The sequence below is a fragment of the Pogona vitticeps genome, chromosome 3 (genome assembly GCF_051106095.1).
Source record: "Pogona vitticeps strain Pit_001003342236 chromosome 3, PviZW2.1, whole genome shotgun sequence".
Lineage (NCBI taxonomy): Eukaryota > Metazoa > Chordata > Lepidosauria > Squamata > Agamidae > Pogona > Pogona vitticeps.
The window spans coordinates 7,065,760-7,339,640 of NC_135785.1; the positions used below are offsets into that span (position 1 = coordinate 7,065,760).

The 273,881-nt window shown below is 46.2% G+C and overlaps 4 protein-coding genes and 2 non-coding genes across 32 annotated transcripts; 4 read left to right on the top strand and 2 right to left on the bottom strand.

Moving 5' to 3' along the window:
- Window positions 1-13,143: 13,143 nt before the first annotated feature.
- On the bottom strand, window positions 13,144-28,366 carry LOC110091602 (mitochondrial ubiquitin ligase activator of nfkb 1-A). Of its 3 annotated transcripts, none has more exons than XM_020815775.3 (5): window positions 28,214-28,366; window positions 25,645-25,780; window positions 22,715-22,802; window positions 22,447-22,567; window positions 13,144-21,179 (listed from the first exon to the last, which is right to left on the bottom strand). In XM_020815775.3, exons 2-5 carry the CDS (start codon window positions 25,759-25,761, stop codon window positions 20,453-20,455), a joined length of 1,053 nt encoding a protein of 350 aa, XP_020671434.3. In that variant the 5' UTR covers window positions 25,762-25,780; window positions 28,214-28,366; the 3' UTR covers window positions 13,144-20,452. The 3 variants fall into 3 exon arrangements, with proteins under 3 accessions (XP_020671434.3, XP_072852394.2, XP_078245884.1); XM_072996293.2 differs by having other exon boundaries at window positions 28,137-28,354; XM_078389758.1 differs by lacking the exon at window positions 28,214-28,366 and adding an exon at window positions 28,021-28,086.
- A 5,600-nt stretch (window positions 28,367-33,966) lies between these two features.
- ECE2 (endothelin converting enzyme 2) lies at window positions 33,967-95,015 on the bottom strand. 2 transcript variants are annotated; one of them, XM_072996291.2, is made up of 19 exons: window positions 94,867-95,015; window positions 82,455-82,541; window positions 74,060-74,204; window positions 71,905-72,120; window positions 69,947-70,071; window positions 67,886-68,032; window positions 65,268-65,333; window positions 60,635-60,823; window positions 50,979-51,121; window positions 49,630-49,744; window positions 49,216-49,326; window positions 48,052-48,150; window positions 45,524-45,601; window positions 43,630-43,733; window positions 42,398-42,508; window positions 41,109-41,176; window positions 39,081-39,271; window positions 38,816-38,911; window positions 33,967-35,375 (listed from the first exon to the last, which is right to left on the bottom strand). In XM_072996291.2, the coding sequence occupies exons 1-19, from the start codon at window positions 94,897-94,899 to the stop codon at window positions 35,199-35,201; spliced, it is 2,301 nt and encodes a 766-aa protein (XP_072852392.2). In that variant the 5' UTR covers window positions 94,900-95,015; the 3' UTR covers window positions 33,967-35,198. The 2 variants fall into 2 exon arrangements, with proteins under 2 accessions (XP_072852392.2, XP_072852393.2); XM_072996292.2 differs by lacking the exon at window positions 60,635-60,823.
- Window positions 95,016-115,231: 20,216 nt separating this feature from the next.
- On the top strand, window positions 115,232-149,116 carry PSMD2 (proteasome 26S subunit ubiquitin receptor, non-ATPase 2). Its single transcript, XM_072996290.2, has 21 exons — window positions 115,232-115,429; window positions 116,633-116,689; window positions 118,894-119,058; window positions 120,361-120,482; window positions 122,861-123,085; window positions 123,498-123,656; window positions 125,193-125,337; window positions 126,407-126,467; window positions 128,466-128,612; window positions 131,561-131,667; window positions 132,609-132,736; window positions 132,819-132,906; window positions 134,948-135,110; window positions 136,190-136,291; window positions 136,384-136,529; window positions 140,844-140,927; window positions 142,416-142,584; window positions 143,702-143,796; window positions 146,704-146,830; window positions 148,352-148,470; window positions 148,809-149,116. The coding sequence occupies exons 1-21, from the start codon at window positions 115,274-115,276 to the stop codon at window positions 148,989-148,991; spliced, it is 2,748 nt and encodes a 915-aa protein (XP_072852391.2). The 5' UTR covers window positions 115,232-115,273; the 3' UTR covers window positions 148,992-149,116.
- Window positions 149,117-155,596: 6,480 nt separating this feature from the next.
- Window positions 155,597-243,444, top strand: EIF4G1 (eukaryotic translation initiation factor 4 gamma 1). Of its 24 annotated transcripts, none has more exons than XM_072996276.2 (34): window positions 155,597-155,718; window positions 180,152-180,260; window positions 180,767-180,856; window positions 181,304-181,336; window positions 186,068-186,088; window positions 187,423-187,596; window positions 189,896-189,995; window positions 198,442-198,542; window positions 208,497-208,589; window positions 211,303-211,369; window positions 215,217-216,086; window positions 217,401-217,555; window positions 218,935-219,109; window positions 221,712-221,845; window positions 222,809-222,928; window positions 223,197-223,370; window positions 225,037-225,234; window positions 226,897-227,043; window positions 227,776-228,012; window positions 229,376-229,480; window positions 231,272-231,428; window positions 232,539-232,639; window positions 234,456-234,558; window positions 234,662-234,764; window positions 236,323-236,588; window positions 236,684-236,799; window positions 237,647-237,819; window positions 237,970-238,095; window positions 238,194-238,275; window positions 239,112-239,210; window positions 239,428-239,562; window positions 240,667-240,748; window positions 241,598-241,738; window positions 242,994-243,444. In XM_072996276.2, the coding sequence occupies exons 2-34, from the start codon at window positions 180,186-180,188 to the stop codon at window positions 243,173-243,175; spliced, it is 4,935 nt and encodes a 1,644-aa protein (XP_072852377.2). In that variant the 5' UTR covers window positions 155,597-155,718; window positions 180,152-180,185; the 3' UTR covers window positions 243,176-243,444. The 24 variants fall into 24 exon arrangements, with proteins under 24 accessions (XP_072852377.2, XP_078245888.1, XP_072852382.2 ...); XM_078389762.1 differs by having other exon boundaries at window positions 198,445-198,542; XM_072996281.2 differs by having other exon boundaries at window positions 180,770-180,856.
- On the top strand, window positions 219,720-219,796 carry LOC140706278 (small nucleolar RNA SNORD66). The gene has a single exon (XR_012085918.1). It is a non-coding gene; the product is annotated as a small nucleolar RNA SNORD66 (small nucleolar RNA).
- On the top strand, window positions 222,991-223,068 carry LOC140706279 (small nucleolar RNA SNORD66). Its single transcript, XR_012085919.1, has one exon. It is a non-coding gene; the product is annotated as a small nucleolar RNA SNORD66 (small nucleolar RNA).
- Window positions 243,445-273,881: the final 30,437 nt, after the last annotated feature.

The following is a 273,881-nucleotide window of genomic DNA, read 5'->3' on the forward strand; positions in this document are numbered from 1 at the left end:
GAACTGAACCAAGCAAGGCCCAATGAAGGTCAACGGGGAGGGGGAAAAAAAGGAAGTTCTACATTTCGGCAAGAAAAATCAGTTGCACCAATACAGTGGCATGTGTTTAAAAGAAGGATACGTATGTGGAAATGATCTAGGAGTGAAAGTCTGTTTGGATGGGTAAAGAAGGGGCCATGGGGGTGGTGGTGGGGGTGGAAAGAGCTGCAATGAAACCTGGAAGACACCAAGGGGTCTCTTGGAGGGTGGTGAAGAGACAGGGGGGAAGCAAGCTGCATTTGGTGAGTGAGAAAACCTGTATATCAGGAGTGTGTTCATGTGGTTCTATGGAAAACTTCGCGTCTTTCTTCAAAGGAAGTGGCTGGGGTCTTCACTGTGGTTGGGCCCCCACCTACTACTCTCCATGACCATCCCACATGCCCACCACCCCCACCCCAGTGAGCTGGATACCCAGTTTATCAATCTCGGAAGAATGAGTGGATCTTGAACTCGCTACCTAGGAGAGAACCCCCAGGGCATGAACAGAGTGTTGGCTCCAGTTCGGCAGTTGAACCCCTGCGCCACAAATATCTGTCGTGAACTGAGGAGAAGGTGCAGAGTCTGGGGGTGGGGTGGTGGGGTGGTGGAGGGTGTCAGGGAGTAGAGGGTGGAAGTTTTCAACGGCACGCCGCTTTGAATGGGTACAGCTGTCTGTTTTCTTTTCCCTTTCTGTGTACGCCCCTTCTTTAGGCTTCTATGCCAGGAGCTGCATCTGTGAAAACTGGCACGGCAGGGCCTGCAAGTGCTGTTTCCTCTCAAGTCCTGAGTAGATCCATTGAAAACGCAGGCAGGCAGGCAGGCAGGCACGTAGCCCATTTTTATTCATTAAAAAAAATCTCTTGAATGAGGCTGCGATTCCCAGCCCCGCCTCCCACACTTGGCATTCTAGAGCCAACGCCACCACCGCTGCAGCTGCAGACAGGGCAGGAAGGGGCTGGAGAGGCCCCAAAATGCAAACAGCTCATCGGCGCTGCCTCCCACTGCAAAGGGAGGAATCTTGGCCCTCCCGGATGGCATCAGGAGACAGATCCCCCTCGAAGGGAGAACTCAAATTGACAGGGTTTGCCCTTCATGAGAGTCACTGTGATGTGATGCTCGTGTCTGAATCCAGAATTCCCAGGTTTAGACATCTTTCTCAGGTACTCCAGCAGACTGGTTTTTGGCTTTTTAAAAAGTCCTTTCTGGATTATAATACCCAGCATCCCCTACTGATCAGGGGGATGCTGAGAGCCTTAGTTCAAAAAGTGACTTTTCCAAGCTCTTCCACACCAATCGAGAGGCAAACAAGAAGCAGTTAATGGAGATACAACAGCTGACTCCTTTCTCTACCATGATGATCAGTGGGTGATCTTAGTCACTTAGCCTTGCTTCTTGTTGGTAAAGTTCGACAGAGAGAGAGAGAGAGAGAAGGAAACTGCTGCAGTGCTTCCTGGGAGTGGTAGCGCTTCAGGAGGAGTGCCCTCTGTAAAGCCTAAAGGGCAACAAGACTGACACTCCCAGGACGCGCTGCAGCGGCTTTCGCTTTTGCATATGGCCAACAACAAGCAAGGTTGTAGCTAGGCCATGGAACCTTGGATCTAGGCCCTTCTCCAGGTGAGCAAAATGTCGGTGTGGCTCTGTGGCTGGAACTTCCAGGATTCTGCCTGGGATATCCTTGGAGAAGGAAACATCTGAACGTCGCAAGCCCTAGTATTCAGGGTGTTTTAGGCAAAGATGTGCTAGACATCAGCTCTGTAGCAGCCCACTAAAGGCAGAAGACCCAGATTTAGTTCCTGGCCTTTCCAGGCTGGTCAAGGAAAGTAGCCTGACTGATGCCCACAAGAGCTGTTACCCATAGGCGTTGACCATATGGGGATAGATCGATCAGTAGTAGGAGAGGCTGCAGCATGTAGAACAAGCCAGGTTCAATCCCTGCCTTCTCCAGGAGAGGCCAGAAGAAAATACTACCTGAAGCCTGAGAGGACCATTGCCAGTTCAACGTCAACAACGGTGGGATACAGAGACCAGTGGTTTGACTCAGTTGACGGACATTTCTGTTGCCCAGCTCTGATCTGTTGGCAGTGTGGTATAAAAGTACCCGGATTTCATTCCTGTGGTTTATTTTGTGATCTGAGAAGTCATGGGTTCCCTTTCATCTCATCTCTCTTCTCGCTCTTTCTCTCTCTCCCCCCCCCTCTCGTAAAATGGGAAATCCCATACGGTCTCTTAAACCTAAAGAACAAGGTGATCTTCCACAGCCAGTGAACTGTGTTTCCTGGACCGTAGGCTGCCTCTTGTTCTCTTTGTGACAGATAAACAGGAACTGTCCATCTGGAGCGCCCTGGGCAGGATTTGCTCCGCCTTTGACAGCTGGGCCCCACTTGTGAATGCAGAGACCAACAGGAGGCTGCAGCAAGGAGAGACAAGGAGAGGGAAGATCTCAGAGTGAGTGAGACGCGTCTGAATTTTTCTCAAGAAAGAACCAAGCTGGGGGGGTCAGTCTGGCTCATATACCAATGGGGAAAGTCAGTAGTTCCCCAATGTTTTTGACTCATGGCGTCCTTGACTTGCTGCCCACTGGCTCTGCCTCCCCCATTATGACAGTAGTACTTCTGTAGATTCCACAGAAATACTCCCAAGGATTCCATGGTGTCCCTGGCTAGGTTTGGTTGTGCCCCGGGGGGGGGAGCTGCGGTGGACAGTTTGGGAACCACTAGGGAAAGAGATAGCCCTGCTTCCATCAACTTGGTGCTCCAACCTTTTGGGACTAGACCTCCACATCATCCTCAGTCAGCATTGACGATGCATCTGGTGGTTGAGGCACCGTGCTATAGGCCATCTGACCATGGCAAGCAAAGGGAAAGGCATGCTATTGAAACAGTATCGCAACATGCAGAAGTAATAGGGGGAGAACTAAGATGGGGATCATGCTTTCAGTTCAGCATCAAAATGAGAATCAAAGGCAAATGACTAGATAGGAGATATCCAGGGACTGGCTAAGCCTTGCAACAGGAGTGAGCAAAGCCATTCCTTAGGTTCCAGTTTTCAATGCATTTTTTCCATATGTATTACATTTTTGGAGTATATTTCAATGATATTACACAATACAGCTTACAATTAAAAAGTGTGTGTGGGTCTACATATTCATGTCTCTGTTTCCATACACGACACATTTATGAGTCCATACTAGACAATACATTTATTAGGGCCGACTCAAAGATCAAGCTTAAAACAAAGCTTCTGACTTCTCCACAAGGATCCTTATTCTAGACATGCTAGCTTTCCATCCGCAGGGATTGTTATATGGTAGGACCAAACCAGGATGGATTTCTAGGGCAATTTGAACTGAACTCTGATTCCTTAATTCCAAACAACTGATTCCTGCAAGAAAACCATGTTTTGATAATGATGAAATGACGCTGTTTATGGCTTGAGCATATCATTATATGCATTCTTTTAAAAGCACAGTTTCCCAAACTGGGAGTTCATGCACATGCATTTATCATACATGTTGCATTGGGTAATGATTTTTTTTAAAAAAAGTCTTAAGATTTGCAAATGCTAACTGTAATTTCCCTGCATGTTTAGCTCTCTCACCAATTATGCTCCATCATGGGTGTGCATTTAGAAGTGCATGGTCTAAGGATATAATAAATATAATTGCATGCAACTAAGTTGTTTCTGACTTATGGTGATTTTATGGTGTGTTTTTTTAAAGATGGAGGGTATTCAGAAGTGGCTTAACATTCCCTTCTTCTGGGGAGCCCTGGGACTGCCCAGCTTGCCCAAGGCCACACAGGCTGGCTCTTCCCCTAGGAGGCCCACAGGGGAATCGAATTCCCCATCTCTGGCTCCACAGCCAGATACCTAAACCACTAAGCTATCAAGTGATATTGCCCCTGTTTTATTTATGATTATTATCCCAAATATACAGTGGCTGTCTTGTAACCAAAGCACATTTCAGGTGAAACTGGGTCTGTGAAATTAACTATTAAAAAGTCCATCAGATTCAAAAGGCTAAAGTACCCTTCCTTGTATTTAAGACGGTTGTGTGTAACTGCCTGCAATTTTAAACAAGATTCTACACAGACAGAGCCTTCTTTAATCTTGACCTAGGATTTTATATTAGGGGGAAAATCTTGTAGCAAACTTAGCTTCTTGATTTGCAGGCTGAAGACAAATGAATGGGAGCAGCCATCCAAACCAGCTTTGCTCGCTGTACAACAGAATCAATACATCCCCCGCTCCATGAATTCCCACAGTCACACCTGGAACATCTTCCTAAAGAGCACCTGACTTTGAAATTGGCCGGCTGAAGCATTTTTTAAGTATTGGTGGAGTTGGAGTATCCAAGAACCATCTGCTTAGCAAGATGGGCTTGGCTTAACCTCATGTTTTCTGTGAATTCCTTATATTAGGATATTGAGCACCAAATTGCCTCGAAATGCAATCAGACTTTCATCACTGAGCTTTTCTGCACTACCACTCCCTTGATGGAGGGAGATTGGAAGCTGTAGTTGCCAAAGTCCCATTTCCAAGCCATGAGGCAGGAGAAAGTCACTCGCTAGTCCTCCAGAGGTCGTGGGATTGCAACTTCTAGGATGTCCGAACGTTTGCTCTGCAGTTATGGCTGCTCAGAACCACATCCGGAAGGGTCACAGCTGGACTCCACCCCCATTTTTGAATAGTGACCTTTTTCTATTTAGGATGGAAAGGAGGAAGCTAAGAGGAAATGCGTTACAGGTTCATGTATTCCTGAATTTGGCTTAGAGCATAAAATAAGACAAACAGTTCTTCTCCGGTATGATTCTGTAATTTTATTTTATTTTATTGTCTTAATTTTCCCCTCTTTCGTTATGACTTATTCTGTTCTTCTTCCTATCTTGTAGAATTTTTCTAATTGTGTAAAACTATTTTTTTATATTATCTGTTTTTATAATTGTGTTGTAAGCCGCCTAGAGTGGTTGCAATGACCAGATAGGTGGGGTATAAATGGAATCAATCAATCAATCAATCAATCAATCAATCAATCAATCAATCAATCAATCAATCAATCAATCAATCAATCAATCAATCAATCAATCCACCCTTCTCACAATAAGGGGACTCAAGGCAGCTCACAGGATTTAAAAGAACAGAATTTAAAATGCAGCAAGTGATTACATTAAAAAAATTAAACTGTATTATCTTAAAACTCATCGGGTCCGGCCCCTCTCAAGGAGGCCCAGAGGGGATTTGAACTCCCAACCTCAGAGAGGTTGGAACAACTGAGCGGTCCAGCAGTCTGAAAGAGAAGGCTTCCGCCGCAGCCACTTGGCTGTGCATCAGGCAACCCTGGGCCCTGAACTGATGAATCATCCATCAATCTCCATGATGCATCTCTGAACCGACCCAGGGCTCACCTGCAGATCAGGTGCGGCGGGTCCTGTAATGTCTCTTCTTCCACGCCCTGACTTGGCCTCTCCTCCATCTTCTCAGGACAGCTGGGATGTTTGTGGTCCGTTTCCCTTCCCCCCCCCGCCCTCTGACTCCTTCCTATTCTTCAGCCACCGTTTCCCTGGTCCTGTCTTCATAACTATGGTTGCCATAGCAACAGACCGCACGAGAGTCAGCGGGGAAGGGGCGCGAGAGGCCATAAGAAGCTGGGTTCCGAGGAGAGGGTGTCGCAGGAAAGAGATGGGGCACATTAGCCCTGTCAGCAGACATAAATACAATCAAATGGGGGGGGGCACCAGAGATGAGTGAAGGGCAAGCCATTTTTTATTTACAGGCATGAACATCTGCTTTAGCTTGTGCCACTTGAAAGAGTTCTACAGGTCAACCTCCCACTTTGCAGGTTGAGCACTTTCTGTTCATTCATACATGCCGTACAATCCCAATTTCTCAACATTATTGATGGCTGAGCCTTTGAACAGGTGGAGAGACATCATGGCAAAACAGTGACGCCAAGCAGAGGTCAGGAAAAGGGATGGCGAGTATTTTTCTTTTTCCTCCCCAACTACAGCTCCCAGAATCCACTATCTTAACGTGGCTGAGGAATTCTGGAAGACGTCACTCCCAAAAGTGATCCCCCACACACACACACACTCCAGGGCTGAGAGGAAGATGAACAGCCGTCTGTAGAATTTGATCTGTGGGAGCTGTTCGCAACTTTGGGTCACAGACGTGATGGGACGAGTGTTGTGTGAAAAAGGCACAGGGGAAAATCTGGTTCTGGAAAAAGGATGATCTCTCTAGTGCAACAAGCAGAGCTTGAAAACATGGATGGGGGTTACCCCAACTCTTAGAATTTGCAGCCTACATCGGCAAGGGCGCTTTGAATCAACGGTGGATACTCAGTGGCTGAGAAGGGTCTTTTTGTTATCCCCACAATGACCTGGAAGTTTAGAATATTGTTGGGAAATTGAAGCGTTAAAGCAGAAGTAGAGGGCCCTTATAGAAAATTGAAAATGTCAGTTCCCATCCAGCCAGCTGTAGGTTGTTTCCCCCTCAAGAGATGGCCTAGAGCTAATGCAGTGGCCAAGATAATAGATGCCACTTACCAATTATGATCAAAAACAGGGAAACTCTTAGAGAACACAGATGCTAGTCTTCAAAACTTAAAATTTCTTCATGGATTTAACAGTAGGCAGAGATTCCAGGTTCAAGGGGAAAGCTTACGGCTCGACCCATATTACTGGAGTGGTCCAGAAGCTGTAAATCAGGACCTTCCCACCCAGGCACTCTACTTGAGCTCTTTGCACTGACATTATTAAGGTCAGAACCCAGGATTTCACAGACTCTAATAATGGGCTCTAAGACTTGGTTATTGTCCTCCCTTGAGTGGGTCAAGCGTGGAGTCAGGAGGAAACTGGCCAGCGGTGGCTTGTGCGCCGTGCCGTCCTGCTCAGTTTTGATGTTTGTGAGTTCCTCGTGACAACCACAACTGCAATGGCATGCCAAAAGCTAAATCTATTTGCCAGTCTCCAGTTCAACAGACCCACTGAATCAATACATAAGCTGTTGATTTAAGGAGTCCCATTTGTTCAGTGGGCTCACAGTATTTGAAACTAACAAGCTGATTTAGCCCAAAGATGCAGGCAGTCATGTTAATCCATATCAATCCGTCGTTTTTTTAAAATCTCCATCTGGTGCAGGTCTTTTGTACAGCTAATGAGTCTCAATTGTTCATTCAACATCAAGCCATGCCAAGATAACTTGCATTGAAATTTGAGCCGCTCACAAGAATAAATTGAGGACAGGAAATTCCTTTTCCCGCCAGCTACTCTGAGGGTTGCAGCTAAATTCAGAGGAAACAAAGAAGCCTGAGGGGGCGTACAGCAGATGGTATGTCTCTGCCAATATGGTGCCCCAACACCATGAACATTTCCTTTGCAGCACCACTGGTTGTGTGGCCAAAAAAAAACCTACCCTGGACTGCTCCCATGTCCTTAACCAACAGCTTGATGTGCAAACAAGGGAGGCAAAGAATTATTTCCACTCATGACAACATGCCCAGCTGCTGTTAAATGCACCACTACAGAAGTTGATTGAAAAGTTGGCAACCTCTGGGAGATCATTATGGGAAAGGGCCTGTGAGAATTTAGAATGGGCTGGCATTTTCTAGTCAAAGAGGCCACTTTTTTCCCCCCTTTTTTTTCGGACCAGAAAAATACGGGTTGGTTCAGCTGGTCATTTTTGGGAGAGCAGGGGCATTCAACCATGCCCGCCTCCAAATCTCTCGGACTTGAGGATTCCTTTCCTTTCCTCTGTGCCCCCACCCTCAGTTTAATCTCTTGCGCTGAGTGCACAGAAGGAAACTGAGCAGAGTGATTGCCACTGTGGGAGACTGTGATAAAAATCGGAGCCATCACTGCTTGCTCCCCCCCCCCTTCTCACTTGGGTGCACTTCGACTTTCACACATCAGACATTCTCTCCCTGATCCTGACAATCAAACAGTGCCTCTTTCCTCTGGTGTTTGTCTCATTCCTGAAATATCTCACGAGGGAATGTTTTAAAAAAAGGTTCAACCGTGGAGGGAGGGGGAGTCTCCCTTTTTTTCCTGTGCCCCACCTTTCTCTTCCCACACTGAAAAAAAAAGACCAAAGACGACCATCATCATTCAGCATCCTCCAGACCCTCTGGCTTGCAACACGGTCTTAATCTGGTAGAGGGAATTAAGACGGAAAAGGTGATTCGCAAATACTTAAATTTGAATTTATAACTATCCTGAGTTTTTTGCAATAAAAGAATGGAGGGCAGCTTCTGAAATATTTTTTTGTAAGGGGCTCTTAAGTGGGCCGATTTTGGAGATCACTCATTCATCGGATCACCATAAATTAGAAGCCACTTGACAGCACGTAACAACCAACAACAGACACAATAATTGTGTGTTGTCAGTTCTGATTTATGGCAACCCTTTTCAGGGTTTCCCCTGTCGAAAGTACGCAGAAGTCGTTTCCCCTTCTCTTCTTCTGGAGGTGTCCTGGGATGGTACAGCTTGTCCCAGGCAACACAGGCTAGTTTTTCTGGGATGCACAACTGGGAATTGAATTCCCACCGAGCTGCCTAGCCAGCTAACGGAATACTTACTAAAACATAAGGGTCACTTTATTCAGCAGAACAGATTCTCAAAACTGCAGAAAAAGCTGCAGCTGAAACTGGTTTTTTTTGCAACAGCTGGAGAAATAGCTGCCATTATATCAAACCACATAGGCTGGATCCAGATTTAATGCTGTTTAGAGCAGACCCATTGAAATAAATGAAAAAAATAAGACAAGACTAACTTAAGCCCTGCAGATGTATGACTGGGGAGCTTCTGGGCAATGCAGGCTAAAGAAGTAACTTCTCCGAAATCCGTTCCTGAATTTCTTCCCTCTTGCATGATCTCAGTTCCCTTTCTTGGTCACCCAGTGCTAGACACACTCCTGGAATAGATCCTAGAAAAGTTAGGGGTTCTGTTTACTGCAACTCCCAGAATTCTTTCCCCCCCCCCCCCCATAGCATGGTTGAGTGGCTTGGGGATTCTGGAAGTTTGAAACCTAACTTCCCCGTGCTCTGAATGAGCAAGTATAACCTACAAGCTGACAAGAGACAATGGTGCTTTGGAAGCATCTTCCAATATGATCTAAAACATGGTGTATGGGAACTCTTAATGCCACCACACTGTCTCCCTTAAGCAGTTTCTTCTAATCTGACACCATCCCTCAAAGATGTGGCAGACCCTTGCAGCTGGAAGATGTGAGCGAGCTATGCAGCCCAGCATATCAGGAAGTGGCCCGCTTAGAGAAAGCAAAGCTGAAAAGAACCTTCTCTGGACATATAGTCCACTAAGAGATTGGGAAGAAGAAAGCACTCCAGAAACGATGGCTAGAGGATCTCAACGTGGCTTGCAAGCTTGGACAAACCATCCCAAAGGAGCGCAATGTGGCATAGTGGTAGACAGGTCCAACCAGGATTCGGGAGACCTTGTTTCAAATCCTGTGGCCTTTTCTACTCTCCTGCTGGGAGACAAAGTTGGGAGGAGGTGTTGCCTAGAATTCGTTGAAGGAAAAATGGAAGGTAAGGAAAACAAACCCACAAAAGCTTGCTCTCTTCCCTTTAGACCAGGTAGATGTCAGAAGTGTCTCGGCAGCAGGGCAGCTGATCGAGAAAGCAAAGTTGGGTCATCCAGAGGTCTCTGTTTCTAACTCCCTCCCTTCAATCAAGTCATCATCCCCCTCCCTCCCTGGTCCAGTTTTTCAGGTCTTCCCAAGAGCACACGCCGGTCTGAACAAAACAGAAAGGCCGTGCTCTGGAAATGCAGAACACCGAGGGATGTATCGCCTAGGCAACAGAGGCGCCAAAGCAAGCATGATCAAGCCTCAGAGATGGGGAGTGTGGCGTTGTCATAGAAACGCAGCGAAGAATGAGCTGTTTGCGCATTGTTGCTCCAGAGGCAGGTTCTTGTTAACTCCTTGGCAGCTGGGAAAAGGGAGGAACACATGGCCCGCTGCAGGCAAAAGGAAGGAGCAAACACAGAGATCATTGAGATGCTAAAGCTGTCTGTAGAAGTCCTTGGTCTGGCTCTGTAAAACGGCAGTCTCTCCATGGCTTTCCAGAACAGATGAATGTCTCTTTGCATGGTGTGGGGTTCCCACAGATGACTGGCAGAGTTTAGACAAGTTCTTTTTGAAACCCCAGCTCCCAGAACATCCAGGCCAGCATGGTCACTGTCTGGGGGATTGTGGTAGGTGAGGTCGAAAATTGGCTACATCATTTTCCAAAGCTGTGGTCACTGCTTAGGTTAGGCATCCTTCCATCTCAAGACAATGGTCACGTGCTCTGAATAGACGTCTTGGAACAGCGTTTGGGATGGCTGAGAAGGCCAATTCGAGAGTGGCAATCCCTTCCACCCTGAAGACAAATGCAATCTGTCTCCTGTCCAGCTCCCTGGTTTGGCTGCTTTCAGTACTGCCTCTTTGCCTCAGCCTGCTGGACAAGGGTCTCTTCAAATTGGGAGAGGCTGTGATGCACCGCCTGCCTCCAGGCTGAACGCTCAGAGGTCAAGGTTTCCCATCTGTGGAGGTCCATTCCTAAGGCCTTCGGATCTCGCTTGCAGATCTCCTTGTATCACAGCTGTAGTCTCCCTCTGGGGCGATTTCCCTGCACTAATTCTTCATTCAGGAGATCTTTTGGAATCCGACCATCAGCCATTCTCACTGCTAGGTTATAATGAATCCTGTTGATTTAGCCACAGGCTAAATGGGTTGCCTTCCCCATCCAAACCCCATGAAAAGTTGGGAGGATGGAGCTCCCTGCTTAGACCATGAACTGCCTCTGGATTTAGCCTTGTTTCTCCATACAGGCACAATATCATCTTGGCTTGTGTATTAGAGGGAAAATCTCTCTTTGTCCTCCCAACTTCAGAAGCAGGCCAGGCATCTGCAGTGTAAACAGAGGCCAAGATAAACAGGGATAGCTGCTATCTTGGAAGCAAGAGACTGTATTAACCAGGCATTTTCCAAATCCACTGGGCCACTGCCTCCATAATCCAGGCAGTGTAGCTGTGGAGTAAGCTGTTGAAGGATGCTGAGAATTATAGCCAAATACTTTTAGGGGACACCAAGTTTGGGAAGGCTGGGTAAAGCAATTCCAGAATCAAAATTTGGAAAAATACGTGTGGTGGGTCTGCAATGCCATTCATGATGCTGAGCTATGGCTCTTGAACTGCATTCTGCTTGCTTCTTCTTTTGCACAGAATCCATCCGAGGAGTAGCGGTTACGGTCCTTGCAGAAGCAAGCCAATCCTGAGGATGGCATATATTTTTGTGGACCAGTGTCATCATCTGCATGGAGTGTTTCCCAAGTTTGTGTCCCCCAGGGTTGTTGGAGTACAGTTCTGAAAATCCTTGATTTCTGGCCAGCCTGGATGGAACTTATGGGAGATGCAGTCCAGTAATATCCAGAGTTGGGAACAAGAGGGGGTGCCAGATGTAGACACAGTTTTCTCTACCTCTTATCTATATGTAAATGAAGCTTACATTCTCCACACCTAATTATGCCGATGGCTGCTGCAGCTTTGCACCACAGTGCCCAATCTAGGCCAATTCAAGTGAGTGACGGTGTAGCAAATTCCCCGTAGACTGCATCCTATGTGTAAGCTTACATCCTCTACCCGGCCTTCTGCCTCAGGTTCTTGAGCATAAATATGGTCAAACGGTGCATTTTTAAATGATCTGTATATTGAATGGTAAACAGTGCATTTTTAAAATGATCTGTGTATTGAATGGTATATTTCTAGCTATTGTGATTCACTAGCTGCCTGCATAGCTCACTGGTTTAGGTATCGAGCTGCAGAGCCAGAGGTTGGGAGTTTGATTCCCCACTGGGCCTCTAGGGAGAAGAGCCAGCCTGTGTGGCCTTGGGCCAGCTGCATAGTCCCAGAAGAAGGGAATGGTCAACCACTTCTGTGTATTCAGTAACTGGAAAACCCTGAATGATGACGGTGATGATTGCGATTCACCACTTCAGCAGGTGGTGAATGCTTCAATACTGGAGCCATTCAAGAGAAAACTGGACAATCATCTGTCCGATGTGCTTTGACTTGGATTCCTGCCTTGAGCAGGGGGTTGGACTGGATGGCCTTTAGGGGACCCTTCCAATTCCATGATTCTCTAATTCTGTGGCTAGTCATTCGAGTGCAAGAAGCTCCAGCTTTCTCAGTTGCCTGGAAGTATTGTAACCACTTGGGGTTACTGATTCGATTCCCTCCTTTGAAATGATCCAAAACATCTCCTCTTTGTGACTCTTCTAGTAACAAGGGTGTTAAGGATTGTGTTTGTTTATCCTGTTTGAACTTCCCAGCTAGCGGGGTGGTGGTGGTGGTGGTACATCTTCTCTAGCTATGTTTTGAATCCACCGTTCCGTAGAATTTAAAAAAAAAAAAAAAGTTCAGAATTTTGTACCGCTTTCCGGTTTTCCGACTTTCGTAACAACCACGGGGCTTTGGCCTAGGTACGGAGACATTCAAGGATTCTGGGAGACAGCCAAGCAATTCCTGCAGTTGATCAGCGAGTGACTGGTTCAGCGAAATCCCACTTTGCATCTGTAAAGCTCAGCATCCTGGCAAACGGCACACAAAACAAGATCAGGCTCTTCTGCCTGCAGAAATCTTGGACAGTCCTTTTCTGGGATTAGTGAATAAGCCAGCTGTTCTCTTCAAGCCTCTCCCTTTTGCCTCTTTCTACTTTCTTTTCTTCGGTTTGAAAAGAAAAGGCACCCATAGAAAAGCCAAACCCGCTACATCCACCCACCTGCTTTTGAGGCAAAGACGCCCCCAACCGGAGACAGCTGGTACTGGCTCGGAAGTCAAAAAGTTGTCGCCTGGCTTTTTCAGCCTTGTCACACAAATAAATAATATATAAGCCACATGGGATGTCCGTCTTCGAGTGGCCCACTCCTCTGTCGGGTGAAAATTAAGCCCTTTGATTGATGACTTGAAATGGGGTTGAAAAGCATTTAATCCCGATCCATTGAGGCTAGTGAGGGGCTGCCCCACTTAAGCCTTAAGAATAGCCCCATGGCCACCCCACTCATGCCAGCTGATTTCTCCTTTAACCTAACACACACCCTAGAGGTGGTTTTAGAAAAAATAACACAATCACTACTTTGTTGTTATTTAGTCGTTTAGTCGTGCCCGCCTAGAAATCTACCAGCAGCTCCTGTCCTGAAGTATTCTTTTATACATATACTGTATATATATTGCTACCATGAAGTAACCAAGCATCTCTCTGGCAATTAAATTATGCAAGCAGTACCACAAACAAAACGGTTGTCGTGTGAAACACTCCTAATTAAGAGTCCGAGCCAGGCGTGCTTATTCCTAGAATACTTCATTCCACTTCACTTTTCTACCCTCTCCAAGTTTGAAATTTTTACCTTTGAAACTACAATACCCAGAATCCCCCAACAAGCCCGTCCACTGGAGTTCTTTTTTCCAGATCCCATTTCTGGACGACCGCACACCCAGAAGTGCCACCAGGTTAACTTTTGGGATGAGAAGTCTCAGAATCTCTCAGAATCACCGCTGGTTATGCCTGGCTGGGGGATGATGGGACTTGTTGTGCAAAGAAGCAGCTTTGTTAAGCTTCCCCTCAACAAATCAACATTTTAGATCTCTGGAGCATAAGAAAACATGATTCCCCCCCCTCTCTGCTGGCATTTTTATTTCTAAAAAGAATTGGTGGCATTGTCATTGGCATGAGTCATGGAGCTTGGCTCTTGTGTACGGATGGTGCTGTTTTGAGCTAAGAAGGCATGAACAATGGAAGACAGTTTGTTATTGACATACAGCATTGCAAATGTGCTTGGTTTCATTGAAAATAAGGTAGATGGTTTTGTCTTAGAGCTAGCTGAATAGCTCAGTGGCTTACGTATCTGGCTGTAGAGCCCGAGGTTGGGAGTTCAATCCCCCACTCTGCATCTCACAAGAGCCAGCCTGTGTGGCCTTGGGCCAGCTGCACAATCTCAGGATGATTCCAGAAGATGGGAACCATAGACCACTTCTGAGTACTCTCTACCTAGAAAACCCTGAAAAGGGTCTCCATAAGTCAGAATTGTCTCGATGGCACATGGTTATTATTATGTTTAAATGGAATTTTTAGCATGTATACATTACTGGAACAGCGATGTCTACATTGGCTCGGACATGTCGAGAGAATGGTTGACGGTCGGATTCCAAAGGATCTCCTGTATGGAGAATTAATGCAGGGAAAGTGTCCCAGAGGGAGACCACAGCTGCAATACAAGGAGATCTGCAAGAGGGATCTGAAGGCCTTAGGAATGGACCCCAACAGATGGGAAACGACCTGTGAGCGTTCAGCCTGAAGGCAGGTGGTGCATCACAGCATCTCCCAATTTGAAGAGACCCTTGTCCAGCAGGCCAAGGCAAGGAGGCAGTCCCGAAACTAGCCAAACCAGGGAGCTGGACAGGGGACGGATTGTATTTGTCTCCAGTGTGGAAGGGATTGTCACTCTCGAATTGGCCTTCTCAGCCACACTAGACACTGTTCCAAGTCCTCCATACAGAGCACGATACCATAGTCTTTCGAGACTGAAGGATGCCTAAACAATTATTATTATTATATCTATCTTGCCAACGGCACACAAGGCCCTACGGATATATTTGTATGAAAATTAAGACTGCTAGTATTAGCTAAAAGTGATGAGATAAACTGCTTTGTTTCCACCACCAAACCAATGCACACACATCCCTGAAATAAGAACCCCTTCCCATGCTGTGTGCTGAAGCCAGCATTTCTGAAATGCTCTGGAGCCCTGTGGCTCCCATTTGAGGCATATAATGAAGGAAGAAGAATGTGTGCATTTCCAGGGCTGAGACTCTGATCATCCCCAGCCAGTCCATCTAACATGAGAAGTCCAGCATCATCTGGAAGGCCACACATTGGGTGTCCCTATTATGCCTGCTGTTCCATCTGCTCCTTAATCCCAGTATGCGTTTATGCATTTCCTTTCCCTCTGAGTTCACTGTGAAATACCCCAATGGCAATCATATTTCCTGTATTTAATCCTGAACCTATGATGAAATGGCTTATACACCAAGAAAGCGTATCCATTGATACACTCATTTGAGAAAGCGTGAATGTAGCAAAGTCTCTTTTTACACAATTCATCTCTTTACATTTGCCCCTCCAAGGTACCCTTTGATTAAGAAGGCTGGCACCCTGCCTCTTCCTGCCCACTGGATCCCACCGAGTGGGAAATGTGTGTTTTAAAAACAAAATCTCGGCATCTACAATGGGAATAATTAGGTAAATTGGCATACCCCTAGTTTAACTTGCCCGCCCCTTTCTCTGTTGTTCTCTGGAGGAGGGTGGCTTGTTTGAGCTGCAGCAGGCGCCAGTTCAAGGCAAAGCTAAGAAGCCTTGCTGAGTCAGCCGTGTACCAGGTGTTGTTGTTGCTGTGTGTGTGTGTTTTTTTTTTCTTTCTTGTGAACAGCTAGGGCCAAATGAATTTGAAAACTGAACCAAAGACTCGCTTGGAACCTTTCTTATAGTGCCAGCTTTGGGCCTGGGTTGTCCTGGCAGTCTGAAAAGCTGAGCAAACCAAAATCAAACATTTTCAAAGAGATGGATGTGTTAACTTTTGTTTCTATATACATAACTCCTGCTCAGTGAATCTGTAGCTGGTTTGACAGACCAATCCCTGAAGAGTGCTCCCCAGTGGATCCTCACCAGGAGGGATGTGACATGTTTAGGTGCCATTCAACATCTTTATAAATGACCTGGATGAAGGCACAGCGGGATGGTACATGACACTAAACTGAGAGGGACCGCAAATGCTTCAGGAGGCAGTATCTTTTTAAAAATGGAATCACTAGATTAGTAGATTATGGGAATGCTGTAGATGTAGTATACCTTCATTTCAGCAAGGCTTCTGAGAAGGTCCCTCACAATATTCTTGTTGCCATGCTAGTAAAATGTGAGAGCTAGCAGACACTACTGATGGGCTGTACCCAACCAGTTCCTCATCATGAGGAAAAGTTGAGAGAGCTGGGTATGTTTCAGCTTGAGAAGACTGAGATGTGATATGACGGTCATCTTCAAATATCAAAGGACTGTCACACAGAAGAGGGAGCAAGCTTGTATTCTGCAGCTCCAGAATGTAGGAAATAAATGGATCTGTTAGAGGGGGGAAATACTATTTCAGTTAAATATTAGGAAGAATTTCCTGTCAGTAAGAGTTCTTTTGCAGTGGAAGAGACTACCTTGAAAAGTGGCGAAATTTTCTTCATTGGAGGTTTTTAAAGAAAGCTTGGACAACAACTGCCAGGAATGCTTTATCTGTGGGACTTCTGCTTTAATGAAGCATTGGGGGTGAGGAGAAGCATTGGAGGTGAGGAGTCTTGGGGCCCCTTCCAGCTTCACCCTTCTACGATTCTCTGTTCTTAAAGGTTCCACAGCTAATCAGGGAGGGCAGTGTTCTCAGTCTCAAGTAGACAAGGCTCATGGAAACAAGTGCTGAATGTTAAACCATCCCTTGTATAAATCCCAGTGATTCAGTGGGTCAGCTATAAACAGGACTAGGAAATGGATTTAAGACCACAGCAAGTTTCATCTAGAAACAATGCCATGCCCACCTGTCCTCTGGAGTAACAGATGTTTTGGTAAACAAATAGAACGGCAGAGTTCTTGCTCCCCAAGAGGTCTGGAGACAAAGAGTTACTTGACAAGCAAGCACTGCAGCATCATTGAATCATAGAGGCCATTCTATTTAAGGCCATTTAGTCCAACCCCCTGCTCAAGGCAGGAATTCAAATCAAAGCAGGTCTGACAGAGGGTTGTCCAACTTCCTCTTGAATCTAGTTGTATCTGTCACTCTTGTCTAGGGAAGGGACAGGGAGAATGTGTGGGTCTCCAGATGCCCCTTTACTATAATTTCTGTCACTTCCAAGCGGCACAACTAACAATAAAGACAATGATGGGAGTTGGAAGTCCAACAGCATATGGAGTGTCATAGGTTCCCCATTTTTGGTCTAGAAGGATCATGAGCATTGATGAGTAGATGTTCTTAGGCTCACATCTGTGCCTTGCTGTTGTTTAATCGTGTCCGACTCTTGGTGACCCCATAGACCAGAGCACGCCAGGCCCTCCTGTCTTCCACTGCCTCCCAGAGTTTGGTCAAAGTCATGTCGCTTGCTTCGATGATCCTGTCCAACCATCTCATCCTCTGTCGTCCCCTTCTCCTCTTTTATTCACACTTTCCCAACATCAGGGTCTTTTCCAGGATATCTTCTCATGAGAGGGCCAAAGTATTGAAAGCTCAGCTTCAAGATCTGTCCTTCCATCTGTGCCTTACAAGGTATCTGGTGAGGAAGGCCACCTTTTTCATGCCATACAGCATTGTATGGAATTATTCACAACTTTCCCAAGATGGTGGGGGCAAGGAGAGAAATATTCATGACAGTGGAAGTGCAAGTGGAGTAATACATCCAGAGATTGCACTTTTCTCAGGCTGCACCTCTTAAGATTTCCCCAGCCAACACCTTTCCGAAGTGCGGGCACCAGACCCACGCCAATGGGTCGAGTCTCTGGAAAGGCATATATAGCTTGGCTGGAACAGATGAAGGCACTCTTCCAATTGTGGCAGACAAAACAGAAAACGCTTAGATGTGAGCAGGACTTAAGCAGGTCACCAGAGCAGGTGGGCCTTGACTTCAGGATCTGTTTCTGTTGCTGTCATTAGAGTCCTGCACAATTAAGAGTCCCGGCTCTCTGAAGGACACTTTTATCTCCCTACAGGCCTCCCATTCAAAGCCTTCAGTGATGGCCCCTCTCTCTGTCCCACCAAATGCACATCTGATGAAGACCTGAGAAAAGCCTTTTTCAATGGCTTTCCCCAGATGGCGGAACTCCCTTCCACAGGAGGCAAGGCTGGTCTGCACTTTTCACCTTTATTTTCTTTTCAGTGGACTTTTCAATCGCCATCACGTCTTCTAACGCTGCAGTTCTTTGAGCTTTAATACATTATTTTATTACCGTTGGAGCAGAGTCTGTGTTTCAACCATTCTGTAAGCCGCCTTAGTCTTGTACTTGGAAGAAGGCACAAGATGAAATATATAATACAAATAAAATAAGATACACCTGGAGTTTTCCTGGATTCAGACTCTTCCCCCCCCCCCCATTTCCATTTGCTAGGGGGGTCTTGCATTTCAGCAGCAGCAGCAGCAGCAAAAACCCCTCTGAGGTTCACTGGGGACCGGACTTTGCACTTCACTCTGCTTGTTTGTTGTGTTTTAAAGATAAGGTGCATTTCCCTTCCGCTTCACCTGTCCGCCCTCCCTCTCCCGAACATCTGTTCTGTTGGTCTTTAGATTAAAGAGGCAAGGCAGGCTTGGGTGGATTTGTCAATTTAATCCATAATAAGTCTCAGTTCCACATACTCTGCAAAGCAGTTCTACCAAGTGCCGATCCAATGTTCAGCTCAATCCCAGAGACAAACCCATTGACCCCGTTCATCAGCAAAAACAGTCTGGGACAGAATGAGGAAGTCTCCACGGCTTATTCAGAGTTCAATGCCAATAATCCCTTGGAAAAGCCAGAGGACGGAGGCCAGTTTTATCCAAAAAGCATCAGATGGAGGTGCTGAATATCCTGCTGCCATGGCTTGATTGACACTCTGTCTCTGATGCAAGAGTGAGAAATAAGCGGGTCTCTGGACCAAAGTCTGGGAAAGCTATATTCCTGGACTACAACTCCCAGAATCAACACATGCCCGCTGGGGGGGGCAGGCAGGGGAAGGATTCAGGGAACTGTTGTCCAGCAAAGGAATTTTTCCAACCTTTGTTCCAAATGTCGTGCTGTCGCTCCATCATCCTTCATTATTGGCTATGCTGGCTAGGGCTGATGGGAGCTGTAGTCCAAGAGCATCTCAAGGGTCACATGTGGTCTGCTCCTGAATTAGTGCTCCTATAAGGAAGAAATCTGAAAAAATCCAGGATGAGCAACAAGGATGAGCCAGTGATGTGCGTGTATACAGCACTTGCCATTTAGTGATGGGCTCGCTCAAGGCAAAGGGCCTTCTCCGACTTCAGTGGCAGAATGACACTGATAATCGACTCAAGTAGACCTGGTAGGGTACAAACAGCACACTTCATCCAGAGTTGCCAGGAAGAGCAGGCGTGCCTCCAGGATATCCATACTGGTCATCTCCCGAAGGACCCATACAGGGCAGTTTTCATTACAGCCTCTGTGTTGAGGCAGCTTGGATGCCATTCCACATGGCAGGTGCAACGTGGAAAAGCTTCAGATAAGGATACATGCCCGCCATCATCTTACACCAGTGGTTCCCAAACTTGGGACCCCAGAGGTTCTTGGACTAAAATGCCCAGCCATCACAGTTCGTAGTGGAAGGCTTCTGGGAGTTGCAGCCCAGGAACATCTGGGGAACCAAGATTGGGAACCACTGCCCTACAGCCTGCCCCGTCACCAGTACCCAAGTGCTCCCTGCCAGCATTGATATCAAACTGGACCTGGTCCAAACAAAAACAGCCACCTGTAAAAATACCTGTGAAAACTAACTCCCAAGTTACAGCACAATACGAAAAGAGGCAGCCCTTGTAGAGTATTAAGCCACAACGTGTTGCTTTCCACTTTTGAGAACCTTGTTTTTCTCAGAGTCTAAAGGGAGCGATCAGGTTGGCTTGGAGAAGTTACTAGCTAAGAAGGGGACTTTGCCCAGATTCCAGAAGGCCTAAGGTAGGAAACATAGGTTGGGAGTGAAGATCTTTAACCCCTACTGCAGCAGTGGTCCAAAAATGGCCTAGGAGCAATACACAGCCCCAAAGCGCAGTTCTGAGAAAACTTCAGCCCAGGAAACAAAGCTACTACAAATATATATTTATCTATCTGCATGAGGTGTGTTGCAACCTTATTTTCAAAACACCCCAAGAAATCAAATCTGGAAGGACAAGTTCAGGCCTTCCCTGTTGTGGATTTTCTGCCATTTCTGGCCAATTCCAGGTCTCGTTTGACCCACAGCAGTTGGCAGAGCAAATATATGGGCGTCCAGGCTGCCTCCCCTTCCACTTCTTTCTCTGTACAATCTTTCTCCCGGGTGGTTTGGGAGCCCTTCTCACCTCCTCGGCAGGATGTCCAACACAACACAACTCAAAACAACTCACAAGCTCTTCCACACTGCTTTAAGTCCAGGAGAAGGGAGAGGATGGCTCAGGCAAGCGTCATTGTGCCATCCGCTGTGGACCTACCCACGTGGTGGTCAGGGTGAGGGACATGAACAGATCGCACACCGGTGGACTCTACTCACCGAAGCCAAGAGGTAGAGCATGTGTGAAGGAGGTTCATCGAACTGCACGCTTCTTCTGTTCAAACACTCGCATGCCATGCTGGTGGAGTCTGGTGAACACATGCAGGTTACTGAGGTGGATCTGTCCCCTTAGGCCTGATAGAGGGGAACCACCCGGTCTATGTGGCCCCTGCAGATGGGGCAGGACCGGTTGGGCAAGGCTTGGAAGCAACGGAAGCAGCAGCAGACATGGCCGCAGGGCAGAAGGACGCACTCCCGGAGATTGGTAAGGCAAATGATGCAGCTGTTTTCGGGGGGCTCTTCTGCTGGATCCAGGGGGCTGAGGTTGTGGCGCAACAAGCTCTCGTATTCTCGCCGCTGCGCCTCCTGCTCCCGCTTCAACTTGCGATGCTGGTAGGCTCGGCAGAGGGCGTGCAGGACGACGGCGGCAGAAGCCAAGCCGCACAAGAGGGCCGCCCACTTCCAGAAGCTGCTCGCGGACCGGAGGTCAGCCAACAGCGTCTGCCAGTCCCCGAGACACAGGAAGTAGGCCGAGCCGTCGGTCGGAGGCTGGAGGTGGAGGGAGCCATCGGGGCGCAGGGCCAGCTCGCCGATTCCGGTGAGGCTGCTCCCCACGAGGAGCATCTCCTCTGTCTCCAAAAAGCCCTTGGGCTTCTCGCCGCTCAGGTAGTGACTTAGCAGGTCCCTGAAGCCGTGTGAGGTCTGCTGGAAGCGCTCATACACAGTCTCCAGGGGCAGCTCGACCGCATCAAGGGGCGAATCCACACTCACCTGCCCCACTGCGTGGCTGCTGGGGGACGTCAGGACAAATGGGACCGTGTGCACTTGCTCCAGCACCACCCGTTCGCTGTCGGTCCTGGAACAGAAGGAGAGCGCTCAGAGGATCTGCTTTCAGGGAGGTTCAACCTCTGTCCCACAAAGTGGATCCCACAAGGCGAGCGAACAGCAAACCTTGCTAAGGAAAATATGATACACTATACGGACAATGCACAATAGACACATTTAGCAGCGTTTTACCCATCTGGCTTGCTCTGCTCCACAAAGCAAGCTCAAGGGGGCTCAAGAACTGGATGGCTCCCACCCTTGTGGAAGATCAGTTTTGCGCAGCCTGATGCTCTTCCAATGCACTGGACAACAACGACCATGACACTACGGTTGTGCCACAGGGGGATGGTGGAAGTTGTCACCTGACACATCTGGTGGGGGCTGAGTCTCCAGGCACAGGATCATGGGTGGTGTTTAATATTTCAAAGAAAGACCCTAGCCTTGAACAAGAAAGGAAAAAGTTGCTCCCGGACTGTCTCTACAATCCCACCCCACCTCTGCTTCTCTATCATTCTATCATCTATCTATCTACCTGGCTGGTTCAGTGGTTTAGGTTTCTGGCTGCAAAGCCAGAGGTTGGGAGTTCGATTCCCCCTCTGTGCCTCCTGGGAGTACAGCCAGACTGTGTAGCCTTGGGCAAAAGCTGCACAGTCCCAGGGCACCCCCCAGAAGAAAAGAATGGTCAGCCACTGCTGTGTATTCTTCACCTAAAAAATCCGGGGAATGGTCACCATGTCAGAATTGACTCCATGGCACATGATGATGATCCATCCATCCATCCATCCATCCATCCATCCATCCATCCATCCATCCATCCATCCATCCATCCATCCATCCATCCATCCATCCATCCATCCATCCAATCTAATCAATATATCTATCTAATCTATCCATCTGTCCATCCTTTTTTTCAATCCGTTGCTTCTTCTTCCGGAGAACAGTGCTCTATTAGAGCGGATAAAGGCGGTTTCCCTTTTTATCAACTTACACAGCCAGACTGGCCTCATTCAGGGAGTGTTTGGTGTTGTGCCTTCAAACTTTTTCCTAAGCCTGTCCCCTTTTGGCGCTTGGGCTAAGGAGCAGAGGTCTGTCCTAAACCTCCCTCCCCCAGCCCACGGGAACCAGAAGAGCACAAACCAGCCTCTTTTATGGGGACACTATTTTTCTACTGTAGGCCAGTGTTAATCCCTAATGCAGGGAGGAGCACCCATGGAAAATCCAAGGGCCCTTAGCCTTGCTGGAGGTGGCACCCAGCCCCTCCGGGCAGAACCGGGAATGGCCGCTTGCCCTTGGCTCACCAGCTCCGGGCCAGGCTGTTCCAGATCAGGCGATGCTCCTTCAGCACCAGTCTCTCGATCACACCCTGCAGTTCCTTGTGGTACGGGCTGGTCAGAGGCGCCTCAGCAGGCTGCACCACTCCTGAAGGGGGAAGAAAGTGGGGCTTTTGAGGAGTAGGATGGGTGAGAGGGGAGAATGCGGAACGCATCGGGAAAGGGCTGCAGTGCGGTGGACGGCTGCCGGCCATTTAAAAAACCCAGACGAGATCCGTCTTGCAGGAATCCTTACCTTCAATGGCAACGTAGCGCAGGCAACTGCTCCCCGTGGCAGAGAGAATGACACACAGATCGTCGCTGACCTGAAGCTTGGGAGCCTCCTATGCAGCGAGGGAGAGGGAGGGACAAAAGAGAAGAGACAGAATAAAAGAAACCACCGGAACTAGAGGAACTGTGAAATCCTGAGTTCAAATCTTCCCCACCTTGCAATTTCACCAGCTAGCCTTAGTCAATTCCACTCCATCACAGGAATGGAAGTCAGCCTGAATTAGGCTGGTTAGACAACCCCCTGGCAGATCTCCTTTGACTGGCATTCCTGCCCTCAGCAGGGGACTGGACTCGATGGCCTTAGAGGTCCCTTCCAACTCCATGATTCTATGAATGCTCACTAATGAAGCAACCACCACCTACAGCCAAGGTGGCAGCGGCTCCTCCTCAACACCTCACATCTGTTACTCTGGACACGACGTTACTTGACTAACAGCCATTCATAAATGCCTCCTCTTCTACTGATGCGTTTAAAAAAAGGATGGGAGGGATACGGATGGATGGATGTGCTCGCGCACACGCACGCACACACACACACACACACAGAGTTGTTCTTGGATGGAAACTCCCTTCCGCCTTCGCCCACACAGCCGAAGAGGAAGGATGCTGGGAGCTGTAGTCTAGGTCAAAAGATTCTCACTCTGGGCACAACTGTTTCGGAAGTCGCCAAAGTTACTGGCCCTCCATGAACCCTGGGACTGCCCTGGGACTCCCAATAGCAATGGACAGTTTGGTTTAAGGTAGACAAGAGGAACCATGACTTTCTAAAACCTGTGCTTAATTACTGGTTGCGTGAAGCGATGCTTCTTCTTGGGGATCGTAAATCTAACAGCAATCAGTTTCATTGCATAGGCTCCCTCCCCCTAATGGCTGAGCAGGGCTGCTGAACGCAGGACATGGTGGTGGTTGTTCATGAATAGGGTCGCCGTAAGTCGGAGGTGACTTGGCAACATATGGCAACCACAGTGCCATGCACACCCCAATCCCAGTGGTTGTTCATGAGGGACATGCACAGGTCTGTATATACAAGGAGATTCTGTGTATTTCATCTTTTGGCACTCCCCAGCGACAAGATGGAGTCAAATAATACTGGTGTATCTTTCAGACTTGTTGGGAGCACTTTCAAGACAGCATGCAAAGTCCTGTGAACGTTGTTATTTAACATTTTATGCATATTGAAAACAATACTTCTACACGAAGATATATATAAAAGCAACCAGAAGTACCACCACCCTCCTCATCATGTGCTGTGAAGTTAATTTTGATTTATGGTGACTAATTTCCAGTAGAGAATACTTAGAAGTACTTTACCTTTCCATTCCTCTAGGGGGCACCCTGGGCACCCTATGCAGCTTACCCAAGGCCACGCAGGCTAATTCTTTTCTGAAGAGGCCCCAGTGGGGGAATCAAACTTCCAACATCTGGCTGTGCAGTCAGGGACCTAATCCACTGAGATATCCAGCCAGCTAGTAGTAATGTATTTAAAAAGTAAGGTGAAAGGGGGACAAAGCTGAACTACACCAGGTGAAAGCTTGCAATACCAGGGAATTTTACAATGGCCAAAATCTATTGCTTAGCATAGTAAATCACACTAGCGTAGCCCATTGAATCAATGGGGATTTGGTGAGTGAACTCCTCCATAAGTCCCAAAATGGGCCTACTCTAACTGCAATTTACTTTAGCAGAGGAAGGCGCCATTAGATTTGGCCCATTTGAATCAATGGAACACACAGAGAAGTCGTCTCACCAAATCCCCATTGATTCAACAGGCCTCCTGTTGTGTGATTTACTACACAGAGCAATCTTTCAGCCAAATTTACCTATTTGACTAAAATAAGAATTCGTGTAGCGTGTCTCGCATCAGAATGTTGAGAAATCCAAATACGGTAATGGGTGTCACCACATGAAGTTCCCTGCTCTTGAGGAACTGTGGAGGAAATCTCCTGGGCATGTTGACACCATCAAGAGGGCCCATCTAGATGACCTCAGGGATGAAATGAGTCAATAATGGAGAAGACAGTCTTGCAGACAACCAGCTTCAAACGAGATACTTCAAGACAGGCTAACACAAATTTGTGCAACATTATGTGCCCCATCCAGAAATCTTGCCAAAATAATCTGCATCCCCATAATAACACTTGCAATGTGTTTTGTAACTATTAAACGACAATAGGATCCCGATTCACAGAATCACTGATTCACTTATTCACGGTCCGAAAATATTAAAAATATTAAAAGAAAACTCCTAGAGAAATATATTTCCACAGCATCATTAGAAGAACCGGCCACTAGAGAGAGCCAGAGATCACTGCTATTAAAATACAGTGGTGCCTCGCATTACGTTAATTCGTTCCAGCGAAATTGCTGTAGAACGAAAATGTCATAAAGCAAAATTAAAAAGCTCATAGAAACGCATTAAAACCCGTTTAATGCATTCCGATAGGCTGGAAACTCACCGTCCAGTGAAGATCCTCCATAGGGCGGCCATTTTCGCTGCCTGTGCAGCGAGGAATCCGTCCCAGAAAACAGCGGGGGGGCATTTTGTTTACCCGGCGGCCATTTTGAAACCACCAATCAGCTGTCCGAAAGTCGTCGTTTTGCGAAGAATCGGTTCCCGAAGCAGGGAACCGATCATCGCAACGTGAAATTCCCCCATAGGAAACATTGTAAAGCGATTGCAAAAGCGATTGCAAAAAGTTCGTCGTAATGCAGTTTCATCGTTAAGCGGAGTGATCGTAAAGCGAGGCACCACTGCAGTGTTCTCTATAATCCACATTTTCAGCATCCACAGGAGGGTTGGGAACCGTTTCCCTGTGAATACAGAGGTCCTATTGTATTCCTATGCGGTGTTCTCTCCCCCCAAAATAGTGAGAGACAAGCTGTACATCCGCATACCTGAATCTTGGCCACCACTTTGGCCTTCTTCCTGTGCAGGTAATAGAAAAGGCCAGAGAAAGCCAGGCTCGATCCCAAGCAGATGAGCTCCCCCGGCGTGAGGGGCCAAGCATCCATCAGAACGTCTTTGCTGTGACTGCAAGAAAAGCAGAAGCAGATGAAGAGGAACGCAGGAATGATGAAATGTCTCACCACTCAGTAACCACTTTGAGGACGGTGGCCGAAAGATGGGCGCCAACCATACAGGACAAGAAGTGCTTATGCAGAAAGCCAGATGGTGACAAGGGATGATCATGCAGGCCCAAGGTACTGATTTTTTTTTAAATTCAGCAGCAAAAATCATGCAAGGGCTGATTGAGTCCAGATTGCTTTATGCCCAGAGCTTTGTTTCATGTGACCATTTGGTGTGCCCTTTAATTTCAAGTTGATACCAGCCTGGCATTAAACAGCCTTCCCTTTAATATCATAGCTTAGAAAGTCAAAATTCTTTTGGCACAGTGAACCAGGCACCACTGAGGTCTATCAGATGGAAAGCTACTCCTAAGACTACCAATCAAAGAAATTGTGGATCTATTCTGATTTTCAACTTCCTTGGGAAGTTGGCAGTGACGGGAAAACACAGGCGCTTATAAACAAGGCAGATAAATTGCACTTTTAAAACGCTTCATCATATTGGCATGAAGAGCCTTGTTTTTGTTTGTTATGTCTCACTTTTCCTCCAGGAAGGTCACAGTGGTTTACAAGAATATGCCCTTCCTCTCTTTAGCCTCCTAAAAACTCTGCAAGTTAAATCAGGCTGAAAGAGGATGATGGTTAGCCAGCAAGGGGCTCTAGGGATCTGAACCTGAATTTCTGAAGTTGTGGTTCAAAATCCCAATGGCCTCACCCCCTTGGGTGTAATAATCCAAAATGAGAAGATGAAACACCAACCAATTTTTCCCCAGGAAGAATATCGGAGCAAACCTCCTGGAGGATGGAATCGGAGATTTCCACACCTCCACAGGAGTCGACGTCCTCCTAGTCATCTGGCTGTTCTTCTGGAAACAAGTTGAGCCACTTGGTTTTGTTTCTATGTATGTATGAGAGTCAGAGACCTTTTGAATTGTGGTGCTGGAGGAGGCTCTTGAGAGTCCCCTGGATTGCAAGGAGAACAAACCTATCCATTCTGAAGGAAATCAACCCTGAGTGCTCACTGGAAGGACAGATCCAGAAGCTGAGGCTCCAAGACTTTGGCCATCTCATGAGAAGAGAAATCTCCCTGGAAAAGCCCCTGATGTTGGGAAAGTGTGAAGGCAAGAGAAGAACGGGACGACAGAGGACGAGAAGGTTGGAGAGTGTCACCGAAGCGACCAACATGAATTTGACCAAACTCCGGGAGGCAGTGTAGGACAGGAGGGCCTGCCGTGCTCCGGTCCGTGGGGTCATGAAGAGTTGGACACGACTAAACAAGAACATTTAATGAGTGGTTTCGCCAGTTCCACACCATCTCCCTCAGTAAGTTTCCATGGCTAAATGGGGATTCGAACTCTGTTCTCCAGAACCCTAGTCTGCCACCATCTACTCCACCACACTGGGTTACCCCAGGTTGTTGTTGTTATTATGTGCCATTAAGTCAGGACAGACCTATAGTGACCCTAATAGGGTTTTCAAGGTAAGAGAGGTATTTAAGGAATGGCTTTACCAGTTCCACTCCCTCAGTGAGTTTCCCTAGCTGAGCAGGGATTTGAACGCAAGCCTCCTGCATTCTAGTCCAACACCCTGTTCACTACACCGCACTGGTATGTGGTGCACATATTTGCTTTATATACCACTGGTCCCCAACCTTGGGCCTCCAGATCTTCTTGGACTACAACTCCCAGAAGCCTTCACCACCACCTCTACTGGCCAGGATTTCTGGGAGTTGAAGTCCAAGAACATCAAGTTTACACGTTTACTGCAAACAAGACAGTAAACATAATAATTATACAATCAAAACTATACACACATACACATATTTTGTATTCAGACAAGCCAGCCTGCTGGGGGGGAAGTGAGGCGGGCCATGAGATGCCACGGCAGGCCTCTGAGGGCTGGTTTTCTAGGCAGGGGCCTTGCTCCTCAAGCCCACTTGCAACCTGGTCTACTCCACAGGGCTGTCGTAAGGATGAAGGGGCGAGGCGTGCTCGTGGGAGCCAAGAAGTGTGTGCCAGGGTGGGGTGGGTGAGGGGCCTTAGAAATATACCATACAATCAATCTCAGCTCCCAGGCCTGACTTTTGGGGACTACAATTCCCAGAATCCCCCCAGCCAGCATGTGATTCTGGGAATTGTAGTCCAAAAGAGGGGGGAAAGGGAACACTCCCAAGCGCCGAAACAAATGACTAAATAAGCAACCAACCAGCGACGCTCTGCATATGCTCAGAGGGACCTCGGTCTTAGCATCCCGTGCCTTTCAGGGCTCAGGGGCCGGAATTGGAGCCTAGGGGTAACAAGACAGTGAAATGAGACACTCACCCCCCCTTCGCAACAGTTACCACGCCACGTTTGTGATCCTCATCGCTTGTTCCCCCCCCCCCCCAGGAAACACACACCTTCTTCCGCCGCGGAACTAAAGTTACGCGTTCGGGACCTCGCGGAGGCTCCAACACGTGGTCCCCGCCGCGATGGTGCGTGGGAAATGAAGTCCGTCGCGGCTCAGACCGACAGCACGCCGCCACGGGCCTCCCTTGGCCTCCGGGACTACGACTCCCAGCACTCTTTGCGCCTACGGGAGGGGTGGGGAGCTCTTCGGGCGCCCGGGAAATGCTTCCCTAGTGAATCGTTTCCCGCTGGGCCCCTGTGGACTACAAAGCCCATCGCACCTAGCAGGAGCCTTGCTGGGAAGATTTGGGCGGTTTAAACCAGAACCCCTGGAGGCTTCCAGGCATGGGAAACATGGGTTGTTTTTTAACCATGGAGGCTTCAGGGCCGCCCATCTGCCCCCTCCCCCCAATACGTCTTAAAGGTGGTGGTTTCATCCTGCTGCCCATCCACGTGGAAGGAGTGAAAAGGTGCCCACCTTGAGAACCACCCAACTCCGGTCTCCCAGACAGAAAAGCCTCGTGTCCTTCCTTGCAAATTAAACTGCCTCGTGTTTGGTCGTCTTTTTCTGCTTTCCTGATTTTCCCCAACATGGTCCTCTTTTCTAAATCCAGCCTGACCGTCTTAAATGCATGCAGATAATAATCTTGGACAAGCCTACCTCAGAGTGATCTCCACTAAGTGTGGTTATGTTTCTAGATTATGCTGTGGGGGTTCATCTGCACAAGTTGCCTGGAAGTGTGCTTCCACATGGAGAGCTGTTTCTCATAAATACAGGTGCACACTAACTTTATTATCCTGCTCTGAAAGAGCAAGGAATAAATTATTTAACAAGGGCTACAACAGATACAAGACCCACAAGACCTCGGAAAACACTTTGCAACTTTCTGGGGGGTGGGTGGGGTTGAGAAACACTGGTTCCTCCCCCCCCCCTTTTTTTTCTAATTCTGCAGTAATCAGAAAGGCTGGAGGAGAATGGAGGGGAAGACATCCACTGGAGAATTACAACTTGGTGATGGTGTAAAATTATGTGAATGGAACAGGAAGACTACCCAGGGAAACATCTTTCTAAAGTGCCCCTTGGCTCACATTCTCTCTGCAGCTGAGCTTTGTGGAGCACATTGCCTCAGCCCCTGAGAAATGAGTGGGATTCATTCTCACATATTATTGCACAATAAATGTGACTGGTTCTTCGGTACGCTTGCACAGGAAATAGGCAGAGTTATCGTCGTCTTATTTTGCCATTTCAATAATTCTCAGCTGTGGAGTCAGCCACCGTTGCAGCCCCAGTAAAGGTGGATAAGCAGTGCATTAAGAAATGCCCCCTCCCAATATTTGTTGAGACTAAAGGTTCCAGATGGAGATGGGCACGAACCGGTTCGTCAAGGTGGCAGCACAGGTGCTGCTGCTCTCCTCCGCAGATCAGCCACTCATCAGGCCCAGATTGCTTGCTTTTCCCACCTCCTTGGCTAATCCCCCAGTCACGAGAAGGAGCACAGACTTCTCTGCCCTGCCTCTTTTCTCTGATTGGGAGATCAGCCAAGAGGGCGGAGCAGAGAAGTCGGAGCTCTTGCCGGGACTGGAAGATCAGTTGAAAAGGTGGAAAAAGCAAGCAGGCCTCGGCCTGGCGAGCGGTCAATTGAGTCAGAGGCAGCAGTGGAGGGGAGCAGCAGTGGCTGGGCTGCCGCCTTGACGAACTAGGACGAACCTGTTCATGCCCATCTCTAGTTCCAGATCAGGAAAGGCTGAAGATTGTCAGTTTCAGGGATACATGGCCTTCACTTTATAGCAAAGGGGAGTTAGGATGAGCGCTAAAACATTCCACTGTGCTGTCACAGATCCAGAAATGTGAACTGTGTTTGTAGGGCTGCATTGAAGTCCAATACTATCTACCACACCATCTCTCTCAGGTTATCCCCGGTGAAATGAACACTGTCAAAGACATCTTAATCTACAGGAACCTTGTGGACTCTGCTCACAATCTGAGTTTGATCCCGATGGGCTCAGATAGCTGGCTCAAGGTTGACTCAGCCTTCCATCCTTAATAGATCAGTAAACCTGAGTACCCAGCTCGCTGGGTGGGTGTGTCTGTGCAATGTGTAGCCTCCATAATTAAATTGTAAACTGCCCAGAGAGTGATTTAAGTGCTACAGTCCGGTAGCACACTGAGTCATTTGGTTCCACTGCTTTGAAAAGTTACCTTTTTTTGGACTCCTAAGTCCTCTTCATAGCCAGTAGCCACGCTGGATGGGCAATTTTGGGAGCTGTAGTCCAAGAAATAATTTTTCCAAGCTATATTTCTTTACAATGCCAGGATATCTCAGATAAAAGAGCGCTTAAAGAAGTTACTTTCTGACTTCTGGCTTGACTTCTCTGCGATGAGACAGCAGGAGGAGGACGGATTTCTGTCTCCTAGGCTGAATTCCGAACTGTTTGGGACCCCCCCGGGGGGTAAAACCACCCCGAAGAGATGGTGAAATGGGGGAGAAGCCTGTTGATCATGTGAGGGGGCGGCGGTTACCCACGTTTGATCCAGGAAACTCCCCAATCAACCAGCGGGTGGAAACAAGAAACTGAATAAGCCCGCTTGCCAGTCGTCGGCAGCTGGCAAATGAAGAAGCGATAGACTAGCCAAATTAAACATCGTCATTAATACAGGGTGAGATACAAAATCTTAATTATACTATTCTATAACTATCCCTGGATGAAATAATCCCTCTAACAGGGAAAAAAAGAGAGGGTCTCTGGGCCCCAACTCTAAATTAAGCAGGGGTGGATCTGGAGCAGGGGAAAGAGACACATGGAGAAGCAAAGAAAATAAATTGGACATTAATAAAACACTTAATTATATTGCAAGGAAAGAAATTCTGTATTACTTTGGTGCTAAACTTAAGAAATCATCTTCCTGAAATTGTTTTTGCAAACAACGCTCAGTAATGTCAACAGTGCCAACAGTGTTGGCAAATAGCCCAGAAACATGACCTTGAAAAAGCCTAGAAACCTGATTTGAAACCCTTGTTTTGTCTTTCCGGTTTCTTCTTCTTCTGAGAACTGACTAAAACATACAATTAACTTTGGAAAGCCTAATAAAAACATGGAGTGAATGGGACACTTGAAATACAAGTATCTGGCATCTAAGGACATAATGTCACAACAAGGAGATTTTTGGGAGGAAACAAAATCTACCCTACAAACAATCTTAGAAATAGCGAGATCCCAGAACCAAGACACACAATCGTTCATGAAACAACTAAAGGATGATATTCAAGAAAATACAGAAAACACTGAACAAAGAAATGTGAAGGTGAAGAATGATGTATGCCAATGAAAAGAAGGACTGGAGGAAATCAGAGCAGGACGCTCAGGAGAGCTGAGGATAATCTTAGCTGTGTTGAGGGAAGATAAGGGGTGGAAATCAGCAGCATTAATTAAAAATAGCCTTGAAGTCCTATTGGAGTTAGATTGAATGCATAAAGATCTATTGGAGATTGATCAAGTGTACAAAATGCTTTCAGATTACATAAGGGACGGCAGAATATTTAGGGAGATAGAAACAAGAATTGGGAAAATACAAATAAGAGATGGAATCACTTAGAAAAGATGAAAAAGGGGAAAATATTAAGGTGGCCACATTGCTGAAAGCATGTACTGTATATACTTAACATCTGGACTTGTAAAAAGGGGGATTAAACTGAAATAAGGGATCATTAATTAGCATGTATACATTACTGAAACAGCGACGTCTACGTTGGCTCGGGCATGTCATGAGAATGGTTGATGGTTGGATTCTAAAAAGTCTCCTGTATGGAGAATTAGTGCAGGGAAATCACTCCAGAGGGAGACCACAGCTGCAAAACAAGGAGATCTACAAGCGGGATCCAAGGCCTTAGGAATGGACCTCCACAGATGGGAAGCCCTGATATCTGAGCATTCCCACTTTGAAGAGACCCTTGCCCAGCAGGCCGAGGCAAAGAGGCCGGCCCGAAACCAGCAAAATCAGGGAGCTGGACAGAGGACAGATTGTATTTGTCTTCAGTGTGGAAGGGACTGTCACTCTCGAATTGCCTTCTCAGCCACACGAGACGCTGTTCCAAGTCCTCCATACAGAGCACATGACCATAGTCTCTCGAGACTGAAGGATGCCTAATCTGAATCAGGGTAAAGGCATAACATGGTGGCTTTTAAGGTAAATTGAAGTTAGATATAAGGATGGGGCAAAACAAATAGTACTTAATGAATATATACTAGTTATAATGTTGATACAGACATGATAGAAAATGTGGAGATAGAAATGGCTAAACAATTATAAAAAGAAAATTTGTATAAAAGTACCCAATATTGTATTCTAAAACACACACATGAACGGTTTAAATGTTTAAAAAAAAAGCATAGATTTTGAAGAGACAACTGAGAAGACACCAAGATGCAAAGAACAAATGATCGTAAGCAATCCATGTAGCATGATGTTTAACAAACACAATTAAATGTAGGTAAATTGAAAAATTAATGTTTTTTTTAAAAAAAGAAGTTACTTTCTTGGACTATAAATCTCAGAATCAAACTACTTATACAGGCATCCTCCGACTCTGTTAGCCCCTATTTGTGGTCTGAAAGGATATAGGCCAGAAGACTGCTACCTTTACTAGGCTTAAGTGAGCATTTGCTGCTATGCCTGCCATTCGCAAGCCACTTACTGCACACTACAGCCCACACAACCCCATGCCTGGTTTCTGGCTTGTTTTGCTAAGGACTGAAGGCAGTGCTTCTATTCTCAGATTTCGCTTTTCTCTTCGTTTTCTTATAAGGATCACACAACGCATTTGAAGCACACTTTGAAACGACTAAGCAGAAACAGCTTTTAATAATTAAATACACCAACACCATCCCTTTCCCTCCCACCCCACCCCAGAACACACATACGTACACTCACATACTAAATCCAAGGCACTAGTTCCCACCAAGCTCAGTAGAGGGGAGCAAGTTTGAGAATTTCTAAGCCAAGCTAGTTTGGAATTGATGGGGAGCCTGGGAAAAGGTTAAAGGAAAGGCCATGGAAGCAAACCAATCCGTGGCTCCTTCTATCCCCATCTCTCCTGGAACTGGAGGCTCCTAAGGTCCAGCTGCTGTGCGACCCATGTGCTTTCAATAGGGTGTTCGGTACTAGCTCGGGGACTGAATGGCAGAGGCAAAGAACTCCCCTTATGAAAGGAGATAAAAGTAGAGGGAAGCTTGGTAGGTGCAATGCTAGCTTGAAGGACCTTTTGTCTTTCCACAGTGGTTGGTGTTGTGTGTGTGTTTGTGTGTGTGTGTGTGTGTGCATGCGCATCTGTGTGGCATTTTCCTTTGCTGTTGTGTAATACCATACCAATGAGGTGACTCTGTCTTCTAAGCTGGCAGAAGAAGAATGATAGGGCCTACCCCAGAGCCATCATGCTTCTTTGGATCCTTGACTGATAGGAGAATATACAGCCAACTTCTTTGTAACCTGTCGCAGCCTGGCATGAGGAGACACTGTGAGCGGAAGCACCCATATCTCAGCTACACACCAACGCCTGTATGGTGCAGGGGATTCTAATGGCTGCTAGCTGATACGACTTTTTTGAAAGGAAGAAAAAGAGAAAGAGAGCAGAAGGAAGGAAGGAGAAGATGGGAGAGGAAAGAAAGAGAAAATAGAAGAGGAAGGAAGGAAGGAAGGAAGGAAGGAAGGAAGGAAGGAAGGAAGGAAGGAAGGAAGGAAGGAAGGAAGGAAGGAAGGAAGGAAGGAAGGAAGAAGATGAGAGGAAGGAAGGAAGGAAGGAAGGAAGGAAGGAAGGAAGGAAGGAAGGAAGGAAGGAAGGAAGGAAGGAAGGAAGGAAGGAAGAAGAGAGGAAGGAAGGAAGGAGAAAATGGAAGGAAAGAAGGAAGGAAGGAGAAGATGGCAGAGGAAGGAAGGTAGGTAGGAAGGAAGGAAGAAGAAGATGGGAGAGGAAGGAAGGAGAAAATGGAAGGAAGGAAAGAAGGAAGGAAGGAAGAAGAAGATGGGAGAGGAAGGATAAAATGGAAGAGGAAGGAAGGAAGGAAGGAAGGAAGGAAGGAAGGAAGGAAGGAAGGAAGGAAGGAAGGAAGGAAGGAAGGAAGGAAGGAAGGAAGGAAGGAAGGAGAAGATGGAAGAGGAAGGAAGGAAGGGTTAGTTTAAGGAAGCTAGATCTACCAATGGCAGTTAACTAAATAGTGCCTCCATGATCAGTGGCAACATACATCTAAATAACTGATTGCAGAAAAGAGCAGCTAGATGCCTTTGTGCTCAGCTTGTAAGCTTCCTGGAAGTTAACAGGAAAGCTGGCTTGCTGGAAATCGTATGCAGAACTGGATGGGTTTGCTCAGATGCACCGGGGCTCTTTGGATTGTACAGCCCACCAGTCTTTCTTATAAGGGCAACTGCTGTGCTAAGCATCTATAGCTGTGGCCCCACCAAATGGTTCACTTAGCCCCAGTGCTCATGGCGCTCCTCTTTCAGGTGGTTCCCAAGACCTATTCCATCAGAAATGGTAAAGACTGAGCCACATCTGTGGCTGATTTTTTTTTTTAAATAAGTGGAATGGACATGCTGAGACGTCAGGGGCGCAGACCACCCAGGTGGATCTGGGAGAGCCTTTTTTCCGGGGCAGCTGAAGACAGGAAACAAAAGCAGAAGGAGTGGAGCTGGAGGTTCCTCTTGGGGCCCGTGGAGGGAGGAGGGATGTGGTTAGCAAAAACGAACGACACTGTGCTTTCGCCCCCTCTTGGTCTCATGAAGTGGGCTTGGCAGGGAATGCCGGGCAAGCTCCCTTTCCTTCCAGGTGTCAAAGGTGAAGGAACCTGCACCGAGCCAAGCTGAGAAGGTGAGATCATGGGCTGCTTCCGAGGGAGTGGGCTGCCAGGGTTCAGCTTTGCTCCTGCGGGCTAGATTGTGCAGGGGGCCCTTGTATTTTATGTATGTACAGAACCTCTGCCAAAGGCCAGCCTCCCTTCCTCTCTTTACCACACTTCGCAGGGCTTCCCAGGGTTCATGGCGGAGCCGACGGGACAGTTAAAATGCTCTAAAAAGTCCTGAGAGTTGCTGAGGGTGCCGATGACGCGGAACTTGTCAGGGCTGTGGGGGTCCGTCACCAGGCCCTCGTGCGAGCTCTCGGGGGTGCGCACCGAACACCAAACCTGTGTCAGGAAGGAGAAAGTAAAAGATGTTTAGTACTTGCTAAAGGGGACGTGGTGGGAGAGGGGACGTGGTGGCGCTGTGGGCTAAACCGCAGAAGCCTCTGTGCTGCAGGGTCAGAAGACCAAGCAGTCGTAAGATCAAATCCACGCAACAGAGTGAGCGCCTGTCGCTTGTCCCAGCTCCCGCCAACCTAGTGGTTCGAAAGCATGCAAAAATGCGAGTAGATAAATAGGGACCACCTCGGTGGGAAGGTAACAGCGTTCCGTGTCTAAGTTGCACTGGCCATGTGACCACGGAAGATTGTCTTTGGACAAACGCTGGCTCTATGGCTTGGAAACGGGGATGAGCACCGCCCCCTAGAGTCGAACACGACTGGACAAAAATTGTCAAGGGGAACCTTTACCTTTACCTTACTTGCTCTGCAGAAGAGACAGGATGGGTGAAGCAATGAATTTTTGTCTTTGGAAGGGAGGCAGAATCCCAGTCAGTCAGTCACACACGTTCACCACCCAGTCAGAGAGTTGCTACAGTGATGGACTGGAACACGGGAGATCCAGGCTGTGGTCTCCACCGACTCATGGAGCTCATTAGCTGGGACCCCTTTGCGCACACTGCACAACTGTGATGATGCCATGGCTGGTTTTTTTTGGGGGGGGGGGGGATTAAAAATTTCCTATTCCTCCTCTCTAGGTTCTGGGGATCTCTAATGATCCCTTTTGTCCTGGGCGGGCTTTTGGGAGTTGCAGAACAGGGGACAAACATGAGGGATTTGGATTATTAAAGAGTTCCTTCTCAATCTTGTTGCTCTCCAAGGCTTCCGCAGATCCTCAGTTATCCTCAGGGCATGAGCTGGGGTGTGTGGCCATGGTTGATTCCTTCCTCACAGTTGCATGTGGTAAATCTTGTGCACACCATGGTGTGCCCTTGATCCAGCTTCTCTCTCTCTCTCTCTCTCTCTCTCTCTCTCTCTCACTCACTCACTCACTCACTCACAGACACACACACTCATTCTTCACAGAGTGAAGTTGTTAGAGGAATAGACTGGGGAAGAAAGGAGCCATATATGCCACACTGCTCAGTGAAGGATGGTATAAATTGAACTAAGGAATGAATGATCTATAATCACCCTTGGTCACCCAACAATGTGTAACCATCAAGTAAAATGCAGGCTTTGGTTTCAGGTCCAGAACTTAGCACCGTGGGGGGTGGGGACGGGGACTCTTCCTGTCTTTGAAAGCAAAATTCTAGGAAGAAACGCCATGAGAGGATACTGAGAATGGCCTGGCTGCAGACCCACAATCTCCCAGCAGGGCTTTTGCATTATACGTGGTTCCAAGTACCATCAGAAGAGGAAGCAAGTCTGAACTACAGTCAAGACATTAGGTCCTACCACCATTCAGTCCTGATAGAACCCATTTCTTGGTAAACCTGTTCCAATTCACTCTGCAGATCATGTAAGATATAGCACATTGGGCATCCATAACTGACTCTTGTCATCTTCGTGGAAAATTTGTAACCCACAGATGATGAGCCCTACAGATGTAGAAATGGGTCCTGCCTAGAAGGGGTAAATAAAAACTGGGAAATGCTGGGCAACCTCTGTCAAAGTCATAAAATATGCTGCATCGTTAACTGTTTGCCCGTTGGCCTGTGATTAGGAGAAGCTGCTTTCAGCTGGCCGGATATATCCCTATATTTGGAAGGCAGTGTCTCCATAGCATGTGATTCCAGCTTTGAGTTTAATTTGCATCTGGCAGGAAATCACCACTTGAGATTCATCCAAAGAAGAACAAGGCAGGTGCAATGCTGACTTTCAAAGGAGCTGGGCTGGGCTCTAGAGAGAGGCACTGTGGGTCAGGGTACCTCTCCGGATCTTCCCCTCCATCCCAGTTTCCTCTGTAGGAACACCGGGTGCAAAAAAGAAAAGAAAGAAAGAAAGAAAGAAAGAAAGAAAGAAAGAAAGAAAGAAAGAAAGAAAGAAAGAAAGAAAGAAAGAAAGAAAGAAAGAAAGAAAGAAAGAAAGAAAGAAAGAAAGAAAGAAAGAAAGAAAGAAAGAAAGAAAGAAAGAAAGAAAGAAAGAAAGAAAGAAAAAGGGGAAAAAAAGATTCTGTTTTAAGTCAACCAGTCCGGGAAAATACAGGGGCACACTTTTGCAAGGATTGTAAATCACAGCTACTGAATGAATCTGTTCCGTTTCAAAGAAATGATGCCCTTGAAGAATGGTGCTTTGGCAGAGTGACTCTTGTCCAAAAATCAACTTTACTCTGGAGCTAGATCTTAATCCATGGAATGGGAAACACAGTTCACATTGTATTTGCAAAGTATTCACAGTTCACATCCTTCCTTGCTAGCCCATGGCCATCCAACTACTATTTTGCCTTCCCCGCCCCTCGCTTAAAATATAATCCAGAGCAGGAGCAAAATTGGTAGTGGGAAGATTTGGTCATAGGTGGAGGAGAGCTATCAGAGAAGGGGGTACAGAGAAAATGCTCCAAACATGCTTGAATTGAGCTCTCCAGTAAAGTGACCCTCTTTTTAAAACACCCGTTTAATACAGCTTTTAAACTAATAAAATCCATGGCACCAGTGAGGAGGAAGAGCAAGAAGGAGAGGACCAGGAGAGATGATGGGCAAAGAGTCCATAGGGTAAGGACCCAGGCATAGCATTCTAGTGGCCCTTTCACATATCTTTGCACAGGTCTTGTTTCTGGGAGTTCCGACGGTTCCTGGACTCCAGTTCCAAAAGATGGCAGCTGATAAATCGCCATGGATGGTGGCCACTGAGGCAGATGAAGCTGGAGAAGAACAGGATCCAGAAACCCATTGTCCTCTTGCTGGGAAGCCTCTAATGCAGGGATGGGGAGCATCCCGTTCCCTTTTAGACTGCCACTCTGAGGGTCTCTCACCATTGGCCATGCTGGGGTTGGGCTGATGAGATCTCTAGCCCAAAACATCTGGAGGTCCAAAGGTTGCCCACTCCTCCTGGTCTAGCTGGAGATGGAAGAGACAGATCCTGGGACCTTAGATCCTGTTACCAAGTTGTGGGGTGGCTGATATACTCTGCCCATGATTTTTTGGATTTGGCAGGACTATTCATGGCTGAAGGACACGTAGTGATTGTCTCAAGTTACAGGAATCCAGATTTAGGCTGAGTATCAGGAAAAAAACTTCCTAACTGTTAGAAAAGTATGCCAATGGAACCCATGACCTCAGAGGGAGGTGGTGAGCGTTCTAACACTGGAGCGTTCGAGAAAAAATTGGACAACCCCCTGGCAGATAACCCTTGATTTGGATTCCTGCAGTTCAGGAGGAGGTTGGACTCGATGGCCTTAGAGGCCCCTTCCAACCCAATGATTCTATGTTGCAGACAGTGGCAGAATTTGTATGGGGTGGCAGAGAGGACACTGGGCATCCGTTTTTCCTCCCAAGCAGTGGTTACCTGCGCAAATCCTAAGAAGAAGAGCTGGTGGTTCGTGAGGTCCACAGAAGGCAGACGCTTCTCCTCCCCATACTTCTTCAGCCAGACCTTGTAAGCCTGCAATGAACCAGCAGTAGACCCTGTGATCCAAGGTTTCAGAGGACCCCAACCCTTTTCCCCTGCAGCCACTAGGAATGGAGATGCGGGAGCAGAGCCCCCGGGTCTTTTCCCCAGCTGCCTTTTTTGTGGGGGGGGCATTTACTACCCCCCAACGGAGCTCACTCACATTATAGGCTGCCTTCAGTCCTCCGTTGTCAGCAATGTTCTCGCCCAGCGTCTGCTTGCCATTGACATGCTCTCCGTTGACCAGATACTTGCTGTATTGCTCCGTCATGCACTCTGTCCGGTTCTTGAACGCCTCCAGGGACGAGTTCTGCCACCAAGGACGCAGGTTCCCTTCTTTGTCATACTCTCGGCCTGGAACAAATGGAATTGCCTTGCTGGACCAGGTTTCCTCTGATACCACATCTGGCCTCCAAGAAGAGCCAGCCAGATGTTCCCAAGAAGGACCTGGTCAACCCAACGAAGCCTTCTTGCCTGTTCCCAATCGGACAAAATCGGTTCTACACAGCAAGGCCCCTTAGCAAGAGAGGAGGTTGCCTCGCCCAGCCTGGCTGGCAGTGACTCTCCAATGTCTCGGATCAAGGACTTCTTTATCTGCTCAGGTACTTTAGATCCTTTCATGCTGGGGATTAAACCAGGGCTATTGAGCTGTGGCTTAGATGTTACTAGCCAGTAAACAGTTACTTATCAGGCTTTCATTTCATACTGTATCTATGCTCCAGAACAATGACCAGAATCCTGTGCAGATGTCATACACTTTCTGCTTGAATTCTGCACCCATCCTGTACATGTTATCCAGCTGGGCGCCGTTTGCATTATATTTTCCTGTTTTTCACAACCCCAGCTCCTGCAAGTCATAAGTTAGAGACTGGGCCCTCTAACTCTTCTTCTCATCCATGGAAAAACCTATCCCTCTTCTCCCTCCCTACTAATATTTCTGTTGGCCACTACCCCTTGGTATCTCTTCTCAGTCATAAGGACTAGAAACTTGTTGTGTCCTAAAATGGACGTTGAACTTCTCAGGAGCTGAATTTTGTGCCCAAGCTTTTTTCTGTGGCTGTAGACTAGGCAGAGCCTTGCCTAAGCTTTTGCCCCACCATGATCCTCAGCTATAAATCTAAACCTCTTCTTTGTTTCCCCCCTACATTAAGGGAGACCTAGAACCCCTGCACTATCCTCCCCTTTGGGCCTAACCCTGTTTGCAGCTGTTGGGGATTGCAATGCTCAAAGAGATGGGTCCCAAGTCAAACAGAGAGCTGCCCACCTATAAAGAAACAGAGGTTGGAGCCGAAGCCCAAAGTGCTCCTAAGCAGCAGTGAGCTTAAGAGGAGAGGAGGGGATCCTTTGCTGAAGCTGCGGCCCATGCATGCAGAAGTAATGAACTCTCATCAAGCAGATGGAAAAGGAGCGAAAGCAGCACAAAGAAGCCCGGTGAGGTGATGGAAGGTGGAGAGACAGGAGGGAAGACAGGAGAGGGAAGCAGCACCCGGTTGAGGAAGACGGGAATGGCCAGGAATCAGGCAAGAATGTGCATGGGGATGCCATGGAGATGAGTCGACCAGCCCCTAATGTTGGCAGCCTTTTGGAGAGGGTGGACTCAGCCATCTAAGTAGAGTACAGCATTGGCTAGAGAGGACTGCCACAGAGCTTAGAGAAGTTACTTTCTTGGGCTACAACTCCCACAACCCCTTGGCTTCTAGGATTTAGATTCTGGGAGTTATAGTCCCCCCAAAAAAGGATCTTTTCCAAATTCAGGACACTATAGATCACAATGTGCTGGGCCAAAAGCAGGGATTGAAAAATGTAGATTGTGCACCCCTTTGGGCATGGCAGATTTCCTTATCAAATTTTAGAACGAGTTCTTGAATCCTTCGCCGCACCGAGGACAGCAAAAATCTCACCGGGATGGTGGGTCTGAACCCTCTGAATGGGAAATGGTGGGGAGCGCCATCCAAGGGAGCTGAGATAACGAGGGGGAGGCGGGAAGCACAAGGTCGTCACTACAAAGGATTGTGATTGATATAAAGTGAGGTCGCCTGATTGAGTTGCCATCGTTCGTTATGGTTCAAAAGGCCCATGAAGGATGCAACCCAAAACAAAGGTGTCTCTCTTAGAAGGATGCAGCATGCATGCCAGGTGTAAGAAGCCATCCATGGCCATCTGCCTAGTGGGCCAAGAAACATGCCCCTACCTTGGTCATCAAAAGCATGGGTGAGCTCATGCCCCATTACGACGCCAATGCCTCCAAAGTTGAGGGCCCTCAAGGGAAGAAAGCAAGAGAACATTAAGAGGTGGGGGACACTGGCTGCCTAATCTTTGAAACACTATGGGGAGGGAAGCAAATGTCTCAGATGCAATAAAGGACATTCAGACATGCCACTGAAGATATGTGTTCAGTTGCTTCCATCTCTCACAAAGAAAGCATCTAATCCTTCTTTGGCCTTTTTAGGGAAGATCACTGCATAGGTACCACTTGGGTGGCAGGTGGGTGGCCTAGAATCGTAGGGCAACTTCAGGCTTACAGCAGAAAAACTAGATATTTTGGTGTGGAAAATTGCTGTTCATTAACAAGGTACTGGTTACGTTCCTGGGTAGATGCCTAAGCATGAGATCAGATGCACAGCGAGGAAGACAACCCGCACCTTGTTAATTAGTGGCAATTTGTTTGCCACGAAGGCAAACACAACCTAACCTAAATGGGCCATAGGCTTCTGGCTAATATCCTTTTGTTTAGCATTATTTACTGTTACAAGATGAAAATCATAAAAGAAAAAACAAGTTGTTTAATCTTCTCATGCCATAGAAGGAACAAGAACTGATTAAATGGGCCATTAAAGGTGCAATTTGGAAACACGGTGTCACCCCTGAGCGGGAAACCACAAAGTAGAAGCTAAAATAGAAACGGTGAAGTAGAAGCTTCGAGCTAGATCTTGGGCAGGCTGGCACTGCAGACTGCATTTGCAAGTGTGTGAGGGTGGGATGGTTGTGATGGTGGCAGTCACAAATCAGATCTGGAAAAAAAGGGTGGCAAGAGGACACAGAAGATACTGCAGTATTACATCATGCCAATGATACCTAAATTTCATGGAAAAAGTACATGGGCGAAGGATGGCAAATCCCAACGTAGCAGTTCGTGTGAAAGTGACCTGAGAGTCTCTAGCCATTGGCCTCCTTCCACCACTGCTGTAGAAAACAACTAGAAACTTTTAGGGCATATGGGGTGCCAGACAAGCCGAGCTGCCCTAGTGTGGGCCTTCTGCACGTGGAAACTTCATCACGACGACTACAAGGCTTCGGGGGAGGAGGAAACCAACCTGTTTTCCCTTTACATATCCCAAACCATCACGTTCCCATCTTGATACAGATGTGATTCCACCCAAACAGTGTCAAGACCAGAGAGCCAGATCTGACCAAGTTAAGGGCAGTGTCCCACCCTCCATCACAAGCCCCTTCTTCCCATCGAGCAGCACCCGGACCCACTTGGGATGGTTCCGTGCGTAGAAAGGAGCCTGCAGGATTCCCGCAGGGAAGACGATGCCATTCTTAGTAGGCAGGTAGTAGGCATTGACTGTTTGTGGGGTCATGCTCCACCTAGAGTAGGTTGAAAAGAGATTCAAAAATGAGGAGGAGGAGTAAGAGTGGGGGAAGGTACTTTTCCTGCAGAGCTGTGGCTATCAAATCACATGGCTGTCGGTCCCGGAGAACCCCAGAGAACAAGATTCAAGAGGTGACTGAAATGGCAAGAAGAACCTCATGATCTAATTCCTTCTTGCTAGTGCCATGTCCAACTGCTTCTTTCAATATTTCCCTTCCAGGGAAGGGAGAACACTTCATTCAATAATAATAATAATAATAATAATAATAATAATAATAATAATAATAATAATAATAATAATAATAATAATAATAATAATAATAATAATAATAATAATAATAATAATAATAATAATAATAATAATAATAATAATAATAATAATAAAATGAGCCTGCCAGGAGGAAAGGCATGCACACTTTTGAAATGGGGGAAAGTGTTTCGAAAAGTTTGTTTGGATTTTTCCAAGGGGGAAAAGGAATCTGCCACACAACCAACCAACACCCCCCCCCCCGCAGTTGGATGTGACACCATTGAGAAAGAGGTGTACTCCTTGGATATTTTGAGTCCTTTCGAGGAGAAAGGCAAGGTAAATAAATAAATATGTCTCTGAATTTCCAGAAAGTCCTGGCATCTCCTTATGCTCACCCACCCACCCACCCACCAACCCACCAACCCACCAACCCACCCACCCACCCACCCACCAACCCACCAACCCACCAACCCACCAACCCACCAACCCACCAACCCACCAACCAACCCACCAACCAACCAACCAACCAACCAACCAACCAACCAACCAACCAACCAACCAACCAACCAACCAACCAACCAACCAACCAACCAACCAACCAACCAACCAACCAACCAACCAACCAACCAACCAACCAACACCTCCATCAGGAACGCGGGGAAATTTAGCATCATGATTTACACCTGAATGTTGCCAAGCCCAGGTGAGCTGGCCATCCAAAAGGAAGGGAGAGGGCTCACCAGAGGACACCAAAGGTCTTCTCAGCCCTGGGTACAAGCTTCCCCTTTCCTCCCAAACATACAGTTCTTGTCTCCTCCCACCACCCACTCCTGTAGGGGTTGAAGTCGCGAATGTGTGAACACTCACTGGTCTCGGTTAGGAGGTTTCCTCAGCTGGTCTGCCATGAACCTGGCAGAGAAATTGTAGAAATTCAACATGTTCTGGAAGAAGGAGTCTTCGGAGACCTCATACTAGAGAGAAGGTGAGGAGGAAAGAGGATCGTTGAGATGAAGGCTTTTCCACCTCCGTGCTCTACATGGCCTGCCTCAAACCTTCATCCAAGCAAGCAAGCTTTGCTTTCCACAGGCAAGGAAACCTTTCCCCCCCCAGAGCTGGAAGGCACATTTTGCCAGATAGGCCTTCACGCACATTTTGAAGCAGATTTGGTTTTTAAAAAAAATCCTATTTTCTAGACTACAACTCCCAGAATCCTCATGGTGGCGAATTCTGGGAGTTGTAGTCCAAAAAGGTAGCTTCTCTGAACTTCATCATGAAGACATGTTGATTCTCTCAATACGCAGAGTGATCGTTAAGCAAGTTAGTTTCTCCTCACTCTTTCTGCCTATGCTTGGGCTCTGAAGGCATGTAGGCTACCACTGAACTGTGATTTCTCCTTGAACTGCTCTAGAAAGATCAACCACTATGATGGCACACCACAAGCGGGGAACTCCAGGGCCCATCTTCCATGTCCGGGAACCGCTTCCAGTGGCTTCTGGTTTTGGGAATTCTGCTTCCAGATATATATTTTTAATTTGTTTGTTTCTTTAGGGGACATTGGGAGTCTCTTGTGTCCTGTTTTAAAGCAAAAATGCTGTTCTTGGAAGCTTCCAGTAACAGAAAATTATACTTTTTCCCTGAAAAATATTTGGGTCAGGGGATGTATCAGGGTCCCCTGTGTCCACAAGATCCTCCGAGGGACCACGTACGGCCTGCAGACCACATTTTGCCCATGTTTATGATCCATCCTCTGTCAACGGCTGGGGTTCCCTTTAAGGCAACCAGCTTCCTTATTCCAAGAAGTGCCCCTTCTTCAGGAGGCCAGTCTATGGCCTGGGGTTCCTTTTTGCCACTAATCCTTGTCTCTTTTTACAGAGCAAAGAAAGGAAAAGTACTGAAAAGACAAGAAGTACAGATCAAACAGGGGTCTTAAGTCATGAGGAGGTGTGAAAGGCCACAAGGACCCACACCATTTGCATCCTGCTGTTCTGAAGTGGTCTTTCACTGCCCACATTTTTAAAAACCTGCACAAGTGGCAGATCCAGGGAAGAAGGAAGAATTATGTACTTGTACAGGAGACATTTGTATAGAACGGCTGATGGTCGGATTCCAAAAGGTCTCCTGTATGGAGAATTAGTGCAGGGAAAGTGCCCCAGAGGGAGACCACAGAGCTGCGATACAAGGATATCTGCAAGCGGGATCTGAAGGCCTTAGGAATGGATCTCCACAGATGAGAAACCTTGGCCTCTGAGCGTTCAGCCTGGAGGTAGGCAGTGCATTGTGGCCTCTCCCAATTTGAAGAGATACTTGTCCAGCAGGCCAAGGCAAAGAGGCAGTCACGAAAGCAGCAAAATCAGGGAGCTGGACAGGGGACAGATTGTATTTGTCTTCAGTGTGGAAGGGGTGGTCACTCTCGAATTGGCCTCCTCAGCCACACAAGACGCTGTTCCAAGACCTCTATTCAGAGCACGTTACTCTCGTCTCTCAAGACTGAAGGATGCTTCCTACAGGAGGCAAATCCACCCACCACAACCACTGGTTGCTTCACAGTGGCCATTTAGATTTCCTGCCTCCCCTGCTGCAAGCTGCTTTCTGCAAACACATACTGGACATGACCAATTATAAGCCCAGGATCCCATTTATACCTGATTTGACACACTGTGCCATACTGAGCAAAGCAGGGCAACCACTGGAACTACTTCTCCCTCGGGGGAGCCTGCAGGTCCCATTCCATTCCCTCCCACCTTTGCCCCCAGGCTCCTACCCCATCGTAGACATCATCCAGCTCTTTATCATCAAGGATGAACTCAGGGAAGCCAATCATGTCATAGATAGAGTCTGCCTGCAGAAGGAAGGAAGAGTATCATTGGACACAGTTTCCAAAATCATAACCTGGAAAACTGACCCTTTTGGGTTAGAAAAGCTGCTATCTAAAAAAAAATAATAACTTCAAGTTTGGTGCAATACTGTATTGGTAGGCTGGCGAAGGGAGCAGAGTGTGCAGGAGGCCACAATGAGCCGGGTGTTAACATACCACACTTTGATGGCTGCACTTATGGAACCTACATATTCAGGAGTAGTTGATCACTGAGATTATGAAGTGCAAAAGAAAAAAACCATCAGCAATTGTTACTGTCTTCATGGTTTGTCTGGAAATGGAACTTTGGTCTGAAACTGAAGGACACTTCGCTCAAAGTCTTACAAGTCTTAATGTCCACAACATCTCTTTCTTGGCACAAAACAACCAGCATGGTGTGACGACCAGTATAGTAGAGTGGACAGAGTGTTGCACCCGGTCTTAGGAGACTTGGCTTCAAAGCCCCACTTGGTCGTGGAAGCTCATTGGGGGACGGTCATAGCAGAACACGGTTGAACATCTCACATATCTGAAAAATCCTATTGGGCTACCCTAAGCCGCCCAGCAGCAACAGACCAGCACAAAAAACAAGATGGTCACAAGGCAGAGATCACTTCCCAGTTCCTAGTAGCATGCAAAAAAAAAAAATCAAGCTGCTAGGTGCTATCATGGGGGGGGGGCTTGTGGGAAAGTGTTTCCTCCCCTGCCTCCCTTGAGAGCCTTCAAAAGATTTATCTTCAGCACAGAAAGCCAGGCTATAGGATTTCGATTAAAGCCCCTCCCCAGAGACTTCAAAAGATTTCTTGTGCTCGATGAAAAGGCATTTTATCTTGAAAGCTGATTCCACAGAGCATTCTGTGTCTTTTTAGTTTTTCCAAATGACCTTTAAAAAAAAAAAAAGGATCACCGCTGCACAAGGTTTCAGTATCCCTCTTACGGCCAACATGACTTCCTCTGCAGTTTGCTTTTTTTTTCTTTTCCTTTTTAAAAAAATGGTATGAAAACCTTCGCCACCTGTTTGCTAGGAATCTATTCTGCAGGAAGAGGGCTGGGAGGTTGGAGGTGGGTGGGGGTGTTAAAAAACCATTGGAATCTTTCATCACTAACAAGGATGGTTCACATCATGTCAAAGGACAGATTCTTGGGAAACTTCCAGGCTCCCAGGTTTCACTGCCAAGTTTTTATCCTTAAAGACTGCAGGGATATCACTCCTAGTGATTTGGAAATACGTAGTTGTGCTTGTCTTAGATTAGAACAGCCTTGGTCCTAGGCCTTCGGTGGCCTTCATCCACCCCCAGTACAGCCCCGCCCACGCCTTCCTCTGCAACCAGCTGACCAGCTTGATGGCAAGGGACAAGCCACTGGTGTGACGTTTGCAGAGAGTTGAGCAGCGATTTCAGGCTCAGACTAGACATTAAGGGAAATACATATTCCCTCCCATTGTCCCTCAACAATGAGATCTCCTCTGAGAGCCATGCTTCAGCCATTAGCTTTGCAAATTAAGCCTGTGTTTATCCTCTGATAACCAATCACAAACCAAAGCACGCTAAATGTAAGATACATAGGTGAGGAAAGTCATCTGCTAGCTAAGCGGTCATCTTTCGCCACTTACGCAGCATCTCTGCGCCGCCTGCTTTGCTTGTTTGCTTAGTCTAGTGGTTCCCAACCTTGCGTCACCCAGGTGTTCTCGGACTGCGACTCCCAGAAATCCCGGCCAGCACAGCTGATGGTGAAGGCTTCTGGGAGCTGTAGTCCAAGAACACCTGGGTGACCCAAGCTTGAGAACAATTGCTTAGGACCAATCGGGGTTGGGGAGATGAAGGGGTAAAAGTTTCTTCCATTGGCCAGTGCTGCTGCTGCTGCTGAGAGCAGATGTTTGTTCTGCTGTTCTTTTTGGCAGAGAACCAGTGATCTTAATACCGAGTGGGGAACAGCTTCTTCTCTAACTCTGCGAGGGGCAAAACAATGCTCTTCTTGAACATTTGAGAGAACTCAAAGCCTGATTAACAGATCAACTCAAAAGGCCCAGAATGTGGCATTCAAGGTACATATGAAAAGGTTCAGAACTTACTTTAGTGGGCTTAGTTATCTCTTAGGAGGCACAGCTAAATGTTCAGGAAAGATCTTTCGGTGTGAAGAGTAAACTTGGTACAACTTGGGGAACTTACAATCTCAGTTACACAACAGGAGCTATTTACTGTTGGCTTTTCAGAATTTCATTTCCACCAGAATCAGGGTTGCTGATTTTAAGCCCTTACACAATGTACATGTTAGAGACTAAGAAACCTCAAATTCCTCAGCAGGAATCAAGCAGAACAAAAATAAAAAGAATGAGAATGTATACACAATCATAAGGACTAGAAACTTTAAAAAAACCCAAAAAACTAAAGCCATGTTTTAAAGAATTCTGGAAGTATACAAGTATTAGGAAACACCTTCTCTTTAGCAGCTTGTCTGGTCTTCTCGTCCATCCATTCAAGCTGATCCAGTGACTCCTCAAAGGCTGTGCGAATCTCGGCAATCATATCCTCGGCCTGAAGGCAAAGATGTAGGAAAAATAACAGCAACAGTGCTTCCTCCCTCATCCCTCAGTCTTTTCACTGTATGATACCAACAATGTGGTATCACATTGTGTTTTTTTAACATTTGCACCTGATAAGTTGCCCATGGAGTCAATTACTCGCACAGTTTACTAAGATTTTGCTGCTAATGGAAAGCAACACAGCATTGTGCCTAGCACCCAATGTCTTCTCCTGTGGTCCCAGAAAGCCCTTCCGAGCCCCCAACCTGGATAAAAAAAAATTAATGATGCACTTTTGTGTGTCAATATCCCATTCCCAGACTGGTGTGTGTGTGTGTGTGTGTGTGTGTGTGTCTGTCTGTCTGTCTGTCTGTCTGTCTGTCTGTCTTTTATTTGGCAAATCAGCTATGGAAAGGTTCAAATTGAATGAAGGCTCTGGTGGTGGAAGAAAAAGTTCTCTCCTCAAGACGTTGCAGAAGAAACACAAGGACAGATTCAGAGGAGAGTGAGAAAAACAAAAATCCACTGGTCAGCAAGGCTGTTATTAGGACCCACAATGGTACACAAGACTTTCAAAGTCATCATCAAGCTGGCTTACGGCTTTTGTATTTTATTTTGTCTTGATGAATCAACACATTTCCTTGATTACCGCAGCACACGGATAGAAAGCTTGGATCAGTCCAGATTTTCTCCCCGGACCTCCAAAATGTTTTTTTTTTAAAAAAGTAACCCCACTAAAATGACACCGGACAGGGCTAGAAAGTCTACTTCCAGTTTTGAAAAATGGGTACTTGGGAATGTTGAAGGGGGGCCCAGAGACATATTTAAAAGGTAAATTGCCATTCTTCGAGACTTCCAGGAGCTTCCGTTTGCCTTTGTTTGCTGGGGGTGGGGTGGGGAAAGGAGTCCAAAGAAGGTTTGGGGACTGTGTTCAGCCCCAGGACAACACTTTGCCAACCCTGGCCTAGAGACGGGAGACCCCAGGACTTGAGAATGAAGGATGGAGTGGAGAAGGGAAATTGGCCCAGAGATGGGGGTACCCAGAGGGCTGCTTGCCAGCGGGGCTATAAATACTTACAATCTGTTTGCTGTGCCGGTCAAAGGTGGCTTTGACAAACAAGGCCCCAAGGGCAAAGCCCAACGTGTCATCCGTGTTGGAGATGCAGGTTTGCCAGCGAGGGGTGCAGGACTCGAGGGGGAGAAAGAGGGAGACAAAGAGTAAGACCAAAAGGGTTCCGGGGAGAGCTCTCAAATGGCCTTCTTCAACTGTGATAGCCTCTGCTGTTTAAAGGCACAGGTTGGGCTGGTGCTCCTCACACAACTAACAGCCCGAGGCTCGAACAGGTGAACTCCAGCCATGGAGCCTGCGGACTGCTTTCAGACTCCGCAAAGAGAAGTCTGCTGACAGGGTTGCAGATCCCAAGGGCTGCTTTGTACGAGGCCCAGAAGGTTCTCTGACCCTCAGCTTCATTTCACACATGCAGATGCTCACCTTCTTGGTTCCGTAGAGGGTCTCCAGCAGCTTCTCCTGGGCCGTCTCAAACCGCTGATCCAGGCTGGACGCCGTTTTTTGCACCAGGTTCCAAATCATATAATTGTTCAATATACTACAAGAGAAAGAACAAGAGGATGCTGCAAAACCAGCTTTTTGCCCAATAGAGAAACTATGTGCAAGACACATATACCCTTTGAATGAAGACTTTATCCACACCTGGTGTGTGTGGGTTAGCCACTTTGGGAAGCAGAATGTTGAACTGGAGAGGCTTTGGGGCTGATTCACCATGGCTTTTAGTACGTTTGGTTTGTGAACATACCCCCTCATTCAAAAAAATACCCATCGTTAGAAATTGCCCAATTTCAGACTTGTTGGAGTCAAAACTGCTCCATGTTTAATACACTGCTATGGGATCCAGATCCTACTTTGTCCAGAAACAGGAGGACAAACAGGTGCTTCAACAAAATTTATTTATAATATAAAGCACTCATACAACTACTGCATCGGCAAAGCCAGGAATCCATGTTTTCTTATGGGGTACCTTCTATAATGTCACCTTTCCTCACTTTTACAAACTCCCTTAGAGAATACTGTTTGGGCCCTACAGGCAAATGGCTACTCCAAAAATTAAATCACAAGAGCCATCAAACCAAGAAAACAACAGCAAACTGAAGAAGAAACAGCCACCCACAAATAAAGTATTTCTGCCATACATCAAAGGGGTCACGGACCACATGGGGAAACTTTTGAAAAAACACAACCTACAAGCAGTATTCAAGCCCACCACAAAAAATACAACAAATGTTACAGTCAGCAAAGGACAGAAGGGACCCCCTCAGCACTGCAGGAGTATACCAGAGACCTTGCAGTTGTGGCCAGGTATATATTGGGACCACAAAACGAAGCATCCACACCAGAATCAAAGAACAAGAGAGACACTGCAGACTAAAACAACCAGAAAAATCTGCAGTAACTTGAACATGCCCTAAAACAAAATGGACATGAAATTGTATTTCAAAATACTGAAATCCTGGACAACACCAACAATCATTACGTCAGACTGAAAAACCCACAAAAACCAGAAAAAACTTAGGCTGAAAAGTTTAACATTTTAAAGTTAGTTTTTACTTATAAGGATTCAGCCAGGTGCTGAGAGCATGTGCTGAGGCCACAGCCCCTGTGTATACAATATAAATATGTCTCATGATTCTTAACCCTATTTTAATAGCCATATATTTAAGAACACGATAGATTTCAGGATCTGATGGCCAATTCTCTTCAGGCTCCTAGATGGACAGAACAGAGACTGCCGTGGCCAGGCAATCCTCTGCTGTGGTCCTCATTACCTTTTGTCAGTGTTATTGATGAGTTGGGACACTTGTTCTAAGTAGTCTTTGCCATATACAACCACCGGCTCAGTATCCGTTAGTTCTAATGGTGAGAGGAAGTAGGAGATAAAGTCTAACCAATCAATGGCAGGGGCGAGAACCTGGAAAAAACAAGAATAGGGTCAACTGATACATGGCTTTTTTGTGAAATGATTTGTGACTGCTTGGACACCATGTTCTCTGACCTCGGGGCTTCTGCCACAAATACGCGATCTCTAGAGCTTATTGGGGGGGTTATATGTGGCCAATCCATGGACCTTGCAGCCCCCATGTCCACAATTCTTCCTTTACAAAAAATACCCTGAAGATGACCCATTGCATCTACTGGTGGGTAAAACAATATTTAAACTTTGTTCAACAATTTGTGTATTGGGGGCAGGGGTGCTGGCCCCCTTTGAAATTTGATCCCCATGCCCCTTAGAGAGCACAAGAGGGCTTTTTCAGCTAATTTCTTTAAAAAAATGAAAATCTGGGGATGTCCAGGGGCTGGGAGTGCCAAAAAACAACACATAACCCATGGGTCGCATGTTGTCCACCACTGATCTAGAATCACAATTTTCTGGAGATGTTGATTCAGCTAGAAAGATGACCTCGGGATTTTCCAATGTGTGCCCACCCCAGACACATAAAAGAGTTACGTCATGTAGTTACTTGCAAGGCACAGAAAGACACAGGAAACCTGGCTAATCGATTGAGCTCAGGCTGAACATTGGAGACAGACCTGGGTAATCTCATATAATTTTTTAAAAATGGAGGATTGGCCTGTTGTCTCAGAAACGGAGGTGCAACTGGAGGATGTTCAGAGTACCTAGAAGACCTTCCAACAGAGTCCGCAAACTCTTCTTACTTTTGTGGTAAATACAGACACAGTGATTTCAAACCCAAGCAACCTCTCCCACCTGAGTTTTCTCAGGAGGGTTTGATTTTGATTTACAGGTTACCTAATGTAGAGGTCTGGAGGAGTCAAAAGCGTACTGCTCTTTTTGGTTCAATTAAATCATCACCATCATTATCTTCGAACTGCAGAGCTGGAAGGGACTCTATGGATCCTCAAGCCCAGCCCCTCTCAGGAGGCCTGGGGGGGGGAATCGAACTCCCAAGCAGCCAGATGCCTAAACTGCTGAGCTAAACAGCAGTTCTTTATGTAATAAAGATACGACATAATTGTGGATGTGATTATTCAGGGGTAAAGAGGAACAAACTCTGCCCATGCTGTGGCTCCAGCAGGATTCCTTTATAGGTTCCAGCCACAAGCTCTCCTCGAGAGACAGGCCTGGACTGTGTGAGTGCTAATTATCTCTTCTTCCTTGGGCCAGTTAACGGCCTTCTGCTAAAACAGAGCTCCACCCTACAGTAACAGGACCAGCGCATTGGTGCTGAGAGCCTCTTTCCCAGAGACCGAATCTAGCCTGACTGTGTTCAGACCAAGATTGGACCCTCCGGCCTGTTGCTAGTTCACCTGTAGGATTTCCATCTCTCCTTGTTTCCATGGTGACAGGTTGCTTGGCAACCCACAGGTGATGAAGGAAACCAGCTCCACCATGTTGCTGGACGGTCTGCCAGGACCCGATAGACATAATACTGAGCCAATGGGATGGTTGGACATGTGGTTTGGCTGGGTGGGCACACATTAGACCAGTGGTTCTTAACCTTTGTTACTCGGATGCTTTTGAACTGCAACTCCCAGAAACCCCAGTCAGGACAGCTGGTGGTGAAGGCTTCTGGGAGTTGCAGTCCAAAACTCCTGAGTAAGCCAAGGTTAAGAACCAGTGCATTAGACAGTCTAATGCCACATTGTATGACCATCCATGGGGAAAGAACAAGAGACTTGGGGTTGAGTGAAGTCCAATAATAATAATAATAATAATAATAATAATAATAATAATAATAATAATAATAATAATAATAATAATAATAATAATAATAATAATAATAATAATAATAATAAAGCAAGTCAAATTACTTCTGGAAGGGTTTGCTGGATTTTCACCGGCCCATCCAGCCCCTTGAACAAACTACAGCTATCCCATCCCTATTGCCGCTTGGAGTGGAGCAGAAAATGGCTGCCCCAGCCAGCCAGCTCAAGGTGCTGCACAATACCCACAGGCTGGCAGGCTTCTCTGGTACGTGAGGAAGAAAGCAAAGCAAAGCAAAGCAAAGTGTGCTGCTTATATACCGCCCCATAGTGCTACAAGCACTCTCTGGGCGGTTTACAATTTAATTATGCAGGCTACACATTGCCCCCCCAGCGAGCTGGGTACTCATTTTACCGACCTCGGAAGGATAGAAGGCTGAGTCAACCTTGAGCCGGCTACCTGGGGTTTGAACCCCAGGTCGTGAACACAGTTTTAGCTGCAGTACAGCGTTTTAACCACTGCGCCACGAGGCTCAAAGCCATCAAAGCACCTCTTCCCACCTCTGACAGCAAAAACACAACGGCAACATCATGTGCTATGAAGTCAATTCATGTTTTGGTTATGGTTACATTTCCCAGGGTTTTCTAGGTAGAGAGTATTCAGCTGGCCCAAGGCTAACAAGGCTGGCTCTTCTCCTTGGAAACACAACAGGGAACTGAACTACCAACCTCCGGCTCTGCAGCCAGAGACCTAAACCACTGAGCTATCATCATCAATTAAGTAACAATTTGCAGTGCTTTTACAACACCAAAAATTCCCTGCCCAAAGCAGACACCACCTAACGTTAGGGCCAACCCATTGCTTGGTGTATCCGCAGCTCACTCACACGGTGATCTGGAGAACTTTATGTCTATCCCCTCAGTGATTCTCCCAACACCCCTGCGTGACAGACCAGTCATATTACCCCGATATTCTGTTCTGACTGTCATGCTCGAGTAAAGGGGTTAACAGGACTGGAGGAGACCCCTTCAGAGGAATTGTCTTGATTTGAAAAGGATGCAGAAGCAGAATTCTGCTGCCGCCTTTCTCGCCAATTGGGGTAACTTTTGCCAATCTTGCGGAAAACACACACACACACCAAATTTCATCACTCTCTGGAGTTATTTCTATGCAGAGTAGAAGGGTGGAAAAAAAATCTGGTCCAGTCTGGCTGTAAAGCAGACTGAAAACGCCACCTCATAGGACAGATTTTGGCGGTCATCATAAAAATTGGTCGCCATGCCATTTGTCCTTTTTCTTGCCGAAGGAGGAGAAAGTTGCATGTGGAATTTAGACTTCCTCTACCAAACAGCTTGGCTAATCTTGACTTGGACATGCATCAGGGACACAATCTGCTGCGGCTTCAGGTAGCAAAATGTCGTAGGCCCATGGTTCCCAACCTTGGGTCTCCAGATGTTCTCAGACTAAAGTCTTCACCATGGCCTGGGCTGGCCAGGATATCTGGGAGTTTTCATCCAGGAATATCTGGGGGCCTATAGTTGGGAACCACTGCTTTAGGCTATTCCTGAACACTGGAATGACCATATAAGAGGCTCTCTGCATAAATAGGGATGGAAAACTCCTCCCACTGGTAGCAAGGGCTTCTAAAAGCTTATTTCAAATTTCCTGGGTTGTTTCACCAGCCTTAAGGCTCTCTGTGTGAGCAGCATCCTATTCAGATGGCAGAGGGTACACTTACTCTTCAGCCTCAGACGGCAAAATACCTTGGGCCGGGCCAGGCCTCCATAGATACTTCCGCTTCTGGAAGTGCATCATTTCCGCAAAGTGGACTGTATGTCAGCAAGGATGGCCTGCTTCCTCCTCACTTCTCTGAACGATCTTTGATCCATCAAATAACAGAATCCCCTTGCTGACCTAGACTGTCATACTTGCCTCTGTCCTCGATTCTTGGAAAGGATGGGCCTGCTCCACTGGGGGGGGGGTCAGCATCTTTTGGTCTTCTATCTCATCTTTCCTCATTTTGCTCTTTTCGGGAATTCCAAGAGCAGGCAGACGCAGAGCTCAGCGTGTCACACTTTCTGGTACCCCCGCTGTTAATCCCCATCACTGATAAAATGCACCCAATGATTGTAATTATGACTTAATTATTAGGCAGTGATTATTATTAGACAACCCCTCAATTAGTGTACACCCATATGCTGGATGAGATCCCTCCCAAGCCAGAAGAAGAAGAAGCTTCTAGAAGTCTGTATCCTCGAAGGCTTTCACGGCCAGGATCTGATGGTTGTTGTGGGTTTTTCGGGCTCTTTGGCCGTGTTATGAAGGTTGTTCTTCCTGACGTTTCGCCAGTCTCTGTGGCCGGCATCTTCAGAGGACTGGAATAGCACTGTGTGCTCTGCTGCAGTTTGTTTGGGAGCTGAGTATTTATAGCTGTGGGATCAGCTTTTGTCCTTTTCAGGAGATGGGTGATTATGACTCTGAAGATGCTGGCCACAGAGACTGGCGAAACATCAGGAAGAACAACCTTCAGAACATGGCCAAAGAACCCGAAAAGCCACAACAACTTTCTAGAAGTCTATTGCTGAGCAAGAATTATGACATGCCTAATATCACCTACTGAGGACCTGGCTCCAAAATGAAATGTTGTATTCAGGTGTGAATAACAGAGCAACAAAAAATGTGCGTCAGATTTGAACCATTAAATACACCAATTCTTCCATATTGCATTTTTATCTCATTTTCTTTTACCTTTTCTTTTAACTTTTTGTATACAATCTTTTAGTATAAAGCCAGTCTCAAGACAGCTTAATAAAAGTGTTAAAGCCACAGTACATACTGTAGAATACATGAAATGTAAAACAGTTCAAATGTATTAAACCAGCAAAAAAGAAAAAAGAAAAAAGAAAAAGAAAAAGAAAGAAGGAAGGAAAAGTGTTTTCAAAGTCTATTTGAAAATAATCAGAAGGGGGGGGCTTGCAGCTTCCTTAGGAAGGCATTTCTAAAAATATAAGGCCCCCACTGAGATCAGGGCCTCTGAACATGAACACACGAAGGTTCATGTTGCCACCATATCTCCTTGCCTTAATCCTTGTCCACCAGAATAAATAAATTCAGTACTTGTACTGAATGCATTCTGCTGTAGTTTCTGACTCTGAGAATTCCAACGTATAGCCAAAGGTTTAAGATCAGCATTTAAATTAAATGTATACATCTTGTATTTCCAGAACCCACCAAAAATTTTAATATCATTATCCAACTCTGGACGGGGCCAACCTAACGATAACCAGAGAGCATTATTTTTGGCTCTTGACATCCTTGTTCATTGAAAATGACATGGATCGTTTTTTTTTTGTTTCAGAACACTACACCGGTGGGGCCAAAAACATCCCCAGGGACAAAAAGCAATAGATTTGTTGGGACAAATTTTATCCCAGCCATTTTCTGTTTTCTTATTCAGAAATAAAGCCAGCCAACCAACCTTGTACATGGCCAGTGTGACTGAAATGCGGGTATATTGTTTAAAACTCTTTGGTTGACAATGGCTGAAATCCAGCAGTAAGTCACAAACAGGACGGGCACTTTGAATCAATGAAACTTACATAAATGTTGACTCCCTACATACCCACCGGTTTAAGAGTTTTACTCTTGCTACTGCTGAGCCATTTTATGCCTTCCTTGTAAGATCTGTTGTTGTTTAGTTGTTAAGTCATGTCTGACTCTTCGTGACCCCATGGACCAGAGCACGCCAGGCCCTCCTGTCTTCCACTGCCTCCCAGAGTTTGGTCCAATTCATGCGAGGTTTAGTTTTGTGTTAATTCTGCTAGAAAACAGGACCCAGGAAGACCAAAATGCCCTCACTTAGTCAATTACATGTGAGATGGAAGAATGGACACACACAAGTGCTTCTTATCCGTTCTGACATTTGTATAATGGTTTCGTAAGAATCAGACCCCCTTTTATGGCTTAAGGGGAAATTTCCAGTTTTTATTCTGAGCTGTAGGAGAGGGGAAGTCACTTGTTTGAACTATAACTCCCAGAAACTGCTAGTCTCCAAAATAATGTTTCACCTCTTTGCTTCTCTGTGATTTTACACTGGGTCTCAAACATAGCCAAGAAGTGGACGGATCTATAATATAACTTGCGGATCCCTTTTCTCCTCATAGGGAGAAAACCAGGGAGAGCAGACATACACTTCGTGACATCTTGCAAGCAGTTGGAAAGCAGTGACACCCAATTCCCCAAAGGTAGGGAGAGAAGTAGGTGTTTATTCGATTGCGTGTGTCAGGTTGGAGGAGGGATTACAGTCCTTCCTCTGAGAGTGGATCTGCGTCTGATGACGGTCTAGAGGCTGGCACTGGCACCGCAGCTGCAGCTCCAGGCTGATTGGGATGCAGATCAGCCACGCTCCTGGTCTGCTGACATTTGAAGGAGCTGAATCTGAATGGCAGCATGGATGGAATCTTAATCAAGAGGGAGGAGAAGAGGGTCGGCTGCCGGCTGCCTGGGTGGCAAGACTTGGGCTTATGCAATCCATGTAAACAACCTCTCTGTTTAGGTAGATGCAAGAAGCGATGGGGTGTCTATGTGTGTCTGTGTGTGTGTGGCAGTGGGTTGAAAACAAGAAGCTGCTGGAAACAGGAAGCTGCCTTATACTCAGCAAGTCTGGATTAGGGAACATGTTCAGTAAACTACAATTCAGAGCCTCAGATTATGGTAAAAGGTAAAGGTTCCCCTTGATATTTAGCCCACTTGTGTCCGACTCTAGGGCGCGGTGCTCATCCCCGTCTCCAAGCTGTAGAGCCAGCGTTTGTCCATAGACAGTTTCTGTGGTCACGTGGCCAGCGCAACTAGACAGAGAACGCCGTGACCTCCCCACCGAGGTGAACCCTATTTATCTACTCGCATTTTTACATGGTTTCGAATGGCTAGGTTGGCAGGTGCTGGGACAAGCGACGGGAGCTCCCTCCGTCGCGTGGATTCGATCTTACGACTGCAGGTCTTCCGACCTTGCAGCACAGAGGTTTCTGCGGTTTAACCCACAGCGCCACCGCGTCCCACTCAGATTATGAGGGGCCATTAAATACAAATTAAAAGCAATTTTTATGTAATAGTCAGAATAATACTACGGTTATAACGGAAAGCCTTTCCAGAACCACTGTCCTCACTCCTCTGTATCATCACTGCTACCCTGTTCTTAATCCCAACCTCCCTACATCTGTGCTCCCTATCATACCATTAGGAGCCAACAGTGGGAGGTGGCTGCAAAAAAGGCAAATGCTATTTTAGGCTGCATTAACAGAAGAATAGTCTCCAAATCCACTGAAGTACTTGATCCCTCCCTGTTTGACACTGACGAGGCTTCATCTTGAGTACTGTGCCCATTTTAAGAAGGATGCTAACAAACTAGAATAAATTCAGACAAGGGCAGTAAGGATGATCAGGGGACTGGAAACTAAGCCTTAGGAGGAAAGACTGAAAGAACAGGGCATGTTTAGCCTTGAGAACAGAAGACTGAGGGGAGACAGGAGAGCACTTTTCAAATCCCTGAAAGGCTATCATACAGAGGAGGGGCAGGATCTGCTCTCTATCATCCTAGAGTGCAGGGTGTTTGTGGCATTCGCCCAGGTCATGAATATTCATATTCTATTTGCATAGACCAATGGGAGTGCTGGAGGGGCGGAGTCACGAGGTACAGTGGTGCCTCGCATAGCGAGGTTAATCCATTCCGGATTAACCTTCGCTATAGCGAAACATCGCTGAACGGATCAAAAAAACCCATTGGAACGCATTAAACATTCCAAATGGGCCGAAAACTCACCTTTCAGCGATGCTTCCTATGGCCGGCAGCCATTTTTGCGCCCTCGTTAAGCGAGGGGAGGGCGTGAAAACGCTGCGCGCGGCCATTTCAGGGCTTCCGGCGGCGATTTTGGCCGCTGAACAGCTGATCGTCGGGGCTTCGTTTTGCGAAGATCGGTAAGCGAAACGCTTATCGATCTTCGCAAAGCGAGTTTCGCCCTATCTAATCGTCGTTGAGTGATCGCATTAGCGATCCCAAAAAAGGGATCGCTATGCAATTTCGTTGTTGTACGGTGCGCTCGTTAAGCAAGGCACCACTGTATAAGAGACTCAGCAGGATGAGGAGGAGTTTAGATAAGGTTTTGAGATAGAAGAAGTTAGAGAGTTTTGGAGTTTGGGCGGGAGAGTGGTGGTTGAGGGTGGATAAAGAAGAATGCTTGTTTAAGAGTTAACAACATTGCTTGTTCTGTCAACATCTGTATCGATAAACAAGTTTTATCTGGTTCTTTTAAAATGACATATGGCCTGGACATCTATCATTAATAATAGGTATTGTTGATGAAATCAACTAGTGGCAGCTGAGGAGCACGTAGCATGAGCTCTTAGTTTGGTGAAACAATCAGGGGCCACGTGGAATTGTAGACAACGTGTAATACTGGGCGCAAGTTACTGGACACCAGATTTAGGAACCTATGATCTCGGGAGGTGGTGAGCGCTCCAAGGCTGGAGGCATTCAAGAGAAATTTGTACAACCAGCTCTCACATCTGATTGATTTGGATTCCTGCACGCTCTCTCCTTCCACTTCTTTTTTGATCCTACCCATCTAACTGAAAGCATCTGTGGTCCTGAACGGCATCATTTCTACAGGGGATTCAATGCAAAAAATAAACAAACAATCAAAAAGCAACCCACACACATTGCTGATGCTTGGCTTAAAAAACAAACAGAATAGAAGATGCTGGAATTCTGCAACCCAAATGTTTTTAAATCTACATGTGAATTTTCCCCTTTTTCAGCTCCTCCCTCCCCGTTGTGTTGTGGGTCATGCCTACTTCCTCAGGCCATGCCCCAAGATTATGCGGATAGTGCAGAAAAAAATATAAATGAGAATCCCCAAAATGCATACTTCTTAGAGGTGAGTTCAAGTGCTGGCTGCCAACAGCCTTCGGGGTATGTGGTTTCAAGCTTCACTCCTGGAATTTTCCACCTAACTCCTCAAACATGGACTCTTGACATCAGCCAAGTGGAAATGCAAAGTGAAGAAAACGTCTCCTTATGCTCCCCAGGTAATACAATTAATCTGACTTTAATTGGCAGCCCCTGCCTGATAGGTATACCACATTTTAACCCCACCTCTTTGATGGAGACTGCTTGGTTTGCATCTTGCCTTTTTCCCAACCTCCAATCAAGCAGAAACCTTGTATTTTCAAAAGCAGATTTGCAAGGGAGTGGAGATGGACCTACAGATTCTTTGGCCAGTCCTTGGTTTGAAGAGCCAGGTGGGAAATGCCAATCAAAGGCTACCAGGGACGAAGCTTGAAATCACACAGCCCAAAGGCTACAATAGTCTGAACTCACCTCCAAGAAGCACACCTGGCCAGCCAACCACCATGAATTTTTGAGACTCTCATTTACCATTTTTTCCTGCACTATCCAGAAAATCGTCATAGCATGGTCGGAGGAATAGACGTGGCTCATGAAAGCTCGCTGTTTGCTCAAATTTTAGTGGTCTGATAATTTCCGAAGAAAATTAATTCATACCATCACATAACAACAAGAATCAATCAGTTCTTGATTTCCAGACAACCCTAGTTCTCTCTCTCTCCCTCTCAACCCCATCTCTCTCCTGTTCTTCAGGTAGCTGGCCCAAACCAAATGTAGATTCACCCCCCAATAGGCGCCGTCCCGCTCTTGCTCCCTGCCACCCATCTGCTCCTTCTGCTTTATACAGAAAGCCCCACCTGTAGCTCAGCCATGGTCAGCTTGTGGTAAATCTTCTCATCATCCCGCCGTTCATCCTGGGGGACGGTCAGGTTGGCCAACTGAGTCTCCAGCTCCAGGACCTGCTGCATCTGCTCTTCTGTAGAAGCCCTGCTTCCACCCAACAGCATGCCCAGTTCCACCATGTAGTCCAGGTAGGCAGCCAACACCTGCCAAGGGAGAGCAGAGGACTGGATTCATTCCTGGGCCTTTGGTGGATCCTTGAACAACAAACAAAATCCCTCACATCCTTTTTGTCTTGCTTCTTGAATGATCATGACGTCATCAGCTGCAGCTCAATCCCAGCCATTAATATCCTTCCGAGCCCCCCTCCCAGTTCCGGACATGGGCTCAGAGGCGAAAGAACCAGTGGGGCCAACAAAAGAGGCCCTCAGGTCCTGACACCACTGCTGAACTGGACAGCCGTGAGCTGGTACCTCTAAGCTCAGCTTCCGCTAGAGTCTCACACCCATTTCGGAAAGCTCCACTATTCACAGAGCAGTGTACCAACGCAAGGAAGGTGGGCGTCAGATGAACTTCTGAGGTTAACAGCTGCTCAAGAGTGGAGCGGATGCCAATACAAAAGGCAACTGAACGATGGGATTTATTATATAAATGTCTTGAGTCACCAGATAGGGCTTGAATAACATAGAATTAAACTAAGGTGTCACTGTAAGTTGAAACCTGGAGGGCAATCAAATTGTAGAAAGGCGAAAAGTCGACTTGGTATCGCAACATGAACAGATTGAATGACAGTACAGGATTTTAAACAGACGTTGGGCAACCGTCTGCCAATGATGATTCAACTGTGGGTTACTATATTGGCAGGGAGTGAACAAGATAATCTGAAAACTGGTTTTCTTCCTCTACCACTTTGGGGCGTATATTACTAAAAGGAAAAGGACTCGTTATACTGCAAAAGGAATGAATGTTATCCCTCACTAGGTTGCCAATTTGCTGTAATACAGTTACCGCTTTGCAACTGGAAGAAGGCGCTAATTACAAGCAATCTAGGGTAATGGCCTCCAGTTACTCCCTAACTCTGAAAAGCATATACTGTACAGAGGATGGTGGTCATTCTTGGTGTGTTTGGTCATCCCCTGTGGTGAGCAAGCTTGAATGGCAGCTCAGAGCATCTTCCAAGCTCTGCCATGGGGTCTTCTCGGCCTGCCCTGAATCACTCAAGCTGGCTTTTCCAAACAAGGTTCTTTCCAGCTTGAAATATAGAAAAAAAGCAAAGGCACAGAACAGCTCAGCTCCTACTGCAGGATCATTCCTCCAACAGCTTTAGTTCCTGGAGTACCAGCTGCAACGATGAATGAATAAGTCTGCAATCATTCCCCCCCCCTTTGACTTTCTACTCCATCACCCCCCCTTCCTTTCCCTTGACCCTGGCTTCGTTCCATGCTGCAATTCCATACAGTATATTGCGCAGAAGCTACGTGCCTGAAAAATCCCAGCTTCTCTTTTCTATGGACACTGAAAGCAACTTCTCAGCCTCTGGTGACCACTAGACTATGCTTGGAAGCATTTAATACTTTGTTTAAGGTATTTCTCGCCTGTCGTTCAATTTAGCAAATGTTCACGAGGCAGCTTCCTGACCATAAAGGCACAAGAGCATAAAATATACACTCGTGAAACAACAGAACGGTAAAACACAATGGTAAACAGAGGTGGAGGGCTAGGCAAAAAAATAACCAGGAGAAATACTCATAAAATGCTGCAGGATCAGAATCTGGCTATAGAACAAAAGGTGGCTGCAAGGTTAAGTTAAAGATATGCGTAAAAATGCTTGCTTGCACCTGGTGCTTACAAGGAAACACAATGCATACCGAACTTGACAAGGAAGGGTACTGGGGGGGAAGGGGGGCTGTTTACCAACTGCCACTCATCTCATCTCCAAAGGGAAGTCGAGGCAGCCCATGCTCATCATCTCAGCAACCAGGCTGACTTGTCTGAGAGCAGGGTGTCCTTGAGATATTCCGGTCCCCAGCTGGAAATGGCTTGTGAGTAGAGACATTCCGGGAACTAGCAGAGTTGTTTTAAGAAGTCGAAATTATTTCCATAACACAGAGCCAGTTCATCATCTTAAGCCCGGGAACCCTCAAGCGCTCTGGGAATAATGGGAAATGTACTCAACACTCCTGGAGGGCATTAGGATCAGGAGGCTGAGCGAGCTGTACCCCCTTCCCTTGCCATTTCTGGCCTCTAGGACTTAACGGTAGCCCTGCTGGCTAAGAGGCTCTGGGGATTGCAGTCTAAATAAGTTTATTTCCATGCTCTGCGTGTTCTTCATAGAGTGCTGTTTGCATCCAAGAGCCAACTTCTGAGGGCACGAGGGGTCTTTTTGCTCGCCTTTTATTGTGGTGGACCACCCCCAAGTCGAACACCCCTTAGAAAAAAAAGCAAAAAGCAGAGTGTGTGGCTTATAAACTGCCCCATAGCACTTAAAGCATGCTCTGGGCAATTTACAATTTAATGACGGAGGCTACACCTTTTGCTCCCCTCCAAGCAAGCTGGCTGCTCAATTTACCAGCCTCGGAAGGATGGAAGGCTGAGCGAACCTCAAGCCAGTCGATCTGTGATTGAACCTGGGATGCGAGCAGAGTTTTGGCTGCAGTACTGCAGTCTTTAACCACTGTGCCACAAGGCTCCTGAAGAAAACATTTAGCTGAAAAATAGCAAATGGTGTCCCCAGAAGGTGGTCACTACTTGTTTCTAAAAAGGTTTTTGACTGGCCTGGAAAGACAGAACAGCCTTTTAAAAGCCAAGCCATACCCACAGGCTTCCAGGGCCAAGATTTTCTGGTTTTTTTTTTTCAGCTCAAGGAAACAAAGCAAAAATAAACAAAGCCAAGCAGAAAAACAAAACAAAACAAAAAAGCCAAGGGGGAGGCTCTTTGGAGGGGGTCCAGGTGGGCCTAGAAGGGCTCCTTATGGACTCTGGGTGGTCCTATAAAAACCCATAAAACCATTGCCGTACTGATCGTCGTATTTTATTGCAGCCCTCAAAGCAAGGAACGCTACCATATAGGAGGATGTTAACTGTTGTTACATGCCCTCAACTCGGAACCGACTTAGAGCCTCCCTAAGAGGGCTTTCAAGGTAAGTGAGATATTTAAGGAGTGGCTTTACCAGTTCCATGCCCCCTTGTGAGTTCCCATGGCTGAGTGGGGATTTGAATGAGGGAATTTGAATGTGGGGATTTGAATCGTGGTCTGTCGCTCTATCTACCACACCACACTGGGTATCCTCATGGAGGCAGTACCATACCTTTTAAAAAATAACATTATGGTGCAATTTCTGGGACAGCAGGAGGAAAGATGGCTGGATTCTGTCCTCTAAAGGTTGAACGCAACCCTATCAAGCTTCTTCTGCTAGTCACCTGCTGTAACGACAAGCATCTGTAAACAGGACCACAGGTAGTTACTGCTGGTAAAAGTCAAAACTGCCCAAGACTCCAGTCTTGCTTGAAGATTTCTCTGTAAAGCTTCCAGGCACGGATAAGACTCACGGCTAGAGAAACACTTGTTGTTGACATGACTGAAAGGGTGCATTGAAGTACAGTTGTTTTATTAAGGCTGGTGTATTAACAATTGTTGACCCATATTTAATGGGTCAATTGACCCAAGACAGCTGGTGTGGTGGATAGAGTACTGGACTAGGACTCAAGATGACCTGGGTTCAAATCCCTGCTTAGCCACAGAAATTCATGGGGCAGTAGTAGTGGCAATGGTCAACCATTCGCTGGACATTTCACTTGCTTCAAAAACTCTATTCAGGTCATCGTAAGTTGGAAACAAGCTGATGGTACACAAACAAAGCAGTGGTTTCCAACCTTATGTAGCCCAGGTGTTTTTGGACTGCAATTCCCAGAAGTCTCCACCACCAGCTGTCTTGGCTGGGGGTTCTGGGAGTTGCAGTCCAAGAACACCTAGGTGACCCAAGGTCGGGCAACATTGACATCAGGCAAGCTTGGTCAGCCAAATGCTGAACACAGCCAGCACCACGAACTCTACAAGGCCAGAAAAAAATGGCTGAAGAAGATACCGGGTGAAATCCTGCTGTGCAATTTCTCTGCACCATTAGGGTGATGGCATCAGCTGCAGCTGCACCTCAAACATTTTGGAGCAATGAAAAACCTTCCTAACATCATTCCAAGTTTCAGAGATCCTTAGGGATCCCCTTTATCCTGGCGAAGCCTTCGGAAACTGTGGTATAGGGTTGGGAACAATGTACAATCTGAAACCTGGGCGGGAGCGAGGAAGTTTTGGATTGCCTCGAAATGGCCATAGCATGGCTGTAGCTGGTGATGTCACTCGACTTGGGTGGTGTACATTGTGTAACAGGATTTCGCATCTCCAGTGATTCAGGGCTGGGCCTCAATGCCCTTCACTGGCCCTTATCCAAACCAACACTATGCAAAAACAAAAAACAAAAAACCAAAACAAAACAAAACAAAAAACAAAAAACAAAAAGAAATGACATGTTTAGGCTCCATTGACATCCTTTATATGGCGAACAGAATTTGGATAAGTGAAGAAGAAGAATGATGACGGACTGTGAATGGGGCCATCCTAAAACGGGCTGGAGCGCGCAACTGTGCCTTCCTTACCTTCTCATTGGCTGTCTTGTTCAGGTAGTAATCCCGGGAGGGCAAGAAAAGGCCTGACTGGTCCACCTGCCAGATGTGAAAGAGAACCAGTGAATCCAGATGCCAGAACGCCCTGCCCAGCCCCTGAGGCTCCCTCTGTTTTTCTACAGTGCAGGGGAAGGGAATAGAATTTCCAAAGCCAATGAAGGAGAACGTTGTCTATTCAGCAAATCACCCTTACAGACTATGCAAGAGAGGGCTGAAGAACACAGGTTGGAAATTTTGTTTTGCTGGACCACAGCTTCCCGAGATATGGACTGTAGTCCATAAAGCAACTTTCCCAAGCTCTGATACAAATGGAAGTTTTGGCTCCAAAACAAATCATAATTTTCCTCCGCATCCTAATGTTCACTGTGAGCTAAATCTGTTTCTCAGATACAGAAGTAGATACTTCTGAGATACAATCACTCAAGGAGCAACTGAATTGTCAGGGCTTGAAAAAATTTTTAGAATGTCTCACCAGTCAAAAATTTCACCAGTCAGCATGACCGGGCTATAGCCTTGCAATTTATGTTAACAATTTTAAACTAGGCACTTCTTCGCTTTTATTTCTACGTAACAATGTGTACAAACCCACAATAAACTGTATTACGTACACAGGAATCACTGATTTATACGCTCAGATTTGGGTTGTTTTATTACCTCTGTGCCTGTGGGGTCATGAAGCTTATATTTTGAATGCCTTTCTTTTGAATGTCTCCAGCAGAAATAAAACTGAAAGCAAAAGCGCTTGGCCTCTTAAGGAGCCAGGTCTTCAGTTGAAATTGGGAGCAGGGAATCTCCATATTCTCCAGCATGGGACTACTCTACATTCTCCTGCAGAGCTATATCTTTATGTGCCGCTCAAACTCTCTTCTCGCAAGAAGAGGGCAGTTTTCCTTTTGCAATGGGAGGGGGGCGGGGAGGACCGCAGGATCAGAGAGAGACAGCCTCGTTGAGCAGCATTTTTCACTCGTCACAGACGAGTGGACGAGTGCATTTTTCGAGCCCTGTGAATTGTCCTGTATTCTAAATGCCCATCCCCCTACTCAGAAAACCAGCAAGTTTGGCAGGAAGCAAAATCAGGAGAGAATCCTTTCTCTCTTTAAAGGTTGCTTTCTGCATGCAGGGGGTTTAATTTTATTTTTCGGCATGGAAGGAATTTCGACATGTGAGACTCCAACTGTGATCTGAAGTAAGACATCCCTGAATCTGTCACATTAGTAAGTAGGAAACCTACGAGCATCCAGCCCCTGAAAGTCAATGGTAGAGTCACAGCTTTAGAAATCCCTGGATCTTCCCATTCAGTCTCTATCCTTGGACCAGATTAAATTAATTTGCCTTCTCTGCCTTCTGCTTCTGGCTGTGTCAGTCCCTTTGAGGAAAGAACCGGACATGTTAAGCCTTGAAAAAAGAAGAACGGGGGTACACAGGAGAGTACTTTTCAAAAACATGAAAGGCAGTCATACAGAGGAAGGGCAGGATCCGTTCTCGGTCATCCTAGAGTGCAGGACATGTAATAATGGGCTCATCAAGCTACAGAAAGCTAGATTTAGTCTGACTATCAGGAAAAGCTTCTTAACTGTTAGAGCAGTACGACAATGGATCCAATTACCTCGGAAGGTGGAGAGCAACGCTGGAGGCATTCAAGAGAAAATGGGGCCATCGTCTGTCAGCTCTGCTTTGATTTGGATTCCCACCTTGAGCAGGAGGTAGGACTCGATGGCCTTATAGGTCCCTTCCAACTGCACTGTTCTGCAGACCACCTTCAGCCATGAGAAAAATGCTAAGCCACAAGGAACTCAAGTGCCCTTTGCTTTCCCTTCCAGCCTTTCTCCACAATATTTGAAATCCTGCAGAGCTATCCATGAAAGGTGATCAGTCAGCAAAAGCTAAGGGGTGGGATGAAGGTAACGCAAGATACTTCATGTTCTCTTCACACTGACCATCTTTAGGTACTACGAAAAGACAACATGGCATAGCTTGGTGAAATTTGACTTATTGTGCTGGCTGAATGTGGCACTGCAAACAAACAATGGTTTACACAAACCAGAATTAGAATCTAGGGTTTGTTCTGGGCTTATCAACTCCAACTTTTTGAAATTATGGCTTGATGTGGTGTTTTGACCTGACAAGAAGTGTTTATTCCTTCGTCATTTCTTGGTCCCACATACCTTCTCTAGTTGTTTGCCTTTTAGAACGAGTACCTACTCAGAACAAGCCCCATTTTCTCATCCCCTCTTCTTACCCTAAACTTTGCAAAATATTGGCTCCTTTATGGGATACAGTGATCTGATGGACCAAATGAATAATGGTAGAACTTAGAAATGTTACCGTTTCATTCATTCATTCATTCATTCATTCATTCATTCATTCATTCATTCATTCATTCATTCATTCATTCATTCATTCATTCATTCATTCATTCAAGTTGAAGAACCCTGTAACCAGAATGCTATCTGGGGGATTCTGGGAGTTGTAGTCCAAAAGAACAATGATTCTAAGTACTGCATACTGGTAATAAGAATGTCTCCCTTTCTGACCTATGGTTATTTGCTATGAACATGTTCTACTGGATGGGGGCAGCTGAATGGAATTACCTGAATGATGTTGCTGTTAGAACTTTTGGAATCAGCTCCCACAAACACAGTAAAGAACGGAGAAGCCCGGTACGTTCCTGACACCAGTTTCAAGACCTCCATGAAGTTCGTCTGATTCGAGGAGCCAGTAATGTTCCAGCCACCAATCTATGGGAAGCAAACATGCAAAGGTGAAATAGGATGACAAAGGGAACTACAATCCTCCCCCAGTCCTTTGTAACCATAAACAAACAATCACACAAGGAATGGTGCGTTGTTCTCCTAGCCACTGGGAATCTGACTCGGCTTTCAGTCCAGCTTCTGATATTTCACTACATTTTGCCCATATAAAAGCTTGGCTAGATGGCCAAATTAGAATGGGACGGATCAGGGTAGCTGGAGATTGGCTAAGGTCGCAAAGAGATGTGTTGTGCGATTCTTGCCTCCACACGCAAGGATTGCATCGTTTTGGGTCATGAAACCACACTCCTCTTTCGGCGACTCTATTTAGTACGATGAAGAACTTCTTTCCTCTTTAAAGGGAAAGATCTCTAAGGCTGTTATGCAGCTGGCCGGCTGTCCTTTTGGAGAAAGCTGCTTCATAATCAAGAAATGGAAAGCTTTCACTCAGCCCTCCTTTAGAGAGCAGGGGAAATTTTGCACGGAAAACTTCGTCTCTCTTCCTCTCAAAAAGAAAAAAGAAAAAAAGAGCAGAACAGATGCTACCCACTTCTCAAGATCAAAAGGCAGCTTTAAGAGTCGAGAAATGAGAAACATCCATTGCACTCGACTTTGGTGGGGAAGGAAGAAAAAGCTTTACATTTCTTTTTTAATGGTTGCTAACTGCCACAGTGCATCAGCAATGCTTTGATAGGGCTAAAAAAAACCCCCTTCTTTCAAAGCTTTGAAAGAATTTATTTTTAGCCCTATCAAATGTTAGGAGCAAATAAAAAGAAACTGAAAACCTCCTCTGCCATCCGAAGGAGAACTAAGCAGAAGCTTTTCATTTCTCAAAATCATCGAATCAGCTTCTCCAAAGAGATAGCCAACCAGCCACTTTGGTTCAATCCCAGTGATCACACATGCTGGAATCGAACCAAAACAGAGCTATCTCCACTTAGAAAAGATTTGACCCTGGCACTAGGAGCCAAAAGGGTATGGGTAGGAAGACTGTGAGGAGGGACCGGTTCATGCTTGCACTTGTCATCTGGAAAAGGGGTGAACATGCCAGTGGACCAAACACCTGCATGTTGCACCCTAAGTCTTCCTCCATAGTCTTAAAGAATAGATGGGCCTTTTTTTAAAGGGAAGCTGAGAGTCTTGGGACAGTGAAATCTTCATTTTATACCTAATTCCATGATATATTATACACAGGAGAAGTTTCTTTGTTGCTTCCTGATTCCTGCTTAGTAAAATAACGTACACATACACTCATCTCAGACAGCCTAATTCGAAATACAGTGGCAGTGCATTTTCCAGAGGGGTACCATGTCAGTCGGTTCAGCAAAACCAGATCTTAAAAATTAAGAAGTTTTAATTAGCATGTGTTCCACCAGCAATATTTTGGCCAGGTAAGAACATAAGAAGAGCCCTGCTGGATCAGGCCAAGGGCCCCTCTAGTCCAGCTCCCTGTATCTCACAGTGATCCCACCAGATGCCTCTGGGAGCACACGAGACCACTGGATCCCTGTCTCCTGATCCCCCTCCCCTGCATCTGGCATTTGGTGGTCCCTTCCTTTTAAGCCTGGAGATTATATACACCCCCATCGCTTGTCACCTGCGATGGGCTTTTCCTCCAGAAATCTGTCCAATTCCCTTTTCAAGGCATCTAGATGCCAGATGCTATCCCCATATCCTGTGGTGAGGAGTTCCACAGACTAACAGAACGCTGGGTCAAGAAATATTTTCTTTGGTCTGTTCTCATTCTCTCATCACTCCACTTGAGTGGATGTCTCCACGTTATAGCTGTTTGTGACCATCTGAAACTCAATGCTCATGATGGTGTTCCTTATGAGAAACGTCATTTTAGGCCCGTATTCTTTTTTTAAAAAAAAGATCACTCAATTTCACCGCCAGGCTCACCTTCTCTATGAGATCCATCAGCGGCTGGGATCCCAGCTCCTCAATCTTCTGTTCTTTCAGACACGACAGGTAATAACGTTGGGTCTTTCTTTCAGCTTCACTGCTGGAGTTGAAAGTGGCATTTTCTGGAAAGGAAAGTAGGGCGTGGCCTCTGAGCAAGCAGTAAGGGGTCAGGCAGCACCACAGGCCCACCGTGGCAGCTGTGATCTCCCAGATTCCAAACCACTCTTCAGCAGTGTGCTTGGAAGGCTACTTTTTAAAACCAGTTTGCATTTGTTACTTGTTGCAGGATTTGAAAAGTAACCTACTACAGTGGTGCCTCACTTAACGATTGCCAGCCTTACGATGAATCCGCTTCACGACGATCTTTTTGTGATCGCAAAACAATGGTCTAAATGGGGGAATTTTGCTTAGCGATGATCCATTCCCTGCTTCAGGAACCGATTTTTGCTTTACGAGATCAAAAACAGCTGATCGCCAGGTTTTCAAAACGGCTGCCGGGTGCTTAAAATGGCTCCCCGCTGTGCTTAGGGATGGATTCCTCGCTATACAGGTAGCTAAAATGGTCGACGTATGGAGGATCTTCGCTGGACGGTGAGTTTTTACCCCACTGGAACGCACTGAACGGTTTTCAATGCGTTTCAATGGGGTTTTTAATTTTGCTTTATGATGTTTTCGCTTAACGGCGATTGTCCTGGAACGGATTATCATCTTTAAGCGAGGCACCACTGTATTTTTAATTCATTACAGTGCCAAAGAAATAACTCCCTTATTTGCTTGCTACTTTTCTGTTATTTTCTGTTCCTTAGGACTGTTATTAACTCATCCCAGTGTTAAAGAAACATCTCCATATTTTGCCTGCTACTTTTCTGTTCCTTAGAACTGACAACAGAATGGCATGAAATGTGAACACTTTATGTCACACTGCTTTTAAAAATGCACCTGAAGAGAAACTAGAAATGTTTCATCCGTAAAGTAACTTTAATCTTGCCATTATGTAACTTTATTATACTCTTGGTATGTAAAAGACTAGCCAGGTAGTATTATTTGTAACTCTCTAGCCAAAATCCTGTTGCTGAGTTATTCCTGCAGAAGACAAACCAAGTAATTTCCAGTGGCTTCTCTCTGGCAACTAGTAAAGTCCCACTTGGATTAAGCAACAGGATTTGGGTGTTTACTTCCAACCCTGCTCTCAGAAATTGGTTTCCTTCCAATTAAAAGGAGGCTGAGACCAACCAGGTGAAGGCTGAGCTAAATAAAAGCACAGCCTGCTGCTTACAAACCGCTCCATCATGTTTCAAGCACTCCCTGGGTGGTTTACAATTTAATGGTGCAGTATATAAATTGGATGTGGTGGTGCTGCGGGTTAAACCACAGAAGCCTCTGTGCCGCAAGGTCAGAAGACCAGCCATCATAAGATTGAATCCACGCGACGGAGTGAGCTCCCGTCGCTTGTCCCAGCTCCTGCCAACCTAGCCGTTCGAAAAAATGTGAGCTGATAAATAGGGACCACCAGGGTGGGAAGGTCATGGCGTTCTGTCTAGTTGCGCTGGCCACGTGACCACAGAAGCTGTCTACGGACAAACGCTGGCTCTATGGGTTGGAGGCAGGGATGAGCACCACGCCCTAGAGTCGGACACGATTGGACTAAATGTCAAGGGGAAACTTTACCTTTACTATATACAGATTGCCCTCACCCCCAACTAGCTGGATATTCAGTTTACTGACCTTGGAAGGATGGAGAGCTCAGTCAAATTCAAGCCGGCTACCTGGGATTGAACCCTGGGTCATGAGCAGAGGTTTGGCTGCAGTACTGCAGTTTAACCACTGCACCAGGAGCTTGGAAGCATCTTGAATGGGGGATGCTGGGAACTATTATCCAACAATAAGACACACAAGCTCTGGGTAAGTAAAGAAGAGGAATCTCTCAAATCTACCTGTGCGAAGTAACATCTCACCTAGCAGGTGTTTCATGATAGCCTGATTCTGGTCCCAGATGCTGTTGAAGGTGCTCCACTTGGAACGGCCGTCGGGCAGAGGGTTGCGCTTGATCCACCCTCCGCAGGCGTACTGGTAAAAATCATCACAGGGGTTGGTCTCTCGGTCCAGAGCCTCCAGGACTTTGCCGGCCACAATGACACAGGCTTCCGTCAGGCAAGTGGTGTGCGAGGGATCTGGAAGGGATACAGATATGTGCCGTGGTGTCTCACAGAAGCCCAAAGATGGAGCGGCTTTGATGTTTCTTGCTCCACAGGACAGGATGAGAACCAGCAGATAAGGGATCTCAGAGGAACAGATTTGGGCTGAATTTTAACAGAACTCTCTCTGGAACTAAAAAAACCCTCTTTGGCCATGTAAGAGGCTACCTTGAGAGGGGGTGAGATGTCTTCACTGGAGGCATTTCAGGAGAAGCTGTAGCCGCATCCTGCACAGCAGACCACACACTGGACCGGAAATGGAATTAGACCAGGGGCGAGCCACATGAGGCCTGAAAGATAGCAGGATGTGGCTCCCTAGAAGCCCAGATGTGGTCTCCAACCATCCTGAGACACCCCCTCCACAAGTATCCCACGTCCTATTCTTTTTATTTGTTGAAATATATATATATTTTTTTACTCAAAATGTTCCCTCTAAGGGGGGTGGGTGGATTCTGCCACATTTTGAAGGCCACTCGGGGCCCTGCCCCTCAAAACTACCTAAAAGTGGTTAAAACTTATTTAAAAGTTTTTAATGGCATTTGGGAGGGTGTAAGGGGATTTTCCCATTTATTAAAAACCTATATTTTAAAAGGAAAATATCCGAGGGTGGGGAGCTGCAGGAACATGTATAACTCCTTAATCTCCAGGAATCAGGCTGGGCAGCCCCCAGACCTCTGGCCACACCTTAGCCTTAGAGCAGGGAGTTCCCAACCTTGGGTCCTCAGGTATTCTTGGACTGCAACTCTCAGAAATCCTGACCGGCATAGCTCGTGGTGGAGGCTTCTGGGAGTTTCACTCCATGCACATCTGAGGAGCCGAGGTTCGGAAGCACTGCCCGAGATTAGATCATCTTCAGTGTCCTATTTAAAGCGATGACTCGGCGGGCTTCAGGTGACTAAGACACACATGGAGAGGTGACCATGCTTGGTAGCTCAGAAGTACTTTTGGGGTGTGTGTGTTTTTCTGGGGAGAAGCTTGTTCCTTTAATAACTTCTGTGCTTTAGTCACTTACGATAAGCTTCCCAGGCTAACACACCGAGGAGCTGAGAAGGAGAAAGATGGAGGGGTTTGGGTAGCCTAACAGTTTGAATTGTGGTGCTGGAGGAGGCTCTTGAGAGTCCCCTGGATTGCAAGGAGAACAAACCTATCCGTTCTGAAGGAAATCAACCCTGAGTGCTCACTGGAAGGACAGATCCTGAAGCGGAGGCTCCAATACTTTGGCCATCTCATGAGAAGAGAAGACTCCGTGGAAAAAACCTTGATATTAGGAAAGTGTGACGGCAAGAGGAGAAGGGGACGACCGAGGATGAGATGGCTGGACAGTGTCTGCGAAGCGACCAACATGAATTTGACCCAACTCTGGGAGGCAGTGAGACAGGAGGGCCTGGCGTGCTCTGGTCCATGGGGTCACGAAGAGTCGGACACGACTTAACGACTAAACAACAACAATAACAACAAAACAGCCAGGCAGGCTCTTACTTCGGTTGAGTATATGCAACAAGAGCAACCGTCTGCCTCCACTTCCTCTCCTTCTGCGATTCTACAATTTCCCCTGGGAGGAATGTTAGACTGTAAGCTCCTCAGGGCAGGGTGGGGACTTGGGATTACTTACAAGACAAAAGCAATTTCACACACTGAGTTCCTCCACAAACAGGTCAACATTGGAGAGGACCCTCCAACATCGAAGGTTTTAAAATCTCTCTGATTTGCAGAATCCAAATCTCTCTGATTTGCAGAATCCGTCTGGCAGTGCGCTCTCTGCCTGGTCATGCCCTAACCCTGTCCCTTCCCTTCACAGCCAGAGTGACCGCCTCCACCAGACCCAGGAGGTTTGATCCTTCCAGAGCGAACGGAGGCCGAGGGTGGCAGAGACTCTGGCCTGGGGATCGGAGGCCCAGCTGCCACGTTCACCTACCTCTACTGTACTGGATGCCCATGATAATGACCGAACTGAGAAGCAGCAGAGCCATGAAGAGAGAGAGGGCGCACAGCATCAGCTTCATCTGGGTGCTGGCACTGAGGCGGCTCAGCAGAGGGCTGTCATTTTTCCTGAAGCCCACCTGGAAGGCAAAAAAACAGAGGCAGGAAATTATAAATAAAGAAAGGCATCCAAAGATAGGATGATATATTAAATGATGGAAAAGACTTGACTCTTCTGATGTGCGGCGGTAGGACCCTTGTATCTGCGTGGGATCAGTCCCAAACCCCCCATCCACCCCCCCAATGTGGATGCTGAAAAACATGCATAACAGTGAACCATATTTTAATAGCTACACATAGCATGGTCTCTTGTTCCATCTAGTGGTCAGTTCTCGTAACTTCACCTTTAGAAATAGGTATTTCCAGGATTTCTCTTTTAATATTTTCAATAATTTCAGACTGTGGATAAATGAATCAGTGGATACGGATCCTGTGGATACACGAGTCCTACTGTGAATTTTTTAAAGCCTACTCTTCAGTCAAAAGAGGCTCTTAGGGTAGCTTACCCTAAAGAGCAGGAACATTGCTCATTTTTACAGATATATATATATATACTTTAAAAGACATGGTCCTTGTGGAAAGAAAGGAGTAAAAACCAGAGAAAGGAGGCTCAGGCATTGGTTTTTGAAGCTTCAAGATCTGCAATGGGCAAGAGCTGCTTACTCGCTTTCATGTCTTACTTGGCCTTGGCCAAGGAGCAGCGCTACGTCAGATCTGACAGCTTCCCTCGCCCTACTGGCATGCGTGTCAGGCACAACGGTGGCCTCTCCCAGATTCTTCGTACCTTTCACGAAAGGGTGAAAGGCTCAGCGGTAATGCCAAGGTTTTGCATACAAAAACTCTCAGGTCCTTGCACCATAGGGAAACATTTGAGTCTGCAATCTGCCAGTCTTCACAATAGATCAGGGCTAAGTGACAGGTTGCCTCAGAGGGCCAAATACAGCAACCTAGCACCTGGAGGGAGGCACTGCCCCATCCTGTTTTGTTTTTTTTTAATATTTTTAATGCTCAGAAAATATTTTGTGCCCTCTAGGAGGCATGGGAGCATCCCCCCAAAAAATATTTGGCAATGCTGTGCCCCAATTTACCATCTTTTCCATGTACAAGACTATACAGTGGTGCCTCGCATAACGAGCGCACCGTTTAACGATGAATCTGCATAGCGATGTGGATTTAGCGATCGCTAATACGATCGCATACCGATGGTCTAAATGGCCAAAATTCGCTTTGATTAGTAAGCGTTTCGCTTACCGATTTTCGCATAGCGATTTTTTAAAATCAGCTGTTCGGCGGTTCCAAAATGGCCGCCGGACGCCCAAAATGGCCACGTGCAGCGTTTTCACGCCCTGCCCTCGCTTACCGAGGGCGTGAAAATGACGGCCGGATGGGGAAACATCGCATAACGGTGAGTTTGGGCCCCACTGGAACGCATTAAACTTTGTTTAAACTTCGTTTAATGCGTTCCAATGGGTTTTTTCGTTCCGTATAGCGATGTTTCCCCATAGCGAAGGTTAATCCGGAACGGATTAACCTTGCTATGCGGGGCACCACTGTACTTTTGTCTAAAAAAATTTGGCTAAAAATTGAGGGTCATCTTATACATGGAAGTAAGCTGAGGAGAGAACAAAAACAAGTGGATGGGGAAGCTGGGATCAAATTGTTCCTGCAGGACTCTGATCCCTCCTATCCCCTCCACTTGCTAATCCTTGGCAAAAGGAAAGCAGGGATCAAAGCGCTGCAGGATCACTTTGATCCCTGCTTTCCCCTCAGGTGGCATCGCTCATTAAGAAATTCCTAACACATAGACATACTTGAAATCCAAAATAATCGCCACCCATCAGAGCAGGCAATTGTGTGTTTAGAATAGTTTCCCCCAATCTGCTGCCCTCCAGGTGTGTGGTACTCTGCCCCCCATCATCCCCACCCAACACTTGGCATTGTTCACTGGGGATAATGAGATATGTTGTTTAATTCATCTCGTAGAGGGCATTTGGGTGGAGAAGTCTGGCTTTCCAGGTCTTAGAAGAAGCAAGAGAGTCCTAAGTCCGTATGGGGCTTCCTGCTATATCAAAATTTCTCCTTCTCTTCTCGTATGTAAGTTGTTCTCCATTTTCTCTCTTTCTGGCATGAAGCTCTCTTCCTGGTGTTCTGCTGATTTTCAGCTGACATAGCCAGCTGCCCAGGGAATGGGGGAGAAATTTTCTAAACAGCTTTGCCCGCCCTTGAACGGGAGCACTCCGCCCCTTGCAAAAGAGATGATTTTGCTGCAGCCTTCAGGTTTAGTCCTAGGAAGTGAGGGGGGGGGAGCCCAGCGTTTAGCTTGTGTGACAGGATTCACGAGTGCTTTCCCCACCACTTTGCTTTTTGCAGTTGTGTTACTTTGCATGAATAATAGATCAGGTAGTTTTAATGCTTCCTGGGCTGTAAATCTGCAGGGAGGGGGAATCCCCCGTAAAAGACAGCGTTCAAGGTGGCTTGCAAACCTTTTAAAAGAGTGAAAACAGAAAATCACATTTTGCGTTAAAAAAAACATTTGTAAAGTGGTGCCACCACAAAACCATTAAAATCAAGCAAAGACATTAAAACCGTTAAACTCAGCAAGCACACATATTAAAAACAACACAGCGAGGCAAATTATGTATCATGCACCACTCTAGAAAGATGTGTTTTTACTCCTTGCTTAAAATCACCCAGAGTGGAAACAGTGACTCGGAAGGGTTTAGGAGACACTCAGAAGAAGACATTCTCACTCATGCTTGCTAGGGGAGCCTACAAAACTGTGGGTATTTTAAAGAAATGCCAACATTAGGACATTGGGACAGAGTCAGAACAAGAAAAACAGTCCCTTTGATAGCCAGGTCATTGAACACTTTAAAGGGTAAAACAGACACCTTGAATGGGGCCCAGTAAGCAACTGGCAACCGGCGCAAGTCTTTCAGCAACACAGTGATATTGATCACAATATCATGCACCCGCTAGCAACCTAACGACTGCATGTTGCACTTCAAGGGCAGGCCTATATAGAGTGCATTGGAGTAGTCAAGACAGGATGTAACTAAAGCTGTTGTGTCAAGTTGACTCAGGAAAGCTCATGGTTGCCACACTAGGTATTTTGTTTGTTCATTCACTCGCATGTTCATTCGCTCGCTCGTTCATTCACTCACTCGTTCATTCATCTTAAACGTTTTTATCCCTCTGCCGCCTGGAAGTTCAGCAACAGTGCAGAGTCAAGCAGAGTCCCCAGACTACAAACCTGACTTGTCCAGTTCCTGGATATGACTTTCAACGGACCAGCAGCACTTCCGTCTTGTCAGGATTTCGTTTTGGCTTGTTCGCCCTCATCCAGCCCATTACTGAGCGAAGGCAGCATTCAAGAGTCCTGACTGCTTCGTCAGTATGGAGGGGCAAAGAGCCGGAGAGATGGAGGGGGCATCGACATATTAGTGACACCTCCTTCTAGAGCTCCAAATGGCGTCTCTCTGAGTATATAAAGTGGAGTTCTGAGGAATACCACAGGCCAAAGGCCGTGGTGTCAAACAGCACCCCCCCACACACACACACCCTTTTGCATACATCCTGACAGGAAGGATCAATTCCTCTGTCATGTCATGTCCCCAAGAACTCAATCTTTTGGGTGTTTTTTTTTTAGTCGTTGTCATGTCCAACTCTTGGTGACCCCATGGACCAAAGCATGCCAGGCCCTCCTGTCTTCTACTGCCTCCCGGAGTCGGGTCAAAGTCATGTTGGTAGCTTCAGTGACCCTGTCTAACCATCTCGTCCTCTGTCGTCCTCTGTCTCCTCCTGCCTTCACTCTTTCCCAACATCAGGGTCTTTTCCAAGGAGTCTTCTCTTCTCAGGAGATGGCCAAAGTACTGGAGCCTCAGCTTCAGGATCTGTCCTTCCAGTGAGCACTCAGGGTTGATTTCCTTCAGAATGGAGAGGTTTGTTCTCCTTGGAGTCCAGGGGACTCTCAAGAGTCTCCTCCAGCACCACAATCCAAAAGCATCAATTCTTCAGCAGTCAGCCTTCTGTATGGTCCAGCTCTCACTTCCATACATCGTTACTGGAAAAAACCATAGCTTTGACTATGCGGACCTTTGTCAACAAGGCAATGTCTCTGCTTTTTAAGATGTTGTCGAGGTTTGTCATTGCTAACTCAATCTAGCACGGCTATCAAACAGGATATGATGGTCAATGATATCAAATGACACTGAGAATGGATAAGGTGATGCTCCTCTTATCCAGCCCCCAGTGTTAGTCATCTACCAAGGCAACCAAACTAATCTCAGTTCCATTTCCCCACTAAAAGCCTAGATGAAATGGGTCCAGAAAGCCAGTATTATCCAGGAGGGACCACGTTTGCAGAGCCACAACTTTCTGAAACAGCCAAAACTGGGAAAAGTGAGACTGATCTATGGTTAGCCAAAACCTCTGGGTCACGGGAAGGTTTCTTTAAGAAAGGTTTTATGACAGCTTCTTTTAGGCACGATGGGGAAGACCTTTCCTTTAAGGAAGCACCGACCTCCACCCACCCACCCCTTAGCTTTGGGATCAGTCCTATCTTGGCAGATTGGATTTCTCAAGACGTGATTGAGTGAGCAGAGAGCAGCTTTCACCGCTCCAAGCACTAGGTCCCCCCATCTCTCAGATCCATCCAAGCTGAAAAGAGCTAAAAGGATCAGCGGCTGTCCAAGTGACATCATCGTGACCTGCTCTGAGATCGGAGTCCCAGTCAAGGTGAATCTGACGAAGTTTGCCGGCGAAACACATCGCAAACGGTTCGCGCTGAGCGAACAGCTGACTGGGGCTGTGTGAGGGTTCAGCTTTCGGCTCCGGATTCGACTCAAAGAAATCGGTCAATTTTTGTTGCTTCAAAACAGTGGAAAGGTTTATTGGTGCATTCAACCATCAAGAAGCATCCATAACATGACTTTGAGGCTTTTTTCCTTCGGCCAACGGGCCTCGAAGGGGCTTTCCAACCTTCGAACCGGAACGGATTTCCAGAACTCGTGTTTCATGGTTCCCACAAATCCGAAGAGACCCCAGTCTCTTAAGGTCTGCCCTGTCGAACCTTCCAACGGGGCCGCGGCCTCGACATCCTGGTCGTCATTCCACAGGGTTCGTCTCTCGGGGCCCCGATTCTCCCAGGGTCCCCCCTGTAACTCTTCCTCCTCATCTCCCTTATTCTCCATTCTTGTCTTTCCTTCCTTTCTCTCTCCACTCTCTCTTTTCTCCTCTCTCAGTCTCCTCCTCCTCCTCTCTCTCGCCTCGGCTTCTCCCCAATAAGAGGGTCTGGGTGGGGTCTCTCTTCTCCTTCTATAATATTAGCCTCTCCTATGATCCTGTCCAGAGATCCTCCATCCACACCCATTCCCAGCCTTCCTGCCCTTTCTTTCTCTCCATAGGTTCTGGTGTTGGCTGGGGTCTCGCCTCCTTATCCTTATGGTGGAGGAGGGGGGGCTCTCCAGCAAGTGGGGTACCCCTCTCCCCTTCCGTCTCACAGGCTGCTTATAGGGATCACACAACACCCCCCCGTTACAACAGCACCACTGGCTGCTGAGCCATTTCCAGGCGCAACTTAAAAGTGCTAATTTTAACCTATAAAGCCTTAAACAGCTTGGGTCCAAGCTATGTCAAGGACTGTGAGCCTGTTTAGGGTTCATCTGGAAAGGCCTTCTTCTCGGTCCCAACACCTTCACAGGTGTATTTGGTGGGGGACACAGGAGAGGGCCTTCTCTGTGGCTGCTCCCAGACTTTGGAACTCCCTCCCACTGGAGGCCAGGCTGGCCCCATCTTCGCTGTCCTTCCACAAGCAGGGAAAGACGTTCTCTTTCCCTTACAGACTAGCTGGCCGAGAGGGATTTTTAAATGGATTGTTATGCCTTAATGTGCTGAATGTGTTTTTAGTATTGCTTTGATTTACCATTTCTCAGATCCCGTGCAAGTGGGATCTGAAGGCCTTAGGAATGGACCTGAAAAGATGGGAAACCTTGACCTCTGAGCATTCAGCTTGGAGGCAGGTGGTACAGCATGGCCTCTCCCAATTTGAAGGGACCCTTGTTCAGCAGGCCGAGGCAAAGAAGCAGTCCCGAAACCAGCCAAACCAGGGAGCTGGACAGGGGACAGATTGTATTTGTCTTCAGTGTGGATGGGATGGTCACTCTCGAATTGGCCTTCTCAGCCACACTAGACGCTGTTCCAAGTCCTCTATTCGGAGCACTTTAGGATAATCTCTCGAGACTGAAGGATGCCTAATCTAATCTAGCATTTCTCAGAGTGGTAATTGTTTCTTTTTAATATCTCTAGACTTATTGTTTTAGCTTCAAATATTTTCTTTTAATAATGTATGCTGCCTTCGTATACACATTGCTTTTAGCTTTAAAAATGGCCTTTTAATGATGTAAGCCACCTTGCGTCCCTTTTTAAGGCGAACAGTGGGGTAAAAATATTTTAAAATAAATAAACATAAATAAATATGTGTGCACACAATAGTAACAGAAACATGGGCTTTCGTAGCCACCTTTGCTCCCCGCAGCAGACCTTCTCAGATGGACTGTGGCAAGCTTACAACCTGATTTATCCCCGATTGTCCTCCAGTGGCACTCTGGCCTTTGCTCCTTCTGTTTCACCAACCTCAGCTACCTGTTGAACCAGGGAGGTGCAGCTGGTTTTCTCGCTAAACTCTGGGATGCTCCAAAACGGAGCACATTGGAAATAACGATCCTCTGTTGACTGCCTATAGCATCTCATAATTACAGATGTACTTCCTTGGATTATGGCGCTCCAGCTCTCATGGTGGAGTAGACATCAACACAATTGTCCTCCGTGCATGGTCGTATCTTTGGGGGGAGCAGCTTAATGACTTAGTTTGAACTAAATTGCGGCCAGATGCAACAGTGCGCTTGGGTAGCCCATATCGATGGCACTGGCGCATTCTCGTTCTCTCCTCTTACCACAGCCCTCTGTGATACAGTGGGGTCTCTACTTAAGAACTTAATCCGTATTGGAAGGTGGTTCTCAAGTGGAAAAGTTCTTATGTAGAATCTGCATTTCCCATAGGAATGCATTGAAAACCATTTAATCTGTATCTGCTCTTTTCCGTCCATAGAAACTAATGGGAAGCTGCTATTCCGCCTTCTACCACTAGAGGGGGATATTTTTTCTTTTTTTCCCCTAAGGTCAGGGAACAGTGTTAAAAGCACTTCTGATGAAGCTAATTTTGAAGCAATGGACTAAAAACCAATTAATCCATTCTGGCTTTTTTTTTATGTAGAGGTGCGTTCGTACATTGAAGCATTAGTTCCCATAGGAACTAATGCAAAGCTGGTTAATACGTACTCTACCACTAGGGGGAGAACTTTTTTTAACCTAAGATGACCTAAGGTTAAAAAAAGAGCAGGAAAGTTTTTTTTTCCTGTTCTTATCTTGGATTTTTGTTCTCAAGTAGAAGCAAAATTTAGCAAATGGAGCTGTTCTTAAGTGGAATTGTTCTTAAGTAGGGACGTTCTTAAGTAGAGACCCCACTGTACCAAAAACGGGCTCCCAGATATTTTGCAGTGGATCACTAGAGTGCACAGAGGAGCAGGAGCAGAATGGGGGCCAAAACATGGGCATCCGGCAGAAATACAGCATTTTACGTTTCCCCATTTCCAATGTGAAAGAAAAATAGCCTCGGCATATCTTCAGCTCATCGCACCACAAAGGATGCCTCAATAAAGATCTCTGTTTAGTCTGTTAATATTCATTGTTTTCTGGGGGCCCTTACCTTTAAAAAAGTTTATCATATGTTATTTTTAAAAGAATAAAATGAACTGAAAAATGGAGTTTAAGCTCCTCATTCGATTCTTAATTAATCCACTCATAAGCACATAGTATCAAAAACAAAAAAAAATCTCTGTGGCTTGGGATATTTAAATTTAGCTCATGAAACAAATCCTCCTGGCTTCCCCGAAAGACTAAAGGCATAATCATAAACTAAAGGTACTACTGGGGACCGTAGACGGCAACGGAAGATTTCTGGCAAAGCTGTTTTCTGCATCTGTTACGCAAGAACCTAGAATACGATCCTCCATTCTTGACAGAATCCGACGTTCTGATCATCTTTCTCTCTCTCTTCTCCTTTCTCCATTCAGGCTCTGCCAGTAGATTCTGTACGGTAATTATTCCGGCACCGGAGACAAGCCTGCTATTATTAATTTAATATAATAATCATGTTGCCAAGCAGCAGGAGGAACAATTCCTCTGGGAGGACCCCGGCAGCCTCCTAAGCACCGCTTTCCTTTCTAATTGCTCATGCTCGGCATGCGCTCCTCGAAGGGCCAGTGTCTTACCTCCACGCCATCAGGAGAGGCGCTCCCATCTCCAGCCATGTCCGGCGCTTCTTCGTCCTGGAACATGGCACGTTTATACTCGGCCATCTAAAACAGGAGAGCACACAAGAGAAAAGACTACAAATAAGAGACTGGACAAGCCCCTGCTACTTTAAAATCACATTAATAACCAAGCCGTTCCACAAAAGAATCCTGGGAATTGTAGTTTAATCGGAGACAGAGGTTCTCTGCTGTAAAACAATCTCGAAATGCATAAAACTGAATCTATTTCAGATGCAGTTGCTTCCATGCAACAAGTTTGAGGCTCCTTCCCTCTTAAACTCTAACCTGTTTTTGCATGCTGAGCAAATTACCTTTTGCATATGAGACTGCACCCAGGTTTCCCTGGATGCTACTGATTGTGCTCTTGACCCTTCGGTAACTGTCAGTGATAAATCTCCTGCTGTGCTTGGCTACTCCCTGTATTGAGACTTTTGACCCATTCATGGACATGCAAAGATTCACAGATCTAGCTTGTTGGGGTTGGTTTGGCAGAGACTGGTGTGAAATTGAGTGTGGTTCTTAATAAATAATAAACTTTCCTTCTGATTATGCAGCAGATAAAAATTGTTCTGGCAGGAACCTACAGTGCAGAGTGAATTGCAGTCTCCCTTAGCAGAACACTCCTTCTTTGTTAGTTTACCTCAACTGGCACTTATTTGTTTCAATACATTCATTCAGAGAGTCTGGCAAATGAGAAAGAATAAAATATTTCTGTTTACTTACAGTTCTTCTTATATAAAACCAAACATTATATTTTGTCGAAATGTTTAAGTTGTTACATGACTGAACTTAACTGCTTCATTTACTGCATTATTAACTAACTGACTGCTTACACTGCTGATCGAACACATTACTTTAGATGTTCACTTGTGGCTTCCTAAATCAAACTGACAGACCACTAAGTGAACCCTGACTGACTGTAAAAAGGTGTGGGAAATAGCTCTAAGGTAGAGAGGGAAACAGGTAGGCGGTTGTTGAGTTGACTGACAACAAGCCTAGTCCAGAAAGGTTCCTCCCAACAACAACAATGTGGGACGTGGTGGCGCTGTGGGCTAAACCGCAGAAGCCTGTGCTGCAGGGTCAGAAGACCAGCAGTCGTAAGATCGAATCCACGCTACGGAGTGAGTGCCCGTCGCTTGTCCCAGCTCCCGCCAACCTAGCGGTTCGAAAGCATGCAAATGCAAGTACTGTAGATAAATAGGGACCACCTCGGTGGGAAGGTAACAGCGTTCCGTGTCTAAATCTTCGGACAAAACGCTGGCTCTATGGCTTGGAAACGGGGATGAGCACCGCCCCCTAGAGTTGAACATGACTGGACAAATATTGTCAAGGGGAACCTTTACCCTTTACCTTTAACAACAACAACAACAACAACAACAACAACAACAAACTCTTAAAGGCATCATATGAGTAGATCTTTGGTCTAGATGGGCGGAGCAGAAATCCAATAAAATAAATAAATAAAATAAAAAATTATGAAAGTGCAATATATCTGACAATAAGACTCTACAAATTTAAGAAATAATGGAAGAAAATGGACGTGTGGAGTTTGGAGGAAAGGATTTTTGGGAAGGCGTCTACAGTAAAAACAGCACATTGTCACGTTTTCATCTTACATGGCTTTTGTGCAACTCCTCGTTCACAAACGACAGCCCTTGGTCTCAAGGCCTGCCAAACCACAGTTCTCTTTTTGAAGCGCTCCTCTGTTTCTGGACGGCTGTCCATTTCATCTCTCCTTTAAAGATAAATAACCTCAAGGAGGCCAGTCAGGAACCTTGAAACTGCCCCACCAAGTAGCCTCTGAACACCAACTCCATAAGTGCACTAATCCCCCAGCCACTATCTTCGCTTCTCAAGCAAGACACATTGCAATTAAATTATAAACAACATTTCTAGTTTTGCATCTGCACAGAGATTAGATCAGTTTTTAATTAAAAATGTGCAGAAAAGCATATTCAATATCAGTAGACAGAAAAAAAAACACTGCCTTTTCAAAAGAAATGACCACAAACCAACCATTTTTAATGCACGCTTTCTCACATGGCTTTCTTGGAATAAACCGATGCTATACTGGACATTTCTGTTTGAATCGATCACATTTGAATTTCATGGCTTCTCTTCCCCACATACAGATTTGACAACTTATGGATTTGTTTCAGGGCAGGTGGTGATGCATTTAATAATAATTAGATTTGCAAAAATAAACCAGTGACCATGTTGAGCTGCTCCCTGCAAAACAGAGAACAAGCTGCTGCTACACTGGCTCTTTCTTTTTGAATAAATCATATTTGAATTATCTTTATGATCTTGTTGAGTTGTGTTATTCAAGTTGCTGCAAAAAAAGGTTCAAGAGCAAAGCAAGCCATTGTCTCCCAAACCCTGGAAAACAGAATTCGCTCCCACGGTATTCAAGGCATGTGGCATTTCGCTGGAGCTTCCCAGAATTTCTTGCTACCCGGTTGCAAAGAGGGACTAATTTCTCGTCTCTGCAACTCACAATCCCACCCATGGAGGGAAAGGCCTCATTAAGCGGGAGCTTCATATTGTTTATCCAGCTACAAATTAGCGCTCTGCAAGGTCCATCACACCTTCTCCCTGGCCATTGCACAGCAACAGGTACAATTCCCCCCAGCTTGGCAAAAGGGAGGCCCTGTCCTCAGAGCGATGTGGTCTTTCATCCCTTTGCATGTTGCCATGACTGTCTCGCTCGCTGTTTAGTCATCGGTATTCCTGACAAGTGTTACATTTCCCTTCCGGAGGCTTGTCCTCAGCTCCTTGGCAACATGCACATCCATCCCTTAGCAACACTGCCACACCAGCTCTGCCAGTCCCTGTGGCTTTCCACATTCACCCCGTCGCCCAACCCGCAACGCCCGACACAAGAAGCACGGCCAAAGGTGGAGGCCAGTCAGCTTCAAAGAAGCAAGAGCGCAGAACGCAAAGAGACCGCTTGGCGTGGGAGAATAGGGCAGGCAGAACTGGAAGACTGAAATCAAGATGGATTGTCCATGAGGAGTGATGAGAGACTGAGAGAGAGAGAGAGAGCAAGAGCACAAGCTTGACAACAATGTAGAGGCCATTTTTAATAGTTTGCTTGTACCACATGACCACACCAAGCCAACAGAAAACATATGGAGAAAATCGCTCAGTTCACATATACCTGAGCAACATCATATGGAGGCAAAGACTGAAATCTTGCTCCTTGGTATAATAAGTCACACCTAGAGTTTTTTGTTGTTTAGTCGTTAAATTGTGTCCAACTCTTTGTGACTCCATGGACCAGAGCACGCCAGGCCCTCCCGTCTTCCACTGCCTCCCGGAGTTGGGTCAAATTCATGTTGGTCGCTTCGATGACACTGTCCAGCCATCTTGTCCTCTGTCGTCCCCTTCTCCTCTTGCCTTCCCACTTTCCCAACATCAGGGGCTTTTCCAGGGAGTCTTGCCATCTTCTGTTTGACCACATCCAGCTTACCAAGGTTCATAGATCTTACATTCCAGGTTCCTATGCAGTATTTACCTAGAGTAGACGCACTAAATCAGTATGGATTTGGTAAGGCAGCTCTTCCATAACTGCCACTGATTGAATGGGCTACCCTAATTCTCCCTTGCTACACTAAGCCACTAAATTTCATCTACAAATTAGGCAGGTGCAAGGTTTTGCCTCTGATTCATATTAATCGCATTGGTACTAATTATTTCTAGCCTATCCTCTTTCTAGTTCATATTCCTGACTTTAGCCAATTTATTGCAAAATTGCCAAAAAACTATATGTTATGGAGCCAAGTTCAAACCGAAGAAATAAATACATATCTCCCAATTTCTCCTCACAGGGAGAGGAGAAGACTCAGATATTTGTCTTATTCACAAGTGCCCCAATCCACAGAAGCCCACACTGAAATCCATCCATCTTTAAGGCAATACTACGGTTGTGTCTGTTTTGGTTACATGTACTGTATCAGTGGATTTTATCCAATGCTCGTTTCCTATTCTGTTTTAATTTATTTAACATGCATCTCAACTTCTAGAACTACTAAGAGACACCGTTCAGGTGACTGAGAACAAGCCATCAATTTGAGGAGTCCAAATGTGAGACTCTGGAGAACTGATCTACAATTCTGTTTTATTTATTGTGTGTCTTACTTAGTATCTCACAGTTTTTATTTTTACTTATAAAGCTGCCAAAGAACCTTTGCAGCTGGGTGGTATTTATAATACTGTAAATAAAGGTGACATCAACATAAACATATAAGGGGAAGCGTGTGTAGATAGATGCAAGATCAAACAGGCCTCAGCTAAAGAAAACAAGGCCACTTTTATGGACTGGCAAATGATGGGCAGAATTGGGTGTCACTCAGGAAACTTTATAGAGGTCTCCCAGGCTATCAGAAGACTGTGATGTGAGACCCAAAAAGGGCCTCAGATCTTGGGGAGATGTAAAATTCAGTAATATTGATTAGAAATCTGAACATTATGAGCAAAGTGTGGGAAAAAGAGTCATGTTTTTATGCTCTGTGGCTCTGAAAACCAGCCACCCTATTGAGGCCCCTGCTGGTTCCCAAGCCTTCATCTGGCATGGCTCAACAGATTTCCTTATTTCTCTCCAGAACCGAGATGAGAGAGAGAGAGAGGGAAAGCAGGATGGGCAAAATCAAGAAAAACCACAACCGCATCTCGAGAGCTCAAATAACATGTTTTCATAAACAGCCCGATAACCAAAGGCTGAACAGCTACCCAGTCCTACTGCATCGCAAGCTCAAGGAAATAAGAAATAAGAAAGGAAACAAGCAGAACTATTTCTGCTGAAATAAGAAAGGAAGAAAAGGCAAGCTACCTTTTATGTGGCATAAAGAAATTAATATCCTCTGGCTTCCATATAGGACCTTAGAATGATATTATCTACCTCTATAACATTCATGTATCTAGTGTGGTTTTAGTGGTTGGAGTGACAGATCAGGACTCTGGAGAAGAGGGTTTGATTCTCCACTCAGCCATGGAAACTCACCGACACAGCGAAACCCCTCCTTAAATGCCACCCCTACCCTCTCAGGCTTCCACTGGATGGCACTTAACAGCAGCATAGAAAAGTCAGTCGGTGTAAGGAGACAAAATGGAGACACTCTTACAGGAGAGCAGAAAACAGTCAACTGAATTTTTTTCTGCTGTACAAAAAAGGGGAGAATACATTTTTCAACGGACTCTTGGCAATCTCCCCCCCTCCCCAACAAATGTTCAGAAATACCCAAGTAGGAATAACTAGGTATGATCTGGCTTTTGGTTAAGTAGGCAGAACCATGGCATATCTGTTTCACAGTCTCTATGCTCCTTCTAGAATCCAGAGGACATATGTACAACCACACAGCAGCTGCAGTCAACTGCCTATGGCCAGGATTGGAAACATGTGGCCCTCTAAATCAGTGGTCCCCAACGCTGGGCCTCCAGATGTTCTTGGACTACAACTCCCAGAAGTCTTCACCACCACCTCTGCTGGCCAGGATTTCTGGGAGTTGAAGTCCAAGAACATCTGGAGGCCCAAGATTGGGGACCACTGCTCTAAATGCTGTCTGACTACTGATCCCATCAGCCCTAGTCAGGATAGCCAGGGATGATGGGAAATAGAGTCCAGTAACATCTGGAGGCCCAGATATTCCTTGTTCCTGGACCATGAAAAGCCAGCAGAGGCTGACATGGCTACAAAAACTTGAATGTGGCTACAAAAAAGGCAAATGCTATTTTAGGATGCATCAACAGAAGTATAGTCTCCAAATCCTGCGAGGTGCTAGTTCCTCTCTATTCGGAACTGGTTAGGCCTCACCTTGAGTATTGTGTCCATTTCTGGACAACACACTTCAAGAAGGTGTGAGGCCCCCAAGATGGAGGCCTTGGTAGGAGTGCCGACGCTCCCGCCGAGGGCCCAACACACACAAACATCCCCACCTCCTACACCACCGCGTCAGGAAGAGAAGGAATGGAGACCCCTGACTGGGGTAAAGAATTCTCAGAACCCCCTACCAAGAATAAAGGGGTAGATACCAGTGACCTGGTGCTGGTCGTGAAGGAGTGAAGCCTGGCCCCTGGACCCGGAGGAACTTTGGCGGGAAGGAGGGGGGAGGAGATTGAGGCGGCCGTTGCCGATATAAGGGAAAAGAGGGAAGAGATCCCGGGTGGTTGGGAATGGATCTGGATGGAGGATCCATGGACCCACAAGTGGGAACAGGTGCGAGTCCCACACAAGGAGGCTGAGAAGAGAAGGCAGCTGGTGCTCAAGCCTCGTCCCTCGTATTGGGGAGAAACGGAGACCAAGGAGTGGAGGCGTAAACTGAGGGAAGAACGAGAGGCGGTTGCCCGCGAGTTGGAAAGGAAGAAAGCATGGCATATAGCCGAATTGCAGAAGTTGGGGGGTTTCCCGGGCCATGGTTGGCTGGCGATGGAGAAGGGTCGTCTTGGGGGGACTGGAGCGGGGATGAAGAAACCATTCCCTTGATCATGCTAGAAGAAGAATTGAACCCCATTCCTGGTGCTGTGAAGCCTTTAACAGGACCATGGAACTTGGAGAATACCCACCCGTTTATAAACAGTTTATGGACACCGTTAAAGCCGAGCGCGGAGTTACAAGAGACTTTAAACCCTTTTTTGAATCCCCTTCCCCCCAACGTTGATGTTGCAATAAATACTGAACCATTTGACTTGTTACCACCGTCTTGTCCTTTATTGGAGGTACCGACAGCCCCAGAAACAGAACCCTCACAGAAGGATGCCAACAAATTGGAACAGGTTCAGAGGAGGGCAACGAGGATGATCAGGAAACCAAGCCTTATGAGGAAAGACTGAAAGAACTGGGAATGATTAACCTTGAGAAAAGAAGGCTGAGCGAAAATAGGAGGTCACTTTTCAAATACCGTACGTGAAGGTTGTCATACAAAGGAGGGGCAAGATCTGTTCTCCATCATCCCTGAGCGCAGGACAAACAACAATGGGCTCAAGTTACAGGAAGCCAGATTTCAGATGGTATCAGGAAAAACTCCCTAAGTGTTTGAGCAGTATGACAACGGAACCAATTACTTCGAGAGGTGGTTAATTTCTGGAGACCTTCAAGAGGAATTTAGACTACCACCTGGCAGATATCCTTTGATTTGTATTCCTGCACTGAGCAGGGGGTTGGATTCAATGGCCCCTTCCAACGTCATGATCCTATGATTGTAGAAGAACTGCTGAGTGACAAGACCGCTTTAGAGCTGCTGAGATTGGAAAACTGTTTAGACTTCGAGGAGCCCCCCTCTGCCAGCTGATGACTAGTGTTGTAGTTTAAAACATTAATTTTTCCAACCTCTGCAGGGCTACTCGCCAAAAAGGTGAAATCCTCCCCATTAAACCCAAAAGTCAGCATGTCACCAGATTATCCAAACAAGTCAATCAGCACCAAGGGATTTATTTATTTATTCATTTATTTATTTATTTATTTATTTATTTATTTATTTATTTATTTATTTTCTATCCCGCCTATCTGGTCTTGCGACCACTTAAGGCGGCTTTCTGCTCTTTCCTGAAATCCTGCACTGTATAAATTCTGTTTGGTTGCCACTTGTGTTTGGATTTGCCCCTCCAGATGCTCAGGGGTTAGACCAACAATGGCTTTATGTCTCAGAAGAGTCGTTTAGTAAGAACAGGTGGACGACCCCAAGCTCACAGCTCAAATTGTGCAAACAGTGACTTGCCATCTTCCCCGCCACCCTGACCTTTCATTCGGTGTTTTAAAAATAGAAAAGAAACCGATTACATTTTTCAGCCTCGCTTCCGCAGCCTCTGGGTGGCAAGCAGCCAGCTCCGAAGGTCTCACCTCCACCTAACCCTGTGCACCGGGTTTTGCAAATAAACAAACGCCTCTGCTGAATCAGGGAAAATGATCAATTTTGTGATGAATAAACATTTGGCAGCGGAAGAAAACAGAGCTGCCGAGGAAAGTCCCTGAGAACGGTTGGCATCGGCGCATATGCTATGCCAATATGCTGGCAGTGGGAAATGGGGATACCCGCCACCCACTCTACCAGCTTGAGGGATGCCCATTGATTGGCAAAATAAACTGATCCGCTCCTGTTCTTGCACTGCAACGCTGCCATTCCAACCCTCCCCACCCCTTCTCCGTCGCCTCTACTTTGAAATGCCTTCGTTCTTTTCCTTTTGCCAATTAAGGATGGAGAAAAATGAAGCTGTATGTTTTCCTATGGATGGTTCATGCTCATTTCAGTCTCTCTGTTTCACTTGCCATATTTTCCAACTCTCAGAAGTGGTTTGCTTTTTTTAAAAAAATTCAGACTTGTTTCTGCCACATGGATGGTGAAGGCTTATTGAAAACAAAAACCCTTCATGAAAATCTTGATAATGGCAGATGAGCACCACTGGAATTCAGCAAGAGTCTTGCAGCTGATGTTCTCTCTTTGCAATGTGGAGCAGCATCAAGTCATCGGAGGACACGATGAAGCACATTTATAAGTCATATGAGGCCACCGCAAGGCTTGATCAGAACTCTGTCTGAGCTGCTTCTGCACCCAAGCTTCAGAACAGAGATGGGCACGAACCGGTTCGTCTCACTTCGTCCCTGTTGTTAAAGGTGGTAGCTGCTCCTCCCCTCCCCTGCCTCCTCAGCCAATCAGCACCTCAGCAGGCCCAGCTTGCTTGCTTTTCCCACCTCCTCAGCTAATCTCCCAGTCAGGAGCAGGAGCCCAGACTTCTCGGCCCCGCCCTTTCTCTGAGTGGCAGATCAGCCAAGAGGGCGGGGCAGAGAAGCCTGAGCTGCTGCCAGGCCTGGAAGATCATCAGTAGAGGAGGTGCTGGAAGCTGGCACGCTGAGGCTCGTGAGTGGCTGATTGAGCCAGAGGAGATGGGGAAAGGGATCAGCACCTGTGCTGCTGCCTGGACAAACTGGGACAAACTGGGATGAACTGGTTCATGCCCACCTCTGCTTCAGAATCTTCTACTATAAATAGATAGATTCCCTGGAACACAAAATCAATTTGGAAATAATTCTGTGGAGCTAAAAGGCCTGAAAACCACAGCTTTGCAATTCTAGCATCATCCAGTCCTGACCGGCTCATGCTTTTCAAAGCTCTTTCCAAACTGGCCAATAGGTCCAAATGTTATTTCACATCAGAGAGAATGACCAGACTCCCATTGGCTTTAAGTGCAATGGTGGAAATCGTAGTGGGGAATTATTAAAACAAGTCACGGCTTGTGCTCATTGTTATACACCAGTTGCATGACTTGGAGTGCAACGAGAAATACTGTATAGGCAATGACGTTGTTAATGAGCAGCAATTTGCCATGGCAACATAAACCATTATCCTCATGCCACGATAAATAAGAAATGCAGTTTTGGCCGATAGAGGTTTTAAATCTCTGATCATATAGGACTTCTCCAAAGCCAAGGACATGACTTCTGTTTAAGATCCCAAAAATGTCCGAAAATTTGTTCCCACCCAATAGAGACATCACATCACTCAGCACACAACCACGTATTCCACGGAGGAGTTAAGATAGATGTGGGTGGTTTGTGGCTTTCCAGACATTGCTGGCTTGGACTGGATATCACATCATACTACTGGTTCTGCTGGCTATTGATGATGGGAGTCGCCTGCCAGCAACATCTGGAGGACCACAAATTGTCCACTGATACAGCGGAAAGAAGAAGAAGAGGAGGAGGGAATTTTCAAAGGAGACTATAGAACAAGGATGGGGTGGGGGCAGCATCAGCAGATGCTGATGTGAGCTGATGTCCTTTTAAGTAGAAATCTCAGAGGTAAGTCCTTATCACTGGGTTTGTTTACAATTACTTTCTCAAATCTGCCTCCCCCCATCCCTGAGCATTGGGGAAAAACATACAACTAACTTTGCAGATTTAAGTTCTATGGGGCAAATCCAGAGAACAGGGTGACCTTTCAATAAATCCTTGCTTAGAGCTACTTCTCCCGCATGGACACATTATAAGAAAACCAGATTCACTGGAAAGGACAAGAACACTGGGGAAAGTTGAAGGCAGCAGGGAAAAATGGAAGGCTTAATATGAGGTGGAGTGACTCAATAAAGAAAACCATGACTTTTAGAAGACAAGACCTTAGCAGAACCTTTTAACGGTCACTAATTCATAGGGTCACCATAAGTCAGAAGCAACTCGATGATAAATAAGAAGAGCTACAATAATTACTCAGGAAGAGGCATCAGCAGAAACTGGAATTACAGATTTAATGAGCCAGCTCTGCAAGTTGCAGTAAAAGAAGGCCAGTTGAACCAATGGGACTCACAGAGGAGTTGACTCACCAAACCCCCACTGATTCAATAGGCCTACTCTAGCATGATTTATTGTGCTAAGCAACAGGATTTTAGCCATTGCCTGGGTGGATGTTGAAGGAATAGGAACCACGCTACACTTGGGTTCGTTGGCAAATGCAAGGCATAGGTATCTTGAAACAGACATGGTCAGAGAGATACATGTAAGGATTAGCCAAAACAAACAAACAAACAAAAGCTACCACCCCGAAACCCGGAAATCTAGTGGGACCTCCCATCATCATTATTCTCACCCCCTGACAGTTTTATTCAGCAATATACCCAAGAAACTGCCCTTCACCAAACCAATAAACAAGGTAGGAGGCTTCAAAGGCATACAGCGTTTGCAAAAAAAGAAAAGAAAAGGGGGGGTTGCTATCTCCCTTATTTCTTGCTTGCTCTCCAAGTTCAGCATCTAGCTTGGGTTGAACACATCTGGACGGGAGAAGGAATTTGAGAGCAAGAGAACACTGGGGGAAAAAAATCTTAGAAAGAGAATCTCCCCGCACCGCCCAGTTCTTATAAGCGCTGTGTGTTTGATGCTGCAACACATGAAAACCACACCCCATGCATGTTTCAATATCCTAAAATACCTGGGTTCCAGCTCCTTTCCTCCTCTCTACCAGGAACACTCTAGATCAGATTCTGCTTTTGCCCATGGTAGGAAACAGACCTGTTTATCCCCTGACCACTGCAGGGTGGTTACTCACCAACCCAGAGAAAACAAGCACGAATACGTGCTTCTGGAAAATCCAGCAGGCACTCACTTACTGATTCTCCACATCCTCCCAATACAAATTCCTTTATAAAGCATAAGTCGTTATCCAAGATTGAGTCTAGTAACTCAATGACCCATAGGGACCTTTCCAGCTCCACAATTCTATGATTATACTACTCTTATTATAACTCCAGAGGGGAAATGTGCGCCCCTCCAGATGTCTTTCAACTGCAGCTCTCATCAGCTGTAGGCGCCACTGACCATCACCTTTCTAATAATTTGAATCCTTTCCTTCTGCTCCTAGTTTCTGCAGCTGGGACGCGTTTCTGGAGGTCCCCCCACTGCACCTGGTTGCTGGCCTGCTCAATGCTTAGGAGCCAGAGGGAGTTTGTAAATTTGCTGGATGGTGATACCCATTGAACATTTTGAGTTGGTCAGAGGCGGGTCATGGAGATACTCTCTAGTAGGGATGGAGACTTGAGTTGCCCCACTTGTTGTCAAATCGGACTTCAGTTGCACCCACTGGATCCCCCCCCCAAAATGATTCCAACTGGACTCACAACTCAGAACCCACACACCCTTCCTTTTTTTTTCCTGGGGGGGGGCGGGAAGCTTGCTTTTCATAGGGACTCGGACTTCAGAATAGGGACTCGGATTTGGTACCAAAGACGACTCTGGACTCAAAGCGTTGCCAACCTCCCTGCCATTTGGACCAGATGATGATGCTCGGGGGGGGGGGGAGAATGCGTGGGCAGGAGGCCTCGATCCTCCTAACACACACGGTAGGAGAAACAGCAGCTGCTTAGGCGACTCCTGCCAGAAAGGTTGCGCTCCCCACCCTAGGCAGGTAATTCCTCGGCAGGAAATCCTACCCAAACCCAAACTCAGGAGAAGAGAGCACCTTTTTTCCCCTTTTGCTCCGAGGCAGCAGCGCATCTGTAGAGCGTGGTCAACAAGGCGGGGGGGGGGGGTGGGGGTGTCAAAGGGATCTCGACGATCGGCTCCACAGCGCGCGCGCCCCTACCGCCTCGATCCAAAGGGTGGGTGAGATGCGCGCGCGCACGGGAGCAATCCAGTTCGCCAAGAGCCTCGGGGAATTGGGGGAGAGGGCGCAGAAAGTGGGCACCGCGGTTGGGGGGGCCAAGTGGAGGGCGAATCCTGCCCCCTTCCGCGCGCCCGTCCGCCCGCCCCGTCCAGGCTTCCTTGCTTCTTCGGAAGGGGTGCCCAGGGGCGATGCGGGGCGAGGCGACCACCGGACCCGGGGGAATCGGGCCCGCTGCCCATCGCTACTCCCCACCCGCCCACCCAGCCCTGGGGCCCGGCTGCAGGACTCACGTTGCTGCCGAGATCCTGAAGCGCCACGTTCATGCTGGCGACCGTGGGCGACGAGCCGGATCCCGGCGAGGGCGCTGCCGCCGCCGCCGCCTAGCTCCGCGGTGAGCCGGGCGCGAGCCGGGCAAGCGCCGCCGCCGCCGCGGCCACCTCGAAGGCGGAGGCGCGGGCCATGCGGAGGCGCTCGGTCAGTGGGGACCCGGGGGGGGGGAGGCTGCCAGGCGGACTAGGCGCCCGCCTCCCCGCCGCGGCCCCGGGGAAGGAGAGCGCGCCCTCCGCCCCGGCGCGCGCTTGGGCGAAGGCGAGCCGGTCCCTCCGAACCGCCTCTCCGGGACCGCGTGGCGCGGCGCGGGAGGGCCCTGCCGGAGCCGCCCGCGAAGGTCACCGGCGAGCCCAGCCTCCGCCCGCTTGGGTGGCTCCGGGCGCGCTCCCGCAGCGCTTCCAGCCCTTCTCCCGGCAGGGAGGGAAGGAGGGGGCCCCCGTCCGTCCCCCCGCCACCCGGGATCCTTCCCCCCCCCCGTCAGGAATAGGAAGACCAAATACTGTACTGTATATAGGCCTATTCCAAGGCCCGCCTCAGAGTAGACCTCCTGACTCAATGGGATTTATCGAAGTGTTGAGTTACTAGTTAGACCTCGATTCCAATGGATCTCCTATCTAGTCGCATTTTTCTCTTTCCTCAAAATAAAAGCCCCCAGTTTGGCTTAGGTACAGCGGATTGAATACCCAGGTTTCTAGTCCTCAAGACCATAGGGAAATAAATACGCGCACTGCCCTCTCCCACCCATGAGAGTTCTAATTAAGGCCATAATGAAGAATTGATGCTTTTGAATTGTGTTGCTGGAGGAGACTCTTGAGAGTCCTCTGGATTTCAAGGAGAACAAACCTATCCATTCTGAAGGAAATCAACCCTGAGTGCTCACTGGAAGGACAGATCCTGAAGCTGAGGCTCCAAGACTTTGGCCATCTCATGAGAAGAGAAGATTCCCTGGAAAAGACCCTGATGTTGGGAAAGTGTGAGGGAAAGAGTAGAAGGGGACGACAGAGGACGAGATGGATGGACACGGTCATCGAAGCGACCAACAAGAATCTGACCCAACTCCAGGAGACAGTGGAAGATGGCAGGGCCTGGTGTGCTCTGGTCCATGGGGTCATGAAGAGTCAGACACAACTAAACAACAACAAAACTGTGAGGCACAAGCCTTGTCTACAAGTTCTGTAACCTGTCAGACTTGTGGAGCCAGCACAGCTTCTTTGGAAATTTTTATTAGTTGTAGCATTTTTATTGTACTCAGTCCCCTAAAAGCTGATCCCTGTAGCTCATTATATACTCTTGATCGAAATACACACAGGTGTTTGGTCCTCCTAGTTATGGAACACACATACAACCTGATGCAAATGCAGAATTATTAAGGAAGCATACCTGATGTTCAAGCCGGATTCCAAAAAGGAAGAGGCACTGGAGATCATATTGCAAATATCCTCTGACTACCGGAGAGCACCAAAGAGTTTCAGAAGAAGATCAGTCTATGCTTTATAGCAAAGTTCTTAACGCTGTAGATCACGAGAAATTATGGGCTGTTCAAAGAGAAACGGATGTACCTCAGTACTTGATTGTCCAGATGCATAGCCTATATGCTAGATACTATCACTGGGACAGAATAAGGAGAGACAGATTGGTTTCCTATAGGCAAAGGTGTCAGACAATGGTGCATTTTATCCCCTTATTTGTTCAATCTGAGTGCACAACATATGATATGGAAAGCCAGACTAGATGCAGATGAAGGAGGAGTGGAGAACTCAGTAATTTAAGATATGCAGAAGGCAGCAGTGACTTGAAGCAACTTTTAGTGAAAGTGAAGGAAGAAAGTAGCAAAGCAGGCCTGCAGTTGAACATTAAGAAGACAAAAATCATTACCACAGAAGGACTAGACAACTTTAACCTTGATAATATAGAAATTGAAATAGTGAGATATTTTGTATACCCTGGTTCGGTCATCAATCTAAATGGAGAGTGCAACCAAGAAATCAGAAAAAGACTGAGACTGGGAAGGAGAGCAATGAAGGAACGAGAAAAGACCATCAAGTGCAAGGATGTATCACTGGAGACCAAGATCACGCCCATTCGTGTATTTGTATGGGTGTGAAAACTGGACAGTAAAGAAAACTGATGGGGGGGAATTATTTGTTTTAAATGTCGTGTTGGAGGAAAGCTTTGTGGATACCCTGAGTTACCAGAAAGACAACAAAAGGAGTGCCTAGATCAAATCAAGTGTGAAATATCTTAGGAGGCAGAAATGTTGAAACTGAGACTGTCTTACTTTGGGCACATCATGAGAAGGCAGGATTCTCTGGAAATGGCTGGGAAAGGTGGAAGGCAGCCAGAAAAGAGGAAAACCCTTTTGATTTCAGTGGGCCTACTCTTGGTAGGACAAACCTTAGCCTGACCCGTTGACTCCCTAAAGGAGTGATGTAAGCTTTTGCAAACAACTCGACTCCCCCAACCCACCCCTTCGGCAGCCAAACCCTTGCCCTTCATGGCTTCTTTAACTCAAGACATGGCATTTCTCTAGCTAGTCTTCCAATCCGATGTTGGCACCACGGTAACCAACTGACAAGAAATAAAACCAAATATGAAAGGAAAGGCATTTAATCCATGTGGAATGACAGTGGTGACTTGCTAGACGATGATAATCTGTTCCACTGAAATCGCTGTTTAGCTAAATCATCGTCTAGCGAAAAGCATTTCCCCATTGGAATGCATTGCAAAAAGTCAATGTCTAGCGAAAAAACTGTCATGTGGGGTAACTGTCTAGCGAGGCACTACTGTACATAGAAGCAAGTTTACGCGGGTAACCTAGTCTGCACTTCCTTCCAGTTTTAGCCCAGTCATTTGCAACTAATTAATCTTGACAATTTCCACACTGGCTGTGCGGTCTGGAATGGTCCTTTTTACTCACACATTTCTCATAGAGGATCTGGACAACATTATCATCAACTGGCTGCTTTTTGTTCTCTCCATTCCCACCTCCCCCCCCCCAAAAAAAAAGACATGCTTTATGACTATTATTTCAGGGAAATGGCCATGCCAGGGGAAAAAACAACAACATAATTTCAAATAATAATAAACTTGAGAAAAGAGCGGTTCTACAAAACAGGCAGTTTATTTAAGACCATGATCACAGAACAGCACAGTGTTGTATAGATAGCCGATGGCAAGACCTTTCTTCCCTAAAACCAGAGATTTTTCTCATCTGGTCCCAACATGTGTCCAGCATTTATTCTTCACATGGACATCTGATCATCTCCAAATTAGATTACAAGGTTCACAAATTGGAATTTTCCAGCTTAAGGTGCAAAGACATGTTGGGATTTGTGGTTAACTTCACAGTTTCTAACATCTGTTACAGTTTCTCTCTCTCTCTCTCTCTCTCTCTCTCTCTCTCTCTCTCTCTCTCTCTTCCTACTGCAAAGATACTGCTGAATAGCTTCTTGCCAAAACGTTCAAACTTTGCAAAAGTTCAAGCTCAAGTCACAAATCTGATACATTGTACTCTAATATTGACACATTGCTATTATTTTATTGATGAATATGAGTAATATGGTTGAAAGCAATTTTGAACAATTCATCCTCTTTCCTATTTATAGTGAACCAATCACTCATATATTCTGATCTGATCAACTTTATGAGACACAGATTATCCAGTTAACCATCTAATTCCTATCCTAACCTAACATATATAAAAGTTTTTCCTACCAGGACAACTCTGGCAGGTCCACATGGAAGTCACTTAATAGACTTCAAAGTGAAGAAGGAAGATCAAAGAATAATCCAGTAAAACGGGGCTAATTGGGTACAGGACATTTCTTGTGACTATGAGGAAATCCAATAAATGCAGCACTTATGTGCATGCAACATATGCCCCATCACATGAAAAAAAGAAAACCTAGTAAATGATAAAGATAATGCAATTGAAGTAGCCTGCTTCTCATCAGAAATATTCTAATAATTTTAAGGTTTTAATATGATGTATAGAAGTGAGAGCTGGACCATAAAGAAGGCTGAGCGCCGAAGAACTGATGCCTTTGAATTGTGGTGCTGGAGGAGGCTCTTGAGAGTCCCCTGGACTGCAAGGAGAACAAACCTCTCCATTCTGAAGGAAATCAACCCCGAGTGCTCACTGGAAGGACAGATCCTGAAGCTGAGGCTCCAATACTTTGGCCATCTCCTGAGAAGAGAAGACTCCCTGGAAAAGGCACTAATGTTGGGAAAGTGTGAAGGCAGGAGGAGAAGGGGACGACAGAGGACGAGATGGATGGACAGGGTCACCAAAGCGACTGACATGAATTTGACACAACTCCGGGAGGCAGTGGAAGACAGGAGGGCCTGGCGTGCTCTGGTCCATGTGGTCACAAAAAGTCAGACACAACAGCTAAACAACAACAATTTTTACCTATATTTAATATATATGCCTAATTTTAAATTGTGCAGCACTCTGATAGAGAAAAACTATACAGTACTCCCAAAACAGAGAACATTCCTTGGTTTATGTTTAAGGAAAACACACATACTTAATTTCAGGAAGCATTTCCAAACTTAAGGCTGGAAAAGGTGCATCTATTTGAAAAGTGTCATGCTTATAATCTATAGATTGTATAGTGGATAGTTTATAAATGCATTAGTATACTCACATATGGCAGGCTGCATTTTGTTACTTTTACAAAGGCTAAATTTCATAAAAACTAATAAAATGAAAGTTTAAATCCCAAATCTCAAAACTAATCATTCCTCTTTAGCTGTGTTTTTTTTCCAAATACAATTCTTCAGGTGAAAGCTAGTGGCCATTTGGTTCTATGACTTTGCAATGTCCAATTAACTCTATTGCTCTATTGAATTCCAAATAATAAATCATCTACAATGAGCTGTAATGGTTTCAGTGATGCTACATTAGAAAGCAACACTCACTGTGTGAAGATAGACAGAAGGTAATTATTGTTTCCTTGATCCACTCAGCTGTTCCCATTTTGGCCACAGATATTTTCTCTTCCTCACCAATATTATCAGCTAAGCAGACAAAAAAAATCCTTCTAGATAATTTTTACAGGTGTCAGACAGCGTTACTGGCTTACTTATGACTCTTTTCTTTAAAGTGTTCAGATGTTTCAGTTACATCTGCAGGCATTAAAATGTTTTCCTTCAATCAGAAGTTTATCTAGGTGCATTTATTTATTTTATTTTATTCAAATATTTTTACCCTGCTTTTCTCCTCGGAAGGATCAGATTCTGTTGATCTGGGACCTGTTTTCTTGCTCCCTGGGTCACAAACGATAAGCCCTCCGTTGATGTTTCAAAAAACGTTATTTGCTCTTGACTGTGGTATAGCTTTTTTTAACCTTTAATCTTTATTGCATTTAAAAAAGAAATTATAAAAATATGTAAATAATTATCACAATATTAGCACATAACCAAAATAACTTTCTATTATCTTTCGCAAAACAGTAAGTCTTTAAAATTTTTACTTCCTTATTTTCCACCAGACATTTATTTTCTTCGTAATCTCAATTATACCTTTCTTAATTCTTATTTTATATCCATATTAACAATCTGCTTTACCTTGTTTTTACTTCTGTTGAGAGCAATTCTGCATGTAATTTAAACATAAGTCACTTGGTACAGGTTAGGAATCTTTCTTCCATTTCCCTCTAAGATAATTCTTTACTTTCCCCCATTGAGATTCATGCTACATTCTACTCTTTCCTTTCAATGAGTCTATTAGTTTGTCCATTAATATTAGTTCCTGTAATTTTATTAAACAATCCTCCACCAAAGGTTCCTCCTTGTCTTTTCATTGTTTTGCTACTTGGATTCTGGCTGCCCCTAATATATATAAACAAATTTTTGTCTCTTGTCTCAAGTTTAAATAAGTTTCAGGTTTCATCTCCATTTTTATTTTTAAATCTATGGTGTTTATTTTTTCTATTTCTTTCCAAAATTTCCTAATAAATTTACATCCCCACCACATATAATATTGTGTCCCTTTTATTCTTTTACATCTCCAACATTTATCTTTCTCATTTTTCTTCACCTTTGCCAATTTCTGTCATATAACCATCTGTTGTTTTTAAAAGCCAGTTAAAAACTTGGCTATTGAAGCAGGCCTTCCCTCCAGTCAGCTAAGTCTTTTTTTTCTCCTCCTCTTTTCTTATTCTATCCCATCTTGGTACTCCTTTTTTAATTAATTGCCTTAATTAATATTGTAATTGTATTTTTACATTTTTTATATTGATCTATTTTATGCTGTAAGCCGCTCCGAGTAGATGTGGTCTAGAGGGGCGGGGGTATAAATTTAATAAATAAATAAATAAAATAAAATAAATCTATATAATATTTACATATAATTTTCTTTCAAATCTGTATTTATTAATAGTTTTTGGTTATCATTCCATGCTCTAAACCAATCCTCTGTTTGAACTGCTGTACGTCATTCCTGCATCCATTTTATCATATTTTCTTTAATTACTTCCTGTTCCATGTTTCTTTCCAATACTGGACTGTGGTATAGTTTGAAAAAGTTGTTGGAAAAGACTTTTAAAATGTGGAGGAAAAAGGGCTCATTGAAAGTTCCTGAGGTACACTTCAGCTGTTGACGTGACTAGGTTGCAGCTTGTCTGTCCGTCAGTTGTGACAGTACATCACAGTATCTAGGATGGAAACTCATACAAGTTAATAGTACTTCAACGTGTTTGCAAATGTATATCCTTAATGCAATAAAACTAAAAATCAAGAGTTCACATAAGTCTTCTTCCAAGATTTTCATATGGAAAGAATCAAAAATCTTAAAACGTTCATTTTAGTCTAGGTCAAGTTTAGTCCAATTTCAGTCTTCGTCTCATGGTTCATTAAATATCTACTCAGAAATTAGTTGTTCATCTCATGGTTCATTAAATATCTACTCAGAAATTAGTTGTTCAAAATTTGTCACAGCAATTGACAAAAGTTAGGATTTCCCTAACTTTTAGATTTATTAGATTTATGAGCCAGGAGCCACAGCTCATCGCCTGACTCTTCCTAATATTTTGCCAGTCTCTGTGTCGGCATCTTCAGAGGACAGGAGTTAGAACTCTGTCTGTATTCTGGTGTAGCGTGTGGGATAGTTGAGTATTTTGTAGCTGTGGAATCAGCTTTTTGTCCTTTTCAGTAGATTGGGTGATTATGGTGATCATGGTGTTTTTTGCTATGGGTGTATTGTTGTGATAAGGGAGGAAAATGATCTGTCACTGTGATTGATAGGTGTGGTTAGCTAGTCTTTTGTGTGCAACCATTGGATCCTGGCCATGAAAGCCTTCAAGAATACAATTATACCAATTAATTAACCACCAATGACTTGATATTCTGCATGACAAATTTAAACTGATTCCTTTTGTTGGAAGTTCAAACCCTGATCAAATTCCAGTTCTTAGGCATCAGAGAGGAACTTTGCATGGTAGGAGAAGATGAGGGCACGATAGACTCATGCTTTGATTGTGGGCACATCGGACATGTGAGAGCTGTGTGTCCATTTTGACCTGGCCAGTCAGAATCTCAAAAAAGATTCTGCTTCTGTTACACCTACCCTGCCATAAAATCTTTCATATTCTCCAACATATTTTGAACAATCAAATATTGAATCCAAGCATTCAGAAGGAGAAGGAGAACAACTTGAAGAGAGACAAATTTGAACAACTTGCAAAGCTGAGAAACGTGAAGGAGACCTAGAGATAAATAGCTTTAATGGAAATGAAAGATCCTTTGGAAAAAGCTGCAACATTGAAAATGACTTATACATTCTCAACATCCATGAGGCTCTGGGTCCAAGACAACAACGGAAAATTGAGGTTAGAATTAATTGATCTAATTTGGTTTAATTGAAATAATTAAAGAATGAAATTGTATAGGCTCTCACATGGACTAGTATTCTCAGTTACAAGGGGAATGTTTTGGCTCATGTGGTGGTTCATAAAAAGTATTCATATAATACCTGATTCCTATGAAGTATTCTGATTTTTATCACTGTTTAGATATTGTCCATAATTTAGTTACAATTTATTAAAATTAATGAAATATATGAAAAAAGAGATAAATTGTTTACCGTATTTTCCTACGTATAAGACACCCTTATGTATAAAATGCCTCCCACTTTCTAAATCAAAATTTCTTTATTTGCAAGAAAGTGAGGGGGAAAAACTTTCCCCCTACATTTTCATTGCAAAAAGCACCTTTCCCCCCTCCAAGTTTTGCAAAGAAAATGTAGGGGGAAAGCAGAAAACGCTTTCCCCCTCCATTTTCTTTACAAAGCATGGCAATTTGATCCCTCCCCCTTCTAACTTCCAACTATAAAACAACCCTCAATTTTTCCTTTAATTATTTTAGGAAAAAAGTGTCATTTTATACATGGAAAAATACGGTAGACAGGAGTTATAGCGGATAGAGAAGGATAAGAGGGAATCACGGAAGGCTTAGACAAAGGAAGAAATCATAACATCACAGTCATGAAGGTTTTAAGACTGAATCTTGAAGGTTGTAAGAGTATTTGGGTTGCTAGGTGAAAGTTCATGTATGTTGAAAGAAGGTTGAACAATGTGATGACATTCAAGTAGTCTGTGGTTATTTCTCTTGGCAGATAGTGAAGTTTTTGGCTAGAAAACCTCTCACTATGCAGTGGGAAAAAGTTAAAGGATATGCAGAGCAGAACTAGCTTCACGTCTCCTCAAAGTAGATCAACCCTTATTGGTTGTTCCTATCAACTGGCACTTACAGACTCAATAACTCACTCTGAGATGTAAGAGAAAGAATAACCCATTTACTCATAGTTCTGAATAGATTTTAAAAAAGCGTATTGTAGAAAAATAATGACTAGTTACATAAACAGAGCTTAACTGACTAAGTACTGTAGCTTCACACTGACTACATAGCAAACTCTGACTACTACATGACTGGTTACATACTGACTAGTCGACCCATGTAGACCAACCAAAAAAGAGTGGGGGAAATAGAGTAGAGCGGGATGGCTCTCTTCAAAATCTGAGTCAGAACAATTGGTTATTGATGGATTGATTGACAGTCACCTCAGCCCAGAAATGTTCCTCCCAGACAAAACCTCCTGAAGGTAGCATACAAAGTTTGCAGTAATTCTAGTCATTTCTTGTTCTGTTCTTTAGAAAAATATAGCCAGATTCCAGCTTGACTAGTTCATGTTGGAAGGAGAGGATAATGTTTTAGTTAATCCACTCACAGTGTTTTTTTTATAAAATTGAGATCCATTTACACTGCATTTCCACCAGAGAAATATTTTTCAAGTTATAGTTCCCTTGTTATAGTGACTGTTGTCAATATTTGAAATGTTGAGTTTTGAGCCGGGGGGGGGGGAGCAGGAAGAAGCCCTAAAAGCAAAAGGGCAGTTTAAAACTATGGCTTGGAATTGCTATAACTATAATTATAATTACTTTGCTCTGGCTATTCATGTTTATGTTTGTATTTTAATACACTTCAAAGGCAACTTCTGTGACAAATATCTTTATCTCTGCATGTGATGCTGTGCCATTCCACGGTCATGATCGTAAATCAACTGTTGGCTTTGGAGAACCAAATATAATTATTTGAATTTATTATTTCTCCGATGGTTTTGGTGTGCAATCTGGATCTTTGTGGCATAATTGCTGAGAGAACGGCTTCGTTTGGGCAGGTCTCCTTGAACCGGCCTTTCTCCCATTGGGGGAATTGGTCCTTTTAAATAATAACCCACAAGGGAGCAACTTCTTCAGGAAATTTCCAACTTCTGTCTGCTTCCAGCGATCGTTGTGTAAGAAACCAGAGATCTCGGCTGGCTTTCCACAAGCTCTTTGGGAGTACAATTTATTCATTTGTTTCTTTGTTTGCTCAAGGGGGGGGGGAAATTAAGGGCTAAACTGAATCAAAATAAATTGAATTGAGATGAGCTTGATATTGCTCTTTAAGGTGGTTTTTTTTTGTAGGGAGTTGTCTTTGGGTGATCCTGTACTTCTCTGCTTTTGCAGAATTCGTCATCTACAGCTAGCATTTAGCAACGAACACTGTAGATGACGAATGTAACCAAGTTGCTAGGCAATTGTCCCTTGTGTGAGATATTTTTTTTTTGGGTGGGGCCATGACCCCTCCGAGTTGATCCAGGCACCCTGATGTTTGCATGGGGGTGACTGCTTGATTGAACGTTGATAGCCGGCTGTTCCTACGTTTTAGATCGCCGGGTGTGCAATCACGCTCCTGCGCTTGCTTTCCTGCTACTTATAAAATCAAAAGGAGGAAAGTTTTTTTTTTGTTATTTCTGTTTCTTAATTCAGATTTTGTGGTTTGCAGTTCTTAGATGGTTGATGTCTGCGGGCGAAGTTTGTTTGTGCGGGTGCTGGGTTTCCCAGAAGTTGGAATAGTTTTGGTCTTTGGGTGGCTGCTGGAACAGAGATATTTGTCGGAGGCCTCAAGATTCAACCAAAAAAGCCTGAGTTATTTTTGGATTTCTTAGAGGTTGGAGAAACAAAACAGGAAAGCCAGATTGCCTGAGGGTACGGCTACACTAGCAGCAGAGAACAAGCTAGGGTTGGGCCCCTTGGGAACTGTCAGGCTTGATTAGAACCATCTAATCAAGCCTGACCATTCCCATGGAAATGGCTCCTGCCTATATTGTGAAGTGGCTTAATAAGCAAGCTATTTCTGGATACTGGCAAATTAGTCATTTCCCCTGCTTGGCAGAGGGCAGGGGGAGTGAGAATTTTTTTTGGAGTGTATATAGACTATTGCTGATGTGCTGCATCAGTCATATATAAACAAATAAATTATTTTCTTTACCTTCCCTTAAGAAGCTGGTTGAGAAACTGCTTTTAGCTGAGGATTCAACTGCAGGTGGTTTTGTGGCCAACCCTTTAAGGACTAGCAAAGAAAATATGAAAAAATGTGTATATAACCGATGTAGTGCATCAAATGATAGTCTACATACAGTCAAATACATATCTTTTTTCACTTCGCCTGCTGCCAAGCAGGGGGAGTGATTAATTTGCTAATACTATCTGGAAATGGCTCGCTTATTAAGTCACTCCACAATTTTGGTAAACCGAAAGAGGAAGCTTGCTTTGAGTAGGTTCCAGAGATACAAACCAGATTGGTAGAAGCCCCCTGATGGGGCCAGAAACACATGGGTAAGAATACTCTGGGGACAGGCTGGTATGCCTTGAAGACATTTTCCAATCAATGTCTTTTAAGAGTGCATCATCCTCTCGCTCAGTGCTCCAAACAGTAGGTGAAACTGCCCATGTAGTTGGACTCTGAGCATCCCAGGCTGCTATCTAATTATTTTCTCTCTCTCTCTGTGTGTGTGTGTGTGTGTGTGTGTGTGTGTGTGAGAGAGAGAGAGAGAGAGAGACAGAGACAAAATTTTGCAAGAGATTATCCTAAACCACCTTACAGCTGTGCCAGCCTGTTCAGCATGGTCTGAACCACTGCAGAAAACAAGGGTAAGGTGGCAAAGGGAACCTCAGATAAATTCTGTGCATGGCTCAAAGAGTGGCTGTCCTCAAATGCACACCCATGTCCTCTTTCATTTCAACTGCCTTATTACTTGTACAGTACTGTGGCTGAAAGCTCTTTTGGAGTTACTCACGGCCACATTGGTTGTTTTTGTGCTTCTGTATATTGCACTGCCTTTGAAGGTTATTTGCTTTTTTCCACTTTCCAATGTTTATGTCTTTAGCTGGAAGCCAGTAGGCACAGGAGCTGATATCACAGACAGCCCAAATCACACCTTTTAATGCTGTTATTTATTGAAATACACTATGTGTTATTTTTCAGCAGACAGCTCTGAGAAATCACTACAGCTAGTGATTTCGCAGTACAGTTAAAAACCTGGTCACAGTAAAGAAATAATAACCCACAAGGGAGCATACTGCACAGCAATGAAAGTTAGACTAAAACCTAGAAGAAGGAAGCAAATGTTCAGCAATACTGTACTAGCTGGCTGGCACACTAGAAAACCTAGTTTATTCCCAGCCAGCATATCCAGTGACTGCATGGATTGTGGAAGATGGCCATTGTAGTCCAAAACATTTGAGCTCAGAGAAGCTGCCATAAGGAAATGAGGTGGCTCTTTTTCTGATACCAAAGAATAGAAGTTCATTTTAAGAAGAAAGGTGGAGTGAAAATATTTAAAATAAATAAAAGATGAGGTTTAGCAGAAGTTGAAACTCTCTGGGAAAGGCTTTCCAGGTGTTGGGTGCCACAGCTGGAAAGATTTTTTCTCCAATGTAAATGACATACGCACCACACTCCACACACAAAATAGTGCTTGAGATGCTCACGGCTCAGAGTATGAAAATGTTTATTTTCTGAACTAACCCTCTCCCTGGGAAATAACATCTGCCTCTCAAAAATGTGATGAATCATTCCGCTGAACCAAGCTTTCCTTTGGTTTTTATTTAACATATCAATTGGAAAGCTCTGATTCAAGATTGAAATGTGCGGCCATAACACCATAAAGCAAGGGGCTAAAGCATTTGGAAATTAAAAGAATCAAGGATGCAAAAAAAAAAATAGAAGGGAGAAAGGGAGACATAAGGATGTAACATCTCAGCAACTGAGCAATCCCAGGACCAGCTAACCTGCTCCTACTATTTCTGTATCTTCCTGGCTTGTATTGGCCTGGTTTCTCACCTGCATGACCATCAGGGTGCAAGTGCTCAACCTTAAACCAATCACTTCTCCTACCCACCCCACCATGGCGAATCTGATGGAAAGATTTTAAAAGGAAGGATAAGCTGTATCATCCATGTCACTCACCCACAATACCGAGCAAGAGATGCTGACCGTCAATATGCGCTCTACGTGGGGCTGCCTTTGAAGACCGGTCCAGAAGCGAGCTGCACGGCTAGTGAGTGGTGGGGCCGCTAGGGGACACACTGGGCCAATTCTGTTCAAATTACATGAGCTACGGCTGCTGCCCGGGCCCAACTCAAAGTGCTTGTTTTGACGTATAAAGCCCTAAATGGCTTGGGCCCTGGATACCTGAAGGACCACCTCCTTCCATATGAACCTAAAGGTAAAGGTTCCCCTTGACAACTTTTTTTGTCCAGTTGTGTTCGACTCTAGGGGGCGGTGCTCATCCCCATTTCCAAGCCATAGAGCCAGCGTTTTGTCCGAAGACAATCTTCCGTGGTCACATGGCCAGTGTGACTTAAACACGGAACGCTGTTACCTTCCCACCGAGGTGGTCCCTATTGATCTACTTGCATTTGCATGCTTTCGAACCGCTAGGTTGGCGGGAGCTGGGACAAGCGACGGGAGCTCACTCCGTTGCGTGGATTCGATCTTATGACTGCTTGGTCTTCTGACCCTGAAGCACAGGCTTCTGCGGTTTAGCCCGCAGCACCACCACGTCCCTTACAGCGCCACCATGTCCCTTTCCATATGAACCTACCCGGCAGTTAAGATCTAGCCAGGGGGGCCCTCCTGAAAGAGCTGTCCCTCCAGGAAATAAGAGGGATGGCTTGTAGACAAAGGGCCTTTTCGGCAGCTGCCCCCAGACTACGGAACGGCCTCCTGAGTCAGATTCATTGATGTTGATGACATTTCGGTGCCAGGTCAAAACCTTCCTGTTCCAGAAAGCTTTTAATTGAAATAATATCAACTGTGTTGTCCTGATGGCAATTTTTAGAGTATATATTTTTAATTTTATTTAAATTGTTTTGTCTTTTTAATTGTATTTTCATTGTTGTAAGCCGCCCAGAGACCTTTGGGTAGCGTGGGCGGCATATAAGTTAAATAAATAAAAAAATAAAATAAATACCAACTCAGAATTGTTTTTCTCCAGGGTGGATTTGATTTAAATCAATTTAAGTTTAAAAAGTTAAATTAAAAAAAACTTTTAAGAAATTTAAATCCCAATTTAAATAAACCTGATCAAAAATTGATCCACCCCATTTTTCTCTCTATAGGGCGGGGGGGGGGGGGAAGACACAGTTCCTTTATTTCTCTCCTCTACCACCACCATATGGTGTGAAAGAGAAAAATAGCTTGAGGTGCTAGGAATGTGAGTAGGAAAATGGCCAAAAGGGAAAGAATGACAAAGTCTGTTGTGGCCTGATCCAGCATGGCTCTTCTTTCTTTCTTTCTTTTCTTTCTTTTCTTTCTTTCTTTCTTTCTTTCTTTCTTTCTTTCTTTCTTTCTTTCTTTCTCTCTCTCTCTCTCTCTCTCTCTCTCTCTCTTTATTTATTTATTTATTTATTTATTTATTTATTTATTTATTTATTTATTTATTTATTTATTTATTTATTGTCAATTGTGGTCAATTGTGACCATTCTAGGCAGCTTATGTTCTTACAATCAGGGTGGATCTGAGGAAAAATACAAACAAACAAACAAGCAAACAACAAAGAAAAGACAACATCATGAGGCACCTTAAATACTAAGTATTATATTTTAATGTGAGCTTTCATGGACAAGTCCACTTCGTCAGACATATGAAAAAATAATGAAATGTTAGATGAAATATCCGTTTCACAAACAGAACAGTTTAAATAGTCATTGGCTGTAGGAGTATTAAGTGTGAGGTACATCTCCATGCAGTAATTTATGGCTCTGTTATAAACATTTGTCCAGGGAGACACAAAAGAGACATCAGGACTGAGCAAGGATGAGGGAGGAGAGAAAAGAGAGAGAAGAAGTGTTTAATGGGGGGGGGTATTCAAGGGGGGGGGAGGAGATATAAAAGTACATACAAATAAAAATGAACGAATATGGCAGAGGAATTATAGATATTCATGTAGGGAATCTAGACAGTTTTTACCTCTGAGAGATGTGCTTGGTAGTTATGAGGAAAATAACAGTGGCAATAGATAACAGCAGAAGTATTTCATTTGGTGATGGCTTAAGAAACCTAGGCTCACATTCAATCCGTTTAGATGGGTGTCCATCCTGTGTATAAATTTTATCTCAGCTCTGATCTGAGGTTCTGATGCATCTAGTTTGCATTGAACGGAGCCCATCAAAACCACAGGGAGGCTCTGGTGATTGGTCAGTCTTTCCCAGCTCTGGCCATAGAAAGGGCCATGAAATATGATTCCACCGTGGAAAAAATAAGTGGAAATGAGTGAGGGGTGCAGTTGGACTGCAGCATTAGCCTCTCCCAGAAGAGTTAGGGAGGGGATCAGGCTGCATTGATTGAGTGGAAAGAGGCTTAAGCTCTACAGCATGGTTCCCATCATGACCATTAACAAAAATGGGTGGAGAAGGACTGCAGAAGTGGGATTATCCCTCACCCCCATTCCTTTGTCCTTCTAAGGAGCCTATTCAGACCAGGGGGAAGTGAAACTAATTTGGAAGATATATCAGGGATCTCCTACCAACTCTCCTCAGACTGAAGAAGCTGCCTGGATGAGGAGTGAAACATTTCAGCCTAACCAGAAAGAAGGTCAGTTGCCATGACTCAACTTCCAGGTAACTACACCTGGATGACAGAGAATCTTCACAGATATCATGACTGCAAAGTTTGCTGACTGCCATCTGGTGGCACAGGAGGTAAATAAAAATGTTTTTGTAGAAGAAGCGGATGCAGCTGAATATTAACCAGCCTTCCTGGACCGAGTAATCTCCAGATGTGCTAGACTGCAACTACCATAATCCTAATGCCTATCATTTCAGCCATGAGATGATGAGCAGTGTAATCCAAGATATACAGAGGGCACCAGGATTGAACAGAGGTGTAGGCAGAGTACCATTGGAGGCCCTGTTAAATTGCTGTCCTATGCTGTCAGATCACTTCTGACACAGGGCACCCCTATGAATGAATGACTTCCAGAAGGTTCTGTCATTAACAGCCCTGCTGATCACCCAAGGCTGTGGCTTTCTTTTATGGAGTTAATGCATCTTGCACTGGATCTCGTTCCTTTCCTTTCCTTCTCTCCTCACCTTATCCCAACATTATTGTCTTTTTTCAGTGAGCTTTATCTTCTTGTGCACAAAGTAGTATAGCCTCTGTTTGATCATTTTTGCTTCTTGAAAGAGCTTAGCCTTGATTTGATTTAAATAAAATTTATATAAATTCACCAAATGGCACAAGAAGCTGTTGTACTCCAGAAAGCATGTGCATTACCTCCTTACATACAAAAGATAAAGACTACCTACAAATACAAGCAACAGCTGCAAAGGTCATCCATTTGCAAGGTCACCATGGGCAAATTGGTGTCCTCCGAAAATCCTATCTTCAACCACTCCATCGAGCTCTCATATACACAAAACTCTGGATTCCTATCTTGAGCCAATCCATCTGTTTGGTCTTCCTCTTTCCCTGCTTTCTCTTTCCCACTTTCCTCCACATTACTCTCTTTTCCAGGGACTCTTGTCTTCTCATGAGCATGCTTCTGAAAGAGTTCAGGCTTAATTTGATCCAGAATCCACTTATTTATCTTTCCAGCTGTCAACAGTATCTGCAAAGCTCTCCTTCAACACCGTATTTCAAACAAATTGATCCCCTTATCCTCCTGCCCATCAGCTTTCTTCACTGTCCAGCTTTCACCCATAAGAAGGAATACCATGGTATGGATAACCTTCATATTGGTCTTCAGTAACACACTATTGCATGTGAGGATCTTTTCTAATTTCTTAATTGCTACCCTTCCTAGTTTCAGTTTCCTTCTGGTTTCTTCACTGCAATCTCCATTTCGATTGATTGTTGAACCAAAATATATAAATTTTCCCATAATTTCAATTGTTTCATTGAAAAAATTGAAGTTACATAATTCTTCTGTGCTGGCTGGCTGAGTGGTTTACGTAACTGGCTCAGGAGCCAGTGGAGAGTTTGATTCCCTATTAAGCTTCCAGGCAGAAGAGCCAGCCTGGATGGCCTTGGGCAAGCTGCAGCGTCCCATGGCACCCCCAGAAGAAGGCAATGGGAAACCACTTCTGATTATTATCTACCTGGAGAAACCCTGGAAATGCTGTTTATAACACTGCCTTGTCCACATCTGGCAAGAAGACCAAAAAGATGGCCGACTGGTTCGTAGCCCATCCGGAGGAGTTGATGGCAGCCATCAAGGATAAGAAAAGAGTTCTAGCAGCATACAAAGCCTGCCCTAGCATGTTCAACTTGCAAGCTCTTCAAGCTGCTCGTAGCCAAGTCCAACAGGCTGCCAGGAGATGTTCCAACAATTATTGGCTTCAGCTCTGCTCTCAGATACAGATAGCAGCAGACACAGGTAACATCAAGGGAATTTATGACGGTATCAAGCAGGCTTTAGGTCCAATACAGAAGAAATCTTGCTTTTTTGAAGTCTGCTACAGGCGTGATCATTCGGGATCAAGCACAGCAGATGGAATGCAGGGTGCAGCACTACTGTGCAATATATTCTAGAGAGAATGTAGTAACTGAAGAGGCACTAAATAACATTGAGTGCCTGTCTTGGAAGAATTGGACAGCAAACCAACCTAAGCAGAAATATAAGCGGCCTTGGATTCCCTTGCCTCCGTCAAGACACTTGGGAAGGATAACATCCCTGTTGAAGTGCTAAAGTGCTGTAAAGAGATAATCACCACTGGGCTGTATGAAATTTTTTGTCTTTGCTAGAGGGAAGGTGGAGTACTAGGACATGAAGGATCCAAACATCATCACATTGTATAAGAACAAAGGCAACAGGGGTGAGTGCAATAACTACCGTGACATCTCTCTTCTCAGCTATGTAGGGAAGCTGCTTGCCCGTGTTGTGCTGAAGAGGCTCCAGGTGCTTGTAGACAGAGTCTATCCAGAATCACAGTGTGGATTTTGAGCTAATAGATCCACCACTGACATGGTATTCTCCCTCAGACATGTGCAGGAGAAATGTAGGGAACAAAGATAGCCCCTCTTTGTGGTCTTCATAGATCTTGCAAAGACTTTTCACTTGGTTAGCAGGGATGGCCTTTTTAAAATACTTCCCAAGATTGGATGTCCACCTTGACTTCTTAACATCATCAGGTCCTTTCATGAGGAAATGAAAGGCACTGTCATTTTTGATGGCTCAACATCAGATCCCTTTGACATCCGAAGTGGAGTGAAACAGGGCTAGGTCCTCATGCCGACTCTGTTTGGGGTCTTTTTTGCTGTCATGCTGAAGCACGTCTTTAGAACTGCAACAGAAGGTGTCTATCTCTGGACTAGATCAGCTGGAAAGCTCTTTAATCTTTCTAGATTGAAAGTGAAGACCAAAGTTCAACTGAAATGCATGCGGGACTTCCTCTTCGCCGATGATGCAGCCACTGTTGCCCACTCTGCTGAACACCTCCAACAACTTATGAATCATTTTAGTAAGGCCTGCCAAGATTTTGGATTAACAATCAGCCTGAAGAAAGCACAGGTCATGGCCAGGGCGTGGACTCACCTCCCTCTACTTCCATCTCCAGGCAAACATTGGAGGTTGTTCATGACTTTGTGTACCTTGGCTCAATTATCTCCAACACTCTCTCCCTAGATGTCGAGCTGGATAAATGCATTGGCAAAGCAGCTACCATGTTCTCTAGACTCACAAAGAGAGTATGGCTCAATAAGAAGCTGACGGCATAGACCAAGATCCAGGTCTATAGAGCCTGTGTCCTGAGCACACTCCTCTACTACAGTGAGTCCTGGACCCTTTATGCACGGCAGGAGAGGAAGCTGAACACCTTCCATATGCATTGCCTTCCAACACATTTTCGGTATCACCTGGCAGGACAAAGTTTCCTAGTAGTCCTAGACTGAGCTGGAATTTTTAGCATGTATACATTACTGAAACAGGAATGTCTACATTGGCTTGGACATGAGAATGGCTGATGGTCGGATTCCAAAAGATCTCCTGTATGGAGAATTAGTGCAGGCAATCGCCCCAGAGAGAGATCACAGCTGCAATACCAGGATATCTGCAAGCAGGATCTGAAGGCCTTAGGAATAATCTCCACAGATGGGAAACCTTGACCTCTGAGCATTCAGCCGGTGCATCATGACCTCTCCCAATTTGAGGAGACCCTTGTCCAGCAGGCCGAGGCAAAGAGGCAGTCCCGCAAGCAGCAAAACCAGGGAGCTGGACAGGGGACAGACTGTATTTGTCTTCAGTGTGGAAGGGATTGTCACTCTCGAATTGGCCTTCTCAGCCACACTAGATGCTGTTCCAAGACCACTATTCAGAGCACATTACCATCATCTCGAGAGACTGAAGGATGCCTACTCAGTGTATTTGTAATATCCCAAAACATAATTGTATATTAATTAATAGAAAGTATGTGGTGTCAAGTTATTTCCAATTTAAGGTGACTCCTTCCAGAATTTCTAGGTATAAAGTACTCACACATGGTTTGCAAGTACCTCCTTCTGGTGACCCCTTGGGACCTCGGATGGTGCGTGTAATCCCAACAGCCACACACTTTCTGGGTGGTCTTTCCTGGGCCCCTCTCTCAGAAGGCACAGAGGGATTTCAACTTCTGGCCCTTGGCCCTCCAACCCACTGAGCTCTACCATGTTCACTTACATAAAACACTTGCATATTTAACTCCATGTGTCTGAAGAAGTGGGTGTGAAGGACCAAAGAAAGGATGCTGACAAAATGGAACAGGTTTAGAGAAGGGTAATGAGGGTGATCAGGGGGCTGGAAACCAAGCTTTATGAGGAAAGGCTGAAAGAACTGGGCATGTTTAGCCTTGAGAAGAGAAGACTGAGGGGGTGATAGGACAGCACTTTTTAAATATTTTAAAGGCTGTTATATAGAGGAGAGACAAGATCTTGATCACCCCAGAGTGCCAGATTTCGGCTGAATATCAGGAAAAACTTCTGAACTGTTACAGCAATACGACCGTGGAACCCATGACCTCAGGAGGTGGTGAGCCTTCCAACACTAGAGGCATTCAAGAGAAATTTAAACAACCATCTTTCAGATCTGCTTGGATTTGGATTCATGCCCTGGGCAAGTGGTTGGACTCGATGGCCTTACAAGTACAAGCCCCTTCGAACTCCATTATTCTATGAAATTCCTAGGCAGAGCTGGAAAAACTTTTTTTCCCATGCTGGCAAGGGGATTCTGGGAGCTGTAGTCCAAAAAAAAGAGCAACGTTTCCAAGCTCTCGCCCTTGGGAGCTAATGGTCCGTCCCTTTCCTTCTTTTAAGCACCCCCCCCACAAAACCCCCTCCATGTGGTTCTTCCCAGTCGCTCCCCCTCCTCTTCAGGCCCCGCCCCTTCGAGGCTACTGTATGTCTCTCCCCCCCCTCCGTAGTTCCTTGGCTTCATTATAACGTCGCCCGGCCCCTCGCGCTCTTTGCCTTTCGCCAGGGATTGGTCCGCGGAGGCCCCGCCCCGTCGCGGCGCCTGCGCAGTACGCCCCGTCCGGTCTCTTGGCAAAGAAGCCGAGCGGTGCGCGATGGAGGACGGCGGCGGCAGCGGCGGCAGCAGCAGTAACAGTTGTCAGAGGCGGTCGCAGTCGAGCTCCGGGACCGGAGACGAGAAGCAGGCGGGCCCGTGGAGCAGGGACAAGAAGGACCCCAACGCCCCCGTGGCCGACAAGGAGCAGGAGCTGGTGAGGAAGGAGCCGGGCCGAGCTGAGTCACGGGCAGGCCCGGAGGAGGAGAGGGAACCGGCCTCTCCCAAGGGCCGCCGCCGCCACCGGCGGGCGGGATCTCGGCGGGCTCCTGAGGGGCAGGATGGGAGGGCGACCCCCTCCTCGGCCGGCCCGTCAGATGGGTTTCTCTGAGCATGTGCAGAGTTCTGGGGAGAGAGCGTGGGGGGGAGGCAGCGCCTCTGAGCGCGTGCAGAGAGCTCTGAGCTTCATGGTCAGCCTTAGCAGGAAATGAAGCCTGGTCATGCTGAAATCCTGACATTGCCCTCCGACCCAACACACACACACACACACACACAACTCCCCCAACACACCCCTCCCCCACCAACACATACACACCTACACCTACCTCCCCAAGACACCCCAACACACACACACACACACACACACCCTAAATTCTGAATCACTGCACAAGTGACAGCCTTCCCAATCCAAGTATTGAAAAATTATGTACACTTAACAGACACATTTAATACAGAATATATCAGAATATATTTCTCCAGAAGAGAGATAGATAGATCCATAGATAGATAGATAGAGAGAGAGAGAGAGAAAGATAGACAGACACACACACACAAGCGAGAGGCTCATCTGCACAGCTACTTACTTTTATGGATGCTCAGGCAGCGGAATCGATGTGTCTCTCGGGTCCGCTGAGGTGGTTCTGCAACTTAGGGGTGATGTAGGGAGGGTCCAGGGTGGCAGTCGTTTGCGATGGGTCTTTGGCAAGATTTTATTTGGGGGGGCGAATTGCACAGCCATTGGATCAGTGAGCAAGCACTCTTGTGGTTGAGAGGATTTAGAGGGAAAGCTCAGGAGTCCGCTTCGCTGCTCTGTTTGGTGTCCCTAAAAGGAAAGAAAGAGAAAATTTACACTCAAGACTTGTGTGGGTCTATCAGAGTTCAAGCCTCATGTTGAAAATTGCTTAGACATGACATTGGTGTCCTTGTTTTCAGTGGGGGGATAGAGAGGAAGAAATGAGTCTTGGACTTCCGTCTGCCTTATGCAACAGACTCTCCATTGGCTGCTGGTCTGACTTAACCCAGTTATTAGTACAATGCTCAATGCCAGATTTTCAGCAATTTATACCTACCTATGTATCTGTGATTCTTCTACTACTATGTTTTCCTACTAACCTACATTTCTTTTCTTTATTTTCTGTAGTCTGAAGAAGACAAGCAGCTACAGGATGAGCTCGAAATGCTTGTGGAGCGCTTGGGTGTAAGTTTCCTGTTCTTATCCTGAAGCTTGTAGAAACTGAAAAGCAAAGTGTACTGTTTTCCCATTGCTTTTTCAAGTCATGAAGCTATATTGGAGGGCTAGGAAGCCTGTGGCCTCCAGATATTATTGGGCTCCAGTTCGATCCAACCAATGGAGAAGAATCACAGGAGTAATAATCTGTGAACATATGGAGGCCCACAGCCCTATTGCAGGACCCTTGCCACAGGAGAACAAGCTCCTGAGTCAGAGATCATAGTGCATGGTGTTTTTGAGAATGACTGGATGCATATTGGGGGCTACAGTCTGCCCCAGCAACAGATTTGTCTCTTAGCAATTCACAGATTCATCTATGCCAAATTCTAACTTGCATTTGTAACATTAGTGTTGCTTCAACTAGAAAGGTCAATTAAACAAAAAAGTTTATATTGATTGGTTGGCTGCCTTTTATTTATAGTACTGCATTCAGATAAACTTATATTTATACCCTGGTTCCCCAAAGATAAGACCTAACCCGAAAATAAGCCCTAGTATGATTTTTAGAAAGCTTGTAATATAAGCCTTGCCCCCAAAATAAACCCCAGTTAAATGAAACCCCACCCTCCACTGTGCAACAATCAGAAGATGACATGATAATAAAATAAAACATCCCTTGAAAATAAGCCCTAATGAGTTTTTGGAGCGAATATTAATATACGCAAGACCCTGTCTTATTTTCAGGGAAACACAGTGGATACTTCTTTGAGCTAGTGAGTGAAATAAAAATGGAAAGTCTGTCCGCGAAATGTTTTGTGTGTGTGTGTGTGTTTTTCATTTCATAATGTGGTTGCATACCAGAACAGAAGTAGACTAAAAAAGGAATATGAATAGTCTTGTTAAATGTGAGCTCCAGAAATTGGTCCATATATTGTTAGATAATTTTCAGGATGATATGAAATGAAAACCTGTTTAAAGAAAGAAACAGGAAATATAGGGTCAAGTAGGAGCAATGAAAATATAAAAGTGTAACACAGTAAAAGAGATAGTATGGTATAGAGATTAAAGTTTTGGGCTAGGATTGGAGCCCAGATTCAACTTCCTAAACAGTCATTTAGCTTGCTGTACTGTATCTTTAATTGTATTTTAATTGTTTTATCTTTTTACTGTATTTTAATTGTAAGCCTCCCAGAGACCTTTGGGTAGTGTGGGCGGCATACAAGTTAAATAAATAAATATTACAGCCTAACTAACCAGTTATTTATGACAAGGAAATCTTGCAGAGAGAAGAGCCTGTTTACCCATGGGTGGCCTGGCTATTCTTGGACTGCATCTCCCAGCATTCCTCATCATTGATGTTGTTAGCTAGGGCTCTTGGAAGTTGCAGTCCAGAAATATTTGCTGGTCTGCACTTTGCCCTGCCTCATGTGTATTGTGTCAAGGACCTCTGGAGGAGAAGCAAGAATAATGTTTGTTGTTTAGTTGTTAAGTCATGTCCAACTCTTCGTGATCCCATGGATCAGAGCACGCCAGGCCCTCCTGTCTTCCACTGCCTCCCAGAGTTGGATCAAAGTCATGTTGGCCGCTTCGGTGACACTGTCCAGTCATCACGTCCTCTGTCGTCCCCTTCTCCTCTTGCCTTCACACTTTCCCAACATCAGGGTCTTTTCCAGGGAGTCTTCTCTTCTCACGAGATGGTCAAAGTTTTGGAGCCTCAGCTTCAGGATCTGTCCTTCCAGTGAGCACTCGGGGTTGATTCAACCCTGAGTGCAATAATAATAATAATAAATAATAATGTAAGTAAAAATAGCAAATAAACCACAGTCATTTTCAGCAGGTAAAGTTGAATTCTATTGTTTGTTGAAAGATGAGGCTGAAGTCTTGGAACTTAAAATTTAGCAAAGAAGCTGGAGCTTCTTGGAAGGGTATTCCACGGGTTGAGCACTGTCCCTACCCTAAGCACCTCCTCAGTAATGTTTGAGGCATCAGGAGAAGGGACTGTAATGAAAATCTTAATGCTTGAGCAGGCTTATGTTAGGCAAGGTGATGTGTAAGTAAACTGCAAGGACCCATTTTTGTCTGTTTAATTCAGCTCTTGAGTGTAGGTTACTGACAGCAGAGATTCGGCATGCCTCACAATGACACTATACAGTAGAAGAGGCACCTTTGAAGCTGTTTGCTTGTTTTCAACATGAGACCTTTTTCCTTGATGCCTTTTGATTTGATTTCAGGAGCAGGACACCTCCCTTTACCGTCCTGCTCTGGAGGAGCTGCGGAGACAGATCCGGTCCTCCACAACGTCCATGACCTCTGTGCCCAAACCTCTGAAGTTCCTACGCCCGCATTATGGCAAGTTGAAGGAGATCTATGAGAACATGGCTCCAGGGGAAAACAAGGTACATCACTTGGTTTGGCCTGAAAGTGCAGGAGATGCTTTGTTAGCCTGCCTTTCACCTCTCCTAAGTGGATTACAGGAGAGATAATACCTGTGGGTGAGAGAAATGAGTACAGTGGTGCCTCGCACAGCGAGGTTAATCCGTTCCGGATTAACCCTCGCTGTGTGAAACATCGCTGTACGGAAATGTGTAGCCTGTATTATTAAATTGTAAACCGCCCGGAGAGTGCTTGTAGCGCTATGGGGCGGTATATAAGTCCAATAAATAAATAAATTAATTAATTAAATAAATAAAAAAGCCATTGGAATGCATTAAACTTAGTTTAATGTGTTCCAATCGGCTGATTTACTCACCGTACAGCGATGTTCCTCTATGGCCGGCAGCCATTTTCGCGCCCTCCCCTCGCTTAACGAGGGCGCGAAAACGCTGCGCGCAGCCATTTTGGGGCTTCCGGCGGCCATTTTGAAGCCGCGGAACAGCTGATCGGCGGGTCGCAAAGCGAAGGTCGGTAAGCGAACCACTTAACGACCTTCGCTCTGCGATTTTTGCCTATTGGGGCCATCGCTCTGCGATCGCATTAGTGATCGAAAAAACGTCCCCGTCGAGCGAATTCATCACTCTACGGGGCGCTCGTTGTGCGAGGCACCACTGTATTTTACCCAAGTAGGGATTGCAAACTCCTTACCCAATAGAAAGGCTTAGCGTTATGTCTCATTGATCTTTAGAAATATGTGAAAAATCTTTGCCAGGAAGTTGTGTGTTTTTCCTTTAGCTTGGAAGGAGCAAGGTGCAGCCCTACAGATGTTGGCCTGCCAGCACTAAACATTCCTCACAATTGGTGCTGCTGCTTGGTGGAGTTACCATAGCAATGGTGAAATTTATTTACCTGGTTCTTTTAAAAAAATTAGCCCGCCCATCTAGTGGTTAGGCCACTACTCTGGGCAGCTTACAATAGCACGATGTAAACATATAATAAAACTACAGTAATCCTGTTGGTGGTTTACTCACACGCAAGAGGAATAACACCCATTGCTGTAGCTAATTGAGGGGGTGCCTGCTCTGCACCCCGTCAGGTAGTTGTTGCAACTTCTGTACAACTTCCTGCATGTGCATCAAATCCTGGCTTTACTTTGGCCACTGTGTAGTTTGGGACTTTAGTTCTCATCTAGGGCAGATGCTGTGTGAGCAGACAAGTTTTGGACTGCAGAGTTTGTGAAGCTGGGCTCTTTCCTAGCTGTTAGCAGGCATGTGGATAGGAAAATAAGATAATGTATATCCCTAACACCCACTTTCTACTTACAGCGTTTTGCAGCCGACATCATCTCTGTGCTGGCCATGACAATGAGCGGAGAGCGAGAGTGTCTGAAATATCGGCTGGTGGGATCCCAGGAGCCTTTGGCTTCCTGGGGACATGAATATGTCAGGTAAGCAGCAGCAAATGAAGAAATTAGACCGTTGAAATTCCAAGGTGCATTTATTTTGGTATTAGCTGTTTATCAGTGTGCCCCCCAGCTTTCTTCTTTGGAGTGCAGGATGGCACAGGCAGAGCCTCCGGGGACTCCCCAGTCCAGGCACTGAGCACTTCTGTGTCTCCTTAGCTTCAGCAAAGTTCCTTTGCTTCCATACCTGTGCACTGTTTGTGATGGCAATGGCTCACTGTTTTCCATTGCTTGTAACCGATGCTTTTCTCATTCTAGAATTCTTGCTGCTGTTTTTTCAGCAGACAACTCGGCTTTCTGATTACCTTGATAGGGAGGCATATCTGTAATTTTAGCCCCAGAAAGGGTTTTGCTGCAGTCAGTTTGATGTATTGATTTTCTCCTTGAAAGCACTGTGTTTCCTGAGAAATGGAAGATCAAAGCTGATTCATGCTGGGTCCTTACTGTTATCTGTTTTGTTCATCTCCACATTCCTCCTATACAGTATTTTTTTACACTGTGTAAAATAGCAAGGAGAGACAAGAGGGCCTTCTTAAATGAACAGTACAAAGATATAGAGGAAAATAATAGAAAGGGAAAAAAACAGAGATCTATTCAAGAAAATTGGAGATATTAAAGGAACTTTTTGTGCAAAGATGGACATGATGAAGGAGAAAAATGGTAGGGACCTCACAGAAGCAGAAGACATCAAGAAGAGGTGGCAAGAATACACAGAGGAATTATACCAGGAAGATCTGGATGTCCTGGACAAGCCAGATAGTGTGGTTGCTGCCCTTGAGCCAGACATCCTGGAGAGTGAAGTCAAGTGGGCCTGACAACAAGGCCAGTGGAGGTGACAGCATTCCAGTTGAACTATTTAAAATCTTAAAAGATGATGCTGTTAAGGTGCTACATTCAATATGCCAGTAAGTTTGGAAAACTCAACAGTGGCCAGAGGACTGGAAAAGATCAGTCTACATCCCAATCTCAAAGAGGGACAGTGCCAAAGAATGCTCCAACTACCTAGCCGCCTAGAGTGGCCAGGTATAAATCAAATAAATAAATAAAGAATACCTACAATTGCATTCATTTCACACACTAGCAAGGTTATGCTCAAAATCCTCCAAGGTAGGCTTCAGCAGTATGTGGACCGTGAACTCCCAGAAGTACAAGCTGGATTTCGAAGGGGCAGAGGTACTCGAGATCAAATTGCTGACACGTGCTGGATTATGGAGAAAGCCAGAGAGTTCCAGAAAAACAGCTACTTCTGCTTCATTGACTATGCAAAAGCCTTTGACTGTGTGGACCACAACAAACTATGGCAAGTTCTTAAAGAAATGGGAGTGCCTGACTGCCTTATCTATCTCCTGAGAAATCTATATGTGGGACAGAAAGCAACAGTTAGAACTGGTCATGGAACAACTGATTGGTTCAAAATTGGGAAAGGAGCACGACGAGGCCGTATGTTGTCTCCCTGCTTATTTAACTTATATGCAGAATACATTATGCGAAAGTGGGTGCCAGCAAACCTTTTCAATTCTGGGATACGTTGCAGAGTTCTTGGCCAATGGAGGATATTGGCCCATTTAAACAAGCTGTCAAGACTCTTTTGTTTTTTTCAAATAAGCCTTTTGTAACTCTGGGGTTCTCATATTTTCATTTCCCTTTTTCAATGCATTCCTGGTTTAAGCTGTTCTGATGGACCAAATTAAGTGTTTAAAGCGCACACATCAAAACAAACAAGGTTTAGGGTAGTGGGTTTGCTTTAACTGGGCTAATAGTGGATTTGGACCACTAGTTATTGTTGCTTTAATTGCATTGGTCATTTTATTTTGACAAGTGAATAGACAAGTGGAATGTCAGACCAAGGCTTGGGAGACATGTTCAAACCCCTGCCCAGCCATAGGAATTCATTGGAAGGCAACAGTGGCAACATCTCGCATACTTCAAAAACCTTATTGCGGTCACCATAAGCGACTTAACAGCATGCAACAAGAGCAATTTTTACTTCATTACTGCAATTGACAGTTGCAGAAAAAAAAACCCTGCCCAATCAATAAAAGCCAACAAATAGATACTGTTTCCCCGAAAATAAGACTTAACCTGAAAATAAGCCGTAGTATGATTTTTCAGGATGCTCAAAATATAAGCCCTACCCTAAAAATAAGCCCCAGTTAAGTGAAAGCCCACCTTCCACCATTGTGCAGCAACTATTAGAAGATGACGTGACCATATTTGAATACATGTAGATTGTTGTACATGAAAAAAATAAAACATCCCCTGAAAATAAGCCCTAATGCATTTTTGGAGCAAAAATTAATATAAGACCCTGTCTTATTTTCGGGGAAACAAGGTATATATTGTTTCTTCTTCTGTCTCCGCAGACACTTAGCTGGCGAGGTGGCCAAGGAATGGCAGGAAATTGATGAGGCAGACAAGACTCAGAAGGACACCCTGCTGACGCTGGTGAAGGAGATTGTGCCGTACAACATGGCCCACAATGCTGAGCACGAGGCCTGTGACTTGCTGATGGAGATCGAGCAGATGGACATGCTGGAGGAGTATATCGATGACAATGCCTACGCCAAAGTCTGCCTCTACCTGACCAGGTGAGTGATCCTTTAGTCACGGGTGGGTGAAATGCGCCAGGAAGAGGTGAATCACGATTCAGACTGTGGTGTTGCAGGGGGTGGCGGTGGAATTAAAGGTATTTTGAGATCTGGTGTTGACTGGGGTAACACACATCAGCACTGAACACACATTGTTGCTTCTGTCCAGAAGCAAGTTGCTCCCCGGGATCCGATTCGCAGAGATGGATCTTTTACGGATTGGAAGCTTTGAGGGGTTCTTTCTGCCTTGATACTGCCATGGGGTGACGGTGGCATTGATTAGGTTTGGCTGGGTGGTGGAAAGGTTTCCCTCCTCGACTGTGCCATCCTTAGTGAAAGGCACTCTTTGCTCCCAGCCTGGTGACCAGCCTCATTTCACCGCCTTCCCTTTTTCTCTCTCCCTTCTCCGAAGTTGTGTGAGCTACGTCCCGGAGCCGGAGAACTCGGCCCTCCTCCGCTGTGCTCTCAGCATCTTCCGCAAGTTCAACCGCTACCCGGAAGCCCTGCGCCTGGCACTCATGCTGAATGACATGGAACTGGCTGAGAACATCTTCATCTCCTGCAAAGACGTGTATGTCGCTCTCTAGCGTAGGGCTGGCTCCTGGTCATTGGGGTCGCCCAGACGGGGAAAGCTGCTCGGGAGCTGGTTTGGCCAGAGGATGGGTTGGCATTTTCTGTTCCTGCTCCTCTAGTCAGGGGTGGCAGGAAAGATCTCAGGGCTTGACGTCTGCTTGATCTTTGTTCCATCACTGGTGCTGGCCACCACTTCCAGACTGGAGAGCAGAGAGAAGGGACATTATCTAGTAATGAAAGACACAGATAAAGAGATCTTAAACCAGAACTGGGTATATCCGGGTTCAGATTTTGGCAGCTCCCTGAAGCTTTCTCAGTGACTCTGGGCCAGTCCCATCTCTCAGGCTAACCTACCTCACAGTTTTCATAGAAAAATGAAATGTGTCATCCTGCAGCCCTGGGACCAAAGTGTGGCCTAGAAATGAATTAGCAAAATGGGTAGATAAAAAGGAAGGGATTAGAATAGCACCATAGAAGATAGCTTGACATTTATCGCTGGGCCATTGGCTAATTTCTAGTGGACGTTCGAGTGACACCTGGTTGTCAAGCATTCCAGATTAAGTGGCTCCAGATCTGATCGAAAGGCATGTTTAATACACTTAGAAAAATAATAATTTTTCCTCATCTAGTGAGATCCTCACGCTTTGAAAACTTAAAAATGCATAGGTGCACAGTGGGAAAATTAGATTTTGGAATGGCAAATTATTGCTGTTAACTACACTGGATGCTTCTTGCCAGAGTTGTGTGTTGTTTCTCTTTAAAATAAATCAAGTGTCAAGTAAACATTAGTTTCTATCTTGTATATATTTTCTGTATGAACTGCATCTGCTTAATTTACATCATTTTTCAACAGTTTGGAAAGTGTTTAACTCCTTGAGAAGTTCAGAATGTGTGTGTGCATGTGTGCTTGAGTACACTTTCCATTTAAAAAATCATGCCACGCCAGTCATTCAGCCATTTGTTCATTCAGATACTTCCCTCCCTCGGCTCTTCTCTGTAAAAACGGGGCAGTTTTCAATAACTGAGGACTCGGTGTTTAAAAATAGAGAAGAATACATAAGAATTAAAACACTGGCAGAAAAAGTAAATATGAGATGATGATTAATTTCTATGGGAAATTAAGCTCTTGCTTAAACAATTCTTCTTGCCCTTAAAGGTCAGGGTATAGTAAACAATGGCATCTTTCAAGGATGTTTTTTATAAATACATTGGACGTTTGCCCTGGTCTGTTTTCAAATATTCTTTTATGCAGAAATTGTGGTGCCTTTGGTTTGCTAAGCGCTTGCTCTACCCACCAGTCAGTCACTTTTCTGGCGGCTGAAGGGATGATTTATGTCAACCTTGTTACCAAGCTCAGTGTGGCATTGCATGCTCAGTTCCTAGTCTGAGGCTAAATCCTCAGGGAAAGACTCGTCGAAATCAATGGGGCCCAGGTTAGTTGCAATTATGAAATAGAACTAGCTCTGTCCCGTGGTAGGACTACTATTGAATGAAGCTCATGGGTGTCTGTGTTGTCGTCTGCTCCTTTTTTCAGGGTTGTCCAAAAGCAAATGGCCTTCATGCTGGGTCGTCATGGTGTATTCCTGGAGCTGAGTGAAGATGTCGAAGAGTATGAGGACCTTACAGAAATCATGTCTAACGTCCAGCTGAATAGCAACTTTCTGGCCCTGGCCAGAGAGGTGAGCTCCCTGCTGATTGCTCTGAATTCATATTAGCAGGGAAGTGTGACCACGGGACCGTGAGGCGTATGAGAAGGCAGCTAGAATGGTGTGTGTGTGGGGGGGGGGACTGCTGATTTGAAAGGCCAACTGTGATGTAGATCTTTGGCTTATCCTTTTCACGGCCATCTGCTTTAATTTAAGAAAACAAGGGAACCTGATAAAACTTTGATTGGCATTGCTTTTGTCTGCCACAACTTTTGAAGTATCACATTTTCCAAAAAAACACACCACAATTTGCCTGTCAGGACTGGTGGCATCTGTGTGAATAGTAAAGAAAGAATCTGAAAATTGCATTACAGCATAAAGGCTACAAGCCATTGAATTTTCAAGCTTTATTTTGGTGTTCAGCTTATTCTGTTTCCACCTTAGGATTGTTTGGTAGTCTCCAGATAACAGTCTACTATCAAACTTTCTGTTGGTTTATTATTATGGGCCGCAACGTTGAGTGGTAGGGAACATAGCCGTGAATGGCCTGCCTTCTTAGAGTAGGGGGCAAGGAAACACTGCCCACGGGACACGTCCGTCTTCATCACTTAGGCAGTTCTTTCTGTAGTAGGGTTGAGGGGGTGGTCCGCCGTGGCCGTACGGGTGGCAAAATCAGACTCCCTGTCTCGTGAAGTTGGCCACCTCTTTTTAGAAGAAGCACTCCTCAGATGTCTTTCTGCAAACATGGGGTTTTGAATCTGAGCTGAACGTTGCCGTGATGTCCCCAGGGGAAGACATGCAAGACCAGGAGGTTGTTTGTCCTGCGGGGAGCTTGGGTTTAAAGTGTTGATACCTTGGGAGATCGAGCAGAGGTCCACTCATGTGATTTGGGGGGTGTCAAAAGGGCTCACCTGGAGCAGGTGTGCTAAAGAGGGACACCTCTTCCTTGTGTACCCTGCCCTAGTCCTTGCCTCCCAGTCAGTAGGAACGAGGTGAATTATCTCCTTAACAAAGGAGAGGGCACTGCCTGCCAGGGGAAGCCTTGGTAGGATGCCACATGGTTCAGAAGGCAGGAAAGAGTCACCTCTTCTTTTGTTTCCAGCTGGACATCATGGAGCCCAAGGTGCCGGATGATATTTATAAAACCCATCTGGAAAACAACCGTAAGTGTGCCAAGCAGTGGGGTTTCAGGGTGCTGGCTTTGGGTTCATAGAAATATGTTGGTTTATAGCATTTGTGCCCTGACTTTTCTCCCAAAAAGCTTTGCTTCTTCTTATCAGAAGATCTAGGCAGTAAAACAGTCCACATCCATAAGCTTACAGTGTAAAATTTAAAGGCTTAACACAGAAGGAGTAAGGAAGATGGAGAGAGGAGGGAAAGTATCTAGGAACTGTAATTGGTGGGTGCCCCTCTCTGCTGGTTTGTGCTGGGCATAAACTTGCAGGGAAAACAAACACTTATTTTGGATACTTTGACTTAAAATGCCTTTATCTAAAATGGACCCACTCCAGCAAGTCATTTATGCACGCGTGTATTTGTGTTCTGCTCTCTCATCTCCCCCATATCATGTTTTGGAAAGCATTTTCTTCCTGTGGAATGGGAAACATAATCAGTTGGATTGCTGAGGGATACATCTTTGAAAGTCTGACAGAAAGGTGTTTAACATTTGGGATGGTGGATCACAAATCTTCTTTGGGTTTATATCTACCTGACACATTTTTCAGAGGAAATGGTTATGCAGGCAGATGGGCTGCACTACATTTTAAAGTAAAGCTTTCTATCCAAAGCTATGTTTTGAAGCCCTTAGTCCTGCCCCTGGTCAACATGTGGTCTTTCCTCTGTGCCATTTGGGGGGGGGGGGTCCTTCAGGTTGTAACACCCTCAGGGCAGCTATATTTGGACCTACCAACTTTTCAGCCAGGATTTTTTTTTTGAACAAGAGAAAAAAAACAGCATGTCTTCATACTATTATGTGAAATCTCAGCTGTATTTTTCAAGCATCCCAAAACACGTAGAAGTATATAGCTGCAGGGCCTTTATGGTCACATTTATATGCTGCCTTTCTATAGAGCTGGCAAACAGATAGTTTTTCTTCTGCTTTATTTTGGTTTGGGTGTTTTTTTTTGGATGATGGCTTCCTGAAACCATGAGCTTCTACCCACTCAAATCAGTACATACTCAGACCCCTTAAATTCACACCAAAACTGATTAGACTTGATCAGTGTTTGTCTAAACTGGACACAGTATTTGAAGAGAACGGGGGGGGGGAGAAGAAACCTCTGGGGTTCTGGCCCCCGGTGGAAAGTCTAGAAGAGGTTAAAAAGAGCAAGAACAGAGGGGCGAGGGCGAGAGCACTCACCGCATGTCACATATATATGTGTCAGTAACAATTGGCTAAAGCTTAAGTAGCCACGGACGTGGTGGCGCTGCAGGTTAAACTGTAGATGCCTCTTTGCTGCAAGGTCAGAAGACCAGCTGTTGTAAGATCAAATCCACGCAATAGAGTGAGCCCCCATCGCTTGTCCTGGCTCCTGCCAACCTAGCGGTTCGAAAGCATTTAAAAATGTGAGTAGATAAATAGGTACCACCTCGGTGGGAAGGTCACAGCGTTCCGTGTCTAGTTGCGCCGGCCACATGACCACAGAAATGGTCTACAGGCAAACACTGGCTCTACGTTTGGAAAGGGGATGAGCACCGTGCCCTAGAGTTGGACACAACTGGACTAAATGTCAAGGGGAACCTTTACCTAAGTAGCCGCAGTTTCCTTTCAAACGTTCAGATAGTGTGGTTGTCTAGATCCATCGTTCTTAACCTTTGTTACTCGGATGTTTTTGAACTGCAACTCCCAGAAACCCCAGCCAGCACAGTTGGTGGTGAAGACTTCAGGGAGTTGCAGTCCAAAACTCCTGAGTAACCCAAGGTTAAGAACCTGTGGTCTAGATGGCTGCTGGCCGGTTTTGGCAGACAGCCTTTCTGAAAAATGGGTTCTTTTTCTTTGGCTGCTCTCAAGACTACCTCTTTGGATGAAGCCGAGAAATGTGAACGGCTCACTTAGATGAGGGGGGGAATGCAGGAATTGTTCTAGTCGGGAGCCTGAAGCTCCCAGCGGTGCATCATCACTGATGGCTCATCCTTCCTCTTTCTGCCCCCGGCCGCTGCAGGATTCGGTGGCAGCGGCTCTCAGGTGGATTCCGCCCGCATGAACCTGGCCTCGTCTTTTGTGAACGGTTTCGTGAACGCCGCTTTTGGGCAGGACAAGCTGCTGACGGACGACGGGAACAAGTGGCTGTACAAGAACAAGGACCATGGTGAGAAGGGAGGGGGGAGGTGGCAGCAGCTGGTTTCCTTGGCATTGAGGGCCGATTGGGAGGCGTTCCATTCTTGGACTACAACTCCCAGAATCCTCCAGCCGGCATGACCGAATGGCTATACCAAAGAGGGGGAATCCCTGACTTTGTAGGCCAAGGAAAGAAAAATGTGGATTGAAAATAAGAGAAAAGATGTCTTTTCAGGTTCAGATTGCAAGGGGGAGATTAAGGGGGAGCACCTTTGCCCCTGCACTGAGACTTTTCCTTTCCATCATCTTCTGTGGTAAAAGAAGGCCAGGGATGTGTTGGCAGGTTTTTGGGTCTGAGTCCCAAGTCCACGTCTGTGTCTTCGGTCCCAAGGCCCATGTCCGAGTCTCTATTCAAAACAAGCTTCCCCCCACCCAAAAAAAAGTAGGGGTTTGGGTCGGTTCTGAGTTGCTAACCACGTCCAAGTCATCAGGAAAAATAACAAACCCACATCGGGTGTGAGTTGAGTCACTGATGCGAATTAAGTCTGACTTGACAGCGAGTCCTGGAACTCAAATCCCTGAAGATGGCTGAATGACACACTTGACAGGTGATTTTTTTGGGGGGGGGGAATAGAATATGTTTTCCAGGGGGGCTGCCTTCCAGACAACGGGGTTTATCACTGAGGTAAAATGCAGCCGTGAACATGTGGAACAGCCATCCCTGGAGGCTGCGCAGAGGCCGCAGGGGTTTTATTGAGAAGTTTTTTGTTGTTGTTGCTGCTCCAGAGCAGGGAGCTCTCCCCAAAGGGCCCCTGGAGCCACCCAGCGGTAGCAGTCCTGGCAATGACGCAGAGTGCAGAAGGTCAGCTGACAGAGCAAGAGCCTGGTGGACCTTCAAGGCTGAAACAGAGGGCCCCGATTGATTGTCTCCTGGAAGCAACACGCTGTTGATCTGGGTAGTGTAGCGAGCAAGCAGGACGGAAGGAGAGGATTGGTGCTATCTGTCAGTCAGTACAGGAGGGTGCTTGCTTATGCTTCCTCTGCCCTGGGTTTTAGGGGGTCTTGCTGGCAGCAGTGGGGTGGGGTGGGGTGGGGGGAAAGACCAGCCTATTGCCCTGCATGGTAAGAGAAACAGGTCTCTGACTGGCTTTGGCCCTGTTTGCCAGTCTTGCGTATGAAGAAGAGAGAGAGAGGGAGAAGTGAAAAGGCAGTCCAATATAAATGGCAGTCTGTCTGGGGACCCCGGTTGACGCCGTGCGCTGGCACCGCCTTGGAGCAAAGCAGCGCTCTTTGCAGCCCCTGCCCCACCCAACTGTGTCGGTAGCTCACAACCAGGTGGTTTGTTGCTGGCACTTTGTGGTTCCCTTTCTTGCTGGCTCTTTTTCGTTCTAAGAGCCCCATTGATTAGACTCTTTGATCCCCTTTATGGGACGAGGCCACCGTAGCAGAACCTCCTGCCATCTTGTCACTTGTGGTGAGCCTCCCCCGTGGCAGCTGTTCTGTGTCTTCTCGTCCTCGTGGTAAACGCAACAGCCATCGTGACATTTTGCCTGCTATATAGTGGCAGTTCAGGGACACCACCTCTCCATGTGTTTCTCCCACTTCCTGCTTCCGAGCTTTCTGCGGTCCTTATGTTGGGAATAAGACAGAGCAAAAGCAGCGCCATTTCCCTCCCTGTCCAGGGGTTAGTTCTTTTGCTTCACTTCTCTGTCCTATACTGTTAATTTTAAAACGGTATGACTTGATAGTGAGGCTGGCTAGCTTTGCACAAGTAGTCTGAGTTTAACTCATCGTAACAGACACCTCATTACTGCATCATCCGTCTGAGAGGTTTTCTTGCAAAAAGCATTTTGGCTTGTAACATGAGCCCGGTCTTTTTACCTGCAACCCTCTCTGACTTTTCATTAGAGGATTGAAATGTGGGTTCTCGTATTTCTATGCTGGTGGTGAGTGCTGCATCCATCAGTCCGTCCTGGGCTAAGCCACTAAAACAAACTGAGAATTTGACAGCATAGATTCTCCCAGCGGAGCCATTGTTGATGCAGTGGCTGTTTTTGTTACATGGTCTGTTCAGATGACCTGGAAGTATAAATACATACAAACAGTAGCATCCCTGAGGATTCCAACCTGGTGGGAAATTTTTCAATAGTCTTGGGAAAAAAATGATTAAAAAAAACAACCACCACCACCAAGTTATATTACAGGGTTGATGAAATCAGCATCACGGAGAAGCTTGTAAAGGCTTAGTCAACAGTTTACTACTACAGTGGTGCCTCGCATAGCGAGGTTAATCCGTTCAGGATTAACCCTCGCTATGCAGAAACATCGCTGAACGGAACGGGGAAAGCCATAGAAACGCATTAAACTTTGTTCAATGCGTTCCTATGGCTTGAAAACTCATCGTTAAGCGATGTTCCTCCATAGCGCCACCATTTTCGTGCCCTCGGTAAGCGAGGGCAGGGCGCGAAAATGCGGCGCGGACCTTCCGGCGGCCATTTTGGAACCGCCGATCAGCTGTTCTCCCCCACTTCGTTATGCGATATTCGCTAAGCGAACCACTTAGCGAACATCGCAAAGCGAAAAAACTCCATAGGGGCCATCGCTGAGCGAATGCTCCAGCGATGGCCCATAGCCCCTCGTTAAGTGATTTAATCACTCAGCGGGGTGCCCGTTAAGCGAGGCACCACTGTATATCAAAATGAAGTTAGTTTGTGAATTACCGGAATTGCTGGGCAGTTTTGAAGATATTGGATTGTACTTTCCTCTATATATTTTATTTTAGATTTTTAGTTTTGTATTCTCTTCCATTTAAAAGAACCAATCTAAAATGTTTCCCAGTGGAAGAGAGAGAAGTTTCCCCGCCATATTCTTGAGGTTCAGCATCGGATTAACATCAGCCATGTGTCACTCAGGGATAAGTTTTAAATGAACGGGGTGTTCTCTGAGCATGATTTCTTAAGCAGGCTTTTTGTCCTACAGGGATGTTGAGTGCTGCTGCTTCCCTGGGGATGATCCTATTATGGGATGTAGATGGCGGGCTTACGCAGATTGACAAGTATCTGTACTCTTCAGAAGACTACATTAAGGTAGGTGGGCCCCTCCTGGCCAGCACTGGAAAAAAATATTAATGTTTGGACTATAACTCCCAAAATCTGACCCCAAGCACAGACCAATCCTTTGCTGGCTGGGGGCTCTGTAAATGTTGTCATAAAATTAACTTTTCCGAGCTCTTGCTGCTAGTCTGAGCTTTGTTTTGTAGGGTATTTGGCCATAGTCAGCAGGCTCTTAGGAATTTTTTTGGAGGTCTAGCAATCCCTTGAGTCAGACCATTGATTCTCCTAGTGGTGCTGATCCATTGTTTAATGGTGGCTGTCTGGGATTTCATACAGCAATTGTTCCCTGTCCTCCTAGGGGCTGGAAAGAGGAAGACAACAAGCTTCTAAGTGTAAAATGTCTCCTTCATCATGGAGGAGGTTTATGGAACAGGCTGGGCTGTACCTGTTGTCCCTGAAACATGCTCAACTAAGAGCCCGTCCATAGAGTGTTAAGCCAGTAAACATGCTTCCCAGTGTCTCTATGCCCTGCTGCTTTGGCAGTGCCACCTTGTTACAGTGGCTTAAGTGATGGATATAAACAGTGGGACGTGATGGCGCTGCGGGTTAAACAGCAGAAGCTTCTGGGCTGCAAGGTCAGCAATTGTAAGATCGAATCCACGGGACGGAAGGAGCTCCTGTCGCTTGTCCCAGCTCCTGCCAACCTAGCAATTTGAAAGCATGTAAATGCAAGTCGATAAATAGGTACCACCTCAGTGGGAAGGTAATGGTGTTCCATATCTAGTCATGCTGGCCATGTGACCACGGAAATTGTTCGGGCAAACGCTGGCTCTAGGGTAAATTACTGGTGCTACCAGCCCACTTCCTCTTTGCATGAACTTACGAGTTTAGGTGTCTTAGTGTTCCAGGTCTCTGTTATCACATCCTGGGTTGCATTTTGGATGGTGACTCCTCACTCATTTTGTGTCTTGTAGTCGGGGGCTCTCCTGGCTTGTGGTATTGTGAACTCAGGGGTGAGGAATGAGTGCGATCCTGCCCTTGCGCTGCTCTCAGATTACGTCCTTCACAACAGCAACACCATGAGGATTGGGGCCATCTTTGGGTAAGAGGACGGTCCAGGCTTCAATTTACTTCTGCACAGAACAGCCTGTAGACTTCTCCAATGACGTGGTGCTCTTTTCCAGGCTGGGGTTAGCTTATGCTGGGTCCAACCGAGAAGATGTTCTGACCTTGCTGCTTCCCGTGATGGGTGATTCCAAATCCAGCATGGAGGTGAGCAAACCGTGCCGTGGGTAGCTTGAGCAACAGTCAACTCTGCATGTTGTGGAACAGCATCAGAACCCTTTGGAACTCGTCTGTCTGTCTGTCTCTCTCTCCTCTCTCTCTAACCTGACTTTCTTCCCAAAAAGGACCCAAGGCGGCTTACACCATTGAAAGACAGTATTTAAAGTTTAAAACAATGAGTAGACAACTATGCTTAACATCACTAGAAGACAATATTTATAAAGCTAAGAACAATGAGTATAAAGAGGCATCTTACATCATTAAAAGGCAATATTAAAGCTAGGAACAATATGTGTACAAATATTGGAAAGGAAAAAAAATTAGGGGCTCAGACTGGTTGGCCGTCAGCTGACTTTGATTTTTACATTGTAAGCTTGATGCAAGTTCCACTCCTTCTCAAATTGGCATCATCTGATGACACAAACGTGTGGAGCAGGAGACTCCCAGGTAGTCTCAAGGGCCTGAGTGGTTTGGCATTTCTAGTGGTTTGACTTGTGTAAATGAATGACTGTCTCTCAAGCATTTTTACATGGGTATCTTAGCAGAGCAAATCCAAAGAGGACATTAGCAGCTCCTCCAGACAAAAACAAGATCATCATTCTCCTTGGCATTGGACAGAATCCTATCCTGCAACTATGCGCAGCTCAAGGTTGCAGTCGCAATAGTTGTGCTGGCACCAAGGTGGAAGGGCTGTCTTTGAATATCTTTGTGCGTGTCACAATCATTGGTGCAGGGGGCACTCAACCAGTTATGCAATTCTCTAGCACAATGTCTTGAGGCTAAGTGTAATGCCCGGCACATATATGCTGGTGTAACTTTATCTTATTCCAGCATGAGTAAGATACTGGCCTCCGCTGCTTACAGGGATGGAAGAAAAGATTGATTTTAGTCAGCATACAGTTATTGGGCGTAATAGAACATAAATATATTACGAGAACTAGTGAACCGTTTTGGTCTTTTGTACATGAGAGTTAGCAACTTGATTTGGAAAACTTTGGGAAATAAATGTAACCTGAACTGCTGAAGTTTTGTCAATCTGCTTCTGTCATAAAGAACATTAAAAGGAGTAGCAACAGCCATCGGTTCACAAGGACTGCCCCATAGTTAAGTGTGGGCAGATGGGATTGGAAAGGCTGGACTGGAAAGGTGACCTTGATATTCTTCTCCCATGGAACAGAACAGTATTCCTGGGTATGAACTCCCTTCTCTAGGTGTTAGCTTAGGGCAGCAATGGCAGACCTATGGGATGCATGCCACAGCTGGCACACAGAGTCCTCTCTGTGGGCACGCAAGCCATAAGTTGCTGGATCACTACCCCCCGGCAATCAGACCTGAGGAGGTGGCTGCAGCTGCAGTGCTAGCACCCCGACAAGTGACACGCCAGGATCTGGAGCAGCTGGCACTGGCAATGGTAGGCTGGTCAAGCTATAGGCAGTGGCGGGGTTGGGCACAACTGGAGGCAGAGCCAGAGTGGGGTCTGGAGGCACCTCCTTGCCTGGGATTCCCACTTCTGCTGCCACCACCTGCTGTGTTGATTGGTTGGTTTTTTTGCAGTTTGGGCATTTGGGTTCAAAAAGGTTCACCATCACTGGCTTAGGGGCACCACAAGACTGTAGTGATCAGGGAGTGTTGAACCCCTAACAGATGGACTCTCGTCAGCTCTCGCCTGCTCCCTCGGGAAAATGAAACTCATTTTGCCAGCAGTATCTGGAATTGCCTAGAAATGTAAAACTCAGCAGCTATTCTTTGGAAAGTGTCAGTCTTTTTGGCCTTAACAGGCAAGCAAAGGTGAACATGCACCATAGGAGATCAAATGCTGTGGCCCCTGATAACACAAATGGAAGATGTTATTTTGGACTACAACGCCCAGAATCCTCCAATGGACAATGCCATTCCTGTGTTGTGGTCCAAAAAGGCACTGTCCCAAAGCTGCCTGACCAATACTATAGCTGTGCAAGAGCAGGGCTGATCACTTTCCCCAGGTAGTCTCCTGCAAGGTGTCCTGTTGTGACATGAACGTCCTCCTCAGGTGGCCGGTGTGACAGCACTAGCTTGCGGAATGATTGCGGTGGGCTCCTGCAACGGAGACGTCACTTCCACCATCCTCCAGACCATCATGGAGAAGTCTGAGACAGAGCTGAAGGACACGTATGCCAGATGGCTACCTCTTGGTTTGGGCTTGAACCACCTGGGTGAGTTGCCTTCCCTAAGCCAGTCTGTGGTTGGCAAAGGGGTCCTTCCGTAGTGGAGGGAAGGGGCCGGGGTTCAGAGGTAGCTGCCAGTGGAGAACTTGTGCAATGGAATTTCCCTTCTGAGTTACCTGTCCAGAGCTTATGGTAGGGGCCATGAATGAATGGATGGGGATTCATTCCATACTGTTCAGGCTGTTAATTCCCCAGACCTTGGAAAAATTGCTGTCCTGAAATAAGACTCGCAGAGTCCTAGTGGCAAAGTGCAATTGTAAAAGCCACTTCCAGATATTAGGGCCAGTGGAAGCTGTTTTGTTTTTTATCCTGGCTGGATGTCTACAGGGGGTTGGAGTCTAGTTAGAGAGCTTTGCTATTGTGGCACAACCCGCAAAATGTACGTGGGACCTTAACAATGCCCTGAAACATCACAGCATAAGGTTTCACAGAATTATTTACTTGTTTGTTTGTTTATTTGCTTGCTTGCTTACTTGTTGTTATTAACTACATTCCTATCACGCTCATCTAGTGACTAGGCACTGTTGTGATCAGCTAACAGCCATAGATAAACCAAAAACATAAATACAAAATCCAAACAACAGCCACAACAACCCCAAAAATAAAATAAACCCAGAGGTAACAGCAAATCAGGATCAGCATTCAAGTCATGGATCCACGAGGATGTCAAAGGGGATAGGATGTCCTAAACAGTACAGATTTCACACATTTCCTAAGGACCAGAAGGGAGAGAGCCTGGCATATATTAATGGGCAACACATTCCATAGCGTTGTGTCCACCACTGAGAAGGCCTGGTTCCTGGTGGTTGTTTTCCAAGTCTCTCTTTGGGGGTGGCTACCCATATCTGCAAGGCTTGGCTGGCCAAGGTGGACAATCTTAGGGAGAGATGTTCCTCAGAAGTCACGCCATGTCTCTAAGATGAAACATGACACTCTTTGTTTTTGCTTGGGAATGGCAGAGCCATGTAGATTTTTTTTTTTTGCTCTGAGTTCTCTAGCTCCCAAGTCAATCCTGTGACCTTATCTTGAGATCCTGTTGTGATGGGGTTGCCCCTTCTTTTTGACAGGAAAAGGTGAGGCCATTGAAGCGATCCTGGCAGCCCTGCAGGTGGTGTCAGAGCCCTTCCGCAGCTTTGCCAACACACTGGTGGACATCTGTGCCTATGCAGGTCAGCCCAGACACGATTTGGTTCTTGCGACCTCGAGTGGGAAAGAGAGGGTATAATGGCACCTCACCTCCCGTTTTCGCTCGTTCTTCCAGGATCTGGCAATGTGCTGAAGGTCCAGCAGCTTTTGCACATCTGCAGCGAGCATTTTGATTCTAAAGAGAAAGAGGAGGAGAAAGAGAAGAAGGAGAAAAAGGATAAAGAGAAGAAGGAGAACCCAGCCGATATGGGAGCCCACCAGGTAGGGTGAGGATTCTAAGTTTGTGGACAGACCGGTGGCTTCTTTCCCTCTCTTAAAGCGGTTGGGGAATCAGGGTCCGCTTCATATGCCAATATCCCACGGTCTGTCCTTGGCGCCTCCAGCTAAAAAGCTCAAAGAACACCGGATGGGAAACTACCTTCACTGCCTCAGACCCCGGAGAGCCACTGCCACCCATAAAATCATAGAAAAGTGAAGTTGGAAGGGGCCTTCAAGGCCATCAAGTCCAACCCCCTGCTCAAGGCAGGAATATAATCAAAGCGTATCTGCCAGGGGATGATCTAAGTTTGTTTTTAATGTCTCCAGTGTTGGAGCACTCACCAACTCCTGTGGTCGCTGGTTCAACTGTCATACTGCTCTAACAGTTAGGAAGTTTTTTTGTGATATTCAACCAAAATCTGGCTCCCTGGAGTTTGAGCCCTTTATTACGTGTCCTCCACTCTGGGATGATTGTGAACGGATCATGTCTCTCCTCTGCATGGCAATCTTTCAAGTATTTGAAGAGTGCTATAATATCTCCCTCGGCCTTCTTTTCTCAAGGCTAAATATGCACAGTTCTTTCAATCTTTCCTCCTAGGGCTTGGTTTCCAGCCCCCTGATCATCCATGTTGCCCTCCTCTGAACTTGCCCAGAATAGACATAATTGGAAAAGTTTGGAAAAGTTAGCGATTCTGCTGGTTTGGGAATTCCGGAAGGGTATAATACAAAAACAGTAATATGTTCAGCAGTTTCTGGATGTGGTTATTCTATTGGAGAATTTTGGTTTTTCCTTTTAGTTAGCAGAGTATAAGGTCAATAAAGGAACAAGACAGAAAAATGGAGTTCTGTCAGACAGTAAAGGGTCAAGAGACAGAGGATGATTGCAGGTGGAGCCAACATGGGTAAGGAAGCACATGTATTGTGAAAGATGCATGTCAAGATTGTAGCAGGTAGTGGGGTGCACTTGTTTGGGTGTAGGTAAGGGCATCATCTGACCGGGTCTTTCTGAGAGTAATTAAATCAGTTTGATTTAAATCAAATCTGTCCTGGTTAATTCATTAGCCATAAAGAAATTATAGAATGTTTCAGTTCTGAGCACTTATTGTCAGTTATCTGTAGGAAAGCCAACTCTGACCCCGTTAAAAAAAACTGAACTGGGAAGAGAAGAAGCAATGCGCACATTCTCCAGAAAGATGAACTTTGGTGTTGAAGGGGCAGCTTTGTTTATTGTGAAGTCAGAGAAAGCGTTTTGCTCTTAATGGAAGGAAAGCAGTTGACATTTATTTGTAGGATGGCTGGGCAGGATGGCTTTCCGTGGCTGAAAGATGATCTCATGCTGGAACATTCTTGATTCCCCGGACTAGTTGACAGCAGACTGTGGCCCATCTAGTGCAGTATATGGAGTCCTCAGAGGTGGGCAAACTCAGACCCTTGGCCTGACCGAAAAGCCGGCTGCAAAAGATCAGTTCAGGTCTCCTCAAAAGACAATCTGTTCCTTTCCCAGCAACCCCTTGGGTTAGGAAGATGAGAGAGAGAGAGAAGGAGATCAGAGAGCTGTCCATTGCAGGTTCCAGCCCTCCCTGCTGTCTTCATGGGGCCCCTGACAGACTCACCCCAAGCAAATGCAGCCCACAACTGAAGAAAGGTTGTTCAACCCAGTCCTTCCAAAATAGGGTGATGCACAGCTCCCTCCGTTTGGTTTGGTGGCCAGTTCAGGATTGCTGAATACATCTTGACTCCCGTCCAGAGCAGCTTTATGTCCCATCCTGTTTTAGTTGGGATCCAGATGAAAATCAATATTTATATGTCGATCACCAGCTTCCTGATCGCTTGCATTGGAAATGTCATTTTTGCAGTGACAAGACATTTCAGAAGACCAGTTTCCAGGGTGTGTGTGGGTTCTAGATATTGAAAAATGTTTACATATACAAATGTCCAAAGAGATTTTGCCATGTCCAGTTCAAAAAAATTCTTTTTACGTCACCCCAGAACTGAAACTGGCCATTTCACTTTGATCTGGACCTCATACAAATAGGTCCAAATCAGACTGATGGGTTTAGCAATTCATGTTTCTGCAGAAGCTGGCCAAAAGCTCTATTAATAACTGCCTTGGTTCAATCATGAATCCAAATCGAGACTGAAGCCAAGAAATTAGAAGACTGAGATTAGGAAGGGCTGCAAGGGAGGAATTAGAAAAGATGATCAAGGGTAAGGATGTGTCACTGGAGACCAAAATCAAGATCATCCACATTCTTGTATTTCCGTCACCAGGTACGGGTGTGGAATCTGGATAGTTAAAAAAGCAGAAGGGGGTGGGGGGAGATTCTTTTCAAATATGATGCTGGAGGATTGCTTTGTGGATGCCCTGGTCTGCCAGAATGACAAACAATTAGGTCCTAGAGCAAATCAAGCCTGAACTGTCTCAAGAGGCAAAAATGTTGAACCTGGGGCTGTTGTACTTTCAGCTGTTGTACTTTGCCCCATGAGGAGGCAGGATTCTTTGGAAAAGATAGTAATGCTGGAAAAGGAGGAAGACAGCAGGAAAAGAGGAAGACCCAATACAAGATGGATTGACTCCCTAAAGGGAAGCCACAGGCTTGAGTTTAGAAGAACTGAGCAGGACCGTTGAGGACATTTTACAGGTGGCTCATTCATAGGGTCAGTATAAGTTGGGGATGACTTGATGGTGCGTAACACCAACAACCACAACTACAAGTGGCTCTCTAGGGTTTTAGGCAAGAGTATTTTTCCCCAGGCCTATCTGGAGGTGCCAGAGATTGACTCTGTATGAGATGTGCTCTACATGGAACCGTTACCTGGCCTTTTTCTAACATGTTGGTGACAGTGGCTTAAGTCCTGTTGTTTTGTGTAGTAAGTTGCAGCTGGACTTGGACCATTGAATCAATGGATTTTTGGACCACAAGTCCTGTAATTCCGCATTCTGGGAGTTCCGCCTGACTTGTACATACCTTGTGTGTTCTGTGCTGTCAAGTTAGAAATAACTTACAGCAACCTTGGCAGGATTTTCAAGGTAAGTGAAATATTTAAGGAGTGTTTTTACTATTTCCATACCTCCAGTGAATTTCCATGGTTGAGCGGGGATTCGAACCCTGTTCTCCAGAGTCTTAGTCCACCACTCTGTCCACTACACCACACTGGGGACATACTTTGCAGACACCTAAATGTGGGTCTCACCTGGGAGAAAAGACCTACACTGAAAGGTTGGGTCTGTCTAATGTCCTGTTCAAAAATAAAGCTCCCAGCTAGCACTGGGGCAGGAACAGGAAGCTTGGTGGAGCTAGGCCTAGCTAAGCCTCAGTTTAGACCTTTTCTCCCAGGTGAACCACATGTACATTTCTGTAGCATGTGTAGGTAAGCCAGTGTGGTATCGTGGAAGAAGAGGCAGAATATGACTCTGGAGAACAGGGTTTGAGTGCCCGCTTGGCCATGGAAACTTATTGGGGCAGTGCAACTGGTAAAGCTCTCATTTACAGTGGTGCCCCGCATAGTGACGATAATCCATTCTGGAAAAATCGTTGCTACGTGGATTCGTGCTATGCAAAATAAAAAAGCCCATAGGAATGCATTAAAACCCGTTTAATGCGTTCCTATGGGCAAAAAACTCAGTTATGTGAAAATCCTCCATACGGCTGCCATTTTCGCTGCTCAGAAAGTGAGGAATCGGCGCAAAAACACAGTGGCCGGCCATTTTTTTTACCCGGCGGCCATTTTGGAACTGCTGATCAGCTGTTAGGAAAACATCGCTATGCGAAAATTGGTAAGCGAAACAGCTTGCCGATGATCGCAAAGCGATTTTTTCCTATCTAAATCATGGCAATGCGATCGCAAAAGCAATTGCAAAAACTTAATCACTATGCGGATTCGTCGTTAAACGGAGCGCCCGTTAAGTGAGGCACCACTGTACCTTGAAAAGCCCTGATTGGGGTTGCTTTAAGTTGGTTCTGACTTGACTGCATATAACTAGCTGTTATATGCAGTCAAGCTAGCTAGCTGACATATGTGTAAATCAGGTAGAACTTGCAGAATGGGGGATTATGGGATTTGTAGTTTAAAAAATCGCATCCCAGTTGAAGAATATATAAAGACTTGGTCTAAGATTGTGGAGGGAAGGAACGAGCGATGGGCTGACAGACAGCTGAGTATTGTCCTGGGGGTGTTCAGCTGTTGCCCACCCCAACGTCCTCTAGGCATGAGAGTCTGCGTAGCTTGGAATTCCCATCCTAGCTTTATTGGGATTTTTTCTCTCTCCTATGCCACAAGACACTCACTAGTTTCATTGCATGTCTCCTGCTGCAGGGAGTAGCAGTGTTGGGGATTGCGCTCATTGCTATGGGGGAGGAGATCGGCGCCGAGATGGCTCTGCGTACCTTTGGTCACCTGGTGAGTATGATGGTGCGGAGGGCTCCAAGGGCGTTCATTGGATCTCTGACCTTCGGAAGGGCTGGCGGCTGTTTACATGGAAAGCCCAAATTGAATAGGCTAGAAAGAATACGTCGGCTAAAGGATAAGATACCAGATAATGCCACGCCAGCTTTGAACGTGGGTTTACTTTAGAAAACAGCATCGTGTGGTTGAAGAAAACAGTTTCTTTTTTTAAAGAGTTCTCTAGGTTTATGAATTGAACTTGGATCATAGTTTTCCTCCCCACCCCCTGATCCTGAATGTTTAGGAGTTCATTCCAAAGTGTGAGTAGAAGTTACCCACTATGTCACACCAAAGGAAAGGGTCTCATTCACCTACCCCAACACTGCCTGTGATAGTCCTTGATGGAGAAATAAGAAAGCCTTGGTGCCTTCTGTCGGGAACACAGATCAGGCCAGATCCTTGGAGATTTCAACTTCCTTACGAAGGGAGTCTCTTGGCAGGATCGTGCTTTGTAACATACGCTACCTGTATTATGCCTCACCCTCATGTTCCATTCCAGTTTCGAAGGGTTTGCCCGAGGAGACTAGGACGGTTGGGGAGCAGAGACCCTAAATTTGCATTTCTTCACATGCCAGTCCCAGGATCTACACTTATTGGATCCAAAATGTTGCTTGACCTCCGTTGGCCTTGCTCACCTTAGATTTGGTGTGTGGTCCACACACTGCGGCGTGATCTGAAAAGAAAGGTTATCTCAGCCAGGGAAATCAAGCCGTTGTTCCTACCCGTCTCCCCAGTTTATGTGCAGGGTGTGAGCCATCAACCTGAGTAAACTCAATGCCCAACAATTTAAGAGCAAGGTGGGGCCAGGCTTGTGAATCAAAACGAAAAAGCTTTGAAGGTCGAAACAGATGTCTCCTTAGAGACTTCAGCCTTTCCTTCTTCACTTGAGATGCTAAGAGGTTGTTGCTTTCTCTCGTCTAATGCCATCCTGTACCTTGCAAGAAGAATGTCAATTTAATTCCAAGAAGCTGAAATGCTAGCTCACCTTCCTGATGTTCTAAAATAGCTTTTCTCTCATCTGGGGCTCTCCACGTACTTTGGGCTCATCACCCATTGTGTTCTCAGCCATGTTCTCTATTGGTGTGTGCGTGTGTGTGTCCTTAGAGACTTCAGCCTTAGAGACTTCATTCTGTTTTATTCACTGTTGTGTTGTTTGATATTTTATTATGCTTTTATCTGTGGATGCCATGGTTAACTAGAATGTTTTTCACACTGTTTTGAACGGCTGAACTTTTTTGATCCCTCCTGACTGCTTTGGGCTCGATTATTGCCGAAGTAGAGGGAGGGAGGGAGGGAGGGAGGGAGGGAGGGAGGATGGATGGACGGACGGACGGACGGACGGATGGAATTAGGGTAGTTTGGTTGCTGGACATGTCGTTGAGAGAGGTGCTCTCAGTGAACTACCTTTGGGAGTCTAGCCACCTTCTCGTCTTGCTCCTACAGTTGCGGTATGGGGAACCAACTCTCCGCCGGGCTGTACCCTTAGCCCTGGCTCTCATCTCGGTCTCCAACCCCCGGCTCAATATCCTCGACACCCTCAGCAAGTTTTCCCATGACGCTGACCCAGAGGTGTCCTATAACTCCATCTTTGCCATGGGCATGGTGGGCAGTGGTAAGTGTGCATCCTAGAATCTTGGGGGGGGGGGGGACAGTAAGGGCATGTAACCTGGGCATCTTAAAGGACCCTGAAAGATCCACACTGCACTGTTCTGATATTCAGGGTGCACCATTCATTATGTCCCTGATCATGAGAGGTTACAGTATGTGTCACAAATAAGAGGAAAGGAAAGGCCTGGCCCAGGAATATGGGGGAGAGTTGTAAGTGGTAGAGTACACATGGGGTTTGGCACAGGACTTGGAAGAGTTGCAACTCTGAATTGCTCAGCGGGCATGATCAGCTGGGCAACTTTGAAACTGTAGTCCAGAAAAATGACCCTTTCTGTGTGTTCCTCTCATAAATGGGGAAGAGAAACTTCTTCTGGTCAGCACCCTATGAGAAATCGCTCATCGTAAGCCAGCCAGCCCATAAGGGGTATGTGCGTTCTTGTTGGCTGGTTGCCATGTGCTTGGATATGCCCGGATCATGCACTCAGTCCCATCATATGTGGCCAGAAAAATGCAGACTTCACTTGTGCAATCCCCCTTTACGTGCCTGGTATTTCACAGTAGGATTTTGGCCTCAATGTGCGAAATGGGGCCAGATGAGATGAAGCCCCCTGAATGGGAAGCTCAGGTTTGTTCATTCTGGGCTCATTCTGCTTTTAATATTTTCCCGAACAGGAGCCGTTTTCAGTCTGTTGCAGTGGGATGGGAGAAACCAAGAGTCTGTGGCACCTTTGAAGGCTACAGAAGGCTGCCTTGAACCAAACCAGGTGTCTAGTCCCATCTGGTTTGATATTGCCTGCAATACTGTCTGGAACGCCACTCTCCCATGGTTTCAAAGAGGCAGTTTTCCTTGGAGCTGTCAGCAATTGAATCTGGGACCCTTTCCTTTCAAAACATGTGCAGCAGATAGACATTGAAATCCCATGGCCTTTTATGCTGCTCTGTGCAGTCACGTCAGAGTTGACTCTCACTGCTCTAGCATCTCTTAAAATAAAGCCATAGAAGAACTAAAGATTCCCAGCTTTTTCTGCACCTTTGCCTGGCAGAGCAGCTTCCTGACGTGATGGCTGAGCCTTTTTTTGCTTTGCTTGCCCCCTGATCCTGTCTTTCCCTTTCCTCTTCAGGGACCAACAATGCCCGTCTGGCTGCCATGCTGAGGCAGTTGGCGCAGTATCACGCCAAGGACCCCAATAACCTCTTTATGGTGCGGTTGGCTCAGGTAATGGATCTCCGAATCTCTGCCCGTATGTATAAGGATGAAATTATGGTGTGTCGGTGCTTTAAGAGGGAGGCACACATGCCTGTTCTTGTCCAGCGTTCTGTGAAATTGAACATTTTAAAATGGTGCCTCAGCAACAGCCTGGCCATGCTCTGCAGCTTGTTCTGAAAAGCTGCTTCCAGGTGCTGGAAAATGCGCATTGCATCTGTAACATAAGGAGTTGCAGGGGAGGAGAGCTTTGTTTCTTGCGTGTCCCCACTTCCCAGAAATTCCAAGAACAGAGCTGCTTTTCTTCATTGAATGGCTGGAGAAGAAACTTCGCGACAGGTCTCTGCCACGAACACAAATGGGCTTCCGCTCCTGGGCAGAATATCCCAGAACTGAGAAATTTGTGGTAGCAGGCATCCCCACCCTCCATCGCACACATCCCTGCACACCCCATCAGCCCCTCTCAGTTCTTTCTTGTCCACCTCTGTTGCTGCTGACATAATTTAGCTTTTGAAATGTCTGCAAATTTCATTCATCGTCTGGAGGTCTCAGGAAAGTCATGCCCACCCCCAAAATGTTTTTCATATAATTTTTTTGAAAAAAACTCAGAGGTCTTTGCTGCATCCTTTTGTGACCATTGGGGAAAAAAATTACATGGATTTGGGGGTTGGTGGGCTCCTCAGAATGTAACCGAATTATCTGCAGGTCCCCAAGTGTTTTTAAGGAGGGGGGGTTGGAGTGTGGGTTTTTTGGCATTCTCATCCTTGGGGGTTCCCTTCTAGACCTCTCATTGCCCACCCTGTTCTTAACATGGTCTCAGAATCTTTGTACAGTGATCCTCCCCAGCCTAATGCCCTTCCATGTTAGAAAAGTCTGTGGTGTGTTTTTTTTTTTCATCCTCTTACACAGGACGGATGGGGGGAGAGTAGATTAGGTGCCTCAAATGTCTGCCTGTCTCAAATGCTTATGATAGAACGAGAGTAACAAATTTTTATAAATAAATGAATGGACATGCTGGGAGCTGTCATTACTACCTATGTACACTGTTGCGTTCTGAATTGTCTCTTAATGACTCAGCATGGAACATCTGACTCATAGTAACCTCTGTGAGAATGTCAACCCTTGTCTCTGGTGGTTGAAGAAAAGGCAAAGGCACACGTATGATCGGACAGAACCTGAAGTTTTCAAGTATTAACATTACAGTGGTGCCTCGCTAGTCAAAGTTAATCCGTTCCATTGAAATCGCTATCTTGTGAAAATACCGTCTAGCGAAAAGCGTTTCCCCATTCGAATGCATTGAAACCCGTTTAATGCATTCCAATGGGGGGAAATAGTTGTAGTCCAGCGAAAATCGCCCATAGGGAAGCCATTTTGCGAAGAGGCGATCAGCTGTTTAAATCACTGTCTTGGGAAGCATCTGTCCCAAAAACACCCGTTGTGCAAAGATCGCCCATAGGGAAGCCATTTTGCGAAGCCGCCGATCAGCTGTAAAAATTATCGTCTTGCGAAAAAACAGTCTGCGAAGCACGGACCAAATCATCGTCCAGCGAAATCCCCCATAGGAAAAACCATTTTGTGAATTGCTATAGCGATTGCAAAAAGTCAACATCTAGCAAAAAAACTGTTTTGCGGGGTAATCGTCTTGCGAGGTACCACTGTATGTCATTGATTGAGGAGGCTTATATTAAAGTGAAAGCAGTCAGAAACAAATTCTGCACCCAGGAAGTATGTGAGTTTTATAACTTAGGTAAATAAGAGGATGTTGGTGAATTCTTTTGCACCTAATTCTACATTTTATTTTATTTTTATTTTGCTGGTGGTTGGGAGCAGATGGGAACCCTGCAGAAGCCCTTGCTTTCAGTACTGGAAACCTTGTGCCGCTCCATCCATTTTTATTTATTTATTTTTGGCTTCCAGTCGGACTCACATGAATCATGGGATTGGGTCATCTAGCCTCCCAGATCCTTAATAGTATGAAGCTAGGAATCTGGATAGAAAAGGGCAATGAGTAGGAGAACTGTTGGTTGCCTTCATATTTGGGGCTTGGAGAGAAAAAAAGATAACACAAAAAATTGAAAGTGGTTTACATTTTATTTTTTAAAAATGTTACTTTCTCACTGGACTTTAAGAATGCCCGATAATCAGAGTTCATTACCAGAGACTGTTAAAGATGTAAAATGCAAACATCTCAAAGAGAGTACGTAATAAAAACCAAAGTAAGTTCCAGCAGCACGTGTTAATGCTACAGCAGTATATAAAACTGGGTGCAAGGCAAAAAGAGTGCAACGTTGTGAAAAATAAATTTGAAAAAAGGAATCAGGACAACGGATAGAGACATTGAATGGTGGAAGATTTAGAAGCAAGAAAAAAGCTGCAGAGCATTGCTGTCTGACCAGAGATAATCCGTTGGACTTTTTAAAGGGGATCCTATAGACCATCTTTTGACTGCTGCCCTTGGTGTTGTCAGTGTTCAGGCTGAGTAAAGCTCTGCATCCTTTTCCCTGCTGGCAACCCCAGGACAGTCTTGTACAACTGTATTGGGCTGTTTCCTGGTATTTTGAATCATGAATGCAGAAGCACAATATCCCACGTTCATAAACCACCACCTTTTCTGCCAGCCTGTATTGGTCTTTTTCACTGGACTGATGGCAATTGTAAGATCGGAATCTTGATTAGAGGGAGCTCCTTTTTTATACAGTAACTCCCAGAATTCTGCACCCGCTGAGGTCCTTTGCTCACGCGGAGTGCAGGATACGTGGGAATTATAGTATATAAAAAGGAAATTCTACCAGTTCTGCTCCTGCCAAACCCACACTCCTGTGTGCTTTCCATGGTAGACTGCATTGCCTGTGTATTGGCTGAGGGACCCCAGCCCTGGGTTCTTGTGCCACCAATAAGGTTACCCTTTTTCTTTCGCAGGGTCTGACACACCTTGGGAAAGGGACACTCACCCTCTGCCCTTACCACAGTGACCGGCAGCTCATGAGCCAGGTGGCTGTGGCTGGCCTCTTGACTGTGCTAGTCTCCTTCCTGGATGTGCGTAATAGTAAGTACTGCCCCCCCCCCGGAGCCAGGCAGGGAGTTCCAACCCGCAGAAGCTTTTGAATTGTATGTGCTTGCAGCTGGAGGCAGAGCACCATCCGGAAATGGTGCAAGGCCTATGCGCGAAAGACAGCTTTCACCTCTTTTGATAGTCGGAATTGCATGTCATTGTGGCGTTCGCCCTCGTGGCCCCTGTTGGTCTCACTAAACGCAGAGCTCACAAAGGCAAACCAAAATACCTCTTGACTCGCTGCCAACCAGTTGACCTCCGTATCAACTTACTTTACTTAGGAAAGATGAAGGTCCGTTCAGTACTGACTTTTTAATAGAACAGGTTTATTGATTACAGTTGGTTTCTGGAACAATTCATAAGCACCATCTTCAAGTTTCATCAAGCTTCAATATTAACCTTCTATAATTATTATCACAGTTTACTCTCCGACTAATCACTCCTCAGGCCCCTCCTCCTCTCTCTGATTCCCGACACAGACTGAACTCAACTAACTCCTCCTCTCTCAGGCTCTGCCTTTTAACATCTCTTTTGGCCCTGCCTCTTAACCACATTAACATATCACTCATGAATAATACATAACTTATTGCATAACAAGGGTGAACACTACACTCATGTTCCGGAACTGTTTCTTCCCAGGGCAGAAAGGGAACAGCTCATGGCCCTCCCAGTTGTTTGAATAAAACTTCCACCATCCCTGCACCATTGACTTCATTAGCTAGGGCTAGTTTCCCACCCCTGCAGTAGAGATCCAGTGGCTTAGGCAATGACTGTGAAGCCAGACGTTGGGAGTTCGATTCCCCCAGTGTGCCTCCTTGTCAGGGTCTGGACTGGATGAGCCATGGGGTCCCTTCCAGCTCTGTAGTTCCAAGGTGGTGGTGGTGGTGATTAGGGCAGTCCTCAGTACCATAAAGTCTGAGTTCTACTTTCCCCAGTATCCTTCCATCGTCTTCACATTGTTGGGCAGCACTGTCTTGAGAGTCAGCAGAACTCCAGGGTGGAGAGAGAGACCAGGTTGGAAAGGGAGGGTGGCACTGACCTGACATTGCTTGTCTGTGTCTAGACCTCAACCTCCGGATGCTGCTTCGTGTTCTGTCCTTAGATAGGGATGGCTGGGCATGGACAACACGCTCCTTGGAGCCATTGAACATGGGCTCCTGGCCCAGGAAAAAGTGCCACGTGCCAAAGTGCAGATCACGTGATTTCTGCATGAGAAGTGTATCCTGTTCTGTCTCTCTGATGGAGCAGGGATGGCCGGACTGAAGAAAACCACACCTGTGTTGTATTCTGGTTCCCTACCTAAAGTTTGGAGGCGCTCCCTTCAGTCCGTAAGAGTAGAAGATTTTTCAGTTGCCTGTTATTATGTGTTTAAAGTGGTGGTTAAGAGAGGTGATCGTTGTGTCCTGCAAACAAAGCCATTTCTTCTCAACCTTCTAGCCTGAGGTGGTGACCCAGGGCTCTCAAGTGGGATTCTGGTTCCACTGGGTGTGACTCTTGTCATCCCTTTTCTTCTAGTCATCCTGGGGAAATCCCACTACGTGCTGTATGGCCTTGTGGCTGCCATGCAGCCACGCATGCTCGTGACCTTTGATGATGAGCTGCGTCCACTGCCGGTATCGGTGAGAGTAGGGCAGGTAAGAGACCTTGGGAATAGAGGCCAGGGAGGGCCCTGCTTCCTGGAGGGATCGGAGGGGAGGTTGGGCTTCTGAGCTGGTGGCCTCGGTGGAGAAGGGTGATACGGATAAAGGTTGGAGAGGCTTCTTTGTGTAGTACTACAGCTCACAGGATCCCAAAGCCTGCGTGCTGGGATAATAGGATTCTGGAAGTTATTGCTCGACAATGACATTTCCAAGCTTTGAATGTGACACACTTCTACCTCCTCTAAAGACTCTGTCAGTGGTAGGAAGGCCCTGGATTGGAAGGGAGGGAGCCTGGACACAGAGAGGTGCCTAATGTCTGGCTTCCCTTTCAGGCTGTGGATGTGGTAGGTCAGGCTGGCAAGCCAAAGACTATCACAGGTTTCCAGACGCACACGACACCGGTGCTGTTGGCCCACGGTGAACGGGCAGAGTTGGCCACGGAGGAACATATACCGGTTACGCCCATTCTGGAAGGCTTTGTTATTCTGCGGAAAAATCCCAACTACGATGTCTGAATTGCTGTGATGGTTTGGGGGTGGGGGTGGGGGGTGGGAGGAAGGGGTGGGGCATGGCATTGTGACTTTTTTGTTACAAAAAAAGAGAGTTTCGTCTGAAGAAAATAAATCGACTTCCAATTAAATGTGGCTTGTTTTATTTTGTAGACAAAAGGACGAGGATAGAATAGAGACAACCCTGAAGCCTTTCCTTTTTTCCCATGCAGTGCTTCATTTTCACCTGTGTTTGGATTTCTTTCAATTGGATCTTTGTCTCTGCTTCAGGATTCAATAAACCCGTGCACCTACAGTAGGCTGAATGGGATTACCCATCTTTGGGTAACCCACATGTTGTTGGACTGCACTTCAAAGAACCTTCAACAGTAGCTTTATGGGCTGGGCTTTTTGGGAGTTGTGGTCCAAGGACACCTGGGTTTCTCAAGGTTGGGAACCGCTGTAGTAGATGACCATTCTTTGCTCTGTTGTGGCTTTTTAACCTGCTACAGCAGGGGGTAGGTGATCTGTGGTCTTCCGGACGGTGTTGGATTACAAATTGCCCTCCTGAACTTGTGTGTATCTTTGCATCAACGTCAGGTGTCTTATCAACTGAAGCATTTTTTTAAATTGAAAAGATACACTGTATTCATTTAGAGGTCACACAACAGTCATCTGTTGCTAACCACACAAAGACTGGCATCACTGTGTTGAGAAGTCATACAGAATGTGGTTTCTATGAATGACACATATGGATGTTTCTGCATCACAGGGCTTGGAAAGCAAATCAGACCAACTGTAGTTCCCATCTCTGCCTTTTGGCTAGATACGATGCCTCCATTGCTTCTGATCCTCAAACCTGAGTATAGGAAACATATCATGTATCAGGAAATGCTGTTGTATTTTGAGATATTTGACCTTTTTTTTCTAAACTGAGTGTAGGAAGGTTCCCTGTGCCAGCGCTTAGAAATTCTTTGCTTTGAAGCCAACATCTATCCAGGCTTTTCAAACAGCAGTACCTAGAGATGTCGGATGGAGGAGCTATCAAGAACACTTTTAGTAGTGCATGTTGTTTTTTGAAAAGTGACACCTCTGTCCTGAGTAGACTCCTGTACTGCAGTGAGTCCCGGACCCTTTGTGCGCGGTAGGAGAGGAAGCTGAACACATTCCATATGTGTTATCTCCAACACATTTTTGGCATCACCTAGCAGGACAAAGTTCCAAATAGAGTAGTCCTAGAATGAGCTGGAATTGTTAGCATGTATACATTACTGAAACAGTGATGTCTATGTTGGCTTGGGCATGTCGTGAGAATGGCAGCCCAAGAAAGTAAAATCTGCCACTGCCTCCCCTTCTATTTGCCAAGAGGTGATGAGACCAGTGGCCATAATCTTAGTTTTTTTGATGTTGAGCTTCAGACCATTTTTTTGCACTCTCCTGTTTTGCCCTCATTACAAGTTTCTTTGATTCATCCTCACTTTCTGCCATCAAAGTGTTATCATTTGCATCTGAGGTTGTTGATATTTCTTCCGGCAGTCTTAATTCCGGCTTGGGATTCATCCAGTTGTGTTTTTTGCATGATGTATTCTGCATATAAGCTAAATAAGCAGGGAGACAATATACAGCATGGCCTCTCCCAATTTGAAGAGACACTTGTTCAGCAGGCCGAGGCAAAGAGGCAGTCCCAAACCAGCCAAATCGGGGAGCTGGACAGGGGACGGATTGTATTTGTCTTCAGTGTGGAAGGGTTGGTCACTCTCGAATTGGCCTTCAACCACACGAGACGTTGTTCAAAAAACCTCTATTCAGAGCATGTTACCATAGTCTCTTGAGACTGAAGGATGCCTACATACAACTCTGTTAATTTATCCAAAACTCAGTTTCTGCTGGTCAGGAATTTTAGGGTACTGAGTTTTAGCTACTAGAAATCTTATTTGCTCCATCTCACCTGCTTGTAAGAGTTCATCAGCCCCCTCTTTTTAAAAAAAATAAGAAAATGGTTAAAATACCTGTTGTCCATTCAGCTGAGCCAATCTTATGATTTTATTTGGGGGATGACGTACATATTGTTCTGGGCCTCTTATTCTCCAGGTAAAAGCCGCCCAGAGACCTCTGGGTAGAGTGGGCGGCATATAAATTCAATAAATAAATAAATAAATAAATAAAATATTGACATTGACACAGGAGGCAATAAGGAGGAACTGTAGCATGAGAGGTATTTAAAAAAATGTTTGGCTCTAGATGAGGATGCCTTCGGTTGGATTCTTTCACCCAGACACCCATATGGAAATTCCACCAATCTCGGTGGGACTTTGCTGTAAGTCAATAAGTGCAGGATTGTTGGACCGGGATCTTAATTAGTCCTGGGCTCTTATCATCAATTTTAATAGTTGCAAACTTGTTTTAAAAGCTAAAATCGAGACGGGAGGATTTTGCTTTCTGCTCTTGCACAGCACCGCACACCTACCACTCTGAGTACAGCCGAGGAATCTGCTGACATTGAGCAGGGCCGAGGGTGGTGCCAACTGGAAAGAAAATATGAGCAAGATGTTGGCAGCAAGAGGCTCTAAACAACAAAGGCCTCAAAGATCTTTGGAGAGAACTGACTATGTCCAGAGCGCCAGCAGACACTTGTTGATATAACTGCAAGCGCAATAAACCATACATGTAGGAAATAACAAGGAGGGAGATACGCAGAGTTGGGAGCAACCTTGCAAAGGGAACAGAAAAGGCACTGTGGAGGATGGGGTCAGCTTTCTTTCCTGGATGATGGCCAGTTGTTGAAGAAGCAGTGTGGGAGCAATTCTGAGTCTGAGAAAACAGGGCCTGCTGAGTCAGTGCCATAGAAAAGAGCAGGGCTCCTTTCTAACTTGACTATTCGTTGGTGAACAGGCACGTCACCCAGGAAATAAGGGTCAGAGATGATTCACATAGTCATGCTCAATTTGCGAGTGAGGCAGTGTGGAGTGGCTTTTTAATTGTATGTTGCAGCATCATCTACAGCAAGCCATTATCTTCTCTGCTGACAGTAATGTGCTCTTGAATGATATGCTGCTCAGCTGGGTTCATCTGCTGCTCGGTCTGAACAAAAGCAAAGTAACTGTACAAAATGAGGATGCACAGCATTACTCAGCGAAAGTCCAAAATTTCCTCCATGCTTCCTGCCTGTAAAGAGTTCCCTAAGGCTTCACAACAAGTCCACTTTGGCTTCACTTCTGGTATTGTCCAGATGCTTCTTTTTTAAAAACCTGACCATTAGCTGTGGAGGCCAGGCTGTTTGGTGGTATATTCAAAAACATCTGGACAATACCAGTTGGAAAGGCTATCATTGTGTCTGAGGACAGCATCACCTTTCAGTTAGTTTGGTTGATGTTCATAGAATCACAGAAGACTTGGAAGGGGCCTATAAGGCCATCAAGTCCAATCCCCTGCTCAAGGCAGGATCCAAATCAAAGCAGGTCTGACAGCTTGTCCAATTTTCTCTGGAATGCTTCCAGCGTTGGAGTGCTCCCCACCTTCTGAGGTCATTGGTTTCATTGCCGTACTGCTCTAACAGTTAAGAAGCTTTTCCTGATATTCAGCCAAACTCTTGACATGGAGATGTTGCTGCATGTCATATTTATGTAATCTGATCTTGTGGTACAGAATCAGCCCAAGGTATTTCTGCTGCCTGAGGGGTATCAGCAAAAATGCTCCCTCCTATCTTCGTAGCATAGTCGCTAAAGCCAGTCAGATTGTTTTGGCACAGGAGGCAGAAGATCGCACACATTTCTCTCCATCCCTTGTGGCAAAATTACAATTTAAAAAATCCAATATTTACCATGTCACCACTTCATGACAGCCACATCACTCAAGCTAATGGTTGGGCTAGATCTGCTGAGAGATAAAGAAACCAACCAATTCGTGAGCCTTACTGTGTCCCTTGCCCTTAAAATCATGAAAAGGCCCAGGCTCAGATTACATCAGCTGGGCTGTAAGATGGCACTAGACAGAGGTGTCGGGTATGGCAAAATTCTAGGCGGAATCTCAGCACAAAATGACCTGTTGGGTGAAAGAGATGTTTTAACAAAAAGACCACTGTAAGATCAGGTCTGGAGAGAGAGGTGGGATGAGAAGCAATCAATTCAGAAAGAAGTCATTTTTGGAAAGTCGCATGGAACCACAAAGATGGAGAGTAACATAAAGTATAAGGAAATAACATTACTTCTAGCAGCTCACAGTAGGAAGGAACAAGGACTGGGGAACACCACCATGCTGGGTAAGACCAAACTTCATCCTATCCTGTACTGTGTCTCAAGTGGCCGCCTATGTTCAGAAGTTATTAATTCTTCCTCCTCTTCTGGAACAGGTAAAACTGGATAGTTCTTGCTGCCTTATTTTGGACTAATGGATGCTTCTGAAGTCTCCTGTAGGGTAACTTCCAGGGACATGGGCCCATTAAAGTTTGTTGCAGCAAAAAAATTAAGGCCCAGTCCAACTGTTAGTTCTAGCTTGAGTAAATCTAGTTGCAAGTGCTACTGATTCACTGGTCAACAATTAGATTTAACCTAGGTGATCTTCTGATGGCTGAAAGCAAGGGTGAGAGAACTGTGGTCCTCCAGATCTTAGAAGAGCGGCTCTTTAAAGACTAGCAAAGTTTTGACTGAAGCCCTTTTTTCAACTGTTTGTATACTACAACGACACTCACCATAGGCCATACTGTCATCAGTTCAAAGGAAGGCTGTAGCCAAGAAATCAGAAGACTGAGACTTGGAAGGGCATTAATGATGGAATTAGAAAAGATCCACAAGTGTAAGGATGTACCACTGGAGACCAAGTCCAAAATCATCCACACTCTTATATTCCTGATCACCATGTTTGGGTGTGAAAGGTGGGCAGTTATGAAAGCTTGCAGGAAAAAAAACACAATTTATTTGAAACATGGTGCTGGAAGACAGCTTTGTGGGACACCCTGGACTGTCAGAAAAATGAACAAGTGGATCCTAGATCAAATCAAGCCTAAACCGTCTCTGGAGACAAAAATGTTGAAACTGAGGCTGTCCAACTTTGGGCACACCATGAGAAGACGATAGTATTGTCTGGAAAATAACATAATGCTGAGAAAGGAGGAAGGCAGCAAGAAAAGAGGAAAACCAGAGATGGACTGGCTCCCTAAAAGAAGCCACCAGCCTGAGTTTTTGCAAGAGCTGAGCAGGTCTGTTGAAAGGACAGTACATTTTGTACATAGGGTCACCATGGAAAGTTAGAAACGACTTCACACGGAAAAACAACTGTTACGCTAATTAACGTGTGGTGTAGAAAACAGTCAACCTGATTCAAAGACTCAGTAGATGAGAGCTGAACCTCTTCATAAATTTTTGTTCAGCTGTTTTGTCCTTTGAGTCTGTGCTTAACATTCCTTTGTTCACATCTTGAAAACCATGGGCTCTGCATATACACGAGGCGAGCTAAACCTCCTCTGAAGTCAAGGGGTTACTTGGGGTTTAGGATACCCAGAAAAAGCCACCTCAACACCACCGAGCCCATGGACTGATGGGCTTTAGACATCATCCACCTGGACCACAAAGGCGGCTTGGGAAAACTCACCAAGCAAGATAATAATTTGAAATCAATTTGGCTTTGATTGGCTGTTTACGATTAATGAGTTAACCAAAATCTATCCCTGCTTTTTGGATGAGGATGGCTGGGTCTCTGTGTGGCCGCCTTCTATCTCTCCTGCCTCCATCCACAAAATTAGGAAGCCCGATTGCCAAAAGGGCGAGATGGGGGGGGGGAAGAGGGGAATCGGGGTTCATTCAGGGGCGACCGCCTACCCTCGAGGCGGAGTGCCAAATTCCCAGCCCAAGGGCACGAGGGGCGAGGCATTTAAGGACCCCCCCACCCACTGCTTCTAACCCGCGCTCAGCTCCCCTTCAGGAACACGCCTGGGGGGGCCCCGCCATGACTCTTTGGGTGGGTGGGGGGGCGGAACAGCGACTTCCATTCCCCCTTGTTCTACCCGCTAGCCGGGCAATTTGAACTTTAGGCGGTTTTTTTTGGGGGGGGTGTTTCCCCTCCTTCCTTCCTTGGGATCAGGGCTGAGGGGGGGAGGCTTTTCATCCCGGAAGGACCGCGCCAGTGCCGTCCTCCCGCCTTCGTTCCTTCCTTCCGGGCCTGAGGCGCCCTTTCCTCTCCCACCAACACGTGTCAACCCGATTTCAGGACATCCGCCCTCCTGACGCCGACGACGCTTTTTCCCCCGTCCAGACCGGAAGCGGAAGTTCCTCAGCGCCGTGTGACGACAGAGCGGGCGGCCTCGTGGTAGGTCACGTGGGCCGAAGAGGCGTGGGTCCTTTCCCTCGCTTTCCCCCCCTCCCCCCTCACACCGCGTCTTTCCCTTTTCTGTCTCTTTCAAGCGAAAGCCTGAGGAACGGTCACCTGACCCGCCCTTTCCTATTTCCCGCCCATTGAGAAGCAGGCCGGAGGGTCACGTGTCACGGGACAACAACCCACCCCCCCTTCCCACCGAGTCACCCTTTCCCTCCCCGGCCCAGGGTGGCTTCAGCCGAGCCGAGCCCCGCCCCTTCCTCTTCCCTTTCTCCCTCGCCCCGTGACCGGACCTCCTCCCACCTCCCCTCAATCCCCCACCCCCTCCCGCCCCCTTTCTCCTCCCTCCGGCCCCGCCTACTCCTTTCGGAGCGGCTCCGGAAATGGTCGTGCTGGGCTGCGCTGCGGCTGCGTCGGGCCCCGCTCCCCGGACTGAAGGAGACTGAAGGTAACCGTGGAAGCCGGGCGGGGGGGGGGGGGCGGGAGGGCGGCGGCTGGGAAAAGCGGGAGGGAGGGGGGAAGGAGGGAGGGAGGGAGAGCACGCGCGCCAGAAAGAGAGAGAGAGAGTGTCGGCCGCCACCGCCGCCGTTGTGAGGGAGAGGGAGAGAAAGAGGGGGCGGAGCCTGGCCGGTCTCCTCCTCCTCCTCCCGGCGGCGGCGGCGGCGGAGATTTCCCCTCAGCTGCTCCCTCGCCTCACCTCGTCGCGCCCGGGCCGGGTTTCGGCCGCCATTGCTCCCTCGGACTCCCTTCCCCCTCCGCCTTCCCTCACCGCCCCATGTGGGATGGAGGCGGAGGAGGGGAAGGCAGGCAGGCAAGCAGGCCCCGGCCGAGCCTTCCTCATTCCTCCTCCTCTTCCTCAAAAGGCCGAGAGCGAAGGCGAGGCCGGGCTTGGGCCTCCCTTTCTCTCCCTCTCTCCTAGGCCGACCCAGGGAGGGGCGGACGAGATGAACGTGGGCCCAGCCCCCGATCGGGGCTGCCCGAGGGCCTCTCTCTCTTATTTTCCCCTCATTCTCGCCCTCCCTACGCCCTCCGGGAAACTCGTGGCCACCCACCGCAAGCCCGCCTCGGGGTCCATAACAGGCCGGCCGAGGGCCTCCCTTTCGCAGCCACCACGCGTCGAAGGGCCGCGCCCCTGGGTTGGGAAGAGGGAGAAAGCCCAGGTTCCAGCCTCTTGAATCTCGAGTGTTGGTTTTTTTTAATTCTTCTTCCAGTCCCAAGGAAATCCTTTTAAGGTTGCTGAGCCCTCCAGAAGGGCACGGCCTTTTTTCCTGCCGCGTTTCTTCTGTTCACGACACACAAAGGTTGCAATACGAGGAGTGGAGCCTCCCTGTTTGTGAAGGTGTCATGAAAACCCATCTTGCATCACCTTAAGAACTGTTGTAATAACCCCCCCCCTTGCAGCACCTTGAGAACTAACAAGTTTGACCATGTGTACATTCCAGGGGATGGTAGCTTGTTTCTTCAGACGTGGCAATGGGTTTTTAGGGCCCAGGACCTTTTTTTTTTTTTTTTTTTTTTTTTTTGCATTCACTTCTGCCATCTTGTTCTGCCACCTTCTGCACTCAGGGTTACAAGCAGACACATCCTCAGTAATATCATATACAGATTTCTTCCAGGGAAAGTTTGGAATCTTTCAGAACCTTCCCTAACCCATGCAGGTATCAATATTGCTTTGGCCCAACAGTTGTCTTTGTATGGCAGCTATATATCTTTATTTTAAAACATTTAAAAGTCCTTGTAGGATTAGAGCTCAGATTTACTCAGGCCATCATTTTGTTTACACATTGGCTGACCAGTTATTTTGGGAAGCCCACGAGCCAGATGTAATGGCTTCAGCTTATGTTCCCCTGTAACTGGTACGTATACAGAGGCATAATGGATAACACATAACCAGATCATGTATTGGATCACCCTAAGTTTGAAGACATCTAATTCATAGCCACCCCTACTTCTTTTGGTAATAAATTCCACTTTCTATGTGCTATGTCAAGATATGCTGCCTTTTATCTGCCCCTAATTTCTCATTATCCAATTTCCACTGATGACCTTAAGTTTTTCCACTGATGACCGTAAAAATACTATTAGCCATAGTATTTTTTTAAAACTATTCATTTTCTCCACTCTATGCATAATTTTATACTTCTGTCACATCTCTTGCTCTTTTCTAAGATAAAGTGCCTCAAATGTGACCAGTCACATGGAGGTTCTTCAGTTCTTTGATCCATTGCGGTTATCCTTTTCTGCACCTTTTTGAGGCATACATTGGCCTTTTTCAGCAGAAGGGGCTAGAATATGTCTCAAAAGGTCAGAAAAGGGCAACCACAGATTTTAAGGACGTGATACACTTTCAGATATTGAACTTAATTTACTCTTTTAAAAGACATTTCATAGAGATCAGTTTGGAGCTTTCCACAAACCGTTGTTCTAATAAATAAGCTGGTATAATCAGCGTACATGGCCACATCACTGCTCCTAATCTCCAAATCATGTATGAATACGTACGTTTACGAGTGCCTGGTTCTAATACAGATCCTTTGGGCGCTCCATTGTTTACATCCCTCTGTTGAGAAAACTAGCTATCAATTCCTATTTTGTGCCTTCTATTCTTTAATCGGTTAGTAATCCAGGTGTACAAGAACAGTCTCCCAACCCCATTAGTATCCATGGAATGCTAAATTGAAGTACAAAATCTGTCCAAGAGGCAAGTAAAATAAACAGCACACAAAACTCTCAGGGGGCAGTGCTTTTAGCATGAGCTACGATTACTTTCCCCCTGTAAATATCCATGGTGCAATGTTTCTTTAACATGCTTGAATCATGGTCTGTTTAAAACATTAGAAGATAGCTCAGTAGGTCGGAGCATGTGGTCAGGGGATGGAGGTTTCATTTTCCACTGTGCCTTGAAAGCCAGCTTGTGCAGCCTTGGGTAAGCTGCTTGTTCCCGCAGTGCCACCAGAAAGAAGGGACTGGTGAACTGCCTTCGATCATTTTATACTGAACTTAGAAAATCTTGGGAAATACTGCCTTAAAATGGAATTGACTTGATGGCATGGAAATATCATTAATCCTGTCTCATGAAACAGTGCTTGAAACCAAAGGGCTTTCTTTCTGGCCATCAAGGTCTCGTGAGAACCTGAGGCTTGAAATTTAACCTTCCACTCTTTTCAGTGTGACTTTGTCACCATTTATGCCAGCAGTTACTTCTACAACAACATCTTCAGTGCCCCAAATATCTTTTTCCCAAACATTTATGGAGCAAAACAAGGATTCAGAATTTGACCCGTAAGCTGCAAACCCAATTCTGTGAAAACGAAAGCTTTGTACTAAATGCTTGAAAGTATTTGAAATTTAACAACATCAGTTACCAAAAATCATTCTCATTTGAACGGCTCACTCATTATTTCAGTGGGACCTTGTCTGTCCCCTCCCTGCTTATCTGTGGAGCACAGAACGGAAGACATGTTATCTCGAATGTCTTTGCTGCCTTCTTGCATGAGATGTGAAGTCAGGACCCTGCAGCCAGTCACATCAGTGAACACTTAAAAGTATTAATGGCATCTGATCCAGTATTAATAGGGCCCAGAACTTTTCCTATGTAATTTAGTGGCCTTTGATTCTGATCATTTTTATTTCTTGGCTGATGCGTATGAGATAAAACCCCAAAGATCCCAACATTTCAGAGAAAGACTATCTGTGTCTCATAGTATGTGCTGCATCCTCCCAATCCTCCAGCCTTTATTAAACATTCAGTAACTTGGACCATTCTTATTTCTTGGTAGAGATTATATTGTTCTACCTCAGTTTGGTTGTTTACATCTAAAGTCTTCAGACTGTTTCTGGAGTCCGATCCTGTTCCCTTCCCCCAGGTATAAACATAAACTGTTGTCTGTAAGGTAACTGCCGTTTAACTCTGGAAGATACATCTTTATTTGATCTCTAACCCACATTTCTCTTAGTAGAGAGACTCGAGGTAGCCGGTTCTGGAAATGAGCAGGAACAAATACAGATGACACAAGTAGCTTCTGCAACAGTTTGATATTGGGCAATTTTTCCACACTTGGCTCCTGGGCAGTAGGAATGGGCGGTTCAGTTCCCTATGCCCTGCTTTCAGGGCTTAACATAGAATTTAGCCCCCTTTTGTGCTCTGCTATATCCTATAGGTTAAAATCTCTACCCGGCTTATTAACATGAATCAGGTGGCAGGGAGTACTGTATTCTGTTGCATGTGCAAAAATATTTGAAGTTATATGCAAAACATTTTTTTTTCACCAAAGTGACTTAGGGCAGTTCTGTAATTGGCATGGGTGGGCAGGACTCTTTCCAACTATATGGAGTCCCCAGGGAGGTTGTGCCTGCCCTCCTTTGCATATGTCAGAAGTTACTAAATGTGCCTGTGCATTCTTGGAGCGTGTCCTCGCCATTTGTAAAAATTCCCACCTGAGTAGTTCTTATCCACATTTCTTCCTTCACCTCTGTTCCTCAAAAGTTAGGTCAAACTGTTATTTCTGGTACCTGCCCGTCTTCAGAAATAATATTTTATACGGTAGCTTTTGAGTAACCGGGGGGGGGGGGGCAGCGGGAAATTTGGCCGAGAACCGATAGAAGATGTGGAATGCAGTGAAACCTTCTCTGATAAAAGGTGTGGAACGCAGTGAAACTTTCTCTCGGTGCAACCACAGATGTGCTGTGGAACCGAAGTGCTGTACAGCCGGAGTTGGTGGATCCAGGAGCGTCTCTCTCTCTCCCCCCCCCCCAGCCTTATGTTTGAAACCGAGAGGGCTGCGGCACCCGCCCGCATAGGACCGGGGAGAGCTCCATGCTCCTCCTGAACGCTTCTCCCCCTCCCACGCCCTTGGCTCCGTTTAAAACGACACAGTTCCGCCGATCCGGGGCCAGTTCCGCGAGAGGAACCTCCGGTGAAATCGAGGGATTTCCCCCCCCCCCCCATTTCCCGACCTTGGGTGGGGAAAAAAACCCCGGGGCTCCTCGAGATTTTTCTTCCCCCCCCCCGTCCCGGGCAGCGCGGCCTCTCTTTTGCAAGCAGCCGCCCGCGACGGGAGGGAGGGAGGCCGGAGCCCCTCCTGGGGTGGGTGGTTGGGGGGCGTTTCTCTCCCCCCCCACATGGGGCTGCTCATCAGCCAATGCCCGACCATCATCTCCCCGCCCCCAGTCCTGCTCCCTCCTCCTCCTTTCCCCCCCCCCTTATTTTTGGTTAGGCCCGAAGCCCGCCGCCGGTCTCTGCCGGCGCCCACGTGCTCGCCTCTTGCAGCCTCGCTTCCTGTCGCTCTGGGCCCGGCCTTGCCCTGCCCTGCCCTGGGCCGCTCGCGGCGGCTGGGTTGGCCTTGGCGCGGCTCCTCCTCCTCCTCCTCCTGGCTCCCGCCCGCTTCTTGCCTGCTGCCGCGCCGGCCCTCGGGATCGGCGTCAGCCTCTGCGATCCGGGCCAGCCCCACGTGCTTGGCGGGTCAGATCGGGTAGGAGGCGTGCGGGGGGGGAGGGGAGGGAAGGGAGGGGGGCACGAAAGAATCCGGCCGGCCTTTCTCTCTCTCCCCCCCCCCCCTGCTCGCCCGCCTTTCCCATCCTCTCTCTTCCGCGCGCTCGCAAGGCGCCACATGGGCCCGGCTGCCTCCCTTTGCCCTCCTTGCCTGCCTGCCTACTTTCCTGCCTTCCTTCCGCTCTCCCTCCTCTGGGACACGTGTCCTTGGAGCAGGCGGACCGGGGCCTGCCTGCCTGCCTGCCTGCCAGCTATCCTGGCCGGTTGCGGGCCAGGGCTGCGGGGGTGGGTGGCGGAGAGGGAATACCCAAACCCCATCGAGAAGGGAGGGGGCCGAAAGGAGAAAAAAAAAGGCATTTCCTCCTAATTTTTTTTTTTTTTTGCTTCCATGTGCTACCGGCGGCGGCGGCTTCCAGTTCTCTCTCCGCCCTCCTTTTCCTGGAATACCTGGATTTGGGCCTTTTGATGAACTGGAGAGAGAGAGAAAGAAGTAGGGGCATCCCTCGCTTCCCACACCCAACCCCTTATTTTGGAGGGGGGCACCCGTGTTGGCCGGCTGCCGTTCCCCACCCCCCACCGCCTTTTGCAGTGCCCGGCTCTTCAGCCTTACATGCTCATCCTTTGTAAAGACGGGAGGGCAAATAAACCTCTAATTCCTCAACTCGCCTTTGTATTGGGAACTCCGATTTAGATCTCGGGTTTTGGGTTTTAAATTCCGAATTCTTGCTGCCTTTTGGTTTGTCCGCCTTGCTTTTTTGCCCTGCTTTGGTTGTTCTGCCCCAGGCATATGTTAGTTATCTTACCACCCAGACTAGAGGGGAAAAGAGTGGAAAATAGTAATTGCACAAAAACGGCCTGATATGTATTGTGTTTCATCTGAGCTTCTCATGCTTTTTCTGAAATTTCGGTTTTCTCCCAGGTTCCTTGAGTGCACACTTTATTAGCTCAGCAGACACTGAAAGGGTAGAAGATGTCTGAAGAAGTGGGGGAAGGTCCACAAAAACTTGTATTTAAATAGAACAGCATTTTTGTCTTCTTTTTTTCTTTTCCTTTTTGCCAGATACGTTTGGGAAAGAGCTCTTTCTGGTCAAGGTGGGGTGGGAGGTGACTAGAGGGTTAGCATTGTCGAGGAACACCAACAGTCCTCTTAAAAAATTAAAAGGGTGGGACATCTTGAGCCTGGATTGTACATTTCCAGGTTTGGGAACATATTTGTCTTGTAGGAGGAGAGTAGTTTGTAAGAAAAGGTGGTAACAGTTCACATTTTATAGTAACCAGTTTTATACTGATTTTTTTTCTGAATGGAATTCTTTGTCACTTTGATGATGAGGGCTTATGCTAAAGGAAAAAGAGGGAAGTGCTCAGTTATTCACTGTCAGATGTTTGGTGCATTTAGCTACGTGTTTTAACAAGGGACTTTCTCTAATAGAGAAATCCTGTGGCTTCCTTTTCTGACTCCAGAACACATGGGTGTATTCATCAAAAGAAGGGTTGGGAAAATATTTTAAATTCCTAAGCTCCAGAAATTCATTTCTTAATTAGAAGTGAACTGGGCACAAGGATAGAATGTGTCAAAATCCATCGCCCCTTTTTTTCATTCTTGCTCAGGGGTAGAATCCCTGCAAATGACTTAACAGGAAGAGGCTTAAATCAAATTACAACTGGTTGTAGCTTTATTTTTATTTTTGCCCTGTTTCATTCTGAACAGTCCAGATCTATGGAATGGAAACAATCTTTATTATGGGAGGCAGTTCCCTTCCAGGCAAAATGGCGTGGCCTTTTATAATTATTATTATGCAGCAGCTTATGTGGCCCTTGTGCTGTATTCCTTCCTCATGCTTTCTCCCAGTAATCCTTTGGGGTCATTGGATCACACCATTGCCTCTTTTTCTGGGCTTTTTTTTTGTGTGATTACAATTGCTTTCCCCAACTTGATGCTCTCTTAAGTGTAGCACTACAATGTTCATCATCCTGCCATTCGTCCTTGGGTGATGGGAGTTGTGGTTTGTCTGATACATCTGCAAATAGCTGAGAGAAAGCTAGACAAGAGGATTGACTATGATCCATGTTGGCCTGAGTTCAGATGTCACTTTCCTGTAAATGGGTCTTGGAAGATTCATTATGCAACAAGTTTCCTGAAAGTACACAGGTCTACAGTATTCAGTCAGTGCCTGAATGGGTCCCTTGACAACTTTGTCCCTCATTTTTGGTTGCTTTGAATTCTATGGTGAAATAAAATTGAGATGGGAATAAAAAATGACAAATCACTGGGAGGGCTTTTTTTTTTTAAAAAAAGGGGGTAACAGTACTGGTCGACTTTACATTGCTTTTGGGAAGGCTTCTGAGATAGAAAAAAAGAACAGCTAAATACTAAATATTGCTATTTTCATTACACAGTTCAAGAGCAGAGGCAGTGAGAGTGTGACTTCACCAAGGCTCTTTGGTGAGTTTGTGACCAAGCTGGTTTTAAAAGCCCAGATCTTTTAAACTCCAAGGATGGAGTTCTTTGTTGAATTGCACTACGTTCACCTGTTAAAATGCTTGGTCGTAGATAATAATTTGAAGGATGTGCGTATTCTGGCTTGCAGCATCAGATCTTGAATGTGCTTGGTTTTCATTTTATTTATTTATTTATTTATTTATTTATTTATTTATTTATTGGACTTATATACCGCCCCATAGCGCTACAAGCACTCTCCGGGCGATATGCATGGTGCAAAAGGCTTGAATATGGATGTGGACACTGACAAAATAAACATGGCTGCACACTATTTTCTATGTGCAGGAGTTGCGAAGTGTCCCTGCAGAATGATTCTAGAGTGGCAGCTTTGACCAGAAAGTGCGCTGTGCTTTTAACCTAACACTTTTTGTACTTCTGAACGTGTTGAAGTGACTGTTTTATCATCTCAGGACTTGAGCTTCTCACCCGGAAAGACTCATTCCCCATCACCTTCCCTCACAGGGGGTGCCAGTTGCTCTTTGTCCCGAGTTCGCTTCCTGTCTCAGCAGAAGGAATAAGTGCTGCCTTTCGGAGCAGTACAAGGAAGAAGCTAATAATAGGGCGGAGATACAAAGTGCTTCCTCTTTGCCTTCCCTTCATTAGCTGGAGTAAAAACCTGCTAGTCCAGGGTTTCTTGTGTTTTATCCACATAGCTTTTTGGATAGGACCTTTTAGGAAATGAGGATACTGCCACCAGCAAGAGACAACGGAGGTTTCTCTGTTTAATTCTCTTAATCTGCAATAATCTTTGTCTTAAGTGACTGAAGAGGTAGAGTAATGTTGTGCCTAAAAGACTGAGCTAGGAAGTCCTAAATTCAACTCTCATGCTGTATATCTCTGACAGCTTTCATCATCAGCATGATGCCCTCAATATGATCTGGCTGAATGTTTTTATTTGCTATTTGTAAGCTGCATTGTGCCCAGTTTGCATCGAAAAAATGCACTAGAATAAAGTTTTACAAATATTTTAGGTTACTAACATATAATTCCCAGATTCTGACAGCCACTTGCGTTGGGAATTACCCTGTCAGCACAACTGGAGAGGACAAGGTTTAGGTAGACTTCTGAGGTGGCAAGCTGTATATGGCCTGCTTGCTTTGCATCTAACCAGTGCTCCATGTTGTTCAGCTTCCTGCGTTGGCCAACTTGATGTCTGAGAGAAGTCCACAAGCAGGGTAAAGGTAAAGGTTCCCCTTGACAATTTTTGTCCAGTCGTGTTCGACTCTAGGGGGCAGTGCTCATCCCCGTTTCCAAGCCATAGAGCCAGCGTTTTGTCCGAAGACAATCTTCCGTGGTCATCTGGCCAGTGTGACTTAGACACGGAACGCTGTTACCTTCCCACCGAGGTGGTCCCTATTTATCTACTTGCATTTGCATGTTTCGAACCGCTAGGTTGGCGGGAACTAGGACAAGCGACGGATGCTCACTGCGTCGCGTGGATTCGACCTTACGACTGCTTGGTCTTCTGACCCTGCAGCAGAGAGGCTTCTGCGGTTTAGCCCGCAGTGCCACCACGTCCCTCCACAAGCAGGAAAGGAAGGTAATAGTTCAATCTCACTTTTGGTTCCCCAGCTGCTGATACTAAGAGGCATACTGCTTCTGAATATGGGTGTCATAACTAAACACATCAGTCATGAATTTATCTAACCTGCCTTGCAGAATGTAATAATAAGTGACTAAATTGTTTTCAAAGAAGTAGCTGTGTTCGTCCATTGCGGCAAAGGTAACAGAGTCCTGTGATCCTTCAAAGATTAAAAAACTTGCCAAAAAAATTGGCACAGAATTAGTTGACAACAGCATCAGATGTTCTTTAAGAAAGGTTGTGCAATAATAAATGTTAGTTGTTAAGATGCCCCTGGTCTTTCACTCTACTTTTTTTTTTACTGAAAAGTGTTGCTGTAATAAATGTGAACTGTGAATGATTGAAAAGATTACCATAATAAATGTGAAATGTGCTGAAGTCCAAAACCATTCCTGTTAAGATTGTCAGCTTTAGATTAAAAACCTACAGTTGCCAGACTGTCTGTTGTAATTCTGAATTTCTGTTGAGGAACACAGGAAATTGCTTGATGTTATTTGGACCCTCCATTTAGCCCAGTGCGGTCAATTTTTATTGGCAGGCATAGCTCCCTAGAGTTTTCAAGCAGTACTTTTTTCCTGACACCACTACTCATAGTGGCCTCCCATCCAAGTGCTAACTAGGTCTGGTCCTGATAAAGTACAAAATTAGATGAGATTCCATGTGTTCATGGTGATAGAATTTTTATCTCGTTTGTTGAAGAACTAGGGGAATATCTTCACTTGCCATGAAGGAGTGACTAGAGGATATTTTAAAAAAATAATTGCACTAGGAACATTGTCTTGGAACCCCCATGCCACATTCTTTTGTGATATACAGATTAAGAAACAGGTTTCTTTTAAAATGATTGAACTGGCTAATATGTTAGGAGAAATGGCAGTGGAACAGCAGAGGTAGCCATCTTAGCCAGAAGAAAAGTTCCAGTAGGAAAATGTGCATATTCATGTTTGTGTAATGCCTTCATTAACCAGCTCAGAGGTCACAGTGCTGTGTAAGCTTTCAGAGTTCTTCAGAACTCTGTCGTGCTCAGTGATAAACAGAGCAAAGTGGGAGGGAAGGAAGTGGCAGTAAATCAAAGCATGGAGGTTGCATGTCGTTACAGTGTTAAGTTGGAAAGTGGGAGGGGAGCCGTAGACGGTAAAATCAAACAGGCTCTACCGGTATTGTGATAGTTTCAACTTTCGGTACATCTAGATAGGGAAAGCAAATAGTTAATAGATTTACTCCATTTTGAAAAGGTAAGTCCTTAATCTAAGTCATCTCAGAGTATTTGTGCTTTTTTCTTTTCTTTTGCTTGAAATTCCTCTCTCACACACACACAACCCACCCACCCACCCACCCACCCACCCTCTAGTTCCTCTAGTTAAGCATCTGCTAAAGCTGCAAACTGAGTCAGGGGAATGGTCTTTGCTCAAGATTCTATAATAACCTGAAACTGAGGTCCTTGTGTCTCTCTCTGTCCTGGTTCCTTGAATTAAGAGGTTTTAAGGCCTGCAAAGAAGCAAAAAGATTCTAATGAAGAGAAAACATTTTCTTCTTACAGACTTTTTTTTTTTTGTATTGGAGTTGTGGCATGCTTGGAAGGAACATTACACCCCCCCCCCAATCCCTCCTGTTAAACATTTTCTCTTTCAGAATGAGATACTGTAAATGCTTTTAAGGAGGTGTTTTCTTTAAAATGTGTAAACTATAGAATGCATCCCTGTGTAAACTATAGAATGCAGTGGATTGGATTTGAACTTAGTGGCTTTTAGAGTAGACATGTCAAAATGAGTATGACAAGTTATTCATAACAGACCCATCCCATAGGTTTCAGTAGGTTTGTTTAGAACAAGGTTGTTATCTAGATCGAGGTTTGTGTTTGGAGTGTTACAAAGTTGATTCGTAGAATGGGTATCATACACTGAGCTGAGCTTTTTCCTGCCTCCTAAAAATATACTTCAGCTTGTTTGATAGATTCTTTTGTGAAAAGTTTTTTTCCTACTTCACACATAATGACATGCTTAGGAAGGCACTTACTGAACTAAAGTGAAATGGTTGATATATATATCGCCTCCCCTGGTCACATTATGTGCTGCGGGTACTGAATCCGAAGCAATATTAACTAGCTGTTACTACAAAGAATACAATAATAGAGTTAAGATGCCATGAAACGTCTGGAACACATAAGAACGTAGGAAGATGCCCCTTATTGAGTCAGACGTGTTTCACCTATACTGACTAGTGGCTGCTGGCCAGGATTTGATGCAAGAATTTTGCTAGCCCTTCCTGGAGAGGTTAAGGATTGAACCTGTGGCCAGACATATGTAAAGAATGGGGTTTGCCACTAGCTTTGACCCTTTTCATTAGGAGTAAGGGGTTAGCATTAGAATATATGCAATAACATTGCTGTGAGTAAGTGGAAATCAACGCAAGACTTGATACTTGGGAATTTCAATGCACTAAGCCGTCTCACACTAATGTTTTTACTCAGTGACTCATTAGGTCCCATGTTACAGGTCACGGATGCTGTCCCTAGGCATCCATGACCTCTTGCCCTTTATCTTTTTTCGAAAAAAACCTGTTTAAAAATAATTCCATTCTTGAGCACTTTGTATTACTGCAGATATCATTTTGGGAAGGTGGATGTGCCATATTTATTCTAGCATGTAATTAGGAAGAAATGTTCAAGATACTTCTAATGTCTGGCCTGTTCAGTGGAATCTGTAGGGCATTTTTTATAAATCTCTTCAGAGGGAGATGAAAGTCTGTTTCATTTGCTCTCTTCTCTTTGACAGACTACAGGCCTGAGACCAGCCCTTTCTTATCTTAACCTAGGAGACATTTTTAGAGAAGGGACCAGTTTAAAAGGTGTAGAAAAGAAGATATTGATACTGCTGTGACTTTGAGTAGTCTGATTATTATTGCATTTATTTGTATAATATATAATAATGTTGCTGGATAGCTCAATTATTTAAGGTTTCTGTCTGCTGATCCAGAGGTGGGGATTCCCCACTGTGCCTCAATGGTCCATAGTGTCCCTTCCAGCTTTGTAGATTGAAGATTATTATTGCTATCTATGGTGTTACATAAAGTAACATGCCCCCCCATAGGTTAATTATATCATAGTTATATCTTAGCATGATTTTCTTGAAGTGGGCCCCGTGACTGCTGTGCTGCTTGTGATAATTGGAAATGGTACTTTGGACATACAGATTGCTCAGGAAAATGTTTAGTACAGTTAGAGTTAGAATTTAGACTCATGCCTGCCACAAAATCAGGCTAGTTTCCAACACATGCCATCCTTTGGGGGCAGATATAGAATCTCAGTGCCTCCAAAAGGTCTACCACTAGGTGTTCCCTAGTACAGTATTCTGTACTGATGGCTGTTATTTCAGTTTTCCTGTAATGCCCTAGAACAGCATTCTGAAAAACTGAAATGGCAGCACCAACAGAAAGTTTTCAGTCAGCTGAGAGGGTGAGTCCTGCTATTGTAGGAGAGACCTCAGTAGAGAGCAGCGTGCTGAAGGTCACTGTAAAACTTGTATCTTGCATGAAATCCTTTGAGAAAAAAAGTGTTAGAAGGATTGCATGCATGGCGAGCAATGCCTTCTAAGCACAGTGTAGATTCTTCATAGCCAGCTGCCTGGCTGGCTTTTTCTCCACAAGTCTTACTGGCAACAGGATAGAACAAATGGGATTTTAATTAAAAAAAAATTAAACTGAATTTTTTTAAACAATTGAAATAAAAAACAAATTTAAGAAATCATTGTTTTTTTTTTTAAATCTACCCTGTAACTCACTCATGTTGGTCTCACCCAGCCACCCTGTGGCAGTATACAGTACTAGAAACATTTTTTCTTCTTTTTCTTTCATGGGCACAGGGGTATTGAAGGTGTCTGCCTTCCACCTACTTTTTGGTTCTGTCTGGATGTGCTTCTCTAGTCATGAATGCTTGTGATCACAGCAAGTCTTGGCAATGGTGGGGAAGAGGAACAAGTTTTTATCCTGAATGCATTTGCAGCAGGATTTTAAAGAAAACTGTGGTTTTCCCTTTAGTTGTACTACTGTGACTTTGCAAGTTTGGCAACAGAGAGTACAATGGGCTCTTGTAGCAGTTCATACTTGTACCAGCTCAGGCAGATGTTAATCAGAAACTGGTGCAAATTTTCCCCTCCATGTATTGGATCAGCGTTTCCTAAACTGTGCTATGATGCCCTGGGGCACCACCAAAACCAGCCAGGGGCACAGTGGAATCCTATCATCTTTCATAGGCTGAAGCACAAGGAGAAGAGGATGTGTGTGATTGAAGGCTGGGCCTGTCCATTGGTGTGTTGCGGGAATGACAGGCTTTCAGAGGGGTGGGTGCAAGGCTTCTCCCCTTGCTTCTCCCCCCCCACCCAAAGTATTATTGGGAGAGCTACAGCCACTGGCCAGTAAGTCAGGGGAGCTATGAGTGGACAAAGTATGGGAACCACTGCACTGGATGATGGATTGTTGCATGTTGAGGGTGCTGGTGACCAGCATTGTTCTCTCTCTAGACTCCCTATCGTGCGCTCTGTTACACACATCCCTATCCGCTCACACTGCCCTCTCCCCGACACATGCAGCCCACCTCACAGTCATGTTAACCACATTCTCAGACGGCCCCCTCTCCTCTCACAAGTATATATGCCCACTCCCATTCGCTGCATTCAGACAGATGCACACATACGGCCACCCTGCATCGTTCAAAATGCCTTTGGTTTGCTTTAGACTTCCCGGTGCTGATCAGGTGTGTAGATTAGGAAGAAAAGAGTGCATAGTTCAAATGAGGACTGTGGACAGGGACAATTTGCCATTTAAATTGCATTTTCCCCAGGTTGCCAAACAGTTGCCTCGTGATCTGAATGAACACCGGCCTTGCATGGCATCCTTCTTGTTCCATTTCTCTTCTCCCAGTTGACCAAGCAGTTGTTTTATATCTGCTTGTTAGGGCCTGGTAGTCATAGGGAAGCTCAGTTGTGGAAACATGGATGATTGGCCTGGGCCTTGGGATCCTTGAGGTAGCCATGCTGAACACTTCTGAGAGCTTCATCAAGGTCAACAGTGTTTGAGCAAGCAACCTCTTGAGGATGGTTCAAGTGTTCTACCATCTTCACTGCCATTCCCATTTTCATTCAAGTTCTTCTGTGTGTACAGTACAGTGGTGCCTCGTGCAACGGTCGCTCCGTAGAGCGACAAATCCGTGCAACGATGCTGTTTTTGTGATTGCAAAACGGCACCTAGATAGGGGGAAAATCACAGAGCGAAGATCGGTAAGCGGTTCACTTACCAACCTTGGCTTTGCGACCCGCCCATCAGCTGTTAGGCAGGTCCAAAATGGCCGCGCGCAGCGGTTTCGCGCCCTCGTTCAGCGAGGGGAGGGCGCGAAAATGGCTGCCAGCCATCCAGGAACATCGCAGAACGGTGAGTATGCGGCCGAATTGGAACGCATTAAACGCTGTTTAATGTGTTCCAATGGCTTTTTACTTTCCGTTGAGCGATGTTTCACACAGCGAGGGTTAATCCGGAATGGATTAACCTCACTGTGCGAGGCACCACTGTATATCTTTAAAAATTAACACATTGCTAAGCTGAATATGCATTATGCGCCTAAATCAGCTGGCTGCTACATTCCTTTGTTATTATACCTGAGGTCTACCTCTGCACAATTTTTGGCTTTGACTGTAAGAGCTGCTGAATAGCTCAGTGGTTTAGGTACAGTATGTGGCTTTGGAATCAGAGGTTGCGAATTCAGTTCCCCACTGCCTCCTTGACAGGGACTGGACTCAAAAATCCATAGAGTCACTTCTAGTTTTGCAGTTCTAAGATTAAATCCTGGACTTTTATTCCTTAGAGGTTTGAAAAATGAGTAAAGCAGGTTCTCTTCCACACTTTGGAGATGGTATTCTTGGTTTCTGGAAGGGCAAGCTATGGGCCTCTTGAATGTGTACATTTTTCATGGGGAATATAGTCCCTTCCAGCAGTTAGTTCTTCTAGAGTAACTTCATCTGAAGCGCCTCGTGCGGCTATTATTCCTATGAATGCAGTCTGAATGAGATAAAGATGTTTGACACTTCTCAATTAATTCCATGGTAGATGAATTTAACACCTCCAGCTGTCACCCTCATCTGGCCCTTACTTTAATAGCTCGCGGTTCGAGTCCCTGCAGTACTTGATATTGATTCTGCTTGGGTATGATCGGGAACATTCGGCCAGCCTCAAGGCCAGTTTGGATGTTAACTTTATTTGCTTGTGAAGAGCCAGCTGTGGATGTGTTCCGCGCTCAGAATAGCTTGCGTTGCTGTTAAACGCTTGCTCTGAATAACAGACTGGCATCTAGCTTGAAGGCAGGTGGCTACTTGGCATCCCCATACATAGGGGTTGTCTTGCTTACTCCTTCTTTCAGGGTGGCAACGAAGTATGACAAATATTGCTCCCCCCTCATTTTAAGGAAGATGGCTCCTATGAAGGAGACATCATCTCATAGTGTCCGTAATGCTTAATCTTTGTTGATACTTTAGTGTGTTGAAAATGTTCTACACTCGGTGCCTCAATCATCCTAGCAGTAAACCTGTAAAGGAGCGAAGGATTATGCTTGTGTTATATACTGGATGGGTTAGGCTGAGAGGGAAGAGGCTTTCCTAAAACTGATAAGGTGATGGCCAGGTGAAATTTCAGCCTATAGGTTTACACTCTCTGGGCCACAATACAGTGGTACCTCGCAAGACGATTACCCCTCAAAACAACGAATCCGCATGACAACGAGGTTTGCGACTGCCATTTTGCTTCGCAAAACAGTGGTTCCTATGGGAGAATTTCGCTGGACGACAATTTGGTCCGTGCGTCGCGGACCGTTTTTACAGCTGATCGTCAGCTTCGCAAAATGGTTTCCCTAGGGGCGATCTTTGCAAAATGGGTGTTTTCGGGCCCGTTTTTTGCAAGACAGTGATTTAAAACACCTGATCGACGATTTTTCCCCATTGGAACGCATTAAACAGGTTTCAGTGCATTCCAATGGGGAAACACTTTTCGCAAGACGATGTTTTCATAAGACAGCGATTTCAATGGCACGAATTAACATCGTCTTGCGGGGCACCACTGTACTGCAGTAGCTGTTAGAGGTGAGAGGTGGTTTTTGTTGTTGTTTAGTCAGTAAGTTGTGTCCGACTCTTTGTGACCCCATGGACCAGAGCACGCCAGGCCCTCCTGTCTTCCACTGCCTCCCGGAGTCGGGTCAAAGTCATGTTGGTCGCTTTGGTGACACTGTCCAAGAGGTGGTAGCACGTGGAAAAGAATGCTGCCAGTCTAAACAGGGTGGTGGGTACCTGAAGAACTTTAGTTTTTTGAGGAAGGTTGTGCAAATCTGTCATAACTGAGGCAGCCGGGGTGAACAAAGACTCAGCTGAGGTGCTGTGACAAGTAAAAGGGTTGCTGGGGTGGATATGGGGCAGTTCTTGGCACTTCAGTCCCGTAGTGCGGTGTAGTAATGTTGAGTGTTTGATTCGGGTCCAGGCCCCCACTGAGTCGCAGAGGTCACAGGTGGACTTAGAACTGAGTCACATTTTCTTTCAGCTTGACCTTCCTGGCAGGGTCGTTGTGTGAACAAAGCGGAAAGGAGAGGGTGACCTTGGAGCTGTGTACTTTGCCTTGAAGAAATGACAGAGTACCTGTGTAGAAATAACAACTAGCAAGCAAGTTTTTGAGCTTCTTCTTCAATTGAATTTAATGCTAGAAAGGGGGGGAATCAAAACATTTCCACATCTGCATTCTAGAAATTGACTGTGAACAATTTTGAACAAAGATCGGTACGGGTGGTATTAAACTTCTAGGGACTTCCAACAAGACACCCTGTGACGCCTCTCTTGTGTCCTGGTTACCCTACTGTAATGGTAATTTCCTAGGGAGAAGAGCACGCCATGTGGAACAGCGTTCATGAATAAAAATCAGTGAATAGGTGACGCTTACACAAGCAGATTGTCCTTCAGCTCCCGCAGCCAGTTTTTCCGAAGTGCTGGCAAGCAGGGCTTTGAAAAGTTAACGTTTCGGACTACGGACCCCAGCATCCTCCAGCCACTTTACTAATTTGGGGATTCTGAGAAGTGTAGTTTAAAAAAAAAGAGTTAAATGTTACTGTGTGGCTGGTGAGAGGCCTTGAGGAGGCAGCTGGCAGGCCTCCTGATGGTCTGTGCCTTTCCGCTTTCGCAGTCTTTAACCTTCGGGGTGTTTGCTTAATGGGGCCAGCTGGTATCTCACTAGCAGACCTTGAGTGGCTGGAGTCTTGGGTTCCGTAGTGAAGCTGATATTTGGCGACTGCCTGGCTGGCTTTTGAGGGAAGCAGCTGTGGAGGTTGGGGAGTCATGCCCTCCAATGCCCCCTGGGTCGCAGAATGGGCTCTTTTTGAAGGGGAGGCAGCACGGAGTTGTGGTCCAGGAAGAGAGGTATTAAAACTTTTATTACATAGATTCCCCTGGGCAGTGTATGTATTGCATACGTTTTAGTTGACAGGCCTGCAACCTCTTTCCCTGAATTACCCCTATGTGTTTCTTAGACTTGATGGAATGTTGTTTCCCTCCTTCAAAATCCAAAGCAACAACAACAAGCCCCCACAAAAAACACAAAACCCTTTATTGGAATGCCGTTGTATTACATTTATTGGAATGCTAGCATATTGCCCACGAGCAATGTTGGCAACTTGTAGAATCCCACAGGTCTCTTCTTTGGGCGGACCTGGAATGAGAGGAGAATGTGAAAGCTTGCACGGCCCTTTGGATTCTGGAAGTTGTAGGCCAAAAAGTTTCCCAAACTCTATCATTTTGTCCTATCTCTTTACCCCACAGCTCTGCCTTTGGGTTGCATACCTTGTGCCACCTTCTCTCTTACGTGGTCTGGATCCTTTAGCCATGGATTAGAAGCTCTACTCTTTTTTTTCAGTGCATCGGAAAGCAAAGCAAAACATACTGCTTATATAACGTCCCATAGTGCTTAAAGTTCTCTCTGGATGGTTTGATATTTAATTATGCAAGCTACACATGTGCCCTCACCCCCCCCCCCCCAAGCTGGGTACTCATTTACAGACCTTGGAAGGATGGAAAGCTGAGTCAACTTTGAGCCAGCTGCCTGAGCCCAGAATTGAACTCAGGTTATGAGCAGAGTCCTTACTGCAATACTGCAGTTTAACCACTGTGCCACAAGGCTTCCTAGGATTGTGTCCCCCACTTTTGAATGTCTCAAGGGCATTTATATGCCCGTGAAGTGCAGCCTTCTTTTCTACCTTTGTTTCTTTTCCTGGCCATGTTATTGAGATACATTGGCCGAAGCTTAGGGGCATCAGAGTAAATCCCACTAGGAAAGCAGCACTGCTCTTAGAGCTTTAAATTGTGGATTACACCTGCCTGTCTCTATGAGTGGCACTTTTGTGTCATGCATTATGAGTGGCCGGTGTCTGTCCTATAGTGTCAGAAAAAAAGTTTGGGGAAAACACAGAAATACAGTCCCCCCAGAAATCCCCAGGTGTCATCTTTATTGATTATTGCTAGCTAATACATTCTGGGAGTTGTCCCCAAGCCCGTTAATCGATTTGCTTTGCCACCTATTAAATGATCCCCAGATCAAGTCTGGAGAAGTTACTTGTTTAAACGGTCACCCTTAGAATCCAGCATGCTGGCTGGAAGTTCTGTAGTCTGCACAAGTAACTTTTCAGAGGAAGGCAATTACTTGTGATATTGTGATGTCTCTGCTTCTGGCTCCTTCCCGTTGGGGTAATGATGTGGAATAGAGTTGAGCTGGAAAATGTGTCCCCAACTCCAGTGTTCCTAAACTCTGCAATTCAGGAATATGTTTTGAGCAATGCGTGACTGCTAGCACATTATTGTCTTGTGTGTGTTTATGTGTGTTTTTAACCATGTGAAGTTGCGTGAACCCTAACCTCTGGTCATCATTCAGAGAATAGCCTTTCTCCTTTGCCTTAATTGCTTCAAACACTGCTTGCCCAACATGATGGCAGTCCACCCATTCTGGTGATCGGTAGGAATTTCATTCCCCAGTTTCTGTCCTAGGAAGTTTGAGACCTGTTCATGCTTCACCTCCACCTTGAGGGGCTACCAATTGTTAATTTTTCTTCCTTGTAAGGCAGTGATGAAATTCTTGTTCTCCTCTGTGCCTTGGGGGGGGGGGAACATTGTGACTGTACACGGCAGTGGTTCCCAGCCTTGTGTCCCCAGATGTTCTGGGACTACAACTCCCTAAAGTTCTGGTCAGTGCAGCTGTTGGTGAAGCCTTCTTGGAAACAGAAAAAGGAGTAAATTGTAGGAGGATGGAATGATAGTTTCACTCTGTCTACGCTTGGTCCCAGTAGCCACCTGGAACTAAATCGCATATTAATTTGGACCGTGTATTGTGCACGTCTGTTGTGCAAATAGTGTATGGATCACTTTTGCTGCCCCCATTTCCATTGAGGAAATGGAGGCTGAGATTGGTCCCAAGCCAGGGCCCATCATACGGGCTTGAAGTGATGAAACATAAGCACCTCCCCTTATTCTCCCTAAAAAGCTATTTGAACTCCTGCTTTCCTTCTTGCCTTTAAGTGCATTTATTCCCATTTGCCTTTATTCACTTGGAGTCAAACGCAGAAGACTCTGCAGATCCCCCTTTTTTCCATCTGTAGATTGGGACGGAGGTGAGGCAGGGCACCCTCCGCCACCACCAGTGTCTCTTGTGAATGTGAGTGCCGTGAAATGGCGTGGCATCTGGGCTGGCTCTGCCATCTGTGTAGCGCCTGCCTCTGGTAGCGCAGGTGGGTGTCTGGTTGCTTGGCCCTGCCAGGAGGGGAGAGGCCGGTTGGGCGAGGCGAGACCGGGCTGGCCTGGGTCAAGAGCCTGCCTGCCTGCCTGCCTGGGCAGTGCAAGTGACTCAGGCATGTGTAGGCGTGGGGTTTTCTCTGACTGGTTTGGGCAGTGCTGGGGCGGAATGGCTGTGACTGTGGGTGGGGTTTTGGGTGCTCCTCGGTTCTCCTTCGTCTCTCTCTCTCTCTCTCTCTCTCTGTGTCTGTCTCAGTGTCTCTGCAGTGCAGCAGACTCTGCGATCTGACACCACCGGCAGCGGCTCCCAGCACTCATGTTCCTGGCGCTCCCAGGGTGGGGGTGGGGGGCTGTCCCCTGCCTTGCCCATGTTTGGCGAGCTCGACCCTCCCCGCCACGCACCAGCAGGTTTGCAGGCTGATAGTCTCTCTCTTTCTCCCCCCCCACCCAACTCGCCTGTCCCATCTCACCCCCCCCCAAAGCTTGGCAGATGAAAAGTCTCAGCCGCTTGCAAAACTGGCCTGGGATTTTTTTTGGTTAGGGGTAAGTATTTTTACTCTCTTTGATATCATATATATATATTTCTAAGCATGTGTTTCTCTCTCAGGAGACAGAAAGGACCTCTGTCCTTTTGTTTGGCATTGTGGAAAAGTCTGGGAGGGTGGGGTTGGGAGTGGAGGTGAATTTGAAAGTGCTAAATTTCTCTTCCCCCCCCCCCTTCCTTGTATGTTGTTGGGCCTGGAGACCGTCTGGGCCTTTGCCTAGGGGAGGGAGGGGTGCATGCTTGACCTGCAGCTGGCCTACATGACAGATTCTCCTTGCATGATTTGTGTTTGAGGGGGGCAAAGGATGTCTTCCACTTTCCCCTCAACCCTTAGCACCGGCTCTTGCCTTGACATGGATGGTCCAGGAGTCTCCGGCGAATCCAGATATTCACTGACTCGGTTTGCATCAGGGGCTTGATCCCCTTCCATCTCCTCGGGGCCTTCGGCTTTGGTTTTCAGAGAGAATGTACTCTTCTTCCCTGCCCAAAGAGCTGCCCCGGGGTGTCTGGCTTTGTAGCAGGGGTAGTTCTGTTGCCGCCATGTCTGGGCACTTTGAGGCGGTATCTCTTGTAGGATGAGCCTCATAGCACCATAGGGACTTGCTTTCTATAGGAAGGGCTGCATCTTGTCCTCCCCCACCCTTAGCGCCTTTGCATGATGCTGCATCACAGGTGGGGTGGGTGCCTAGGAATGAGGGGTGATCGTTGCAAACCCTGGTGTGTCGGGGTAGCGCCGGTCCAACACTTTTCTCTCCTTCAAATCTCTGTTCTTGCCCGCTCCCTACAACTGCACACCTCACGTAGACATTTTGAACTGTGGCATATATAAAATGCAGGTCCTATTAAAGCACGAGTGTTCCGAAGTATTGCTTGCTGAGAAGACAGGGAAAGAGAGGAAAGGACTTTTCTGAGAAATGGTTGCTCTGGCCTGAAGTAGACCTGAAGAATGCATCCACAATACATTTCATCTTTATGACCAGTCCTCTGAGTGAGATCTGCAGAAATGGAATATTTACTGTGCCAGAGTAAAGTGTCCTTAATAGTTCCACCTCCCACCTTAACAGTATTACTAAGCTATGCTGTGTGCTTAAATTGGAACTCTGCAGAAGCCTGGTTTTTGAGGGTTTTTTTGCTTGCTTGTTTTTTGCTTTTTGCATTGCAAAGGCTTTTGACTTCTCCCCCCCCCCCAAGTCTTTGTAGCCTAAAATGCTGAGAGCAGTAGCCTAGGGGTCAGGTTACAGCAGGGTGCTAGGCCGGTTCAGGTGGGGCAACCAAGGAGAGGGACCTAGCTTGGTCTGTTTAGGTAGTGCCCCAGTTCTAGTTCACTTTGTGTCACAGAAGGCACTACCCTCTGTTCAGAACCAGAGCAGTCTGTTCTCAGAGGATCCCACAGGATGGCTCTTTGCTCTCTGGTCTCCTGGTGGCAGTGCTCTCGCCCTGTCTGTCTGGGCTTTGACCCCTAACCAGCCCTTACGAAGCCTGTCAAATGACTAGAAGCTTTTAATTCCACTTGTTCTTAGTAGTGCAAACCCTGGGTGGTTCTCAGAATGAGTGTCTAGAAAGCCTTGGTTGCTTTTATTTTCCCCACTAAATTCCACCTTGGGGTGGGGTGTAGGTTGGTGCTTATTTGCTTGGAGACCTGACATGTTCCATCAGGGATTATAATGCCTGGGGTAAGAGGGAAGAGCTGCCTTGATCCTTCAGAATGTATGTGATGAGTTCCTATCTGTCCTACAGTGTTTGGAAGTGCAGGGAGGCGACTGTGCTGGGAGGTTTTTAAAAGTAGTATTTTCAGGTACTAGTGGATGTCCTAGGAATATGCAGTTGGGCTTGGTAAAGGTACACCCAGGTTCAAGATAGTTGATCCTCTACAAAATATCACCTGGACAACTCACCTGTCACTTTGTTTATGCAGTAATGGCTTAAATTAGTTAAGGATCTCCATGAATGGAGAGTACGTGCTACATTACTCTGAAATGCACTGGGGAAAAAAAAGATAAATGTTCTGTAAGAGGGAATTGTTTTCCCAGTGGCCTGTGGTTGCAGGGCTTAGTGTGAACAGAGCTGGATCTGTTAAGAAACCGCAGTTTAGCCAGATGATTCTCAAAATGGTTTCTCAGCTTGCAGCCTCAGAGCATGAGCTGTGGCTGCCATCAGCACCATGGACTGGGCTGTTTTGTGCAGAATGGTTTAAGCTAACTGGGTGGCCTGGCCGTCATTTTTGGGGAAAACGCTTTTGTGTGATATTGTCTGTCCTTCAGCTTGCTTGGCAAGCCTCTGCACTCTAGGGGCGGCTTTCACCCAGAGATGTTCTTCTGCAGGATGCAGGTCTGTGAGAGGCCCACCCTGCTGGGCATCTGTCTGGCCACTTTTGATGGCAGATGGGGAGGGGGGGCACTCCGTTTTGCCCTCCTAAGGTCCAAGCTGGATTGTGCTGAGCTTCACTGCCGGATGGTGTCTTTTCAGCCATCCTCGTACTCCTTTGGTCATTCCCTCCGGAACTCTACATCTGAGCTATTTTGAGACAATATTAACTAGGGCTGGGAACAAGCTGACAAAGTCTTGTGCCTGGAATTAAATTGTCAGTACCACGGATAAAGATACAGACCACGTTTTCTTGGTGGGTGTTTATAATATTTGGGGAATCGCTTAGAAGCTGCAACATGGGTTCTAGTTAATTCTGGAAATGGCAGGTGACTGACTAACTGAAGTTCAGCAGCCCTTATCTTCCTCTGCCATCTTAGTAGCAAGCATATTTTCAAATGAAATGCAAACTGATTCTTGGGGAGTCAAAAGCCTGTGCTTCATCCTGGATGGGTTAAATGCGTAGAACAGAGGCAATCATAATATATGGCAATCTATGTTTACAGTTTCTGTGAATTTGAGGCCTGTGTTGGAATTGGCCTCCCCAAGTTTGGAGACCAGATTACTCTTGTCTGAGTAATAATATAATTATAATTACATTCTGTCGGGTCCATTCTGACTTATGGCGTACCTTTCCAGTAGGCATAGAGTATTCAAAATTATTGTATCATTCCTTTCTTCTGGGGGTGCTCTGGAACTATGTAACAAGACCAAGTTGATGCGGAAAGACTCTTCTTCCAAAAGGCCCATTGGAGAATTGGATTCCCAATCTCTGGCTTAATATCCAGACCAAACTCACTGATCTCTAGGTCTCAGCCAACCTCCTCTGGTCAGTGCTGCAGAAATAAGAGTTATCTGTACAGTGGTGCCTCGCAAGAAAAGTAATTCGTTCCGCGAGTAGCGCTGTCTTGCAAAATTTTTGTCTTGCGAAAAGCGGCTTCCCATAGGAATGCATTGCAATGCATTCCTATGGGAACCTCGCAAGACGAATGAATTATTTTCGCCTTGCGAGGCATGGTTCTTGTGGGGAAAAAAAAATCCTGCGAAGCACAGCCATAGAAGAAGCTATCTTGCGAGGCACCACAGCGATCGCAAAAACCATTCATCTTGTGGGTTTTTCGTTCTGTATAGTGTTCATCTTGTGAGGCACCACTGTATCTGCATTAGAAGTCATGTGCTTGTCAGGGTGCGGAAGCACAGGCCTAGGCCTGGAGAATGGTTGTGTGATGTTGTAAAGCCTGAGCCACTGGATACGAGAGGATATACAAGCCATTGTGTAAATGTTGTAGGCACTGAGCATGGTACACAGTAGTTTCCTGAGTGTCCTTTGGAAGTCAGGTTACTTGATTTCCCTCCTATGTACAGTATTCTCTTTTTTTAAATTCCTTGCGCTGGTCTTCATTCACATGATTTTGGGAGCTCTTTCTCTGCTCAGACCCCCCCCCCCCATGTTCGTTGGTCTTTGCGCACTCTCCCAATTTTCTTGTGGTGCCCAGTTTTAGCTTCCACTTTTCTCCAGCGAGATCTTGTTCCTGATCATTTCCTTGTAGCCCAGTTCCTTTTGAGTTCATTTTGATGATACCTCTCCTCTTCCATCCCAGCAGATAGCAAGGGGATCCTTATGCAGCACCACGTGAAATGAACAAAGCTCCACAGCCCTCAGGAGGAACCCCATCAGCCCCACACCCTTCCCCTTCTCCTGGACTTCCACAGGTAAGCCTTCTTCTTCCCAAGCCACTCGTCCTCTTCTCCTGCGATGTTTAAGAAAAACGGTTCTGCCCTCTTTGCTAGCTCATTGGGCTGGTTGGTCATCTTTGGTGGTTTTGAAATAAAGTCCCTGCCCTCTGTGTGAGTTGCTCTAAATGCACATATTCGCAATTCACTTCTGTTCTCCTTGTGGCTAGCTTTTGTAGCAGTTTCTGTCCTAGCAGTCCTGCAAGTGGGACTTCAGTTTGGCTGTTCTTTAGACTCCCTTAGCAGACTTCCATTTTGGGATGGATTTCCATTTGTAGATGGAGGCAAGTGCTTCTCTTAGGCTACTACTCCCATCATGCCTCACCACCTGCTTTTGTTATCCAAAAACTATCTGGTAGTTGCAGCCTGATGGTATAAGGAGTGCTGCCCTTTGCCCACTGTGTTAGTTAGACTGTAGTTGGGGGATGTCCATTGGGGCATCCACTGCAGCTGCTAATATGCTCCTCCTCTCTCCCCTTTCCTAGCAGGCAGCATTTCCTCCTGGCCAGACGACACCTGTGGTTTTTAACCCAGCGCAAGCTACCCAAATGAATACGCCTTCCCAGCCTCGACAGGTAAAGGGTGGGTGTGGCCAGCATTGCTCTGTTCTTGGGCCACGAGACCCTCTGGGGTGGCAGCCAGGTCTTCTCTCCTGCTAAACAGGTTCTTCTGTATCGCTTGTGGCTTGGGAGATTGCTGGGTACCAGGAGCCCTGCATGCCTGACTCAGTCTGCAGGAGCTGCTGATTCAGGAGTGCCTCTGCGGCGCAGGCAAGGTTGGGGTTTCGCTGTGGCTCAACCCCGTGGAGCCAGCTGCGAAGTCCGAGGTGTGGCGGCAATTACCGTGTCCTTGTTTTATATCCTGATCTTTCGCCAAGTGGGATCAGGATAAGAGAGGGCAGGTAGGGCGGCCACTCCAGGGAGTAATAAGGTATAAGGTGTGGGAGGTGGCAGTAACTGTCGGTGATGTTCTGCTCTTGTCTTCTTCCCCCGTCCCCAACCTGCTGCTTTTTCCTGTCTTAGTTTCCAGCAGGGCCTCGTGCTTTACATCAGCAGGTACTAACCTTTCTCTGCTCCCCTCACCGCATGCTGTATGCCATCCTGGGGGGGGTGGTGGTCAACCATATCAAGGATGTTGCTTGGACACTGTGGGGAACTGGCAGAAGGAATAAAGGCTAACCTGGCCCAAAGTAGGGAAAGACCTGAGAGCTGATGTAGTAGAGCTATTAAAAAGAGCAAGCCGTAGAGTCTCCTGTTTCCAACCTTGTGTTTGCTGGGAACCCCGTTTGGGGGTTTCCTGCCTCTTGCTTCCTCTCTGCAGTATGAATGTAATGATACCAGCCCACTTTACTGTGTGTGGATTAGTTGCAGGGGTTGTAGGAGATGCTGGAGACTTTATATATGCTACTCAGTACTAAGACTGGTGTTGTTCAAGAGATGATTCTGCTGGTTTCCCAGCCTTGTAATCTTAGAGATTCTGAATGGATCCAGTCAAAAGGTTTAAAAACAAAAGGGGAAGAAAATCCATGGTGCCGGCATTCAGGAGCCAGTTAGGAACCTCCATGTGACTGTGGATGAGACAGTTTGGCTGCGGTGTCCAAAGCACAGCATCCTCTCCCCTTCCCCTGTGACTTGCATGATGTCTGACTCATGAGGGCTGCTCCACTGCTTCATTCTTATGCCTGGAAGGTGCTCCTTCTGCCTGTCTTGCTTCCCCATTTGGTGTCACTCCCTCCCTTTCTATGGAACGAATTGCTTGGTGGTGCCTGGGGATGGTCTTGGAACCATTTCAGAGCCGAAACCTTGTTTTGCGCTCTCCCTTGTCATTGCCTTCTCTGTGTTGTCCTTTAGGGCTGGGGGGGGAGGGGTGTATGGACCTCAGCTTTGGCCTGCTCAGTGGAATTTGCATATTACCAGCATAACGACATGACCTTTGCAGATGAGATCCTCCTTTCTGCTGCTCCTAGATTTTTTTCTCTCTCTCTGCACCCTGTTGGCCTTTGACAGTCTCTCTGTCCTATCACCTGATCCACAAGGGATGCTCTGGCCGGTAGGGGAGAACAGAGAAAGTTTCACAGTGTTATCTTGGGATGTGTTGGGTTAGTTTGTCAGTGTTAACTTCAAGGAGAGCTGACCAAAGAGGCTGGAGTCCCTGGGACTGCACAGGGACACTGTATACTGCACTGTAGATCAGCCTCAGAAACTGTTTGGTGTAGAACACTGGTTCTTAACCTTGGGTTACTCAGGAGTTTTGGACTGCAACTCCCAGAAGCCTTCACCACCAACTGTGCTGGCTGGGGTTTCTGGGAGTTGCAGTTCAAAAACATCCAAGTAACAAAGGTTAAGAACCACTGGTGTAGAACCTTTATAAGGTATTAGCCTCCCCCAATCTATTTAGGCTTTTTCAAAATTCTTGGTTGTTCATATTTCCCCCCCCCCCCCCCACTTTCCCAAGAGACTTGGCCTCATTGCCAGATCAAACCTGCTGAGTCCTTGCTTGTAGGCGTGATGTAGTTGGAAGTCTGTGAGCCCATATTAGACCCCTTTTCTGTTAGCCCATGAAGTATCTTGGCGATGAGCAAGTCTCACCTCTGCGGTCAGTCTCGGCGTGTGACCTTAACAGAACCACTGTCTTTCAGGACCATCCTCCATGGAGTGGTGAGACTGGTCTGGAATATAACCAAGATCATCATTAATGATAGAATCATAGAATAGTGAAGTTGGAAGTGGACCTATAAGGCCATCAAGTCCAACCCTGTGTTCGATGCAGGAATACAAATCAAAAGATATCTGCCAAGTGGTTGTCTAATTTTCTCTTGAATGCCTCCAGTGTTGGAGCGCTTACCAACTCTCAAGGTAATTTGTTCCACTGTCGTACTGCTCTAACAGTTAGGAAGTTTTTCCTCCTCTTCAGTCAAAACCTGGCTTCCTGTAACTCGAGCCCGTTGTTGTGTGCCCGTTAATGTACAGCAGATATTTATTCAGAATAATTCTGCTTTTCACATTTTCCAAAATAATTCATTAGAACTGAATATTGCCAGTTACTGCTCCTGCCTTAGCTCCTTATTACCTGTGGTGTTTGTGTTATGCCTGTACGTGCAACATCTTAAGGAACCACAGAGCAAAGAGCAGTTGAGAGGTGGCTCAAATGGAGGCTGTTTGTGAGTCAAGGAATGGGTCAGATTCACCCCAGAGTTGTTATGGGTCATAACTTGACCAACTTAGCAAGAACCTAAGCCATTGTTTTTCACTGGCCATTGCTAGTGAAGCCCATGAAATGAATAGCTGAGTAAACTGTCCTGGTCACTGTAAGAAGAGGTGGTTGGACTCTGGTAGCTTACCATCATGCTAGGAATTTCCTCTTCCAGTATCACACCTCTTCTCTCTTGCTTTCCAGTTTCTCTGCCTCTGGATCTACATAGCACAGGCTTCTTCCTTCCTGAGACCTTCCATTGGTCTCAAATGGAACCCATAACCACTGTTGTTCCACAAGGCTGGGAAACCTTGGTTTAAGCCCTTCCGCTTGGCCAAGCCCTAGGACTTTCAGCTCCTTTGGGCTTCCGGCTGAACATTTAATTAACTTCTTTTATTTGTATCCTGTGTAAGTCAGCTACAAAGGGACCAAGCTTGGCCTTTCTTCTGGCAACTGTAAAGCAGAGCATGGAAGAGTTACCTTGTGGCTGGTAGTTGTGCTTTCTGGGAAATGAACTCTAAAGTCATAACATTCCCCAGCTCCCCTCCATTTGCCCTCCTCTAGGACACTGGGTCTGACTCTGCCTTCCTCACACACAAATGCTTCTCCCCTTCTTTGAGATTGTGCCCAAGCATCAGTGGCTTAAGAAGCCACACTGGTGGCCGGTGTTGGGTGGGTAACCGAAATGTGTTTCTTCTGTGGATGTGATTCCAGCAATGAAAGCTCATTTTAACCTTGCGGACTCTTAGCTCCATAACAGTTATATGTCTTCTTTATTCAAATATTTGTTAGGACAAGTACTCATAAAACACTCAATATGTACAGAGGAAAAGAATCTCATATTTAAATACAGTCTATGGCCGTTAACAACATGCAAGCCTTACATTATATAGTGTGTGGTTGGACTACAAATAGCCCTTCCATTTCAATATTGTATTTGGTGATCTTTGACAAGCTGTAGGCTTAATTAAAATAAACAGTTGCAAAGTTCCCTCCAGCTGTCAGTTTTTCCTGGCGCAAAGAGCACTTCACAAAGTTTTGGGTTTGCAAATAACGTATGAAGAGAGATGTAATCTATCTTGGGATTTGTGTAGGGACTAGAGGGTTGGGGTCCCCCCCCCCCACTTAGTATTATATATCTGAAGGAATTCTCATGCTGTCTGTTACTGTTGTGCAGCCATCTTAAAACATTCCCTTGTACCCAAACCAGTTTAAAACAGAAACGCTTTGGGTTCACCTTTCCTAACGTGGTCCTCAACCTTTCCCAACATGGTCCTCAACCTTTTTGGGGCTGCGGACTGGCTGGGGGGGGGACCGAGCTCCATGTGCGGGGGTGTGTGTGTCCATGAGCGTGACACAACCAGTGCAGGCGCGACATGGCCCCCACATGCATGCGGGGGCGGTGGAGATCCATATCCGCGGCCCAGCACCGGGCCATGGACCGGAGGTTGACGACCCCTGATCTAGAGGACTAGATTGAAGGGGGCTACTGTGGACAGCAAGAAATATCAACTAATATCTGAAATATTCCCTTTAATGTACACGACTGTGGTGATCGAGTAAGATTTGAAACAGTATAATAAATTTTGGATAGTTTTTTTAAATGTCTCCTGTTGCTTTTAAAAAAGGATAAATAGTCTTAAATATATTAAATGCATCCTTGGAGGTGAGCAAAAAGTCTAATTCAAAACAATGGAAAGGAATGTGTGTCTGTCTTAAAATGTATAATAAAACTTGGTCCTTGGAGAGATTTTATAGTACACCAGTATCTGTATAAACGTTCCCAGAGTTGTGATCCAGATTAAATAGTTAATGAAACTTGCCTCAGATGTAATGCAGCTGGTGTTACATCTTCCTTAGGTTTATTCGGTATTCAAATATAGTGTTTTGTGTGTGATGCTCACTACCGTGACATCGGAGTTTCTTGAGGCATTTTGTGAGTATGAGACTTGCAGTCTGCTTTTGCCTCCTCCTTCTCCAGAGAACATGTTGGTGACTTTCTGTGACTAAAGAGCAGAGTAGAAGACAGCAAAAGCTAAGGTGGGAGAAGGGTGATAGACGACTGTGAAGGTCATAGGTGAGTGGGTTGCCAGTGGAGGAAAGACAGAGCGGAGGAAGGAGCAAGGCTGAAGCAGGAGGTTGGAATGGACATCTCGAGGGTGATGCACAAGACCAGTTTTGGTGTAAGCAGCACGCGCGTGCCCCCACTCACAAAGCATTTTGCAGGAAGGTACAAGCATGGAGACTCACAGAGTTCCATAGAAACCTCTGAAGGCTGAGGGAAGGGCGTGAAAAAGTAACATCACTGTTTGTCCTGTCCAGAACATTGTCCTCGGATGCTTTGTTGGTTTAGAGGACTGCCTTCTGGTGCAATTCCCAGCCCATTCCATCCCTTTCCTGCCCTCTCTGCTTCCCCGCCTGCAATTCCAGCTTCTTTCTCACAAGGCTGCTGTTGCTGTTCTGCTCAGTGTTTTTCCATTCCCCTAGGGCCCTGGTACCTTGTCTTGGCTGTAGGTAACTTCTGTCTCTCTCTTTCTTTCCCCTCTCCCCCTTTTCTCCTTATGTGTGCGTTGTGCGTGTGTGCTTGCTAACAGGGAGGATTCAGGTCTCTTCAGGTAATACCTTTTCTATAACCCTACTCTGGTTGGGAACGGGAGGGTCTCAGCCCGAGTGTGAGTCACTTTGTGCCCTCTTGGCCCCTGTCCATAAGGCACTGCCAGCCGAAACTGCTGCTGTTTAGTCCTCAAGAAAACAACAGGCTTTGCCTGGGATATCTCTTATTCTTGCATCCATTTTCTGGTGAGGTTTGAGGGGCAGGAAGGTCCCTGAAATCGTTGCACACCATAAAGGTCATCTTCCGTGACCCAGGAGGAGGTGGGAGATTTCTTTACACATCTAGCAGCTTCTGGGCCATCCTCTTTCTCCTTTCTAAAAAGTGCTTCCTGAAGGGCTTGGCCTTGAGGGTTCCAGAGGAGGCTGCATTTTCATGTTTCCTCCCCCAGGATGTTGGGACTTGGAATGCCTGGAGACCTGAGTTCAAATTGCCACATGTCCACAAAATTTCACTGAAGGGGGTGGCTGTAGAAAACCTCTCCCGAAACATTTCACCTTCCTCTAAAACCCTACTGGGGTCACCATTAATCAGAAGTGACTTGATGGCATGCACTCAGAAAACAATCTGAAACTTGCACAACCTTGCCAGTTTCTATTAGACAGAGTCGCTTACACCACAGGGTTTTTTTGGGTGTGGGTGGGGGAGATGAGGATGAGACCCATTTGTTGTCCATGTAACTTCTGTTATGAATCTTTACTTCATGTTTGTGTTTGCATTTGTTCTATAGAATGAAACTTTTGTAATCCTGTGGGGCAGAGATTAGCTCCAGATTCAACTGAGCTGATTCTTTTCTCTTTTCCCTCCCCGATAAAACCAGTCAGATTTTCTGGCAAGAAGTGTAGGTGCTTTCCCCCCACGGTCTTCCCACCTTCCCAAAGTGGCCCTCCAAGTCAGCCAGCTGTTGTCTCGGATTATTGGAGAAGTTGGCACACGGATCATCCCACAAAACTGTCACCATGACCTACAGACCTTAGTACTTTTGTCTTTGGAAAGCCAGAACACAGGACACATATTGTCATGCAGAAATTTTCCATGCATCAGGGTTTTTTCACCCCTCGGCAGCCTTCTGGGCTTGAAACTTACTTTCTTCTAAAAACAAAGCCCAGGGTGCAGTTTACAGGGAACGTATTAGAGCGCACCGGTTTGCATTAGCAGTCCTGTTCTGTGTTTTCAGCCGAGGCGGATTCCTGCACGCAACCAATATAGCGTCTTGGGCAATTTGGGGAGGGAGGGGAGGCAGTGGGGCTGGCGAAGGGGGAAGCAGCTGTATCTCTGGAAAACTTCCGGCCAGGCCTTGCTAACCAAGCATGCCCCTCTCTCCTTTCTTTCTTGAAGCATTTCTACCAGAGCAGGGCCCAGCCTCCGACAAGTGCTTCCCGAGTGCAGAGTAATACGTCGGCTCGGCCTGGCCCACCCACTCATGTTTATCCAGCTGCTTCCCAGGTGATGATGATCCCCTCACAGATCTCCTACCCTGCTTCGCAAGGCGCCTACTACATCCCTGGACAGGTGAGGGCTGGATCAGGGGCTGAGGCCTTTGCAGATCTGGGGAGCTTTTCCTGCCTTCCCTAGCAAACAGGGCCACCTGGAAGTCTGCTTTTAGTTTGGTCTGCTGTAGCTTTTGGGGGTGGGCCACAGCCTTCCCTCCGTGTGCCCTTACTGTAAACTATGTACATACCTGCTGACTGCTAGCATCATAGCCACGGCTGCAGTGTTTCCTATGATTATCTGTTGAGGATTGCTCTGTGTGCTTTCCAGAGGTTGCCATGTTTCGTAGAACAAATTAAAGTAGATCAGTTGTAATCCTCCTTATTCATGTGCATACAAGACTTCCTTGCAGCCTTGTTTGCTGGAAATAAGAGTTGTTGGAGTTCCTAGGCATAGCTGAGAAACATCTATATGCTAGTGAGGAGTGACAGCAGATTTGAGATGTTTCCTGTATGATCTGAACGTGCTGCTCATAAGACCTAGGGAGGTAACAGAAGTGTCCATGTGCATGATTTTTTTAACCCCTTAATGGAACATGTAGACTACATTCCCAGAGGCTTGGGCTGTGCAAAGCATACTAAATATTCTACTCTGTGCTTCCTTGGCCATCCCAAACCAGTCTGAATCAAAAGCGTCATGAGCCTTTTCAGGGAAAGTCAAACGAGTGTAAACTTTGAGGAATCGTACCAGAGGAAAGGCTGATGGGTGCTGCATGGCTTCTCGCAGATTGTATTCTGTCCCTAGAAGGGGTGCTTTGAAAAATATACCTGGTTAATCTTGAAGCTCATGGGAGGATCATGGACCTCCTGTTAAGACCGATGTTAAGTTGGCCCAGGCCACTATATGGTGGACGTACTCCACATGGGCTGCAAAATTTAGAGTAATAAATGGTGAGCTCCTCTGTTTGTCCCAGAAGGGAAATACCTCATAGATTAGGCCTCCTGCAGTGTACGGGCTTGTCATTTAAAAAAGGTTCAGACTTACTTGGTTAAAATGATTAGGTGAGAATGATCAGTTTAACACTTCTGTTAATCTGGTTGCAGTTCTACTGTGTTGTACGTACTTCTTGATGTATCTCAAGAAGAGACGGGCATCAACTGAGGTTCAGCCTGGTTCGGCGTGGTCTCTGCGCAGGTGTTCTGCTGGTGCCCCATGCGATCCTCCTCCCAGCTCCTCTGTGTGGTCTTCTGCTGCTGAGTGGCTGGTCACCCAGAAGAGGTGGGAGAAAGAAGTATGTGGCACTTGCAGAACACTTGTGTGGGTACTGAACTGGACCGAACTGCAGTTTGTGCCCATCTCCAGTTAAAAGGCCTAGAGATCCTGTCCTGCATTTTGATTAGCCATAGGAACTTCATCAAGCTTCTGAAACACTCCTGCCTCTTCTCATGGCTACTTTTGCCCCATAATATAGCCAGAGAGAATAGAGGTATATACATCTCATGTATGCAAGCGGCATGGTCACAAAGCGGTGAGTGGGCCTTACCTTGCCTCTTGGGATGGTTGCGCAGCTCCAAGAAATGTCGGTCGCACAGCATGCTGGTGGAGTTTCGTGCTTCGAAAAAAGCGAGTACAGCCCAATGTCACCTGGTGGTGGCTACTTTTTAAGCTGTGGAGGAGAATCAAAAAGAATCCAAAACCCGATAAACTTCACAGGGTGGTTGTGAATATAAAAAAGAAGGTAGGAAGTATGGTGTACATTTCTTGAATCTCCTTAAAAGAAAGATGGGAGGGAAATGTGATTTAAAAAAAATAAAACGACTCAATTGAAAAGGATACTAAAAAGCTGTGGTTGGGAGAAGCCCCTTGTAATATTTCCTGTGCAAACCCATGCATTTGGGAGGGTTGACGTTAGCTTTAAGAGCAGCAACTTGAAAGTTTCCCTTACTTTCCTGGGCCCTGGTGGGAATGGAAGCCCAGGCTGCATATCCTCTCTCAGGTTGGTGTCTAGATGTGGGCAGAGTGTGGCCGTGGGCCACATGTATCCCCAAGCGGACTCTGTGTGGTCCATTACCTGCCCACCTCCATGTTTATTTTTCTCACAATAAGTGTATTTTGCCCTTTGGATGTCCCTTGGGGGTTTGATTTCCCATATACACCTAATCTTTCCCCATTCTTGCGCATGGTTTATGGCTTAGAAAGTGGCTATTGGACTGTCACTTCCTGTTCCTTTTCTTTTTTAAAAAAAGAGTCTTTCAAAGCCTTAAATAGAGGCCCCAGAGAGGTCTGAAGTGCTGCCACCCCACTCAAGTTACATTAATTCTTTAATCTTCCCACCATAATCTTCCAGTACTCACCTACTGTACTTTTCTTCCTGACCTAGGGACGTTCCACGTATGTTGTTCCGACACAGCAGTATCCTGTCCCGCCAGGTGCCCCCAGCTTTTATCCTGCAGCCAGCCCCACAGAATTCAGCACCTATGGTAAGGGATGAATGTGCGTCTGTAGTATGCAGTGTACAGTTTTTGCCTCTTTCAAAGCAGCCTCTGCTGAGATGCTAGGTTTGATTTTTCTGTGCGTGTATTCTCTGCAAACTGTCGCCTTCCCTAATGATCCACGCGTGGAGGGCTCCAGCTACATGGTCACACTGAGCCATGAGTATTTCAGAATAAACTTGAGAGGGTCCTCACTCCGGTGCTTCTTGCCTATGGAAATCTAGCATATGTTGTTGTCTTGTTAAAATACAATTCTTTTGTTGCTAAGAATGGGACTTTAAGAATTTCTAGACTCCTAGAATTCGCCATGTATTTCCTGCAGGCAAAATGCTGGGAGATGCAGCCAAAACATTAAAAGTCTACAGACCAGTTTCCTTACCTACATGGGTGCATAAGTCAGCATAACGCCTTTCAAAAACAAGGGATCTGTTCCAGTGCTCCCTGCAATTTGCCAGCATTCGTAGCAAGAGTAGTCTTGTTGACCATATGGCTTTACGTAGGTGCCTTCCAAAGTTAGGGACGTGGTGGCGCTGTGGGCTAAACCGCAGAAGCCTGTGCTGCAGGGTCAGAACACCAGCAGTCGTAAGATCGAATCCACGTGACGGAGTGAGCGCCCGTCGCTTGTCCCAGCTCCCGCCAACCTAGCGGTTCGAAAGCATGCAAATGCAAGTAGATAAATAGGAACCACCTTGGCGGGAAGGTAACAGCGTTCTGTGTCTAAGTCGCACTGGCCATGTGACCAGGGAAGATTGTCTTTGGACAAAATGCTGGCTCTATGGCTTGGAAACAGGGATGAGCACCGCCCCCTAGAGTTGAACACGACTGGACAAAAATTGTCAAGGGGAACCTTTACCTTACCTTCCAAAGTACTCTGTTGTTGCTATTTAGTCATTAAGTCATGTCCGACTCTTCGTGACCCCATGGACCAGAGCACACCATGCCTTCCTGTCTTCCACTGCCTCCCGGAGTTGTGTCAAATTCATGTTGGTCGCTTCAGTGACACTGTCCAACCATCTTGTCCTCTGTTATTCCCTTCTTCTCTTGCCTTCACACTTTCCCAACATCAGGGGTTTTTCCAGGGAATCTTCTCTTATTATGAGATGGCCAAAAGATTGGAGCCTCAGCTTCAGGCTTTGTCCTTCCAGTGAGCATTCAGGGTTAATTACCTTCAAAATGGATAGATTTGTTCTCTTTGCAGTCCAGGGGACTCTCAAGAGTCTCCTCCAGCACCACAGTTCAAAAGCATCAATTCTTCGGCGGTCGGCCTTTATGGTCCAGCTCTCACTTCCATACATTGCTACTGGAAAAACCATAGCTTTGACTATGCGGACCTTTGTCGGCAAAGTGTCTCCAAAGACCTATTCTTCCCAAAATCCTTGTGACTCCTTTGAAACCTTAAAAGGCTCTGTTTTTGTAATAAGAACCAAGGTGCTGAAGAGAACTCATGGAGATAGAGGAAGCTGGTGTGTGTCTCCCGGAATTCTGCTTGGAGAAATTCTTGGTGTTAGAATACAGAAAATCCAAAAGTTCTGTCCCCATTAGTTGCCTTGAGGACTGAAAACTTGGCCTTTCAACAAAAAAGTAATGAGTTCAAAAGATGCACTGGCAGAAACATGATCCCATGGTTTGTGACAAGACTGTAATTCATGCACGTTTCCAGACTATAAGGGTGGACAATACAGAGATCTGAGTCTCCTGGTGTGTCTGCACATGATACGAAGTAGATTTGCAAGGATTTCTGTCTCCTTGTTATTGTCAAAAGTAACAACAAAATGAATCCCAAGACCCAGATTGTTCTGCTGAAATATAGAAAGCTGAAGGCAATCAGAAATAATTTTTAAAAGAAGGGCGGTGAGCTCATTTTTCTTTTGATAAACAGTTCCTAGGCTCACAGTTTTTATTCTAAGTGTATGTCGTTTGCCCTGAGGGTCTCTTTTCATTTTAGTAAGTCTTGCAAGGTGGTGGAATCCTACAAAGTAGATCCTGAAAACCTGCCCTCCGTTTGGCTCCTCTAGACAGTAACACTCCCTGCCCCAGGTAGCTCCAGGGTTAGGGAGGGGGAGAAAGAGAGGGTGGGTAAACGGACCTGAGATTACAACTGGAAATCAAATTGCAAATAGGTGTGGGTTTCTTCCACTAGGAGTATCAGCAGGGAATAAGAACTAAAGTCTTTCAGAACAGAGTTACGAGGAAACGGAAAATAACTCTCCCTGTGTCAGTGTATCTGTCTATGTGCATATGCAAAAAGATACTGTGCTTCACCAAAAATAAGACAGGGTCTTATATTAATTTTTGCTCCAAAAATGCATTAGGGCTTATTTTCAGGGGATGTTTTATTTTTTCCATGTACAACAATCTACATTTATTCAAAAACAGTCATGTCGTGTTTTTCTGGTTGCTGCACAAGGGTGGACGGCGGGGTTTCACTTAGTGGGGCTTATTTTTGGGGTAGGGCTTATATTATGAGCATCCTTAAAAATCATACTAGGGCTTATTTTCAGGTTAGGTCTTATTTTCAGGGAAACGGTTTAGTTTTGTCAGTGTGAAAAGACTAGTGGAATTATCACAAGATTGGTCAATGAGTGCAGAGATTGTCCTGTTAGGTCTCATCATATGAACTTACTGGAAGCCGTGTCACAAGCTGCTCCGATTTATTCTCTGCTTGCTCATTCTGTTATGAGTAGCTGAGAATACCGGTCTACACTACAAGGCTGTTGTAAGGATTTCCACATGGGAAATGCTTTTGAACACTCAGAAGACTCTAGTAGCACTTAGTAGCACTTCATTCTTCATTTTGCTCCCATAGGGAAGTATTTGAATTCTTGAATGGTACCACATAAAGATTGCTCTCTCTCTCTCTCTCTCTCTCTCTCTCTCTCTCTCTCTCTCTCTCTCTCTCTCTCTCTCTGTGTGTGTGTGTGTGTGTGTGTGTGTGTGTGTGAGAGAGAGACAGACAGACAGACAGACAGACAGGCAGGCAGGCAGGCAGGCAGGCAGGCAGACAGACTCTCATATGAAAAACATATTTTATACAAAAAGCTAGAACAGCTTCCCAACCTGGCATTTTCCAGATGTTTTTGACTTTAGAACGCTTGACCCTAGCCAATATGGTCAGAAATTATGGGAATTGTTGTTGAGCATGCTTGGCAGAAGCAGGATAGGGAACCTGGCGCTACGTGGTTGATATCCTTTCCTTCAATAAAGTTCTTGAGGCCATGGCTGGACAGCTATCTGTTAAAGTTTCTGATTTTTTTTAAAACCAAAGAGGGAATTTCAGCAGATGTTTTATGAGGTTCTGCAACTTCAGAAAGAGAGATTCTTACAGAGCCTCTTCCTCACATGCTGGCTTTCTACATGCAGGAACTTCTTCATCTGGATGAGTGTCCAAAAATATGCCCCTCCGCCAACAGCAGTGAAATTCAAAATGCTACCACTTTATTCTGTATAAAGTGTAGAACTGAAGTCCGTGAAGTGTGTTTGGTATATATAAGCAGATGGAGCTCTTTTTCGTGCTGAAGACTGTTAATCTCAGTTACAACTAGCCTTGTCCTGTTTGTGTGACCATCCCTTCCCCTGGTCTTTGAGTGAATGGGTCTTTTTTCATTAAAAAGAGGAGTACTGCGGCAGAAAGAAGTGTGATTGTAAGGAGGAAAGGCGCCAGGAAAGGTTTGGCTGACAGACCTGTACCTGGATTGCACTGTCTCAGATTGCCAGTGAGGAGACTCTTGCCATAGAGTGTTCCTTTGTACAATAATTGGATAAATTAATTCCCTGCACAAGAGAAAGGGTTGTGCCAGGGGAGGAGGAGGATTGTAGCCTAACCTAGGTTTTTCTCTGGCATACTGTGTTTTTCTGTCTAGGTTTTTGGTAAGCTTTGTTGTATTTTGTTTGATGCAACGCCTTATATGCCTCTATACAACATAAGCATCTCAGCAAGCGCTAGTCGAGCGACTCTCTCTTCCTCTCTCTCTCTCTCTTTCTCATTGCCAATACTCCTTTGAGGGCTTTAATATACCTTCCCAGTACTGTAGCTCAGAATCTTGGCAAGTGGTCTTTGGTTCACTGCAGAGGTGAGATGATTAGAAAAATAGCAAGTAAAGGATAAATTTGGAGGGGGAAAGCCCAATAGGCAGAGTCAATGCAGGTTTCAATTAAACACAATTTTGCCAGACAGTGTATAACTGCAGATGCTCTAACCAGTGGCTCTCAAGCTCAGATCCCCGGATGTTCTTGGATGAAAACTCCCAGAAGCCTCCACCACTAGCTGTGCTGGCCAGGATTTCTGGGAGTTGTAGTCCAAGAACATCTGGGGACCCAAGGTTGGGAACCCCTGCTGTAAACTGAGCTTCCATCTTCTGCCTTTCTTGGCTTCGCTTTTCTGTCCAGTCACTTCCTTAGCCAGACTTCTCCTGCCCAAAGTTTTGGACGTTTGTTCTATCATCGCCTTGATTCTGGACTAAGGAATATTTTCCATTTACTGTTGGGGCTACAAGGCATGGAAATCCCTGGAAGCTTCAGAGTGTTGGTGTCTCATGCTGCACACCTCTAATATTACCCAAGGACTGCATCCTTCAGTACTTTTGAAATGTATCTGTTCTCAAAATATTGTTGGAAAATGATCCTGACTCACAAACAGACTGGATGTAAGTCTGTGCTGGCAGGAGACTTGGGAAACAATCTAGCAGGAACATCTTCCTGTGTCAGATTCCCTGAAAATAAATTGTGACGGTTTTTATTGCATTCCATCTCAATACGTATTTGTTTGTAGCACTTCTGGCCTTACTCTTGAGCTCAAGACAAGGCTTCCCACAGTGACTCACAATAAGAGACCAGGACCGTATGTGTTTAGGGAGACAAGAAACGCATCCTCTTCCCCTGGACCCCCCTCCTCTCGTCCCATATCTGGAGGGGACAGATCCAACTAGAGTTTAATGGATAACTACCTTGCTTGAGTTTATGTAGACTTTAGACCTGGCTGTTGTTCCAGCAGAGAAGCCAAGAGTGAGTTTGTTATTCACTTTGATATGATTTCCCCTTACGTGGAGTTTTCTGCACCGCCCTTTGTGGTGTTTAGGGAGGGACTGAATGGGTAGGCAGATGCATAGAATAGGAGATAACCTATCTCTGTGTGTATCACCCTGGCCCTGAATTATTCCTCTTGGGATCCTCATTCACTCCACTTATCCTAGATTTAATATTTCCCCAAAGCTCCTGAGTTGGCTGAGTTTTTTGGTCCTTCTCCTTCTCCTCTTCCCTTCCCCCTGCCCGCCCCACACGGAGCTCACATGCTCACTGAGGGCTCTTGCTATATTTAGCTTGGATCTGTCCCAGGCCGTGGCTTCTGCAGATTCAGAAATGTGAGCCGAGGCCTCCATCCCAACCTAGTCCTGCATGTCACCGTTCCGTTTCTTGACTGCTGCTGCGGAGGTGGCAGTAAAGCATCTGCTCACGACCCCTTTCAGAAAGGTAGGTGCCTTTGGCCTCTTCCGCGGAGGGCTGAATTGCAGCGGGTGGGCCCATCCTGGTCCACTCTAGTTGGATCGATCACCTCTTTGCCACGTTTCATATTGCTGGGCAGAGAGAGTGAGGGAGAGACTTCCGTGCTGAAGATCTCAAAATGGGGTCCATGCCTTAAACTGGAGACAGCGGCACAAACTCAGCCGTCCTCAATCTCCCTTCCTCTTTGGGCTGTGTTGACAGGAGAAGGGGGGAGCCTGGCCATCTTTTTCTCTCCTGTTTCCCAGCTCCTAAAGGCCCTCCAGTACACAGGAGGAGAGACAGTGATGTCACTTTCCATGATGAGGGCAAGCCTGTAAAGGCAGCTGCGTCATGCTGGCTTGCTGTCGTGTGGCTGCTGTTGCTGCTGCTGTGTTGGGGGTGGTTGTCAGTGTATGCACTGCACTCTCCACCCATAAAGTTTATTAGGCCAGATGATTCAGCACTGTCAGTATGCTGCCGCCATGCGCTGAGAACGGGTTGGACCAGTCAGTGCGGCTGTTTTCCTTTCTTCTTCTTTTTCCTTTTTTATGGTCTGACAAATGCAAAGAATCCATAAGCAGCGGAGTTGGGAGTTTATGGGTGTTGAATGTCCTGACTACAGACATAGGTCTAATAATGCCTAGTGGAGCTGAAAAATAGCCTCTGAATAGCCTGCACTGATTTTTATTTATTCTTGCCTGTACCTTTGCATCTCTTACACTAACCAGGGTGAGGGGTATGTGGCTGTCCAGATGTTGCTGTGCTGCCACACATTCCCTGCCCTTAGTTTAATAAAAGAGAGATGCAGAGATACAAGCAGTCTCCCATTATCACCGTTGGGCATGCAGGCTAAGACTGATGGGAGTTATAGCCTAACTGAATCCGGAAGGGCTGCATCTTCTCTTTTAAAATGTCTGAGTGATATACAGCAGGCGTTTCTTGGTCTAGGCACTTGTCCTCCATACCCCTTTGGCTGAGTCTGGCAGCATACTGTGCTGCTGGATCCTTCACACTCTTTCCCATTGTATCTTTACTTTTCAGACTTTTTGTTCTGTCAAGTGACTAGCAGTACCTGATGCAGCTTGGTTAGGCAGGCAGCCGCATCTACAGAAGACAGAGTCACAATGTTCTTCTGTGTTCTGTTCTGTTTGAGAAACCTGTGACTGCCAAGTTGCTTTACTGCTTGTTTCCCTGTGTGGCACAGTCCTAAGTTTGTTTCTGAGGGCAGGTCTCCTAAGTACATAGGAAAGGTGCAGTCTCTCCCTTCCTCAGCCTCATGCCTTCCAGATGTTTTGAATTAACAACTTCCATCAATCCTAAGTAGAGATGGGCACAAACCGCCAGTTCACTGGTTCGTGCTGGTTCATTTAGTTGCTGAACAGGTGTTTCGGGCTTCAAAGCCCTGCCTCCTCTGGCGAGGATTCACTCAGAGGCAGCAGCCTGGCTTCCCTGCCCCATCTCCTCCAGGTGCTGTCTCTTGAGTGGGCACCCACTGAAGGAGGCAGGACTGTGAAATGCTGAGCACCTGTTTGGCTGCTAAAGGAACCAGCACGAACCGCCCTACTGTGCCCGCCTCTATTCCTGAGCATTGACCATATTGGCTAGAGCTGATGAGGATTATGATCCGTAATATCTGGCACACGCTAGGTGGGGGAATGCTTGTGCCACAATAGGCAAGTTTTAAGATTGGAGTCAGGCACATACAGCCAACGTGCCTGAAACTTTGATAATATCCTCTTGGGAGTTAGAAATGTTCATCCAGGCTTGAATCCTTTGTTCTCTTTTTAGGTGCCATAGAATTATTTTGTCTAACAAGCTTTCTTTGACTATTTCCATAGAACAATAGTCTACAGCTGCCTAGAGTGGTCTGTTAGGCCAGATAGGCGGGGTATAAATCAAATAAACAAATAACTAATTAAATACAATCTACATTCCCCACAAAAGTGAGAGCCTACAACTCCCATCTGTTCCAGGCACTTTGAGCAATAGTTGGGGATGTTAAGGTGCTATAATGCAAAACTTCTGGCTGTTCGGGGAGGCTGTTATAGAGACTTTGATTCTTGACATGATTACCTCTGTGCACATTTCTAGAACTTCCCTTTTCTGTACCCCAGTTCTAGATTCTGTCTTGCAGAACCTTGGACAGGAGAATGATTTTTCAACTGTTAGTCCCATAGGTAGACTAAGAAAAAATGCCATGAATATTTGAAAGGAGATACAGCCATAAGACTCAAAGGTTGGCTGTATGAATGGATACCCAAAAGCAGATGAAGTCGTCTTTATCTTTTTCTGTCCCTGATTGTTTTATAATCATGGAAGAATATATGTTCTTCCTTGTCCTATTCATGAGGACAATTTGCAAGGGAAAGGAAGAAAAAGCTGAGAAGATGGGCCGTGGCATCCTGCCACACATCATTCCAGGTTGCAGCAATCGTATGCTCTGCCTTCCCTTCAAGCAAAGGAGGTTGCAGGTTTAGTTCACCGCAGCCGAAGCTCTTCGGTACTTTGATCTCAGTTGGGCAAGGGTGTCACAACCTCAAAATAGAGGTTGCCCCAGTTGGAGAAGTGGGGTGGCTTGGGGGCACCTGGCATCATGGAGAAAGAATGCTGAGGTGTTGCTTTTCTTTGAACCTGTTGGTCAGGTTCTTGATGTTTCTGACCAGGGCTAGAAGCCACGGTGCTACCCTTGGAGGCCTCTTGGCTCCTTTGACAATTGCTGCGGCACCCGCTGGGATAGTCTGTGCAAAGGGGGTGGTTGACCGGGGTGGTTTCCTGCTGGCTAAAATTATGTTTTCCCCACCGAAAGAGGTACTTGGATGTCCCATTTGGTGTCTGGGACTTACCTTTTAAGCTGGTACAACGATACCTAGAAGGGAGCGACCTGTGGATGAGGTGCCCCTTGTGATTCTAGGATTTGGCAGTATTTTGACTTTCTTTTTCTCCCTCTCCGCCCCAGCAGGTGCCTATTACCCAGCCCAGAGTGTGCAGCAGTTCCCAGCTGCCCAGGTCATGATGAATCAACAGCCACCAATCCCGCCAAAGCGAGAGCGCAAGACGGTAAGACTGAAGATTGGGGACTGGTTGCAGGGTGGGATTTTTTTAGGCTTCCATATTCACAGGTTCCTTTCTTTTCTTTTTTCCCCCTCCCCTCCTAGTTGATCAGTTGGTTCCCCCTCATGCACCCTGTCTAATTTTGTTTAACTTTATTCATTTTCAATTTATGTTGTATATATATGTAATACAGGAAAACAAGTAGGTGCTTGACACTGCCCTCCAGAATTCAAATATAATTGGTTCAACTCTTGTCTTTCTTGCTGTAGGTGGTAAGGAAATAATGTATAAATCAGTGTGCTTTTAGATGATGGTTAGGTCCAAAGTTTGCTTGCTGATGAGACTTCCTTACAGATTTACTCAAAAGTAAGCCCCACCAAGGTCAGTGAGATTTGATCTGACATTATTTTCCAAGTCAAAAGAGGCCTAGGTAGGTTGTGTCGTTTGTGAAAAATTAGATTGCCCCAAAACTCGGACTGATGCAGATGGAAGTTCAGGTAGCTTTTAATGTCACAGAGATGGAGGCTGAGTTGGATTTTCTAAGGATCCACTCCCGACAGTCTGGTTAGTACCTGGCAGGGATAGTAGCTCAGTCCGGAGGATGTGAGACCTCCAATAGAACACATTCTGGCTTGTATTGCTGCGGAAGTACTCCAGTTGGTCCCTTAAGGGAAGAGGCTGTTGCAGTCAGAATGCTTAATACCTTATTAGATACGCTGTGGACTGACTCCAAGCAGAATTTATTTATTATTTATTTTAAATATTTTTATATTCCGCCTTTCTCCTTAAAAAGAACCCAAGATGGTATTCATCATTAAAAAGACAATATTTAGAAGCTAAAAACAGTAGGTATACAAATATTTTGAAAGGTATGATATTAAACACGGTAATAAAATCAGTACTAAAACACAGTTAGAACAACAGAGCACAATAATCCATTTAACCTCCAGACCTCGCCCCCCAACCATCAGTTATTATGGGAAAGCCTGCCTGAAGAGGAGGAAGGTCTTTGCATGCCTGCGGAAGGAGAGCAAAGATGGGGCCAGCCTGGCTTCCAGGGGGAGGGGGTTCTAAAGTCTGGGATCAGCAACAGAGAAGGCCCTCTCCTGTGTCCCCCACCAGATACACCTTTGAAGGTGGTTGGACTGAGAGAAAGGCCTCCCCTGAAGATCTTAGCACTTGAGCAGGTTCATAATGGGAGACCCGGTCCTTGAGAGAGCTTGCATCCAAACAGTTTAGGGCTTCATAGGTTAAAACCAGCACTTTGAATTGCGCCTGTAAATGGATCAGCTGCCAGTGGAGGAGACAGCAACTTCCTGAGAGCATGCCGGGAAGCTATTCCATTTGCTCTTAGAACTTGGCTCCCTAATCCCACATGTGTGTGAGTTTGCTATGGGTTTTATGGGTAAGAAGAAAGTATTCTGCATGTGCTCAGAGGCACTTGGTTGCTTTATGTGTTGTATGGACTTAGTTTCTACCATTGACAATAGGTTTCAAGGCCCAGTCCTGGTACATGTTAGTTTCTGTTGATCTTCTCTCCCTACCCAACCTAAAACTAAGAGAGACGCAGGGACATTTTTTTCTCCATTTGTCTTGACAACAGTCTCCCTCCCTAGAGGTCAGATCCACCTGGCACCTAAAACACACACAACTGTTTTTAAGTCATGTTTCCTCTCACTGTGTTGAGCCGTTGGCTCCCAGAATCTGCCTACTGGCAGTGCTTGCTAGGGCTTCAACCGTGGATGTCCAACAGACCTGTAGGGCCGAAGCTCAAGAACTGCAAGTTTAGAAACTGCTCTTGTGCGTTTAATTCTTTCCAGGTGCCTTGATACAAAGAGCTTATGGCTTCCGTCCCCAGCGTGGAACTCCTCCTTGGAATCGCTGGGCATTTCTTAACCTTGCGATACCCATTCCCTGGTCAGAGCAGAGAGCAGTGATGATGTTCCTAGTGGTGTGGCAGATTTTTTAAAAATATCCATAACCAGCTTCTCTCCTTGCCTTGATGGAAGATTTTGTAGGTGGGTTTGGAAGGACAGGAGGAGGAGGGGGAGGTCCACCTCCGCCTGCGTTTGTGTAATCGCTGGCTGAAGAGTGTGTGGCAGGAGAGGGGGGTCAGAGTTCAGCCAGGTAGAAGAGTCCGGAATGTGGCTCTACAGAGCAGTACAGTTTGCAAGTGGGCGGAAAGAGCCGGTGTGTATACGCATGCCCATAGGGAGTCTGGGCCCGATTTCTGTTGTGGGATGAAAACAGCTCCTGCAGGATCCTATTCGGCACCTGTGAGGAAGGACCAGGTGAGATTAGTTGACATTTTACGTTTCTGCTTTCAAAGGACAGATCTTGGAACGCCTTTTAGGGGGAGGGCTTTATTTCAAGGCTGTTGCCTGCACTTCCAGCTCCCTTATCTTAATCTCTGTGGCTGGGACAAGCAACAGGGTTCTGTCACTAGTGCCGCTCTCAGCATGGAACGTGCATCCAGATTTAGCTGTCTTTACTTTCTCTTCTAAGAGGATTTTGAGAACTCCCCCCCCCCCAGCAGTTGATTCAGGAGCACAGCGTGATTTACTGACCTTTCAGCTGTTAAACATTGATCCTATTTTGGTGCTGGATCAGTTAGTTTTTACTCTTAACACTGGTAGCTTTGTAGCACCACAACTTTAAGAGGTGGCCTATTGGTTAAGAGAGTCAGACTTGGATGTAGGACACACTGAGTCTAGTTCTTACTGAACCATGAGCACCGTCTTTTAGTAGGAAGTCAGAGTATAAATGGACTGTGTAATAGATGCAAGAAACTGAGTGGGTGACGTTGGACCAGTTGTCTTGTTCAGGCTAACCTACTTTTCAGGTTTGTTGTGAGAACACAAGCGGAGGAAAGTCGTCAACATGACTAAATGTAGTTAATTGTAGTACAATAGGATGTTACTGGTAGGGCTGGGCCCAGGGTGAATCCCCACCCATGCCTCTTGTCAGCTGTGCTACGTGCTTCGGTAACCATATGCTCTCAGCAGTAAGACTGGAAATAGGGCTCGGTGTTGCTGACACCTTCTCTACTCCACCCTGCGCAGAACCTAGGAAGCGTAATGGGAGGGACAGGCAGTGCACATTTAAATAGACGTGGTTTCTCCTGATTCAGGAGTTGCATTTCTCTCTGCAGGGGAGAAGAAAGTATGAACTCTGGACCACCACTTGGGAGCATTCACAGCCCCTAGAACGCTAGGGATTCTGGAAGTTACTAAGCCTCGGAAAACATTTCTGCAGTCTGCCCCAAGCTAGAGTTTTATCTCCAGAAGAGTTCTGGTGCCTACTTATGTGCCGTCTCCCTAAAGAGACATTATGAGTAACCTATTAGTTGTTGCCACTAGCTGGGGGACCCGGCAGCCTGGTTATGCTGGCCTTTGAACTTTTTATAGTCACTAGGAGTGTGTCATGCAGGTGGGCCTCTGGGCAAGCTGTGGTTGCTGGCTGTTCTATATACATAAATGAAGTTGGCAGATAGGTAGGTCTTCCACCATCTCCCACACCCACATCTGTGCTTACACGTGCAGGGCAGTGGTGATCTTTGTTTGGGGTTGAGAAACACAGAACTCAGGAGCGGCATTTATTTCGGAACAGTTGTGCTGGAATAAGAGGGTTGATTTTGGACTGTTGGGAGGCAGTGGTCCGGTGTCTGTATTAGGCAGTTGTGTCCTTGCAAGGTTGGATGTATGTGATGTCTTTGATGCCTTTCAGCTGAGGTTAGACGGCAACCCACCCTTTAAATGGCTGGCAGCAGGAATGTGCTGTCACAGTTGGGAGGGAAGGCTCAGGAGGATGTTGTAGCTCTGTTTAGAAGTCAGTTTGGAGGCTGTGTGTCTCCTCTGAGAGCCAGTCATGACCTGTGCAGCAGACCTGTTTGTAGGAGCAGGTGCCTCATCAGAGAGGCACAAACGCACAGAGGAGGCGAGAAGTTCCTGCTTGTGCAGATGGCAATTGTGCTTCCCTGGCATTATGTTAATTACAGAAACAGATCCTTCCCGATTCCTATAATGAATGCTTTGGCCCCGATGTCTTGTGTAAGAATGCTCTTTTTGATGCGGTTTCATGTCAGCAGGTGCCCTGGCTAGCTCTGGGGTACTTGTAAAGTTTATTGCGGTTTTCATTGGGAAGATGCAGTGGTGGATAATAATTTGCCAAAAGAGAGTTCACCCACCAGAGCCACTCCTTGCTGACAGATTTTACAGTTGCTCTTCATTTATGAAAAACTGCAATTCCAACAGCACAGCCTCATGTCTGGAGTGCCCTTCTAACCTGTGAAACTCCGCCCTCCACTCTTGTGCAGCAACCAGAAGATGGCATGACTGTAAAATAAAATATCCCCTGAAAATAAACCCTAATGTGTTTTTTTGGAGCAAAAATTAATATAACACCCTGTCTTATTTTGGGGGGAAACATGGTATCTTCTATACTATATGGGATTTTTTCATCAGAAGTGTAGCCAGCCGAAACATAATTCTCATTGGAGTACGTTGTGATTAACTGGTGCCTTTTGATCTCCTTATGGATAGCTCAGTGGTTTGGGTCTCTCCCCGTGGGACCAGAGGCTGAGCGTTCGAGTCTCCACTGTACCTGCCTGACAGGGACTGGACTTGATGATCCATAGGGTCCTTTGTAGCTCTGCAGTTAGTTGGACAGGCAAATGGAAATGTGTTAGAAGAGACGTGATTTAATTTAAGGAACTCCATGCCACAGCATATCTTGAGAGCCATTAGCTTAGGTGGAATCCCCATGCTGGTGCCCTGCAAGTGTTTTGGGCTATAACCCCATTGTCCCCTGCCATCATGGGCTTCCGTGTACAGAAGTGACATAACTTTGAGTTATAATAAAATAAGAGGAGGCTGCTGCCATCTTCATGGGTTGCTTGTGGACTTCCCTAGGGCGTGGTATGTACAGTGGGGTCTCTACTTAAGAACGTCCCTACTTAAGAACAATCCAACTTAAGAACAGCTCCATTTGCTAAATGTTGCTTCTACTTGAGAACAGAAATCCAAGATAAGAACAGGAAAAAAAACCTTTCCTGCTCTTTTTTTAACCTTAGGTTATCTTAGGTTAAAAAAAAAATCTCCCCTAGTGGTAGAGTACGTATTAACCAGCTTTGCATTAGTTCCTATAGGAACGAATGCTTCAATGTACGAACGCACCTCTACATAACAAAAAAAACAGCCAGAACGGATTAATTGGTTTTCAGTCCATTCCTATGGGAAATTTTGCTTCAACTTAAGAATGTTTCAACTTAAGAACACCATTCCAAAACGGATTAAGTTCTTAAGTAGAGGTTCCACTGTAGTTTCTATGGACGGAAAAGAGCAGATACGGATTAAATGGTTTTCAATGCATTCCTATGGGAAATGCAGATTCAACATAAGAACTTTTCAACTTGAGAACCACCTTCCAATACGGATTAAGTTCTTAAGTAGAGACCCCACTGTATTGGGTTTCTGGAGCGGACAAGACTTCCATTGAAGTTAGAAAACACTTTTCATGCTCCACTTTCCTCTGGGTTTTCAAGTGGCTCTCACTTCATCATGACATGAGCAGGGCTGTGGTGCTTGATCAGACCAAAGCTGTGTCTGGGCTTCTCGTCATGGCCACCCAGAAGCCTCTGAATAGCCTGCAGCCAAGATGGGAGCTTTGTGTCTCTCTCACTTTGTTCTCCTCCAGAAACTGGTAACTCAGTACACCTAGGAGAGCTGTGATTTTGTTGTCCTCTACTGATGCCATTCGTAGTCATTTTACGCTATCACAGCGTTCATAGTTTGTTTGGCCAGTTCGTCTCTTGATGACTAGCCTTCTGGTGGTGAGCTTTTTCATACATAATAGCTGTGCCTGGTGTCCTAAGCTAGATACGTTCTCTGCCACCGAGCCACACTTATTGCTTTACCAGTTTGATTAAGCCTACCACCACTTCCTCGCTGACGGCATAGCCTTTTAGAATGCGCAGTGATCTTCCATGCCAGGATGAGGTGGTAGGGTAGGATCCGGGGAAACAGGCTTCTGATACTGGAGGTCATCTAATGCCGTGATGGCTACTAGTATTTTCCAATGTGATCCTTCTTCCAGAGGGATCACATTAAAGACAACTTAAGCTGTAAGATACTTAAGATATTTGGCGGAATGCCTCCTCCCACCAAGGTCTACCCGGATCACCCTAGCGGGTCAGGAGGTGAGGCTGAGGAGCTTGACGCCGAGAGAGGCCCGGAAGGAGAAGACACGAAACTGGGCCTTCTCGGCGGTGACTCCTCGCCTCTGGAACAATCTCCCTCCGGCGATTCATGCGGCCCCCACGCTGGGCACCTATAAAACCCAATTAAAAACATGGCTGTTTATTCAGGCCTTCCCTCCAGCCAACTCTTGATTTTTTCTTACTTTTCCTTTTTATTTTTACTGCTGTTCTTGTTTGATTATTATGTATTTGTCTATGTTTTATTATTTGATTTTATATTTGGAAGCCGCCTAGAGTGGTCCAGTGGGCCAGATAGGCGGGGTATAAATTAAACAAACAAACAAACAAACAAACAAACAAACAAACAAACAAATAAATAAATAAAGTGCTGGCTGGCAACTCTGGAATAGTTAACAACTGTCCAATGAAGTCTTGTTATCTTACAACAGTGCTGGATAAGCCTTTGAAGGGGGGAGTGAATGCTGTGGTTTTGGTGCAGCCTCATGGGAATGTTCTTCTGTAGACATTTATGCGGCAACTCTTAGGGGGGAACTATTGGAGCCTCATGGCTAAGAGTTGAGCTACAGCAGGCCCCCCCCCCATCGTGAATGGACTAGCTCCCCATCATCCCCAGCCAACATAGCCAGTGAACGGTTGTGTTGCAGCACATCTGGAAGTTGCTACATTGGGGAAAATCTCTGCTGTAACATAGGTTGTTCTTGATTCTAACTTCTCTGCTATGAGCTCTGCTATGAGCCTGGTTTCCTTTGCCCGTGGCAATCTTTGAAAACTGACAGTTCCCTTTGTATGGACTCAGCATGTGGATGCCACAGTTGAACATGCAGATACATTCATCATCATGTTACTGTGTTACTAGTGGCAACTTCCTAGACCTTGAGAATGGGAACATGCTTGTGGGTAATTATTTTCTTAAACTCAACTTTTGCTCAACTCAGTACCTCTCCACCGTATCCTTGTAAAAACTCCCAAGATGAGTCAACTGGAGAGAGAGAGGGTGCCAGACCTGAGGCCATCCAGTGATCTTCCTGGATCAGTGGGAATGAGAACCTCCCTATTATTAGTCCATTATTTGAATCATCAAACACCAGTAGAGAGAGCATAGGCTATGCTGTATAGGGGAGGCTGGCATGAGAGATGCAAGAGAGCATGTCTGCACATGGCATGGGTCAGAATGTGGTCCGTAACAGGATTGTTTGTTAAACAGAGCCAGTGGACGGCCTGTCTTCAGAATGGTGACATCATCCCCCTCCTTTTAGAGTGTGCCATTCTACCACGGGGGATGAGGGATATTCACTAGGTCACTACATTTCTCTTTCTCTCCTCCTTTAGATTGGGAACTAGGTATTAGTGTGCATAATGGTCTGATGAGAGTTTATGCAGTATATGTGGCCGAATGCAGTATCGGTGTACAGGCCACTTTATTGGAGGTCAATGAGCAAATGAGTTCTTTTCCCATGATGATGATGATGACAACTACAGATGCAGAGATTTGAGGTCTTGAACTACACCTCTAAGGCTTCTGAGGGATGTAGTCCAGAGAGACAAATCTGTGTGTCTTTAAATGTGTAATATTAACATAGAGAATGAAAAAAGGAGAGGGTTGAAGTAATAAGAGGTAGGTACGAGTAACTTCAGTCACTTTTGCCCAGGCTTCATATTTTGCTTGGAGGCAAGGCTTTGTTGGGAAAAAAAGTTTAAAAAAAAAGAGAAGAAAAAAGAAGAGCTTTGCAAGTCTACTTCCATATAAGCTCATTGGCTGGGGGAGAGGCAAGGCCAAAGCCTCTCTCGCCTCCCAGCGATGTGGATTTAGTCTGTGTCTGCACACAAGGGTGTTCCACGGGTAACTAGTAGTTTAACTTAAAGCTGTAAAGGCCACTGGTCTTATCGCCTGATCCTCCACCTGCAACCAGCGATTGTCATTTCTTATTGTGCTTGTCAGTTTTGTAACCCAGTAGAGGTATGTTTTAGATCAGTGTAAATATGAGTATGCTTCCTAGCTTTCTATTGATACCTAGGAATCTGTGTGGCTTTGTCTTGCACGAATCAGACCGCTGACCCTGCAAGTGCCATGTTGGCTACCTGCCATTGGCTGCCTGCCTGGGAGTGGCTGCTCAGCATCTGAGCCAGAGTTTTTGCAGCCTTTCCTTCCAAGCTGCTTTACGCATGCAGCACTTGTGCTCTGCCTCTGAGCTGTAGTACTTTCCTGGTCTCCTCCATGCAGAAGTACAGGCTGTGCCTTTGTGAGTAAAATCGGGACCATCTCGTAACAGGAAGAGAGAAGCTGTCTCTGAAAGACTCCTGAGAACATTGTGGCGCTATTCCACCTAGGACAGAGCTGACCAATGAGTGTGTGCATATCCGGGAGCATTGTGACATGGGTCAGGCCAGGCCAGAATGCATGGACTGTGTCCTATTAGGAATTTGAGAGGAAGAATGGCCTGTTAGAGAGAGGGAGCCCTCAAGAGGAGAAGAGCTTGGGTTGTCTTCCTTTCCAGGGCTCTGTTTTGCTTTCCCCTAGTTGCAGGATCTCTGCCTTTAGCTGCAAGCACTACTGGGGGAAGAGCTGCCCCAAGAAGGCTTCCCTTTGCTGACTCAGCAGTCAGGTCCAGCCCTGCCCAACAGAGCTTGCTTGTGACCTCATCGGTTGCTGCCAAGGCTCTGTCTCCCCCTTGGCTCCCTCCACCAGCCAGCCACCCACCCTGGGCGCTCAGGGCCAGGAGGAGGAGCCTGCTTCCTTCCTCCTGGCCTCAGCCCTGTGGTAGGGCGGGTGGGAGGGAGAACCTGGGAAGCGCGCACCCGGCATGGCAGCTGGCTTAAAGAAGCTTGGCCCTCTGTCATGGGTGGTGTGAAGTCCTTGCCAAACACGAGTTCTTGTCAGGTGAGTTTGGACCTCCACGTGGACTGCCGACAAGGTGGACAGAGTCAGTGTTTGGTCTCTGCCTTCAGACTTCCCTGCACCTCTGAGAGTTTTGGTGGATCTGTAACTTACAGAATTGGCCACAAGGTGGGATTTAGATAACTCCACAGTGGTTAAGTCTATTCGCAGGTGTATATTGCAATATCCTGAATGGAACCTTCATGTTCAGAGGCAAGTAGATCCCAGGTCCTGGAGGCAAATGTAGGATCTTCTTTCAGGATCTGTTTGTGACAGATGTCAGAAACAGGGTGTTGCAATTTTGTGGACTTTTTTTTGTTCACTGCGGCTGTCCAGTTTTTCCTTTGTTCAGCCTGCCTCTTGAGAGCCAGTTTGTTCTAGCGATTTAGAGTGTCAGGCCGTCTATGTATGCATCTCCACTGAGCCACAGAACCTGCGGGGATACTCCCGAGCCATTCAGTCTCTCTCAGCTGAATCCTTCCTCTGAGAAATGTCTTGAGGATGAAGGAGAAAGAGGGTGGTGCATAGAGGCTGCCTCGAGGAAGGTGTCCAGACTTGTCCAACTTGTCCAGATGAGCTGCAGACCCCTTATTCCTCTATGCTTGCCTCAAGGGAGGGCAGTGGAGAGCAGCAGGTATTCTTCAGCAGTCAGTAATGCCCGAGGCACCCTCCTTCTAGCCTAGTGCATCTCCCAAGGTGTCGGCTAACCATCAGGAATCCTGGGAGATGTAGTCAAAGCCATAAAAGGGCAGGATATTTGGAGGTGCTAGATAAAGGAAAGGGGAAACATATTCTTGCCAAAGATGGTTACATGCGGCGCCTCTTTTGTTTGCCTGTCTAACACTTTTCTTCTATGATCTTCTGCCAGATCCGAATACGAGATCCAAATCAAGGTGGCAAGGATATCACAGAGGAAATAATGTCTGGTGCTAGAACCTCTTCTACCCCTACTCCTCCGCAGGTAAGAGGGTGTTCTGTTTTCTCAGTTTTGTTCAGTGTTCCCTTGTGCTCTCTCTGATCACGCAATGCACACCCCTTCCTGACAGTTAAATAACAAGAGGAGGGTTGGGGTCAGGTCGCACATCTATTTCATTTGCATAGGAACAGTTGTGGCCTTTTCTTGGCGCTCACCCTGGAAGGAAGAATGAATGGGCGTTTTTTTTGCACAGCTTTTGCAATTCACTTGACGGGTATCAGCCAGAGGAGAAGTTGCCGTGACCTGAAAACAGCAACTGTCGTGTGTTGGGTTTTGGTAGCGTTTCTCTGTGCCATCGGAGGCCTTTGTATGCCAAGGACAAACCATGAATATTTGTCAGATGCGAATCACTCGCTGTGAATCACCCTTCATTCTTATGCCCTTGTGTATCTGATGCATCTTGAAATACTTGAGTCTGTCTTCAGGTGCTGCTCCTTTAGTTTTTTCATGTTAGATATAATCTCAATCCATATCAAGACCTTTGTAAAGTTTTTTTTTTTTGTTTTTTTGCTTGCTCAAATATTTGCGTTTGGCCTCTGCAACCCGGCTGTCCTACATTTAAAAATGGGAACTGGCTCTCCAGTCGATCCACTGTGTTACTTTGCAAATCTTTTCTGGAGAAGAACATGGACATTTCTTTTTTTGCCTGTATGGCAAATGGATTTGGTGAAATATGTGCTATATTTGGAGGAAGTGCTTGCTCTGCCCTTAGGTTTTTGTGAATCCTCACCTCAGAGGCGTCTGGGCCATGACTACATATTTGTTTGGAAATTGTGCCAGCAATGGGTTGGAGTTGACTTTAACAGAATACTTTGTTAAAGCTAGAGGACGTGATGTGGTATTGATGCTACAGAGCTAGGAATAAAGTCAGAATTTTTAGACCATAGATACCCTGATTCTCCATTTTGGGATTCTACCTACTGTATTTTTTGCACCATAAGACTCACTTTTTTCCCACAAAACAGGGGGGTGGAAAGTCTGTGCATCTTATGGAGCGAAGAAAACAGATTATATTTTCCTGTTTTCTTCTCCTAAAAAATCGGTGCGTCTTATGGAAAGGTGCGTCTTATAGAGCGAAAAATACGGTACTTTACGGACCTCTGGCCCACCAAGACCACACCTGAACCAAGTGCGGCCGTTGGTAGAAAGGCCAAAATTGCTACCTCCGCCCAGGCTTCCTGCACATAAAGAAAGCTCCTAGCTAGCACTGAGGAGGCTCAGCAGTGCTGAATATGTTGTTCATGTTCCCTGTTTTTTGAAATAGAGAAGCAATGCACCCAATACAGTGAAATCTGACCCCTAAACCATAAAGTAGTACATGGGATCTTGCCAGAAAAGGGCATTTTTTTAAAAAAAAAAAAAATCAGCCTCCTCCTCCAAGCTCTTTGATAAAGGTTTGGAAAAATTAAAGTTCTTAAGAAGATAGTGCAGATCAAACCCAAATATAGTCTGATGAGTATCCATGGTGACAGGGAATGTTGTAGTGAATGTACACGAAGTGAAAGGATTTTGCTACGTACACATTTCCATTGCCGATGCAGTTGTATCTTTCCCAACAGGCAGCCTAAGAGAGTCCAGTTGTGTTAGCTTACTCCATCCTCTCTTTTATTTGGCGGTAGAGTCTTGTGAGGTCACATTGAGATCCAGATGTGTTGAGGGAGCTTCACAAGGCATAGCACAGACCTGGTGGGAAACCTTCGCCCTCCGATATTGCTCTTTTCTGAATCTCTTCAAAAACAGAGCCGTGACAGCGAGCCACTGCACCGCTTCTGTACACTATTCAGAGCTTTTAGAATTCTTGGCTGAACTCATGTTGTAAATTTAAATGTGCGTGATGGGTGGCATCATCTGTTGATGGACCTCTTTAATTTGATTAAATTAAAAACTTCCTAAACCCCTCCCCAACCCCTTCTTTCAGGTTCCCAAGGCACCCTAGAGATCCCTTTTGCCCTTTTTGGGATGTCTTTGGGAGTGTTGGGATGATGGGGCAGCGTTTCATATCAGAAAATCACCAGCAGCAATCTCGTAGCAATTTTCTAGTATTAAAGACCCGAGGCTCTCAAAGGGTATCCCAAAGGAGCCTTGGAACATGAAGAGTGGGGACAGGAGATTTGTAATTTCATTAAATTAAAAAGATCCATCACTGGGTGATGACATCATCAGTTTTGTATGGCATCCATTTATGACAACATGATTTCAGCCATAGAATAATAAATTGACCCATTTAGTCCAGCATCCTTCCAGTGAGGAACATCTATAGCTGAAGCCTCCTTTACAGATGTTTTGTCACCAGCAAAGAAGAGTCCAGAACATCCAATCTGCTCCAGAACCAAACAGCCCATACTTTTAGGAAGTTCTTAACATTTAGTTTTAACCTCCTCTCTTATAATTTTAATACAGAAGTAAGGGCCCTTCTCTTTGGAGCTGCAGGGGGAAAAAACACCTCCCTCTGTTTTTCATGTGCTGGCTCTTTAGATGGCTGTAGAAACACTTCTCAGCCTCCTCTTATCCAGACTAAAGAGACCCAGGTCCCTCAACAGTTTGGGGCTTGGTGAGCCTGCTTGTGGGTCTTATAGCGGCAACCAAAACAGTGAGTAATATTTTGCAGATGCATAGAGAGGATGGGAGAGACACACACACACAAACCACGCTCATCTGCTCTTCTTTACTCCTCCTCTCTCTCTCTCTCCTTTTACAGGCTGGAAGCGGTCCAGAGCCACAGGCCAACGGAGAGACGCCCCACGTAGCTGTGATTGTCCGGCCAGGTATGACAGCTAGTAAAGACTTGGCTATCAGATGCAACGGGAGCTGGAATTGTGGTTTCTTTTCCTTTCTGTTCAGCTGACGGAGTACCAGAGAGAGGGGCTGAGGGTCTTTGAGGTTGATTTTGATTGCTTACACCATCACGCCCACTGTGTGTTACCAAAAGGGGATCTGGTGTCTCACCCTATTACTTGTGGCTTTTTGGGAGGATGAGTGTGCATTTGCACTTACTTCTCCACAAAAGGGGGAAGAGTTTCCCCACAAACACTTGAGATCCTCAACCTGGGAAGAACTAGCCACGTTAGTTTGTGGAGGCATATCTGACAAAGAAAATGAGACTACAAAAGCAAAAGGCAAAAACACTGAGGGACCTTAACGTCGATTTACAATGTTTTAATGTGAGATTTCATGGAACAAGTCTACTTCCTCAGACATGTAAGATACATATCCTTGTATTGTCCTTATAATTGTGTGGTTGAACCGGAATAGAACAGTGGGCATCAAATATGAGCTCACATCTGTTGTTATCACTGGGTGGTTATCCATTGACAGATGATGCAGGGTAACCAGATGTGTGCAATGTACTGAGCAGTTTTATTTCTTCATAGGTAGTTAGAACCCCTTTTTTATTTCGGCATATGGTTTTGTTGCCTGGCTGGATTTGAAGCCAAATGTCATTTTTATTTGAAGTCAGCATTGCAGAAAAACTGAGCTTAAAAAGTGCAACTTCAGTTCTTGCCACATGGCTTCAGAAATGGTGACTGTGCATGTACTCTTGACTGCTGGTTCTTTCAGAACCTCTCTGTTTTTGCCAGTGTTCATTCTGTTTATAAGATGGAATTGTTGACAATCTTAACAATTCACACAGCATTGGGTTCCCCACTTCTAGAATGGGCTCAGCCAGTGGAACTCGGTCCTGCTCTGGTCTTTATCCAGATTAAGCCCATGGCACCTGCAATACATCTAGCAGAATATACTGTTTTGCAGTTTAATAACAACAACAACAATAATGTGCTGTCAAATCAATTCTGACTTATCGAGACCCTTTTCCAGGTAGAGAAAATGTAAAAGTTGCTTCCCATTCCCTTTTTCAAGGGGGGGGGGGGTCCCTTGGACTTTGCAGCTTGCCCAAGGCCACACAGGCTGGCTTTACTTGCAGGACGCACATTAAGGAATTCAGTTCTCAACTTGCGGCTCCATAGCCAGATACTTAAACCACTGAACTATCCAGCCAGCTTTGCAATTTAAATTAAGCCCATAAAAAGTTGTTTTACTGAAGAGTAGTTTGTCCAGATTAGAATTGTTCAATGACGGAAACCTTAAGGCCAGTGAGTCTCCCCATTCTGCATTCTGAGTTGTTAAGTAGTGTCTCAAGCATTGTTCTGTTTGATGGGAAAAGGAACCAGCTAAAACATCTTAGTTAATTAATCTGTTGAAGACTTGAGACCTTGCAGTACAGTTCTTTGTGTTTTGAATTTGTTTTGCTTCTGGCGTGGTGGTAGGGTTTTAAAAAGAGAAACATGTTGAAGGATGATCCTCTCCTTCTATGGAAAGCTGTGTTAAGTCTCTTGTCTTAAAACTCCCTTCAGCAGCTCAAAAAGCAGCTCATACTGTGATTTTGGTACTATACATCCACTGAGCAGGAACAGTCCAGCTCTGTGACGTTTTCTGTTCTGACCACTGGGAGGCAGAGCCTTTCAGGCAAACAGTATGCAAGCATCTAGTAAGAAATTCATCTCCTACGGTTTTAAGGGAAGGTCCAAGGTCTTGCTGCATCTCACGTCTGCTTTTCAGCTGCAACATTTAAAGGGAAGTTATCTTGCTTTGGCTTGTTCCCTGAACAAAGGCAGATCAGAGGCTGGAAAGATTACTTGCTCCTGTGCCAAACTTTTTCAATTTGAGGCTTCCTTAATAGATCCCTGGGCTGTCATTTACTCTCCAGATAAACTCATCAGGTCAACTCAGCATTAGCTTTCCACCCTCTCCAGTCATCTTCAGTCATGAACCCGTGCAATAGTTACCTGTGAGAGCGAACGGCGTTTGTGTTGTGGCCCAGTGCGGCAGTTCTCAGGGCCAAGGGCTTTAGCTTCCTAGCTAGCCGTGTGGCTTTGATCAATGAAGTATCCTGTAGATCACAGCTTCCATTTTATTGGCTCATTCAACCATGTCAGAAGTCACATTGGTGCCAGTGGCACAGGGATTAGGTGAGCGGCAAAAACAACAATATAATAATAGTCCAGCTCTTTCACCAGACGTGTACAATCTGATATAGTAGCTTCACATCATGGCAATCTGTATCAGGATGGAATATCACACCCAAGATTGACGTGTGAGTCTGGGGGAAAATTAAGTCTTGCCATTCTTACTAACATAATAAATGAAAGGCTTCCGTTATATATTGGGAAAAAAATCATCTTGGGAGTTTGGCTGTTTAAATAATCTGATCTGGTGAGATAATTTTTTCCATTCGGGCAGTATGCCATATTCTGATTCTCCATACGTGTAAAGCTAAAAGTACAAATTCCATTCCAGTTTACAGCCTTTCCAGACATATTCGCATAGAGAAAAAGTCAAAATCGTTTGTGAATTAGCTGTTCGCTAGAGCCGAAAAATAAGGACAGAAGTGCTGGATCTGGTGACCTTATAATTTTTCCTCCTGTGATTAATTCTGTTCTTGTAAAAACTCTGGAGCAGAGCAGCTGGATTGGGAGGCATGGCCACCCCGTATGAAAATATGCACCAATATTCTCTTGACTTCTCCAGCAGGTTGAACTTGTTTCTTTATTGATATAACTCAAACAAACTGGTGTACCATACCACCTGTGCAGAAGCCTGTACTAGAATGCTTCTTACATTTGGACGAGATAGATCTGAAAGAAGCTTTGTTCCATACAGCTCGCCATGTTTCATCAGATATGGTCATCCCCAGACCATATTGGTACCTAATTTTACAGCCAAAGTGGGAGTCACTTAGTATTTCATATAATTTAGAAGCCAGATCCTATTGGCTATTTTCAGAGTTTAATAGCAATATTTCAAATGCAGTTAATTGCCTAGTGGCCTGTACTTTCACTACTTGAAAGGGAGAAAAATGAACAACCTGCAGTTTTTGAAACCACATCCTTGCCCTTAAATTAAGATCTGGGGTTAGAATTAGAACAGGAGTGGCAGCTGGAAGGACGATAGTGGGCAGAAAAAAAAAAAAGAAAAGGCATGTGTGCTTCTGTTAAATTTTTAACATTACATTTGTATCTTATATTTTCATAAAATATTCCCATTAGATGTACTATGATTAACATTAGTGGGCTATGGGAATTGAAGGAAGCAGGCTTAAAGGCAATAAGAGAGGTAAAGTTGGAAGTCTTCTGTACCTGGACTCCACTTTAACCCCATTGTCTGCAACATGTGGTCAGTTCCTGAATTTGTCAGTGTGTCTTCCCCCTCTTTCGCTTTATTTGGGAAAAAGATCCTAGAAAAAAAAAAAGATTATTGTTTTTGTTCACCCTCCTCCTTTTGACTGGCTTATCTAGGTCTGTGTTTAAAAAGAGACCTGAATCTAGAAAGCTTGCTGATTTTTATTGGTCGTCTGTGATCTGAGCACCTTGATGTAGCATCTGTATGGGGACATCCCGTTCTGCCTTCCAGATGCTTTTGGACTTAAAAAAATCCCCCATCCATCTGTAGAGTTTACCTGTGCTGGGTAGAGCTGGAGGGAGCTGGAGGCTGAAGATATCTGGAGGACAAGCCTTTCCTTTAAAGTTTCCGAGGCTCTTCTTCTTTGAGGTGGATGAGAAAGGCAAGCCGTCTGTTCTAACGCACTAAACGTCTCTTGTCTACCTTTCCCCGCAGACGATCGTCCGAAGCCTGGCCCAGGAGCAGGTAAACCGGTTTCCTCAGAGACTAGTAAATCGGCCTCCCCTTCTCCCCCGCCGCCCCTCATAGCCGAGGCAGAGCCTGCGCTGCCCGCCGCCGTGCCGCTGGTGCGTGCAGAAAGCCCCATCACAGTGGACACTACAGAAGAGCCCCCCGAGGCCCCCGCAGACATCCTCGAGCCCGTGAGCGCCACCACTACAGTGCCAGGGGGTCCTCTCCTCCCTCCGGAAGCCCCTGTCTTGGACACAGACACTCGGGAGGAAGTTGCTGCTAGCCCAATTTTGGAGGTCCCTTCCCAGCCGGAAACGGCCATGGAGGAAGAAGAGGAGGAGGAGGTACCGGTGGAAAAAATGACTACCCCGCTGGAGGCTTCTCCGCCCGAGGAGGAGGAGGAGGAGGAGGAGGAGCTTCCTGTTGCCCCACCAGCTGCTCCCCCGACCCCACCACCTCTAGAGGAGGCTTCCAAGACCGTTGTGGTGGAATCCAATGGCGTGCCGGAGGAGGACATGCCAGAGACCACCCCGGAGACCAGCCCCCCGTGCCCGCCGGATTCTGCCGTGGAGTCTCCCATTGTGCAGCCGGAGGAGCTGGCTGCACCTGACGAGCCGGAGGGCGAGGTCGAAGAGCCCAAGGAGCAGCCCGAATCGGACGTCAGCCCCATCTCGGAGCCGGAGGAGGTGAAGGCTGAGGAATCGGTGGCCCCGCCGGTCCCTGCTCCTCCTGCGGAAGAGGAAGAGGAGGAGCCGGATCAGGAGGAAGAGGAAGAGGAGGAGCCGGTTGAGGTGCCAGAGCAGAGTGCCCAACCAGCAGCTGCGCCCATGGAGACTGTGGAGATGACCACACAAGGTGAGTGCCAGGAAGTGAAGCGAAGGAAGCTCTGCAAACATTTTAACTTGGCCGTTGAAGGCAGAGGTGAGCAAAGTGGAACAGCCCTTCACATACAGTGGGACCGTAGCTCTCCTGGACACGTTGCAGTCTAACAACGTGTAGAAGGGCTGCGTTTGCCCCATGGCTCCTTCAAGAGGCCAGGGATGGGTTGCGTTCCTTGTGGGCAATCTTCTTCAGCTATTTATACGACAGATTTAACAGAAAAACTGGGTTAAAGTCCAGCTCCCTGTAGCATTTTCTATTTATGCCTTCAGAAGGTATTGAAAAACATTCAGTGGTTCTGCTGATGGCTTCTTAAAATGTATTTAGACAATGTGAAGAGGCTTAGTCCAGTGGGAGATAGACTGTTAATCTGCTTTTTATTTTTGAAAAGCAGTGCATGCCCCCTTCTGGAAGGGCATCAGACCCCTGAGTACTTTTCTCCGCTTTGAATCTGTGGGGAAGAGCAAAGGTCTATGAGTTCCCGATGTGGAGGAAGGCTCATGTACCCCACGAAGCCACAGTCGCCAGGGTATTAAGAATCTTCCGTTGTTGGTGACATTTTGGTTCTTTTCCACCTTTGTTCTTCTCCTGTCTTCTGTTATGGTGACCTTGTGAATTGATGATCTCTGGAAGGTTCTGGTAGTAACAGCCCTCTCAGGTCTTGTGCATCAAAGGTGCCTCCCTTCCCTGACTCCACGGAATCCTGTTATTTCTGAATTGTTAAGATTCCTTTCTATGTTAAGTTCTAGGCACCAGTTCTTTTCAGGGAGGTAATGGCGTACATTAGTGTCACTGATGTGAACACTTCATGTGTTAACCCTATCAGTTCTACTCATTCTGTGTTAAATTAATGGAGCAGGGCCCTTTCACCCCACCCCACCCGTAGCAAATGTTGGCTATTGTTTCTCTTCAGGCAGGCTTTTCCTTTAAATGACTGGATGAACAAGGGGATTTTTTTTTAAAAAAGGGATAATTGTATTCTGTTGTTTTACTTGAGTTTTTAATATTGCTCTTTTTAAGAAGTCTTCATATGATGTTTGTTTTATTTTTTTAAATGTAATAATGTATTAGTTTAGCTTTTAGTTTTGTTCCTTTTAATACTGTAAGCTGTCTTGGATCTTTTAAGAGAAAGGTGGCATATAAGTAGTATGGATGGATGGATTGGATGGATGGATGAATGAATGAATGAATGAATGAATGAATGAATGAATGAATGAATGTTCATTGAGCAGGGGCTACTCTATTGTAAATCTGAGTTCAACCTTCCCTGCTTACTCTTTGTGACTGTAGCGGCTGTATCAGTGCCAAAGAAGAAGCGGAAGTTGAAAAACCTGAACAAGAAGGAAGCTGGAGACGTGTTGGACGCATTCAAAGAGGGGGCAGCCCCCACTTGTACGAGGAAACGGGACCCGAAGGTTCATCCCTCGCCAGCAGAGAGTGACAAGGTCTTCCTAATTGCCTAATGAGTATTGCTGCCCCCAGAGTTGTCAGAAATCAGAATGAGAGACTATGCCTCAAGATGCAGAAAATGAAAGTCGTCTTTATTCTGGTTTTTAAATGCTCAGCGTGTTTCAGTGCACAGCCTTCTTCAGGAAGGGCATCAGGAGTTGAAACTTCACCAGCTTCATTTGGTCTGTGCCAGCTCCAAATACTCAGAATTACAGGACTGTATGCCGAAACACGCTTGAGCATTTTAAAACTAGAAGAAAGATTAATTTCATTTTCTACATCCCCGAGACCTGGCCTCTCATTCTAATTTCTGATATCATCTGATGGACCAGTTCCTTGTGTTTCTGCCTCTCGGGTTGCCCATAAAACCAGCTCTTCATAGGGAGCTGCCCCGAAACATGCAGATAACCCCACACAGCAAGCATGCCGAAATCTTGCATGCAACTTTCAGCATGGATGGGAACGTTTTCCCACTAATGGGAACGTACCAAAACTACCAGTCTTTGGTAGTCCAGTTTGGTTTCTGGAGAGACTCGGAACATGATCACTTAGAGCAGTGGCTCCCAGTCATGGACTGCAACTCCCAGAATCTCCAGCCAGTACAGCCTTGGTGAAGGCTTCTGGGAATTGCAGTCCAAGAATACCTGGGTGATCCAAGCTTGGGAACTACTGACCTGTAGGATTACTAGGGCAGCACCCTGGCCTGGCTGACAGTGGTATTGGCATGGCTTGCATGCCCACGGAGAGGGCTCTGTGTGCCAGCTGTGGCACGCGTGCCATAGGTTCGCCATTGGTATTATAAGCCATTGGTTCATCTACCCCCATTATTGTTAACTCTAACCAGCAGCGATTCTTTATTTGCCCTTTCTGGAGATCCTTGGTGATTTCTTACCCAAATACATACCGCGCCTGACCCTGCTTAGCTTCCAGAATTATCCTACGGGGTATGAAGGTTGTGCTTTGTTTGTGTCCACCCCATGGTAGATCATGACTTAAGTTGAGAAATAGCCTTGGGGAAGGAGTGATGGGGAGGGGGGTAAGTTCCTTGTTACCATACGGACAGAACACCTTTAGTGCTTGAAGCGGCAGGACGTGTAACAATGGGTTCAAGCAATAGGAAGCCAGATTTAGGCTGGAGATCAGGACTAACTTATTAACTGTTAGAGCAGTACGAAAATGGACTAACGCGTCACTGGACTCGATGGTCTTCTAGGCCCCTTCCAACTCAAAACATTCTATGACTCTTTCTCCATGGGCATGTCTACTTGGTCGTGTTTTGTTCAGCCGTTCTGGTCCTTGCTGTTCTGGGCGGTTGTGGGACTGTGTGTTGATAGGGTCTTGATGGGCTGTCTTCCTGCTCCCTGTTCTCTCTCAGGTCAGTGAGGGAGGCTCTGAGACCGAGAACAATCCCCCTGTGCCAGCCCCAGAGCCAGAGGAGCCGGCGCCCGCTCGCTCCCAGGAGGAGCCAGAAGAAACATGGGAAGAAAAGGAGGACAAGCTAGATCCCGAGAAGGTCAAGCAGGCGGATCAGAAGTACCGCTATAAGGAAGGTGAGTCGAGTGGAAGGGTGGGGATCCCTGTCCTTTTTTTAATGGCTCCCCTTGGAGAGCAGGTGAGCGACTGTTGCCATCTGTTTTGGCAGGAGCCCTGCCCATCAGCTCTATTGTGGCTAGAAAAGTCAAACATAGCCTCTCGGGGTTTTCTTTTATAAATGTTTTTCAATGAAAACCATTTTACTATTAACAGAAACCCATTGTAGCAAACTTTATCTTTAAAAAAAATTAATTAGCCATTTCACCTCTTTGGCCATGGTCCTACACTTTAAAGCAAAGCCAAAAAGCAAAGGGTGCTGCTTGTATACCATCCTATAGTGCTTAAAGCACCCTCTGAGCAGTTTTAAATTTTAATGACTCGGGCTACACGTCTCCCCCCCTTCCCCCTGGTTCTCAGTTTACCAACTTCAGAAGGATAGAAGGCTGAGTCAACCTTGAGCCTGCTGCCTGAGCGCAACGGGATCAAGCTCACGTCATGAGCAGAGTCTTGGCTGCAGTACTGCAGTTTAACCGCTGTGCCACAAGGCAGTGCAGCCCTAGAGCTGCTGACAACTCTGAAAAATAGCCCTTGTATCTGCTGAGAGCATCCGCTGCAGCTGTGTTGAGTCTTCTGTGATGACCTCCCTTTTGAGCCATCGTGTCTGGGCCACTGACCTACTATGATGGAGCTGAGGATCTGAGCAGACTTAACCTGCATCTCTGGACTGTTTCACTCAATTCACAGGAGCTTCCGTGGCTGCAGCCATTTTATTTTGTTTTGCTTGGTGTTGGAAGAACAAGGAAAAGCAGAGAGCAAGCATATTGAAACTACAGCAGCTTGTACGTTGCCTTTTAATCTTGGACAAGGAAAGTCTTGACTTATAAAGCAGGTGAAGTGGCTAGGAATCCCAGCTTGCACAGTGAGCAACACACTACCTTTCTGTTGCAACCAGAGGCTCTCGCAGTCACAAAGGCTTTTTTTTTTTTTTTTTTTTTTTTTTTTGGCAATGTGCAATATCATTAAGAGATTAGTATTGCAACGCCTTCCCTGATTTACACAGCTGACTGGGAGGAAGGTATTGCGACCAGTGTTTTAAAAGAACGGCTGATAAAAGCTCCTGCGTTTTTTTAAAAAATAGTGTGACATCTCCACTGCCGTATGTTAATTGCTTTACCCCTGTGTTTGCTACGTGCTTTACAGAAGCACGGCACTCCCCACTCAGGGATTTATCCATTGACATCAGATAGACAAGATGGATTTGAAAGACTGAGATGTGTGATTACAAGAGTTAGATAGCTAAGGATCAAGTATGAAGGTGCATTTGCCGAGCACCAGGAGAAGATGGGAACGGGACAGTTTCCTCTGTGGTGGAAAGTTCACTGTTCTCCAGCTGTCGGCTTTCCAGTGTTGAAACTGGGGAGGGGTCCAGGCATCCTCCCTGGTGTGTTGTCATAGCATCTGCAATATACTTTAGTTCTGAGGCCCTCCAAAGTACATGGCGGATGCTATGACAACACACCTGCCTCATCCTCTTATCTCCCAGGTGAGAGAAGAGGGCTACAAGGAGCATCTGCCATAATCAGTGCTGGATTTACATCCAGGCTAGATAAACAATCGCTTCCATTTCCATTTGGTATGAGGGGCCTCTGGATAGTCCACCATCCATTTCACGTTTGAAGTACAGTGATGCCTTGACTTAACAAACTTAATCTGTTCCAGAAGATGGTTGTAACTCGAAATGATCACAAGTCGAAACACCATTTCCCATTGAAATGCAATTAATCCGTTCCGGCCATTTTTGGTCGTATCTCAAAGCGCCGGTCACAAGTTTAAGCACAAAAAGAGAGGATAGAGAAAGAGAAAAGACAATTGGGGGAAGAGACTTTGGAGTCTAAAACACATTTTAAACCCAACACCTTTTAAAACAAGAGGTCACAGTACACAAACCCTACGAGCCACAGAATAAAAAAAAACCACACACATTCTAGCAGGGACTAAAAGTGCTACAACTACACACTGCAAGACCCATCACAACACAGAAACATAACCCCCCGCCCCAGCCCAAACCCATGCTGCAAAACCTTGTTTTGGCATTTTAAAAAGCAGAATGCAGTACCAGGCAGTCCGAAGTCTCTCTCCGAACCCACACTCTCTAACCGCAGGGGTGAAAGAGCTACAGAGAAGCAGCCTCTTCACTGAAAGCAGTTCAAATTCCCCCCTTCCTCCGCCTCCCCCCCTTCATAACTCGAAGCACTGGTCACAAATAGAAGCAAAATGTTGTGGCCGGAGCTGGTTGTAACTTGAATTGGTCGTAAGTTTGGACGTTCATAAGTTGAGGCACCACTGTAATCATTAGAACAGTGCACATTTTTATAGAAATTTTCAGAGTCCCTTAAACCTAGGGGTTCAGCATGTCCTGCGTCTGTCCCCGACTTCGATGCAGTGCAAGACGAGGAAGGAAGAAGATCTTTCCTCTGGAGGGAGCCGCACGGCCGCAGCGTTTTGTCTCAAAGGAGTGGCTCCCCAGTAATGCTGTTAGTGACTGATGAAGCTTCTTCCCCTACTCCTCCTCACACTTAACTTTCTTCCTGATTCTCTCCCCGTTCTTTCCCTTAACAGAGCAGTGGAAGCCCCTCAATCCAGAAGAGAAGAAGCGATATGACCGGGAGTTCCTGCTCGGGTTCCAGTTCATCGTTGCTAGCATGCAGAAGCCCGAAGGGTTGCCCCATATCAGTGACGTGGTCCTGGAAAAGGTCAGCCTCCTTTGCCATCTGGGTTCATAGGGTGTCCCGCAAAAGGTTTTCTTTTTCTTGTGTTGCGTGATGTCGCCGGGGTGTGTGTTCTTGTCAAGATCTATAGAAAAATGTATCTATGGAGCATTGCCGGGAAGCGGGAAGGGCAGAATTCCAAAGGGCAGAGAAACACTGGCATCGGGCTATGATTTTGGAGATCCCAGAATGTCTACAATGCAGGGTTCCCAAGCGGTGCGCCTTGGCTCCAGGGGACACAGCGACGTCCAAGCAAGGGTGCCGTGGGAAAAAGGGATGGGATTTTTAAAAACAAGTTAAAGAACTTGGTTCTTCCTGCAGGCCTTCCTCCCCTCCCATGACATAGCATCCTTATCCCATCTTGGATCCTGTTTTCTTTATTGATCTTGATTGCTATTATGAACGGGAGTTATTTTAGTGCTGTTTTTAACTTTATATTCTGTAAGCGGCCCAGAGTAGATTTCCTGAATCTAGATGGGCAGAGTAGAAATGGAACAAATAAATAAAGGAACATAGAGCTATGAAGGCAACAAACAGCTCCTCTATAGCCTTCCTAGCTCTATGTTGAATAGGAACAGGAAATAGAGGCTGTGTGCTTTCCCTTCCTTTCCCCATCTCTATGGTCCCCAGTGGAAATGCTTGCTGGGTGGCCTGTGTGTGTGTGTGGGGGGTTCCTGCGTCAGGACCTGGAAGGAGGTGGGCCCTTGAGGATATTGGGGGTGCGGTGGAATGGGATGGCTGTTGAGATCTGGTGGGAGGGAGAGACCGCCAAGCGAAGAGCGCCACAGCCAGTAGTTGGACAAGGAAAATGCTTGCGAACCACCAGCCTTAGAATATTAGGTGTTTACAGAGGCCAGTTGCTTATTTGAAAATGACCGCCGCCTCGCCTTTGACGCTCACTCCTTGTGCATTTTTGTGTGTTGCTTTCCCCGTCTCTTGGCCGGACAGGCAAACAAGATGCCCCTGCGCCCCCTGGACCCCGTGCGCTTGAGCAGCATGAATTGCGGACCAGACTTCACACCTTCCTTTGCTAACCTAGGCCGGCCAAACCCGCCCAACCGTGGACCGGTAGGTACCATTCAAGCCGTGTTTGTTTGCCAAGAGGGATTCCCCCTGCTGGCTTTCTCCGCTTGCATGATGAACTCCTAGTTAGTGCCATCGTGTCTGGGCCACTGATAACCCTGTGATGGAACTGAGGATCTGAGCATTGGAGGGGGCGGGGGTCATTTCCTTCTCGGATGGTGCCGAGCTGATGCGTAGCATAGGGTGTAGTGCTTTGGGGGGGAGGGCACCTCGGAAGCCCTGACCTCTCTTCCTGCCCTTTTGACTCCCAAAGCCTGCAGGGCCAGGACAGCGACGTTCCCAGCAAAGCCTGAGGAAGGAGCCCAGGAAGATAATTGCAGCTGTGTCTTTAAATGAAGATGTCAAGCTCAACAAGGCTGAGAAGGCCTGGAAGCCCAGCAGTAAGCGGGCAAGCGAGACAGAGGATCCTGAAAACATAAAAACTCTGGTAAGCAGGAACTTCCTTTGGCCCATCTTTGCTGCTGCCAACTTTCTGTTTTTCCCCTGTCAGTTTTCTATCACCCCCTTGAGCTGCCTGGGTTCAGGATGGGTCCATTGGCTGTTATTGCTGCTGCTGTTCTGTGTTGTCAAGTCTCTGGAAACCCTACAGATCAGCCCTCTCCAAAACATCCTGTCCTCAGCAGCCCTGCTCAGCTCTTGCAGACTCATGCTTGTGGAATTAAGGAATCAATCCATCTCGTATTTGGTCTTCCTTTTTTTCCTGCTGCTTTCCACCCTTCCTATCATCATTATTTTTCCCCAGATAATCCTGCCTTTTCATGATGTGCCCAAAGTACAGCCTCGGTTCCGGCGTTTTTGCCTCCAGAGATATTTCAGGCTTAATATTTGTTTGTCTTTCTGGCAGTCCAGGACATCCACAAAGCTCTCCTCCAGCACAATTCAAGCAAATTTTTTTTTTCCCGTCAGCCTTCTTAATTGTCTAGCTTTCACACCCAAACTGTATTTTACCTCCTCTTCTTCTGCCCAGCTATAACGTAAAGATAATTAGACAAAGATAATTGGAACAAAAAAATCTCTATGATCAGTACTGCTGGAAACAATAGTGTTTGTCTGCATTGAAATTGAACTGTAACCAGAGTGACTAGGTTGCGACCATTCTATTTGCACATCTGTTTTTAGCCATGGTTTTAATTTTGAGAAGGTCCTAATTAACTGTAGTTCGTTCCAGATAGATCACAAAACAAGTAAGTATGCATGCAGTTCATATAAATGTTTGGTGATTGTGTTGTCTCTCTCTTTTTTTCTTTTGAGTCATTTGAATAAGATCCCATTCTTGCTAATCTAGGGCTGGATACCTTGGGGGCGGGGATGAGGCAGCTGCCGTGCCCACAGAACTCTTAGGAATTGCATCGTCCTGCCCTGGCAGAAGGATTGTTGTTGTGGGTGTGCCAACAGAATGTGCAGGGAGAAGCCTGGCTTCTTTTAAAGCAGGAAACCCTTATGCTTTGGGGCTAGACCTGGACTGCCTGGGAGACCCAACTTGTCTCTCTGGGCTTTCCCAGATAACCCTGCCCGCCTCAGCAGCCACCATATTTCTGTGGCCGAAGGGAAGAGGTCAGCTGTTCCCCATGCGAAGCAGTGTATAAAACACAGAGGTTGTGGGGGGGGGGAGAGAGAAAATATTTTCCTTTTCTGATTAATTATCTACCATGTGGTATTTTATTTTTTTGAATAAATATGTTACTGGCTGCTTTGATGCTGAACTACAGCAGATAGTGGGTGTCTAGCTGTCATTCAGAGGCCTGTATTTTGACTCACCAACTCCTTCGTCTTAGCAGTGATATTTTTGGGATGTTCCTGCCCTGCTTTCTGTGCCTGCCTTAAAGAAAGAGGCAAGTGGCTGCTCTGACTCCTTGCAGGTAGAAGAGTCACTCCTTCCATCACTCAATTTCCCTTCCACCTCTTGTCTGACAGGTTCATTGTAACAAACACTGCTGTGGGCAGAGCTTGCCATTCTCATGTGGCTTTTTGGAGCTGTGCAAGATTCATGCACACATCTCTCTCTTTCTGTCTCTCACTCTCTCTGTGTGTGTGTGTGTGTTTGTTTACATACACAGTGGACTAAAAAGGGTGTTCCTGTCTCCTTCCCGCAGGAGCTGTTCCGGCGTGTGCGCAGCATTCTGAACAAGCTGACGCCACAGATGTTCCAGCAGCTGATGAAGCAGGTCACAGAGCTGTCCATCGACACCGAGGAGCGGCTTAAGGGTGTCATTGACCTCATCTTTGAAAAGGCCATCTCCGAGCCAAATTTCTCCGTTGCCTATGCCAACATGTGCCGTTGCCTTATGGGGGTGAGTGCTCCCAGGATCTCAGCGGCAGGCGTGGCAGCTCTCCCTCTCTGGGGCGCAAAAAAGACCTTGGATCTTCCCCGAGATTAGGAGCGGTGTGGAAATTACATTCCTTCCTGGCCGTGGCTCCCATTGGCGAGCCTCTTTCCTCCCTCTATGTGTAGGCATTATGGCCTGATCGCCTCTGGAGGCAGTGGGCCTGCAAATTAATTCTGCATGAGAACAATCTCCCCTTGGATCCTAGAGTAGTCACCTGAGTCAAGGATGTAGAGCTTTCTATTGCTAAGATTGGATTTGTTCTTTTCTCTGCCATGAGTGGATCTTGCACTAACTCCCATTTGGGTTGGTACCATCCTCTCATCAGGCCTGTTGGCTGGCCTGTGTGCAGAGGCACATCAATTAATTCCCAGCACCAGCTGAGGAATTAGTTTAGTGCTGAATCCTTTAGTCGCTGTAAGAAACAGATTGGTAGCAGCTATAGGAAAAGGTGCTTTGGTTCTCGTGTATTTCCCTGTGGAATTTTCTTAGTGTATGTTTCTCTTCAGCCAGCCTTTCCCTTAATCACTGGTGGTCTGAGAGGTTTTTTTTTTTAAAGCAGTTGTTGTGCTCTGCTGTTTTGAATGTCTTTTAGTATTGATTTTATTAGTGCCATTAACATACGTGTTTAATTCTTTTTAAATACAGTGGTGCCCCGCATCACGACGATAATCCGTTCCCCTGAAATCACTGTTAAGCAAAAACATTGTCCAGCAAAAACAGTTTCCCCATTGGAATGCATTGAAACCCATTTAATGCATTCCAATGGGGAAATTACCTCATCGTCCAGCAAATATCGCCCATAGGGGAAGCCATTTTCCGAGCGCCAATCAGCTGTTAAAATGGCTGCCCTGCGAAGCATGGGTCTGGAAAACACAGGGCAGCCATTTTGCGGAGCTGGGAAACATAGTCGTCTTGTGAACAAACAGTTCACGAAGCACGGACCTAATCAACGTCAAGCGAAAATCCCCCATAGGAAACATTGTTTTGCGATCGCTATTAGCGATTGCAAAAAAGTCACCGTCCTGCGGATTCGTCGTACAGCGGGGTCATTGTCTAGTGAGGTACCACTGTACTTGTATACATGTGGTTTTTAGCTTTTAAATTTTTTTTATTATGTAAGCTGCATTGGGTTCTTTTTAAGGATAAAGGGGATGATGATGATGATGATGACAATGACAATGACAATGATGAGGACCATGGGGTGAGAGACAGGTGGCCCGGAGCAAGGAACAATCTTTAAAGCATCCATTTTTATTGAGAAAGGGCTGCACGTTGCAACAAATTATGTTCTCATCCTCCAGGCTTCCCCTCTCTCTCCACTCTTTTCCCCACAGAAACTGCTACCCAGTTTTCAGAAATTTCTCGGCCACCATGAGATCCAGAATGTTCTTTGTTATAAACGGCCTTGTTGTTTTGGGGAAACTTGCCCAGCCACCCTGATCTATGTTAACAAGTCTTAGTCTGTCCTTTGTGGCAACACTGCAGTTTATTTGGACCATAGAGGAACAGAAAAGGATCGTGGGTGTTACGAGCATAGTTGGAAATCCAGAGTTTGGGGCCTTGGTCAGAGGAGACGCCGTGTAGACTCTCTTCTCATGGTGGTTTCTGGCCTGTCCCCTTCTCTAGCTGAAAGTCCCCACGACTGATAAACCGACGGTGATGGTCAACTTCCGCAAGGTACTCCTGAACAGATGCCAGAAGGAATTTGAGAAGGACAAGGACGACGATGAGATCTTTGAGAAGAAGCAGAAGGAGATGGACGACACAGCTGGCGTGAGTGGCGCTTTGAACCCTTAGGGCCTCAAACCCTTGGGCTTCTGGTCCAAGGAAATGTACTGGGAGCATTGGAAAGACCCATATCTTCTGTAAGCGCCTAGGGGGAGGGCACAGTAGCAAGTGTTTTAGACTCTGTGATTGGTTGGGGAAAGGGGAGGGGCTGAAGGGCAAGGTGGGGAAAGCCCAGCCCCCAACCTATTGGAGGTGGGGGTTAGAACCTTAGAGTGGGAACATAGGGGTGCCCAGGTTCAAAACTCACGGGCAGACGCATAACTCAATGGGTCCCCAGAACCGGGGGGGGGGGATTTGATTTAAATAAGATTGATTTAAATAATGATTTAAATTTTTAAAAACGGATACTTTTTGACACTTTAATAAGCAGTTTTAATTAGTTTTGATTGTGATTTTTATTTAAATCGCAGTTTAAATCAATTTGATTTTTTTATATAAAAATGTTGATTTTTATCCGCCTTGCCCAAGTGTTTCTCACTGTAGCTAATTTCACAAGAATCTTAAGAAGCTGAATGTGGAAGAGAAGAGAGGATAGCTGTACGGGCCATTTAAACTTTTGGGAGGAAAAAAAAATTGAGCCTGAAGTAACAGGAAGCCTGTTGCTATTGTCGCTCTTGCCACCACTGCAACGGTTATTGGAAGGACGGCTCCCAGTCTCTGCTCTTAAGTGGATTCCAGATTAAATACCTCTCTTCACTCCCTTGTTTTTTCTCGTAGCCTGAGGAGAGAGCCCGTCTAAAAGAGGAGCTGGACGATGCCCGGGACAAAGCGCGGAGGCGTTCTCTGGGCAACATCAAGTTCATCGGGGAGCTTTTCAAGCTGAAGATGTTGACCGAAGCCATCATGCACGACTGTGTGGTGAAGCTGCTCAAGAACCATGACGACGAATCCCTGGAATGCTTGTGTCGTTTGCTCACCACCATCGGCAAGGACCTGGACTTTGAAAAAGCCAAGGTACTTCTTTCGTGGGCCAAGGAGCGAAAGGGGGCTCATTCCCCTGGGTGCGAGAGTTCTCAGATGTCCCGCTGGAAGAGTCAACGTTCAGGAATGAAGTTTTGGTAGCCAAGGGACTATAAATCCCAAACCTATATCAGGAGTAATTCAAAGGATCCGGGTAGTGGTGGTTTTTTACTCTCTCTTGGATCTGGGTAGGCCTCCTCTGTCCCATTTTTTTAAAAACCCCAAAATGTCCTTCCTGTAAAACAGTTGGCGTTTGAAAACAGTCCCCACCCAGAGGGCCCTGTGTTTGACATGGGAGGGCTGTTTTGTCCCTGGTTTGTTTTAGATGTAAAATGTGAAAAGGGGGGGGGGGTACTAATATTATAGAATAATTGACCTTATTGGCCATTGGGTGCAGCCTCCTGCCTTGTGCAGGAATCCAAATCAAAGCAGATCTGACAAATAGTGGTCCAATTTTCTCTTGAGTACCTCCAGTACTGGGAGCACTCACCACGTCCTGAGGTCAGTGGTTCCATTGTTGTACTGCTCTAACAATAAGGACATTTTTCTTGACATTCAGCTGAAATGTGGTTGCTGTAACTTGAGCCCATGGTTGCGTGTCCTGCGCTCTGGGACGATTGAGAACAGATCCTGCTCCTCCTCTGTAGGATAACCTTTCAAATATTTGAAAAGTGCTATTGTATCACCCCTCAGCCTTCTTTTCTCAAGGCTAAACATGCCCAGCTCTTTCAGTCTTTCCTTGGTTTCCAGCCCCCTGATCATCCTTGTCGCCCGCCTCTGAACTTGTTCCAATTTGTTGGCATCCTTCTTGAAGTGCAGTGTCCAGAACTGGATACAGTCCTCCAGATGAGGCCTAACCAGTGCTGAATAGAGTACCTCACTAGGGTCTGTGGCAGGCTGCATGCCGCCCACTGGAGACATTTTGCCTATCCTGGCCTGCAGAACAGCTGCTTTCTGCCTCCTCTCCCTCTTCTTGTGAACTGGGAATATGGTCCATGCTTCTGGGATTGTCCCCGTGGCCTCTTCCACCCAGGGGGTGAACTGGTTTATTCAGGCCCTCTTCTTGCCTTTTTTTTGGGGCCGGGGGGAGAGTACAAATGTATAACAGCACACATGTGGAACTGGTCTCCTTTGCTCTGGAAAGGCCTGTTACCAAGATAAAGTGACAGTTTAATGCTGCCTTTCTTGAATTCCACTATGAGATTAGTCCTCATGAAGGTCCTTATGTGGATTGCCTGGGTTGCTCCCATTCTGCCTGGTCCCTCCAGCCGCCGGGCTGTGCTTAGGACGACAGGGCTGTCTCCAGCCTCGCTCAGCTGATCTCATCCTTCCTCTCCCCTTCCCTCCCTTCCGCCAGCCTCGAATGGATCAGTACTTCAACCAGATGGAGAAGATAATCAAGGAGAAGAAGACATCCTCCCGCATCCGTTTCATGCTGCAGGATGTGATTGACCTCAGACGGGTAAGGTGCAGAGGGTAGCTCCCCTCTGGCCCCTGGGCTGGCGGAGACAGCCCCCTTCCCTCAGGCTCCTTTCTTGGGATGGGCCAGCCTGACGCCTGGTAAGGTGCAAGACCTGCCTTCCCTCTGCACCCAGGACTCTCTGGGTGATGGGATGAGAAATCAGCGCCGGCTAGCACTGCCTCCTTCTCCTCCGTGAGCCCCTTAGACAGTGTGCTAGCCTGCTGTCCCTGGCTTGCGTGGCTTCGGCGATGGGCTGGCAGTAGCCCCGGTAAAGGTAAAGGTTCCCCTTGACAATTTTTGTCCACTCGTGTCCGACTCTAGGGGGCGGCGCTCATCCCGCTCTTCAAACCATAGAGCCAGCGTTTGTCCGAAGACAATCTTTCCGTGGTCACATGGCCAGTGTGATTTAGACACGGAACGCTGCAGTAGCCCCTGCAGCTGTGTTTAATTCAAGAAGGCTCCCAGTGCTGAACCTTCCTGTGCCAAAGGCTGCTACATGCTTGCTCACAATGGGTGTGTGTGTGTGTAAAAGGCCTGGCAGGCAGTGTGCTCAGCCCTTCTCTTGCTTCCTTTGCCACTTAAGGGCCTGGTGCTTTGAAACTGGTGTTTAAAATGTGGGACGCAACCTTATCCTGCAGCGGCTACTATGGTTGTACTCTGACCTTAGTGTGGGCAGGGAAGGGCTTGTCTTTATGGAGGGCGTGTGCAGAAAAGAAACAAGAACTGGCTAGTCTCTTTGCACAGACACCCACCAAGCAGTCCCTAGAGAGCTCCAGACCCCACGCCCAGCCCCACCCTGTGTGAAATTGCCAGCCACTCTCTAGAGCAGGGGTGTCCAACCTTTCACCTTCCCTGGGCCACATTAGAAGGTGAAAATTTGGTTTGGGCTGCATGGGGGGTGCACCCCTAGCCGTCCTCCACAGCCCTGCTCCAAGCGCGCTTACCGGCAGCTGCGATCTCAGACAGCAGAGGCTGCCAGCTTCGACTCCGGCGGCTTTATGGGGCCAGGAAGGGGTCCACCTATTGACGGAGATGGCACAATGCGGTCACACAGCCCCCCTGTCCCTTCTCCTCCCACTCCTTCCTTCGCTCTCTCCCGCTCTACTGTTGTGACATGCCCCGGCCACATTCTGGCCACAAGCGCCAGCAGTGTAACTTGAAACTTTGGAATTTCTTTTTTTTAAAAAATTGCACTGGGCCACATTATGAGCTGACCTGGGCCGCATGCGGCCCTCGGGCCGAAGGTTGGACAAGCCTGCTCTAGAGCTTCCAAGTAGGCATGTTGCTGTCAGAATGGCCTGTTACCTAATCAAGGCCATGCAGAGTCATTGAAACAGACATAGGAACATCAGGGCCACATCCAGCCATCCCTGGATTCCATTTGGCCATTCCCAGGTGACCCCCTTTTGTACGGTACCATTTGGGGGGTGGTTTTCCAGCCTTTATCTTGGGTCTTTCCCCAAGGCTGAAGTGCCTCTCCTAAGGTTTGGTTTCTAGCCATAAAGTTTTTAGCTGATAGGTGGCGGTATTTTTTTACTCCAACCCTCGGGCTCCACTCACGCCTGGAAGATGGTGGGCAAGTTCTGCCTGAAGTAGAATTTGGGCCTACTCTTGGAGTGGGGATAATGAATAAAAGATGGAAATGCATATATTTAGAAGCCAAATAAGGTCAGTTCTGGAAGGAAGAAACCCAGAGACAAACCCTCCCTCTTTTCCCTTCTTGGCCTGGCTGCATCTTAAGCGTTCAGGGTACTGTAACCCCTCTCCTTCTGTCTGGTTTGCTTCTTGCAGAACAGCTGGGTGCCAAGGAGAGGAGACCAGGGTCCCAAAACTATTGACCAGATTCACAAGGAAGCTGAGATGGAGGAACACCGGGAGCACATCAAAGTGCAACAGTTGATGTCCAAGCAGGATAAGAGGAGGGGCCCGCCGGGCCCATCATCAACAGGTGAGTTGGCAGCAGAAGACCTCCTTTGTTTCGGGATTCACTGTGGCTGTGTCAGTGCCACCTGCCCCGAAGAAGAGGGAGTAGTTTTGTGCTCATTAAGTTGTAGCTTTGTCCGTGTGCGTGCGTGCGTGCGTGCGTGTGTGTGTGTGTGTGTGTGTGTGTGTGTGTGTGTGTGAGAGAGAGAGAGAGAGAGAGAGAGAGAGCTGCCATGCCTGTTAATTTATGGATTTCACTTCCACAAGGGAGTGTTGGCAGCTGCAGACTTAGCTCTCTTGAAAAATAGATCCTTTTAATTTAAGCCCCAGTTTCTTTAGACAGATCCATGAAAAGATGGGTCAGTAAAAAGCTATTGGAGGTGGTGCCTAAAGGTTACCTCTAGATCCAGAAGCACTTTGCTGATGAATCTGAGTGGCTCATGGGAGGGCATTTGCTTTTTCAGCCTTCCCAGAGGTCTCTGGTTTAGTGCTGTGAAAAGCATGATGCAGGACCAGAGACCCACTGAAATCTTCCTGTATCTTTAAAGGCAGACACAAGCAGTTAAGAGTGTCACAGTGATCTTTCTTCCTCTAATAGAAACAGTAGATACAGTGGTGCCTTGCTTAACGATTGCCTCGCTTAACAAGGAAATCGCTTGACGATTAGGTTTTTGCGATCGCAAAAGTGATCAGAAACGATGGTTTAAATGGGGAAAATCCGCTTAACAATGATCGGTTCCCTGCCTCAGGAACCGAATTTTGCATTACGACAATTAAAAACAGCTGATCGTCAGGTTTCAAAATGGCCGCCGGGTGTACAAAATGGCTTCCTGCTGTTTTTAGGAGCTGTTTTTCACTATACAGGCACCCGAAAATGGCCGCCCCTATGGAGGATCTTCACTGGACTGTGAGTTTTTAGCCCATTGGAATGCATTGAACGGGTTTCAGTGCACTTCAATGGGCTTTTTTATTTCGCTTTACCATGTTTTCGCTCTACAGCGATTTCGCTGGAACGAATTAACATCGTCAAGCGAGGCACCACTGTACATGTTTCTCACTTGCATGCATTCGTTTATGCACTTGGGTGATTTGTGCTTTTGAACAATGAACCTTGATTTGGGTCTCCCATCCACAGGTGGGCGAGGGAGTTTGGTTTCAGATGACGGCTGGAACACCGTTCCCATCAGCAAGGGCAACAGACCGATCGACACCAGCCGGTTATCCAAGATCACCAAGGTGTGAACTGTTGGCGATGGGTGGGGAGATAGGGGTGAATTTAGGTTCTTCCATAATAAGCAGCCATGGCTTCTGCTTTTAGCTTAAGGTCCGATTATGTTCAATTATGATAGGAGGTAGACAGCTTGGTGTAAGATTCCTTGAATCAGCAAAAAACGAAATTATCAGCAAAAAACGACATTATACCCAGAAACCTGATTTTTGTGCTGAAGATTGGGGTTTGCAGCCATGGATTGAAGGCACAAGTATTCCTGATCAATTTGGCACAATTCTGTTTCCCAAACTGAAGTTTTTAAAACAATGTTTCAGCAGTTTGGGGTGTTAAGCATGGAAGTTGGGGTTTATGAAAATGTTGGAGACGAAGGCAGGAGAGTACAAGCTAGTACAGCGTTGCTGAGTTGGGAGAAAAAGATTAATGAATAGATGGGTGACAGGTTATAGATAGGTTGAGTGTTCATTTCCCACATTTTGGCTGTTGGAAGCAGTGCACAACCCTCTCCATTATTATTATTATTATTATTATTATTATTATTATTATTATTATTATTATTATTATTATTATTATTATTATTATTATTATTATTATTATTATTATTATTTATTTATTTTTATTTTTATTTTTATTTTTATTTTTATTTTTATTTTTAATATTATTATTTTTTAATATTATTATTTTTAATATTAATATTAATATTAATATTTAGCTTTTGTAAGTCCATGCTTGGAATTCTTTGCAAGATCAGTATCTGCTGATTCATTTATTTTAATATTTTTAATATTAATATTTAATAAGTGAATCAGCAGAAAAATCCTAGAAATATAGAAAGGTGAAGTTACCAGAATTGGCCACTGAAGGAGCCAGAGACCCATGCGGTACATAATATTTCCCGAGACATGTATTTCATGATGTTACCAGAACTGACCATTAGAAGGAGCCAGAGACCCATGCAATGTATAGCATTTGCTATTAAAATGGCATTTGCTATAATCCGTTTTTTTTCAGCATCTGTAAGGGGAGGGGCTTGGAACTGATCTCCCACAGATACACACGGGGGTCCTGCTGTATTTCAGTTTTGGGCACAGTGTTGTCCTGGTGTTGTTGCACCCTAAAACCCCAGATCTCACATACTCTAATTTTCCATGTATAAGACTATACTTTTGTCTAAAATCTTTAGACTAAAATTGAGGGTCATCTTCTACACGGAAGTAAGCTTAGGAGAGAAAAAAACAAGTGGAGGGGAAAGCAGGGATCAAAGTGATCCTGCAAGGCTTTGATCCCTGTTTTCCCCTGCACTTGCTAAGACTTAGCAAAAGGAAAGCAGGGATCAAAGCACTGCAGGATGGCTTTGATCCTTGCTTTCCCCTCTGGTTAATAAGCAAAAGGAGGGGGGAAGAATCAAAGCAATCCCATGGCTGTATAAGGGGGAAAGGGATCAAAACGATCATACAGTCATGGGATTGCTTTGATCTCTTTCCCCCTCCTTTTGTTAAGTCCCGCGGGGCTTAGCATGAAGAGAGAAAACAGGGATCAAAGCGATCTTGCAGCACTTTGATCCATTTCCCCCTACACTTGCTAAGCCCCACTTAGATTTCTTAATTTTGGGTTAGAAAAGTGGGGGCATCTTATACATGGCATTGTCTTATACACGGAAAAATACCGGTACTCAGTATTCCTTTCCAAAATACATGGAGGTGCTGTTACTTGAATTCACAAAGATGAAACACTGAATTAAAGCTTAAACATTGAGGTGGAAGGTTTAGTGCTTGCTTCTTTTAGTCAATTAATGGCTCCATTCTGCATTCTCGCCCCCTACAGCCTGGTTCAATTGACACCAATAGCCAGCTCTTTGCACCTGGTGGACGGCTGAGTTGGGGGAAGGGCAGCACTGGTGGTTCAGGGGCCAAACCTGCGGAACCAGGTAAGGCAGCGGGGGAGGCAATAAAGGGTTAGCAAAGCACATGGTTTTTTACACAGTTCCTTAGTCCTCTAATTTTGCTGCTGCTTCTTTTTCTCCTTTGCAGTTCCTGACTCCAGTCGACCAGCCACGAGCACCTTGAATCGTTACTCAGCCTTGCAACAGTCAGCTCCTATAGAGAGCCAGGATGTACGGCGAGTAGTACAGAGGTCAATATTGCTTCTCAGCTTTCCTTAGCACAAAAAATAATAATAGTCCCCTTTCTTCTAAGACTTACTAGAAGATCTGCTTTAAGTTCCGTCCTGTGTGCTGAGCATCTCATGGCATTCACTTATTGTGAATAAGTGAATTTCCTTCAGGAAACGGAAGGCCATGTGTTTGATGAGGTGCTTTCAGCATGCATGACTGATGGTGGAATATGGTGTGAGTTGACTAGGAATACCGGAAGTGGCTTGTAAAAAGATCTTAACCTTATGTCGGGAAGAAAAGACTATGAAATCTGTCTCTTTTCTTCGGGTGACTTCGGTCTGGTTGTGGCCTTTGGCCTCCTTTCTCCACTTTATGTGAAACATGAAATAACCCGGCGTCATGATGATAAGGTGCAACAAGGGCCGAAGTGTTCATAAACTGCATGCATGCACTGAGTTGCTTTTTGACTTGGAATCATGCAGTGCTCTAGAACCCTGCCTTGTTGCTGTGCAACATGGGTTCCCAAACTCAGAGGTCAGGTGCTGTTGGACTTCTCACTGAATCCCTAACCATTTGCTAAGGTTAGGGATTATTAGAGTCGAGCAGAATCTGGGGCTCCCTGCGTGAGAACCTCTGCCCAGTGTCCTTATCCATGGTCTCTCTTTAAACTGCTTTGCCGTATCCTGACTGGCCTTAGGGGAGGGACCACAGCTCTGGACTGGAACCCATGCTTTCAGCATAAGAAAGTCACGGGGTCAGCACTAGTAAAATTTTGTCTGGCAGGAAAAGGAAAGATCTGTTGTTACTCTTAGCTTGGAATAAGGTTTGGTTGAAACTGAACTGGCCATATTAAAGCTGGCGTGGAGGCCAATTATAGAATACAGGACTTGTCACGTACCTTGCCCGCTAGAGAGCAGCAGTACCAAAGTACAATACCTGATTTATTAGGATCGTCTTGTCTTCAGTCCAGCACATAATCACCTGGGTTTAGTTATCTGGCCATGGAGCCAGATATGGGGAGTTCGATTCCCTCCCCCCGGTGCCTCTTTAGTGGGGGCTGAAGTCAATGATCCATAGGGTCTTTTCCAGCTCTGCAGTTCTGAGATGATTAATGTGCTCCCAAAGCAAACCTAAAAACGCCATTGAACTAAATGCTGCTCACTTCCCACTGCCTTGGTTGGAAATGTAAAAGAAAATTGAGTCTTCGCAAAAGTTTCCTGAGTGACTGAAATGCAGTCATTATGTTTGTCTTAAAAGTGCAAGGCAGTCTGGCGAAGAATGTTAACAAGGCAACAGCTAGCTTAAAGTCAGAATGCTGTCAGAGAGAATCAAATTGATTTAAATCACAGCTTAATTAAAAAAATAAAATGTAAAAATTTAAATTAATTTGATTGAAATCAAATTCACCCTGCTCCGGGGCAGCGTGAAAATAAAAGCAGAATGTGTAAGCTTCGTTACCACCCAGTTGGCTCATTCTCGTCATTTCTACTGCTATCGGGGCTGGGGGTGGGGATGCTGGAGCTTCTTCTTGCGCCCCCCCATGGTGTCTTGTCACTAACCGCCGTGGTCTTGTTGCAGAAGTAGCAGCAGCCGCGACCGCTCCGAAAAGGGCAGCGAGCGAGGCGACCGCTTAGAGCGCGACCGGCTGGAGAGAGGGGAGCGCCTCGAGCGGGCAGAGCGGCTGGATCGGTCAGATAGGAACCGGACCCCCATCACCAAGCGCAGCTTCAGCAAGGAGATGGACGACAGGAGCCGGGAGAGGGAGCGGGAGCGGCAGGGCGTCCTCGAGACGGTACGGAAAGTAGCCAGCATGACGGAGGAGCGGGACCGAAGCAGGGAGCCCGGTAAGCGGTGGGGCAGGGCACCTCCTCTTCCTGTTTTCCATTTTTCCCGGGGGTCTGGGAACAGCACTAATGCCTCCCTGCTCACCTCCGTGCAGCAAAGCGTGAGATGGCGCCCCCCGAGGCACCGGCCAAGCCCGCCTTGTCAGAAGAGGAGCTGGAGAAGAAAGCCAAGGCGATCATTGAGGAATATCTGCACATCAACGACATGAAGGTTTGTGTCAGTGGGCAGTAATGCAGGGAAAGAAAGGTGTTTTCCTGGTTGGGGGGGCAATGTGCTATTTGTGGTTGCTGCCTGACAACATGCTGCCCTTGATGGGAGAAAGCACCAGGGAGGGGCGTGGGGGCCAGGGGAACATGGCGTGAGAAGGGCCTTTGGGTTGCAGTGGAAGAGGGTCCGGTTTGGGAATGCAGAAGAGTAGCTGACAACTCCCATTAACTTGCTTTGAGATAACGAGAGGACAGTGCTTTATATTAACATTGTAAGGCTGCTTGCAGATTAAAGAACCCAGTGGATCTTTCCATCCATTTAATATAGCTGTTTTCAAGCCCTATTCCTGAGAATGCTTGGGATTTCTGTGATTCTTAGGCAGGCTCTGTGTGTGTCCGTGTGCGTAGTTGGACGCATTGACTCGTCCCGCAGATAGAGGGAAAAGGCCCACGAACCTGATTTGGGGATGGGTCTCTGTTTCCTTGACTCTCAACCCCCACGGATCAAAAGTTTTCGCTTGAACCCTCAGGTTCAACAGTTTATTGAAAAATCTTGGGTTGGCCAGAATTGCTCTCTTTCAGCCTGGCCTGCCCCTTAGCCCGAAACCCCACAATAAGATGCTTAGGGGCAGGATGGGGCTGGGGAGCAGGTACGACAGGGGTGTGGTAAAGAGACAGATGACTTTAAAGGCCTTGTCATTGACATGGCAATCTTGCAAGGAGACCAGGGACCACTTTGAGCCTCCCTGTGTTACCAAGGTCGCGACTTAGGTCGCAGCTTGCCTGCTTTCAGGGGGTACTTTTCCTATGAAGTGTGCTGAGTGTCCTTCCTCTCTGCCCGCTTCTTGCAGGAGGCCCTCCAGTGTGTGCAGGAGCTGAACTGTCCCTCCCAGCTCTACATTTTCGTGCGGAACGGCATCGAGTCCACGTTGGAGCGAAGCACCATCGCTCGCGAACACATGGGGCTGCTGCTCTACCAGTTGGTCAAGGGAGGCTCTCTCTCCAAGGAACAGTACTACAAGGGGTAATGGACACACACACAGAGGGGTGGCGTCTAGCAGGTTTTGGGAAAGCTGTTTCCATGGCCACTGTCCTGTCCCTGTAGCCCCAGGAGCTGTTGGGCTAGCATTGCTGTCTTGAAGTTTAGAACACCGTTTCCTTTTTCTACGCACAGGCTTAATGAGATCCTGGAGATTGGGGAGGACATGGAGATTGATATTCCACACATATGGCTCTACCTGGCAGAGATCATCACACCTATCCTGAGAGAAGGGGGCATCCCCATGGAGGAGCTGTTCCGGTGAGCTGGCCTCCTTTCTCTCTCTCTCCTCCTCCTCCTCCTCCTCTTGTGGCTTTGTTTCCGGTGCATGACCTGCCTGCCCTTTGTGCTTCTTTTAGGGAGATTGCCAAGCCTTTGGTGCCGATTGGCAAGGCGACGACTCTGCTGCTGGAGATCCTTGGCCTGCTTTGTAAAGGGATGGTAAGTCACTCTCCCTGCCAAGAGTCCTTCTGCTTGAAGGGGCGCCTCTAGTAGGGATTGGTTGGGGAAAGACAGTAGGGTGGCGGTTGTGCCCGCCGCACCCCCTGGAGCGCTTCCCTGTCCCAATATGTCTATGTGCCTTGTGATATTTGGCTCATTTGCTGTTTTGAAATATAAAAGCTGGCTAATTCTGTCTGCTGCCCTGCAGGTTGTGGGCTGGAGTAGTTGTCTCTGATAGAGATGGGCATGGACCGGTTTGTCTCAGTTCGTCCCTGTTGTTAAAGGCAGCAGCACAGGTGCTGATGCTCCCCTCCCACCACTTCCTCAGCCACAGCAGGCCAGCTTGCTTGCTTTTCCCACCTCCTCAGCTGATCTCCCAATCACGAGCAAGAGCACGGACTTCTCTGCCCCCCCCTTTGTCTGAGTGGCAGATCAGCCAAGAGGGCGGGGCAGAGAAGCCTGAGCTGCTGCCGGGACCAGAAGATCACCAGTTGAGGAAGTGCTGGAAGCTGGCACGCTGGGCCTGGCGAGTGGCTGGTTGAACTAGAGGAGGCAGTGGAGCAGCAGCAGCAGCCCCTGTTCTGCTACCTTGACAAACTGGGATGAACTGGTTTGTGCTCCTCTCTCTCAGTTGTCTCAAAGGGGAAAACGAAAGGGTGGAAATTCCCAGGAGCTCCCTGTCCTTGTGGAGTCTCCTTTCAAGTTCACCAGGACCTGCCCTTTTGTCACATGGGCTACGGGTTCTCTGTTCAGCATATAGAGAATTAGTTGGTGGCAAAGTGGTTTTGTGGGTGTCTTTTGTGAAACGGCCCTAACATGTCCCCTGTTCTGTGTAGAGCCACAAGAAGGCGGGGACACTTTGGAGAGAAGGGGGCCTTAGCTGGAAGGAGTTCCTGCCGGAAGACCAGGACGTCAATAAGTTCATCACAGAGCAGGTAAGCAGGGGGTGTGTGGGTGTGAGAGCTTTGGAGGGAGATCTGGGGTTTTTAAACCAAAACATCCAAGAGTGACACACTTTGGCTGCAAGGGCTGCCACGGCAGATGTTGGGATGTCTGTTTCAAATAAATACGAGTGTTGTTGTGTACGATTTCCATTGCTTTTTTTTTTTTTTTTTGGCTCGTGGTCATCCCACCTCTTGTTTTCATTTTCAGAAAGTGGAGTACACGATGGGCGACAGCTCAGATGCCCCCAGCCGCAAAGAGCTCACCTCTGAAGAGCTGTGCAAGCAGTTAGACAAGCTATTGAAAGAGAATGCAAATCACCAAAGAATATATGACTGGATAGAGGTGAGCCATCTGGCCAGTTGGGGGGAGGGGAGCAGTGGGGAAGCAGAAGGCATCCGAGATGGGGCTGTCACAGCTAAAGATGTCAATGGGAGGAGGGTCACATTCTTGCAAAAAACACAACCACCCCTTTTCTTACTGTCCACCTGCTGGGAGCTACGGAAGATCGCTGGTAGTCCCAGGGAAGTCTCAAGAATTCATCCTTCCCCTTACCTAAATCAGCCTTTCAGATGTATCTGTAAGCCGCCTAGAGTGGTCTTAACCGACCAGATAGGCAGTATATAAAATAAATAAATAAATAAATAAATAAATAAATAAATAAAATTAAAAAATAGACACGATCCACGTGCTTTAAAGCACCTTGTCTCTAGGAATCGTTCAGCAAGGGAGCTGTTCTCTAGGTCAGTGTGTTGGACAGATGATTGCAGTGCCTTAAACTTAGTTGGACCTGTTGAATCAGTTTCTTAATAGAGAGTTAACCAACCCCTAGGTGACTCGCACTGATTCATTAAATCCTCTCTGCCTAGGATTACATCTTGTATTCAGACCACAATTGCCTCTGGGTGCTGGGGCCACCCTTTTGTTTCCTGGTGGTACAAGAGTCTCAGAACCAGGAACATCAGGGTTTGTTGCCTAGAAGGTGGAGCTTCCTGAAACTGGCTATAGCTGGTGTGTTTCTCCTGAGTGGAGAACGGTCCCATCTCTCAGCCAGAGTGGTCTGGTGCAGAAGATTTATAGTCTGGCTCAGCAGCCGTCTCTCTGTGACTTCATGCTAAACCAATTGTGGAATATTCTTGGGGAAGTTCTACCCTGTGTCTTAAGCCATTTGCTCAGGGTGGAGATTCCACTGTCCTCTTCTCTACTCAGTTGGTGGGTGAATCATCGGTGTGTGTGTGGGTGGAATTAGAGCGCTGCTCCCAACCTAGAAAGCCTTCCTGGCACCTCAGCCAGCCAGTGGAAGAAGCTAAGTCAGTCCAGGAGGACAAGTCCCACGGGATCCTTAGTAAGGTGGGGTTCTGGGCACGCCTTGCATACTCTCTCTTTTTGCTTAAGCTAGCTGGGGACATGTTTCTCTCCCACTGATCCTGCCTGCTTCTCTTCCACCAGGCAAACCTGAGTGAACCGCAAATCTCATCTCATCTGTTTGTCAGGGCCCTGATGACATCGGTGTGCCATTCAGCTGTAGTCTGTAAGTCTTTGCCCATTTCGGGGTGCTTGAGTGATTGGGGGTGTTTGATAGCCCTGGTGAGAGAGGTGCATTGTGGGATCTCCTCCCGCTGATTTGTTTATCTTCTGTTAAGCCAGGCTAATGAGAAGCGGGACCCATCAAACCCTAAACCCCCACGATCAGGGTCAGGCTGTCAGCAAATCTTGGCTCTGGAGTTTTCACAGATCCATCCTGGGATTGCAGCACGGCCTCTCCCAATTTGAAGAGGCACTTGTCCAGCAGGCCGAGGCAAAGAGGCTGTCATAAAACGAGCCAAATCAGGGAGCTGGACAGGGGACAGATTGAATTTGTGGAAGGGACTGCCACTCTCGAATTGGCCTCCTCAGCCACACTAGACGCTGTTCCAAGACCTCCATTCAGAGCACGTGACCATCATCTCTCAAGACAGAAGGAGGCCTAATCCTGGGATGGATTGCTTTATTGCCTCGTGCCAAGTGAACATGATGGTGAAGGAGGGACTTGAATCCAGGCCCTTGCTTTGGAATCCATTGTTGTATGTGTTACAGCACAGTGGCTCTCTGGGTGTGCTTATGTGGTGTACAGGAAATGGCCACCACACACATCAATGGAGACTATAACTTAGTTTGCCTGTAAGTTCTCTCCCTGACCTTCAAGAAAATCTGGCTGCAACAGTGCAAATTAACTAGAAGCCAAATGACGTTCATAGTTAACGCTTTTTTGGGGGGGGGAGTGGAATTCATGGAAACATGCAGGGTTCCAAAGACGGCCTGCAGTTCGTTGGGCTTGTGACTAATGGTGTTCATTCACCTACATCCTGCTTTTCCTTGTCTCCTCTTCCCGCCGCTGTAGTCGAGAATCCGTACCGGATGGAGAGTGCCGTCATCAAGAGCCGAGCCAAGTTGCTGCAGAAATACCTGAGCGATGAAAGCAAAGAGCTCCAGGCTCTCTACGCTTTGCAGGCCCTTGTGGTGAAGCTGGACCAGCCAGCAAGTGAGTTCTAGGCAGTGGACCCAGAGGTCCCGAGAGGCAATAAGTTCCTGCCGTGCGCGTTGCCGAAATTTGAGATGGGGTTCAAGTACCGCCTCCACAGAGCTGGGGGTCTGCAAGGGTTCTCATCTGTGCTAGGTTGTCGATATTCTAAATGGCTACTATTATAATGCCTGTGCCGTGTGCTCCTGTTTGTAAAACTAAGATTTGGACACACGTTTCTAAAGTGGTCATGGTAGAGGTCAGTAAGGAGCCGACAGTGGGAGCCCTGGATAGCAGTTTTTCAGGCATGGTTATAGCTGAATAACGTCTGGATCTGGCCCTTGACAAAAATTGTGGAGCGATGTTATGATAATAGATTTCTTCTGTATTTTAAACACCACCACCCCCAGCTTTTAAATATCAGGAATGTTGGAAGGGGTTTTATACCGAGTCAGAGCCTACGTCCGTCTAGTCCTGTCTTGTTCACACTGACTGGCCGGGGGCTGTCTAGAGTTGGGGGGCAGTTTTCCCAGTTCTTCCTGTACATGGTGAGGATTGAACTCGGGACCTTCTCTATTGCTGAAGTGCAGCATCTCCCTTTATACTCAGACCATTTGAAAAGGCCCTGGAGAACATGCCCACAGTTTGGAGAGGGTACTTTTGGAATACCCTTCCCTGAATCCAGTGGCTGTTCTGAGCTAAGCCCACTTGTGCCAACTCTTAATGTTTGGCACATTGAATCAGTGGGATTTGATAAGTCAGCACTCATGTGGGCACGTCAGCTGTCGTTAGAATGCAACCATTGAATTTAGCCTAAGGAATTGAAGTCTGATTGATGTCTCCTCCCCAAGGTCTCCACTTGTTGCTCTCTCTCTCTTGGCCCATAAGGGCTTCCAACAAAGTCTGTTGTTTCCCACAAGTCAGTTGTAGGATTAGGCACAAACTGTGGTTCGGCAGGTTGGCTGCACAGCTGTTCTGCGGCCACCCTGGCTTCCTTTTGCTCCGCCTCCTCTGGTGGGCACCCACTCAGAGACGGTGGCATGATTTCCCATCCCTGCCTCCTCTGGGAGGTGCTGCTTCTAAGTGGGAGCCCACCAGAGGAGGCAGAGCAAAGGGAAGTCAGGGTTGGCCCCCCAACCTGCGGTTCATGCCCATCTCTAGTCAGTGGCTTTGCAGGTGAGAGAGAGAGAGAGAGATAATGCAGGGGAGTGTAGAATTTTCCGAGTTTGACATGTTTCTCTCTCTTTCTCTCTCTCTCTTTTCCCTGCCTCCCCAGATCTCCTCCGCATGTTCTTTGATGCCTTGTACGATGAGGACGTGATTAAAGAGGAAGCCTTCTACAAATGGGAGTCCAGTAAAGACCCAGCTGAGCAACAAGGAAAGGGCGTTGCGCTCAAGTCCGTCACTGCGTTCTACACTTGGTTGCGTGAAGCTGAGGACGAATCCGACAACAACTGAACCCCTTAAACGTTTGGGAGAAAGGGGAGGCTTCAGCTGCTCGCTGCTCTGACCCTTCCCTGGAGCTTTGGACTCCCTTGCAGGGGGGGGCGGTGTGGGAAAGGATATACAGGACTTGAGTACTGCTCTCCATACCTCCCCTCCAGACTTTTTTTTTCTCCTTTTCTTTTTGGTTGGGTTTTTTTCCTTTTCTTTTGTTTTCATTTTTTTTTCCGTTTAAACAGCCTGTATTGGTTTGTGTCTGACGATAATAAATTGATGCTGAAGGAGGTAGGTGTTGCTGTGGGCACTCCGCTCAGCCCCCAGGTCAACGCCCCGGGAACCTGGATGATTTTATTGAGCGGGGGGCCCAAACTCTTTACAGGTGCAAAGCACCCAAACACTTGTCGTATGGGAAGGGGGGCAAATGGGGAGCTCCCCCCCTCTTTCCCCCCACCCACTTATTGCTGAAATATAGAGAGATTATATAAATATATATATAAAATATAAATATAGACTTATTAAATCTTTTGAGGTTTGAGAGGATAGGACTGTGCTGTCCCCAAACATTGATCTGCCCCTCCTCCTGCACCTCCACCCCACGTCCTTGGATCAGCGCCTTGGAATTACACGAAACCTCTTGACGAAATGGTTGGGGTTTATTTTATTTTATTTCCAAGGAAAAGGGGAATCCTTTGAAACATCCACACCTTGCTTGGGAGTTGTGGGAGTTTTCACTGGCCCTACCTATGGATGGGGCGATCGCTTCTGGCGCCGCGTAGGCTCCCTAAGGCCTGCCTCGCCCCACACGCTTGCTCCCTCCCCCCCCCATGCCCACCTGAAAGCCACAGTTGTGCGATCCACTTGCATCTGCGCGGGATGGTTCTAGGAGCTGCGCTTGTAATTAAAAAAGAAAACAAGCAAGAAACCACAAACAAAATATGAAACGAGGATTCAATTACCGGTCACATGAAATTGTAAATATTTTTTTTCTTCTTTATTTTTTTTCTTTTCTTTATGGAGTATTTAATTGAAGATTCGAGAGAAAAAAAGAGCATCTTTTCACCGTAAACTGGAAATAAAAAAAGAGAAAACATTGCTAAATAAAAGTGACGTGTGGGTGCTGTCACATCCCAAGCAATCTCATCCTGGCAGGTCGGTCAGGAAGAGAGACTAGGGGGCCCTGCGCCCGGTGGTGGCTGTCTTGGCTTGCAGTAGATGAAAACAAGAAGGTCTCTGTCATCTTAGAGTGATGCCCTCCATCGATGCCCAATTGGGGACGCTTTTGCTGAGCCTTTGAAAAGGCAACGGGTTTTATTTTGAGCCTAAATCCCAAGGTCCTAAGAAGGGAACATTGTAAGGAGAACATTTTGGGGGGGGGGGGGTTTGCAGCACAGATGTATCTTGAGTTGGGTGATCAGGCCTGCAAGACATTTTTTACGTGGCTGCTTGTGGGTTTGTTTTTTTTGGGGGGGGGGAATGAAATTTGACTTGCTGGGAGGGTGGGTTGTTGCCACAACAAATTCCAACGTGAGTAGATCTTGTTTCAGGCTGACGCATTCGAAATCCCTGACTGATGGCCATGCTGCCTCGGGCTGATAGGAGATGTAATCTGAGAGTGCCAAGCTGTCTGCCCCAGTCCTGATGGATGGTCAATAAGGACCTACAGTTGTGCTTCGCTTGACAATGTTAATTCGTTCCAGCGAAATCGCTGTAGAGCGAAAACATCGTCAAACGAAACGAAAAAATCCCATTGAAACGCATTGAAAACCCATTCAATGCATTCCAATGGGCTGAAAAACTTGCTGTCCAGCGAAGATCCTCCATACGGCGGCCATTTTCAGTGCCTGTAAAGCGAGGAATCCGTCCTAGAAAACAGCGGGGGCCATTTTGAAAGCCGGGGGCCATTTTGAAACCCGATGATCAGCTGTTTGCTGATCGTCGTAAAGCGAAAAATTGGTTCCCGAAGCAGGAACCGATAATCGCTAAGCGAAATTCCCCCATTTAAACCATTGTTTTGCAATTGCTTTTGAGATTGCAAAAACGTCAACGTAATGCGGATTTGTCGTAGAGCAGGGTAATCGTCCAGCGGGGCACGACTGTATATGGGGAGGCGGTATTATCCTAGTGGAAGCATCTGTGCTTTGCTTGAAGGAAGGCAAAAACATTGACCTTAAAGAGGCAACATGGATAAGTTTTTGGCGAACCATTGCTTCTGCAGACGGTTTGCAGAACCGTTGGTTGATAGGTGTTTGTATAGGGAGGGGAGGGGTTCAGCTCATATCAGGCCTAGGATGGTTTAGCCCAGTGGTTCTTAACCTTTGTTACTCGGATGTTTTTGAACTGCAACTCCCAGAAACCGCAGCCAGAGTTGGTGGTGAAGGCTTCTGGGAGTTGCAGTCCAAAACTCCTAAGTAACCCAAGGTTAAGAACCAGTGGTTTAGCCTATGGTGAGGAATTGTGGAAGCCAAAGTCCAAAAGCATGTAGAAGGCCCACAAATCCTGTAGGATGAGCCAGAACTGTAGCCAGAGGGTTGTTGCTGGTGGGGGCAGGGGGCATATGCTTTCCAGCAACTACCACTCTTCTATCTAAAGCAGAACATAAACATATAAAGCATGGACATAAACTGGCAGAATATGATTTGTAGAGTGCCTTCCAGGGTTGGCTAGATCAGGAATCCCACCTCTTCCTCTGTTCACAAGAATGTGATAACTTTAGATCACAATGTTTGGAAACATTTCAGGATGGTTTATTAAGAAACATAGACTGAGCAGACAAGCATGTTGGGGCTGAGGAGGATGGCGTGGGAGGTGATAAGTAAGATTTATCCCGTCTTATGAGTTAGTGGGAAATGAAGCTTGAAGTGTGTGTAAAAGCATCATTAGAAAGTGGGAGCTTTGTGGTTCTCATTTAACATCTAGTCTGGACACTTTCTGTTTCATGTACCAAATGGTACAGAACTTTGGAGGATGCACCAGCTGTCCTCCAAAATTTAGGGTATTTGTCAGTTCCAAGGTGCTGCTGCTGCTGCCTTGTCTTGAGGCTTGCAAGGAGTCGTGTTCTGCCAGATGGGACTCAATGCTATTATTGTACCCAGTATTGCTTTTTGATGGGTTCCCTGTGCTGTGGCCCTCCCCTATTGGAACAAGAAGGCAGCAAAATGGGTATCTGCTTGAGGCTTCCATCCTTTGTGTTGGAGCTCTTCTGCCTGTTGGCACATCTTCGCTTCCTCTGTGTCTGAAACAATCCTGGTGATTCAGTTTCTGCTGTCAGTGGTGGGTTAGTGAGTCAAGGGTAAATGATCTATGTGTTCCAGAGGGCTTCCTCCCTTGCTATTTTCTGGTTTATGTCCCCTGGTTTCAGAAACTGAGCAGTGTCGGGACTGCTGACCACCAGGAATCACTAGGCAGACATAGGAAAGAATCCTGTCTGGGAGCTGTGGCTGCCAGTCAGAGCTGGCCATACAGCTTCCTAGATCTTGCTCCTTAGGAGAGCGATGGAGATGGAAAAAATTTAAAGCTTCCAAATGAAAAGGCAAACGTGCACATGGACAAAGTCTGCTGAAATTCTTGGTATTGCCGGGTTCTTCGTCGTGGTTTCTGAGTCACAGCGTTGGGTGTGCAAAACCTCGTTGGAACGTTCTGCAGCTTTGAGAAGATAAGACCTCTCCCACTGTGCATGTCCGTGCACCTAATGGTTAGCCCTCATTTCTTTTCAGGAAGTGAACTTCATCAGGCATGTCTCTGGAGCTGGCCTTCTGTATCTTCGCCTTCCACCAAGTACTGTGTCCAAAAAAAAAGGGGGGTTACAAAAATCACAGCACTGTTGTTAGGAGTAAACGGAAATATAATCTTGTAGAAAGGTAGAGCAATAGAGCAGTACTCATTAATTCTTGGTCATATATTTTAAAACCTTGAGTTCCTCCTCCTCCTGTATTCCAGTGATTAGTATGCGGTATCTGAACCACTGGGTGGAATAAGCTTGGTTATCCTAGTTGTCCATGTTCCCCTCAAGATCTGCTCTGGGTGATGTTGATGTGTATAGACCTAGGCTTATGTATAATTTTCGTACAGCTGTGAAATGCAGATCAGGGCCATCAAAATTAAGATTTTAGACAGAAGGTGAACAGGAAAAGGTATAACAGCCATTAAATAGTTCATGGGGCAGGCAGAGTAGGTCTGAATTTTAATATCAGGTCATGTAGAGAAGCTAAATTGTGGATTCTTGGCCAATGTAAACAAGAACTTCACATAGAATATAGTTAAATGTGATATTCCTTGGTACAAGATGTATTGGCAGCCACGAATTCGTACAGCTTAAATAGATACTGGGCCAACGTAGTGGAAGAGTTTGGCTTTCGCTGGCTATTAAAGTGAATGGATACTCCAGTGACAGGAACAGCATGCTTCTGGATACTAGATGGTGAGAAAAGTACTTGGCTGATGGCCATTGGGAAAGAAAACACAGGCTTGGAAAGGAAGTTCAGTCCCGCTGGTGGTTTCAGATTTCATTTTGCAGCCAACTCTGCCAAGCGTGGCCGGTGGTATAAGGAATTGTGGTCAGAATACATGATGCGTTAAGCTTCTACTCCTGCCTTGGACCGTTAATATGCTCCATTACATCTCATGTTCTTGTTGAGGGCAGCCAGAAGGAAGAATGGCCCCTTGCAGAAAACGAGGTTCTTTGTTTGGCTCATTGGGCAAAGAGCATAACCATATCGTTACCTATTCCAACGAACAGGTTCCTGAAGCCTTGGTCATGTGTAGGAAAGTTACTCCAGGGAAAACCAGAAGGAAAAATTGAAAACAAAGTGAAGTTGCTGGTGTTGCAAAGAATAAATAAAAGGCAGTAAGGGAAGTGTAGAATCTCCTGGAAGGAGTAATTAATCCATTGTTAAAAAAAACCTGAAGCTTCTCCCAAAATCAAAGCAAATTAGGCCCCCAAAGTGAACTGAAGAACAGGTGTATCTAGGGATGAATTAATGGGACTGAATGTAAGACCCCTTGTCCGAAGTAGCAAATGCTTTTTGCCTCCGCTAATTTTCCTGCATTCTGGTTATCTTCACTCCTAAAATTCAGTTCTCCTGTTGGTAGATGGCAAACGGGCAAGAAGATTGTGTTGCACGACTTTTATTTATTCCCAGAAAATAGATCAACCCTTTTGTCCTGTGGCACACAGTATGACCGTGGCATCTTACCAGAGTATGCTCAAGATCTGGAGGTGTCAACAGGTATCAAACCTTGTAGCCTGTTGTCTTTTTTGGTCAGAGTCTTGTTCCCACAGCAATTGTGTGTCTCCTCTTTTTTGCTCATTCCATTGTGAAAAAATCCAGCACTTTTTGCCTACAGGAATCCGTTGGCTGTGCTGTTTGGGGGGCAAACCAAAGGAGTCCTTGGTGCTATTCCATAGGCAAGGCTAGTCCACAGGTCGGTAGCCCAGTCCATAGGCCATGTACAGTGGTGCCTTGCTAGATGATGATAATCCATTCCACTGAAATGCTGTTTAGTGAAATCATCGTCTAGCGAAAAGCATTTCCCTATTGGAATGCTTTGAAACCTGTTTAATGCGTTCCAATGGGGAAGAATCGTCATTGTCTAGCGAAGATCGGCCATAGGAAAGCCGCTTTGCAAACCGCCGATCAGCTGTTTAAATAGCTGTCTTGCGAAGCTTAGGTCTCAAATCACCCGTTTTGCGAGCGCGGAGGGAGCTGTCAAAATCGTTGTCTAGCGAAAATCGGTTTGCGAAGCAGGGACCAAACATTGTCCAGAGAGATTCCCCCATAAGAATCATTGTTTTGCAAATCGCTATAGCGATCGCAAAAAGTCAATATCTAGCTAAAAAACTCATGCGAGGTAACTGTTTAGCGAGGCACCACTGCATCTGTAGACCAGTTCAATCCACAGGTCTTTTGACAGTGTACCCCAAGACTCTGAAAGCAGGACCTGATGAACACTTTACCTGAGTTTTCTCTGTTTCCTCCCCCCCCCCCCTTTCCTTTCTTGAAGGACATTTCAAAATGTCAGGAGCTGTAATTGATGGAATTAAGGAAACAAGTGTTGTCTCCTCTCCAGATGCTGGTAAGAGCATGTGTTTTCAGGGAGGGGGAAGAGAAGAGGCTACTGACCTGAACCCATAGTAGGTAGAGCGTTACACTATGACTCTGGACAACCTCTTTCAAATCTCCATTTGGTTATGATACTAATCGAATGAGCTTGGATTATGTCAGACTATTGCAGCCTGACCCACCAATAACAGTTCTTGGAAGGATGAAATGATGGTCATTATGCTGCGGGATAGCAGTATAACAGAACAGGTTGGTATGCGGTCTTGCCTTGATTTGTCTCCACTGGTTGCTAACCACAGATAGGGATATATTGATTTGGCCCAGTTTGACTAAATTCGTACATGGGTGCCGCGTACGAATTTAGACAAAGCAGGCCAAATTGATTTGTACCCATCTTTATCATGCTAGCCTTTGGCTGAGGCACCATCAAAAATGTACAGCCTGTCCTTGAAACATGAGCCTTAACTCCAGCTGTCCCCAGCTTGGGGCTATGCAAAGGTTTTGAACATCACATCTGAGCACTGGTCAGTGTTGATGGACGATGTAAACCCAAGCTGAAGAAATTTGCTTTGTTGGATCTTGTTGGGAGTGGATAGGTTTGTACAGTATTTTCACACAGGCACCCAGTAGCAATAAGCTGACTTGTGGAAATAAGTCCAGAAAGCAATAAAATACTGTACAAACCTCCCACAAAATTAATTTTGTGATCAGTTGCATGTCTTCCCGTGAAGTCAAATTGACCCATGTCCATGCTCACACACACTGTGTAGATGATTAATGCTGAAAATGGGAAGCTCTAGAACTTGTGGTGATTCCCCACATGCTTTTCCTAGGGTGTTTACAGTTGCAAAATAAACCATTCCCCCTATTCATTATTGACACTAGGAAAAGTTGATACAGTTTTGCAGCCTGCCTTCGTTCAGCCAACACAAGACCAGGAACAGATTGTTGGTTCTGTCAATCCAACATTACAGTAAAGCTGAAAAAACACTAAAAGAATCCTAGTGCCAAAATATAATTTAAACAACATTCCTGATGGATTTAAAGTCCTCATAAAGAACACATTTGCATTACTAAACTCAATTGACCATGAACCAGGAGAGCTACCAGAGGCAGCTTTAAAGAAAAATGCAAAAAGACAATCTCTGTAGTAAAAAGAAAAGAAAAACCTTGATGGATGATGGAAAAAACACCTAAAATTGTAAGAATTTTACAAGAAAGTAAAAAGTGGGTCAGAACACTGAATGCAGTTTTTCAGCTTCCAGGAGATCTGAGAAATCAATAGGAAATTTAAACCTAGATTGTTAAAGATTTTGTATACCTTGGTTCAATCATCAATCCAAAGGGAGACTGCTGAAAAAGACTCAGAAGGGCAACAATAAAAGAATTAGAAAAGATCAAGTGTAAGTATGTCATTGGAGACAAAAATCAAGATCATCCACACAATTGTATTCCTGATCACCATGAATGGGTGTGAAAGCTGGACAGGAAAAAATATTCATTACGGAGCTGGAGGAGGGCTTTGTGGATGCCCTCGCCTGCCAGAAAGACAAAGAAGTGGGTTCCAGATCAAATCAAGCCTGAAGTATCTCTGGAGGCAAAAATGTTGAAACTGAGACTGTCCGGCTTTGAGCACGTAATGAAAAGGCAGCATTGTCGGGGGGGGGGGATTATGCTTTGAAAGGTGGAAGTCAGCAGGAAGAGAGGAAGACCAAATATAAGATGGACTGACTCCCTAAAGAAACCACAAGTGTCAGTTTACAAGAGATGAGCAGGGCAGTTGATGACAGGACATTCTGGAGATGGCTCATTCATGGGTCGCCAAAAGTCAGAAGCAGCTTGATGGCAGGTAATAAAAACAGTAACCATCTTCAGTTGTAGACTTTGCTACACCAGTCATCTGTTGTTAGTGAGGTGTTCCTGTCTTTAACAGTCCATGTACTTAACTACAGACAGAATGTTTCTGCTCCAAAGTGTGTCATTCCCCCCACCCCCGTGACCCATCAGTTCCTTGTTTAGCAATGTGTATTCTTTTGAGTGCTCACTGGAAGGACAGACCCTGAAGCTGAGGCTCCAATACTTTGGCCATCTCATGAGAAAAGAAGACTCCCTGGAAAAGACCCTGATGTTGGGAAAGTGTGAAGGCAGGAGGAGAAGGGGACGACAGAGGACGAAATGGGTAGACAGTGTCATGGAAGCGACCAACATGAATTTGACCCAACTCCTGGAGGCAGTGGAAGACAGGAGGGCCTGGCGTGCTCTGTTCCATGGGTTCACGAAGAGTCGGACACGACTTAACAACTAAACAACAACAATTCTTTTGAGGATGCTGAAAACCGTGAGCACTCATTCTTTCCTCAACTGCTTGTATATAACGATGTACAGCCACGAGCTATGCAAGTGATCTGTAGGTGGGAGCAATCCACCATGGAAACTACGCCAACAGTGGCTGCATCAAAGGCAAAAGGGGGCTGGCCCACCTATAATGGAACTTTTTTCCAAAACAGGACATGGTGGTCCAGCTACTTCCTGGGCAGAGAAAAAGGGGCAAAAGTGACCCGTGGAGGTTAGAAAGTAGGGTGGGTGTGACCCTCTGCAGTGGCCCGTCCCAGACTAAGCTTGCATTTGTTCCTAGAACCACAAGTTGTTCACCTCCAGTGTACGAATGATTGGCAGCATAGTGGTGGGACGTCTCTGGTTTACCCACCTGCCTTCCTCCTCCTGAGCTCAGGGAACAAAGTACACCTTGCCAGGTGCAAGCTACAGGTAGAGCAGCAGCTGCTGCTGCTGCTGCTTGGCTGTGAAGCCTGGCTACACTCTGCCAATTAGAAGAAGACACTGTTTAAAAGCTACAAATGGTAATGCGAATATTATTGATGAATCAAACAAAGGTTCTTGACATTTAGTCCAGTCGTGTCCGACTAGGGCGCGGTGCTCATCCCTGTTTCCAAGCCGTAGAGCCAGTGTTTGTCCAAAGACAGTTTCCGTAGTCATGTGGCCAGCGCGACTAGACACGGAACGCTGTGACCTTCCCACCGAGGTGGTACCGATTTGTCTACTTGCATTTTTACATGCTTTCGAACTTCTAGGTTGGCGGGAGCTGGGACAAGCAACAGGAGCTCCCTCCATCGCGTGGATTCGATCCTATGACTGCTGGTCTTCTGCCCTTGCAGCACAGAGGCTTCTGCGGTTTAACCCACAGCACCACAACGTCCCTGGTGAATCAAACAAATGCCACACTAAAATGGTGAACAAAATCAATGCCAAAACACATACAAAGCAACAAGGCACAACTATCCATTTAGAAAACTGCTCCCAGGCAGGCATCCACTAAGGGAAGGCCTGCCAGAAGAGAAAGTTATTTGCCTGCTCACAGAAGGACAACAAAGACGGGGCCAGGCTGGCCTCCGGTGGGAGGGAGTTCCAGAGTCTGAGAACGACGAGAGAGGCTGAATTCCTGGCAGATACACATAGAGTGGTGCCTCGCATAGCGACGTTAATCCGTGCAGCAAAAATCACTGCTAAGCGATTTCGTTGCTATGCGATTTTAAAAAGCCCATAGAAACACATTAAAACCTGTTTAATGCATTCCTATGGGCCTAAAACTCACCTTAAAGTGAAGATCCTCCATATGGTGGCCATTTTCACTGCCTCTTAAGCGAGGAATCCGTCCCTAAACACAGCGAGTGGCCATTTTTTTAACCTGGTGGCTATTTTGGAACAGCCGATCAGCTCTTTTAAAATCCTCGCTTTGCGATGATCGGTAAGTGAAACGGACCCGATCATCGCAAAGCGAAAAAACCACATAGGAAACATCGCAATGCGATTGCTTTTGCAATCGCAAAATCTTCATCGCTATGTGGTTTTGTCGCTAAACGGAGCGCCTGTTAAGCGAGGCACCACTGTATTACGCAAGTTTGCTTCTGATATTTTTATGCCATTGGCAGGAACAAAAATCTGAGCCAGATATATAGGCCAATGTTACTCCCAACTAAGGTAGACTCGTTCAATAAGTGGGTTTTACAGGTATATTGAACTTACTAAGTTGTATTGATACAACGGGTCTATTGTGGTTAGGGTTAGCAACCGCATGTTGCCCATAGGTTTTGTCTCTAACTGTGATTTATACATATTCCAAAGATCTACCAAAGGGATTCAAGACAGAGAGAGGGAAAGTAAGGATGCAGTTTGCACCTCCTGTCACCAGAGGGCAGGAAAGGATCAGTTTTATTTTTGTGCATCACTCCAAGGAAAATTGAATGTCACCCTACCTGTATGACTTTTGGATGTACAGTAGCAGCACTAAATTTGGATGCTGTGTTGCATCCAAAGCATTTTCCCAGGTTCTTGAACCCATAAATTCTTCAACTGACTTTTCCCATCTCAAATGAAAATTGATCAAATAAAAAATTGGCGGCAACTCTGATAGGGGCAGTGCGGAATGAAATTGCCCAGCGCTGGAAAGATGCTCAAGGACCTCATTTTTGCAAAGGCATATGAATAACATAAGAGCAGTGGCACTGATGGAGAAACTGACTAATCGGGTCAGGTTATACAGAAGGGAGATTAAAAGAAAACTTTATGAAGATATGGTTGTTGTTGTTTAGTCGTTAAGTCGTGTCCGACTCTTCGTGACCCCATGGACCAGAGCATGGCAGGCCCTCCTGGCTTCCACTGCCTCCCAGAGTTGGGTCAAATTCATGTTGGTCTCTTCCATGACACTGTCCAATCATCTCGTCCTCTGTCGTCCCCTTCTCCTCTTCACACTTTCCCAACATCAAGGTCTTTTCCAGGGAGTCTTCTCTTCTCATGAGATGGCCAAAATATTGGAGCCTCAGCTTCAGCATCTGTCCTTCCAGTGAGCACTCAGGGTTGATTTCCTTCAGAACGGATAGCCTTGTTCTCCTCGCAGTCCAAGGGACTCTCAAGAGCCTCCTACAGGACCACAATTCAAAAGCATCAATTTTTCGGTGGCCAGCCTTCTTTATGGTCCAGCTCTCACTTCCATACATTGCTACTGGAAAAACCATAGCGTTGACTATATTTGTCATCTCTTTCCTCCCAAGAAGCAGGCGTCTTTTAATTTCGTGGCTGCTGTCACCATCTGCAGTGATCCTGGAGCCCAAGAAAAACCTGCCACTGATATGGTACCCCCTGTATAAAATATACATACTCACCTTCATTGGTTAAGTTTCAATGAAGTGTGTCTAGAAAATGTGCACACATTTTTGTCCTTTCCTCTTTTCTCTTTTTAATTTGCATAACAAGGGCATTGAGCGGGCTGGATAGCTCAGTGGATGAGGTCTCTGGCTGCTGACCCAGAAAATGCCTCCAGGGAGAAGAGTCAACCTGAGTAGCCTTGGGCAAGCTGCCCGGTCCAAGGGCTCCCCTAGAGGAAGGGAATGGGAATGCAATGTTGTTTAAATGATTTTTTTATTCTGTATTCTCGAAGGTTTTCATAGCTGGGATATGATGGTTGTTGCAGGTTTTTTGGGCTGTTTGGTTGTGTTCTGGAATAGTTTTTATTCTATTTGTTTAATCGTAAGAGTTTTTGCAGTGGGGTTAGTTTATATATATAAATAGTTTTTATATATATTTACAAGAATAAAAACAGATCACATGTACATAAACTTATATATAAGTTTACTAGGTTTTATATTATAACCAAGTTTACTAGGTTTTCATGTACTTGAATTACAAATAAGGGGGACACTCAAAAGGAAAGCCATTGGTGACCACAGCAGTAGTTTCATGTATAAGAAAGGAATTGCTATGTCAAAATAGCAGTTGCTGTTAAAATGAGTCACTGTTAACCTAACGCTCAGAAAGAAAGGAGGAGATAAAAAGAGATTATGTACTCGAATGAACTTTGCACTTAAGTGATGAACAGTTTACATGAATTATTCTGGGCCGAAATATTCCTGCCTGTGTTGCTCTAGTAATGATCATCAGAAACAACAATCCAGATTTTTAAAAAAGGGTTTCCCCAAAAGAGGTTTTATATAAATGACAGTGCAAAATATTCCTGTCCATGTGGCCAAAATGAGAAATTATTACCAAAATAGCTCGATTGTCATTGCTCTAAAGTTGCTGTTCTAATAACAGCAATTATAATCCTAGAACTTCAGAGCTGGAAAGGACCATATGGATCATTAAGTCCAGCCCATTGGGGGAATTGAACTCCCAACCTCTGGCTCTGTGGGCAGAGACCTAAACCACTGAGCTAGCCAGCAGTTCAGTCTAGTTGAGGATTACGAACAACTGAGATTAGTCTTTGTTCTAGTCTATTTTTAAAGGCTAAAAATCCCAAAGAGGATCATGACATAAAATTACCTTGTTTGCCTCTAAATAAATCCATTTTGGCTGGATTCTTGGAATCGTATGTCCTGTGACTTCTATTGGCAACCTACACCCTAAAAGGTTAACAGCGATGTTAAATCTTCTTTTGAGCATGTCAAGAGTTTGAAAGCACACTTCTATGCTTCTGGAGGAAAAGTCCACGATGGGGATGTACAATCTCCAAGCTTAGAAGAAAGGGACCTCCAGATGTCAAATTCAGGGGAGGGGGATCAGGAGACAGGGATTGAATTGTCTCGTGTGCTCCCAGAGGCATCTGGTGGGGCCACGGTGAGGTACAGGAAGCTGTACTGGATGGGCCCTTGGCTTGACCCAGCAGGTCTCTTCTTATGTTCTATGTACTGTTTTCCATCGCTTTTCCCTGCAAAGAAAGAATAAGGAAATAAGAAATGTCATTTCTGTGCATTTTAAGCCCATGCAATAGGCAACATGGTTTCTGCATGGCCTGGGCTGCTCGGACCGAAGCAAGGCAGGTAGCTCGCCAGAACAGGCCACCTGCAAATACTCTGAGCTTCCACTGAGCGGAAGTCTCATCTGCTCAGTAATGTGACATCATGCAGCCTTAGCACATGGGTTGCTGTTTTGCAACAGGTGATCTGTATGAAGAAAACCTACCGACTCTCACACAATGGCAACGCGACCCCACGTTTCTAGGTGGCTGAAACGTTCTGGCTTGTTTCTTTTTACGATTCTTTTGCAGGAAGCTTGCCAAAAGGTCTGCTTTAAAGGATGAAAATACGAGAACATCATGTAGCATCTGAAGGCTTAATTTGTTATTCTTTGAAACAGCACGGGGCAGAGTCTCTTAGCTGCAGCAAAAATCAAAAAGATGGGTACTAGAAAAGGGCCAGTAAACGAACTGTGCCAAACTGCCCAACCGGTGGTTGGTGCTCATCTCTGATGGGTACCCTTTGTGAGGTTATAACGTTCGGGGAATTGTAAACAAAGCTAAGAGTTGTCTAGCAGGTTGCTTGGTTATGATTAGCTCCTTTAAAAAAAAACAGTTGGAACCAAGATGGAACAGAATGACTGTCAATCTAAAGTTGCTGGGCGAGTCCTAGATTTCTTATGCAGTTAAAACATGGCTATGATTCTCACCATGGAAGTTATTTCAACAGAAGACACTCAGTTGGGTATCCAGCCAGAGAAATGCCTCCCCTGCTCAGTTTTATTGCCACCAGCCTCAGCATCCGTGTTATCCCAGACAAGCACATTTTAAGCATAGGACAGCTGACGCCCCCAACATTGAGGACCAACCGTTCACCATTTTACAAATGTTAAATATTCACAATTTTAATCAACAATGAATTTTGTGATACAATAAAGACTGACAAGTTCTATAAACGTTCACCTACTACGGCCCACTTAATGGATGTAGGTTGGATGTTAATAATTAAGGAGACAACCAGAGATAAAGAAGGACCAAATACAGATGCCATAAAAGTGCAGGGCTCCTTCTGTTTCCAGATAAATTCCATTGCATGAAACAAGGAAACTTTGCAGTGTTTTTCCCCGATTCCTGTCCTACCATTCCTGAACAGAACTGTCGGCTCCTACTAGAGATAGGCACAAAGCACCGAAGTGCCAGTTTGTGCTAGTTCACTTCTCAACCAAATGGGTGTCCAATGGGTGCCCACTCAGAGGCAGCACCCTCGCTTTTCTGCCCCACCTCCTCTGTGCACTGCCTCTGAGTGGGTGCCTTCCAGAGGAGGCAGGGCTGGGAGCCACTGAACACATGTTCTGCCAAGTAACGAACTGGCACAAACTGCTGGTTTAGTGATTCATGTCCATCTCTAGCTCCTGGCTCTTATGCTCTAGCCTAGCGATGGTGAACCTATGGCACGTGTGCCACAGCTGGCATGCAGAGCCCTCTCTGTGGGCATGCAAGCCATGCTGATGTGCCCATGCCAGCCAGAGGTGGGGCGCTGGCCGCAGCTCAGCTCAAGCTCACGCTGCTGCCTTGCCCCCCCTGTTTGACTTTTGGATGTACAGTAGCAACACTAAATTTTGATGCTGTCTTGCATCCAAAGCATTTTCCCCTGGTTCTTCAGCCCATAAATTCTTCAACTGACTTTTTCCATTTCAAATGAAAATTGATCAAATAAAGAATTGGTGGCAACTCTTATAGGGGTGTGGTGGTGCTGAAGCCTCTGTGCTGCAAGGTCAGAAGACCAGCAGTCGTAAGATCAAATCCGTCGCTTGTTCCAGCTCCTGCCAACCTAGGAATTCGAAAGCATGTAAAATATGAGTAGATAAATAGGTACCATCACGGTGGGTAGATCGCGGCGTTCAGTGTCTAGTCGCGCTGGCCACGTGACCACGGAAGATTGTCTTTGGACCAACGCTGGCTCTATGGCTTGGAGACGGGGATGAGCACTGCGCCCTCAAGTCGGACACAACTGGACAAAATGTCAAGGAGAACCTTTACCTTTACCTATGGTATAATGAAGCAGACAAATAGGACCTGCTGGCTGGAGATGATGAGAGTTGCTAACCAATGAATGCATTGTGAGAGCACCTATTTGGGAAGGATGGATGACTGTGTCCCATGAAAAGGAGCAGCTTCAAATCCTCATTCAGCCATGATGCTCGCCAGTCAACCTATGACTGGTCCCTCTCTCTCTTTTAGCCTAATTTACCCTACTGGGTTGTTGTGAAGGTAAACTATGTGTGTAAGCAGAAAGCAGCGTATACTGTCTTGAATTCCTTGGAAGAAATATTTGGTCCAAGTTTAATTTTTTTTTAAAATCCAAACCACGTGAAGTTGTGTGTGTGTGCAACACAAGACTTATGACATATATATATCTCTCTCCTCTCCTCCCCAACCCACCCACATATATAGACTTCTTCAGTGGGTATTTGAACCAAGCCTATACGGGTCTCTCCAGCCAACTCCAGACAGTTTGCTGCAAAGTTTGCATCACCAGATGTGTTCCCAGGAAGCCTTTCGGGGTTAAGCCTAGCTAGCGAGCTGAATGTGAGTCAACCAAGCAACGCTGCCGGCCTAATAGGAAAGGCCAGCCTGCTATTTTTGATTCTTAGGAACAGAAGGCTTGTGCCCACAGTTCGGGAACAAACAGTCCTCCTCTGCATTGCACCACCTGGGATAGTGGTTTCTCTTGGGTTCGGAGCACTGTGTCGCCAGCTTGTTTTGAAGGAGGCCATTCTGGTTCTCTGTGCAAGCAATGAACCACAAGAACCACCAGGAGCAATGGTCCTGCCAGGGGTCTCCTAAGCCAAGCTCGAGGTGAGGGACTGCATGACCCCTTCTTCTCCAGGGAGAACAGCTGTTTAAGTCTCTGCGGGAGGTCGGACTTTGAGAAGGTGGTTGAAGGAGTCATGCTAACTAAGAGAATCTGGGAGTTTGAGGAAGGAGGCAGACCATCCACGTTCCTGCCCAGGTAATGTTCCTTCTGCTGAGATCAAGTGGAGAACCCAAGAAAGAAAGGGGTAAGGTGATTTGGAGGGTGACCACATCTGCTGGGGAGAGGGAAGAGCTGAGGATTAGGGAAAGAGACAGAAGTTAAGGAAGAGAAAGAGAGAGGAGTCCTGTGGAGAGAAGGGGAATGCTTGAACTGGAGGTAGTCAAACCCACCTGGACAGTGGGGAACGAAAGGAGATGAAATAGTACGACAGATAGAAAAGGTGGGAAGAAAGAAGGGGAAGAGATATAGAAGACGACGGGAGGGAAAGAGGTGGTAGAGGCTGGTGAGGAAGAATCCAGAAAAGGTCCATAAGGCCTCCTCCCTGGATGGGAATGGATTTTGTTGGAAAACCCATTGACTAACAAGTGGGAACGTTTGATGGTACCCAAAGAGGAGGCCAAGCGGAGGAGATGAGAAGTAAAAACTTGTCAAACCCTCTTACTGGCAAGAGAAAGAGGCAAGAGAGTGGGGTGGGAGTATTAAGGAAGAGAGAGTGAAAATTGCTAAAAAGAATCAGGAGAGATCCAGATGGCAGAGACCCCTTTGGATGGAGAAGACCGGGACCCATTATTGTAGAAGTTCACAGACCCAGGAAATGAGACAAGCCGCGTCAAGAGAGATGAGGAGATAGGATGCTTCAGCTGCCACGGCCATCAGACCCAATGGTGTCCGACGTTGTGAGGAGATCTGGACAGTCAGAGCTTAATGTTGGTTACCCTTTTGTTGAACAAGATAACCCTCCCTTCATGCTATTGTGTGAAGAGGAGAACCAGTTTATGTCAGCTAATGTTAACAGTTTTCTAGATTTGCAGGACAGAAATGTTGAACGTTTGGAACCTAAGAAGGTGTCGTTATTGAAAGACCCCGCGGGAGCGAAGCAGCAAACCCCGGTGGAGGTGAAGATGGAACCCCCACGGGGAGTTATAACCCAAAAAGTTACTTTTCTAAGATGGAGGTACATTATAAGAGGAGGCCTCTAATACAACCCCTGACGCCTCTCCATGCTGGGCAGGATTGAGCTGGCTAAAAAAAAAAAAAAAAAGCCCTTTCTTCGCTGGTGTACATCTAGATGGTCACAAGTGGCTCACGTGATCTTTGAGATGAAAGTCTATAATGCAGGACAGATTATCAGAAGCCCCAAATGTATTAGTATCACTATTAGTATTATGTATACATGTATCTCACCCTCCCCCCCCCCAGTAAGTTCAAAGTGGTGAACATGGCTTTCCACCATCTTCTGTCTTCATAACAACTGTGGATTTCTCTCCAAGATCAATAGAAGTAGACTGATCTCTGACACACACTCTCTAGATGTCGAGCTGGATAAACGCATTGGCAAAGCAGCCACCACGTTCTCTAGACTCGCAAAGAGAGTATGGCTCAATAAGAAGCTGACAACACATACGAAGATCCAGGTCTCTAGAGCCTATGTCCTAAGCACACTCCTGTACTGAAGTGAGTCCTGGACCCTTTGTGCATGGCAGGAGAGGAAGCTGAACATCTTCCATATGCGTTGCCTCTGACGGATTTTTTGGTATCACCTGACAGGACAAAATTCCAAATAGAGTAGTCCTAGAACAAGCTGGAATTTTTAGCATGTATACATTACTGAAACAGCAACGTCTATGTTGGCTTGGGCACGTCGTGAGAATGGCTGATGGTCGGATTCCAACAGATCTCCTGTATGGAGAATTAGTGCAGGGAAAGTGCCCCAGAGGGAGACCACAGCTGCGATACAAGGAGATCTGCAAGCGGGATCTGAAGGTCTTAGGAATAGACCTCAACAGATGGGAAACTCTGACATCTGAGCGTTCAGCCTGGAGGCAGGCGTTGCACCACGGCCTCTCCCAATTTGAAGAGACCCTTGTCCAGCAGGCCAAGGCAAAGAGGAAGTCACAAAAGCAGCAAAACCAGGGAGCTGGACAGGGGACAGATTGTGTTTGTATTCAGGGTGGAAGGGATTGTCACTCTCGAATTGGCCTTCTCAGCCACACTATACGCTGTTCCAAGTCCTCCATACAGAGCACAATACCTTAGTTTCTCGAGACTGAAGGATGCTTACTACAGACTTAGTTCAGAGCTGGAGGAAATGTTTCAAAAACTACAAGTCGCGTAACACCTAGACAGCCAGGCTACTGGGAGCTGTAGTGCAGAGAGTAACATTGGCCAAGTCTGATGCGGTTGGGAAGTGGGGCGGTGCAATGGCTATATTGGGCTCACTTGTGTTGAGTGGGAGGTTAACACGTCCTCTTCTCCAGCGATCTCACTCCAGATCTCCTGGTCATTGAGTGTTTTTGTAGAAACAGCCCATACAATGATCAGCACCCTTTGTTCTGCCTTGTTTGGATGTATTGTTCCCTTAACAGCTGCATCCCCAAATTCATCGTACAACATAATTTCCACAAATAGCCCGTTGGCAAAGCTTCCCCGAATCCCGTAAGAGCCCTTTGCAACCCATAGATCATTGGACTTCATAATTACAAGCTTTTCCCTTAGAGGGCAAAACCAAAATTCTAGCTTTGGGAGGGTTCAGGAAATAAAGGAAGGGGTGCAAAAATATTTTCTCTTTTGAGAAACACTATTTTAAGCTGTGTGTGTTTTCAAACACTTATGGGTCGGACAGGCCAAGGGCATGGTTCTCCAGGCCTGGCCCGGTCCCCTGAGCAGTGCGCCAATCAACTGCAGCAGATGGCTCCAGAAGAGTCTGCATGATGGGAGTAGCTCGTGGGTTGGGGAGCAGGCATGGATTTGGAGATTTGTTGGACTAGAAATCTCACAGTTCTCCCTTCTGGGAGTTCTACCTGACTTACACACAACTTACAGACACCTAAAGGTGCTTCGGCCTAAACTGGACAACTCTGAGCTAGGCCTAATTCCACATAGCTTCCTGTGGGGAAAAAAATCAAAGTTCCCAGGCAGGAAGTGTGGAAGGAGCTAAGGCCTTACAGGTGAGGCCTTTTCTCCCAGGTGAGTCACAGAATGGGGAAATACGGGATCCAACAAATTTAAAAATCCTACTCCTAATGGAGAGCTGATTCTTCAGCAGTACTAGACTAGGGCATTTTGAGGTACAAGAGTCCCCACAGTCATTAGGCTTTGTTGACCTCTATTTACGCCACCACCCCAAAGAGCAACAGAACAGAGCATAACATCCTATTCATGAAAATGCTCGGACAGTCACAGAATGGTAAGTAAACCATGGTGTATTGTTTGGTACAGATGGGAGCTTAGATGGCACGAGAAAGGGATAGGGAGGGAATGATAGAGAAGGGCTGTATCAGAGTCCTGAAGTGCATGTTTAGCATGCAGAAGACTGCAGGCTGAATCTCTGGTGTTCCGGACCAGTTCTGGACACCACACTTCAAGAAGGATATTAACAAACTGGAACAAGTTTAGAGGAGGGCAACATGGATGATCAGGGGGCTGAAAGAACTGGGCATGTTTAGCCTTGAGAAAAGAGGGGACATAGGATAGCACTTTTCAAAGACTTGAACGGCAGTCATACAGAGGAGGGGCAGGATCTGGTCTCGATCATCCCAGAGTGCAGGACACTCAACAATGGGCTCAAGTTAAAGGAAGCCAGACTTCAGTTGAATATCAGGAAAAACTTCCTGACCATTAGAGCAGTACGACAATAGAAACAATTTACACCGGAGTTGGTGAGTGCTCCTACACTGGAGGCATTCGCAAGAAACTTAGACAACCCCCTGGCAGATACTCTTTGATTTGTATTCCTGCCTTGAGCCAGGGGTGGGGGTGGTGTACTCGATGGCCTTAGAGGCCCCTTCCAACTTCATTGTTCTATTATTTTATGTCTCTAGGTAGGATTAGGGATGAAACCTACCTGGAAAGCAACTGCTAGTCACAGTCAAGAGTATTGGGTGATATGGAGCTTACTCAGTAGAGGTCCACTTTCTTTGATGATGATACGACTTCCAGTTTAACATATTCCAGCAGTTTTATTGCCCATCACCGGGGAGAAAACGTTTATCATAGAGTCAACAAACCAATGGACAGTGGAGACTTTCCATCCCAGCATTCCCCTCCCCCCCTCCATATTTACACAGAGATGCTTGGAAAAAGTCAGACTGTGACTTGCATGCCAGGGTTCCCGATGAGTCCTCAGTTCTGTTGTTCAGGGCAACGCAGATGGTGCATTGATGGGGTTCTTCGTTCTTTTTAGAGCACAGACGGTGTCTCATGCAGGAAATCAAGCTGAACATGGGAGCCCACTGAAATTCCACAGAGGCTCTTTCTCCGCCTGCCAGTTTTCAACCAAAGTTCCAAGTTCCTTTCTACTTCTCTGCCATGACTCTTCCAAAGCATGAGCCCCGTTGCCACCCTCTCTCCTTCTGTGCATTGTAAGGTCAGGAGTCGGACCCAGAGCGTGTCACCCAGAAGTGGAAATCATATGTGCGGTGGTCAAAAAAAGAGTCAGAAAATGGAGGATGTATTGGTGTGCCTTTTGAAGGCTGAAAACATACACATATACACATGCAGTGAGCTGGTTTTTAAGAGCACAGCAAGCCTTAAGAGGTTAAGTTTGTTTGTTCCAGTGGGTGTTCTCAGTAATGCAGGCGGCAAATTGGGTTGTCTGTCTGTCTGTCTGTCTGTCTGTCTGTCTGTCTGTCTTCCTTCCTTCCTTCCTTCCTTTCTTCCTTTCTTTCTTTCTTTCTTTCTTTCTTTCTTTCTTTCTTTCTTTCTTTCTTTCTTTCTTTCTTTCTTTCTTTCTTTCCCCTCCTCCTTCCCTCCCTCCATAAGTTGTGCGTCTCAGTGTTACTTTAGTAGTTGTTTTATTTGGAAATAGCTCTTCTCTTATTTATTTATTTATTTATTTATTTATTTATTTATTTATTTATTTATTTATTTATTTATTTATTTATTTATTTATTTATTTATTTATTTATTTATTTATTTATTTATTTATTTATTTATACCCCGCCTATCTGGTCGGTAAGGACCACTTACCTACCATCCATTTTGGTGCCATGTTAGGGCTTGGCTGCACGTCTTAACACTCCTGTATTTTGCATCATGTTTAGCGCACTTGAAATCAACTCAGCATTTTAAAAAGTATGGTCAGAAAGCAGTTAAAAAAAAAAACACCAACAAGGGGTTGTTTTGAACGAATTCTGATAATTATTTTTGCTTTGGCATGTGTGCTTGCCTGTTGGAACATATTGTGGCTGTGCGGTTTGCAGGTACCCGATGCCAGAATCATAGATTTCAGGTTGCAGCATAACCTGCAGTCTGAACTGTTATTTTTTTCCTATCTGTAGTATCAATCTAGCGCTATGCCACTTTGAAATACATAAACAAACATTTTAAAAAGGTAAAATTAACAAAAAGTCCATTTATAACAGTGGTAAACAATTCTCTACCAAAGGACCAAAAACACCACAACAGAAGAAAATAGCTTTTTGGCATAACTAGAGACCCAGAAAAATTTTAAGTTGGAGCACTGAATTGCCAATTAGCTTAAAAATGCAATGCTTCTAAAGCCTGTGTATCCTCCTTGACTGATATAAAACACAGCTTAAAACTGGAATAAACGTTGTCCCAAGAGGACGCACACACAGCCACAAAAGCCATGTGACTTTAAACAGACTTCAAAAATCCCAGTCCAGCTCCTGATCCATTTCAACTGTGTAGCTGCACCCCAAGTTTCTAGTTCTCATTGGGGCAGAAATAAATCTAATCATATGATAGCCAGAGTTCTTTCTGGATTAGATAAACAAACGATCTCTTGTTGGCACTGATCCATTTCCCGGTTTGCAGAAAAAAAGGCAACATGCTTGAATTCTCATTTTTTTCCGAAAAAGAATTGAATTTACTTTATTGTCACTGTACTTCCGTACAATGAAAATAAATGCCATCTCCAGTACACATAATGATAAAACAACAACAAAATGGCTTGGTTTGGGCTATCTGAAGGATCACACCTCCCCTCATGAGTTTTCTCAGAGCCTAATTTCTTTAAAGGGACGTGGTGGTGCTGCGGGCTAAACCACAGAAGCCTGTGCTGCAGGGTCAGAAGACCAAGCAGTCGTAAGATCGAATCCACGCGACGGAGTGTGCTCCCATCGCTTGTCCCAGCTCCCGCCAACCTAGCGGTTCGAAAGCATGCAAATGCGAGTAGATAAATAGGGACCACCTCGGTGGGAAGGTAACAGCGTTCTGTGTCTAAGTCGCACTGGCCATGTGACCACGGAAGATTGTCTTTGGACAAAAACGCTGGCTCTATGGCTTGGAAACAGGGATGAGCACTGCCCCCTAGAGTCGAACACGACTGGACAAAAATTGTCAAGGGGAACCTTTACCTTTACCTTAAGTTCTTTAAGGATAGCTCTTCTCTCGCTCCCACTGCCTTCACAGGCATGTCTGGTGGGAATGCGAGAGAGGTCCTTCTCTGTGGCTGCCCCCCCCCCCCCCAGTTGAAGAATGCCCTCCCTTGGGAGGCCAGGTTGGGTCCCTGGTACTTATCCTTCCAACAATAGGTGAAGACCATCTTTTTTAGACATGCTTCTAACAACTGCTTTTGGTAGTGTGTATTGGACATCATTATCATTTTTTGTTTGTGTGTGGATGGGACTTTTGGGTGGGAAAGCAAACTTCCAGGCCCGTAATTAGACAAGAAGCTCCTCCTGGGTCAAATTATGCAACATGGAGCCATCAAACGGTGGGAGACAGAGTGGCCGTTTTCACCTCCACTCCATTCCCGCACTGCTGATTCGCAACCTCTGAAAAGCGCCCAGCTGCGCCTTCACCATGGGTGCCTGGGGGAATAAGAGGCTGCCTCCATGACCCCAGTGACAGTAAATACTGCTTTCCAGGTCCTTGGCACTATCCCAGCAACTAATTATTTTCAAGAGTTACTTTCCATGCTGTTACACCCTCCCCCCTCCTTCTCTCTTTGGAGGACGTGAAAAGCTCAAAAGGCTTTCAGGTTCATTTGGAGCCAAGACTTGCCGGTTCAACAGCTCTGTTCTTGATATATAGAAGGATCAGCGCTCCGGGCTGGTTGTGTAAAAGGAAATAGTTGTAAGGCCACTCTCATTTCAAAAGAAATCCACCCAATTAAAAGCCACCCCCCTTCTGCCATTAAGTGGGTATTGCTAAGTTGCCTCCACTCAGACCATATTTTGGAAGCAGACAAAAGGCTCAGAAAGAATGGCGAGGCTGTTTTCCTTCTTTGAACCCATCTCATTGCGCCTGAGTAATGCCTTCCCCAGAGGAAAATACTTTTGATGGTTGCGTGCATGGCCAAAATGGGGGAGCCTGGCTCCGCATCCATTTAGATGCTTTCCCCAAAGGGCAGAACGATGCACGCCGTTAATGCATTAGTGGTAGGAAGCATCAGCTGTAGGTGCCTGTGGTGGCTGGTCTGCTAGGAAGCATAGTTGCCAGAGGTGGGAAGCTGAATGTCCAGCAGGTGATGAGCATGGGTAGGCAGGCAGGTGTAGGGATGTGGTGGCACTGTGGGTTAAACCGCAGAAGCCTCTGTGCTGCAAGGTCAGAAGACCAGCAGATCATAAGATCGAATCCACACAACGGAGGGAGGTCCCGTCACTTGTCCCAGCTCCTGCCAACCTAGCCGTTCAAAAACATGTAAAAATGTGTGTTGATAAATTGGTACCACTTCGGTGGGAAGGTCACAGTGTTCCGTGTCTAGTCGTGCTGGCCACGTGACCACAGAAACTGACTTCGGACAAACACTGGCTCTACGGCTTCGAAACGGGGATGAGCACCGCGCCCTCGAGTCGGACACGACTGGACTAAATGTCAAGGGGAACCTTTACCTAGGCAGGCAAGCAGGTCAGGTTTTGGCACTCTGTGTCTGATAAGAAGGCTGGATGGAGTGAAATGGCTGGGGGAAATGTGACCCCAAGCAACGGGACGCTCCTCTTGCCCCTACAGACCCGATGTCACTGATGGAGAGCAAACCTGGAGGGTGGGACGGATGCCGGTCCTCAGGAAGGTTGGCAAGTCTTTGGGTCCAATCCCATCTCCACGTCCTTGGTACCAGGTCACAAACCTTACATCTGAGTCCCTGTTAAAAACAAGCTTCCTGCCCCCACAGAAAAAAGGGAGAGGTTTGTGGGTTCCGAGTGGCGAGTTGCGTTTGAGTCATTGGAAAAAAAATGGAGTCAAATAATGGGTGCAACTTCAGTTTGACTTGACAATGAGTCCTAGACCTCAGGTCCTCATCCTTGCCGGTCCCATGGTTGATTTCCTCTTGCAGGCTGAGAGCTCTGTTAGCCACTGGCGACTAGTCGCCATTCATCTGTGAACCTTGCTGGGTCATCTTGGGTTGTTCACACACACACTCTCTCTCTCTACGGGATTTTTGTTCTGTGCCTACCTCACGGGGGGTTGCTGTGAGAATATAGTATGTGAAGGAAAGCAATGCACAGTGCTTTGAGCTTAGCAAAGGAAAAGCGGGGTATAAATGGAACCGCTGCAAAATAAAAGGGTGTCTTTACCAAATAATAGGCAATTAAAACACAATTGCAATCTATACGAAGGGAAGCCTTTCGTTCCCCTTAATGGAACTCTCTGGTAAAGTAAAGCAAGTTCCGAGTAGTGAAATAGAAGAAGATTCTTGCATTTTGGACAGAGGAAATAAATAGAAGCCACGTAGGTTACAAAAAGGGCTACATTTGAGGGGTTAGGGGGGAATATTTTCCAAGCCAGCCTTCTCCATCCAGGAACTGTCCAGATAGGGTGGGTTACAATTCCCACCATCCCCAGCCCACCAGGTATGGTGTTGTGGGGATGATGGGAACTGAAGTCCAACCTATCTGGAAAGTGACGTGGTCTAAGTATTTTTTGAATGTGTGATTACAATGCTCAGAAATAATTTCTTTTTGTTTTCGAATTGTAACCCCTCTGCTTAATCCCAGGTTTGGGAGAACAGTAGTCTGGGGGAAAAAATAAAATTTCCAAGCCACAGCGGCTGGACAGTGAGTATCTCACAGTTCGCACTGATTTGCTAAATATCAGGACATTTGACGAAAACACTGGTAGCAAGCATCCTTCAGTCTTGAGAGACTATAGTAACGTGCTCTGTATGGAGGACTTGGAACAGCGTCTAGTGTGGCTGAAAAGGCCAATTTGAGAGTGACCATCCCTTCCACATTGAAGACAAATACAATCTGTCCCCTGTTCAGCTCCCTGATTTTGCTGGTTTCAGGACTGCCTCTTTGCCTCGGCCTGCTGGACAAGGGTCTCTTCAAATTGGGAGAGGCCGTGATGCACCACCTGCCTCCAGGCTGAAAGCTCAGATGTCAGGGTTTCTGATTGAGGTCCATTCCTAAGGTCCATTCCTAAGGCCTTCAGATCCTTCTTGTAGATATAGACAAGAACAAGTAATGGTTGTTCTGGGTTTTTCGGGCTCTTTGGCCGTGTTCTGAAGGTTGTTCTTCTGAACGTTTTGCCAGTCTCTGTGGCCGGCATCTTCAGAGGACAGCAACCTAGCACAGGTTGCTGTCCTCTGAAGATCCCAGCCACAGAGACTGGCGAAACGTTAGGAAGAACAGCCTTCAGAATATGGCCAAAGAGCCTGAAAAACCCAGAACAACCATTAGATCCCGGCCGTGAAACCCTTCGCGAATATAAAGAACAAGTAATTTTACCACAATTTTCACATCCCTAGCAGTGACATTTCCCTTGGTCATTGTGTGGTGACAGCCATCTCTCAGTCCATCTATGGCTCATTCAAACATCACCACCATCTTGAGGGGTTTCAACAAGCCATTCATACAGACTGGTTTACACACATGTTGGAGACTGCTTGGTGTTAAATTTCTCTAGTGTGGATGGAGAAGAAACAATCATGATCCACCATTAAATCTCACCTTGACTCACGGAAACAATACCATACTCAGTCTACTGTGGCTGAGAAGGCCAATTCGGGAGTGACCATCCCTTCCACCCTGAAGACAAATACAGTCTGTCTCCTGTCCAGCTCCTTGATTTGGCTGCTTTTAGGACTGCCTCTTTGCCTCAGCCTGCTGGACAAGGGTCTCTTCAAATTGCCAGTTTGGCGGTTCATGCCCATAATATTAGGAGTCATAAATCTCATTCTGTAACAGGCATTTTACATAAAAATCTGGTTCTTTTCATCCTTATGGGTAGGAGAATAGAAACAGAAATGACTTGGGGCTGTTTATGTCTGTTTGACAGATTTATTAAAGTTTCCCACAAGGAACAAGGAGAAATGAATGCCTTTTGTTAGATTATTTTTCACGTATTTAGTTATTTTTTTATTTTATTTTATGATAAAATAGTCTTTTCTTAGATTATAAAATATGAAACATTTTCAAGGAGATGCCAGGGCAGCAACATTATGTTGTCATGTAGCACAGCAGTAAAACCAGGTTTTGCCGGGAGGTGTACTTTTTAAACAAGGGCTGAAACCCATAGGTCTCTCAACATGTTAAAACACTCCTCTCAGAACCAAACTTCCCCTTATTATTTAATTATTATTTCTTAGATTTGTATACCGACCCATTAGTGCAATGCACTATTCAGGGCAGTTTGCAACACTAAATGTCACATATACTGCTAGGCTACTGAAGACGTTAAAAACAATTGACGAATACAATGAAAGACACAGAAGGCAATTTTTCAATGAGAGAGCAGGACTAGAAATATGAAGACATCCACCTGAAAATCATCCTGCCCCCAACAACCCCTCTCTTCTTAGAGCCTTTACAGTACAGCCCGGTCTCACTTTGTGCCAGCTTTGTGGATTAAGCTGTCACGTCAGGCTTTGCTCCTTAAAGTGAGTCTCGAGAAGGGACATGGACAACAGATGCAGAGAGATGGAGAGGATGCAAAGTGGCTCAATGAGTTAGTTAAATATTAGTTTGTGGCAACCTTATCCTCTACAACATTTCAGGAAAAAAAACGGACAAGGCTGTATAGTCCTCTACAACAGTGGTTCCTTACCTTGAGTCCTCAGATATTCTTGGACTAAGACTCCCAGAAGTCTTCACCACCACCTCTGCTGCCCAGGATTTCTGGGAGTTGCAGTCCAAGAACATCTGGAGGCGCAAGGTGGGGAACCACTGCTCTACAGTCCAGCCTCACACTCCAGAGCCGTTAGTCATCTTTCTTCTAGTAACCTGAAGAATGAAATGCACTTTGACACAACATTAAGCACAACGCTTTGCTTATTTCAAATACTAAATAGCAAATGCAGAATCGTCAGAGCAAAGTCTCAGGAGCAATTAAAAAAATGGGTCTTTGTCATCATTTTGGGAAGGGAGGCAGAAAAGCTGGGTGTTTACCTGCTTTTGTAAGGAAATCAAACGTCTGCGCTTGTGGGTACAGTATCTCCCTGGGTGGGGTCCTCCTCCATGTGGCAGGAGCTGCTGCAGAGAAAGCACAGTCAACGCTTCTGACTAGATTTCAGCCCTTCAAATAACTCAAACTGCTGCCAAAGGCATATGAGATGGGGCAATTCATTACAATGGACTCCATCTCCCAGAATCCCCTGCCAGCGAAAATGTGCAAGCTGAGGAACCACTTTCAGCCCAAGCCAGTGGCAGCTGGAACTTGTCAGCCTTAGGAGAGACTAATAAATTCCTCTCCCCTTGCAGTGACACTGCAGGATAGCTTCATAACATGCAATATCTAAGAAAATTAAAGACATCTCCTGTGCCTGTTTACTAGGCTTTTACGCTATTGGCTTTCTTTCTTTCTTTCTTTCTTTCTTTCTTTCTTTCTTTCTTTCTTTCTTTCTTTCTTTCTTTCTTTCTTTCTTTCTTTCTTTCTTTCTTTTCTGGTGGGAAATGTGAGTCCTCTATTATGCTTTCTAGCCACGAGCGCCTTGCATTCGTTTATGGACTGGCGTTCACTGCTTTGGGGACCAAATTCATCTTCGGGGAAACTTTCTGAGGGGCTGGCATCTGTGTGGTGGGTGGGGCCAAAGTTAAAAGGGGCGGAGCCACAATGATCAAGGTGTTTTAGCTTAAAGTTATGGCAATAAGGAGGCCTCGGGAGACACATTATTTACCTTAAGAAGAGAGAACTAGACCCTGAAAATTTATATGACACGATCAAGCAAAATGGCGTGGCCATTTGGGAAACCTCAGCGGGTCAGAGGGGACCCCCCAGGAGGACTGGATTGGGCGCCAGGCCCCGAGGCTACTTGTTATAGTAGCAAGTTATTGGAAGGGAAGCAACTTAACATAAAAAGGGTCCCAGTTACTGGTGTTGTCCTAGCCAGTTCTGCTCTAATGGGATGGGAAGGCACCTCTTTTGATCAGAGCCATTTCTGTGGGCTTGTGGCATCCTTAGGGTGGATCAGGTGATGGAACACCTCTGTCACGTGCCTGTCTTTCAGAAGCTTCTTTTCCAATGTCTCCTGGCATTCCTTCTTGAATCTCCTCAGGTTTGGCACATTCGTCATTGCTTTTGATCCCGTAGCATTTTGTCACAGAGGTCTCAGCCACGGTCAGAAATGTTGAGATGAGTGCAGGAGATCCTGGCCGATCAGGGCAGGGAGTTGGTGGCGGGTCCCAAAGGCCAGGAAAAAAGTGAGAAAAGAAAAGAAAGGAAAAGGGGGAAAAAATGTAGTCAATTATCTGGAAGAATTAGAAGGATGGAGGACACAGCTAAAGGCAACTTTAAATAGCTTTTTCTTTGGGAATGAAAATGACACAACGGGGAGGAACGAAATATTTGCCACGACACATAACTAGCTTAAAGGATTTGCTACCATCTTTTGAAAATGATATGCTAAATCCGTGCCTGAAAATGATGTCGGTACAGGCTGTGTCAATTTCAAAACTAACCTCCACTGCCAGAGGCAGGCTATCTTTTCCTACTCAATACTGGGAGCGAACAGCAAAGCAGAGCTATTACCCGGCCAAACCCTTTAGCACCCTCTGAGACACCTGGCGGTCTACTTTGGCCTGAGTATATGCTCCATTCTAGGCTAAATAATACAGAGTGTCAGTACATTCACATGAGTGGGTGGGGCGGATGGATTGCATTGTATCAATTCAATTATCGTCCTTTCTCCCGGGACTGTTAATTGCCTGGTCTGTTTAAATCAATGGTGCTTAAGTTAGCCATGCTCACATTGTCCCATTGATTTCAATGTTATTTTTAGCTGCTCGCTGGGGTAAGGAGTAGTATTTAGAGAGGTTGGGCTAAGTTCTGCTGCAGGAACGGAACTTGGAAAAAGTCCCTTTCAGAGACCACAGTGCTCAGAATTCCACATGGCAGCTGAGGGATTATGGTCACTGTAGTTCAAAAAAGAGGAATGTTCGGCAGCTCTGGTAGCAGACTGATAAAAGACCATTTCCAGCCTCCATAAGTAACAGCAGAAGTGGAAGACAAGAATTAGAGTCCAGTGACAGACCAAAGAAGTATCCAGAGTTTGGGTCCATGAGCTTCAGCTTCACAGAGGTCTAGGCTTAGGTCTTTAAAAAAAAGAGAGAACATTTCAAAAAAGAAAATGTTCCCCAATGAGCAGTAGTTCCCTAGGCTTACTAAATCCAGGCCCTATTTTCCCTTGCAAGATACTCAGGAGTCACCTACACGTACAAAGTGGTGGGAGTCATGAACGGACCTACATGGCTCTGTAATTACTAAGATGATTTAGGGCAGGTCTTGGGGGAGGTCTCTGGCCTTCCAGATGTTGTTGGGAGTGTTATGCCCATCATTCCTCTCCATGGGCTATTCTGCCTAGATGGATGGTCCAATAATACCTGGCGAGCCACACATTCACCAGACCTGGCATCAAGTTGATAGGATATTGGTAAGCTCATCAGTGCGGAAAGGGAGCTAGGGGAAACTAGCATGGCCGGCGTGCTTACTCCTGCACCGCTCCCACGATACGTAAGCACAACTACCAAGACTTGTTTGAGTTCTTCATTCTCTAGGTCTCTCCCTTGCAACAGGACACGGCTTTCTCTAGCCGTTCAATGCTTTTCTTTTGATCAGGAAGAAGAGGCCACAGAACGATAGGAAGGTCTCTGGGTTATTCCCTTGAGGTCTATTTCAACGGCTGGCGCCTGCCCATGGTTTCCCTCGTGATCCACTGGCAATGGTCATAAGAAAAGGAGATGATGATGATGATGGCTGCTGGTTCAAGACCAAAGGGCTTCTTCACTCCACAATCTGGCTCCCGCAGCAGCTGAGACAGAGCAGAACTGGAAGGCAGTAGCTTTGCTTGGCTGGTATTCCCCAGCCAGAGATGGTGCAAAAGGTGGTACAAAAGCCTTTGTAAGATCTATGAAGGCCACAAAGAGGGGCTATCGTTGTTCCCTACATTTCTCCTGCAGCTGTAAGTGGAAGCTGTAATCTCTTCAGCTGACAGTGGAAGAATAAAAGGGAGGGGGCCACATTGATCTCCTGAGGTCCATAACTTCCCCACCTGCAGAGGTGTTTACTCAGATGCTTTTGTGGATGCTTTTGTTTGGGATTAAAATATTTCCTCCAATGGCTTGTCCTGCAAAGTTTGCCCTCCCCCCCACGCCCAAGGCTTCTTCCGTACAGGGCATGAAAAGACTCAATAACCTCTTATTGATCACCTGCTAAGCTATTGGGAATTCATGACCAACAGTAAACAGCAGGAAGGGAAAGACGGTGGACTGCCTAACAATCAATGCTTCGCAGTGGTTACTTCTGTGGTGTTTGTCAGGCTGCCAGGCTTACATATATCGTCAGTTGCAGTGGAAAGTGTGTGTGTGTGTTCATTCCTTATTCAGATTACTTTCCCATGCATGCACAATTTAATGCAAAAGTCCCATCGGTGGAAATGGCTGAGCAAACCCTTCCTTAAACGGAGGCTTCTCCTGACCGATGTCGTTCCAGAGGAGGCACAAAAGGCCAGGCATTCGCCTATGCTCTCTGCAGGGGTAG

Bases quoted from the DNA above. Each gene is read 5' to 3' on its own strand.
- LOC110091602 (XM_020815775.3), bottom strand. From the start codon at position 25,761: ATGGATGCTTGGCCCCTCACGCCGGGGGAGCTCATCTGCTTGGGATCG. The intron at 22,568-22,714 runs GTAAGGATTCCT...TTCCCCCTTCAG, and splicing joins GCGCTACGTTGCCATTGAAG to GAGTGGTGCAGCCTGCTGAG. The intron at 21,180-22,446 runs GTGAGCCAAGGG...CTTCTGTTCCAG, and splicing joins AACAGCCTGGCCCGGAGCTG to GACCGACAGCGAACGGGTGG.
- ECE2 (XM_072996291.2), bottom strand. From the start codon at position 94,899: ATGAACGTGGCGCTTCAGGATCTCGGCAGCAAC. The intron at 48,151-49,215 runs GTAAGTATTTAT...CTTTGCCTTCAG, and splicing joins ACCGGCACAGCAAACAGATT to GCCGAGGATATGATTGCCGA. The intron at 38,912-39,080 runs GTGAGTGAGCTC...GGTTCATTGCAG, and splicing joins GACTGAAGGCAGCCTATAAT to GCTTACAAGGTCTGGCTGAA.
- PSMD2 (XM_072996290.2), top strand. From the start codon at position 115,274: ATGGAGGACGGCGGCGGCAGCGGCGGCAGCAGCAGTAACAGTTGTCAG. The intron at 125,338-126,406 runs GTGAGCTCCCTG...TTTTGTTTCCAG, and splicing joins TTCTGGCCCTGGCCAGAGAG to CTGGACATCATGGAGCCCAA. The intron at 148,471-148,808 runs GTAAGAGACCTT...CTTCCCTTTCAG, and splicing joins TATCGGTGAGAGTAGGGCAG to GCTGTGGATGTGGTAGGTCA.
- EIF4G1 (XM_072996276.2), top strand. From the start codon at position 180,186: ATGAACAAAGCTCCACAGCCCTCAGGAGGAACCCCATCAGCCCCACAC. The intron at 187,597-189,895 runs GTGAGGGCTGGA...TTCCTGACCTAG, and splicing joins CCTACTACATCCCTGGACAG to GGACGTTCCACGTATGTTGT. The intron at 238,276-239,111 runs GTAAGTCACTCT...TGTTCTGTGTAG, and splicing joins GCCTGCTTTGTAAAGGGATG to AGCCACAAGAAGGCGGGGAC.